Source organism: Meles meles, chromosome 4, assembly GCF_922984935.1.
Source record: "Meles meles chromosome 4, mMelMel3.1 paternal haplotype, whole genome shotgun sequence".
Lineage (NCBI taxonomy): Eukaryota > Metazoa > Chordata > Mammalia > Carnivora > Mustelidae > Meles > Meles meles.
In genome coordinates, this window is record NC_060069.1 from 163351495 (window position 1) to 163627914 (window position 276420).

At 60.7% G+C, this 276420-nt stretch overlaps 3 protein-coding genes across 9 annotated transcripts; 2 read left to right on the forward strand and 1 right to left on the reverse strand.

The window, feature by feature from the left end:
• Positions 1 to 2533: 2533 nt before the first annotated feature.
• On the forward strand, positions 2534 to 32564 carry SLX9 (SLX9 ribosome biogenesis factor). Of its 2 annotated transcripts, none has more exons than XM_046001754.1 (6): positions 2534 to 2717; positions 4197 to 4305; positions 20957 to 21025; positions 25921 to 26071; positions 30274 to 30339; positions 31222 to 32564. In XM_046001754.1, exons 1-6 carry the CDS (start codon positions 2580 to 2582, stop codon positions 31343 to 31345), a joined length of 657 nt encoding a protein of 218 aa, XP_045857710.1. In that variant the 5' UTR covers positions 2534 to 2579; the 3' UTR covers positions 31346 to 32564. The 2 variants fall into 2 exon arrangements, with proteins under 2 accessions (XP_045857710.1, XP_045857709.1); XM_046001753.1 differs by having other exon boundaries at positions 2538 to 2717; positions 30271 to 30339.
• Positions 32565 to 110542: 77978 nt separating this feature from the next.
• On the forward strand, positions 110543 to 240484 carry ADARB1 (adenosine deaminase RNA specific B1). Of its 5 annotated transcripts, XM_046002226.1 has the most exons (12): positions 110582 to 110705; positions 137635 to 137798; positions 161221 to 161350; positions 195734 to 195808; positions 198964 to 199898; positions 203435 to 203549; positions 205498 to 205666; positions 206478 to 206626; positions 207769 to 207937; positions 217241 to 217422; positions 236037 to 236171; positions 237036 to 240484. In XM_046002226.1, the coding sequence occupies exons 4-12, from the start codon at positions 195781 to 195783 to the stop codon at positions 237485 to 237487; spliced, it is 2334 nt and encodes a 777-aa protein (XP_045858182.1). In that variant the 5' UTR covers positions 110582 to 110705; positions 137635 to 137798; positions 161221 to 161350; positions 195734 to 195780; the 3' UTR covers positions 237488 to 240484. The 5 variants fall into 5 exon arrangements, with proteins under 5 accessions (XP_045858184.1, XP_045858186.1, XP_045858182.1 ...); XM_046002228.1 differs by lacking the exon at positions 137635 to 137798 and having other exon boundaries at positions 110543 to 110705; XM_046002230.1 differs by lacking the exon at positions 137635 to 137798 and having other exon boundaries at positions 110545 to 110705; positions 236037 to 236215; positions 237036 to 237322.
• A 20377-nt stretch (positions 240485 to 260861) lies between these two features.
• Positions 260862 to 270109, reverse strand: POFUT2 (protein O-fucosyltransferase 2). 2 transcript variants are annotated; one of them, XM_046003001.1, is made up of 9 exons: positions 269936 to 270109; positions 268743 to 268993; positions 266644 to 266788; positions 266014 to 266124; positions 264568 to 264634; positions 263717 to 263842; positions 262849 to 263029; positions 262568 to 262691; positions 261646 to 261933 (listed from the first exon to the last, which is right to left on the reverse strand). In XM_046003001.1, the coding sequence occupies exons 1-9, from the start codon at positions 270067 to 270069 to the stop codon at positions 261780 to 261782; spliced, it is 1293 nt and encodes a 430-aa protein (XP_045858957.1). In that variant the 5' UTR covers positions 270070 to 270109; the 3' UTR covers positions 261646 to 261779. The 2 variants fall into 2 exon arrangements, with proteins under 2 accessions (XP_045858959.1, XP_045858957.1); XM_046003003.1 differs by lacking the exon at positions 269936 to 270109 and having other exon boundaries at positions 260862 to 261933; positions 266014 to 266063; positions 268743 to 268906.
• Between the last annotated feature and the right edge of the window lie 6311 nt (positions 270110 to 276420).

Sequence of the window (276420 nt, forward strand, 5' to 3'; positions counted from 1 at the left end):
GAAATTCCTCCCTTGCCCAAGTCAACCCCAAGCCTGGACAGCTTCCCGGGGGGGGGGGGGCGCATGCAAGGACCTTCCTGCCCAGAGTGGGGCCTGGGGGCACCCTGAGACCGCGACTCAGGCCAGGAAGGGGTTGAAGGGAGCAGAGTGTGCGGGGAGAGGGGCAGAAACGGGCCGAGAAGACCCGTTCCCAGGGCTGAGTGAGGAGTGTTGGGGCGAATTTATCTGGAGCCAGGTTCGCCCCGGCTGGTGGCCACCCCCGCCCATGACACTGCGGGAAGGAAGTCCTGACCCTAGGCACTTGGCGAGGGCAGGGTTAGCGCAGCGGCCTAGGGCCAGGTAGGGCTGGGAGTCCAAACCCGGGGGGGTGTGACCGGGCGCGGGCGGCGTCAGAGCTGCGAGGGGCTGCCCGACCGGGAGCGGTCGCTGGCCGCCCTCAAGCGCAGCCTGGTGGGGTCCCCAGAAAGGGTTCTTCACTAGGAAGTCCCTCGCTGAGGGCCCGGGGGGACAGGGAAGGGCCGCGGGGGAGTCTGCGTCTCCTGGGGTCCATCCTTCCGCGGCTGCGTGGGACCCCAGGCTCGGCGCGCGGCGGTCTAGAGGCAGCCCGTGCGCAGTCCGAGGGCCGAGGCCGAAGGGGCTCCAGGCCCTGGGGAAGCGGATTCTCCAGCAGCCCCACGACCCCCCAGAAGCCCAGGGTGCGTGCAGAGCGGGCCGGGAGCGCCCTCAGGCGACAGAACAATGAGTCAGAAGAAAAGCCAAGAATCCCTGTCCCCGCGGAGCGCCTGTAAGGGCGGAGGGGACAGCACGGGGCCTCTCGGACAGAGAGCAGGGCGGGGCGGGGCGGGGTGGGGAGTGGAGGACAGGGAGGATTCTGTTGCAAGATTTTCTCTACATTTTCGGGTGGAGATGGGGAGGTGCGGCCGCAGACGGAAATGTGAGGACAGCAGGGTCGGCGTGGGAAGCGTGGACAGGAGGCGGTCAGCCAGGGGGACCATGGACAGATGGAGAGAGGAGGCCCCAGGACTTTCGAAAACTCCTAGCTGATCCATTTTGTCCGACACGACTTTCTCTGTGTGGAGAAAACTTGCACTGCACAGCAGAGGCAAAACGCAGGCCCTAAAACTGAAGGTGTCCCCGCCCGGGGCTGCCCGAGTGATGAGTGCCCACGGCGCGGCTCACGGCCTCGCAGGACGTCCTCTCCAGGGGAAGCCGGTCTCCTTTCCACCGACCCGGGCTGGCAGATGCTGAGCAGAGGCCCACGCTGGCAGCTGTCACGGCACGGGGATGTCAAGCCTGAGAGGGTCTTCTGGGGTTTCTTCCTGGGACATTTCTCTGTGGCTTCAGCCCAGGTCCATGCTGTGAAGTCACCCTGTATGATCAGGCCTGGTGTCCCCTTCTGCACCTGCGCACCGCCTGGTTCCCTGTTGGCCGTTCTGGAACCGGACCCGCGGGCTCCTGCACAGCCTGGCCGAAGACACCCTGAAGGGACCTGCTCTCCCCCCAAGCAGGACGTGCTCACTTGCCACAGTCCTGCCTTCTCCAGCACGTCGTATGCTCCGTAAAGTCTTGAGTATATAAACGGACACCAATTCCAGCCCCTTACGTGGCCTTGAGTCCGTCACAGACCCCAGCACCGTGGCCTGAATCAAGCCGCCGATGCGGTCCTCTGTCCAGTGTCCTGTTGGGGCACCTCCGTGTCCCTCCCAGCCGCGCCCCGGCCGGCCTGCAGCTGGCTCTCCCTTCCCAAACAGCCGTGTCCGTGGGCTTCCGGCCGGGCGGCGGCTGAGCCGTGGGTGCTGCTGCCACTGTGGGGACCCGGCGCGGCTGGTGGCCCGGTGAGTCTGGGTCCGTGTGGCCCCCAGCGCGGCCCTTTCTGTGCTGTGCTTTGTCCGGGACTCGTCAGCCTCGTGTCCCCAGCGGCACGACGGGGTCCCTGGGCATGGGAGTCACCCAGGCTGCAGCCGTCGGGGCCGCACGCCCGGGAGCCCCGAGCACGAGAGCAAACCGGGGCCGCCGCCTGCGACCTGCGGCGCGGGGCGGGGGCTCGGGGCGGGGTGGGGGGAGGGGCGGGCGGCGCCGGTCTCCAGGACCCGCTCGGAGGACCGAGTGGGACGCCGAGACCGTCCGGTCGGGCCGGACGGAAGCAGACGCGCCGGTGGACCACGGCTCGTTGGGGCGCCCCGTGGTGTGCGGGGCCGCAGGCCGGACTCCGCTTGTCAGCGCACACAGGCCCGCACGGCCCCGTCCTCGGATTCCTGCTCTCGCCGGGGCGTTTCTGGAAGGCACGAGGCCGTGGGGCGGACACACCGGTGCCCTTCCGGCAGGCTCGGTCCGCGGCGCAGCTCTTCCATCGCGGCCGCAGAGCGCAGGACCGCCGCGGCCGTGGGGCGGGGCCGGAGGCGGCGGGGCGGGGCCGCGCGCCCTAGCCCCGCCCCCGTCCGCGCGCCTGCGCGGGAGGAGCGCGGATCCCAGCCGCCCGGCTCCTGTTTCCGGCCGGGCCGCCCGCGCGGAGGACCCGCTTCCGGCCGGCGGGCGGCGCGCGGCACCGGCTTCCGGCGGCCGGCGGGGTAGGCGGCAGCATGGGGAAGGTGCGGCGGCTGCGGGCCCGCGTGCACCAGGCGGCGGTGAGGCCCGCGGGGCAGGCTCCGTGCGGCCCCGCGCCCTCCGCCCCGGAGGCGGCCCCTGCGCAGGCGGCGGCCGGCGGGGTCGGCGCGAAGGTGAGTGGCGGCGCGGTGGGCGCCCGGGGCGTGGGGCCGCGCGGGGTCGGGGTCGGGGCCGGCGTCCGGCCAGCGCGGTCCTGCCCACGGCCCGGCCCTCGGGGCGCTCGCGGGACCGGCCGGAGGTCGCGCGCCGGGGCGTCGGGGTCAGCGCGCGGGTCCCCGCGGCCGGCAGGGCGGTCGGGCACCGCGACAGCAGCCCGCGGGGCGCAGCGGCGATGACCGGGAGGGGGCGGCTCTCGGCCTCCGCGGCGGCAGCTGGGGGCGCGCGGGGCGTCGGCAGACGGTTGGGGGGCGGTGGTCGCGCGCTCTGCCCCTCTGTCCTGCCCACCTGCCCGCCGGAGACACAGCGAGGGGACGAACCCAGGCCGGCGGAGCCCCGCGGTCCCGCACGGCAGCCAGGCGGGAGGGAAGCAGCCCCGCGTCCGCCGCCGCCCGCAGGGAGCCCGACGCCGCGAGCCCGAAGGCTGAGTCGTCGCCCGGAGGCTGGGGACGGAGGTCTGGAATGTGGAAGAGGAGGCCGGAGAAGCCCTGGGGAGCCTCGCAGCCGCGGGAGAGGACAGCGGCCCGGGGCCTGCGGTGTGCTCCGCGGGGACACGCGGCTTCCCGTCCCTCGGCAGACCCGAAGCGCACCGGGCCGAGCAGCGCCCGTGCCTGCCACGGATGTCCGGGAAGTCTGAAGCCGTGAGCGGACAGTGTCCCAACGGCCACGCGGGGAAAAGGGAGTCTCGGCTGTGCGCAGGGCCCGGGCCACCCGGGTCAGCAGGCCGGCCCTCCCCTGCGGTGGGGGCGCAGCTCCGCGCCTTCCTGCTCCGTCCCGCCCGCTGCCTCCCAGGCCCCGCTCGGCCCCTGTGAGTTTTCTGACGTCTCCTGTGGACTGAGCTCCTGCCCCTTGGCACGCGGCCTGTCTTGGTCTGTGACTTCCCTGGGGGTCGACGCCGCCCCCCGGCTCCCGGCCCTGGGAGGTGGGCTCTGGCTCAGCACAGTGCGTGGGAGGGACTGGGAGGGTTTTGGAGTCTCCCTGTGGGCGGAACGTGGCTGGGCAGCAGGCCTGGGGACAGACGGCCGGGCAGGACGTGGTCACGAAACGGGAGAGTGCGCTGGGAAGAAGGTGGTGCAGGCCCGGGGGAAGGCTGGTCCTGTCACGTGCTGCTCAGCGTCGACCTTTCCGTTCACAGTCAGTACCCACCAGGGTGCGGGCTGGGATGGACCCACAGCAGGAGCAAAGCCCATCAGAGGCTGGTGGGAGGGAGTGCGGCCTTAGGGGCCCAGGGAGCCTGCTGTCACCCCCTCCCGCTGTGTCTCCGTCAAGCTGAGCTCAGCTCTGGGGGCGAGGGCTCCCTCCCCCAGGCTCTCCATGGAGGAGCTGGCCTGGCCTGGCCCATTGGGAGACCCCACTGGGGGCTCTCCCTGCTGCGTGACCAGCCTTGCGTGTACCCTGGAGCCATGGAGAAATCCTAGGGTCTCTTTCCCTCTTAGGAATGGGCTTTCGTGGGCACCGATATTTTCGCCGGGACGAAGATAGACCCCAGTGCCTTGGTGCAGAAGCTGGACCCGGACGCGAGGAGTGTTGCTTCCATCAGGAGAGGTGAGAGTGCGGGGCTGAGGCCTGGGTGTTCAGAGCTCTGGTCCCAGGCCACATCTGAGACGCTCACGTCTGGGCCAGGGCAAGATCAGCTAACCTGGGCGTGTTTTCAGAATGGAGGCATTTTAAGGTGAACCAAAGTAGAAAGAACAGTGTGAAGATACCCGGTGAACGCATCACTGTCTTCCGACACACGCTGGATTATTTGGAAGCAAACTGTTTTACTCGTAAATTCTTTTAACCTACGTTTGCAGGGCTGTTAAAGTACAAGCGTTTAACACGTAAATCAACGAGTAGTTGTTCTTTACCATCAGATAAGCACACGGAGCTCACGTCATCGGGATCTCCTGAAAATGTCTCTGTAGACATCGGTGCGCTCGAGGACACCCGTCCTGTCCCAGCTCCTGCCCGACATTTTCATTCCTTGTTTTCCGATGCGGGGCAGGTCATTCTCCCCGGCGTGCTTCCCCCTTGTGGGACTTTGCTGGATGGTTTTCCGACGGGCTGCTGCTGGTCACAGCCCTTGGGCGCGGTGGGCTCTGGCCTGGGCAGGGCACGCTGCCGCGGCTGCCACCTGGAGGAGGGAGCTGCACAGGCACAGTGGGGCGGTGGGGCGCTGGCGGCGTGTGAGCCCATGTAGGGCAGGGCTGTCTGCGCGACCCGGGATCCTGCTCCGCTGGGATCGGCCCATCTTTTTACCTTGCTGGGGCCCTGCTCTGCCTTCGGTCTTGAGAGCTGCAAGTCTTTGTGTCGTGCCGCGGTCAGCGCTGGTCTCCGTGGCCCCACGGTACTCCGTCCATTTGACGTGCGCGTTTCGGAACTCTTCTCTTGTTGGGTAATCGCGTGGCTTCCAGGGTTCCATCTGCTGCTTGTACGCCTTTCTCAGGGCTTGTGAGCTGCAGTTTCGCCGCTGTGGCTTGTGTCAAGCCCTTAGCCTGGGTTACGCACACCGTGCCATGTGGTTTTTACCGTTTCACGGGGAGATGGGCCATCCCGATCTCCTGGCGCCTCTCAGTACATTGAAGCCTGTAGGGGAACCGCCCTGGGTTCTCGGCCAGGGGCTTGCTGAGTAAACCAACAGAAGACAGACGAGAGGAAGACAGGGTATCGTCTTGGGGGAGCCTCGGCGAAAGGTGACTCCATGGGGCCCTCGGAACTGCAGCTTCTCTGGCATCGTAGCGTGGAGGCTGATCCTGTAGGCTTCAGGGCACAGACGAGAGGGTAAATCCAGGAGGACTTAGCGGAGGAAGGGTCGTTGGTACAGGTGCAGCCAGAAGACATCCCGGGACAGGGACCCCTGGCCGTCATTTTCAGGATTTTCTGCTTTCAGTCAGGAAGGGGAGCTCTGGGAGGGCTGCCTTCCCCGTCTGCCTGCAGCTGCGGGACTCCTTGTGGCGGCCCACGTGGCGGGTTCGTCCCTCACAGGACCCCAGCTGTCTTGGAGGACGCCCGACGCACAGCGAGTTGTAGCTCGGGATGCGTCCTGTCCCGGTGTGAGCCCCCGTGCTTCCGCAGGGACCCGGGGGCCACGGGCACTCAGGCCTCTTCGTCAACCAGTGCGCTCGCCGTCCTCTTCTTGTCTGTCCGCGTGGACGGCTTCTCCCCTTTCGCTCGGTCTCGGGTGAGAGCTCTGCATTCAGGGTCGCTCTTCCGGGTTTCTAAGTCACCGCATAGACTGCGCCTTCAGAGAGCAGACGGACGCGGTTTTCCCACGTCCCCCCACCGCACCCTGTGCCACCGTGTGCCCTCTCCCCTGCTCTGCCTGCCTCCGTGGTGGCTGTGTGGCTGTTTGCCTCCCGCCCGTGGGGCGGGCTTGGTTGTACTGGTCCGGCCCCGGTCCGGTCTGCGCAGGCTGGGCCCTCCACGGAGTGGGCGGGCAGCGGGCGGGAGATGGGCACCACTGGGCGCAGGCTGGCACCTCCTGTGTGCCCTTCACCGTCCCGTCTGTGGCTGACAGCTGGAGCCGAGCGGCCCGAGGTGGCAAGGGGCACTCAGCCCGGAGCGGAGCGGCTGAGTCCAGCCAGACCTGTTGCCGCGGCGATGCGCCCTGGGCACCTGTCCGCTCCGCCCCGGGGTGCGGTGCAGGCAGCTCGTGTGTGGCTCTTTCTCCCGTGGCCGCTGACGATCCACGGTCAGCAGCAGCCGTGTCCGCGGGCGCGCATCTGGGCTCCCCCTGACCTGAGACGGTGGGGTCGGCGGGGCGCTCCGGGGCCCCCAGTCCTGCGCCCGCCTCCGGCCTGCCTGTAGTGGGGTCTCTGCGAGGGGCTCGCTTCAGGCGAGGACCCGGGGCACAGGGCAGGAGAAGCCGTCCGTACTGTGGAGTCCCCGAGCAGCAGCGGGAGCTATGGGACAGAGACTGGGCCTACCTCGGCCGCTGCCGGTCCACGATGGCAACTGCTGGCATTCGGGGCACCCGTTGAACTTAGGGGTCATCTGAGTGTGGCATCTGCCGGGCAAGCATGCCACGAGACCTGCCTGGGAGGGTCTGGGGCGCCACTCGCCGTGCTGGCCAGGCAGCGCTGCTGTGCCTGCGAGGGACTGGCATACTGTGTCCCCCTCATGGATGATACGGGGGAGGTGAAGTGCTGGTCTGGGCGCTGGACCCTCCCTTTGCGGAGCTCGGAGGGATGAGCCCCACCCGGGAGTGAGAGTGACCGCAGCACCTCTCTCTGGGGTCCCCGCAGGGCACGGCCGCCTCTCTCTCCATGTCTCTCCTCCCCTGAGCAGCGAGAGCCGCCGAGGCTGCGTGCCCACCAGCATCACGGGGACCCCATCCGGACCTGCCAGACCTTGCTGCCGCCGCCCTCCAGTGGTCTCCAGTCAGGGAACTGGCCAGGAGCCTGCGGGTCCTGTTTGGCAGCTGTAGGGACACAGGAGCCTCTCCCGTCTTCTCCTGGATCCTCTCGAAGACCGTAGACCCCAGCCCAGTCCTCTCGGTTCTCCGCTCTGCATGAGCATGTCCTTCCTGACCTGACGGGGTCTTAGCAGCCGCTGGGGTCCTGCGGGAGCCCTCGGAGCCGCGGCCCCTTAGCACGTCAGCGGGTCCGCCCGCAGGGCTGGGGCCTTGCGCACGTGTCTGTGCTCCTGGAGAAGAACTCAGTTACTTCTTGCCTTGAGTCTGAGGGCTCGGTAGAAAATGCCAGACCACGCGGAAAGCATGGACACCCAGAAGGGCGCCACGTTACTTCCCAGGGAAGAGAACAGTGCCCGTCCGGGTGGAGTGAGCCTGAACACCGCAGGGAAGGCGCTTGGGTGTCTTTATGGGGAGGGCAGGCAGATGGGGTCCCAGGAAGAGGCAGGAGGAGCTCGGGAGAAACGTGTGCTCCGCTTTCGGGTCTTCGAGCCGGGGGCACAGCACAGAGGACGTCGTGGGCGGAAGTGCCCGTGAGGGGGGAGGTTAGGAGACGGAAGACTGGGCATTGGCTAGTCTGGAGTGGGGGTGGCCTCTCCCCAGCCAGGAGGGTGTAACTTTAGGATGTCACAAGTCGTCATCCACAGAAACTAAGCAGCAAAAGCAGAGGGAGAGGGCCTGGGCTCTGGGGTTGGAGCTCAGCGCTTGGGCTGTGTTGGGAGCTCTGCGGTCTTTGCAGTCGGCAGAGCCGAGAGGGCCTCAGGTAGAGCCCGGGTCCTGGGGACCCTGTAGTGGGCAGGTCGCCTGGGGCCGAGCTGCTGCTGGTCAGGGGCGTGTGCTCAGGAGCCTCACGCGCCGGTGGCCTCCAGCAGGGTGCTGGGTCTGTGCGTCTGTAGGACGGAGGCGGCCGTGGTGTCTGCCTTCCACGTCCTGCCTGGTTCGGTGCAGGTAGGCTGGACAGGGCGCTTGATTCTTGTCGCGCCTGGCTGGGGCTGCCGTCACCGCGGCCCCTTCCCTGCCGGCCTGTCGCGTCCAGATGGCTCAGGTGGCGGCTTTCGGCCTTCCCCGACGCCGTGCTGCCCTCCCTGCCTCCCCCCGACGCCGTGCTGCCCTCCCTGCCGGCGGCTCTTTGTCTTGGCCTGTCTCCCGACTGACCGGCGCCCTGCGTCCCCCAGGAGACGACGCGCTTTGTGGATCCCCAGGCTTGCGCCGGGGCTGGTGGCCTGAGGCAGGCGCGGGTCCTGTGGAAGGGGGCATCTGAGCACTCGGCGGCAGCTCAGTCACGTGCTGGACCGTGAGGGCCTGGGTGCCCGCCGGCCTGGGTCAGCGCAGACACGGTCCTTCCGGAGTCCTTGCCCTGGGCTGAGTCACCAGCAGAAGTGCTGCCTGCCTGGCCGCTGCGGGAGCCATGCGGTGGCCGTGGTCCCTGTGCGGCGGGTGGGGGGAGGGGGAGGCTGGCCCACCGTGTGTCCCCGCGTTCGTCCCCGCCGCGTGCACGCGTGCAGCTCCCTGCCCCGGTGTGGACTTGTGCTCACACCCAGGTGGCCTCCGACCGTGTGGGCGCTTTGCTGCTGGCATCTCCCCTGAGTCTGGACGTAGCGTCTTCGCGAGCCCTGCCGGCCTGCGAGCCGGGTCCTGCCTCCGTGGGCCGCCTTGTGATTGCCGGCAGGGATGCTGAGCTCCCCCCGGAGGGCCCCCTGGACTCTGTGCCGTGGGCTCTGGGGCTCCTGTGCTGCTGTGGCTTCATCTCCCATCCCCAGGGGCGGGAGGCTGTGGTGCAGAGCCAGAGGTCACCCCGGTTCCTGCTGCGGATGGCACCCCATCCCCCCAGTAGCAGAACCCGGCGTTGCCCGGGGGTCCAGCTCTGTGGGCTCCTGGACCTGTGTGTGACATGGCTTCGAAGCTCCTCCATGTCGGTCTGTGAGGGCCCGCGGCTGGTCCGGGGGACGGGGCGTCTGGCTCCTGCGTCCCTCCCCGCACGGGACACCGCTCTGCCGGTTCTCTGTCCTGTGTAGTCTGTGCTGGAAGGTTGCAGATTACAGGCCCCGGCTGCTTCATGTAAGCACGCAGAGTGTTGGGTCAGGACTCAGGCGTGTGGCCTGGGGTGGGCAGTGCTGGCCCCCAGACCCAAGCCCAAGGGAGCAGGCGCGCGAGGGCAGGCCGGGTTGGGGATGGGAGTGGAGGGCGGGGGGAGTGTCCCCGTCCCCGAAGAGCACAAGAGCACATGGTCAGCCCACTTGAAGGCCAGGACGCTGGGCGGTGTGGGGGCTGCCGGGACGTGCTCTGGGGCCCTCTGGGCTGTGGCGGAGAGGGTCGGGCGGTGGCAGTGGTGAGCGGACCAGGCCAGCCTCCGGGCGGGTGGGACTGAGGCCTGTGACTTGGCTTCAGGCTGGAGCAGGTGCAGGGGCGCGGTCTGTTCAGCAGAGGGCGGCAGAGCCCATGTGCCGCGAGGCCAGCCTGGATCTGGGGAGGCCGGGGCTGCCTTAGGGACACGGGGCTCCTGTGCACGGACTCCCAGGGCTTCCTGGCGGTCGTCTTCCGGGATTCTGTAACGCGCTCCCCCTTCAGAGACTTGCACAGCTTTCTGTCCAGCTGTGAGGTAGGGGCGAGACGACCCACCGGGAAGGTTTTCATTCCTCACCTCAGGCCGCCCGCCGTGTGGAATGAGCAGGGAGCGGGGATGGCTCTGGGCCAGGCTGGGGCCTTGCTGGTGGCCGCGCAGGGACTACTTTGGCCGAGGGGGTGTCTGACTCCCCCGTGGCCTTGTGGCCCTCCTGAAGACCGTTGCGGGGGGGTTCCCGGTGTTTGCTGGGTCCGTGAGCCAGAGGGCCGTCCTGTTTCCTTGCTGTGTGTGGCGCCCGCCTGTGGGCGGTGGCCACGTCTCCCGTGACCTGTGGGGCGGGAGCGCCTCTGCCCAGCCCCAGGGAGGGGCACCCACTGCCTCCAGAGGCACCGTGACTCGAGGGGCCCAAAGGTCCGTGTGCCTGTCCACGCAGAGGACGAAGAGGCAGGCTCTCCTGCCCTGGGCCTGCGGGCCGCCACGGGGCCGCGGAGCTGGAATGCTGACGGCACCCGGCCTGCGGTCACACACTGCTGGCTCAGGAAGGGGCCCGCCATCGGGCTGCCCGAGACTTGGTCTGCCTCCAGCCCGTTCTTTGCAACAACAGGAAGCCCGGAAGGGCAGGGTCAAGGAGGCAGCCTGGAAGGGCCTTGCTCGGATGGCTTGGAGACGCTGTGGGGCCTGGGGCCTGCGTCCCGCTCCCTGTCACCAGTGCTTGGGAGGAGGAACGTGGGAGGCCTTGGGCCTGTGCTTGAATTCCTCTTCCTCCCACTTTGGGATGAACCAAGGCCGCTTCACTTCCAGGACCTTCTTCCAGCCTGTAGACGGGCTCCTTGTGGGATGTGAAGCGTCGGGGGACCTGGCTGATGCCCGCGGGCGCTGTGGCCCGGCCGTATGAGGCCGTGCATGCGCCGTCTGTGCCGAGAGGGTTGAGGCGTGGGGCTGGGGGCACGGCGGTGTCCCGGCACCCTGGAGTGGCCGCAGCTGGCCTCCACCCGTGGAGTTCCCGTGCTTTGATGCGGGGGCGGGGCTGTGCCTGCGTTAGGCTGAGCGGCCGGAGCCTCTGTGCCCATCCCGGCAGCCCTGAGCGTGGGGTGGGGGCTGAGATCCACGCTGGAGGAGGCCTGGTGGCCTCAGGAGGTGTCTTTCCTGGGCCAAAGCAGGGTAGATGTGGGGTGCTGAGTGTCTGCAGGACACCCACGCCTGTAGGCCTGCAGGGCGTGCAGCGGGCAGGGCCCGGCCAGCTCCTCTGTGTACCCTGCAGGTGGCTGGGGCGGCCCTCCAGCCGGCACCTCCCTGCCCGGTTCCAGGCCATCTCACGGGTGCCCCTCTCAGAGAGCCCCAGCCCAAGCCCTGTCCCCACACTGTTGCCCAGCTCTCATGACCCAAATGCCAGCGGCGCTACACAGCGCACATAGCGGGTGGGGGAGAGATGGGACGTGCTTGGCACACCCGGGCTCCCAGAGTCAGTGAGCCGCAGCAGGGTGTAGGCCCCACACATGACCGCGCTCACCAGGTCCAGGGCCTCATTGATGGTCACAGCGTCTTTGAGCAAGGGGCCCCCCTTCCTCCCATCAGGGGTCCCTGGCTTGGCTCAGTGTAGCCTCTGGAGTCAGTGTCTATCTGTGTCTACCTTCAGGGAAGCAAAGGGGACCATCGGGGTGAGCCTGGTAGTCAAGGTCCCGCCCGGCAGTGGGAAAGAGGACCAGGATTGGGACTGGGAGGACCGTACCCCACTCTACAGTCAGGCCATGGGGGTGCCACCCTGCGGGGCCTTGGTGTGCCTGTTGGCTGAGGTCCCAGTCTGGATCAGGCTCCAGCCCTGGCGGTGCTCGTGTTTGTCTGTGCTCCTCGGAGGCTCTGGGCGTCCGTCCCACCCCGACGTGCGCCCGAGCCGCCTCCTGTGGCAGTGGGCAGTGGCTGGTATGAGGACACGCGCGGTATCGGCTGTTCTGGTCGTGTCTTTGCGGACCCTGGAGGCCGAGCTCTCCTCAGGCAGCGGTGAGAGGCCTTCCCTAGGGTGGAGACGCTGGGGTGGGGCGCGCGTGGGGCGGCTTCCCGGCGGCCTGTGCCGGGTCTTGGTGCTCTCGGCAGCCACGTGCAGGGCCGCCGCCTCGGCGGGCAGTCGGGGGAGCCAGCCTGCTCGGGCACGTCCTGCCCACCGTTTTCTACCTGTGATTGGCTCCCTCACTGGCAAGAGGGCTGCTGGGGGGCCCGTGAGGTCATCCTCGCAGAGCTCGGCTTGCAGGGCGTGGCCCACGCAGTGACAGGGAGGCTCATGAGGACCCTGCTCCGTCCTGGAGCGCGTCATGGCGGCCCCCTCCCCGGCAGCATGGCGGGCGGAGCGTTCGTGGGACTGGAGGAGGCTGTTGGATTTGACCGTCGTAGGAGTGGCTGACGCGTGTTGGGGGGGGGGGGAGAACATGCGGCCCTTTGGGGGCCGGTGTCTCGCTGCCGGGACTTTCCATGCCCAGGAGGTGCGGAGAGTGGAGGGTTGGGCGGGAAGGCAGATCGGGGCTCGCTCTGGCATGGGGGGGTGGGAGGGGCCAGGCTGTGGAGGAAGCCCCTTCGCCCTGTGCCCCTTGAGTCCCCGGTCCGCGAAGCTGAGCTGCCGCGTGAGCAGATGCCCTGATCCCCAGCCAGGAGCCGCCAGGGGAGCCGCCAGGGAAGCGGAAGTCAGGGCCTGGCCTCCTTCTGAAACCGCTTTTGTGAAAGGTGACGCTTCCTAATGGGAGAAGCTCATGTGCGTTCTGGAAAAGACAGTCTCCTCCACCCAGAGAGCGCGCTCCCTGTGTCCCTGTGTCCCTGTGTCCCTGTGTGGGGTTTTGTGTGTGCGACCCCCCTGTGCCCACACACTGACCGGTCAGAGCAGGTGCCGCTTGCCCCGTTTCCGGATGCGGCCAGCAGCTGCTTGGCCGAGCCGGTCTCCCGCTCTCCGAGCAGACGGGCCCCTCCGCCTGTGGCCGGCTGGGGCAGCCGCCGGCCCCGTCTGCGGCGCATCCCTCGGAGTCGCCCTGCTCGCCCCCTGCCCGGTTTGCGCACCGCCTCCGCCGGCTCCTCCACACGCGGCACGGGAGGCCGGCCTGGCCATGCGGAGAGGGGGCGGCCCAGTGTCGGGACGGTGCCCTGCCTCGGCTCCTGGAGCTCCTCCGTCGGCAGAGTCGGCTGTGGTCACCGGCGGGTCCTCGGGGCTCCTCTGTCACGGGATACTGCCTGAGAGCCTCGTCCCCGCTCCCGCCACTCCTGAACCGAGGGGCTGTCCAGCGGCCGCGGTCTTTGGACCCGTTGGGGCATGTGGGGCTGTCTGGCCGTTGGGGGGGCGTCACTCGGTCGTGATTGGTGTCGCGTGCTGGTGAAGACGGGCTGGGGAGCTGCCATTGAGCACGTGGCTCTTTCTCATCCGGCGCTCTGCGCTTGGCGGCGAGAGGCCGCGTCCGCTGTTCGTGGGGCCTGGCAGAAGCACCCCTCCGGGCCGTCTGCTGTCTCTCAAGTGTCCGTGGCTGAGCGGGGACTGCCCGGCCCCCTCGGTGCTTGGGGCCCGTGGGTCTGGCGGCCGTCCCCTGTGAGCACCTGCGCGCTGTGGGTTTTCCAAAGCCCACCTCAAGATGCTGAGCTGGGATGCATGAGGTTGGGCCTCCTGGTCTCCTGGGCACGAAGGGTCCTCACGTCCCTACCGCTCAGAGAGGTACTGTCCGGCGAACGTGCTGTGACCGCTGAGCCTGAGTGTCCTGCGTTCACCAGCGTGTCTATGCTTTCCCCGTCCGCTCTGCAGGCTTGGGTGCTCGCCACGTTCGGGGAGGGGCTGTGGGGAGCCTCTGGCAGGGAGCCTGCAGCCGGGCCTGGCCTGACCCCGCTGTGGGATCGTCGTAGATTGGGGAGAGGAGGCGAGGAGGGGACGCCCCAGAGCATGGTGAGCGCGGGTGCTGCTTGGGGTGTCCTTGGGGCACCTCTCCCACTGTCCCCTTTCTCCCTGGCAGATGTTGAGGCCCCCTGCCCCTGCCAGAGGGAGGCCGAGCTGGGCTTCAACATCTCAGGTGGCAGCTCCCCTGCAGGCATCCTTCCCCGAGAGGAAGGAGCCCGTGGGGATGGGCCGTCTGCCTCCGTCCTAGGAGCCCAGCTGTGCTGCTCGCTGGCCCTCTGGTGCCTGGTCGTGCGGAGGGTCCCCCACCTGGTCTCCCCTGACAGTGGTCCGCAGAAGGCGATGGCGATATGGGCCAGGTTGGCAGAGGTGGGACAAGGGTTCGTGGGAGGAGCAGACGGGTTACTCGTGTTGTGCTGGGGTTGGGGGCCCAGGCGCTGGCAGGACAGTCTGCCCTGAGGGGACACCGCAGGTTGGCCCGCGCCCCCCAGGAGCCCCTGCCCTCTGCCCATGGGTGCTGCCCTCGTTCCCTCCCGTCAGAACTTTGGCCGGCAGGGCCATCTCTGAAGGAGGACAGCTCTGCGACTGCAGAAACGAAACCACCGACGGCCACGTCACCATGTGTCTTTATGGTAGAAGTTGGTCCTAAGGGTTTTGAGTCTCTCTTTTTTGACGTACGCAACAGTTGGGGGCATCTGGGAGTTCGTCGTGGGAGAGGTCTTTCACCAACAAGAAGGGTGTTTCAACAGTGAAACTTGGTGGGTGTGTTTTTGAGAATACGTTGGTGTGGCCTGTTTGGCGAATAATCTTGTCACTCTCCTTCCCGGACATTGTCTCTGATTAGGGAAATTTGTCCCCAGTTTTTATATCTTTGCTTTTTAGAAAGAATTCTACAAGGCCACCTGCTTGCACAGTGCAGCCTGGGTAATTAAACGGAAAATGAAGAAAACAGAATCTAGCTGCACCGTCGCTGGTAGGTGGCGTCCCGTCTCCGACCGCGGTGGGGAGCGCGGGCCTCCACGGATTTGGCTGCACCTCCCGCCGCCGGCCGTCCTCTCCCTCCTGCAGAGCCCCCGGTGCTCACCCGCCCGTGCCCTTCCTCACGCTGGTGTCCCGCCACGGCCCTCCGGTTAGCGTGACACGCACAAGCGCAGACACTGTGCGGGGACTCTGGCGTGGCTGTCCCCGCTGCAGGCCTCTCTGTTTCTGCCGTCTGCACGTGTGGCTGGCCCCAGCCCCCCGCGTCCTCCAGCGTGGGCATGGGGCCCAGCAGCACGTGGCGTGCCCGCTTCTCTGCTCGGCTGTCGGGGTTTGTCGTCTGATGGGACCTGGGCTGCGGGGCGTGTCGGGTCTGCCGGCCACTGTGCGTGCTGGTTAACCCCTCTGCAGACGGAAGTGGAGCCGGGCAGCTGCTGAGACCACGTGCAGACATTTAGAAAACCCGCGGGTGATTTTGGGAGCTGGACGGCCCCTTCGGCCCCGGGTTTGCATCCCAAGTCCCCACCTGTGGCCCGGGGTATTAGTGCGTGCCTCTGACTGGGGCCTGAAAGCAAGAAGCCCGTAGAGCAACGGAGGTCAGTAGGCGCTGCCTAGTCCCCTTCTGAAGGCGCTGCCCGTGGGAGCCCCTGCCCTGCGTGTGGGAGTCTGCCTCTGGTCTGAGCTGGCGGACGCACGCTTAGGTTCCTGCTAATGTCCAAGGCGAACAGCGGGGCCAGTCTGTAAAATGAGCATCCTTTGAAGTTCCGTGAGCTGTGGTTTTCTGCAAGCAGCCCGCTTCTGCACCTTTCCTCTTCCTTTATTCGTCTCTCCTGTTTTTCAGAAGAGCTTTTTACATAGGAAGGATGCAGCCTGTCCTGTTGTCGGCAGGTGGCCCCGTTGGGTCAGAGCTTTTTCACCACAGGCCTCGTGTGTCGTCAGATGGACCTTTTCTTTGTGCTTTGTGACTCTTTGTGCTCTTTATGGCTCCTTCGTGGTGCTGTGGTTTCTGTATTTCATGCACTCGGACCTTCTTTTGATGCACAGAGGGACAGGAGGGAGTCGCGCTCCCTCCCCATCAGTCTTCGGCAGCCTGCACCGAGGTGGGGAGGTGTGCGCGAGGCCTCGGTCATGCCCGCTCCTGCAGCTGCTCCGGACCCCGTGCCGGATCTGTGTTGATGGGAAGGAGAACGGGTTCTTGTGTCGTTTACCTATTGATTCGGCTTCCGGTTTCATTAGGACGTCCATCCTGGGATGATGCGCTACCATGTCACGTCCCCGCAGCTGACCGCCGGTGGGGCGGGCCACGGGGCGCCGCGCAGTGCTGGGCCGGCCGACGTGGGCTCCCCGCCGGGCGGTACTGCCTCTGCACCGGGGCCTCGCCAGCATGTGGTGCCGGAGTGGCGCGCCGCTCACACGGACCAGCAGACCGTCGCGTCTACGCCGCCAAAGACCCAGGGCTCCAGCCGCATCTTACTGTCGGCTTTTCTCTTCCGAGCAGCCTCTGCCCGAGTTTGTGCCCGCCCTTTGTCCCTGGGATGCCCAGAGCCCTTTTGGTCTGTAGCCGAGGCCACGGCCCTGGGGCTGCGGGGCCTGGAGGGCGGCTCGGGGCACAGCGAGGGCGGCTCGGGGCACAGCGAGGGCGGGAGGCCGTCCTTCCGCTCGGCACGGTCAGCGGGTTGATTGTTTCGAGTGTTGACTTTAGGTCCGGAGAGTGGTTCTGGCCCTGGCGGTGAGGGCACGCTGCTCGCTGGGTCCCATGGATGCCCGGGCTGGCATTCCTGGCCCCGGCCCTGAGGTCGGGTGGTCGCTCATGGGGGGGTGACCGGCCCCGAGAACGCAGCTTGTCACTTGTCAAGAAGGCTGCTGGACACCTCTTGTTCCTCTTCCCCCGAGTGGCGAGGCTGTAGTGTTGACCCTGGGGGTTCTGGAGGAGAGACTGGGACCCACGTTTGCGTGCGGAACTTCAGGCCTCCAGCCTGGGACCGCAGAGGCCGGCGTCATCTCGCCCAACCCCGTTTCTCTGGGGCTGGGGTTTCTGCTCTCGTGGGTCACGCACAGCTTGCTGCGCTGAGGCGGCGGCTGGAGATGTGGTGCACGTCCTCTGTCATAAGTGTGAGACCTGGGACCGCCCACACTGACGGCACACGCGCCTCTGTGGGCCCCGGGGCGGGAGGTGCCCGTTGCGCTCCCTTTGCCGGGTTCTGGGCAGTTCCTGGACCTCCATGTCTCCCTTTGTGACGTGGCCCAGCAGCCTGCTGGGCGTCAGGAGGGACAGGGCTTGTGGGACCGGCAGCCTCTAACCCCTGTGACCACAGGAGGGCAGCCTGCAGGGCGGGGCGGGAGTCACTGAGCCGGAGCAGAACGGGGGCGGGGGGGGGGGGGGTGACCTAGGTAGGATGTGAGCTTGTGTCCCCGGGAGCCGGCCCCTGTGACACGGCCCCGCTGCTGTGCAGAAGCCACAGTCAGGCAGCTCTGGGGGGATTCCCATCCGCCAGGGACAGGTGTCCTCGCTTGGAGTCATGAGGGTGGCTTGTCTGGGGCTGAGCCCAGGGGGACCCGATGTGGGGCTCTGCGGGGGTTTGGTGCTAGGCCTACAGAGACGTCCGCCGTGTCCCCCTGAGCGTCTCCTGATCATCTCAGCCGGTTCCCCTGGTGCCGGTGCCGAGGGCGGGTCCCCTTTCATAGCTGTTGGCTCCGGCGCCTAGGGGCACTCTGGTGAGCAGGCACCGGCGGGGCCTCGGGCGGAGGGCACGAGGGAGGCGGAGGTGTGCTGTAAGCCACCGGGTCGGAGTGGACGCAGCTGGAGGCGCTCGGGGGCTCTTCGTGGTCTCCCTCTCTTGCATGTGTGTGACTGCCTCCCGGAAGAAGGCTGCCATGGGGGCCTCTCCCCGCCGGGATCTGTGTTTCTCTTTCTTCCGGGGCTGCCTCCGCTCCGGCTCTGACACCGGTCAGGGACAGTGAGGCGCACCCGGGCAGCCGTCTGACCCCGCTCAGCCTCGGGCTCTGGCCGCCCAGACCATCCGAACGCCCCCCAGATGCCCCATCTCTGAAGCCTGTGCTGCCGTGGCTTGTCTGTAGGGTCTGTCCACCCGGCCCACCGGCCACCACTCCCCTCCTGCCCTCTGGTCTGTGTTATTCCAGGGCTGTACCTTCCGTGCAGAGCTAGGGCGTTGCCTAGTCCTTGGGGGCTTGGGCTTTTGGAACCCTCTAGATGCCCTGGGGGGCCTAGGGGCCTCCCTCTGCAGGTGCTCGGCCGTCTTAGAGTGAGGGCATGTTTGGTTCCTATTTCCCTGGTGCCGTGGGGACAGGCTGCTGCGCTGAGGCCCCTGGGGTGTGTTCGAGGCACAGGCGCCCCGGACCGTGCGTGTGGCCTGTGCGTCAGCCAGAGGCCGTGCAGCTGGGGGTCTCGGTCTTCTGTGGTCGTGTGAGAGTGAGCCGTTTACACGTCCCGCGGACAGAGGCTTCCGTGGGAGCCCCCCCCCCCCACCCGCGTTCGCCCACTGGATGTGTGCGTCAGCTCTGTTCCCAACACTGGCCTCCAGTGCCCAGGATTGCACCCAGTCAGGTGCCCTCTGACCCCATGGCGGGCACCGTCATCACCCGTCTGTGGCTTGACAGGGCACTAGGACATGTGGACGTTCCCCCCCACCCCCAGCGGCCTCTGACGCCTGCACGGGGCTGCTGAGATGCCCTCCGTGGCCCGCAGCAGGCCCGCACGTGGGGCTGGACAGCACAGCGGGGTCGGGGCATCTTGGGAGCAGCGGTGCCTGGGGCCTGCGCCTTGTAGCCCCTTCCGTCCACCCTGTCGCACCCGCCCTGTTCTGAGCCGCTGAGGGTGACTGGAAAGTCACACAGTGCCTCCGCTCTCGGCAGGGGTCTGGGGGTGTCAGGGCTGCGAGGAGGAAAGTAGGTCAGCTCCCGCGAGTCTGGAAATTCCAGCGCAAGGCCACAGCGTGCAGGGTCGTACTCTTGGAGAAGGGGGTAAATCCTCCAGGGGGCCCCGGGTTCTGAGCTGGAGAGTCTAGTTCAGCAGACGTACCCCCTTTCTTTGACGGCCCTGTCCGCTCTCTTGTCACAGATATGCCGTGAGCCAGAAGAGCGGCCGAAGTATGAGCTACAGCAGAGACGCGCGTGACTCGTAGCCTGTGCCCTGGGTGGCACGTGCCCTGCGCTCAGGCCCCGTTAAGGCCAAGGAAGTGGAGCCGGCCTGGGACCGCACTGTGTTGAGAGCGCACGGGAGGCAGACACGCTCTGCAGCGTCCAGTGGCTCCTGGCCCCGCGCCCTCCCAGCCTGTGTTCCCACGTGCCGCGGCCCCGGTGTGGGGCACACGGCAGCCAGACCACTCCGTCTCTGCGCTCCCGGAGCCCGGCAGCCGCGCTTTGCTCCCTGCCCCACCCAGGTCGGGCCTGGCTCTGGTGCACAGAGCCCCGGCACGCCTGTGTGTCTCGCCCGTGGCCGCTCTGGCGATGTGAGCAGCCTCTCTTCCCGCGGCTGGAAGGATCCCAGAGGCTCAGCGCTGGGCTCTCGGGGTCGTGTCATGACGGTATGGATCAGGCCCGAAGCGGCCCTGCTCTCTGTGCCACCAGCTCACCCTCGAGTGCACAGGCTCAGTACCTCGTGAGAGGTCCCTCCATTTGTGGGGGTCCCACTGCCCGGTGTGTAGTTCCAGGCTCATCCTGACGTCCTGCCCTTGGAGAGGGAGGGGCCTGGAGAAGGGGAGGCCCAGTGCGGTCTGAGGCCCCCGCAGGCCCTGCCCGAGCGTCCTCGGGGCTCTAGATGGCTTCTGCTGACGCAGACCGGCTTCGTCCAGCTGGGAGTCCGCTTCGGGTCAGGGACGTCAGGTGCTGCCCCCTCCATGTGCCTGCTGGGGGCAGGGGCTCCCCCGTCTCACCCCCGTCCTGGCCGGCTGCTGAGGGGAGAGCCCCGTGTCCTGCAGCAGGGCCCAGGGGGCTTCTGAGAGGCTCTCTGCACCTCTCACCTGTGCCCGCGCGGCTCAGGCTTTGCTCTGCATCCTGTGTCCGTTTCCCTCCAGCAGTGTGGTCCCAGGGCAGCTGCTGCAGTTTCCGAGGGCCCGGCCGGGGCCACTGTGCCGCGGAGGCCTGCTAGGCTCACTCGCACGCTCCTTTCCTGCGCCGGTCCCTAGCCATTCCCGGGACCCCAGGGTTTTGGCCCCCTCTGACACAGGGCTGATTCGTAGGGTCGCTGACAGGTGCCCAGTGCTCCTAAAGGTCAGCAGGTTTCTTCAGGTAGTTCGTGAACGAGCGTTACGGGCGCCCCTTTCCTTGGGGGCGATGGGTGACTCCGTGCCAGCGCCCAGTAACTCCTCAGTCCGCGTGGGGACTGGGCGGGCAGGGCCACGCAGGTCGGCTTTCTGGCTGATATGGTGGAAGCACAGGGCTTTGCCTTATTCCTGAGCAGGTGGATGTGGGGGTCCATCCGGGTGGCCGGAACAGACTCCACACAGTAGCCCTCCCGGTCTGGGGACTGGGCATCTGAGATCAGCATGTGGGCTGGCTTGGGTCCTCCCGAGGCCTCTCTTGTGGGCACACACATGGCCGTTGTCCCCACGTGCTCGTGTCGTCGTCCCTGTGCACGTCTGTGATCTCTTTTCCTATGAGGAGCCCACTCACCTCGGATCGGCCACCCTGGTGCCCTCAGTAAAGACTGTCTTGACACCGTTGCATTCCGAGGGCCTGGAGGTCAGGACATGAGCGTGTGCATTAGGGGGACACAGCTTAGTCCCTGAAATGGGGGTGCCAGGCATACATGGGGTGGAGGGTGGGCCGATGGGGGTGGGGAGGCCGCCGCCCACTGAGCTGGGGGGGCAGGGAGGTGGTGGGAGTGTCCGCCCGTGGCCTGTGTTCTGGTGACAGAGGTGTGCTGGGGCAGAGCAGAGGGCGTGTGGCGCACTCTTCACCCTGTGACCCTGGACTGGCGAGGCCAGGGACACGCTGGGGACATGTTCCCGTGCTGGCAGGCAAGGGTGGACAGCCGGCCCCCTGCAGAAGGCACCGTGTGAGGAGAAGTGGGTTTTTCTTACTGTCTTGGTGGAATCAGTGACAAGATCTGGGACCGTCTCTTGCTTCGACCGGACTCAACCGAGACCCTTGGCTTTGGGCAGCGCCTGTGCAAACGGGGCGGAATTACGCGGGGGGGGGGGGGGCACTGTGAGCCTCCGCTGCAGGGTGCAAGGCTCAGGGGCTTGGGCTTCTCCTCGGTGCCCCCAGGCTTCTCCCAAGCGGAGAGTGCATGCTTCTCCTGAGTTGTGTGGGGTCTCTGGGCTGCCTGCCCGGGGTCCTCCCGGGGTCAGGGACCCTGCCTGACCCTGGGCCGCCGTGCACAGCGCCGGCTCCCCGCTGTGGGCACGGAGCGCCCCGCTCACCCCCGTGTGTTCTCTGTCCTCAGGTGCGGAGGCCAGGGCGGTTTTACCCAAGAAGGAGAAGCTGAAGCTGCGGCGTGAGAGGTGGCTGCAGAGTAAGTGCGGGTCCCGCCCCCGTCCCCGTCCCCGTCCCCACGGCCCCCGTCCCCACGGCCCCGTCCCTGTGCAGGTGGCTTATGGCCTGGAGCAATGCCCTGAGCCCTCCTCCCCAAGCACCGTGGCTCTGGGCTCTGCGTGTGCGGGGCTGGCTCGTCATCGCGAGGGTCTCCCGGCGGAACCGTGGTGCGGCCCTGCTCCTCTCTTCCCCGGCCCATCTACAGGAGCTTGGTCCCGGCCTCCGGCAGACGCGCGCCACGCCAGGTGTCCCTCCAGAGCGAGTTTCATGCTGCTGAGTGCGCTCTGATGGTTTGCTGAGGATTTTCCTACGAGGCCTGCTTTGCAGTTTTTTTCTTATTCCCATTTTAGTGTGATTCTGCTCACTTTTATTTTCATTTGTTTATGTTATTTCTCAGTTCTCTTCACTTTTTAAATTGTTACATCCAGTTTGTTTTCTCGTGGTTAAAATTAATTTTTTCCCTGAAGGTTTTTCTTATAAAAAGATTTTATTTCTTTATTTGACAGAGATCACACGTAGGCAGAGAGGCAGGCAGAGAGAGAGGAGGAAGCAGGCTCCCTGCTGAGCAGAGAGCCCGATGCGGGGCCCAGGACCCTGAGATCATGACCTGAGCCCAAGGCAGAGGCTCAACCCACTGAGCCACCCAGGGGCCCCTCCTTGAAGGTTTTAAGAAAACGTATTTTTTTTTTTTTTTAAGATTTTATTTATTTGTCTGACAGAGAGATCACAAGTAGGCAGAGAGGCAGGCAGAGAGAGAGAGGAGGAAACAGGTTGCTTGCGGAGCAAGAGCCTGATGTGGGGCTCGATCCCAGGACCCTGGGACCATGACCCGAGCCGAAGGCAGAGGCTTTAACCCACTGAGCCCCCCAGGCGCCCCGCAAACGTGTGTTTTTAATGTTACGGAGAAATTTGTCAACTTCTTCCACAGTTAGTTTCTGTTTTGTCCATTTCTGGGTATTTCTCACAGGAGTAACTCACTCGTGCTTTTTCTTCCCCACAGTCCCTGTGTGGGGTTGTGCGGAACGTACCGTGTCAGCTGGACTCGGGGGGCAGACGGACTGGCTGCCGGGCCTGTGCGTGTCTGCGCTCCCGTGTGCCGTGACACTTAAAACTCTCTCCGTGCTGCTGGGTCTTTCGTTGGCTCTCCTTGAGCCAGACGTGGCCGCTCGGAGTTCCCAGGAAGGCATCTGCTCCGATCGGATGTCCACCCCGCTGGCAGAGGGCTCCCGGCCGGTCGTCGTCGGTCCCCCGCCTGTCCCCTCACTTGCAAGCCTCCCTGAGCTGCTCTGTCTCCCGTTCTGGGGCTTCGGCATCGTGTGTGCGCGTCGGTTCTGCTTTCTGGCCCTAAATCATTAGTTTCTGGGTCTTTCTTAATACCCTGTTCTTGTTTTCTTCAGGTCTGAGTTACTTGGCTCATTGTTTTTACAGTTTTGTCTAGGAGCGGAGGGCTGCGTGAGCCGCCCGGCTGGGGCGTACCTGATTTCCGATCATGCGACATTTCACGCAGAAAAGCAGGGAGAACCTGACAGCGAACATACTGATTCCCACGACCTGCATGGACGTGGACACTGTTCTTTTTCTTTCTTTCTTCTTTTTTTTTAAGATTTATTTATTTGGCAGACAGATCACAAGTAGGCAGAGAGGCAGGTAGAGAGAGGTGGGGAGAAGCAGGCTCCCCGCCGAACAGAGAGCCCGATGCGGGGCTCAATCGCAGGACCCTGAGATCATGACCTGAGCCGAAGGCAGCGGCTTTAACCCACTGAGTCACCCAGGCGCCCCGGACACTGTTCTTTACTGCATCTGTTCTCTGTCCATTCCTGCCTGCCTGTCCACCACCCGGGTCCCCTCCACACGTTGCTGCGTGAGTGGCAGACGTCAGGACACTTTGTCCCGAGCGACTCTGCTGCAGTTCAGCGTCTGCTGGTGGTTCTCTTCACTCTGGGGAAAGGCCGGCCTCCGAGGGCTGCCGCACATGCAGGTGCCAGCAGTCCCCGAGAGAGGCAGAGCACCAGCCCCCAGAAGCCCCCTGCGCCCCCCACTAGTCCCCGCTGGTCCTGGCCCGGGCCGTGACCACCACCGCCTCTCTGAGTCCGTGGTTGGGATGTGACTGCGGCAGACGGCCTGCAGGTGGGCCTCGTGGAGTGTGCTTGGTGTGCGCGCCCGTTTCTTGGCTCCACGGGACAGTTGGAGGTTCCGCGCCGCCACGTAGGGCTGTGGCCGGGGCCCCTGTCTCGCCGAGAGGGTTTACCTGGGCGCACCGTGTGCGGCCGCTTTCCTGTTGCCAGACGCCTGCTCTTCGCTCCTCCTCGCTGCTGGGAGGACGGCGGCCGCGAGCGTCTGTTCCAGTCTCCTGTGGAACGTGTTGCCGTTTCTCCGCGAGGACTAGTTGGGCACGGGACGCCAGGCCACAGGCAGGTGTGTTCGGTTTTACAAGCCGCGGCTGGACGTCTGGTAGGGTCAGATGTTCCTGCTGTCCCAGCCACAGCGCCCCAGCGTGCCGGCTGCCTGCAGAGTGGGGACGGCGGCTCCTCAGGGCAGCGGCTTGGCCAGCACCGGGCGCGGCGTGGGCGTCCTGGCCGGGTGTGGGTCCGTGGGGCCCCTTGCCTCCGTTGCCGCGTCCAGCAATGCTGGCGGCCCCGCGTCCAGCGCTCTTGCCGACGTTCTCCCGCACCGTGACGGGCGCTCGCTCGCTGGCGGTGTGTGCAGGACGGACAGAAGCTTAAGTCTGTGGCGTCGGGTTTATCTTTATTTAACGCGGTCGTTTCGTGTGTGTGTCTCGTGTGGGAAAACTTCGCCTGATCTCGAGTCCTCAAGATGCCGTCCTGCGTCTCTGACCCCCCCGTCGCTCGGTTGGCTGGGCTTCTGGGCTGTCTCGGGGAGCGTGTGTGGGACTGGCTGTGGCTCGCTGTCCCTGGGGGCGTGCCCGTTCCCGTGCGCGGTTTGTCGAGAAGCCTCTGCTTCCCTCCTTTGCTCGTTTCCGCGTCCTCGCGCACGTCGCTCGGCCTCCTGAGCCTAGTTCGGCTTGGGGGCGCCTCTGTTGGCTGATGCTGCTGTCGGGGGCCGTGGGGTCACGTGGCCACGCCCTCCTTCCCAGTTCTTCGGTGCGGGGCTCCGTGTGCAGTTTACCGTGGGCGCCCCGGCTGCGTGAATCCCGCCCCACCGACACCCCGGCTGCGGTGCCTTGAGTGCGGGTCAGTTCGGGGAGAGCTGCCCTGTTAACAGTGTCCCATCTTCGCGTTCACGAATACCGTCTGTTTCTCCACGTAATGTGGGTCTTTAATTTCCGTTGTCGGCGGCCTGCAGTCTTCCCAGTGCCGGTCTCACGTGCGTTTTTGTCCGTTTCATTAAGCTTATTACTGATAGCTTTATAGTTATAGTTATGGGATTCTTGAAAGATTCATTTTCTAGTTTTCTACTAGTAAATGAGATGGGTTTTTTGTTATTGTTTCTATTAACATATGATGTATCATTTGCCCCAGGGCTGCAGGGCTGCGAATCGGCAGGCTTACCCGCTTCACAGCACTCACCAGAGCACATGCCCTCCCGTGTCCATCCCCCACCGCCCTCTCCACACCCCCTCCCCCGGCAACCCTCATAGTGAATAAGACGCTTTTTAAGAATGTTGTATCCTTTAGCAGCGCTGAAGTCATGTGTCCTGATAGTTACCCTGTAGCTTCCTTAGAACTTCCCACCTAAAACCACGCCACCTAAAATGGAGAGGACGTCTCATCTTCCGCACCTCACGTTTTCGTGTCTTCTCGTCGTCAGGCAGGGGCTCGGGCCTCTGGGGGCAGTGATGGGAGGGGTGCGAGCAGTTCCCAGGCCGGGGTCGGGGCTGGGACCCAGCTGCGCTGTGCATGATGCAAGGTGCCGTCTGTCACGTGCCGTCTGCCGCGTGCCGTCTGCCGCATGCCTGGTTTCTGGGGACCTTCTCTTGTTTCTCGTCGGCCGGCAGGCGTGGACAGGGGAGTCGGGAGAGTGACTGGGGCGCGGCCTTGCTGCCGCCTCCCGAATTCTGAGAGTTGCCTGCCAGCCACACTGGTTGGAACACGTATTTCATTAGCATTCGTAAAATAAAAATATTTCTAAGTGAAAATCAAGTCCCCAGGCAGCCCCGTGCCCGAGGGTGCGCTCCGTCGGTTAAGTGTCCACCTTTGGATTTCGGCTCACGTCCTGTCTCAGGATCCCAGGATGCAGCCCAGTGTCGGTCCACGCTCAGCAGGGAGTCTGAACCTTTCTCTCCCTCTGCCCTGCCCCCACTTGTGCCCACGTGCTCTCAAATGAATAAATCTTAAAAAAAAAAAAAAAAAATTCCCAAGGCTGTGTCCCTACGCAGGCCCTGCCCTCGTCCCTCCTCCAGCGCGGAGGCCCTGCCGGCCGGTGCGGGTTCCTCCTCCCTGTTCTCCGCTCAGCCATGCCAGCCCCCAGCCTACCCCAGAGCCCCCTTCCCAGGGGCTGCGCTGCCCCCTCGGGGTTCCAGACCACTGTGCAGTACCTTCTGGGAGCCCCGTGATGCCTGCTCCCGTCTGTAGGGACCTGCTTGCTCCCTGCCGGTGCGTCCCCGGAGGAGTGTGGGGAGGAGGCATGCATGACCCTCCGCGACTCACTGTTCCTGTTGTCCTCCCCTTGCCCCCTCTTGACGGCGCGGCCCCCACGCCCGCCGCGCACAGGCCGCCGAGCCAGCGTCCCTTTTCAGAAAGAGCCCGGCACGTGCGGCTTGGTGTTGGCCTTCGCCGTTAGGCTGCCGGCCTGCCTCCGGCCTCCCCAGCCGAGTGGAGGTGCCGCCTGCCGGCCCGCACAGACAGAAAGCCGGTCGCTTGCGTGCTCGTCCCTTGCTCTCTGCTCCTCTCGCTAACCACCATCCTCCTCCCCCAGAAATCGAAGCCATAAAGCTGGCGGAGCAGCAGCGCAAGGCCGAGCGGAGACGGAAGGCCACGGCGGTGGTGGGGGACCTGCAGCCCCTGAGAGACGCCCTCCCCGAGCTGCTGGAGCTGGAGGCGGGTGCGCGGCAGCCCCGTGCCCGAGGGTGAGTGTCCGTCTGTGGCCTGGGGATTGCGGCACCAGGATGGGGCTGGCCCTTCCAGGGCGGCAGCCACTGACCTGTGTCCAGAGCTCCGAGAAGAACCGGCAGGGAGCCGGGGGGAGGCAGAGGCCGCCGAGGTGCCTGACCTCCTTGTTGGTGCAGAAGCCCTCGCTCCCGTGGCCTGAGCCTCTGGGCAGGCAGGTGGTGTGGTGACTCCCTCGTGTGGGGCTGGGAGCCCTGGGGCCTCTGGCGGCGAGGGGCCTGACCGGCGTGTGGATGAGGGGCGCCGTCGGCCTTCTCCACTGCGGGCCTCGGAGCGGCTTAGCCGGGAGGGCCGCGGAGGGTGGGTCCTTCCAGCTGCTGGGCTCGCCCCGCAGGGACACTGCCTGCCACCACACCCCCTGTCTTCAGCTGCCCCTCTCGGAAGCACACAGGCCTCCTCACGACTCGCGTGCTCTATGGAAGCCAGTCCCTTTGTGGTCCCTCCCTGGGCCCCACTGCATTGGCCTGGCAGGGCGGCATCCGACGACAAGCTTAGGGCCACTAGGCCGCAGGGTCGGAAGATCCCAGGCCGGCCCCCGGGATGGAAGCACCCAGAACCTTTGGTCCGGACAGGGAGTGGCCTTCACGGTTGAGACTGGAGATGGAGCCAGAGCCTGAGAGGCAAATCCCCCCGGTTCTCGACAAAAAATGTGACCCCGGTCAAGTGTCCTTTCCCTGCTTTCAGTTTTCTCATCTGAAAACTGTGCTTGGGGCTCCCGGGGGGATGAAGAGCCACGTAAGCACCCGGCCGGCTGCCGAGGGGAGGGTGCGTGGCCTTGCGCCCCCTGGGTGCCGAACTGGGCCGGAGCCGAGGTGGCTTCCTGCGCTCTGGGTGCGGGAAGGTCCCCAGTTTGTCTCCCCGCTGAGCCTCCTACTGGACAGGGTCACTGTCCCTCCTCAAGTGTGTCTTGGCTTGGGGGGGCTGTTTGTTTGAATAATGTTATTTTAGAAGAGTTTCAGATTACGGAAAAATGATGAGATGACTGAGAGTTCCCACGTCCCTGACACCCAGCCCCTCGTCAGCGGCAGCTTCCAGGGTGCGTCGGGCGCCGTTAAGGAGCCAGCGTTATACGTGAATAACAGCGATAAATAAGAGCGATGGGATTAAGCTCACAGTTTATTCAGATTTCCTCAGACTCCCCTAACATCTGCCCAGGAGCCCGTCCAGGACACCACGTGACATCAGTCACATCCCTTTCCATCTCCTCTTGGCTGTGACCGTCCCTCCGAGGACCCCGACCGTTGGGTGGAGGCCCAGTCAGGCATTTGGGCAGACGCCCCTCGCTGGGATTCCCATGGTGGTTCTTCATGGGTGGACCGGGGTCAGGGGCTGTTAGGGGGAAGACTGCAGAGGGGAAGTGTCCATCTCCTCCCATCCGGCCCACGTGCCTGCAGTCAGCACGACCTGTCACTGCTCATGTGGGCCATGGTCACCTGGCGGAGGAGGGTCTGCCGGGTGTCCCCACCCCATGTGGGTCCTTCCCTTCCCTGCATAGTCCCCTGCGGCACAGCCACACCTAAGAAGGGGAAGCCGCTCCCCGAGGACAGAGCGGCTGTGCAGACACGGGGGTTCTTCGGAGGAGAGAAATAGGTTTCGGACCAGCGCACGTGAGCCGCAGACCATGTCCGTGCGCTGTGGGTAGTTCCGTACAGAGCGGGCTGTGATCCAGCACGACTTCACTCTGTGGCTGGCGCCGGTCCGGCTCTGGCCACCGGGAGCCCCTTCAGGTGGCTCCTCTGTCCCTCTGACACGCCCGTCAGGGTGGGGGCTCCTTCCTTTCTGGCTCTGCCTGGTGCTCCAGCCCCACCCCACCCCTCCCAGGGGCAGGTCCTGCCTGATCTGGAATCAGCGTTTCTGTGGGCTCCCGGGTCTGCCTTGCTGTGGGAGTGAGGCGCTGTGTGTGCGCCCCCAGTGCGTTCCTGCAAAGGTACCATGACAGTATACAAGACCATCCTTTTTGTTTGTTTGTTTTTCTGAGATTTTATTTTTAAGCAATGTCCACACCCCCGTGGGGCTCAAGCCCACGGTCCTGACACCAGGTCACACGTTCCACTGACGGAGCCGGCGGCCGCCGCAGCACCACCTTCCCTTGTAACACTGGCCTGGAGTCTGAGGGTCCCCAAGATCACTCTTAGTTTCACTTGTTCCCTAGGACTCAGAACTCAGCAGGCTGAAGGGAACGGGCCAGAGGTAGCCACGGGAGAGGCCCTTGGGCGGGGACCAGGAGGGTCCAAATGCAGAGCTTCCCGCCACCCTGTCCCCACGGGGTGGGGTGAGGGTACAGCCCGTGTCTGCGTCTACAGTACACAGGGACTGTGGCAACCAGCCGTGCTCCCCGAGCTCGGGGTCCCCCTTCCCCAGGCGGCTGGTGAGCTTTGCCTTCGTTTCCTTTTTCTCCATCGTGCTTCCGAGCCGGCTGAGGCCCAGCTGGGAGCTCCCAACCCCATCTTCCAGGGTAGAGTCCCCGGGCACTCACCCCTCAGCCTTGCAGCCCTGAGCACAGGCCAAGCCCTCAGTGTGGTCACAGGAGGCGTTTGGTCCCCTTCCTGTCTCACGGGACAGGGTCCTGGAGGCAGGGGGAGCTTCCGCGCTGGACGGGCCCCACCAGCGGCTGAGTCTAGGAAGCAGGCAGATGGCACAGGGACTGCTGATTAGTGTGTGTTGTCCCCCTCCTCTGGGTGTGTCCTGGCGTCGGATGGGATAGGCGGGGGCTGGCCTTGTGGCCCTGGACCCCCAGGCCCGAGCGTGAGGGTCACCAGTCACCTACTGGGCCGCCCTGACCAAGGCCCTGGGCCACTCCAAGCTCGTCCCACACCTGTGATGTGGCCTCGCGGGGCGGGGACCACAGGGAGCCTGGGGTCCGAGAGGTCTGAGCGCGGCTTCCCAGACGGTGTCCCCTGCCATCTGGGGGCACCACACAGCACAGGTTGCACCAACGCAGTGACACTGTTCTTCGGTGGAAGGTTGGTTCTCTAGGAGACCGTTCTCTGGGAAAAGAGCGAGAGGCCAGGGTCACCTTGTCTCTTCTGGAAGCGGAGTGGGAGCCGCCAGGCCAGCCACCTGTTGGACCCCACATGGGCCTGGTGGCCTTGACCACGTCTTGAGGCTGCTGCCACGGATTCTCAGAGCGCCCCTGGGCAGCAACCAGGGTCGGGGGTGCTTCCTGCCGGCTCAGCCCCCCGGATCTTACAGACCAGCAGCCGCGACGGAGAGCGGGCCGGGAACAGTGCCGCGGGACCCGCTGGGCCGCCCCCGGCTGGACTTCACGGCCTCCCCTGGAGCTGGGGATCTGGATGAACCTGCATCGTTTGGGGTTTCTACCTGCTTGGTTTCCTGGCCCCGGGGGTGGGACGTGCCATGTGGGCTCCGGCGCATCGGCAGGCGAGTGCTGGGGCTGGGCTCTGCTGCCTGCAGGAGAGCCGCAAAGCTGGGAGTTTCCTGGGTGCTCCCGCAGGAAAGCATTTGCCGGTGTGACAGGGAAGCTGAGGTTTCAGGGATACAAAGCGTGTCCCAAGGGTCACCCCTGGTCAGCTGCTGTCCGGAGCCGCTGCCCCCAGTGCTGGTGGGGCAGACTCCTTGCCAAGTGCGGAGCCCGACGCAGGGCTCAGTCGCGTGACCCTGAGATCATGACCTGAGCCAGAATCCAGAGTCAGATGCTTCACTGACTGAGCCACCCAGACAGTCCGATTATACCTTGTTGTGGATGGGATACGGGGTGTTGGGGTGGGGGCTCGGATCCAGGGCCTGGAGATGCTGGCCACTGCGAGAGGGGCCTGCTTGGGGTGAGCACGGGGAGGGACGCCGGCGAGAGGAGCAGAGCCGTGGTGGCTTGGGGAGCGGGTGACGCGTGAAAGGCTGGCCGCAGGCAGGGCGTCGGCGACGGGCCAGGGGTATGTGTGTCTCTGAGCCGCCATCTCCGCAGCAGGCCTGCGCAGCTCACGGACACAGGAGACAAATCTCCCATTCATATTTCAACGGAAACCATGAATAAAGGACGAGGTCTCCCGGGCTGGAGGCTAAATTTAGGTGTTGGCCCGGGGCTCTGGTGTTCTCGCCCTTCTTGGTGACAGCTGCGCAGGGCGCAGACTGTGCTGGTGACTGGCGTCACACCGGAGAAGGTCGGGGGAGCCTGTGCTGACTTGCTTCTCTGTGTCCCCAGCAGGGTGAGCCGCAGGCCCCGGCCCGCGGAACTGAGCCGCATGAGCGCCGCGGAGAGGCTCCACCTGCTGTGAGTCTGGCCGCCGCCACGGTGGGCCTGCAGGGTGCCCGCTCCCGTCCTCCCCCGCCCCAGGGCTGTCCGGCCTCTGGCCAGTGGCTCCTCTCATTGGCACGGAGCAGCCTGTTTGGAGCTGGGCCGGGGAGCCCGATGCGGGGCTGGATCCTGGGACTCCGGGATCCTGACCTGAGCCGATGGCCGTGGCTTCACTGACTGAGCCACCCGGGCGCCCCGCCCCTGTGCTTCTGAGAGGCGGTGTGACCACAGGCTCCACGTGGGGGCTGGCTGGGCGTAGAGACCCACATGGCGAGAGTGGCGGCCACCACTGTGGACCGCTGGGGCTCAGACCTCCGCCGGAGGAAGGCCTCCAGCTCCCGCCAGGCGCCCGTTTGTAGGCACGGCCCGTCTCCGGCCCAGGGCAGCAGCACGGGAAGGCGGCCACCTCCCCTCCGCCTCTTCCTGCCTCAAATAGCAGCTCCGCATGGGAGTTGGGGGTGGGGGGCCAGGAGCCCACGTCCTGGGGGGTGGGCAGGTGCCAGTCCCTCAGCTGCGGCTGTGTACGGTGATCCCAGAGCCTGTGCCATCCTGAGGGGCCCCAGGGCAGCCGCTCCCGCCCCCCGCCCGGGCCAGGCCGCTCCTGGGCCCCCTCCCTGCCCTGCTGCCTTCCCCACCAACCCCCATTGCGTCACTGCCCCCACCCACCGCCCCATGGCCACCCTCGGGCTCCACGGACTCTGCCCTCTGGCGCCTGGCCTACCCACCCCAGTGTCTAGCTCGCCTCAAGGTGCCCAGAGACGGCGTGGCCGGGCTGGGGGGCTGCCGACACTCCCTCTGCCCCCTCCCCACGCGGAAGGCTCAGGGTTTGCTGACCTGCTCCGATCTCGCTTCTTTCAGGGAGGAAGAAAGCGCTCGCTTTCGGGAGCTGCTGGCCAGTCCAGCCTACAGGGCCAGCCCCCTCCTGGCCATTGGGCAACAGCTGGCCCGGCAGGTGCAACTGGACAGCAGCATCCGGCTCTGACGCAGCCTGCAGGCGTCCCAGGAGCGCCAGGGATCCGCCCCCTGCCGTCCTTGCCCCGAGCCTGGCTGGAGAGCCCACCGCGAGAGTGACGAGGGCACGGTCTCAGGTGTTGGGGTGAGGGCAGCTCCTCTGTGCTCCCCACAGTCCCTGGGCTTCCTTCCAGACTGCTCTCGGGCTGCCCGGGGTCCCTCGGCACGACCCTCACCCGGCTGGCTGTGTGCCTCCCCAGCTTCTCTGCGGCCCGAAGTGCTGTCCAGGCGGGTTCTGTGGGCGCCTGCTGCCCTCCTGGTTCCCAGGGGTTCCTGTCTGCTCCTCTCGGGTCATGGCCCCCGTGCCCCTCCCCCAGCCCTTTCCCCCCGTGTCTCCCTTGGGCTCCGAGCCCGTGTCGTTCCCGACCTGCGCCTGGCATTGAGGCGAGCAGGGCCACTGTCATCCAGCGGTCCCGAGACAGGCCTGGTCCCACCCGGAAGCAGGATGGGCGTTTCCTCTCTGAAGCCGGGGTTTGGAGGCCAGGCTGCAGGAATAGACTTCATCCCTAAGGGCCTGGGCTTGTCCGGGGGGTGTGTGCGGTGTGGGGGCACCCTGTCCACATCCCATGGGGTCAGTGGTGCTGGTTGTGTGGCCCGGTGGCCTGGGCACCCAGGGCGGCAGCTCCAGACCCAGGGAAGCCACATCACCCTCGGGGCCGGGGCCGGGATACCCAGTACCCCATGCCTGGCGGTGGTGTGCGGGTGGGGTGTCCAGGAGCCAGGCACTCTGGGCTTTGTGGCCGAACCGGCGTGAGCTCTGGAAACGTCGTCGACCTCTGGTGCCACGGCTGGTGTGCCCGCAGCTCCCGGACACCGAGCAGCATCTCCCAAGGCTCTGTGGGCATGGGTGGCTGAAGGGAGTCCGAGCCTGTGCCCCGCATCCTGGACCCCTTCTCGCCAGCAGAGCACACAGCGTCGTGCCTCCCAGGAACAGGACACAGAAAGGGACAGGTGTGGCCTCTGAGGCTGCGGGTGGGAGCCTGAGTTCCCTCAGCCGGAGGTCAGCACGGCCGTCTGGACGGGCCCGCCATGCTCTCTTGTCTTAGCGCGGACGCCGGTTCCCTGTGAGTGAGATGAGCCATTCACAACGTGGTGCTTGTGATCAACTTGCGTTTGTAATAAACACGTGCGGGAGAGCCCGAGTGGCGCCCGGCCGCCGTCTTGGCGTTTCTCCATCACGCTTTTCCGAGCGTCTGAGTTTGGTGGCAGTGACTGCGAGCGTGTTACGTGTTGTCTGAAGGGAACTACTCCCCGGCCTCCCGCAGCTCCAGAGCGGGCAGGGGAGGGGTGCGTGGAGGGTAGGCTGCCCTGACCACTGACCTCTGAAGGACCCCCCCGGGAGGCCTCGAATGTGTGGGACCTCAGCCCCAGAGCACAGTGCTGGACGCCAGGGACAGCCGTGGCGGAAGAGGCCGTCCCTGGGTGTCGCCTGGACGTGGCCGGACTCCTGCCTGCACGTGCGTGGTTTCTGGTGTGCACAGCGTGGGCGTGACCACATGGCAGGTTAAGTGGTGAGAGGAACAGTTGTGTGCGTGCAGGGCTGCGTGGGTCTCTCTCTGGCACAGACGGTGCCCGCAGGCTCACCTCTGCAGGTCCCCCGGCCCCAGCCTGACGTCGTCAGGACCCTCTTCTGAAGGACTCCAGCGACCCACCGGGATCCTCCCTCTCCAGGACCCTCTCCTCTTCCTCTGGGGTCCCAGTTGCCACGTCCGCTGTCCCATTCTTCTGGTGTGCATGCGTGTGCATGTGCGTGCGTGCGTGTGCGTTACCGGCGCCATGGGACCCGTGTAACAGACGTGCCCCCGGGCGTGGAGCCGCCTGTTCTCCCCACAAGTGTGGGCCGAGCCGGACGCTTGCCTGCGGCACCCACTGAAGTTGTGTCTTGGGCAACACGTCTGCAGATGGGGTGACGTCAGACACCGGGAATGCGTTCTCCCGTGGAGTCTGGTCCCTGCCGGCAAGCCCACGCCGCCTCCGGAGGCCTCCAGACGGGGCGGTCCCGTCTGCCAGCAGCTCTGGCGTCCCCGGCTGGTGGCTGCATCACTCCCATCGCTCCTCTCCCTCCCGGGAGTCACTGGTCAGGCCGCTGCCCTGTAGGACGACCTCCCCTCAGGTAATTCCACCGTGGGCTCCATTTCCAAAAACAGTCGTGCTCTGAGGTTCCAGGTAGACGGGAATCATTGGAGACACTTTGGGTCTGGGGAGGGTCAGGGCAGTGGGATTCTCAGAAGCTCCCGGGTGAACCGAGGGTCCACATCCAGAGTCGACGGCCACTTGCCAAGTGGGGCAGGGAGGAGGCGACCTTGCCTATGGGCAAAGTGCTGGGCGACGGAGGCTTCGTGGTGTGGGACAGCCATGTGGGGGAAGGACGGGGAGGCGTGGGGCAGCCGTGGACAGCACTACGCTGGGGCCTTGGGCGGTGGGCTGGGCGTCCCTTCATGGTGATGAGGGCCTCCTGGTGCCCCCGGACCTCAGCACCCAGCCCTTGTCCTGCCTGGTGTTAACCTTACGTTCTCAGAGCTGCCTGGCTTTCCCGAGGACAGAAACGCTTGAGGGCGGGGGTGGTTTGCCCTGTTGGGTACGGCAGTGAGTCAGTGAATGAACCAGAGACAGCAAACGGTGGCCTGCGTTGGCCAAGGTGACCAAGCCCGGGGTCTGGGTGGGGCGGTCTCGTGTCTGCACAGGGTGTCCCCCAGGGAGAGGGTTCCTGGGGCCCTGACTCTGAAGTGCCTGGAGGGGAGGAAGGAGCTGGTGTGAACGTACGGCCTTCAGGGGTCCCTCTGTTCCAGGCAGGCCAGCAGGACTGGCTCACATTGGCTTACTGTCTCTGCTGTCTGGGTTGCGGGGCTGCACCAGGAGGGGCCTGGGTCTGGCGCCGGGCGGATGGTGACGTGTGGCCCCAAGGCAGCCCCGCGGCCTCCGTGTGCTGGCTTTCCCGTGGGCTCAGCCTCCCACGGCTCTGCTTCAGAGCCTTTTTCTCGGGCACAGACAAGTGTCAGTGCGGGGCCGTCTCCGCTGGATGGTGAGTCAGGCGCGGGCAGCGCTGCCTGTGAAGGCCCCGTGTCGCATGGAAGTCAGGTGTCGTGCAGACTGCCTCTGGAATACCCTTCAGGCAGCGCTAACGCCCGAGACGGCTGCTTAGGCTAGTCACGTTGTGCTGAGATGTTGGGGCCTGGCCCTGGCAGGTTCTTGGCCGCCACCCCATGACCCGGGTTCCAGGGTGCCGCTCTCGGTGCACGTTTCCAGGACACCGGGAGAGCCAGTCGGCTCCTGGAGATAGCAAGACGCCAGCCTTCCGGTCTCTGATGTCGCGTTCCCGGGCCAGCTAGCCCCTGCTTCTGGACCTGAGACCCTTGGCTTGCGTGGACAGCTTCCTTATTTAGAAGTCAGACTCAATACGCTGCATTTTCTTCTAAAGGTATAAAAATAACACGGTCACAGTGATAATTACAGACGTGCTCGTGATGTTGGCTTGTGTTGAGGCTTTGTTAAGATTGGGAAATGTGACTTTTCAGATTCTGGGGAGAAAATAGTGCTTGCTTGTATCTGAATTCAGATGCCTTCTGGTGCCACAGAGGCTGCTGGGCCCGGAGTCTGCGGGGCCTCCTGCCAGGCTGAAGCCTTTTCCGGTCCTGTTCTCCTGGTCTCTGCTGGCGGAAGAGGGGGCCCTGAGGCCTGGGACTTTCTCTGCAGAGGAGGGAGCCCAAGAGCCCAGAGAGGGGAGTGCCCCTGGGCTGGGGCTGGAGCTGGGGTAGCAGGTGCTTCCCCTGCAGAGGTTGAGGTCCTCAGGAATGCAGAGCTTCCAGCCTCCCCCCCCCCAGCCCCCGGACCCCCACTGAGGCCATTGACCTTCACTCTGGGTTCTGGTCAGTGGCCGACAAGGACAGCACAGGGTTCGGGCGCCTGTCTCCCTGCTCGGGTGCCCAGGGCTTGTGCACAGCAGTAATTATTCCCGCCTCCGGGCTCCTAAGTTGGGAACAGATTCTAATTACATCACAATGTGTAATTAGAGAATCTGTCCTGGTCAGCCCCCCGGGCTCTGGGCGCCTGTGTGAGCGGCCCTCCCCCTGCCTCCTGTAGATGCATGCCCCTGGGTCTGACGGACCTGGCCATCACGCCCCCGCCCAGCAGGCAAAGGTGCCCCGTCCTCTGGCCTACCACCTGGCAGGGTGGCTGCCCCCCACCCCGCTCATTCCCAGCCAGCCTTTCTGTCCCAGTCTGTGGCGGGTCCTTGGGCCATACCCAGCACACGCCAAGGAAGTGCAGGCTGGTGGGGGCAGGCACAGCTGTCCGCCGTAGCTCAGTGGGGGGCCCTGGGCCGCACTAGGAGGTCTCTAGGGGAGGGAACAGTGGCAAGTGTGAGTGAGGAAGATGTCTGCTCCCGCCGGCTGAGCTCGTCCCAAACACAGACCGGTGGTGGACGTCCCGGGCCGGTGGGTGAGGAGCACACGGAGGCTGGCTTGGGGCCAACCCGGCATTACTGCGGAACAGGCTGGGGATGCCATCTAGTGGGGGGCCGGAGAGGAGGGGGTGCGTTGGTCGTCCGCTAGTTCCTGCCGCACACGCAGCATCTCATCATGGGGAAGAGGGTGGGTTGTCCCTCCCAGAAGGAAGCTGGGTGCAAGGTGCTGGGTCAGCAGCCCGGTCTCTTACTCCTCCTGGGGCTAAGGCAGCTGCTAGCACCCCAGCCATCACGTCCACATTCCAGGCAGGAAAAGGGGGGAGGCCGAGGGCAGACGATGGTTTCCTTTGCAGAGGGCAGGGCAAGGCCTGGGCTTCCTGCGCAGAGCCGTCCACAGCGCCGTCCACCACGTCCCCCAGTGAGCTCACATGTGCAGCACGTCCCCTTGCCAGGTCCTCGTGTTGCCGGTCCTGCCGCCAGGGTCTGAGCTGCCCCTGACCTGGGGCCACGGTGAGCACTTTCGTTGCTAACTGGCCGCGCAGCAGTGCAAGGGAGGGGTCGGTGGTGGTGTTGGCAGCTGGGTGGTCAGGACGGCTCCCCTGCAGGTCTGACTCAGGCCCTGGGCCAGGCCAGACATCCAAGGGCAGGACGAACAGGTGCCTCTAAGAAGGCGGCTAGTGGTCCTGCTGTGGCTCAGCCCTGCCCACAGTGCTCCGGCCCTTCGGGTGGGGGTGGGGCGGGGTGGAGGGAGGGGCCCCGAGAGCCGGCAGGAGGGCAGAGGCCCTGCAGGAAGGGAGGGGCCGGAGTTGCAGCCAAGTAAATTGAGGGGCCCCTGCACTGGGTTTGGGGGCAGCCGGCAGCTGGGCGGTTGACCTTGTCTTGTCTGAGAAGCCCTGTCCTGGCAGCGGTGTGGCCTCCCCGCGCGTGCAGGCGCCCGGCCGCCCTGGTCCCGGGCTTCAGCTGGAGCTTCCCCGGGAGTAGGGGAGGGTCCGGGCGTGGCGTGGCTCAGCCATGGAGGCGGCCTTGGCGGACTGCGCCTGGGTTCGGGCAGGGGTGGTCCTGATGGGTGCAGGGTCCGGGCCCCTCGTCTTTTAACCCTCGTGTGTACGGTGCACGTCTGCACGGAGTAGCCCAGAGCCCCGCGTGTGTGTGGGTAAGTGCACACACGGTGCCCGCAGGCGGGTACATGCTTCTGGACAACGCGGGTTTATGCGTGCGGATAAGCGCGCATTCTGGGGACGGCCTCCTGCAGCCCCTGGTGAGCTGCCTGCTGGCTGGCTTGGCGTGCTCAGAGGGCTTACGAGGAAGTCCGCCTCCTGTGTGAAGGGCTTGGGGAGGGCGGGAGGGAGGTGCGGGAGGGGAGGAGAGGGATGTGTTTGGGAGGGTTTGAGTGTCTGGAGGTTCCTCTAGAATTTGCCGCCATCTGCCCTTTGTCCTCCCAGTGCCCCTAGAGCCGTGAGGCCACCGCAGGGCAGCCCCAGCTGGAGGACCTGGGCTGGGCACCGCGCCTGGCTCCTGCCCAGCTGGGCCCCCCTGGCTGCTGTGGTGGGACAGGTGTGGGACCACACAGGAGGACTTGTAGTGAAGGGGGGGCGGAGGGCCGGAGCAGTCGGGCAGTCGGCCGCAGCCCCACATCGCTGTCAGGGCTGCAGGCAGTTGCCGGGCCGCGGTCCCCCTCTCTCAACGCCCCCGTCTCTTCTCTCAGAGCTGCCTGGACCCTGGAGAGGGCTGCCCTTCCTGATAGCACAGGCCTGGGGTGGGGACCTTCTCTGGGGACCGGAGGCTGGGCTCGGGCCCCACGTTGTGGACAGGCCCAACCCTGGGAGCAGATGAGGGTCCCCCTCTTCCAGAAGAGTGCAGGGCTGGCTGCTCTGGGGACAGCTGAGCCGCACGGCCCCTGGTTTTACAGGTCAGGCACTGCTCACTTCCCCGGGCTTGGCCAGGAGCCCTCAAGGACCCTGTGACGCTGGTCCCGCTTGATTGAGAGTGCTGACGAGTCCTTGACATTGGCTGAGGGTGAGGGGCAGTCACAGCCCTGACCCTCAGCCTTCCCTGCTCTAGGGCCAAGTGCTCTAACTCCTCGGTCAGTTTTGCCCGGGAGAGGGGCGCTGGCGAGTCCGGATTCGGACGGGGGCAGCATGGGGACCCAGGTTTTGACCCAGAGGATGCTGCCGCTGCTGGCTGGCGTCACATCCTGGGGGGGTGGGGGATAGGGCCGGCCTCTGGAACCCCGGTCCCTCTTTTAAGGACACAGCTGCTGTGGGGCACACGTGTGGACTGTGAGCGTGCGTGCGCACGGGCGTACACGCGTAGACGTTAGTGCGTTCGTGCGGGCAGGCGTGGTCACGCGCAGCGTGTCGTGTGCAGGTGCACGGGTCATACCGCACGTGCGCGTGTAAGGCGTGTGCACAGGTGACGTGCGTGTGGGGGCGTGTGCGTGCGTGTGTGCAACACAGGCTTCCGTGTGCAGGCTCAAACGTCCCTGTGGGCGTGTGCTTTCCGGCGCAGAACTTCTGTCGTTCCTGCTTCGGGAGCCCCTGTAGCAAGAAGGGATGAACGTTCCTGAATTCCTTCTTGGCTCCTGTTGCGAAAGTCATGTGTTTTGTTATTTTGTAATTATTTTTCCTGCTGGGGGGCGAACGGTGTGATTACTTTTCCCCAGGCTGCTCGGCTTTGCATTCCTGGGGTCACGTGCTTGGCTCGGGTCACGTTTTGGTTGCTGGGGTCCCCGAGCAAGAGGTGCAGCACCGGCTTCTGGAGAACCTGTGGGTCTCCGGGCAGCGTTCCGCTCGGTGTCTCTGAGCTCCCGCCCTCCGGAGGGGGGAGGGTGGCGGGGAGGAGGCGCATGTTCCCTGCCATGGGTCCCCGAGGCTGGGGCCCACCCCACAGGCCTGGTGCTGCAGCCCCGGTTGTGTGTGGGGGGGGGTGGCTCAGCGCAGCCTCCAGCCCCAATCTCCTCCTGGGGAGGGAGCCCTAAGGTTCTGCAGAGGCCACCGTGGGCCCCGCGGGACCCCCGCCTGGGCCGCCCCGCAGATGTCCTGCCCCCCACACTCCAGAAGGAGCAGGTCTGTGGCCACCACCCCTCCCTGGGGTCCTGCCATGGGCCTTCTGCTCAGCCCCTCACCGGGCAGGGCCTACCCTCCTCGCTGGCCCTGAAGCCTGCTGGTGCCTCCTTGTCATCTGTGACAAATCCTGCTGCCTAAGGAACATGTCCTGAGTCACACTGTCCTTCCCAGCAAGCTCTGTGGGGCCTCGGAGCCTGTCTGAGCAGGACAACCGAAGACAAGGCCAGAACGGTGGTGGGCGCGGCCTGCCCCCAGGCCGCCCGCGACCCTCCCCTTGGGCTTGACTCCAACTGTGCTTGGACGGTGTCCACGCAGGGGCCTGATCTCGGGGGATGTGGAAGGGGAGAGTCGTGGGGGATGGGCAGCCCCAGGAGGGAAGCCTTGAGGGACCCACAGAGGACCGTGTGCCCACAGCCACCTCCAGGGCAGGCCCAGGAGCCTGCCGACTGATTCTCAGAAGCCTGGGGCACTGGGGGCACGTTGGCTGTGTTGGCTCCGCCGGGTTGCTTGGGGCCGAGTGGCCTCAGGGGTCCCCGGTGTCAAGGCCGCCGTGGCGGGGACACGCTGCCCTAACCCTCCCCCACCATCCCCAGCTTGTGGTAGGCCTGCACCCCTGCCCCTGGATTTGGGCACGGCCGTGCACCCAGTCTGGCCTCAGGCGTGAGGGACCCGTGCCACTTTTGGGGATGCTTCCGGAGTCCATGCGCGGTGCACCGTGCTGGTGTGGTGACCGACGGGGCTGCAGATGGTGGCCTGTCGGCAGCCCGGGCGCCCACTGTGCACACCACAGGGACCAGAGCCCAGGCCACCCGCAGCGGTGGTGGAAGCCACTGGCTCTTCGTGGATGTTCCTTCCTGTGCCGGCCGCACCAGTGAGAAGACCGGGGAACAGACAGCGGTACTTCGGCCGCCGAGGTCGGGAGCTGCAGCCATCCCCGGGCCAGGCCAGAAACACCCGGAGCCGGAGACGACAGGTGTCCGCCGCAGCGAGCCGCACACCGTCCCGCGCGTGCAGGGTGCTCTCTGGCGTGGTGGGGCCGGCGGGACAGCGGGAAATGACTCCGATGCTCTGCGTCCGGCTCGAGTCAGAGTCGGCAACAGCGCGTGACTGCTGAGTGCAGAAGGCACGGCCCGCGGAAGCTTCTAGTAGGCAGCCAGAAATGCACTCGGAGGAAAGCTGGTCATCTTAAAGGGCCTCGAAATAATCCAGAGAGAATCAAAATCAGGGCGCTGGGGCAGCTCGGTCGGTTGAGTGCCCGACTGCTGATCTCGGCTCAGGTCTCCGTCTCGGGCCCTGAGTTGGGCTCCATGCTGGGCGTGAGTCACTTAAAAATAAGGGAGATGGGGTGCCTGGGTGGCAAAGCCGCTGCCTTCTGCTCAGGTCATGATCTCAGGATCCTGGGATCGAGCCCCGCATCGGACTCTGCTCAGCAGAGAGCCTGCTTCCTTCTCTCTCTCTGCCTGCCTCTCTGCCTACTTGTGATCTCTGTCTGTCAATCAATAAAATCTTTTTTAAAAAAAAGAGAACAAAAATAATAGTTGAATCCCAGCCCTGCCTGGAGTGTCCCGAGCCCCTGCAGGCTGTGCACTCCCCTGCCGCCCTCCCATCCCCCACACCCGTCCCATCCCCCGCACTTCTCATCTTGGGCACTGTTGCACCCCCCAAACCTAGTCCCACACACCTGAACTAGCCCCGGTGAACATGTCGTGTCTACCCTCGGGAGCTACCATGCAGGCGACACAACCCTAATTGTTCGTGTCCCTGAGCCAGGCGGCAGGCAGCGGGGCAGCAGGTGCGGTGGGAGTGAAAGTGCAGCCCCCAGAGCCACCAAGGAACGAGCTGGCCCTGTCCTGAGAAGGGCCCGGGGTCCTGAGCCGGCAAGGAGGTTGTGCCCTGGACACCCCCTCCGCCCGCACAGTGCTTCGGAGGAGGACCCTGGGGCTGGGACGAGGACCTCATGTGATGACGTGAGTTTGGGGGACGCCCAGGCCCTGTACGCGGGAGCCTTGGCCAGCCGGACGGCGCTGGCCCCGGGGAGCCCCACACGGTGGTCCGTCCTCCACCTTGGGCTGTGTCCCCAAAACTGGGCTGCGAGGTGGAAGGGCTCCGGGCGTCTGGCGGGCAAGAAGGGTTGGTGACGGGTCTGTCACGGCGGCTGCGCTCCTGCGTGCCGGGAGCGCAGTTCACGGACTTCTGTTACAGGACGTTGCTAACGATTTCCGTTCTTGTTCAGGTCCTTGTTTCCTGCGTGTTCAGCCGGTGTTTCTGAACTGCACCACGTGCTGCGACGAGGGCCTGTGTGCAGGCGGCCCATCGTGCGTGCACACGTGTCCGTGTCTGCGCCGTGTGTGCGTGCGCGTCTCCCAGTGTCGCGTCTTACTGTGCTGGGGCGCGTGCACGCGCGTGTGTGGAAGGGGGCTCCCTGGGTCCTGGACTCCCGCGTCCAAGGTGTCCGTTGGCAGCGGGCGGAGCGCAGCCGAGTGGCTGGTTGGTGCGGGGAGGCCGCCCACTCCCGGAGAGGCCCCCAGGTTCTCTCATCGCCCCGTTTAGAGCCGGTCTTAGCCTGGGGCAGAGCTGAGTGGCCTCCCTCTCCTGCCTGGGTGCCTGCAGCCTCCGACCGGCAGCCCGGGGCCGAGTCGCCTTGATCAGATGGTGTTTCCAGGAGCCGAACAACAGATAACACTTTCCGGAAGCAGCGGCCAGTCTCCCGGGGGGAAGGAAAACAAGCGGCGGCTGGTGGCCACACCCGGACAGCTGGAGGCCACCGGGTGCGGGCGGGGCTGGGGGTCCTGAGCTTGGCAGCTGCCGCGTGGGAGAGCGGCCTGCACACCGAGGGCTGCTGTCTGGGCACCAAGGGCCTCCCTGTGGCAGCGCCTGGGAGCGGGTGGGGCGGGGGCCTGGCTGGGCTCTGGGCTCTCCCAGTTTGTCCCCTGAGGCCAGAGGAAGGAAGGGCGGGGACATGAAATGACCCCTGGAAACAGGCGTCCAGCTCTGCTTCTGGGGCCTGGAGCCCAGCCTCGGGGGTGCCCAGGGGCCTGCAGGCAGGCGCTGGTGGGGTGGCGTGCACGCAGGACAGGGGAGGGCGGTCTGTGCCCATCGGCCCCGGGAGCCTTCTTAGAATCTGCCGCGGGTCCACGGAGGCCGCCGTGGTGGGCAGGGTCGAGCAGGCTGCGGAAACTGAGGCCCCGCCTCCACCCCTGCTGTCCCAGCTCCTCCTGGACCCTCAGGCCCCTTGCCGGTCCCGCCTGGTCTCTGGTGCCAGCTCTGCTCCTCCTGCCGCAGAGATGGGAAGGATGGGCCCCCCTCCCAGGTAGGCTCTGCAAACAGTGAGGTGCTCCGCACGCACAGTTTCCAGGGCGGGCATTACTGAGGGGACCTCCTGGCGGGGCAGGGAGGGAAGGGGGAGGGGTTGCCCCGCCTGGGGCAGGGGCGCTGGGCAGCAGCCTGTCCCCTCCCTGCGCCCGGCCTCTGGCTGCGTCCCACACTCGGGGGAGGAGGAGAGGGTCAAGGTCCCGGCTCCCAGCGGCACAGGCTGCCCAGCCCAGAGGTCCCAATCCGCTGGGGCGTGAGCAAGGGTGGAAATCTGGATCTCGCAGGTGATTCTCCGGGGCAGCGGGTTCCAGGCCCTCCGGCCCAGGTGCAAAGGAACGGCCGCTGGGCGGTGGGTCCATGGCCAGTCGTCCCAGCCCCCGGCGTCAGATCGGACATTCCTTGCCCCCTGTCACAGGCTTCCCCGGAGCCCCTCAGCCTGGCGCCCTCTGTGACCCGGGTCGGGACTAGCCTGTCGCCTGCAGGAGAAACCTCTCTTCTCTTCATGTTCAACTTCGCTGGCGAGTCCCCCCAGGCACTGCTGCGGGCGGAGCCGTCTGCTCCCCAAGGGACAAGGGGGCCGGGGTGGGCTGTGCGCACGGCTCTCGCATACTGGATGACGGGCAGTCACCAGACAAAACCCCACCCAGGACTGACCCCCGCCCCTGGGACTGTGCTGCCTGTCCCCGCAGGCCCCCCACACCCCAGCTCAGCGGTTGTCTGTGCGAAGCCCTCACAGGACCCCCAGCAGCCCTCATTCCCTGCCTGGGGCTGGGGACATCAGGAGTTGGGCACCTCCTGCTTGCCACCCTTGGTCCCCATGCCCCTCGACACAGGGTGTCCCCTGAGGTCTGCGGGGGTGCAGGGGAGCAGAGGCCGGCCGGGCCCCGGGACCTGGTGGGGAGGATGCTGCCGAGGGAGCAGAAGGCCCGGCTCTGGCGGGCAGCAGGGGCCTGGCCTCTTGGCGGGCACCCCCGACCCTGGCAAACTGGAAGGGTCCTGACCTGCAGAGACGTGGGCACGGGGTGCTGGCGCGGGCCCTGCTCCTCCACAGCCCCCAGACATGGGCCCCGTGACCCAGGGCAGGGCCTGACCTCGTCCTACTCTCAGGCTCCCAGACGGCCTGCTTGTGCTCTCAGGACGTGGGGCTCCAGCCGCTCCTGCCCCCACCCCCCGCACCGTTCCCGTCGGCCATTGCTCAGCCTCTCTGGGGGTGGGAGTTGCGGGGGGGACGGGGGGGTCAGGAGGGTGGGGCTCACTCTGAAAGGAGTGTTGGGGGATGTCCCTCCCCCTCTGACCTCTGACCTCAGCTTCCCTAATCCCTCGGGCTGCAGCCCTGGTCCCCAATGCTTCTCTGGAGCCTACAGTCGCCATCTACGTCTCTAGGGCCGGACTGTGTCCTCCTGCCTGGGCTGGGGCTCGGGGTCGGGTCCTTCAGCGACTGTGCTCTCGGGGACAGTGTGGGTTTCCTGCCCACCTGATGTCTCTCCTGAGCTACCGAATGTGGTGTGAGAGGCCGAGCCCGCACCCCGCCTCTCCCTGCAGAAGCCCAAGCAGCCGGGGTGGGGGGCTGCTCTCTTTGTCACCATGAGAATCGGCCCCCGTGGCTGTTTCTGCTCTGCTGGGGCTGGACATCCTTGGTCCAGGGCTGGGGGACAGACGGCCACGGTCCAGGCATGGACAGGGCTGGCTTCTCCCCAGGTCTGTCTGTCTCAGTTGCGTGGACGCCATCCTCCCCCCCGTGTCCTCGTGGCGGCCTCTGGGCTGTGTCCTGATCTCATCGGGACGTGGGTCAGATTGCATCAAGGTCACCCTAGTGACCTCGTTCTACCTCAGTCCCCTCTGTGTAGACCCCGTCTCTACGGTCACATTCTGGGTGCTGGGGTTCAGGACTTCAGTCCATGACAGGGCGTTGGCATCCTTGGGTCTGTGCGCCCTGGCTGCTCCCCCAGCTGGCTGTTGGCATCTCTGGGCTCCGGGCTTTTCAGGGGGGTCACACCCGTGTGGAGGCTGAACCTCTGATCTGGAGATGGCCAGGCTGTGGGGAGAGCCTCGGCTATGGGCCAGACCCACATGGACCCTGCAGGCCCTCCCTGGGTCCCTGTGCCCTCCTGTCTGCCAGGACAGTTCCGGTTCTCCTGTGATGTTTGCAAAGCCCGCGGCAGCGGGCTGGTCTTCCCTGGGACGTTTTCCTGGTGATTCCGTCCCCCCAGCAGCCCTGGCTGCTTCCTCGCGGTGGCACGGAGGAAACAGGAGCTGTGTGCGCCCTGCTCGCCCACACGGGGCCTGCAGCCGTGGCGGGTCGGGGGAAGCGGCCCTCGTGTGCGGCTCGAGGCCACGGCAGCACGGCCACGGCGGCGCCAGCGGCCCGGATCCTGGGAACGCGTGCCCACGGTTCTCCCGATCTTCGTGGGAAGGACGGTCGCATAAGCTCCTGCTCCGTCCCGGCATCCCCACGGGGCCTGCAGCCAGCTGGTCAGCGCAGGCCACCTGTCCCCCCGGCCGATGCCCGGGCCCCGTGACCTGGTCACTCAGCCCTGCGGATGCGCCCCTCAAGCCAGACGTAGGGCAGCCCTTGGGGTGCAGGGGCTTGGGGCGTCTGTGGGCGGGCTCCTGGGGACCTCACAGCTGTCTTCAGAGGACCCGGGGATGTCAGTTTCAGGGTTGTGCAAGGAGAGCGTTCATCCCCGGGACTGTCCCCAGGAAAGAGACTTCCTGCCCTGGCTACTTCGCTCTGCCTAAAAAACGCAGCAGAACAAAACAAAATTACCTTAGGAAAGTGGACACCGAGGGACGCCCGTCACGAGCCGTGAAAGCCCACCCGGATTCTTCGCCTCCATCGTGTCCAGCGGCAGCGCAGCCCCGCGTCCTGGCTGGCTGGGGTCCGGAGGTGCCGCGTACGCGCCCGGGGCGGGGGAGGCCCCGCAGAAGACAAGACACGGGGAAGGTGTCTTACCCCAGAAGTTTCCTCTGGAGCCACGTCATCCATGTAGAAAATACAGAAATCTGGGTATTAGTCTGAAAGATGTCCCCCCCGAGGTGTGTTCACGTCCTCGTTTCTGGGATCCGTGAATATCCCCGTGTGTGGCTAAGTTTGTGACGGGATCAAGGGCTTCGGGGTCAGGAGGTGGGCCTGCGTGTCCGGCTGGGCCCCAAGGCGGCCACAGGTGTCCTTGTGAGAGAGGCATACGGAGGGGATGCACAAGGGACACCCCTTGGCCTGTGCCCCTGCCTTGCCTCATGCTGGGGGCAGGGGCACCCCGTCGGGAGCGCAGGAGGGCCTTCCCGGCTCGCCCGCTGGCTGGCGGGAGACCCCCCTGCCCGTGTCTCCTGGAAGCTCTCTGCTCGGGCGATCCCAGGTGGAAGGGGGCGTGAGGCTGGGAACAGGGAACCAGGAGACCTTTGGGGGGGGGGGGCTCAGCACCTCGCCTCCCGCCTGCGCCTGATGTCCTGGAACGGAGAAGAGCCACGGGTGAGCACTGTGGCCGGAGGGACCTGGGCTGCTGGCGGCTGTGGCCCCGACTCCCGTTTCCTTCCGAGGCGCTGGAGGCCTCTGTTCCCGGGTGGCTGCCGTGAGGGTTGAAGGTGAACATCATGTCCTTGTCCAGGTGTGTTCAGGAGCCCCTGGGGCGGCCGGCCTCCTGCTTGTCCCCCGTACAGCTCCCAGCCGGGGGGCCCTGGGCTCAGCAACGCGTCGGCTCCTCCTGGGTATTTTTCCCCGGGAACTGGAAGCTCACGTTCACGGCCACTTTCCGTGGTTGCCCAAACCCGGGAAGAACTTTTCAAGGTGATTCTTGCCAAGGCGAGCGGCGGCAGACGTGTGCAGCCACAGCACCCGTCCGACGGGGCAGACAAGAGCCAGCTGTGACTCCGGCGGCGCTGCTGGGTCTCCAGGGCAGTGTCCAGCCTGACCCAACGGGCTGGATACCGTGCGATCCTGGTTACGGGGCATTCCGGAAAATTCAGAGCTCCCGGTGGTGGCGAGTAGATGCGAATCGCTTCTGTTGGTCGGCGCTCGGGCTCCGCCTGGACGCTCCTGGGAGCCGAAACCCAGAGCCGCCAAGTTCTCTGGACCCGGGGACGTCTGTGACTGCAGCCGGGCCCTGGGATCTCCTGTTGTCCTGGTGCTCCTGCAGAAGTGGCCCTGACGTCACGGTCACGCCCCGTGGTGCTCACGGAGAACGCCATCGTCCTGAGCCTCCCGAGGACTGGGAGGCCCAGAGGGAGTCCTGAGAGGGAGTCGCGGGGCTGTCCATTATCCCACAGAACCCAAGTCCTCGTGGGTCCCTGTGGTCACGCGCGTGCTGGGGTCGGTCCCGTGCTCCGAGAGCCACATGGCCCTGCTGTTCAACAGCCAGCAGGGGGAGGTGTGACAAGGTAGGGGTCTGCGGCGTCCTGCGTCCCACTTTCCGGGAGCGGGAGCCCAGGCTTGGATCCCAGGCTGTCTCTGGCCACTAGCAAGGGCCTGGCCCAGCTCCCCCCGCCCACCTCTGCTTCCTCCCAGCAAGATGAGTTGGGGTCCGCGTGCCCGGATCCGGTCCCCGGAGCCTCCGCTGGCCCTGACGTGGGCCCCGGGCCTGGTCGCCAAGGGCCAGGCGAGAGCAGGCACACAGCTTTCTGCCCCCCCAGCGCTGGCGTCACCCACCCCACGCGCCACAAACCACATTCTTAACGTCCCGGCAGGCGTGAGAGGACGAGGCCTCGCAGGGAGAGGGCTGCCAGCCGGCCCAGGTTGCCAACTGCTGCGGCCAGAGCCCAGGGCGCCCCGGCCCAGGGTGTTGGGTACGGACGGGGCTGGGCTGCTCCGGGAGACCCGCGGCGGGGAGTGGTGCGGCGGGGTCGCCCGTATCCTGAGCGGCCCCGCTGGGCTGCGACTCCGCTGGGTGTGCACGTGCTGGGTCCCCGAGGGCGGGCAGGCGCCTTCCCCTGGGGCCGCGGGCGCAGTCGCATGGACGGGCCTGGTGCGCTCTCTGCCGTCTAGTCCCGCCTCTCACAGAAGACTTTCCTTACACAACTTCTGAACATCGAGATTTAATTCGTGTTTCTTGAAATCTGATGCTTAAAGTGAAGGTCAGCCCCACTGAGTCCACGGGCGCAGTTCCGCACCGTCCGTCTCCTGCTCCTCTGTCCGGTCCAGAAGGTTCTAGTCACGTCACCAGAAGCCCCGCCCCCTCCCGCGCTGGCCCGTCCCCTCTCCTCACAGCTCCTGCCCGTCTGTGCGTCTCCCTGTCCTGTGCATTTCCTTCCAGTGGACCCTGGACAGTGACCTTTAGTGGCCGGCCAGCTCCGCGCCTGGTGTCGTAGACCGTCCGTCCCCGCTCACCGGGGGCGACATTCCACTCCTCGGCTGACCGCTCCTCGGGCCACGGACGCTGGGTGTGCGCTCACCTGTGGGCTGTGGGCACGGCTGTGTCCTCACGATCCCGGCACGCGGTGGCTCCGAGCCCACCCGGCGGAGATCCCGGCGGAAGCGCCCCCCGCCCCCCCCCCCCCCCGCTGCCCTGCACGCTGGGTTAGGGGACGCGCCGGGCTCTTCCCACTTGGCCTGAGGCCGCACAGGGCTGCTCCTGAGGGATGCCCTAGGTCTGGCTTATCTTTCTAATACGTTTATGTACACGTGATTGTCCTGTTATGGATTTTGTTCGTGTGTCTTAATTTCACCTTCGTTTTTTTTTTAACTTTTTAAAAAAAGATTTTATTTATTTATTTGACAGAGGAGAGAGATCACAAGCAGGCAGAGAGAGAGGGAGCAGCAGGCTCCCCGCCGAGGAGGGAGCCTGACGCAGGGCTCGATCCCAGGACCCTGAGACCATGACCTGAGCAAAGGCAGAGGCTCAACCCATGGAGCCCCCTAGACGCCCCAATTTCACCTTCATTTCTGAGGGACAGTCTCCGTGTGCAGAGTCCTTGCCTGGTGGTCTTTGCAGCTGTCCTCCAGGGTCCTGGGGAGCCCGGCCCTCTCTCCCGGTGTTCTGCCTTCAGGCTTCGACCCCGGTGTGTCCAGGCGCAGCGGCGTCCCGGGTTTTCCTCCGGGGGCTCTGGTGAGCTGCTACGCCGTGCAGACGAGTGGTTCTCACCCCATCTGGTCCGTTTGGGGCCTTGTGTCTCCAAATACCCTCTGTGCTTCCCTGTTGCCGGGGTCCAGGTGTCCGCGCACCTCACTGCTCTGGGCTCTGCAGATGCCCTTCCCTGACCTTCCCCGACCTTTCTGCCCGTGGCCGCTGCCCACGGTTACTGGGCTTCCAGAATCTCCTCTGCCTTCTGTGTCTTTGCTCCCTGTTTGCCCACACGCGGATCCCAGGCTGCTTCTTAGTTCTTGGGACGTGGTCTCCGAGAAGGCTGGTGCGGGTCGGGGACCGGTGTCCGTGCGTCGCATCCGCCCTGTGTGCGTGGGGGAGAGTGTCCCTCGCTTCTCTGCATGTCTCCATCATTTTAAAACTGGACACTTGACAGAAGGTAATGTGGAAGTCAGAGTCTCCCCCCGTCTCTGTGGTTTTGCTGCTGTTTGTACAGTGACTTCATGAACGAGTTCCGGGAAGCTTGTGTGTCTGCAGCTCGCCCCGTGGTCAGCCACGGATCGGAAGGGGAGCTCCCCAAATTCTGGGAGCCCGTGCGCGCCCCAGGCTTTGTTGCGGGGGCCCCTCGTGTGCCTGTGACCCCTGGCCGGGTGGCCCATGTGCAGAGTCTCCCCCGGCCCGTAGGGAGCCCGGGCACAGCTCCGGCGTGTGCACGGCCTCCCAGATCCCTAGGAATGTGTAGGAGCCTCCCCAGTCTCCCCTGGCCCGTCTCACTCCCGGCGCTCGCTGTCAAGCTTGTTGCTGGTCTATTTTTGCCACAACCGCTGTCCACTGCCTCAGGCGGCCGCCGGGTTACACAGCCGCCTCTGATCCTTTCTTCCAGCAAATTCCTGTGGAGAAACGGCGCTTCCTTCCTGGGGTGAGCTCCGGGTCGGGTCGCGTGAAGCCGCTCAGCGGGCAGGTCTGCCGGGGACCTCCGGCCACGGGTCCGGGGGTGGGCTTCGGGGGTGGGGGGGACCCGGCTCCGTCAGCCCCTCCTGCGGCTGCCAGGGTTGCCGTGGAGACGGGGTGGGCAGATGGCTTTGGGGCAGGTGAGGGTGCCCCGAGCTCACGGTTCCCACCCAGACCCACGCGCTTTCCCCCGAACGCCCGGTGCCCACGGCAAGTCTGCGCTCCCTTCCCCGAGGCCTGAGGGCGTCGTCGGAGCGTTCTGGCCGCCGCGGTCATTGCTTTTCGGAGAAGAGGCTTTCAGATGTCCTTCCTCTGCCGTTTGTCAGTGTCATCATTCACAGTTTTAGAAACAGCCCCATAATGTTGACACGTCTGAAGCCCACGGCTTGACACGGTCTGACGTGTGCGTGGCCCCAGCAAACACACCCAGCGCCCGCCAGGCTCCGCATGCCCACCCGCGAGCCCTCCCTCCTGCCCTCTGCTCGGACCACCATCTCCAGGCAACCGCTGACCTGCTTTCTGTCGCTGCAGATTCGCTGCCCTTGTCTCCCGTCTTACGTAAGTGGGATCATCCTGTCACGCGGCATCATTATTCTGAGATGGAGCTTCGTTGCCGTGTGCACCTGCCAAACACAGTTCCCTTGTAAGGACGCGCCGCGGCTGGCGTAGCCAGGCCTGCCGACGGACACGTGGGTTGCTTCTTGTTTCTGGCTGTTAGAAAAAATAAAACTGCTGTAGACATTTCCTGCACGAGCCTTGTGTGGACGTGTGCTTTCCTCTCTCCAGGAGGCCACGTGGCGGACCACGTGGAGGGACGCGTGTGATTTTGTAAGAAACTGTCCAGCTGTTCTGGAGATGCTCGCACCCCTTTCCATTCCCACCGGCAGTGTAGGAACTGCTCCGCAGCCTCTCCAATTCTTGATGTTGTCGGGCCTTTTGTTTCGGGCCCGTTGGTGGATCGCGGTGTCTCTTGTGGTTTTAAGTCCCCTGATAGCGAACGGTGGTGAACCTCGTCCTGTGTTCGCATTCATCACTGTAAACTGCCTTTGGCGCATTGTCTGTTCAAGTCCATGACCCATTTTCAAAAGGGTTCATTTCTTATTATTGAGTTTCGAGAGCTCTTTATATATTGTGGCTACGACGTTTACCGTGCGTGCAGTTTGCAGATGCTCCCTCCCAGTCTGCGGCTTCTTTCAGTTCTCCTCACAGCGTCTTTTAAGAAGCAGCTCTTCTACATTTTGATGAAATCCGGTTTACTGATTTGTCCTTTTGTGGACCATTCTTTGGTTTTGAGTCTAAGAAATCCTTGCCTAACCCACAGCCGCAAAGGTTTTCTTCTGTGTTTTTGTGTGGGAGTTTTACGTCTAGGCTTTCTGTGTGGATGTGCAATGGGCACCTCTCGTGCCCGGTGTCCGTGCGAGCTCGTGAGTCCGTGCCGCGGCGTGCGCGTCCGTGCTCCCCGTGCGCCAGCCACCTGCCGACACCTCTGTTAAAAGAACTCCCTTCTCCCCTGAGCTGACTGCATTTGGTCAAAACCCGGTTGTCCACGTGAGCCCGGGTCTCTCCTGACCTTACATCACTCCCGACCCGGCTCCTGATTGAGGGGAGGGCGTTTCTTCTCGCCATTACCCACCGAGTCAGCTGTGGGTTCTCGCAGCCGCCCTGGGTCCGCGGAGGAAGTCCCCTTCTGTTCGGTTTGCCCCGTTCTCGTCAGGACGGACGCCGGACGGTGTCAGGTGTCTGGTGTGTGTGGCGGGAACCCTGTCCTCCGTCTGCTCTGTTTGTCTGGTGAATGACATCAACTGGATTTTGAATGTAACCAGCCTCGGATTCTTGGGCCAAACCCCACTTGGTTACGCTGTAGCACTTTTTAAAATTTATCATTGGATTCAATTTAACAAACGTTTATAGAGGGGCGCCTGGGTGGCTCCGCGGGTTAAGTGTCTGCATTGGGCTCAGGTCATGATCTCAGGGTCCTGGGATCGAGCCCCGCATCGGGCTCCCTGCTCGGTGGGGAGCCTGCTCCACCCCTGCCCCCCACTGCCTGTCTCTGCCTACTTGTGATCTCTCTCTCTGTCTAATAAATAAATAAAATCTTTTAAAAAACACACATGTTTATAGAACTTCTCACCTATGAAAGATGTTGTATTCTTTTTCCTGTGTATCTTGGCCGATTCTGCGTCCGGAGACCCCCGGCCTCACGGAATGACTTCCTTCCTTCTCGGTCTTATGGCAGAGCCCGCGTGGAACCGGTGTCCGCTCTTACCTGGGAGGCCGAGCTCCTGCTCTGAGGCCGCCCGCAGAGTTTCTTCACGGGAAGGTTCTTACCTACAGACTCTGTTTGCTCATCGGTCCTGTGCCGTGCACTGGGGACCACCGTGGGTCTCCCTGCGGCTTCTCCCCGCGGGTGCTCGCCCGGCAAACTGCGGCTGCCTCGGGCTCTGGGGACGCTCACACCCTCTGCTCAGGATGTCCCCGGGGTCCCTGTGCAGATGCACAGCCTGGAAGCCCCTCCCGGCTGCCAGCCTGGCACTCGGCCGGCCCGCCTGCCCTGTGTCCCCTTCCGTGGCCATCCGTGCCCTCGCGCCAGCACCTCGAAGCCCAGCTTCACGTGTCTCGTCTGCGCTCCGTGGCTTCTGGCGGGAAAAGCAAACCCAGGCCCTGTAGTCCGTTGGCTGGACGTGGAAATCTGCGTTTGGGTTTTTACGTGTTTCCTGGAACAAATCTAGACGACGCAGACGTAGAGGAAGAACAAAGTGAGAATCGCAGCCCAGCTTCTTGGGGCTAACGTGTGGGCGCCTTGATGCAGCCTATTTTCTTGTCCTGCCGAGCTCCGCCCGGCCGAGGGCCGCCCCCCACCCCCGACGCCAGGGTCCCCGCAGTTTGGGACAAGCCACCAGCAGGGTTCCACCCGCCGGATCCACAGAATCCCGGGGGGGCAGGCTTTCCCGAGCGGATCTTGGGTCAGCAGCGGTCCGTGTCTTCCATTCTGCCTCAGAGAGTCTCTGGCGTGGCCTTTCCTCGAAGCGGCTCCCCAGGTGGAGTTTCGGGTCAGAGTGCGCGGGCACCGCTCAGACGCTCAGGCAGGTCTCCGTCGGGGGAGGTGGCCGCGTTGACCACGTGACAGACGACGCAGCAGCGGTCAGAGGCCGGAGGGCGTGTGGGGTTTCGTCAGGCCCCACAGACCGCACTCCCAGGCCTTGTCCGGCTCCGCCTGCCGGCTCCCTGCGGCCTGTGGGCACCCCGCTGGTGCGTCACCCCCTCCGAGTCCAGGCCGCCGCCGGAAACCACGCCTCCTCCCCCGGATGCAGGTCCCCCGGGCCGGCCCATCCTGGGTCCACAGCCGTGCGGCAGGACCTCGGTGGTGGCGACTGGGGTGTTGAGAGCTGGTCTGAGCCTGATCTGTCCCCGTCTCCCCCAGAGGGGACGCTGGGTGCACAGCCCCATCCCCGACCCTGGGTGCCGACGGAGCACCTCCACGGGCCGTGGCCTCCGTGTGTGGACAGCAAGGATGGGGGGGCCGGGAACCCCAGACCCAAGGGGACCGGTGTCCATACAGCTGTGCAAGCTGGGCCCGCAGCCTCTGATCTGATTTCCGTGCCCACGGCTCCTGTGACCACTGGCTGGCGGGAGATGGTGTGCGGGCCTGGGTGGGTGGTGGGGGGCCCGGGGACGGGTTCGATCCAGGGGGGAGGTCTCAGCAGCACGGCCCCAGCAGACGGCCTCGGTGTTGTGGGTCTGCGCCAGGCCTCACGTGTCGGGCCCACGGGACATGGCGCCCCGCCAGCTCTGTGCCACGTGTGGCCCCCTGTACGGACGGCTTCTTTTCAGAGCTGTGCCCGTGGGAGCAGGAGGCGACGGGGCTCTGGCGGCCGGGAGGAGGCTGGCTCCATCTGAGGCCCCGTGTCGTCCGGCGGGGACAGGCTCCCCTGCTTGGCCGGGATCTGGGAGGGCGGGGCACACCCCAGAGCCAGGCCCCCAGAGCCCGAGGCCCCTTGGCCGTCCCCTGCCCCCTCCCGGTGGGGCCTCCAGGCGCAGAGCCACCTGGCTGTGGGAAGCTCGGGTCCAGGCCGGGGAGCCCTCCCTGCACGCTGCGGCGGGACCCAAGGCCGCCCTGCGGGGCACAGCGCGTCCTTGTGCTTCGGCCGTGCCAACCGGCCACAGCGCGGCCAGCCTGAGCGAGCGTCGTGCTCCCGAAACGCAGGATGCCGGCCTCAGGCCAGAGAACTCGCGCCTGGGGACGCGGGGGACGTGGAGCCCCGGGTGGCCCCTCCGGAGACCGGGCTGCGCGCACCTGGTCCTCACAACCTCGGGCCATCCCCACTCGCCGCCAGCTCTGCGCGGCTGGGTCCTGTGCTCCTGCCGGCCTCCGGTGGGAGCCGATGCGAGGGAGCCCTGTTCTGGGGGGAGCCTGGGTGTGGACAGGGGAGCCAGCCAAGGCACAGGGACCTGCGGGGGTGACGGGGACAGGAGCAGGGCTGCCGGGAGCTGAGAGCAGAGCCCTGGCTGGCGGGGGAGCCTCTCAGGGGTCTGGGAGGAGCGGGGGTGCGGGTGGGGGGGTAGGGGGGGTGTTGGGGGGAGTTGTGGGTGTGGCTGAGCAGGCACTGAGGGCCTGAGGAGGAGGGGAGAGGGCCACGTGGGGTCCCTGGTCCACGCTGGAGGTTTGGGCTGGCCTCTGTGAGCCACAAAAGCCCCTGGAAAGTTCTAGAAGGGGGAATAGGTCTGACCTTGCGTAATAGTATGTATTCGTCAGCGACTCATATTTCCAGTGCAGGGAAAGGGAGGGAGAGGCCGGAGAGCCCTGCAGCTCACGCTCGGTCCCACAGTCCCTCGGTCGGGTCTGGAAGACCCCCAGGTCTGCTCCTTTCAGCCTTTCGTGATTTTTCCAGACTTCTTGCAGAAGTGGCCGAAGACCACCAGCGCGGAGCCTCCCCTGATGTTACGATTGGGCTCCAGTCAGCACAAGCCCCTGTAGCCAGGGAACCCCTGTGGGCAGCAGAGGGGGGGCTGCCCCCTGCACCCCCTGACCTTTCCGGTTCTGACCAGTCTGACTGGGGTGGGGGTGCTTGGCCGGGGGGGTCTTCTGTTCTCTTCCTGGAGGGAAAGACACGGGCAGAGAGGGGAGGCGATCGCTGTCCTATGTGTGGGGTCACAGCCCAGCCTGCCCTTCCCCAGTAACCTCTGACCTCGATTCGCAGACCTCGGGGGTGGTTTCCGAGTGGGTCTCCCGTGGACGCAGCCGGGGACCCTGGGGCGGGAGCGCACGCGTGTGACCACCTCTGTGTGGGTCTGAACGTGTGACCCCCTCTGCGGGGCTCTGAGGGGTGAGGCCCAGTGGTGACAGAGGCCGGAATCGAGGTCCTGGGTGGGGCGGGGGCGGCTGACCGCGCTCTGTCTGGATCTCAGTGCTGGTTAAACATTCTGGTCCTTTTGTGGACGCTCCCCGGGAGTCCACTGGGGTTCCCGAGGCCGGACCCGATCGGAGCCCTTGCAAGGGGGCCTCCGACGCCGGGGCCAAGCCGCCCTCCTCCCTGCCGTTTGCGGGCAGGCTGCGCGGACGCAGCAAAGTCCCAATGCGAGGGGGCGGCGAGGCTGGCATCTGGGGATCCCCTGCAGACGCGGCGGCCGTCCCCACGAGCCCACGGGCGGAGAAGCTCCCAGACTGTGCAGGGGGCAGACGGGGACGCGGACGGCCCGGCTCACAGGTTCCTGTGGACGGCACGTGTGTTCAGACAAATTAAGTATTTCTATCCATTTGCTTAATGGATGTTTGATCAGAGGAATTCAAGCCTTAACTGTAAGCAGTGGGTCTGCTTTCAAGTGAATTATTCATCGGGAAATGGGCAAAACATCCCAAGAGATCAGTACTTGGCTTCCGAGCTCTTGTTTTTCTAAAAGGATCAGTAAATGCTGGCAGGCGAGAGCAGCAGGGGGTCACAGGGGAGCTCCTGGAGAGCGGAGCCGCAGCCGCAGCCAGCCAGGTCGTGGGGTGACTGCCCCTTGAACTGGGGGGCCCTGGTTGGAGGCACTCTGTGTCCTTGGGCACGTTTCAGGGGATCTGTCACTGTCCTTGGGCACTGACCAGGGGATCGGTCACTGTCGGGGCCGCGGGTAGCCGGCTGTGCTGATGCATCTGGGCAGCCGATAGGTAGGGGGGGAGTAAGGAGAGCCCCTACCCCAGGTTCAGGTGGGACGGACGGCCTGGCCGGTGACTCAGGGAGGCCAGGAGCGGGCCCGGATGTGAGGGCCTGGGCTCACCGCCGATGGAGTTGGGGACTCGTGAGCACTGGGCCAGCGGGAGCTCCGGGAGTTGAGCACTCAGGGGCGAGCCCCCAGGCCTGCAGCCCACATACCGTGGGCTCAGCAGGGGTCACCCCGTTCCCACTGCCCCGTTGGAGCTGCGGAACCCCCCGGAGTATGTTATTAATAGCACAGCGGCCCTGCGCTGCGGAGTTCACGCGCGTTTCTTTTAGACGCTTGAGAAAGCGCAGATCGGGGAGAGGAAGACGGGGAGACTCCCTGGTGTTCTGATAAGGCGGCGCTGGTGTTTGCTTTACCGCATGGCATCTCAGATATGTGTGGACCGCGCTCTCCTGTCGCTCTGCTCTTTTCCCAGTCTGCGATGTGAGCCTCCACGCGTTTCTCCCAGGGTCACCAGTTTAACTGGACGCTCCGTGCTCCTTGGGCTCCGATGCCTTCTGGGCCACTCGGTCACTGTTCCATCGTCCCCTGTAGGACACAGTAACGGACACCTGTGGTAGTCTCGTGCTTTCATCTGCCCACCGTCTGACGGCGCTCCCCGGCCTGCAGGGGCCTGACCCGCTCCTGGCTCTGGCTTGGTCGCCGGGAGCCAGGTGTCCTCCCGCCGATGGACTGGGTCAGGGGTGGTTCTGTGGCCCGAGCCGAGCATCGGAACCATCCCAGAGAAAGGGGCGTCCTTCTCCGTTCTTGGGGCTCGACAGCCATGGGTCCCCTCCGGATACCGCATAAAGGAACCGAGCATGGGTTTGAGAGGGACAGTAGCCTGGGGACTGGCCTGGACGCCTGGCTTCGCGGGGCCCACGGCAGTGTCCCGCTCCATGTGTGGCGCTCGTGTGCTTGTCTGATGCAGTGGGAGACACGGCCCGTGCGACCGGGAGCGGAGATGGCGGTGGGAGGGAGCTGCTGCCCGGAATGGCGCCGGGGTCGGTGCGGGCAGCGGGACGACATGCACGGCCAGCCCCAGCCGCGGCGGCGTCCTGGCCACCTCCCAGAGCCTTCCAGCTGCCTGGGCCCCTGCTCAGCGCCTGTGGGGGCTGTGCGCGGAGAGGCTCGTCCCCAGACGCAGGCCGGGGGGCAAAGTCCAAGCCCAGAGAGAGAGTGGGTAGAGGTGCCCGCTCCCTAGTCCCCCCGGCAGGCGCGGGCGCTTCTCCGCACGGGGCAGGGGTGAAGGGCAGCAGCGCCGTGTGCTTCGGGAGCCTCCCACGGTGCCCTGATGGGGCTGAGCGGGCGAGCCGGGCTGGCGGCATCCGGGCCTAGAGGACAGGGGCTCAGGGCCCAGGCCCCAGGGCCTCTGACCCTGCGGCAGCGGGAGACCAGGGCCAGCAGGGACCATGCTGGCTGGTTTTCAGAAGATAAAATGTAAGGAAAGGAAAAGCCAGGGAAGACCCACCCCCGGGGTCTGTCCTGCGCTGGCTACTCGGGCTGGCCCGTCCGCAGTCCCTGCCCCCCGATGATCGCCAGGCAACAGAGACTGCGGGAGCGCCAGGAGCTGGAGGCCCGGTCCTCCCCGGAGGCTGGTCTGGACGGGGGAGGCTGGGCACCCCACCCCGTGTCTCTGCACCGTCCCGCGTGGGCACAGCGGTGCCAAAGTCCGCGGCCGGCCTGGGAAGGCAGAGCGGGTTCTTATCTGCTTCCTCAGGCCTGCGCGCCTGGCTGGCTGGAAATGCGGGGCCCCGCCTGCCACCCACGGTTCCCAGACATGCTCAGGGCCCCTGAGCTCCTGGCATCCGGCGTCCTGGCTGGGAAGAGGCCCGTCGCCGGCTCCCACGCACCCGGCTCGCTGCTGCCGGGGCTCAGGCGGTGCCGTCGGTCACCACTCTGTTTTCGTGGACAGCACACCCTGGGGGCTGTTCCCACACCGCCCCCGGGGCTGGCCAGGTCACTGCACATCCCTCTGTCCACCCCCTGCCTCCCTCTGCCACATGAGGATGCCACAACTGTTCTGGGACCGGCCGGGAAACGCAGGAGAACCGACATGTAGATGTGCATAGGTCCGCGGGGATCGGGCTGTGGCATCTTGGGGACCGCCGCGGGGGGCTCCCTCACGTGCCCCTGGTACTGTGTCGGGACTGTGTCGGCCGGGGGACCTGGCAGAGGGCCCAGCGTGGTGGGCTGGGGAGGGGCATGAACAGGGCCCAGAGGCCACACCTCTCCCTGTGGGGTCTGCTCACCGCGGGATCACGGGGAGGCTTGTTGACGACGCAGGGGAGTCTTCGTGGCAGGCCCCTGGCGGCTTCTCCAGCATAACTCTCAGGTCTCTAGGGCACAGGCCAGTTCTGCTGTGGTGGCCCCAGTGCCACATCGCTCACCAGCTCTGGGCGATGCCTGCACAGCTGCCCGGAGGCCTCACCCCCAGCCAGAGGGGACGGAGATGGGGCAGGCCCTGAGCGCACCGGAGACTTGGCTTTAGCCAGACGGCGCAGCTCGGCCAGGACTGGTGGGCAGGCTCAGGGCCCCGAGGACGCCACGAGCCCCCACACCTGAGGCCAACAGGTCGCTCTGGGCCTCTCCCTGATCTTGGGGCGCTGCCGGTGGCTGGCAGTCGCTGGGCCTCGGAAACCACCTGACAGATGCACAGGTCACGGGCTCCACCTCCGAAAACGAATCTGCAGCTCTCCCCATGGCCACCTCCCCATCCGAACCTGGACACCACGGCCAGAGCTGCCCCTGTCCCGGCCCCCCAGGACCGGCCGCCCCTCTGCTCTCCCCCTGCTCCGGCCACACGCCTGCCGGCCACGTACCTACAGCACCGTACCCCTTGGTCATCCTCGGGGCTGGCCCATCCCCCTTCCACCATCTGCTCCAGTGTGCTCTTGTGGGGGCTGTTCCCATCCCCCCCCCCCCCCAGAGCACGACCCTGCCTGCCCGTCACTCTCAGCCTTCACCCCGCTCGGGCTTTCCGCCAGGGACCCGTCTGCTCCGTGGTCGCCGGTGTCTGGACACGGTCATCTGACGTGGGCCGGAGCTGGGCCGAGCCGGTCGCATGGCCACACCTGGGCTGGTGCCTGCGATCACCCTGATGGACGTGGGAGCCACGGACCACATGCACAGCCACGCCGTGGAACCAGGTCCTGGAGCCCCCAGGAAGAGAGGCCATGGCGTCCGCCTGCCCGCCGGGGGAGTAGCGGGGAGGACACGACGGTGCGAGAGACGAGGCAGGCAGCAGGTCACCGTGAGAGGCCGCCCCGGCCGGACCGCGAGGGACAAGGGGACACAGGCACCCTGTGCCCCGACAGAGCCGCGCACGTGCCGGGGCCCACACAGGCGCTGGGAGGACCCGGGCGACCCAGTCGACCGCTCTTCACCGCGGGGAGGGACTCCTCTCTGCTCCCGTGGCCGTCCTGTCCTCCGGGTGAGGAGCTCGGGAGACCCGGGCCGGGGCTGGTGAGGCCCCACGTGTCCTCCCGCAGCGCAGTGGCTTTCCTGGGGCACATGGAGGAACAGGCTCAGGAGGCCTCCCCCGGGCTCGTTTCAGAACTTACTACAAAGCCGCAGGGCTCAGAACCGTGCAGAGCTGACGCACGGACAGACGTGCGGACCAACGGACGGAAGCAGCCCCGATATAAACCCTCAAACATACGGTCAGTGACCCTCTGCCGGGGTCCCTCGCTGGGGGAGGACGGCCCCTTCAGCAGGTGGCAGGAGACAGACGCCGGACCCTCGCCCAGCACCACGTACAGAAGGTAGCTCAGACCCCAAACGAACAAGTCCTAGACGGTGCCGGGCAGAGCTTCCTGACCCTGGATGTGGCCCAGATGTCGTGGCTGTGGCCCCCGAGGCAGGGCCCAGTGGGAAAGTCCGCCGTCCGTGTCTGCAGGGCCTCCTGGAGGCAGACGCTCCCAGCTGGCTGCGGGGTCTGCGCCCACCTGTGTGCAGTGGGGATGGGCCCGGGTCGTCCCCCCACCACCTGCCGATGCTCCACAACCAGCCGGGGCCCGGGGGAAGCACCATGTGGCTGAGCCCACGTCATCGACATGAGGACTCGGGGCAGAAGTGCCCCTGACACGTGCAGCCCCGAGAGGCGGACTGTTTCTCGGACACGTGTGGGAGTCATGGAGTGGGGCTGGCCTGTGGTCTGAGCTCTGCGTGGTCCATGAGCAGCCCGCGGGGACAGGCCCTGCGGGGCACCCCCTCACCCTCCAAGGCCAGCCCTATGGACACCACAGACCCCCCAACCGTGGTACGTCCAGCTGGGTTGAGGAGGGGGACAGGAGGGCTGACCCCCTAGAGGACTTGTCCCTGCATCCTGGAGCCTGTTCTGTGTTTGGAGAGGACCCGGGGGGGGGGCCCACTCGCAGGGCCCGTGACTCCGCAGGTCTGTCCCTGGAGAAGGAGCTTCCGGCACCAGAGGCCACGCAGGTGCCCGCTGGGGACGATCACGTGTGCACCACGTGCAGCCGCCTTCATATGGCAGACGTGTGAGGAGAAGCTTCGAGAGGCCTCGTGGCCGACCCAGCCCCACGTCCTGACCTTCTGTCCTGAAGGAAAACTCTGGGTCGAGGCAGCGTTTGCCACGAGAGGGCGATTCCCACGGTGTGGGAGCCCACGCGTGCGCGGGCAGCTCTGTGCCGGGCACCTCCTGGCTTCACCCCTGCCGAGCCCCTCACCCCGCACGGGCCGATGGCAGTGCTGGGCCTCTGTCCCCCCGAGCCGGGGCCACCTGCTCCCAGGGCCCTGGGACGGGTGGGAGTTTGGCTCAGGAAGACGTCGGGGACCGGGCAGGCGAGTGTCCAGCTCCCGTTGCTGGGAACGGCAGTGGTTTATGTGATTTTGTCTGCCTGCCTGCGACTTCTCACTTTCCCGTCATGAGTTTGCATAAGTTATGTGGTTTGAGAAAAGCTGGTGCTTGTTTCTGCCAGAGGAGATCTCCTCGCGGCCGCTGAGCGCCGGGCAGTGCCAGGCCCGCTGACTGCTGAGCCACGAGCCCCTGCCCGGTGGACACGCGCCCCAGACACCCCACTCCCGCTGGCCCACGGGCTGCTCTTGCCGGGGTCACCATGCCCTTGGGCGAGGGTCATCTCTCCGCTTGCCGTGGAGGGCCCTGATGGGCCAGGCTGGGACCCTTGGAGCGGAGAGGCGGGTCTGCCCAGGGGAACCGCAGAGAGTGGGGAGGTCCCGCGAGAATTGGGGTTTGGGACCTACAGGAGGGGCCTGGGTGCCCCACCCCAGGGGAAGGGCCTGCTCCAGGGCTTTGAGCAGGTACAGCCCTTCGCCCTTGCACAGCCTGGTCCTGCTTGTCCCTGGAGGACAGGCCACTGCCCAGAGGTGCGGCACTGAGCCCGGATGTCTGCCTGCCTCCCCCAGCCCGGGAGCCCCAGGACGGGGAAGCTCCAGACAGCAGGGTCAGGACCCCTCGGCCAGGGTCAGGCTCCGGTAGAGGGGCTCAGGGAAGAGGGGAAGACACTGGGGACATGGCCTGGACAGACGGGCGGCCAGCTGGACCGGCGGGCAGTCTGCGCCCAGGACAGCCCCAGCACACAGCCGGGGAGCGTCCTCCCCGGGGCTTCAGCGGAGTCGAGAGGACAGAACTCGCGCCCCCGGGATTGCTCACCCAAAGGCTCGGCCCTGGGACGAGGCCAGCACAAACCTGGGGCCCCGGGGAGTCTGCAAGGTGGACGGTAAACCGAGAGCCCTGGGAGGGCCCCACTGAACAGGTCACCTGTGGCAGCCTTGCCTGTGACAGCGCTGTCCAGATCTCTGGGGGGGGGGGGGCTCCGTGCAGCTCTGGACCGCAGAGTAGCGGGGAGACTGCTGGAGGCCAGAGCCCCCTCGGCTCACCCGCTTGCGTCTCAGCAGTCGGCCCCTCCCCCACTGCCCGACCGTGGGGCCTTCGGTCTCCTTGTCTTGGCTGACGGCACGAGGTCATTCATGACTCACTGGGCCATCTCGGGAACAGAATGGCCGAGGGGAGCACCTGTCCCTGCCAAGTGGGACTAAGGGCCAGGCCACCCAGACTCTGTGAGGTGGGGAAGCGACAAGAACACCCCCTTGAGCAGACAGAAGGGGACACTTTCCAGAGCAAAGCTGGCTTTCCCGGCACACACCACGGGACACGCCTTTCCTGTTCTCACACAGCAGAAGCCAAGAGCACTGCTCCAGGAGCGCCGTGGACCCCCCAGTCTTGCCCTGGGCACGCAGGGGTCATCTGCAGGCAGCCGGAGGCGTCCCCTGCCTTCCCTCCCCCCACCCCGGGGAGGACTTCTATTTCTGGCCGACAGAGACTTGGTTCCCTGCCCATCCCTCCCTCTGGAAGCAGAGGTGCTGAATAAAACATGAGCCGTGTTTCCTCAGACACTGGAGCGTGCAGGTGAGGAATGAGCCCCGCGAGCCGGGTCCTAGGGTGTGGGCGGGAACCGGGCCCGAACCGGAGCCCGGCCTGGAGGCCCACGTGGAGGAGGAGGACACAGCCCTGGGCTGACTAGAGGAGCAGCGCGGCGGGAGATCCGGCCCACACTGGACCCCTAATCTCCATATAAGGACAGGCCACCACAGCGCCCCGACCCTGCCACACAGGGCGCTGCCGGTCTCTAATGCCGGCCCTCCCTGGAGATCTGTGGCTCCAGCTGACCTGCCTGACCCTCACCCCACAGTCACACTCCCTGAGGGACCCAAAGCCCAGAGTTTTGACTGGAGTGCTTTCAGGCGGGCAGTGACTGTGGGAAAAACCCAAGTTCAGCCTGACCTCAAGGGGCTCCCACAGACGCACAGTCCAAGACCCGTGAAATCATGGCAAGTAATCACACGCTGAAAAGGCCACAAGGCACCACGTGTGAGCCAGAGAAACCACGGGCAGCAGAGCGTGGCTCACAGATACTGCCGTGGTGGGATTTTCAGGGCAGAATATCTTTTAATTAAATAAGTAAAAAGGGGCTTGACTAAGGAGCTTGTGACTGTGAAAACCTGGTCAAGCCACACTGAAAACAACCAGATAGAATTTCTAAAAGCAAAATACACACATGGAGCTGAAAACCCACGGATTAGAAAATAAAGAGTGTTAGAATACAGTCACGGCTGGATCGACTCCGCGACAGACGCAGTTAGAAAGAGAGCCAGAGAAGTGGAAGGTGGTCGGCAGGAATTCTCTCTGATCGGCAGAAACTAAAGCATGGAACACGGGAAGGGCGCACGATAACACAGGGCCACACAGAGCGGGAAGCCCTGCTAGGACCCCGGCATGTCGGCCAGGCGAGTTACCAACCCAGGATCCGGTCATGAGGGGACGTTGGCAGGGACAGAGCACACCCTCTGTTCAGAGACAGCGAGAAGGGGGCGGACAGAAAATGGGAATGGAGACAAATGTCAAGCACAAAACAAACACGCGTGGGGATCAATGACTTGGGGGTGACTGGCCAGATGGACAAACCTCTGTTGTCCGCCTGGGAAGCAGAATGGGGCGTCATGAACAACTTTATGCCTGAAAACGTGGGTGAAGTGCATGCAATTCTAGAAAAATAAGACTTAACAAAAGTAGGTCAAGAAGAAATAAATAACTTGAATAATCCAATAAACAAATTAGATTGCATCAGCAGATAAAAACCTTTCAAAGGCTTTTACCAGCATTTAAGAAAGAATTAAGAAACAGTGATTGCAGAGTATATAAAAAGATTTTTTTTTAAGATTTTATTTATTTATTTGACAGATCACAAGTAGGCAGAGAGACAGGCAGAGAGGGAGAGAGGGAGAGAGGAGGAAGCAGACTCCCCGCCGAGCAGAGAGCCCGATGCGGGACTCGATCCCAGGACCCTGAGACCATGACCCGAGCCGAAGGCAGAGGCCCCAAACCACTGAGCCACTAAGAAGTCTGTGTCATGTACCCAAGCTTCTATACACCGAAGTGTATGGGACACACGTGTCGGTCAGTTTCAGGCGTGCGCGGTGACCCGGTGAGTCCATGTCGCCCAGCTCCTAGCCTGTCTTCGTGGTGAACTCTTGCACGCATTCCCTTTAAGACGAGTGTTGGGGGAGATGCCCGCTCTCCCCATCCTAGACCATGTCATACCTGTTCAGGAAAGGTCACAGGAAAGACTGGAAAAGAAATGAACAGTGGCTCCAACACAGAGAATTTTCATTTTCTTACCTAAATGTAGGCATCCCAGGGCTGGGACTGAGACCCCACGACCCCCCTTAGCCTGCTGCAGAAGCCATCCTCTGGACTTGGTTGCTAACTCAGTGCCTAAGAGGGCTGCCTGAGCGCCAGCCCCTGTATCTGCATTCCAGCCATCCTGAGAAAGGTACGTGTCTGCTCTCTAGACGTTACTTGAGAGGCACCCAACTATTTCTGCTTCGTTTCTCTGGCCAGAGTATGTGGTCAGACCTTGACTCCGTATGGCCATGAGGCTAGAACAGGTGGAGAGTGGGCCCAGGGCCTCGGCCTGAGGGACGAGCCCGAGCCGGGGGCACCCGGTGGCCCAGGCTGAGACTAGAGGCTGTCCCCTGCAGCAGGAGCCACCCCCCACCGCCCACAGCCTGCCCAGGCTCCAGCCCCCTGGGAAGCGGGAGAGGAAGGCAGGGCAGCCGTCACCCACTCGGAGCGGGTGCAGGACCCTGGCCGGGATGCGGGATGCTGTGTGACCTTGCTCATCCCAGGGTCACCTGCAGAGAAGGCTGTTGGCGCAGCTGTTTGCCGCCGGGATCCGTGTATTGGCAGGAGGGCGTTTAGCAATTTTGCAGAGCACGGTTGTGTTTTGTCATAATTTCAGCAAGTGTATTTTTAGCTCGAGGACTCAGGAGCAAGCTGACGGTGCGTCCTCCGAAGCCGAGAGGTGCCGTCAGGGCCCAGGCGCCGGCCACAGCCCCCACACTGTCCAGACAGCATCCTGCAGGGAGCCTGAGCCCCGAGGTCTCAGGGGTCACTCACATGCGCTCAGGAGTGTTGGAACCGTGTCATGCTGGGACCAAGCCCTGTGCAGGGCATCAGCAGAGAGGAGCGGAGATGCCATGGGCTGGTGGGGAGGGGGAACTCGGGGTCCGGGGGACACAGTTGAGCAGGGAGGGCTGGGCAGCAAGCAGGTCATCAGGCCATCTTCCGGGAGGAGGGCTTGTTGCTGGGAGGGGCAGGACAGCGCGAGTTCATCCTGCCGAACTCTTGCCTGGGGGCTCGGAGGTGGCAGTAGGAGGGGCAGGTGGGGGAGCAGGGGAAGGGCCGGGAGCTGCTCTGGGCTCAGTCACGGCTCCACAGGATGCTCGGTCCCCAGCTGCAGCAGGAAGGACCCAGACTAGCAGACCCCACTGAGATCTCCAAGAAGGGAGGAGCCGGAAGCTGGGGCCAGCATGACCCACAGGCAGGGTGCGGGGCAGGGGGGCTCTCAGCAGGACCACAAGCACGGGCCGGAGTGTCTTCTGTGGGGGTGGGCGTCGCGGGGGCTGAGGGCCGCGAACATCCAGCCCAGGGAGCCCGTGCTGGGGATGGCCGGTGAAGACCACGGGCCCACTGGCACTCTCCAGCCAGGGCTGTCCCCACCCGGGGCTGCTGAGAGGGGACAGGGCACCACCAGCCTGAGAAGGAAGCAGGGTCGGACCAAAGGCTCAAGCCCAGAGTGTTACGACAAGACCCGCTGCGCGGCCGGTCAGTCACGTGGCTTGCACACGAGTGTGACAGGCGGGAGGGCAGAACGCACCCACCCATGCAGGACACATCCTCTGCCCCAGCCCCCTGTGGCCCCGCCCTCAGCCCTCCGGGGGACCCCTTCCTTGCACTTGTGGGTGGACGAGACCAGCGCCCCCAGGGGGGCCGCCTGCAAAGGGGGTGGGGCCCGGCTGCGGCCTCTGTTGATGCCGCCCTCCGTTAATCAACACCGGTGTCTCCCTGGGGAAGGTCCTCCGGCCAGCCGTTCGGGGTGGGTGGGGCCCTGACCCCGCTGCCCTGTGTCCCCGCTGCCTCCTTCCCACAGGCTGTGCGCTCCGCAGCCCGCCAGGTGCATTCGTGGCCCTGAACCCCTGAGCGGGGGTGCGCACGCTCAGAGTCTGGGCCGGGGAGCGGAGCTCCAGGGGGCTGGGGGCTTCAGCCCCTCGAACCCAGGACTCGCCCTCCCCAAGCAGGAGGTCCCGGGCCGGCGCCGTAGGCTGTCTTCTCCGAGCCCGGCGTGGGGTGGGGGGGGTGGGTGCCAGGGACCCTGCCGCTGGCCTCACCATGGGCCTGCGGTCTTCACCGCCCTCCCCACGGGCCCCCTCACATCGCCGTTCCTACTGGGACGCCGCTCAGTGGTCTCAGGGCCCCCCAGTGGGATCCAAGACCATCTTGGGACCCCACCTCAACCCCAGCTGCCAAGATCCTGTTTCCGCACGCTCGGGCTCCTGGCATCAGGCCGCTGCCGTGTCTTTTGGGGGCCACCGTTCGGCCCGCCGTGGGGGTGTGGTGGGGCTACTGCGTCCGTAGGGGGGAAGCAGTGGGGTTTCCTCCGGTGGCTGCGGCTGGCCGCTCTTGCCCCCCTCAACAAGCCTGGAGCCCGGGGGACGCGGCCTGTGTTCCCGGAGCCCCTGTGCCCTCCCCGGCCCTCTCCCCCACCTTCCATCAGAACCCACTGCTGCTGGGGACCTCGTCGCTGACCCTTGACCTCAGAGAGCTCCGTCCCCCTGGCCAGGTCGCGGTGGACAGAAGAGGCCTTTCCCCTCACCGAGGGCAGCGCGGGGCCTCTGACCCCCAAGTAGGCTGTGGGTCGGCAGCCGCGGCCACGTGAAAGGGTCGAGGACAGAGCAGACTCGGAGGGAAAAGTTCCGTGCAGGATAAAACACACTTTCCGGCTCAGCACACAACTCGTGGTCTCTGTGCGTTGCCGGAAGGGGTGGGGGTGCCCCCCCGGATGCTGGCCGAGCGGCTTTGGCCTTACACCCGGTGTTCCCCGAAAGTGCTGCGTGTTTATCCCCCAATGTTCATTTCCTGCTTCCCAGAACGGCACCAACGTCTAGGGTTTTGGTATTTGAATCGCCAGAACTTCTCCCGCACCAGGGAGCACCTGCGTCCCTGGGACCCTGAGGAGTGTGGTTCTGAGGGTCCTCCCGGGGGTGCTGCTGTGACCCCCGTGGCCCCGCCGAGCAGCGGGTCTGCGTCCCGGGACCCGGGGACACGTGCGCCGTCCTGTCCAGCAGCCGTGGAGCTGCCGTGCGGGCAGTAGAGGGACAGAGGGGAGGGGAGGGGAGGCGGGGAGGATCCCGCAGGCCCCCCGTGCTGCTTCTGGGGTTGTAAGGAAAGGCGCTCCCTGTAGAAAGTGTGGGCGATCTGCGGAGATGGGTAAAGAAGACACACACTCTCACCAGACTTTATTTTCCTCCTGGGACCAAGCCTTCCGGGGACTAAGCCTGCAACGTGCACACCGTCAGGCCAACGCAGTCCCAGCACACGGACGCTTCTGTCTCGGAGTCGGTCCCACCCAGCGGGAGTCCCTGCGCAGCTCGGACTGGAGCCAGCAGCCCTGGGGTCAGAGGCTCAGGGATAGGAGGGGACAGGAAAGAGCTGTTTCTGCGGATCCGCAGGATGCGGGACACTTAACAGGTGGGAGTCCTCGAGCGTCCTCCAGACTCCGCAAAAGGCTCGTCAGAGGACCAGGACAGCAGCCCCCGACCCTGGACCTCATCTCGTGTTTATGGACCCCCTTGGGGCTCAGGGGTGAGGGGCTGGAGTCAGGGTTGCTGGACACCAGGGGCTCCATTGCGCTGCTGGAGTTGGTGGAGGGGACGGGAAGTGAAGGCCTCAGTGGGACAGGTCACCATCTGGGGTCTTGGCCCCTGTCACCCTTGGCCACTAGCCACCCTTCCCCGCAGGACAGGCTCCTGGTGGGAGGACCGAGACGCGTCTGAACTCATTTGTTGGATGAACTTGGAGTCTGCAGGAGGGAGGAGCGGGAGGCAGGAGGCAGACACCTGGGCCCTCCTAGGGGTCCCCTCTGCGAGACAGCCCGGCTGGCCTGTCCCCGTCCTCAGTGCCTGCTGGTGGGGGTTCCTCGGGCCCTCCCGGGGGCCCCCACCCCCGGTTCGCAGGGCACTCGGTCACCCCAGCCCCCAGCCTGGCTGGAGTGGAGACGAGAAGCAGAAATCCTTCCTTTGTTAATCATTTTCCATTGAAACCTCGCTTTGGCCTGGCAAGTAGGCTGAGGCCTGGCAAGGAGGGGGGTGCCTGGACCCTCACTCTGCCCACGCGGGGCCATGGCTGGGAGAGGCCGGCGGGCTGGCAGCTTCTCCTCTCTGACTCACACGAGTATTTATAGCGGAAGAGCCGAGGCCAAGGCCCAGCTCTCGCTGGGGAGTCGGGGGCGCACGGATCCCGGGCCTCGCCGCCGCGGCCCTTCTGTCCCCTTGGCTGGTCAGGGTCTCGGCGACCGGCGGACGAGGACGAGCGTGCAGCTTCCATCGCGCGTCCCAGACTCCGCGCTCTTGCCCATGGCCGTCCAAGGAGGCAGACTGGCCTCAGTCACGTGCGCGGCGAGGACGCGGGGTGCCCCGTGTTTGCACCCATGGCGCCATCGCAGTGTCCACGCCTCCTGTCTCCAGGCACCTGGGGCAGGAGCTGAGGCCCCCCAAATCCGGGTCACCCTGTGCCTTCCCACCGCCACCCCACCTCCCTGGCCCCGACGGACCGGCCCAACCCCAGGCCGCTCTGTCTGCGGGACAGCGGGTCTCAGCACCCCTGCAAGGGGCCCTGATGCAGTGGGGACGAAAGGAAGCTGCCTGGCCCCCTGCTGGGACTGTGACCCCTCGTGAGGCCGCCCGCACCTGCCCCGCCCCCCCCACCTTGTGCTCTTGTCCTTCCTGTTCCAAACAGGGTGGCCTGTCTCTGATGCCCGAGACCTCCCATGAAATGCCCCTCATGTGTCCAGGAGCCCTGCCCCCACCCAGAAGTCCCAAGGGGAGATTCAATAGCAGAAACCGAAGCACAAAGAAAGGGCTTCGGTGCCCGGTTCTTGGGGGATCCACGAGCGGGCGCGGCCGGAAGGACGGCAGGGGCTGCCCTGTGGGCTCTTGCGACCTGCAGAGTGAGGGCAGGAGACTTCCGCAAACGTGGGGAGAGGTCCCGGGCCTGTTCGTGACCCCCCACGTGCCTGTCACCGGCTCTGTCCCCAGCTCCGCCCCTGGCCCCGCCCCCGGCCCCGCCCCTCCGTCCACATGCGTCCCTTACATCTGTCAGTCCTGGGGGTTCCTGAACTCGCCAAATTCCTGGTTTGTTTTTGGGGTTCCCGAGCCGCGGGTTGCTGCTTTCACGGTGTCTGAGGCCGAGAAGCCCGTCTTTTCTCCCCAGAACGCAGCTCAGCCCGGGCAGCTCGGGCCCCTGCCGCCGGCCCTCCCTCTGCAGACACCATGGCCCTTTGCAGCCCAGCCCCTGGGGCCTGGAGGGGCCAGGGCAGAGGACGGGGTCCCGTGTGCCCAGACGGGCCGCTCCTTCCTCTGAGGACGGGGCGGCTTTCCCAGGGCCCTGGTGCGGGAGCGCGGATGGCGGACCATCAGGCCCTGCCGCTGGCTGGTCTGGCCGCGGGGGCCCTGAGCCCCCTCGGCAGAGGGCAGGAGGGCAGCGGCTGCCCAGACCACCGTCTGTGTCTGCAGGTGGTGGTCGAGGCCAGCCCTGTCCCTCTGCGGGGTGACCGTCCTGCCGCACCTCCTGGGCCAGGGAAGGGGCCGTGGGTGGGACCCATGTGGGACCCGCCCCCGCCCCACCTCCTCCCTCCTCGCCCCTGCTCGGGCCTCCACCAACCGCCTCTGCATCCCCGTGTGGGGGGAGTCATGGGGGGGTCAAGCTCCCTCCGGGCTGTGCGTGTCTTCTAGAAACTCTAATTTCTCCCGCGGGACAGCACCCCGGCTCCCACGTGACTCTGTGATGGCAGCAGCCGGAGAGCCAGGGAAGGGCACGGCGGAGGCAGTGTCTACAAGCCCGCGGCGGCCCCTGGCCCTGCTTTCCACACTCCTGCCCCGAGGCTTGCGGGCACCATGGCTCTGGGCAGGACCGCCGAGTGTGAGGCGCAGGGCGGCCGCCCGGCCCCGGAGCTGGGAGTGGGGTCAAGCCCAGGCCTGCCCGACGCCCGAGGCTAGAGGCCCCCCCTGGCCGATGCTGAGGCCTGTGTCCGAGGACCGCCTCGGTGCGGACGCGCGTGTGGAGGGGAGAGGCAGAGTTTACCAGAGGTCGCGGCCGCGCTGGCTGGTCCCCGCACGTCTGCCCGGGAGCACGGTGATTTATTTTCCTGTCTGAACCGTGCTTTGCAGTGGGATTTGCAGCCACGAAAGTTCTTGGCCAGGACATTTGTGTCTTAGGAAATGTTGGGTTGCACTTTTATTTTTAGCGTCAGGAATGTGATGCTTGATATTATTTGGGTTTTTTAAGATGGGCCAACTTTAAGATGAGAACTATGTCCCTTAACCCTGTGCCAATCCCGGAACACTCCTAAGTCTAAGAGACGGCCAGGGCTCCACACGGAAAACACAAGCCATCTTGTGCTCTGTCCCTGCAGGGAAATTCTCGCCAAGGGTCCCTGGTGTGCCGGACCCCTGTGTCACTGTCCCAGGCTCCCAGGGTCAGGAAAACAAGCAAGTCTCCAGGCTGGAGCACAGGGGCCTCTCCTGGAGTGGTGACCCCCTCCCCCGCAGGGCGATGGGCTGCAGACCTAGGAAGCCGGCCCGCCGGGTTGGATGGCTGAGCCCACAGCACGCAGGCTCCTTCCGGCCCTCGAGTTTTCCGGGGGTGCACGGCCTGCTTCTCAGGGGCACCTCCCTCTCATGGCTCCTCCTCAAGGCCCAGGAGAAGGCTGGTTTTGACAGCCTGAGCGGGAGCCTTCAGACCCCCGTGGCAGGGATCCCTGTTGTGATGTGGCTGAGCCCTTGGGTCACGTCCAGACCCCACGTCCAGCGCCTTTCCCGTCCTCCCTCGGAGGCCCGGCCCAGCCCACCTCCGAGCATGCCGGCTTCATGGCCCCTGTGTCCGTGATGGTCACTTCTGAGCACAGCACGTGGGGGAGACATGGCCCCCGACGTGGAGACCTTGGTCTACATCCTGGTTCTGCACCAGCGACTGTCCAGGCAAGTCACACAGTCACCCTCGTCTCAACTCCTGCCGAGAAGGGAACAGGATCCCCGGGACGAGCTCAGGAACTGCAGCGGCCCCCAGCCTGGGGCCTCCCTCCCGCCCCTCGCTCCTGCCCCGACAGGCGCTGCTAAGTCTGCACACAAACGCTCTGGTCTGCTGGAGCCGAGGTGCTTGGCACGAGAAGGCGCCTTCCTTGACTCAGCCTGCGTCGGGGCCCAGGGGCCTGGGAGCCTCACCCCGTCAGGCCTGTGCTGTCCCCTCAGGCCACAGCCTGGGCATGGCTCCCGGCCCAACCCCTGCTGCCTCCCCTCCTGCTGGTTCCTCGGGGCTGCAAGGCTCAGAAGTGCTCCCGGGAAAACCCGTTCGCGGCAGGGAGGGCGTCTGGGGTCTCCCTGCCATTCCACATCCTAGGGTCCCAAGGTTTAGGACCGGAGGGACAGCCGGCTCTGGGAGACGAGCCCGCAGGTGGGGCAGGGGTCCTGCGGCCGGACCCAGGCCAGTCCTGGCAGAGTCAGGTGTGGCCGTTGGCCCCTGGTCCCAGGCAGGTGGCTCGGCCTTTCTCCCCAGTTGGGGGGGGGGGCGGTGCACCGCATCTGGGCTACGTATCTCTGCGGGCTTGGGGCCAGCGCATGTCTTTCACGTTCAAAATCCAGTCGCAGTGTCTCTGGGCATTTGCTCCTACAACAGCTTTGCTTCTTCCCCATTTCTCAGGGTTTTGGGGACGTTTAAAGGCTTCTCCAAGATTAGGTGGCGTGTGCTGGGCCCATCTGGCTCACGGGGGCCAGCCGAGCCTTGGTGAAGCCCCGGGGGAGCATCATGGCCCTGGCTGCCTGTCCCTGGGGGCAGGGGGACCCAGTGCTGGCCGGGGGGGGGAGCTTCCCAGGCCCCAGCCCTGCGGAAACCAAGGCCACTCCGTGACCTGGTGTCCCTGTCCACCACCAGGACCATTGTCCCTGCCCGTCCACCACTGTCCTCTCTGAGTCCCCAGACCCTGAGCACACAGGAGGGGCTCGGAAATGTTGATGAGCAGGTGAGCAGGTGAACCCTTGCAGCTTCCATGTGGCCCGTGGGCACCGGCACCACCAGGCAGAATCCCATCCCATGGAGGGCGGTCCCCAGGCTGCCGCGTGGACGGGCAGGAGCCGTGGGGGCTCATGTGCCCCGGGCCTGGGATGGTTTTAAAGGTGCTGGACGGGGGCGCCTGGGTGGCTCAGTGGGTTAAAGCCTCTGCCTTCGGCTCAGGTCATGATCCCAGGGTCCTGGGATCGAGCCCCACATGGGGATCTCTGCTCCGCAGGGAGCCTGCTTCCTCCTCTCTCTCTCTGCCTGCCTCTCCGCCTACTTGTAATTTCTGTCTTTCAAATAAATAAATAAAATCTAAAAAAAAAAAAAAAAAAGATAAACCTATAAAGGTGCTGGACGTGCTTGTCTCTGTTTGCAACAAGCCGTCGAACGGTGCACGTCGGGGGAGCCCGCCGGACCTTCCCGTTTCGTGTGAGCCTTGATTGTTTTGTTGCCTGAAGATTTTGTTTATTTGACAGAAAGAGCGAGAGCACAAGCAGGGGGAGCGGCAGGCAGAGGGAGAGGGAGAAGTAGGCTCCCCGCTGAGCAGGGAGCCCGATGCGGGGCTCGGTCCCAGGACCCTGAGATCATGACCTGATGCTGAACCGACCGAGCCCCGGGGCGCCTCCATTCATTGTTCGCAGGACACTGTTTAACCAGCTGGTGCATCTGGGGGTGCGACTGGGCGTTGGGGGTCCCTCTCTTCTTTCTGGTTCTCTGGGGTTCACATTTCCTGCAACATTTCCATAATTTAGAAAACGAATTTTTTAAATGTCTGGAGTAATTCTGGAAACTAAGCCTCTGTGCTGCCCGCCTTGTTCCGGAAGGGTCTCTGGCCTGGGTCGCCCTGCAGCCGGTCCCACCCGCTGTGGGTCCAAAGTCACACCAGGCCCCGCCTGTCGCCCCGCCCCCTGCTCCAGCCGGGCCCACCCTGGGCGCTTCCCGTCCTGCCCTGGCGCTGTGGCTGCTCCCACGAGCCCGGGTGTCTTGGGCCCTTAGAGGGCGTTGGAGACGACCGGGCGGCGGGTGGTCCACGTTCCGGAGCCGCGTCGGGGGCCGCTGCGGGAAGCTCACAGTTGTGCGGAGAAGAGTGGTCGGTCCGTGCTTCCCCGTGTGCGGAGCCTCCCCTGGTGGCTGTGGGCGCTGTCCGGGCTCCCGGGAGAGAGGCCGGGGCGGGAGAGAAGCCGTCTGCGGGAAAGAGGCAGAGTGACCAGGGACAGGCTCAGTTCCCAACACAGCCCCCGAAACAGTCCCACAGACCCTCAGGCGGCGCAGTTCGAAATAGGGCCGGGGTTCTCACGGACACGGCAGGTGTGAGGGCTGGAAGAGGTCAGGAAGCCATAGTTCCTGGGAGAGACCCTGGACCCCCAAGAAAGTTTCCTGGGGTTGAACACAGACGGCAAAGCCCAAGTGCCCTGTGTGGCGTGAAGGACAGGACATCCATCCCGTATACCGACTCTCGTCCTGGACGCATAGAGAAGATTCTGGAAGGTTGGCAAGAGAAAGAAGAAGCTATCTACGAAGGAACAGAATGATGCTGCTGCCATTAGGATTCTGCGGAAGGGCCTTGGGGCTTCTCAGAGATCTTGACGGGCGCCCAGTGTTTTATACCCAGCCTGGCCGTCCCGCGTGACCGGCGGCGAAGGAGAGCCGCGTTAGGGCCCGCGAGAGCTCAGGACACAGGCTTCCCTTCTGACCGGAAGGATCTGGCAGGCAAGAGGAAGGCGTGGGGTCTGGGGAAAGCGGCTGCACCCCGAGAGCACAGAGAGCGGGGTGGACGGACGTGGCGCGGCTCTGCCTGGCGACCTCCCAGGCGGCACCGGGGACCCGACAGGCTCGTCTCCAGCACAGGTGACATCCTTTCCATGACAGAGTAATTACGAAGCAGGACGGACCGGGGCGAAGGCGCATATTTCTGTCATGGGGAGAAAAGAAATGTGGTTAGGATCTCCAACAAAAACACAGCTTGTCCCAGTGAGTCGGCGTCCAAGGAGGAAGCCAGCGGGACGGGACAAGCGTCGGAGCCGCTGAGGAAGTGAGAGAAGAAGGGACCCACGTGCTCTCGGAGCCTGGAGCCCGGCGCAGCCTGGGTCGTGGGGGATAGCGTGCGCCCCAGGGCTCTGCCGTGCGGGTGACCGGCCAGGCCCTCTCTGTGCCAGCTGGAGCCGGGGCGCCAGGAGGGCCGGCCTCACCCTCTGAAGGCCGACGGGCTTCTGCCAGACTCTGGTCTCTTCGTCACTGGCTTGTAAATCGTCCTCTGTGCTCGCCGGGGAAGCCAGAGGCCGAGTGACGCTGTTGGCCCAGGGAGCAAACAGAGAGGCGGTCGGGCTAGGGAGAGCCGGCCCCAGCCGGAATGTCAACCACGGTGGCCCGCGCTCTGCTTGCCTCCTGCCACCACTGGCTGGGGCAGGGGTCCTCCTCCCGCAGAGTCCCCCCGCGTCTGTGTGTCCGTCCTGGGTCTCCCTCCAGGCTCTGATCCCCCCACGTGCTGTAAAGGCACCGATGGGGCGGGTGAGGGACAGGGGCTGCCTTCCGTCTGGGCCGGACTCGCGTCTGGACCCGCGCCCTGACAGCTCTGGCCGCAGACACAAAGCAGAGGTCTCCACTCCTCGCCATAAAAGGGAGCGTAAGTCCTGGAAACGTGCGAATGTCACCGAGACGGAGAGATGCGGCGGCCCTCGGAGAGCCGGGCTGGAAGGGCAAATGTCCCGAGCTTGGAACTAGAGCCCTAGCGCCCCAGAACCCTCCAGAGGCAACGAGGAGGGGAAACCAGTGTGCACGAGGCCTCTCCCCGAAGCTGGGAAGTGGCTGTGGTTGGGAGCCGGGCTGGGGCCCAGGAGGCAGGACAGGCCGAGCTGCAGAAGGTGGCAAGAGGGTCTCGGGGGCTCCGGAGGGCGGGTGCGGGGACGGGGTGGCCTGGCTGAGGTGAGCCACTGCAGGACGTGGTCTCCCCGAGGCTATCGGGAGACGCGAACACATGCACCAGGGTTGTGCCTCACACCGTTCCGTGCGGTCGACTCCAATGGCTTTAAAAATCAGAGATGTCTTTAAAACGTGGAAACTGGAAAGGCTTTTAAACTGTACCACAAAACCCAGTGTCCAGGGGCCCCTGACACTTCTGGCTTCATAAATACGGAGTCGTTTCTGCCCAACAGGGCCCGCGTGACGAGGGTAAAGGGTGACGCGGGCCGGGAAGCCGTGGACAGGGGCCCGAATCCTCTGGAAGACGGAGGGCCTAGAAATCCGGGAGCAGAAGACTCGCCCAGAGATCAGGAGAAAAGAAACAGCAGGACTCCACACGTGCTCTGCACACTTACGCGCGGACACGCCCCCCACGCGCACACACGCGCACACAGTAGCACACACCTGTTCTGAAACGCCAGACGAGAGCCTGCAAGGGACGTGCACGCCAGCCCTGCCTGACACCCTTCTTCCTTTTTTTTTTCTCTCCATCCCAGGACCCTGCGATCATGACCTGAGCCAAAGGCAGACGCTTCACCGACTCAGCCACCCAGGAGCCCCTGCCTGACGCCCTTTGGCGGCTCGGGGACCCCAGGTGTCCGCTCGCAGAAGCTTCTCCTGTACGTCTGCCAGCCCGTGCGTGCGAGGCCTCTGCCCGTCAGACCTGAGGCCGAGACCAGCTGCCGCCCGGCGGGGGTGGCTCAGCCAGGCCTGGTGCCCCGGGCTGGCCGTGCTGTGGGTCCCCCAAGGATGGAGCCGGGGAGGCTGTGCTGAGCAGTGAGGGCTCCAGGACAGACAGAGTGAGGGCGGGACCACAGCCAGGAGGAGGCCTGAGACACCCACATGTGATGCCCCCAATTAGGCCACATGGCGTCCCGCTGCGGGGACACCAGCAGGAGGTGCGGGCCGGCTGCGGGCGGGAGGACCGGCCTCTGCTCCTGGACCGCCAGCCCTGCCCCGGGGTCATCTGCTCTCCCGGGCGTCCTCATCTTCTGAGAAACCCGCGTGCGTGGCCTCATGCTGTGTGGTCACCACCAGAGGCAGGAAGGCCCACGTCCCCCCTGCAGAGTGGAACGGGGTGCTCCTGGGGGGCGATGTTCCTGGGGGACACTCTCAGGGGGGTTATGTTCCTGGGGGAGTCGCTGCTGGGGGGGGATAATGTCCCTGGGGGGGTGTTGTTCCCAGGGAAGATGTCCCTGGGGGGTTACTCTGGAGGGAGGATGTTCCTGGGGGCGATGCTTCTGGAAGGATACTGGGAAGGAGTGTTCCTAGGGGTGGGGCTCCTGGAGGGGTCAGGCGTACTCTCGGGGACGTCCTCCATGCAATCCCCCAGGTCAGAGGACGCACTGACCACCGTCTGGACTCCAGAGGGGACAAGCGGTGCCGGGGACCCTTCAGACTGGCCAGGGCCGCTCCCTCCACCGGGCATGTGTGACCGGGGTAAGATTTTATTTGGGAAAAAAAAAAAGAGTTTCTGCCACGAAATGTACAAAGGGTAAAAAGCTGCCGTGTGCGGGGCGCCCAGCTGTCTCGTGAGCTCCGCGGACCGTCACTGCCTCGTCCCTGGGGGGGGGCCGTCGCTGCCTCGTCCCTCGGGGGGGGGGCCGTCGCTGCCTCGTCCCTCGGGGGGGGGGCCGTCGCTGCCTCGTCCCTCGGGGGGGGCCGTCGCTGCATCGTCCCTCGGGGGGGGCCGTCGCTGCCTCGTCCCTCGGGGGGGGCCGTCGCTGCCTCGTCCCTCGGGGGGGGCCGTCGCTGCATCGTCCCTCGGGGGGGGGGCCGTCGCTGCCTCGTCCCTCGGGGGGGGCCGTCGCTGCCTCGTCCCTCGGGGGGGGTCGTCGCTGCCTCGTCCCTCGGGGGGGGCCGTCGCTGCATCGTCCCCGTCCATCAGGGCAGGCCGCCGAGAAGGGGCGCTCCGGGCTGTGCGCTCTGCCCCGCCCAGCCGTGTCTATTTCGGGAGGTGACCGCGGCAATTGAGGGAGAAAACTGCCCGTAACTGCGCCGCGGGTGTTTTAAGGACCCACAGATGTTTACTTTCGTCCTGGAGTTCTGTGTCTAAATTCACACTTTACAGTTTAACCGGGTTACTCTCATTCATGTTTAAATTCCCGTGAGGCGAAGCCCTCCCCGCCGGCGCTTTCAAGCACCCCCACGGATGTCGTTATTTTGCCCACAGATAAATCGAAAATGGCCAAGACCTACAAGTTGGCGTGTTTCACTTGTCTGGTCTTGTCTGGGTGTCCCCCGGGTGATTCTGGGAAGAAAAAGAGAAAATAGCCAAACATCTAAGTAACTGGAAAATCACTTGGCCACGGTGGGGCGGGGATCTCACCAGCAGTTTCGAGCGCTCTGAGTCGGCTGCGTGGTCTCCTGGCGGGTGGCACGACCGCCCGGGGCGCCTCGGGGGTGCGGAGGCGGGACATGACAGGCCCCCTGACCCCCGGCTCTTCCCGTCTCCTGAAAGTCCGCTTTAGGACAGAGACGCGAGGAGAAACACGCCGGGCCCGGGGCCCCGCCAAGACGCTGGGCTGGCCGGGATTGTGACTGGCCCCTGTCCCGGGGCCCGAGGGACGGCTGCGGGAACATCGTGTCACCTAGAGATGGACGGCAGAGGCCCGGGAAGCTGGGTGGGCAGCGGCCGGATGCCGAGGGGGCCTGAGGCCAGGGGGTCCGTAGCCCGACTCCCGCCTGCTGATACGCGGCCCGTCCCGCAGTCTTCACATCCAGTTTCTTCTTGTCAAATATTGCATTAAAGCAATACGCATCCGCGTTCGCACATGGCCGGGCGTCCTCTAACACTGGGGCTTTGTTTCAAAAAACAAAAAATCTGTGTGCGCGCGTGTGGAGGGAGAGAGAGAAAATGCACAAAAAGGTCTAAAATGGGTGCACGTAGGTGCAGAGTTTACAGTTTCTTGTACGATTATTTCAATTTTTCTGTGAGTGTGACATTTTCCAAGATGAAAGAATTTAGTTAAAAAAATATATCCAAGAAAATGAAACCGCATTTTAACTTCCGTGACGGTAGCATTCTCTGATTAAAGAGAAAGAACACGTTGTGTTCCCGACTCAGGAAGACCCGTGACCCACGAACGTCTTCGCCCACAGCTCGGGTAAGGGCGTCCGCGGGAAGTCCTTTCTCCCTGCGGTGGGGCCGGAGCCTCCGGGGCGCCGGGACCTGGACCCGACCACCGTGTTTTCTGCTCAGGACCTTGGAGCGCCTCTGGGTCTTCCAACGGGCAAGATGCTGCCTCTGGGGCCTGGAACAGGTCTTTCTCAACTTCTGGAACATTCAGTTTCTCATCTGGTTCCGGAAAATGGGAACGCTGTTACTGGCTCTGCCTGTATCACAGGTGTTTTGTAAAACCACCCAGATTATGCAATACACGCAATGTTTTTACAGACTCTGCTAAGCAAATGGACAGTCGGATTTTATTGTCATTATTTCCCCATAGCCGCCCACATACTTATCATTCCACGGGGTGAGTCATTAAAAAAAACGAGTTGTTTTTGAAAGGAGAGGTTGAGGGGCCCGTGGCGGGCTCAGTGGGTGGAGAGTGCGGCTCCTGATCTCAGGGTCCTGGATTCGAGCCCCACACTGGGGCAGAGAGAACTTAAAGGCAGGATCATTTTTTTTTTAAATTTTTTAAAAAGATTTTTATTATTATTATTTATTTATTTGACAGAGATCACAAGCAGGCAGAGAGGCAGGCAGAGAGAGAGGGGGAAGCAGGCTCCCCGCGGAGCAGAGAGCCCAATGCGGGGCTCGATCCCAGGACCCTGAGATCATGACCTGAGCCGAAGGCAGAGGCTTTAACCCACTGAGCCACCAGGCGCCCCTAAAGGCAGGATCTTTAAAAAAATAAAAAATAAAGCCAAAGAAGAGATAGAGCCAGTACTGAGTGATAATATAAAGAGGGGTCCTGGCACGTAAGAAACTAAGAGAAAATTAGGAAAATCTGAGAAATGCCTAAACTTACGTGAGTAATAATGAAGCCCACATGAATAATAATGAAGCTTATACGAACAATAATAATAAAACGCAGTAATACGGGCTTGTTGTGCTCAAGACGCCGCAGCGATGCCTGAGCAGGGGGACCCGGGCGAAGGGCGCACGGACTCTCTCTGTCGTCTCGGCAACCTCTTCAGGAATCCGAACGTTCTCTAACATTGAATTTTTTTTTTTTTAAGATGACTCGGGAGCCCATTTGAAGGGATTCTGATAGGGACAGTCCAAGCTTCAGTAATGGCCGTGGCCGGTCTTAAGCCTAGCAAATGTGTGTCCTTCATCACGACGTTGAAGCAAGGGTTCAGTCATCTTCGGAGGGGCAGGGAGCCGACTCGTGACCTTGGAAACTGGAACGGAAGGGACGGGTGAGCTCCTCTCCTGCCTTCCTACGAACTGTCCCCCGGGTAGCCGGGTAATAAAGAGAGGACGGTCTCTGTCCGACGTCCTGCACCCAGCGCACGGGTGACAGAGAATAAAGTGGAGCAGCGTCACTCTGCGACCCCGTGAATTCGGAGACGCCTGTGTTAAGGGTCAGAAGCTGCAGACATCCTGAAGACGGACAACGCGCCGTGTCTCCTGGGGTCCTGGCGAAGGGGTAGAATCTGTCCATCCTGGTCCCCGATCCACCCCCCACCCCTCAGGAGACAGGGGACAGAGGAACACGCTGGACCGCACCGTGAGGGAGCACGCGGCCTCCCAGGAGCCTGTGCAGGGCCGCTGGCCCAGGAAGGACAAGACAGGGCTGGATTGAGACCCCGCAGATTCAGGGACCTGAGTGGCCCACCGGCTTTACAGAAGTTGGCCAAGGCCCATCCACCGGGTGATAGAACTAAGCGGAGTGCACGCGAGTGATTCCCGTGAAAGCCACGGTCACGGGAACTGGGGCGAGGGCGGGCGGGGAGCCTGTGCGGCGCGGGGCGGGCCTGCCGGGGTTGGCCGCTTGCCACTTCTGCTTCTTCATGGGGGGCCCTTTACGACCCCTTCAGCTGTGCGTGTTTTGAGTGAGCTTGATTTATGATACGCGTTACAATAAAAAGATTAAAAAGTGAGAAAACTAAAAAACAACGGTGTGGCAAATAACTTCTCAGATTAATCTTTTACGGCAGAATGTTTCATTCGTGTAACCAAGAGCCCCACGCGAGCAATGTACTAGGTGACCGCCGGGGAGGTAAGGGAGGGCCCAGGTTGTGGCAGCTCGCACAAGGCCTCATTACCATCCCGACGTGTTTACGCGTTCAGAGGGTCCGTTCTGGCCTTAAAAGGAAAGCCCTCGCTGGCTCGTGGCCTCTTGCATTTCATCACTTTATAAGTATCTGGGAGGCGTTTTGCTGGTGTGACTGCATCGCTGTGTGGTGTGTGAAGCTGGCTTAGCCGTTCGTGTGAAATTACCTGTCAGACGCTTCTCTCAGCCTGGTCGAGATCCAGGGACGTGACAGGCTGGCCTCCAGCAGGCTCTCCCCGCCCCGGGGCTCCCCGTCACCCCGAAGCCAGCTCCAGAGCCCTTCCTCACACCCTGAGCACAATGGCAACGCTGTGCTTCTCTCCAGCTGAGGTCATCGCTTTGGCTCAGAGAGTGGCTGCGGCCGGGGCCGAGCCAGCGAGAGGAGACGCAGGCTCCGCTGGCCGCGGCAGGTCCGCCGATGGTGCGGCTGCTGAAGCAGGAAGGGCCCTGGGCTGAGCACGGCGCCGCTGAAGGCAAAGATGTTCAGCTTTCGGTTTTGTTACTGTGTTTGTTTTTTATTCTCAAGTTTTCTTAAGTGAATTTTACGCCCAGCCAAAGGAACGTGGAAAAGAACACGACGGATTCTGTCTGTCCCAGCGGGCACAGGAGCCACAAGGTCAGCTGACTACCAAACGCCCGTTCCGTTCCCAGCTGTGGCCTCCCTGGGGACGCGAGCCCTGAGCAGATGTGACAGAGCCCGAGGGAACCTACCCACGCCCGACGCTGGGGCTTCGAAGGGCTCTGCTGTTCTTTGCACAAGGATGACTTAGTTGTCACTCTAATTATAAACCCGTAAACTATTTTCAAATTAAAAATAAAATGTGTGGTGCTTATTTGCATCTGAAGAAATTTTAATGTGAAGTTACAACGATCTGGTCAAGGCATATACTTCTTCTCTGAGAGCTTTCAGACTACTACTGATTTTCAGACCACGGCGGATTTTTCCTCTGCTGCTTTTGCCTTAGTATTTTCAGTATTTCAGTATCGTTGTTGCGATCTTCTGGTGAACCAAAGAGTCAAATGCAAGAGTTTCTGCTTCCATTCATGGCCAGGTAGCTCCTAATTGGACCATTCCTTTCACAGATGATGACTATAAACTCAGAACGATAGTTGAAAGCACCACCAGAAATGTGCTGGGTAGTAACCCAAAGCAGGAGCATTTGGAGAGGATGAGGGGACACTGGGAAGAAGGAATGACCCCGGGTGACTTTTCGGTATTTTACAACCCTCAGTCTCAGAGCAGACTCCAGTTCACATTTAAATAGACAGATAACGTTATCAACCACTTTTTTATGTGCTCATGGGGTCAGAAGAACAGAGAGGAAAAAAAAAGATTCAGAAAATGAAATGACTCTGAGGAGCCCATAGTAATATTAAAACGTTGAGTGTACATTTAATCATGGTCTAAGGAAGAGAAGAGAGAAATAACAGCTGAAAAGCTTCCAGTTTTGGTGGAAAAGCTAGACTGATAGATTTAAGAAGCACAGCAAACCCCAAGTAGAACGCCTACCCAAATACATCACGGTCGAAGCGCGGAAAACCAAAGATCAATGGAAAATGTCATGACGGCAGTCCCAGGAGTACAGCTCGCTGGTGAGGCTGATCCAAAGAACTGAGTAGAATATGGAGTCTCTGCTAGGCAGACAATCAGTAATGACACAGTTCAACTCAACATCACCATCAACCAACAGGGTACGTTCGACATCTACAGACCACTTCCTCCAAAGGCAGCGGGATATGCATTCATGGAACACTGGAATCATCATTAGGACAGACTGTGTTCTGGGCCATAAACACACCTTGACACATTTAAAAGATTAGAAATCATGCAGTGTATGCTCTCAGACCACAGTGGAATTAAACCAGAAGTCATGATAGAAAGACGGCTGAAAAATCCCTGAATACATTAAAATTAAAAAACACACTTCTAAAAACAAACAAACAAACAAAAAGAAACCACACTTCTAAATAACATATGGGTCAAAGAAGAAATCACAAAAGAAGTTTAAAAATATTTCCAAATAAATGAAAATGAAAACACAGTTTATCAGACTTTGTGTAATGCAATGAAAGCAGGGCTTGGGGGAATTTATAACATTAAATGTATGTATCAGGAAAGAAGAAAGATCTGAAATCAGTCATCTAAGCCTCTATCTTGGGAAGCTAGAAAAAGAAAAGCAAATTAAATCTAAAGCAAGCAAATGAAAAGAAATAATAAAAATTAGAACAGAAATCAATGAAAATAAAAATGGAAAATTAATAGAGTAAGTCAACAAAACCAAAAGCTGATTCTTTGAAAAGATCAATGAAATCAGTAAGCCTCTAAGAAAAAGGAGCACTCAAATTACTAGCATCAGAAACAAGAGAGAGGACAACAGCATGGGTCCCCTAGACATCAAAATGACAAAGGAGTACTGGGGACAATTCCATGCTCACAAATGTGATAACCTAGGTGGGAAAGATCAATTCCTTGAAAGACACAATCTGCCAAAACACAAGAAGAAATTGACAATCTGCAGAGGTCTATGTCTACAAAGGTATTGAACTAAGACTTAATAACCTCCCGGGGCACCTGGGTGGCTCAGTGGGTTAAAGCCTCTGCCTTCGTCTCAGGTCATGGTCTCAGGGTCCTGGGATGAGTCCCGCATTGGGCTCTCTGCTCAGCAGGAGCCTTCTTCCCCACCCCCCTCTGTCTCCGCCTGCCTCTCTGACTTCTTGTGATCTCTGTCTGTCAAATAAATAAATAAAATCTTAAAAAAAAAAAAAAGACTTAATAACCTTCCAAAACAGAAAGCACCTGGCCCAGATGGGTTTAGGGGTGAATTCTTCCAAACATTTAAGGAAGAAATTATACCAATTCTTTACAATCTCTTTCAGAAGACAGAAGCATTTGATGAGACCAGCGTTACCCTAATGCCCAAACCAGACAAAGACATTACAAAACAAGAAAACTGATGACCAGTATCTCTCAGGAACACAGATGCAAAAATCCTCAACAAAATATCAGCAAATTGAATCCAACAATGTATGAAAAGAATTATCCATCACAATCAAGTGAGATTTCTCTTAGGGAAGCAAGGCTAACCCAACATCCAGAAATCAATTAATCCATTAAATCAACATGCTGAAGAAGAAAAATAGCCTATCATCTCAATAGATTCAATAAAGGCATTTGACAAAATGTAGTGCCTATTTATGGTAAGCTCTCTTGGGAAACAGAAACAGAGGGGAACGTCCTCAACTCAGGGGAGGATATCTACAGAAGACCTACAGCTAGCATCATACTCAATGGTGAGAAGCATGGGGCTTTCTCACTGAAATCAGGTTCAAGACAAGGATGTCCCCTCTCACTTCCTTTTAACATCACACCGGAAGTCTGACCTAATGCAGTAAGATAAGAAAGGGGGCGAAGGGCATAGATATTGAGAGAGAAGAAATAAAGCTTTGTTGCAGATGACATGAGTGTCTCTGTAGAAAATCCAAAAGAATTGGTGAAAAAAACCTCAACTCCTGGAACAAACAGGTGATGATAGGAAGGTTACAGGATCCAAGAATAATATCCGAATGTCAATTATCTTCCTACATTCTATACAACAAAGAAGCAGAATTTGAAATTAAGAACACAATACCATTTTATTAACACCCCCTAAATGAAATATTTAGGCATAAATCTAACAAAATATGTACAAGATCTGTATGAGGGAAACTACGAAGCTCTGATGAAAGAAATCAAAGAATTAAACAAATACGGAGATAGTCCATGTTCATGGATGAGAAGACTCTGTTGTCCCGACGAAGTCCATTCTCCCCAGCTCGATCTGTAGACTCAGGGCTGTCCCAATCAAAATCCCAAGAAGTCACTGTGTGGGTATCCATAAAGTGATTCTACAGTTTACGTGGAGAGCCAAAGACCAGGCATAGTCAATCCGGTGTTGAAGGGGGCAACGTTGAACTCACACCACCTGACTTCAAGACCTTCTGAGGCTCCAAGAGTCAAGACGGTGTGGTGTTCGTGGAGGGACAGAGAACTAGGTCAATGGCATAGAACGGGCAGCCGGAGACAGACCCACGTGCACACAGTCAGCTCACCTGCGGTACAGGAGCAAATGCAACGCGTGGAACAAAGGCTGTTTCTGTAACAAACAGTGACGGAGAAACTGGACCGCCAAAATACAAAAATTAAAAATTAACCGAGACACAGACCTTACACCCTTCACGAGAATTAATTCACAAAAGATCATAGATCTACACATAAAATGCAAAACGAGGAAACCCTTAGGAGAGAGTATGGAAGAAACTCTAGATAACCATGGATTTGGCAATAACTTTCTATTTTATTTTATTTATTTTTATTTTTTATTTTTAAAAAAAATTTATTTATTTATTTGACAGACAGAGATCACAAGTAGGCAGAGAGGCAGGCAGAGAGGGAGGGAAGCAGGCTCCCCGCTGAGCAGAGAGCCCAAGGCGGGGCTCGATCCCAGGACCCTGAGATCATGACCTGAGCCGAAGGCAGAGGCTTCACCCACTGGGCCACCCAGGCTCCTGGCAGTAACTTTTTAGATTCAATAACAGAGGCACGACACATGAATGATAGAGTGGATAGGTGGATTTCATCAAAATTAAGAACTTTCCTCTGTGAAAGACTGTCAAGGCAACAAAAAACAAACCACAGATTATCAGAAAAGATTTGCAAAACAGTATCAGATAAAGAACTGTTATCCACAATATACAAAGAGCTCTTAAAATTCAACAATAAGAAAATAAACAACCCGATTAAAAGCTGGGCGGAAGATCTCAACAGACACCTCACCAAAGACAATACACAGAGGGCAACCGAGCATATGAGAAGATGCTCTCGTCATAGGTTATCAGGGAAATGCAAATGAAGACGACGAGATGCCACAGCACATTCGCTAGCGCGGCCGCGATCCAGAGCACGGACAGCACCAAGTCCCAGGGAGGACGTGGAGCTCCCGGAGCGATGGTTCTTTGCTGGTGGGAACACAAAACGGTGTTTCTTTTTAGTTAACGTGTAATGTGTTATTTGCCCCAGGGGTCAAAATGGTATTTTTGTAGACACCGTTGAAGACACTTTGGCAGTTTCCACAATGTGATGCTTTCTTTTAAAAAGCAACTGAAGGTAAAATGGGAAACAGTCAAAGAGAGTCAACATGGGCACCACGGCAGCCCCGAGGAAGAAAGTCACACTAATGGAACAAACATTTAAGTGTATCGCCCAAGAGTACCCAAGGCCTTGGGCTCCGTCCCCGCTGCAGCTGGGATCAGCCCCGCATCGGGCTCTCTGCTCAGCGGGGAGCCTGCTTCCTCCTCTCTCTGTCTGCTTCTCTGCCTACTTGTGATCTCTGTCTGTCAAATAAATAAATAAAATCTTCAAAAAAAATAAATAAACTTGATAAAGCGGGGTTAGAGGTCACGTGTGGCTAACCATGAGAAGTTAGCACCAGAAGGTAGTGGGGGACGGCGGGGGGCGAGGCACCCAGAACCCCGGCTTGCGGGGGCGCCACGGCGTACGGCTTCGGGAGAGGGGAACTGGCTCTACAGAATGCAAAAACTAGTTGCTTAAATTTTACAAATAAAATAAACAGGCCCAAATTTCGTCTTAAAATGCTAGGCACCTATCGGACACAAAACGTGGTGTGTAAGAAGCCCAGACCACGCGCATCGCCCCTTCCATGCCGCTCTTCTAACTTTTGCCTCCAGGAGCTATGGTGGCCGAGACCCGGGAGCCAGAAGCTGTCGCCAAAACAGCTACGTCGGCCCTGTGACCGTGTAATGACACCCAGGGGAGCTCAGGGGAGGGACTTAGGAGCTGCTTCTCTGTCTTCGCTAACAATTGAGTTTCGTGGCCAGCCGGAGGTTGGATGGGGCCGAGGAAGATTTCCCGCGGGATATGTTCGATCCTGTAAAATCCTGGGACCCGGCTGAGGGCTACACGGACACCACGCCGCGGCCCTTGCGCCCCGGTGGGGGCTCTGGGCGTCCCGCTGTGGGCAGGAAGCCGGCTGGAAACTAGACTCCCGTAGCTGGACGGCTTCGTCCTTTGGGGAGAAATGATCCGCAAGGAACTTTCCAGATTCCGTGGCTGCAGGTTTAAGTTTCACTTTGGGTTCTTGTTAAAAATACGTGGAGTGGAAATTGTCATTAGTTAATAAGGCAGTTGCTTTGCTTACAACCGAATTGATGTCCTCCAGTCAGGACGTCCGGTCCGAGGTCCCCGCACCCGCATGCCATCGAGGCGGGAGGGCTGGTCTCTCTTGTGCTCTGCAGCCGTCTTCGTGCTGGCTGTTGGCCGTCCACCTGCCTGCCTCCGCCCAGCCCGGCTCCAGGAAGCGCCGGCCATCCGGGCCGGACTCCGACACTGTCCGCGCAGAATGCCAGGAGCGGTCCATCTGGTGCCCATTAGTCTGGGGACTTTTCGGTCGAGGTAACTTTCACATAGTTTTGGTACAAACTGAAAATACAGTATTCGATTACAGAAGAATTTAGAAAAATAAGTGTGGTCAGAGCAAAGTTGTACGGAGATCAAAAGGAAAAAAAAAACAGCAAAAAAACCCCAAAACAAAAAACAAACCCCAAACCCCAGAAAAAATACACTGGGAGAAAACCAGGAAGATTCATTTAAAAAAAATGGAAAGCCATTCAAAGATACGCAGCGTTTGCCACAAACGTTCTTTTAGAAACAAAATCTTCAGTGGACATTTTTGTGGTGTCGGCATTAATTTCGCGTGCAAGAACCACACAGATAAGTGCTTGGGAACCGTCGTTTCTCTGTGCTCTCCTGCGTCCCTGCGCCTCCCGTATCTGCGGGTCCAGGAGGTCCAGGAGGTCCCTGGTTTCTTGCACTCAGCGACAGGGTTAGAGTCTGGGGAGGGGGGACCCCGGCCGGATTCAGGCTTTTCTTCCTCATGTTTATTCTAGAAAGTGCTCTGGGTGAGTGCAGGCTGCCCGCGCCTTCACAGACCCCGTTCTCCGCTCCTGGTCCCACAGGCTGCCTTCATCTCCGCCTGCCTGTGGCCGGTGGGCTCCGGCCAGGGTCCAGCCCCTGGGGTGCGGGCTGGGAGGGCGGAAGAGCCGCACCCCTTCCAGAAGCCCCCGCCTCCCGCCCTCCCCCGCGCTGGCTGGCAGGAGACAGTGGCTGCGCGGAGGGGGGACCTCCCCGCCCACACCCCGACACCCCCCTGCGTGCCCCATCGACCAGCGCCTCTCTCTGCCCTTCGCTCGTCCTGGGCTGGAGCCCATCTCGCACGTGTGTGTGTTCGCTGCGACCGTTGCTCACCCAACACCCCGCAGGTCGGAGATCTTCCACTCCCTTCCCCTAAAATATCGCCAAGCGCCTCTGTTTTCCATTCGCCTCGTGACACCAGCTTCTGTTCGGGACTCAAGTGCCTCGGCGACGTTACTCCCAGACGGAGTTTGTGTTCCGAGCGCTGTTTTCCCAGCAGCCGTGGCTTTCTGCTGCCTCGCTGGGGCTTGGCTCCCCTCTTGGCGTGTTCTGTACCGTCCGGGCTTCGGAGGGAACCGTGGGCGTCTGTGCCAGGGCTCCTGTGCTAACCTGCCGCTGCACCTCCAGAACATTCCGTCCCCAGGGGCTGTGCACGCAGCGGGCGCTCCGTGCCGCTGAGGAGCCGGCTCGGGCGCTGGTCCGATGAGCTCCGAGGAGAGCCTTGAACTGCCTGCAGGCAGTTTGCGAAGCTCCTTCCGGAAGGCTCTGCTCTTGAGCAGGGGCTGGGCAGGTGTGGGGCAGGGGCTGGGCAGGGGCTGGGCAGGGGCTGGGCGGGGCCTGGGCAGGGGCCGCAGAAGCTTGGCTGCTCCAGACCAAGTTTTGCAGAGACTGAGACCTAAGAAACGGAATGTAGGTTCTGCTCCTACCTCGGGGAAACATTTTTATCCCTTTTTGCCACATGAGGAAGAGGTGTTCTTGCAGAAAAACATTCGTAACCAAGAAGTCGCCCCTCGGCCCGTCATGCAGAAGGATGGCTCGTGTCTGCGTCTCCGTGAACGCACAAAACAGGCACGTGGTTCTACACAACGGGTATGTAACGCGTCTCCTGCTGCACACAATTTTCCGTGCGGTAATCACGTCCCCAGCAGGCTTCGGTGAATGCAGGCTGACCGGATGGTCTCCGTGATCAAAATCCCGCAGAAACGGGGACGGAAGGTCCAGGGTCCCCCCGGCTCCCTCCCACGCGGGACCGACGTTGCTTCAGTATTTGCGCATCGGGTAACCGAAACGTGGGTACCGCGTAGGGTCCGTCCACGTGTGGCTGTCGGCCGTGCTCAGTGGCCGTCGGGTCCGTCCACGTGTGGCTGTCGGCCGTGCTCAGTGGCCGTCGGGTCCGTCCACGTGTGGCTGTCGGCCGTGCTCAGTGGCCGTCGGGTCCGTCCACGTGTGGCTGTCGGCCGTGCTCAGTGGCCGTCGGGTCCGTCCACGTGTGGCTGTCGGCCGTGCTCAGTGGCCGTCCGCCGTCCCCCTGCTACTTGCCTGCAGACTCCTCACTTCTTTCTGGAAGCTTGTCTTTTCCTCGTCGATACAGAAACGTCCCTTCAGGGCCAGGACTCTGACCCTCTGCTCGCCGCCGAGGTTGTAAGTGTTTCCCCCGGGTCGTCGTGACTTTGTGGTCATTTTGTGTCCTCCACCGGAGTTTCCGCCCGCCATGGTGGACGCCTCCCTGCTAGCCGCCAGCGTGGAAAGGGCAGGCTCCCAGGGCGCGGCGTCGGCGCTCGCTTTCACCTCAGCGCTCTAAATCCTCGGCCCCTGTTCTGGGGCCAGAGCTAGGTGAATTCCCCGTCACGGGCATGACGGAGGGGTCCTCAGCGTCGTGGGGACACGGCTGCCCGCCCAGCAGCTCCCACTTGTGCCCACAGGAGAGCGCAGGGGGCCTGGCTCACACCTGGCTCTGCGACCCCGGGAAGGGCCTACCTCCGGGTCCACGAATCCACTCACCACGAGGGGCAGATACACGTCAGGTACTTACGTTGGCCTCTGCCGTGTCATGAGTGCCAGAGAAATGTTCCCGTCGCAAGTCTGGTCTTCTCTTTGTGAAGAGACGCGGTGGCTTCGTCCCTCCCAGTCACAGATCGATGCTCATAGGCTCCTTCAGATTTCCCCAAGTCATCAGATGCGGACGGGCTTGCACAGACCCAGCGGGAACCCAAGGGGACACTTGGAGGGGACATCTGTCCGCAGGTCCTTGCAGGGCAGGCCCCTGGCCAGGAGGACGCGACGTTCTGAGCTGCCGGTGAGCGGGGCCCAGGGGGCAGCTGCCTCTTGGTGGGAAACGATTAGAAGAGACGGTGTTGGAGGGAGGAGAAACCTAGAAGGAATGCCGGAGCCCTGCAGAGACTATCCATGAAGCAGAGAAATGTCCTCCCAAGGCCGGGGTCTCTGCAGGCCGGATGGTGGCAGACGAAAGCCTTAAGCAGCTCCTGGGAACCGAACCGGCCGGTGTCCGGGAATCTTGCTGCGGCCGCAGCTCATGGACCGAGGCTCTGCGGTCTCTGGGCAGAGGATGTGCTCGACCCGTCGTCCTGAAAGAATGAGCTCATCTCGTCTCCCCTGTGGAGCTGGTGAGGCCAGTCCCCGCACCGTTCGGTTTCCGAACAGACGTGCCCTCCCGCCCGGCACGCCGGCTCCCGGCAGAGGCAGACCGATGGGCGTCAGGTGCCAGGTGATGCTGCTGTCCGGCTCGCAGAGGAAGCAACGGTCCCCAGGCCCGGGGCAGGTTCCGCTGTGGGCCATGCGGCTCCCAGCCCAGCATGTCCCCGACTGGCCACCCTTGCCGTCATGCGGTCTGTCCCCGACGCGTCTGGGTGCACCTTCTCTGCTCTCGCGGCCTCTCCTCATCTGCGGCGACAAGCCACCTCCCAGGCTGTCGTCTACACACCCGTCTCTGCCAGAGCCCCCAGGCGAGGGCACCCAGCAGATGCGTACATAGGGAGAGAGGTCATGGTGGGGGATGGCTCATGGGACGGGGTCAGCTGACCCACTCGGGGTGAGCGGGAGTTGGCAGGCTGCGGGGCCAGGAGAGCGGACGGGCCAGTTCCAGGCAAGAGAGGGAGAGGCTGAAAGCCCAGTTCAAAGGCCATCGGCCCGGAGAATCCTTCCTCACTCGGGCTGGGTCAGTCTTCTTGCTCGTCCGGCCCTTCAGCTGATTGGGGGAGGCCCACCGCACTGGGTGGACACCTGCTTCCTCAGGTGATTGCTTTCAGCATTAACCTCACCTGGAAACAGCCTCCCAGAAATGCCCGGAGTAATGTCAAGAGTAAGTCAGCGCCCCGTGGCTTGGCCAAGTTGACGCGTAAGATTAACCGTCACGGTCCCCAGCTGCCCGAGAGACGTCCGTGCAGAAGACTCACAGGCACCAGGAGCCAGACGAGTCCAGAACCAAGTTCTGCCTTTCCTCCCCAAGCCACCCACCGCAGCGATCCCACGGCCCCTCCCGCGGGCGGAGGCCGAGACCAGATCCCCGCGCTTCTCTCCTACATGCCCGATGTCCAGTCCATCAGCACATCTTGCTGGTTTACTTGGAAACACACCCCGAATCTGGCCTCTTCTTGCCGTCTCCCCTGTCCCTGCCTCCTGCCTCACCTAGCGTGGCGGCCACCATCGGCCATCAGCCACCATCGGCCGCCATCAGCCACCATCGGCCTGTGGCCCGGGTCGTGAACTGGGCTCTGACGGCCACAGTCCCTGCCTCGGCCCCGGGCACGACCACAGCCGTTTTGGCGAGAAGGCGTGAGCCGGGGTCCCCGTGGGGTGTGGGTGCCCCAGGGAGGCCTGCCCCGGGCCTAGCCGAGGAGCTTCCCCCCACCCTCCGCAGGTGGAGGCCACCGTCCAGCAGCCCGGGACCCCGAGTGGTGTGGACGCCCCACCCGCTGCCCGAGTGTGCCGGCGACACCAGGCAGGGCTGCACGAACTGTCCGCGGACGTCAGATCAAGGCGTCGTCCCTCCAGCCCTCCGGCGGTTCCCACCTCGGCTCCGACGGGGAGCCCGACTGACGCCACCACCACCTCGGACGGGGCCCTGTCGTCCCCCCTTCTCTCCACTGGCCCCTGCCCTGCCCCGGCCCCCCGCGCCCCTCCCCTGCCCAGGATGGCGCACCCCCGGGCGCTTGCCGGCGTTCGGCCACCTCCCCCCACCTTTGCTCAAATGCAATCTCCTCCCTGAAGCCTCGCGGCGGCCCTCCCACAGCTCCCGCAGGCTCCCGGGTCACTGCTCAGTGTTTCCCGCTGGCAGGGACCCGGGCACCGCGGGGGCTGCAGAAGGAGGAGCAGAATCACCCTCGGGGGGCCCGGGGGCGGTGGGGCGGGAGCGGAAGGGCTCGCGTCGCCTCAGCCTCACGCTCTGACGAGTGACCCAATGGTGACCTTTTCGGAAAACTAAGTGAGTATCGTGGACGAAAACGCGAGAGGAGCCCACAGTACAGATGTTCGGAGCAGCCGTCCCCGAGGAAATGCGCCCACACCCCGGGGCCCCCGGGGGCTTCAGTGAGCAGCCCCGAGGCTGAAGGGAGGACGAGCCGGTGGGGCTCAGGGGGCTGTGACCCGCCCGCGCAGCGCCTGGCCCCAAGGAAACGCAGCCCCTCCTGCCCTGTAGGAGCACAGAAGGGAGGGACCCCCAGCCTGGACGGGAGCTCTTAGGGAGAAGCGATCTGAACCACAGATTCAGGTGCCCCTAAGAATAAATTTTTTAAAATACCCTATTTAGGGCACTTGAGTGGTTCAGCTGGTTAAGCTCCTGCCTTTGGCTCAGGTCATGATCCCAGGGTCCTAGGATCAAGCTCCACATCGGGCTCTCTGCTCAGTGGGGACCATGCTTCCCCCTCTCTCCTTGCTGCTCCCCTGTTTGTGTGCACTCGCGCTCTCTCTCTCTCTCTGTGTCAAATAAATAAATAAAATCTTTTTAAAAAATACCCTATTTAAAAGGAGGAGGGGAAGAAGAGGAAGAAGAAGGAGAAGGAGAAGGAGGGGAGGAAGCAGCCAGCTAAATCAGAAAAATCCAGCTTCTGAGTCTTCTGGGCACTGAGCTCCCGCTCAGAGGCAGAAAGGTGGGGAGCGGGCCCAGGGCTGTGCCAGGGCACAGCTGCGTCCTGGAGATGATGGGCTCGGTGACAAGCTCGCCAGCCCCTGCCCTGCCCTGCGTCAGAGAAAGACAGTCCGCCAGGATCCACCGGGACACAGCCCACAGACCTGGCTCTGGAAAACTTCTGGGTCAGAGGGGGCAGCGCCACAGTCAAGAATGAGGAGGACAAAGGACAATTCGGACGAGAATTCACTTGCCGCGGAGATGGGTTTAACCCTCCTGCTTGGAGCCACCAACAAGACCAAGAGATTAGAAACACCAAAACAGTGGTTCTCAAGACATGGCCCCGGACACGGAGGGACAGCTCTCCGGGGAGGCGGGGCGGGGGCAGATGAGGCGGTCCCGAGAGCCCCTGCTGACCGCCCGGAGGCCCGCCAGCTGAGGGGTGCGGGGACCTGAGGGCCTCCCAGGGCAGGCTGACCCGAGCCGTCTCTGCAGACGCCTGGGATGAAAGAACGGGACGTTGTCAGACACGGAGCCCTTCGGAGCTGTGTCACCCGCGTCTGCCGCCCAGACTCACCCACCCACGCAGACCCGGCAGGGCCGAAGGTGGTTCTCGGTGGGGTGGGGGTGGGGGTCCCCGCCCAAGGGCCGTGTCTGGAACCAGCCTTCCTGATTCCTGACGCGCTGCCCGTCTTCTCCCCCGGGTCCTCTGCTCCCAGGAGCAGAGCCTGCTGCTTGCAGATGAGGCTCCAGGACTTGGGGCGAGCAGAGCCTCACATCAGGCCCGATGGCCTCATGTCCCAGGACAGGAGTGGGTGGACGGGAGGACGAGGAGGGTCCGCTCCGAGGGGGCCGATGGAATCAGCCGTACAGGAGCGAAGCCGCGTTTCTCCCGTCTGCAGCCACACCGTGTCGGCCAGGGCGACTCTCAGGGTGGGCAGGAAAGCGCCCCTGTCAGGACTGTCCCAGAACATCCTTCTAAACACCGCGGGTGTGCTGAGCCCCTGGGAGGTGGGGGAAGGCACAGCGTGGAGACTGGCCTGCAGGGCAGCACACGCAGCTCTGGGAAGGGGCTGCCACAGAGCTGAGCGGCCACCGGGGAGTCTGGAGTGGAGGGCAGTGCCAGGCGGCCCAGCCTTCCCGGGACAAGCTGCGAGGGCAGGTGCAGTCACTGCCACCCTGCAGGGCCGTGTCCGGCGTCTCGCGCTCCCTGGCCCGTGGCCCACACAGCGCAGCGGGCTGGGAGTGGCCCTTTCTTAGCCCGAAGCCGGCAACCTACGGGCTCTGTCGGCTTTACGAACAGCGGCTGTGGTGGGAGAGTATTTTTAGGCTCTCGAGTGGCTTCAGCGAGATCAGCATAACCAGGCACGAAAGCCCACGCGGCACACGGCAGCGCGGGCGTTGCGCTCCCACATGCCTCACGGCCTGGGAAGGAAAGCCCTCTCCAGCCCAGACTTGAGTCATCCGCTTCTATCTCGGAGCTCCCGAGACAGCCAGGATCTCGAATTAGCCACAAGAGAAACACAACAAAAAACCATTTCTTTATGATGAGGAGGAAGACGAGCCCCTGGTGCGGACAGGCAGGGCAGGGCCCACTCTGTTTGCCCACGTTTATCTCTCTTCCTGCACCTTCCGTCCCTTCTGCTCACGGCAAGCCGGAGCTGCCTGCGGCGGAATGGGAGGAAACGCAGGACAAATGGGCTCTTGGCAGAGCGGGCTATCAGCTGCTCCAGAAAATCCCGAAATAAAAATGGTTTTCCCGTAAAACATTTTCTTATTGGAGATGCAAATTAGAGATATTTTTAGGAAATATTAATGCACCAAGCACTAATTTGCTGACAGCGACTTACTCCTTCCCCTCCCCCACCCAAAGCCACTGGAGAGGCTCCTTCGTTCTAAAATTCCTTTTGAGAATCCTGACGTGGTCTGTTCCTTCACAGGAGGGATGCACGCACGTTGTAAAGAGTCAGACAATTCCAAAAGTTGCAAAAGAGAAAGCAACAACACACCGAGAAACTCACTGCCAATTCCTGGGCCAGAAATAGCCCTCATTCAGGTTGCGTGGGGCGGGCCGCGTGCAGGCCACCAAAAGACTGACCCCTCGGTTCAGTGGGAGAACGGGCAGGGGCAAGGGGAGGAAGGACTTTCCCCGAGTTTAGCAGAAGAGGCTGAGTGACGCTGGGGACTGCCAGACATCACAGAACCTGATCTTCGCTGCAGAAATTAATTCCTGGGCGATCCCTGAAAGACAGCCAGCACACGCTTGAAAAAAAAAACAAGACTCTGGGTGGGGACCAGCCCTCCTTACTGCGCGGCATCAGGCAGACAGCGGACCTGGGACAGAAGAGGACCCGGAAGCTGGATGGAGTTGGGACGTGGGTGATGACAAAAATCCCTGGGGAGAAACTGGACCTTCGAGTCGAGTCCGAGTCGAGTGACACGGTCCCACCCCCCAGCACACTCAGGGATGGATGTCCAGGGGAGGTGGGCCTGCTGGGGCACAGGAAGCCATGCACGTTCTGGGACACGATGGGGGGAGGTCATCTCTCACCCGGTTGGGGGAAGCCTCCTATGATGCTATCAGGAAAAGACCAGCACATAGAGTACGAAAAAGTAGCAAAAAACCACCACAAATAACGCCAAAGACAACGGAGGGAGGAAGCCTTGCACCGCACGGCACGGGCGAGGGACCAAAACCGCGGACACATGGAGAACTCTTAGAAATAAACAAAGGGCCCAAAACCAGGTAGAACATGGGCAGAGCACATAAAGAGACAATTCACCAAAAAAGATGTTAAAGTGAGCCTTAAACATCCAAGAACCGTTCACTCACTCGTGACTGGGGGATGCAAATGTACACCGTTCGAAGATGCTATTTCCCTTCTGTGAGATCGGGAAACTCACAGGTGTGACAAGTAGCGTGCGTTCCATGGGTGTGGTCCCGCCAGCCTCCGTCCTCTGCTGGTGGGAGTGCGACCCGGGGCACCTTCCAGAGGAGGTTGGCAACACCTAGAAACACCTAGAAACTACGTGCACACTTGGGTGCGCACCCAGAGCCCCACCTCCAGGACTCTACCCCGAAGATGCCTCCAACAAAACGAAAATACCAGTGCACGGGGTCATTGCACTGCCACCCTGTGCGTCACTGCCAAAGGCCGGAGAAAACCTGAATGTCACAAGCAGGAGAGGATTCAGTGAACTGTAGGATAGCCACGGATCTGGTGTGATTCCGGGACACAGTGATATGTGAACAGAGTCAAGTGCAAAAGACTATCTACAGGACAGCGTCTCCCCGTGAGAAGACAGAAGGCGGTGCAGAGGGGCAGTATGGGTATTGAGGGCAGGCAGGGGGGCCCTGGGAGGGCAGTGCCAGATAGGCGAGGCAGGGGGCAGGCTTTCAGGCAAGGCAAAGAAGAGCACGTGGGATTCTGTAGTCTGGAGGATGGGAGGGAGGTAAGATTAGAAGCAACCTCCGGGACCCAGCAAGCTAGCCTAGCCACAGCTGCCTTCCTCTGCTCCCCTCCTCAGCCCTCTTCTGCCCTTGGCAGGCCCTAGCACACCTGTGCCTCTTCCAGGAAGCTCTTGATCACCCCGGAGCAGAGGGCACTCCCTGGGCTCTCTCTGGGCAACCCTATCCCTGCTGGCCTAGCTTTGGCGTACCATACATTTCCCTCCCACCTTTGCTTCCAAGTTCCCCAAAGAGAATTGTGCTCTGGCCACAGTGCCTTTGCACGTGCTATTCCCCAGGCCTCCCAGGGTCCTGGGGATTGACTTCAGTTCAAGACTCAGCTCAAGTGTTACCTCATTCACGAAGTCATCTCTGACCCAATCAAACACAAGTACCAGTGTGGTCACCTACATGCCCATGGCACAGGTTTGCCACCCTGGGCTGGTCAGTTAGGAGGGGGAGACAGGGCCGGATCAGACTGCCGTGTTCCAACCATGGCACCATCTCCTCCCAGGTACGGGACCCAGCATGAGTTATGTAGGCTCTCGGGGCTTCAGTTTATCCGCAGCTTCTCTGTCATGAGAGAGGCTGGTCCTGGACAGTCAGAGGCTCCAGATCCTTGAGCACAATGCCAGCCTGTGGTGGCCCGTGTCTGCTGTGTGGGACGTCGGTGGATGGTTTCATTCATCTGTGTCCCCAGTGAAGCAGGTTTCATGCTGTTCCTCAGGTGGTGCTCTCAGTAAATCTTCACCAAGATGACCTTGATTGCTTTATGCTTTATCAGAAAGGATAAGAGGTGTAAAAATAAGAAAAAGGGCCCTTTACCTGATGCACAGAGCCCACCATCAGGTGGGATAATGAATCTCAATTACCAACACTCAAGCACAGCTTTGTGGGCGTGCGAGCCCCGCAGTCACGCGGCGCCTGCTTGGGGGGGTCCGTGCTCAGCGGGCTCTCCTGGGAGGACGCGGCGGCAGCGGTAGTGCCCTGTGGTTGCTGTTTTGAAATGTCAGTACTTCATTGCTCCATCAACAGTAAGGGAAGGGGTGGGTGTGGGTACCGAGGGGGGCCCCTGGTGCCTAGGTGGGCGGCTCTATATTCTCCCTTGGCTTCAATGCCTCAGGAGCAGGACCCTAAATAGCAAATCAAAACAGCAGGATCGAGGAGAGACAGAAATACAGAGAGGAGACAGGGAGGGGGGGAGGGGAGCGAGCAAAGCACAGACAGACGCAGACTTCAAGGGAAAGGAAAGAACTTCGTCGGACAAGGTGACCCACGTTTTCATTTTTCTTGGGGCCCTGCACATCCCACAGCTGGCCGGCTCTCGAGTATTATACAAATACGAGCTGTCCTGCCGGCGTGTGCCGTTTACCGAACACAGAGAAGGCAGCAGAACCCCCAAAGGAAATCACGATTACACTTTCTCTTGTGACTCCTGGGGACCTCTGAACCGTCTTGTGTCCGCACCCCGTGAGCTCCGTGTGGGCACGTTGAGTGCCGTCTGCAGCCTCACAGGTCCCGGCCAGCGCCCTTAGGCAAGAAAAGGAAACAGGAGCCCCGCAGATGGGAGAGGGGGAAGGGAATCGGTGTCTATTCAGACACAACATGACTGGAGATGTAGGTATAGGAAATCCTAAAGAACCTGTGAGAAGTCCTGCAGTCTGCAAGGCTAAAGGATACAGAGTCATTATAGAAAGTCATTTTGTCTATCGATGCTAGTAAGAAACCACAGGAAATTAAATTTAAAAGTATGATTTACAGTCGTAGCAAAACCCAGGAAACTGCTGGGAATGAATTTAACAAAAAGATAGGCAGGAGTTCCGCACGGAAACACACAGAATGCGCCTGAGCAGAAAGAAAGCAACTGGCTGAGACAGAGACGCATCCCATGCTCATGGACGGGCGTCGCGGCGTCGCTCAGCCGTCCGCTCGCCTCAGGTCAATGCTGCCCTCCTGGGAACCCCAGCAGGCTGGGCGTCGACGTGAAGGACTTTCCTCTAAAAGTGTCGTAGAGACATAAAGGACCCTGAGTAGCCCCCAGTTCTGACAGAGAACCTGGGTGTGGATAGCAGCCCCGTCTGCTAGGAAGCTGCGGGAGTCGAGGCCGTGTGGCGGCAGCAGGGACCTCAAGCAGACTGATGAGCACAATGGAACCGGCCCACCGCAGGCGCAAGACTGGCTTCCTCTTGGACCGACCCCACGGGACTCTCGGGGCGGTAGATGCTGGAGTGAGACTGGGGCGTTGGTCCCAGGGCATGTTGGCCTGTGCCCGGTCCTCCGGCCGTGCAGGACGCACGTGGTCTGTCCTTGCAGGGCGGCTAGTTCACATGTGAGGGTCTGATGGGGCGGGACAGGATGCCCCAGTCCCCCCGCAGCACGGACCGGAGATGGCAAACCTGCAGTGCGTTCCTGGGGGCCGTGGAGTGATTGCTGCCTTAACAAACGGGTTAACGAGCTTCTGTTACTTTCTAGAAACATTTTTAATCCTTAAGCTCCACTCCTCCTGCCGATCAGCTGATCGCGAGGGAAGCCGGGGAACTGGAGTGGGTGCGCCAAGCTGGTCCACACCCGCCGGCAGGACGCCGGCCGGGGGCTTCCCGAAATAGCCAGAGTGCACGGCACCCACACGCATCCTGAGGGCGGTGTGGTGACAGAGGGCAGGGGCCCTGCTGCTCCCCTGTCCCCCAGGGGCAGGCCTGACCCCATTACAGAACAGTGGATGCGTCTGACATCCTCGCCCAAACCCGCCTACTGGCGTATATATTAAATCCCGGCGTTAAAAACCAAAGCAAGACAAGCAAGACGAAAGTAGAGCTGGGGAAAGCCGTCCACGGCGCACACGGCCAGCTCCTGCTGGGAGACCCCGACGAGGGCTCCCGGAGCTCCTCTGCAGACTAAAGGCACTCACTGAGTGGGCAACCAAGACATCGTAAGACAGGGGAAAAAATGTGCTTTTCCATTTTGGGAAATAGTTAAAGCTTTTCTATTCTGCCAAAAATAGAAGTGGAATTCTAGAAAGCAAAAATAGGTGGGCTTCTACATGCGTGCGAGTCGCAGGAATCCGCAAAGTCTCCATCTCTCTCATCTCTCTGGAATGTGTGCCTGAGCTGCCACGAGGCCAGGGACCCGCCAGGACAGCAGCGCTGCGGGACCGGTTCCGGCCCCTCTCCAGACCCGTCCTTCCCCTGCTGGACCCGCTCCACGCAGGGCTGCGGGAGTCCTGCCCCCCTCACAGGGGTGTACCCCTCACCTCTGCCCCCAGCGGTGACAATGCGAACAGGAAGTCCTGTCCCATGATGCTTCTCCCTGCAAAGAGAGCCGTGACTGCCTGGCTGGTGACTGGGTCACAAGTCCCCTTTGGTGGGGGCACCAGACAGATAGAGACTTGCCCTTCAGGACCCTAGGTTGTGCTAGAACACTGAGGACCGTGTCCCACAATGGGGGAAGGGCCTCCGCGGTTCCAGGCCGGGACGCTCATCTGGGTGGACGCTCTGTATGGCACCTGCAGGATTTATTCTGCTTTTACATACTTTGCTCTAACATGCTTTAGTCTGTATAGTTGGGTGATCCGTGACTTAGCGACAGTTGTTTTGAGGAGGACATCAAGACCCGCAGAGACCAGCAGCTTTCCCAGGGAGCGGCCTCTGTGGTCTGGACAGGAGGCGAGGCCCAAGCCTGTCTTCCTGCAGCCGTGGTCCGGGTTGCGAGAAGAAGCGGCAGACAGGCAGGCCCAGGAGCCGGCTGGAGGTCGGGGGGGTAGGTGTGTGAACATATTCTCCTGTTCCTTCCAGGCTTGTCCTCAAATCAAAGACTGTGCATGAGGCGGAACAGAGAGGGCTCCCGAGAGGGTGCTGGGGAGGACAGGAACCCCAGGAAGCAACAAGCACACACACCACAGAGGGGGGAGCTGGGTTTTGCTGGGCTGCAGGGTCATGGTTCGGGCACTGTCTCTCCAGAAAGTTCTGCCGTGAAAATGAGCGACACCTCAGCACTCCTTATCCGGTCGCGGGGTCTTGCCAAGTGTCTCTGGGTCCCCCATGAAGAGAAGGTGAAGTATGGGGCTTTGGCAACTGCTCAAGACTGCGAACAACACTCTGCGCAGTGATGCCCGGCCCCTCTCACTGCCTGCTGCAAACGGGCTCCGGGGGCCTCCTGATGCCGTCGCCTGGGGGTCCAGGGTGCGCGTCTGTGGGGAAGAGCCTGGTGGATCACCCGATCCACGCCTTTGTTGCAGACACGAGGAGCAGTCAGGAGGAAACACGCAGAGCTTCTCCTTCTCCTGTCCGCCAGCCGAACTCCACTGAGTGATGAGTGCGAGCGGGGAAATGAGGAGATTGAGCCTGGCTCAGTTAAATCGCGGGCGAAGTCAAGCCGATCCTCCAGGAAGAGAGCACAATAGATGTAGAAGGCGGCTGGGCAGGAGGGAGCTTCTGGAACTTAGGAGAGAGCGAGGGGCAGCCGCTGGGCCGTGATGAGGGTTCCCGGGGGAGACAGAGCAGAGGGAGACCTGCAGGAAGTTGCGCCGTGTGTAGGAATAGAAACGTCCTCTCTGCTAAAGATTTAAATCGTTTCCCAGTCCTTTTCGTGTGTCGGACTGGTGTTTCTTCTGAAGGCAATGCCATGCCAAGGCAGGCCGCTGGCCCAGGTGGCCCTCCCCGCCCCCCAGACAGCCTTCTCTGGCCCAGTGCAGGTTGGCTTTAGCAAGACCAGGGTGTGACTCTTGCCCAAATAAGAAGAAATAGAAAATCTCCATAGTCCTATGTCCGGTAACAAGAAGAAAAAAAGAATCTATAATTAAAAACTGTCTTACAAAGCAAGCTCCAGACTTAGAAGGCTTCTGAATTCCACAAAATGTAAGGAAGACTTAACACCGGTCTCATATTACCCTCTTCCGGAGGCGAGCAAGGAAGGGGAACACCTCCCCACTCGTACGAAGGTCAACGTAACCCTGACCCTAAAGCCGGGAAAGGGCAAGGAAGGTTGTAGGCCACCTTCCTCATCAGCACAGAGAGCGAGGCCCCTGACAATGTCTTGGTGAACCAAAGCTGGTTCTACACAAAAAGGATATGGGGACCTAGTTAGGCTTATTTGGGAAATGCAAGTCGGTTTAACACTTGGGTTTCAACCAACTTGCTGGTGTAGGCAGGTAGGCAGGCGCTAACAGGAAACCTGGAGGCCAGCCACGAGGAGTCATGGCCAGCTGTGGGGAAGGTCAGGTGAGATGCCCGTAGGGGCAACCCTCCTCAAGAACCTGGATCAAACCAGGGAGGCCCACGATGGCGGATGCCATGACAGGAGACCCCTGACCAAATAAGGAAGAAAGGGCCCAAGCAGTCGCCACCCTAAGTAATGAATATTCCTCCCCCTAGTTAACAACCGTCCCTACAGGACAGAAACCCAACCCCAGGGCAGGCAGTTCTCTCTCTCTCTGGAGCTCACCCACTCTCACATCTCAAGAAATAAACATTTCCATTTGTGTCGCTTGTCTGCTCTGCTGTGTGTCTGTCCTTGAGTTCTTTCTCCTCATGAGACCAAGAACGTTTGGTGACATCCTTCGGATGGGCGGGCTTGAGGCCTCAGGGCCTGGGGTGTCCCCAGTTCACCAGGCAACAAACTCAATTCATTATATTAATAGAACAAAACAGAAAAATCATGCCATCACCTCATCAGGCACAAAAGGAAACATTTGATAAAACTCAACACACATCCATGAAAAGAAACTCTTAGCAAAACAGAGATAGAAGGGAACGTTCTTCATCTGATAGATGCGTCTATATAAAAAATGTCCCACGGGACGCCCGGCGGGCTCAGGCGGCTGAGCGTCTGCCTTTGGCTCAGATCGTGATCTCGGAGTCCTGGGATCGAGCCTCGCGTTGGGCTCTCTGCTCAGCGCTGGCTGCTCTTCCCTCTGGCCCTGCCCCTCCCACCCACTTGTGCTCTCTTTCTCTCAAATAAATAAAATAAAATCTTTTAATAAATGTCCCCACAACAAATATCACATGGAATGTGGAATTCTTTCCTTCTGAGGTCAGGAGTGAGATAAGAATGACCACAGCCGACACTTCCAGTCAGCACCAGCCAGCGAAGCAAGCCAGGGAAGAGCCATAAAGGATAAAACGGTTGAAAGGAACAAATAAAAAGTGGATATTCAAAGACAAATGACCGTGTGTATGGAAAATCCAATAGGACCTATGAAAAGTATTAGAGTTATTAGGTATATCTAGAAAGATTCCCGGATAAAAGGTCAATATACAAAACCCAGAAACCAGTGATAATAAAATAAAAGTAGAGAACATTTTATTTTAGTGTTTAAAAAATTTAGTTTATTTATTTGGAGGGGTGGGGAGGGAGAAGGGTAGAAGGAGAGGGAGAAGCAGACTCCACACTGAGCAGGGAGCCCGATGTGGGGCTCAATCCCAGGACCCTGAGACCATGACCTGAGCTGAAGGCAGACACTTACCCGACTGAGCCCCCAGGTGCCCCCCACCAATAGAGAACATTTAAAAATATCATTGGAAGCATCAAGTCCTTAGGAACAAACCTAATGAAATGTGTACGGACTCTCTACAGAAAACACTCTTAAGTGATTGAGAGCGGAAGGACACTTAACTAAACACGGGGAGTGTGAAGGGGAACCCCCAATGCTGTAAGAATGCTCATTCTTACTAAACTGATCTGCAGCCTCAGTGCAATTCTGGTCAATATTCCGGAGGAGGCTGGGGGAAACGGATAGGCCAATTCGAAAAGTTGTACGGGATCGTAAAATACCACACACAGCCCGCAGGTTCTGAAGAGGACAAAACTGGAAAGGGGCTGTACCGGTAACAAGGAAAGGCACAGCACTCAACACAATAGCCAGTCCGGTGTGAACGCAAAAGTAGCTCCTGCAAACCACAGGGAAAAGGGCTGCGTCTCTTCAATAAACAGCCCTGGGCCAAGCGATGATGACAGCAAGTGGATCTGGATCCCTACCTCACGCCACACAGACACAGCAGTTCCAGACGGACTGTTGCTCTAAATCTGAAAATCGGGTGATGGGAGTGTGTCCTCACGACGACGGGCTGGTCCAGGTTTTCCAACAGGCCCCAGAAAGCACTAAGCATTGGGAAACGTCACTACGTCGGATCACAGGGACAGAGAACCGTTCATGAAAGACACCGTGGGGACTGTGGAAGGCCAGCAGCGGAGCAGGAGATACCCGCACACAACCCGCTGGACAGTCTGTGTTCACAACACACAAAGAACTTCTACAGACAGATAAAAACCTGAGACGCCCCTTCATGGGGAAGGACAAACGTGGGCAACAATGCGGATACACCAGTCATTGGTGAAAACTGCGGCAGCTGCCGTCCTACCAGAACGGCCCCAGTGAAGAAGACGTCAGCACCCAGTGACCGTAAGCACGAGGAGCCACTGGAATGCTCCCAGACCGCTGGGGGACACAACGCAGGTCCAAATTTGGAAAACTGGCTCCCGTGGGACATACGTGTGCCCTTGACCTGGTTTACACCGACGTGTGTACCCTGAAAGAAGGGCTGGACAGCAGTCACTAGAGCGCTGATCACTCAGCAAAAAATAGGGAACGACCGAGTCCTTGTCACGCTGAACGAGTCGGTATATGTGGAACGTTAATGCTCTGGACACACTCTAGTGCAGCAGAAACACATTATAATTGGTGCAGCTTGGACAGAGCACGGTGGGCCTCACTGTGCAAACGCAGCCAGACCAAGAGTGTCGCACTGCAGGGTTCCATGCCCGCGGAGTAAACTCTCGCATGGCTAGTCCACGGTGCGGGGGTCAGGGCAGAGGTCTCCCCCTGGAGCCTGGGAGGTGGCAGAGGTTGGGAAGGGGGCTCTGGGTGGTGGGCACGTTCTACTCTTTGCCCCAGGTGGACGGTGTCTCGGTGTCCACTGTGGGTTCGTGCATCGAGCTGCACTCTGCCGGTGGGGGTTCTTCTCTGCGTGCATTACGCCTCGACAGAGATGTTTAGCAACATGCGTCCGAGGGCCCTCCTCAGAGCGGCTGCATCCTTGAGGGACTTGGGACAGCCGGCCAGAGCCCTGAGAATTGGAGCTGAAAACTCCAGCTGGACCACATGGAGGCCGAAGCCCTCCCCTCCCTACCGGAAGGCTGTGAAGAACCACACGGGCATCTCCTGTGTCACTAACCAGACTGATTAGGTGCGTGTCCAGCCTCCAGCCCTCTCCGGAAGGTTGCCTGGGCGCTGGGAGGAGGGACCCAGGGACCCCCACGCTCCACTCCCTCCTCACTCCCCCGCCCAGCTCCGGCTCCTAACTGCCTTTCAGTGTCGCCAGAAAGACTGCTAACATCGTGATTAAGAGGTAACTCAGCAAAAACGGAAACAGGAAAGAAAGCTCCTTGTGCTGGTTCTACTTCATCATTTAGCGGTGCAAACCCAGCTGCCGTACTGGTTTTGAGTCTGATTTATAAAAGAAATCTACCACCGCTCGAAAGCAGTTGGTGAAGCTAATTTTGTTCGGTTTTACATTTTTTAATATTCAACTTATCCCACAAAGAATTCGAGGTGTTTGGCGGCATGAAATCCTAATAGCGACGGTCCTTTACTGTTGACAAAGTAGTCAACCTCGTGTAAACCTCGGAGTCGTGTGTGGAGTTTCACCCCCGGCTTACCGCCGAGAACCGCTCACCTCCCTTGCTAGCGGTTCTGCACACACTGTCCCACGGGACACTCACAGAGTCCTCCCCGCTGTGGGGAACGGGCAGCATTTGCCACGATCCCGATATTAAAAGCACCGCGGGGCCAGGTCTCCCGGGAAACCTGTACGAGCCTCTTTAGGGTGTACGCTCAGGAGAGCGACTGCGGATGTGTAGGGGATGTACATCTCTTTGCGTGAAAATTCCAAGCTGCTTTCCCAAGTGCTTTGTCTTTCTGGCCCCCCCATGCTCGCTGCTCAGTGGTTCTTGTGCCCAGACTATCACTTGATCGATCTTGCTGCCTGGTGAGGGGCTTCTCCCGCTGACTCTCCTGTCTCAACCATCCTTCTGTCTGCGTTGAAGGGGCGCTGGGCGGCTCCGTTGGTTCAGCCTCTGACTCCTGATTTCAGCTCGGGTCATGGTCTCGGGGTCTCGAGATTGAACCCTGCCTAGGATTCTCTCTCTCCCTCTCCCATACCCCGCCCCCTCTCAAAAAAATGTCATTAAATTTTACATTGAAAATATACCTGATATAGGGGCGCCTGGGTGGCTCCGTGGGTTAAACCTCTGCCTTCGACTCAGGTCATGATCTTGGGGTCCTGGGATCAAGTCCCGCATAGGGCTCCCTGCTCAGTGGGCAGCCTGCTTCCTCCTCTCTCTCTGCCTGCCTCTCTGCCTGCTTGTGATCTCTGTCTGTCCAATAAATAAATAAAATCTTAAAAAAAATAAGAAAATATACCTGATATGCAAAAAAATACAGTAAAATAGACTTACTATGTACCTTGATTTAGCAAAGGCCTATGTGTAAAGTGCATGTAAGTTATAAAGCATCGTGCACGCCCCCCTCCCCTGTACCTCACCAGCATCCCAGACTGAGACCACTTCCAGGAACGCTCATCTACATGCTCTTCCCAGAAGCTGTTCCCGGTGGCCTTCCTTCTGGAGGCGGTTGGCTCCTGAAACTTTGCGTTCATCGCTCTCTTCCTGGTAAATATGTCATGTGTACATACGTGTGTATGTGTGTGCGTGCATGCACACACAATAACGTACATGTACACACAGTGCGATAGGTACACACATGAGCGCTGTGTGTGTGCCTGCCAGCCCCTCTCGGGCTCGGCTCTCCTCGTCTTCAGGCTCTCTTTCCAGCAAGCAGCTTGCCGGTAGGATTCACCAGAGCTGGGTGTTGCTGGAGTTGACTCGTCCACAAGCTGTCGCCATGCCATCCCGGGCCGTGTGCACACTGGGTGGGCTCAGCCTGATGGATTTCATGGACAGTGGGCTATTGTGGGTGTGGCCATAACGAACCTCCAGTGGCCCGTGTCTAAGCAGGCGGAGGGATTTTTCCTGGGTGCCTATTCAGGGATTCAATCGCTGGCTCCCGGGGGACACAAGCATTCACTCTGACGAGAAAGGTGTGTTCCACAGTGGTTGTGAATTACATTTAGGAACGCCGGTGACCCGCGGCCTCTCTGGCACGTGCTGTCATCAGTCTTTCAGACTTGCAGGTGAGGGGAGGAACCGAGCATTACTGCAAGCAGGAGCCCCGTTTCCCTGCTTGGACGAAGCCGGGCATCGCACCAGGTGCTTACTGCCCATACAGCCTTCCTCTCCTGTTCATGCCTTTTGCCCATTTTTATTAAGTCGTTCGCGTTCTTCTATTGGGTCAGCAGTCCTTCAGGCATCCTGGAGGCAGATCCTCTCTGGGGGCAGGTGTCCTTCCCGTACAGGGATGGTCTCACCTCACCCTTTTACTGAGCATTCTTATCGTCAACAGAGTCAGATTTACCCATCTTACGGTTTACGACCTGCAGCTTCCGTACCTTAAGACGTTCTTCCTTCCCCATGGTCATAAGGACATTTGCCTCTGTTTGAAAAGTTTAGAAGTCTTCTTTTTTTTTTTTCCTCCTTAATTCCTCTGGAGCTGAGCTTCGGGCAGGGTGCGGGCATGTGGCCAGCTGTAGTTTTCCCGACGCGCACAGACAGATGATCCGGCATCATGTAGTGAAGCCCTCTCTCCCCCCACTGACCTGCGGCACCTGCTGTCTCACAGGTGGAAGTGGGGTGGGCCTGCTCCGACTCTGTTCTCCTTCATGCCTCACTCTGTCCCTCCTTGGGCCCGTCACGAACCACGTGATGGACAGTAACTTGTCAGGTCTCTGCAGTTGCTGGAGCAAATCGCCGACCTTCTTCTTCCTTCTGGCGATTCTAGCTCCTGTCTGCCTGGGATCTCGGTTAGAATCAGTCAGGTTGTGTACACATCCCTGTTGGAATATTTATAGAATCCCATCGACGCTGCAGGTAATCGGTGGGAGAGGGGACATGTTTCCGACCCTGGGGTCCTCTTATCTATTACAATAGTGCGCCTCTACGTTCGCTCACTCTTTCAATAAATTTGTAGAGACATTTTTTCTCCTTAAGGATCACACACTTTTCCGATAGGTCTGTTTTTAACTCACACTTTCATATGCGATTGTAAATGGGATCGTTTCCCTAATTGTAATGGGATCGTTCATGTGCTGTTTGCTGCTCACGCACAGAAACGGCTACGTGTGCGTGTGCGTTGGCTTTGTACTCAGGAATCTTGCTGGATTTTATTAAATCAGATACTTTAGCTGCGGATGATGCTGTTTTCCCATGTGTCATCAGGTCACCTGTGACTACCGGGACCCCCACCCCACTGCTGCGTGGTGCTCTGTCCTTGGGGCCGTCACCATGAACAGCACTGCAGGGGCCAGTGTCCCTGGCTTGTTTCTGATTTTAGCAGCCGCGCCTCACATTTCCTGTGTGTTTCATGCTCGTTTCAGGAGCTCATGCGCACAGTTATCAGGTAGAGAAATGCCCGGCTATTCCCAATTTCTGAGAGTTTGTGTTTCTAAACATGGGGGGTGCTGGGTGTTATTAAAAGCCTCCCCTGTGTCCGATGAGCCGTACAGGTGTTCACCTTTGACCTCCCGATGGGTGATTTGCAGAATAGATTTTAAGTGTTAAGCCAGCATCGTCGTGTTCCTGGGTAAGACCGGCTGTCATAATGGGTCGTAATGTCCTCGTTCCCATCTTACCTGTTCCTGAACTTGGGCTTTGTGGGCCACATGCATCTCTGTCCCATGTTCTTCCGTTCCCCCAATCTGCTATAAAGGTGCCATTCAAGCTGAGCAGGTGGCCTGTGCCGAAACAGACCGCGGGCGTTGATGGGGCCCCCCGGTCTTCCTGCCCAGGGCTCACCCCACAGGCACCTTCCATCTTGACGGTGGTTGAGGGAGGAGATGGAGAGGCCCAGCACTTGGGATGCTGCCCGTGATGGCCCCCTGATCGATGTGCTGAGAAGTCCTGCCTTCGTTGAACTCCAGCCAGATGGAAATGCTCTCCCCCGACCTCACGGCACCCTCACCACCTGTCACCACCCACTCACTCATCCGTGAGGCTCCGCTCAAAGCTTCCTGAAGCCTGGGCTTCGTCTTGGGAGCCAGGCGGGCTGCAGCTCCCACATTGGGAGGGTCTTCACCGCGTGGCCCGCGTGGTGGGGGCGACGTCCTCCTTCGGTGGGTGAAGAACAGGCTCAGAGAGGCCGGGCGCCCGGCTCGCGTGTGGGGGAGCGAGTCTGGACCCTGTTCTGAACCCTGTTCCCCTGGCCCGTCTCCCCTCTGTGCTGCCCGCCGCCCTTGCCGTGTCTCACCACCCCGCTCCCGGCTCTGAGGTCTGCCGGCTGCGTGACTCGCACCGCTCCCCTGGGCACGGCGAGGGCTGAAGGCCATCCCAGCCGCTGGGGGCTTCCACACGGCAGGCGCAGGCAGACGCGGGGTCGTCTCCCTGCCAGCACCCACCTCCAGGTGAAGTCACAGAGTCAGACCTCCACCTCTGGGCCTGGCGCTGGGGCGTGGGAGCCGCACTCCCACCGCTGCGCAAACAGGTCCTCTCTGGGTTGGGCCTGCGGCGAAGGAGGTGGTCGAGAGCTGGGCAGACTCTACGCACGGTGCCCACTCCCACGAGGAGCTGCTCGAAGGCTTCGCCGTCTGGTTTTTGTCATTCCAGTGTGGGCTTTTTATAAATGTGGGACACACACATATTTCATCTCAAATAAACGTACCGCAGCATTCTGGTCATCTCTCATTAGCAGCTTTGTCTTCCTGACTTTTTTAGAAACCAAGAAATCAATAGCCTACTTTTAGACGACAATCTAAAAGTCCCCGGGGGTGTCCTCTCCCAAGCACACTGGGCAGAATTAAATAAAAAAGGAAACACATCTTTTCTCAGACACAGTTTTGGTCAGACACGGGGACCACCATGGAAGAGACTTAAAAAGAACACGAGGAAGGTTGTTCCGGAATGATCGAGACCCACGCTCCAGGCTCCTGGGTCCTGAGGTCATGAGCCTGCGTCCGCGGTGACCATGACCAGAGCGTAGTCTCCACAGGACACATCGGGAATGGGATCACCGCGGGGAGGCAGTGCTGGGACCACATGGTCATGGTGTGTGAGCAGAAGGTGTGGTGGGCCCAAGGCCTAGAAATGAGGGGCAGAAAGCCAGGCCAGCCCAGCGGGGCCGCCCAGAGCCACCAGCTCCCCACCGCGCACAGGTCATGTGCTTTTGCCCTCTGGCTGCCACTCTCCTGGGGACCTGGGCACAGGAGTCGTTTCTCTGCTGCTGGCCGGGAACGCTTCCTTCTGCTGAAAGTCTTTCCTGACGCCAGGATCGTGAATGGAGGCAAGCAGCCCCGTGTGGTGGGGCTGGGCACCTCCTTGCCCCTCCGAGCGTCCTCCAGGTCCCACGCCGTCTCCGGAGTCTGCGGGAGGCCAGTGTCTCAGGGTCACAAATCCTGTAGCTCGCCTGGAGGCCCTGGCCAGAGTGATTTCTAGTTCTGCTCCTGGGATCCAGCTAGGAGGCCATGTCAGCGAGAGGGCAAACGCGGCCAAGGTGGTCTTTCGGTTTGTACAGACCGTGCGCCCCGCCACTGACTGGTCCGTGCACTCCCGTAAAACCCTCTACCTGGGCTCCCTGGGCGGGCATCTGAGCACCGGGTTTTTTCCCAGGACACCAAAGTGATATTTTATTTTCACAGTTTGCATGAGTAAAGAACAGACCGAGTGCCTGGGGGGCAGGGCAGGCCGCGTGGGATTGCTGCCAGGTTGTAGCCCCCACACAGCTCAGCTGCCAGAACTTCTGGGGAGACCCAGGGGTTGTCCCCAGCGCCCCGGTGTCTGATGGGGACGGTAAGCAAGGGACCGGAGGGCTTTCCTCTGCAGCCTGCAGGACCCTCATCGTGGCCCTGGACCTCACAGGTGCTGCGTGGGTGTGGCAACGTCCCACGTCTTGGCCCTGGTGGCTGGAAACTGCTCTCCCCACATCAGCCTAAAGAGGCGTGTTCTGCGTGCTGTCGTCCCAAGTCAGGGCAGAACGCCCCAACCCGGCTTCGCCCGCGATCCCTGGCTCCTTGCTCGGTCTGTGTCCAAGCAGTGTGAGCGGCAAGGTCCCGGTCCGGCCGCACCAACCGAAGGCTCGCTTGTGAAGACAGATGCAGAGACGTGCCCTCCAGTGAGTCACACGTCCCTTCACGTGCCCTGCACAGCCCCCCTGACACCCACCCAGCGTTTGGCCCTGTGACTTTGGCCAATGGGACTTTAGGCTGGAAATGCCCCATGCACTGAGCTCTGCCTTTCGTCCCGCTGCGGATGGAAGTCACACGCCATGGGAAGCAGCCTTGGCCAGCCTGCTGAGCGCAGGAGACATGCAGCCTGGTTCCCGCCCCCCATCCCTGCCGGTGGCCCATGCGCGTGGGTCCGCCCATGTCCCATGAAGCGGACTTGAGCTATGTGAGCTGGTGGCCACAGGATCGCGGGCACTTAAGCCGCCTGGTTTGGGGGTCTCTTTCACAGAAACAGGTCTCAAGTCCTCATGCATGTATTTGTGTATTACGGTGGGGTCCCTAGAGGGCCTTCTGGGCGGCCCGACTGTTCCTGGGTTGTCCACAAGTGCTCCTCGGGCACTGTGCCTGGCCCTTAGCCCTCAGGCGGGGGCACGGGCTGGCGGGCTGGCCCCAGACCGCGGCGTCTCCTGCAGGAGAGCGGTCGGTGCAGGCTGCTGTGGGGGTCCTGCCGGCCCCGCTCCGGCCTGGGCTCCTCCCCCGCCCTAGGCCCACTTTGCAGGGCAGGAGGCCGCGGACGCCCCGGCGGAGGTCCCCAGCTAAGGCGGCCCCGAGCGCGGCTCGGCGGCTCGGGGTCCCGCCCGGGGGCGGCCTGCTTTGCGGGGTCGGGAGCCCCGGGACCCCGCCGCCCGCGCCGCCCGCTCCGCTCTCAGCACCTGCTCCAGGCCCGCGGGCCTTTCCCGACGAGGCTTCGGCTTGCGTCCCGCTCGGAACCGAACCCGCAGCCCGGGGCTCTTCCGCGCGTGTCCCCGCGGGGGGCGCCGCGCAGGGCGGAGGGCGGAAGCGGGCGGGTCTCCGCGCCCTCCGAGCCCGCCCCGCAGGCCCCGCAGGCCCGCCCGGCTGCCGACCTCCGCGGAGCGCTCGGGGACGCGCGGGACCCCACCTGCTCTGAGCACGCGCACCGCGCCGCCGGGCCCCGCTGGGGTGCGCGCTCCCGCAGCCCCGGACCGCGGGGGGAATCGCCGGCGTACGGGCGCGCGCACGTCCTGCGTCGCGGCGCCCCCTCCCCCCGGCGTGCGCGCGGCCGGCGGCGGGGGCGGCGGGGAGGCGGAGCCGGCGCGGAGGGCGGAGGGCGGAGGGCGGCGGCGGCGGCGGCGGCGGCGGAGGCGGCGGGGTCGGGCCGCGCTCGGGGCCGCGCTCGGGGCCGCGCCAGGCCACGGCCAGCGCTCCGCAGCCCCGGCGGCCGAGGGGAGCCCCGGCGGCCTCGCGGTCCGAGCCCGGGCGCGCCGTGCGGAGCGGAGCGGAGCGGCCCGCGGCTGAGGTGAGGCGAGGCGAGGGGCAGCGAGGGCGGGGGCTCGGACCCCGGGGTCCCGGCACCGCCGCGGGGCCGCGTTTATGTAAGCGCCGCGGGGCAGGTGGGGAGGCCCGGCGGGCGTGCGCCGCGGGCGGGACCCCCGCGCTGCTCGGCCCCGGGGCGGGGGTCGGGAGGGGCTGCGCCGCGGAGCTGTCCCGGGGGCTGCCCGGCCGCGTGCGGGCCGCCCGGGGAGGGGAGGCTGCGCCCGGGACGGCCCCGCGTCTCCTGCCCGGGGCGCCGCGTCTGCGCGGGATGCTCTGCGCCGCGGGTGAGGGAGGCTGCGCCCTGGGATGGAGCTGCGCCGGGGGGGGGGGTTCACTGCGCCCCGGGATGGAGCTGCGCCGCGGGTGAGGGAGGCTGCGCCCCGGGATGGAGCTGCGCCGGGGGGGGGGGGTTCACTGCGCCCCGGGATGGAGCTGCGCCGGGGGGGGTTCACTGCGCCCCGGGATGGAGCTGCGCCGGGGGGGGGGGCGGACTGCGCCCCGGGATGGAGCTGTGCCGGGGGGGGGGGGCGGACTGCGCCCCGGGATGGAGCTGCGCCGGGGGGGGGCACTGCGCCCCGGGATGGAGCTGCGCCGGGGGGGGGGGGGTTCACTGCGCCCCGGGATGGAGCTGCGCCGGGGGGGGGGGCACTGCGCCCCGGGATGAAGATGTGCGGGTTGTGGAGGGTGCGGCGCCTGGCTGGAAGCTGCACTGGTGTGTGTCTTGCGGGGAGGTGGACTGCGCTGGGAGCGACGGGGAGACTGCACTTCTGGGAGGACAGGCTGCGCTGCGGAGAGTAGGCTGCGTCCCGGGACGAAAGGGAGACTGCGCCTCTGGGACGGGAAGCTGCGCCCCGGGATGAGGCTGCGCTCCAGGGGAGGGGACACTATGCCCGAGATGAGGCTGAGCCCCGGGATAAAGGGGACGCTGCACCCCGGAATGGAGATGAGCCCTAGGGAATGGGAGACTGCGCCAGGACAGAGACCCTTCTCCTCCCGAGGAGGGCCACGTCTGCTCCGCTGCTCTCCGCCCCAGGGAGGGATGGCGGCGTCCCCTTCTGGAGGGCACCGTGTCCGCGCGGGAGGCGCTGCGCTGCCGCTGCCGGGAGGGGAGAGTGCGCCCTTGGGATGAGGCCGCGCCCCGAGAAGGGGAGGCTGCGCCCCCCAGGATTAGGCTGCACCCCGGTCGCCCCGCGTCCCCTCCCGGGGGCGCAGTGTCCGTGTGGGATGCTCTTCCCTCGCGCGGCCTGGGGCGGGGATGTTCCCGCAGCGGGTGGCGGGCGACTGGAGCCATCCCCAACAATCCGGGGCGATTGGGGGCCCGAGGTGAATTCTGACGCGTTCACATCTGCAGTAGGAAAATTACCGGCTGTGGATGGGCCGGAGGGAAGGTGTCACATTGAGCTGTGGACGCTCCAAGTGTTGGAGTCTGGATTTACAGACCCGAGAAACGTGCTCCGGCCCCGGGATTTGTCAGAGTCCAGGACCCTGGCGTGTGTTTCGCAGTTAATATTTTTAGGCACCAGGTTTCGCTAGTTACTTCTGATAAGGACATTTTGTTTCCTTACTAAGGAGCGGTAATGGTTAGCATTCCACTCTGCAGGTAGGAGGAAAAGCAGCCTGATAACCAAACTTGCTTCCTTACTCCTAGTGCCCTAATTAAGATGATGGATCGATCCGTGAGCTTTGGGAATAGGAATATCGATTTAATCCTTTGTTTCCTCTTAAATTGACCTATTTTTATCCCTTCGAAAGGTGCCGCCACAGCTGCATTTTCTAAAACAGTGGGTTGTCTTAAGAGCAGTTCCTGGGAAATGTCTTTTAATGACCATCCTTTCTTTGGGGCAGAGACTACCCTCTGCCTGCTCAGGGTTTCCTAGAGGAGAAAGGGAGAAGGCAGGCTGGTACCGCTTCGACAGGAGAGGAGAATTAGCTGTCCTTGCCCTCATGGCCCTTCCAGTGGGCAGGTCCGCTCCCAAGCTCCCAAAGCACAGCCTCCACTCGGGCTGACGGGACCTGCTGAGCTGGGTGTGGAGACCCTGCGAGAGGGGGAGGCAGGGGACCCGCGCGGGCTTTGAGAGGAGTGCCTCTGTGTGTGAGTCATGCCCTGTTCCATGGCCAAGGCTTCCTGAGACCGAACGGACTCAGCTCCATCTTCAGCAAAATCGGAAGCTCGAGCTGGAAGGGAAAAAAGGAGGCCTTTCTGCAGGGGGCAGTGGTGAAAAGAACACTGGTCTAGCTCGGAAACTGATGACACATGGGTGGCGAGGTGCGGTGTGCTCATAAAGCCAGTGCGGAGAGGTGGGGTGGGGAGGCTTAGCGGATACCGTCATCGTCCGCACACAACTGCTCGGCTCCTCGGCAAATGCTCCCCTTTGTGAACTGACAACGTTGTGAAAGCCTTTCAGCTGCTTCCGATTGTTGGAATGCGAAAATTCTTTAAACTTGCCTTTCTCTGGTGAATGAATAAAGCAGACTGAATTCGGTGGTCAGATACTTCCACGGCGTGCTGTGTGCTGGGCCCTCCCTGGTCCAGGGCTGGGGGTTAGTGCTGAGCAAGAGAGAGTTCAAGAAAGTTCAGACGCCGGCAGTTCCAGTAATCGCGTCGTAGCATTTCATTAGAAGAAGTAAGACGCGTGACTTTAGTTATAAGACTTGAAGATGTACAGCGTTAAAGTTCTTCTGTGTAGACGTAGACCTGTGACAGCGCATTCAGAACGTACAAAGAGTTAAGGCTCGTTCCGCTCAGTTCTCTCTACCCTGACCTTGATTGTGTATCTCCAAGCCGTGGTCAAAGAACAGGCAGGTTGTGCTGTGTTTTAATGGGGTTTTTAATATTTGCTGCAGCCTGCGAATAGTTTTTTTTTTTTTTTAAGATTTTATTTATTTATTTGACACAGAGAGATCACAAGTAGGCAGAGAGGCAGGCAGAGAGAGAAGAGGAAGCAGGTTCCCTGACAAGCAGAGAGCCCAATGCGGGGCTCGATCCCAGGACCCTGAGATCGTGACCTGAGCTGAAGGCAGAGGCTTTAACCCACTGAGCCACCCAGGTGCCCTGCGAATAGTTTCTATACATGGGTGCAAGCGAGACCGACCGGGTTTTACTAGTCCCCACAGTCCCTTCGTCCTAAAGTTTCGCTCAGAATGGAGTTTCATTCCCTGGAGCGCGTGATGCGCTGCGTGAAGACTTAGGAACGAGGACTGCTGCTTAAATAGGAGGTGGTTGGAAAGTGTACTTTGGAGAGTCATAGGTGAATTATATACTTACCAGCCTTTAAAAAGTTTAAGAAAAATTGTCAATCTTAGTGTGAAACTGAAAAGCTTAGAGAGTTCCAGTTGTATTTAAGAACTTGATGGTTTTTGTGTTAATTTTCTCAAATGTGAATTTCCAAATTTGTAAATCGCTGTGATGGAAATGGTGGTGTTAAAAAACAACCCAGTAAAAATACAGTCATAATGTGTGGTAGAAAAGGTAAACAGTGAGAATTTCATTTAAAGATGGAACATTAGGGGTGCCTGGCCGGCTCGGTCAGCGCAGCTGTGACTCTTGATTTCGGGGTCATGAGTTTGAGCTCACGTCGGGTGTAGAGCTTCCTTAAAAATACACAAACCTGTATTCCTGAAACAAACAATACGTTATATGTTAACCAAAAAATTAATTAAAAAAATAAAAATAAACTAAAAATTGTACGTTGAAGCAATTAAAATGTCTTTATTGCTTGAGTGACTTCCCGTGTTTCACTTGGGGTGCGGCCAGGGAAGATGCAGAGGCCGCAAGAGGTCTTCGCACGGCCTTCCTGCGGAGCTCGCGGGCCGTGGGGCCCAGACCGCGTCGTGCAGCTGTACCCATCCCTGCTGCCTGCTGCTGTCCCACGCATGGTGCGAGGGGCCCTGGGACTGCGGACTTTGGTTTTCCTTCCGGCATCTTTGTGATGGATTGTAACTGCGGTGTAAGCTGCGGTGGGGAGGCTGCGGTGGCCCGGAGGGACCTGGAATGTTCACGGGAAGTGTGGGCGGCTTGTTTGTCCCGCCAGGTCGCCAGCACCCGTTCCTGTCCCAGGAGCTGAGACAGGGTTGTGAGCCAGTAAGGGTAGTTCCTGCCCTCACGGGATTCGCGTTATAGGGGAGGAGAGGCCGGTAAGCGCGGCTGAAGTCTCACTGCGCCAGGAAGCGCAAGTACAATAACTTCGGGGTGGGGGGAGGTGGCCCTGAGGACGAGGGAGCTGGGGGACGCCAGGCAGGCAGGGTGGACTCTGCAGGCGCTCCCCTGTCCAGCGTTGATCGGGGAGGCCAGCAAGAAGGAGGGAGGCCGAGGGCTGCGGCTGCTGTGAGGAATTTGGGTTGGAACTGCCTCGTGGTGGGAAGCCCTCCGAGGGCAGCCCTCCCTCCCTCCCTAGGTGCCCTGGGGAGTCTTGGATGCGGGACGGTCATGATGTAGCCTTCAGAGATTCGCCGGCTGTTTCGCAGCTCATGTGTGTCAGGGACTCGGGACTAGCCAGGCTTCTGGATCCCCTTCCAGCTACGGACTTAAATCTCAGGAGAGTCCAAAAGGTGGGCCGGGTCCTGTGTCTTCCCATCCAGCGAGGGCACACGTAAGGGGCGGAGCCAGGACCACCCAGAGCCCCGGGAACACAGGGCCTCTTCCCGCCACCGCGGCTGCAGGCAGGGGGGCTCCAAAGGGGCACGTGCCAAGATCCCCGTGGGCCAGAGGGTGACATGAGACACGGCCCGCCGCCCGTGGCTCTGTACTGTTGGCAGGGGACATGTTGCCGGTCACACGGGTGTGTGGTGCCTTCAGACCACTTCTGCCTCACTTCCACTCTCTTGGTGCTCCTGGACTTGAAGCGTAGACTTTGAAAATCACACCCTGTGCCTTCAGAAAAGAAAGAAAAAGAAAAAAGAAAACACAAATGGAATGAAATACAGTAATTACAAAATTTCTTTCTGTTAAAAATCTGATTCTTCCCAGGCAGCCTTTGAGCATCGAAGTGCTCCGAGCTGCCCCTTCGCTGTTCCCTGTGCCCGCTGTCCTTACGACCTCACCCCTGCCGTCGGGGGTCTTCCAAGGCCCTGATGCCCGCTCGGACCGTTTGGGTGCTCTCTCTTGGACTTCCTGGCAGCTGTTAGGGACAGGTTTCCAGTGTTTGTTGACCGGCCTGTTGATGGGCCATGTCGTCCCGTCTCCTGTCACTGTGAGACACCACGCGTGCCAGGCACATCCGATTTCAGCGTGTTCCTGTGTGGGGGGATGCGCGTCTGAGAGCTGGCGAGCTGGCGCGTGTGGTGGGCAGGCCCGTCAGGATCGCAGCATCGCAGACCGGTCCCTGGGTTGCCGGCCCCTGCGGTTGGCCGGCGCTGCTGAGGAGCTGGCGTCTGGGGGAGAGTGAGCGTGTGCGGGCGGGCTGCGGGGACGCAGAGCCTGGGCAAGGCCCTTCCTCAGCGCACGCCCACGGGCTGGGCCTCGAGCTCGCTGCCGTGGGGATCTCTGCGTCGCCGCGTCTCAGATGTGTGATCTCGAGCCAGCTGTCGGGTCTTTCTCTGCTCGGGTTTTCTGACCCACACGTTAGGCAGAGCGGTGGCAACCTTCATCCTCCGGGCGCTGGGTCAGTACACTGCGCCAGCGTGGTGCCTAAAACTGCCTCCGACGGTGCTGACGAGGTTTGCTTTTCTTGTTACTTCTGTGATTCGTCATCCGCGTGGAGATGTTTGGACACAAGTGGAAATTCAAGGCTGGGCTCAAGACACGGTTGGGGCCAAGTATGTAAATTTGGGAGCCGTTTTGCCGTTGCGGGTATAGACAGGGCGGATCCTGGGGGCTTCTGGGCCGGGGTCCTCGGGAGGAGGAGGGTCTGGCCACACCTGCTGTAAAGGGTCTGTTGAAGGCGGAAGCCGGCAGGGCCTGGGGGCCTGGGAGCCAGGGCTGAGGCAGTGGGCCTTGCAGTGGTCAAGGGCACCGTGCGGGGTTCTTGGGGCGAGTCTGGTTCAAAGCAGGCAGAGTGTGGGTCCGTAGCTGGAGGGGTCCTGGGCTCCAGGGAGTCCCGTGATTTTGTTCTTCAGGTGGAGATGATGATGGTGTGTTTATGGGTTCACCGGAGTGACCCAGTGGGGGGGCAGCTTTGTATGACGTCGGGAAGACGGTGGCTGCAGGAGCCGCGTCCTTGAGAAGGCGGGCGGGAGGCTGGAGCAGCAGGTCCTCTGCGTACGGGGACTTGGACCCGCTTCGTGACACTTCTGGGAGACGTGCTGCCCTTCCGGAAGGAGGCGTAAAACTCAACAGACTCTTGTCTCGGTCTCAGGAACTTGGGGCTCGGGCTCTCGAACTTAGGCTCCAGTTTCTTCTTAGCTCCTGGCGTCAAGCATGCCGTAGGGCATCCTTATGGAAAGACACACGTGGGAACGGCATTTTACTTTATCAGAATCATTCCCTGCCTTGGCTCGGAAAGTGTCACGAGCTTCACGAGACGCCGCGCCTTTCCTCACCGGCTCGGGTCCTATGTTTGAGGACGAGCGCGCGTGCCTCCTGCTGCCTTGCGCTGCGGTTGTCTCTAGCCGTCTAGAAGGGTGGGAGCTTTGCCTCGGGACGGCTCCCCCCTCCCGGGGGAGGACGGGGTGGCTTGGGCCCAGTGAAGCTGGTTGTCCCCGGGGCAGCAGCCCTCTGCCGGCTCGGGCGAAGGGCTTCTTCCGTGCGTGCGGGTCTGTGCCGTCCGCCGTGGGCTGGCGCGTTCGCAGGAGTTCCCGCCGTGGGCTCGGGGGTGAGGAAGCCTTCCCCGGCTCCCGGCGTGTGCGGCGCTCTGTGCCATGGGAAGACGGTTCACGCCGCTCTGGGCACTTTCCCACAGTGACAGGTTCTGTGTGAGTCATCGTGGAAGGATGCACTCTCAAGGAGAAGGCCCCTGCCTCCTCGGCCGACATTCCGGCGGGGAGGCTAAGCCAGGCACTCGGGCAGACGCTCTGCGTGAAGCCACTTTGTCCTGGGCCGGGGGCTGGGGAGGGGCACTGAGGAGACAAGGCCGAGGGAGATGGCGTCAGAGGGCGGCTGCGGGGCCAGGCAGGCCTCTCTCCAGAGGGGCGCCTCGCTGACGCCCAGCGGAGCCAAGCTCTTCCTCCCCAGAGTGGGGACAAGGACATTCCCAGTGGGAGGGACAGCCTGCAGGAACCCTGCTTGTGGGAGCCGCTGGGGGGTGGGCCGCAGCCTTTGTCCAGTCGCTGATGGGGGTGCTTGCAGGTGAGCTGTGCATGCGGACTTTGAGGCTGGGGGCGCCGAGTGCCGGCCGTCGGGGGGTGAGGAGCGGGGGCGTTAGGAAGGGCTCTTGGCGCTCTCTGAGACCCGAGATGAAGGTCCTTCAGTGACGGGCATCACTTTACATCCGATTCTGTTTGCATCTGGGAGTCACTGACCTTTGGTGTGTCATGCGCGGAACGTGAACGTACGTGTGCGTGATGTGGGACACGTATGCCGCGTTGTATGTAAGACGCGGGGCAGCAGGGGCGCCCGGGTAGCTCAGTCGGCCGGGCGTCTGACTCGATTTCAGCTCGAGGCATGGCCCCAGGGTCGTCCCGGCCCCAGGGTCCTCATGGTGTCGTGGGATCCAGCCCCGCCCCGGGCTCTGTGCTCAGTGGGGGTCTGCTGGAGGGTGTCTCCCCCCCAAACCAGCTTCGTGTGGCAGAACCGAGAGTGCTGGTACTGGACTCAGTTACCCTCCGCGGGGGACCAGACGTAAGAGGTCGGGCAAGGTCGGGCAGAGCGGGGTGACCTTCGGCTCGCATTCAGGAAGCTGTGGGGGAGCCAGGGAAGCCCGCCACTGCCCACGCGGCTCGGAGGGGGTCTCCCTGATGTGGGGCCATCGTCCCCCTCAGACTGCTGCCTCCGTAGTCTCCTGCCCTGGGTCTCCTTCGGCCTGTTCCTGACCGGCCTCCTGATCAGAGCCTTAGTGGGGAGGATGGACCCATCACTCTCCTGCCCAGAGCCCTGCCACGTCCCCATCTCAGAGTCCTCCCCGGGGCCTGCTGTCTCCCTTTCCCCTGTCCCCCTCCAGCCCTGGGGCCTCGCCCCCAGCCACCTCCTGGGCTTTCCCCCAACCCCGCCCCCCCCACCTCAGCCAGCCACGGTGTGTCCTGCTGTCCCTTCGGTTTATCTTCCTCCCCGTACCCCCCTCCCTCCCATCGGGCTGCAAGCGTTAGTCTCGGGGAGTCAGGGTTCTTGCTCGTCTCTGCCCTTGGGGCTCAGAACAGCTCGGCAGAGACTGGGCACTTACCTGTGTCTGGAACGAAGGACTGGGGTTTGCTTACTCTGCAGGTAGTAAGTGGGCAGAGCGCATGGAGGCTCCGTGGTGTCCCTCCCCGCCGCACCCTCCCCTGCTCCTGCCGTAGGTGGTGAATCAGGCATCTGTTTCTGCCCCGTATGTCTGTTATCTCCAGATTCTTGTGCTTTTCTTTGTAGAGTGAAACATTTACAAAACATTCGAAGTTGTTCTGAAACCCTCAAGTACAGTATCCTCGTTGAGTCTGTTGAGCACAGGGAGTCCGTCAGCCTACGAGGGTGCTGTGTCCCGCCGCTGCCGCTTGAACCCCTTAGGGCGACGCACAGCTGGGATGCGTTCTCTTAAGTCGTAACAGCCGGAGAAGTGGGGGTCCCACTGCCCTGGGACACAAGTGAGAAAGCGAGTAGTTCTGGGAGGTTTGGGAAAACACACCAGTTCAACGGTGGGGGCTTCGGGGGTCGCAAACCTGGAGAGAAGGTGGCCGCCGGGTGCCCGGGGCAAGAGGGCGCGCTGGGACTTAGGAAGCTGCCTTGGAACTCGGGCTTCCCTTCAGCATCGTGCCACATGGTCCTCGGGTGTGGAACAGGGCCGGTCCGGGGGCGATTTCCAAGCTTTGTTTCGTTTCCAGAAGACGGCTGTGTGCAGAGTGAAATAATCAATTCTCAGGGTCTCCAGGGTCATTCAGTCAGCTGTCGTCCTGGCACCTGTGTGCGGTCCCCTGTTGGAAGCAGGCAGCGCCTTGTCCCCTCCGGGCGCTGAGACCCACCAGAGCCTTGCACGTGACACGGAGCGTCCTGCCGCCTCCCTCTGGGCTGGGCAGCCTGCCAAAGGAGGTGGGGCGCGGGGAGGGCGATGGGGTCCGCCATGGATCCCGGCTCCAGGGGACTCCAGAGGGCCCCTCTTGCTAACTCCTCAGTTTTGGGGGCCGAGTCGGTGTCGGTGGTCCGGAATCGGGCGCGGACTGTGTCTCCGATGGGAGAGCCTGCAGCTTGGCAGAGCCGGCCGCGGGTAGAGAGTGAGCCGGCTGCCTCCGGGAGCTTCGCAGAGTCCGGCTGTGGGGCGCTGAGCTCGGCGGGTGCGCTGGAGGCCGCGGCTCCGTGTGCGGGCAGCGCGCGTGGACCCCACTTCCCTTCTGCTTTTGGCCGTTGGCAGGACGCCCCGGTTCTCTGCCTCTTCCAGCGCTAAGCACGTGGCGTGAGTTGGTTTTCTCGAGAAGAGGAACTCGCTGGAGGACGTAAGGTGGCTTCCCGCCATCTGATGAGGCTGAGTCGGTCAGGGCACCGGGTTCCCCGCTGCCCACCCGCCGTCCGAACCCCACGCGGGAGCTCCTCCGTCTCCTTGTCTTCCCTTTGGGGGTTCTGCTGGGCACCTCCTTTCACGGGTTCCTGTCTGTGGAGGCAGGGCTCTGTGCCTGTCCCTCAGCTTGGCCGCGTGAGGTAGAAGGGGGTGTCCCCACGTAGAGAAGGGGCGTGTGGGTGCGGACATTGGCACGGCGCTGCCTGGGCTTTCGGCCGGGGGTCTGTCCCCGCAGCTGCGGGTGTCGGGGTTCTGTGCTCGGGCCGCAGCCGGCAGAGTGGTGGTGAGAGGGGCCGTGTCCCCAAGCCGGCGACGAGGGAGATCAGTCTGGAGCGTCTTCCCTGCAGGGATCTGCCCAAGCGACAGAGGGATGGCTCCGGAGCCAGTCCGTGCGCCGGCTCCGACCATGCGTGACATCGTCCCCACCGTGTTCTCGCTGGGCGGCTTCCCAGACTGCGTTGTTGTTGTTGTTAATATGGTAGAACTTTACTCTCATTCGGAAGTTACCGAAACGTTTCAAGGCCCTTCTGTCACGGAGTTCTGGGGGGAGGCTCGGCCTGCGGGGCAAGCTGGTTTGAGTTGAGCCCCGAGTCTGAACCCAGGGCAGCCTTCCCAGGACGGAGTCACCGGACCCAAGAGCCGCAATCATGTGGGTCCCAGAGTTCAGCCTAGACTGGACCATCCCCGAGCCCCGTGGAAGATCAGTCGTATCGGGTTCCGGCAGCTGTCAGACGTGCTGAGACGGGGAGCTCGGTCGCAGCACTGTGGGCTGTGGGTCGGGCCACGGGTGCGGTGCCCATCACGGGGGGCGTCAGGGTTACAGTGACCTCTCCTCACTCCTGCTCTCGGGTTTTCTGTGTCACGGAGCAGAGGGCTTCCCCACCAGCACGTGAACGAGTGACGTAGTTGGTCATTTTACTCTGAAGCTTTCTCTCCTTGAGTTTTCTTCCTCCGACGAAACTGCCAGGGGATTGGTGTTTCCATGGAAACAGCAGGTACGGACCAAACCAGCGGGATGCGAGCAGGGATGGGGGGGCGGAGAGTCGACAGCCCGTGTGCAGTGCCCCTTGTCCCGCCCAGCCCCCCTAAAGCTCCCCACGCGGATCAGCCCTCCGTTTGCAGGGCAGGGTAGGAGGGGGTGCTCGATGGACTCAGGGTTCTCTCCGGAAGGCCTTGCTGCAGGAGAGGGAGGTGTCTTCCGTTAGGGAACCCAGACTCTGAGGAGGGACGTCCCCCGTGGATGGAGCCCCGGCATGGGTGCAGGAGGCGGGAGAGGCCAGGGCTGTGCGCGACAGGTGAGCTCCCACCGGAGTCTCCCCATGGCTGTGGGCGGGCGTGCCGCCGAGGGCTCCCGTGATCCGACTGCGGGCCGGCTCAGAGCGGGCAGAGCTGCGGCGAGGACGGTGGGGTTGTGTTCGGCGGCTGCCGTGAGATGTGCGCTCCGCTAGAGGACAGTTGGGTGGTTTTCGCAGAGGCCTGAGCCGTTACCACGCCTGCATCACCCCCAGAATGTTCCGCTGCTCGTGGTAACCACCTGCAGGCCCGGGCAGCCACTGACCTTCCTGCGTCCACAAACTTCCGTGGAATCAGGCCGTGTGGACTCTCCTGTGTCCACTTCCGTCATGCCACAGGGTTTTGGGGTTTGCCCATGTTGGAGAACGGAACCAGTTAGTTCCATTAGTTGCCGATGAGTACCCCCCCACCAGGGTGCGGCAGGCCTGTTCACCCGTCACCAGTGGTGGGCAGTAGGCGCGCCGTTCCGAACACCGGCCGACCGGCTCTGCGTGCCTGGGCTCGTGCAGCCCTGGCCTCGCGGCGGGGCGTAGGGTGAAAGCGTTTCGTTGTTACGGATCACGCTGCTAAAACCACTGCTCAGACTTGAGGCGGCTCTTTGGGTCACTGGGAAGTGCATCGAGCTTCTTGAATAGCGTGAACCTTTTACTTCCGGGACAGATGTCACGGTGGCGACGGCGAGCATCGGCTGCTAGGGTTTCTTACGGTGGCCGCCCGGTGTGCGGCGTGCTGGTAGGGCCCCGCTGGTGAGCTCTTTCCCAGCGTTTGATCCCCTCTCTCCGTCGTCGGGGAGGAGGTCAGTGACGCCCAGCTGTGCGTGCCAAAGCCACCGTCCGGCCTACAGAGGTGCCGCTCCTAGGAGTGTAGCCCGAGTACCCCCGGCTGCAGGGAGGGTCCAGTGTGCGGACCGCCCAGAGGCTGTGTGGAGGACAGTCTGCAAGCTGACTCGGGCGATTTCCAGAACACACAGAAGGCGAGTGGGGCCCAGGGCCAGTGTCTAGCACGCTGCCCTCCGCTAAGAAGACGGCCGCGTGGCCACACGTCCCTGCCAGAGGGACGTGGGCAGGATAAGGCCGAGCTGAAGGTGGTGCCGTTGTGGGGGGTGGGGAGGGGGCGTGGCCTCAGCTGCACGTGTGTGGCCGCAGGACACATCAGGGCAGCCTGACGGAACCGCAGGCCCGGGAGCCAAGTAAGGAAACCCGCCAGGATGTGGGGGGCCGAACGCGGACTGCACACGCAGGCACGCCTTACTGTAGGACGAATGATGGTGCGGCCACGGAAGACGTGCGGGGAGGACGCGGGTTAGCCTGGTCCCGGAAGGCCACATTCCGGCTCGATTCTGTGGGGCTGGAGTCTAGCGGTGCCTTGTTTCTCGCGAGGGTCAGGTCGGCCGTGTGAGTGCACGGGATGGAGCGATAGCAAGTGTGCCGGAGCCCGGAGGGAGGCTGAAGGGCCCGGTGCGTCTGGGCTGGGATCGGGTCACTGTGTAAACCCATGGGGTCTAACACGTTTACACAGGGGTAGGCGGGTGCGGAGACGCAGAGATACGCGTGAGTGCACGTGTCCTCGCTCTGTGCCCGGCAAGGCCAGCACGCGAACGCATCCAAGCACCCTTCGCCTTCCCCTGTCTGGAGAGCCACGGGGTTCCCTGCGGGGGGTGCGGCTGGTGTGCAGAGGAAGGACGCGCTCAGAAGGGGTGGGACTTGTGGGGGGTGCAGGGGCCCCACTGAGTCCAGCCGAGCGAGGAAATGCGCGGTGACAGCATCAGCTGGTAGCCCCCGGCTGGGATGGCGGCCGCCGCTCCATGCCGCACTGAGCCGTGGTGGCCTAGAGAAGGAGGCACCCGGGGCGGAGGACCGCTGTCCCCGGCGGAAGAGCCCGAGCGGTGCAGCGTCTGGCGAGGCAGGTGGCGCAGCAGCAGCTCGGCGCGGGGGCTCAGCCTCGCGGGCCGGTTTGAGGAGAAACAGGATCTTGGCCTACACTTGAAGTATCTCTTCCCCGAGTTACTTATTCATTTAAAAGGGAAAAACGGTAACTCTAGAGCGGAGAAAGGCAGCAGACACCACCTTCCCCGGGCGTCGCAAGTAACGGCGCCCGGTGAGCACACCCAGGGCCTCCACCGACCCAGATCGCCCGCCGGCACGTCCCGTCTCTGGTATTCCTGCCCCAGACGCACAGTCACGATCACAGTCACGGTGCTGTCGCCAGGAGGCAGCAGGCAGGCCTGGCTCGACACCTGACCTGTGCTCCTTGAGCGCCCAGGGCCCAAGGACAAGCTTCTGGAGGGGACGTGAGGGCAGAATGTGGCGTGGCTTCTGGATGGGGTCCTGGTGCCGAGAGGGGTCTCGGGAGGGAAACTGGGGGCTGTGCATACAGCTTGTGCGCGAGTCGATTTCCTAATTCTGTGATTTATCCGCGATGCTGTAGGATGCAGACGGAGGATACGGGGGAGCTCTCGACCGTGACTTTCCTCTGAGTCTGTCCTTCCGAAGTAGGAAGCCGAAGGAGAAAGCCCGTGATGGAGTGGGACGGGGCACCGCGGAGCTCAGGGTGGGGACGGGGTCCTCCCATCCAACCCCGCTGCCGTCCCCGATTCAGAGTCGGGTTGGCTGAGAAATCCCCTCCTGCCTCTTTCCTGGGAGTTCTGGGTCCTCGCTCCCTGCTGGAGCGTTCTGGAGCTGCGGGGTGGGGGCCTTGGGATCGCGGGGGGAGGCAGCTGCTGCCCTGGCTGATGGGGAGGCCCGAGGCCCCTTCCGGGGACCTCTCACATGGCTATGGGTGTTCTCCTAGGTTGTCCCTGGTCTTTGGTTGTATTACTTTTATTTCCCAAAGAGAGATTTTAAATGCTGACGTACTAAACTCTACTGGACTTTTCCTTCAGGACTTGGGTGTTCAGTCCTGTCTGAGACCATTCTCCCACCTCAGGAGTCTTTCTTCCTTCATTTTTCCTGGCAGGTTTATAGTCTGCTCTCCACACTTAGCTTATTATCTGTGTGAAATTTGCTCCTGTGCAGTTTGAAATGAGAGCCGGTACTTCTCCAGTCGGGTGGCCGGTGGCCCGTCCATCGCCCAGCGGTCCGCTGGTGCAGGGAACGAGAACCGCCGCTGTTGCCGTACAGAGCAGTTTCCAACCACTGGTTCCTGCCGCTCAGAAAGGCGCTCGGGCTCGCACCCTTGTCCTTGCGTCTCGTGTCTTCTGGGTAGAGGGTCAAATCGTGCAGATAATGCTGTTCCCTGCTCGTCTTCGTCCTTGCCCTCGTTGGCTGGCTGGCGTCTGGTCCCAGCCCGCACGCTCTGCGCACACGGTGGCCCTGGTCGGAGGCCCCCCTCTTGCTCTGACTCTGCGCCCGGGCCTCGGGCTTCACCGCAGAAATGCATTCGCCCATTTTAGTAAGAGAAAATAGTTCTGTCTTACTTATTCAGACAATTTAAAAGCCCGTAGAGATCCACTTCCCTCATTCCTTGGTTGGGGGTGTTGAGAAGCAGTGTGAAAAGCGCAGTCTGGGCGGGTCTTGGCTCCTGGTGGTCCCCCCCCACCCCCCGTGGAGAAGAACCTTAGACCTGCTGGGCCCGTTGGTGCAGAAGGTGTTGCCTGGCCCAGCTGAGACCCAGAGCCAAGACCGCACTCCCTTTCCTTGCCCTGGTCTTGCACGACACCCTCCTGGCCAGTCGGGGTGTCCGTCGAGGATGGGGAGCCTCCGAAGCCCGTCCTTCGCTTATCGGCTGACGTGGGCCTCTTGGCAGTGGCCGGGTCAGCTGCCCACTGGCCCCCGCAGTCTTCTGCTGTGTTGTAACCGGCTGCCAAGAGGCATTGGGAAGATGGACGGCGAAGAAAAGCATTTTCGTGGCAGTAAACATCACCTCCTTTTCCAGTACACTTGCACCTTGGGATCTAATCTTTGTCAATGATAACTGTGGGGACTGAGCCTTAGTCCCATGTTGAACCCTTGTAGGTGCATCAGAGCTCAGGAGTCCGCATCAAAAGTGATGTTCCCCTTGTCGTATACATGTTGAATTCTAAAAATGGGTACGTCTCACTCATCTGTGCATGTACAGGCCAGAATGACACGCCGATAATCGTGTTACATATCTTCCCGTAGGAGTTACCGTCATCGTCGAATTAGGAATCGTACAAAAACATAGCCGGTGAGGGGCAGGAGATCAGCGAAGCTTCAGGTAGCTTAAATCTAACTTTACCTGAATAATGACTTTAAAAATTGTTTGAATAGAGCCTCTCACAAGCCTATACAATGTGAGTCATAATACATCATCGTACATTTTTATATGTTTTACTTCTCTTTCTTGAAAGCAGATCTTGAGTCCTGGAAGGGTCAGAACTTCATAAAGATCTTATTTATTTATTTGGGAGAGTGAGAGAGAGCACAAGCAGGGGGAGGAGGAGGCAGAGGGAGAAGCAGACTCCCCGTGAGCAGGGAGCCTGTCGTGGGACTCGATTCCGGGACCCCGAGACCATGACCTGAGCCGCCCAGGTGCCCCTTCATGTTTAGTTTTCTAGAGCCAAGGAAATCTTTATCTTGTTTTCTGAGCCAACAGAGTAATCTGTTACTAGGCTCATATCATCCTTGCGCCCCCCCCCCCCCCCATATTTACACAGGAAACAGTGAAGACCAGGTATCTCTTCTCTGAGATAAGCAGGGGCTCCGGAGGAAGGAAGCGGCTCGGCTCCCGCCCGGCGGTGGGGGCCACACAGCCACCTTCACACGGCTCAGGCCGCAGAGGAGCCTGGGGTGACCGGGGCTGGGGCGCCGGGTCTGCTGTAGCCCCAGGAATCTCCGGCAGCGTCACGAGGTCCTGGAGATGGACACTGCCAGTCAAGTCCTTCTGGGATTTTATGTTCTTATGTAATTTATTTCTTTAAGTAGGCTACATGGCCGGCGTGGAGCCCAATGCGGGGCTCAAACTCCCGGCCTTGAGATCGAGACCTGAGCTGAGATCCCGTCAGAACCTCAGCTGAGGGAGCGGCCCAGGCCCCGGCCCCCACCTTCTGGATTGTTGATCGACAGGCCAGAACTCACTTACTCCCGTCCTCCAGGCTGTAACTCGGGCCGCTTATCTCTCATCTGCCCGGAGGAGCACCTTGGGTTTCGGCTTCCCATCCCTGCGCAGCCGTCACACGCCGGGTGCGGGAGGATATTCGATAAAATTGTGCTCAACAATGGGCTTAATTTCTGGCGCTTCATTTCTGCTGGTGACGGGTTCGTCCTCGCCGCTCCTGGCTCATCTCGTTAGCGTGCGGCGGGGTGTGATCGCGGCCCGCTGGAGTCACAGACCGTGAGCGGCGGTTTCTTGGTGTTAACGTCCAGCGTGTTTGTCCGTAAGATGGGTTTCTGGTGACGCTGTGTTTGCAGATGGAGGCTCTTTGGAGAAACAGAATGTATCAAATTATTCAGACGCTTCTCTTATGGCTCCCCGAGGAGGCGGATTCGGAGCGCCGTGCTTAGCGCGTGCTCCGAGCCTCGTGGGGGACCCCGAGAAGAGCTTCCTTCAGGCCTCGGTCCTAACCTCCCTTCCCGGCAGAGCTTCTCGAAATGAGCCCGTTTCGCATCCAGTGCTAGTTTGTTGTCTGAAGTTTCCTTTACACGGGAAATCCCGAAGTAAAATTTTGGAAAGTTTTTGTGAATTCCGCAGGATGTTTTCGAGCTGTGGGTTTGGTGAAAGTGTGTTTCTCATGTTTTGCTGCTGGTGCGGCTTCAGGCGGGACACGTTCTCCGTGCGCAGACAGGCAGCACCGAGGCCGTGTGTCCGGCTGGGTCTCGGCTCCACACCCACGGGCTCTCTGCATCCCTGTGTCCATGTGAACCCCGGGGGCCCTCAGGACCTCGTCCCGGTGGCCTCTCCGTTCACATGGCTCTTCTCGCCTCCTCCCAGCCAGTGTTTTCTGGGTGCCCCTCGCGCGGGGGGCTCTGGGACAGGCCCGAGCAAACCAGGCCGGCAGATGTCTGCTCGTGCGGACCTGTATGTCTCAAGCTGTCCGTGCACAGAGGTCATCCGAGAACAGACTGAGGGGGCCTCGGTGTGGGGGAACGGCAGGCCCTTGGTGTTCATGCTGGGGCCTCCCGGCTTGATGCCTGTCCCCACTCTCGTGACCTTCCTGACTGTCCTGCTTGGCTTTTGGCCTCTCTGTCTCTCTGAAATGGCTCTTCTGAGTCACTGGTGACCTGTCTTTGTCAAGGTCAGCAGCCACCGTCCTGTCTCGTTAGGCCCTCAGTGTCTGATGGAGCTGCCTGGCTCCCCAGCACCTGCCTGCCCTTGGCCCAAGGGCCCCGCTCCCCGCCTGCCCTGGGTGCCGCTGCCTCCCTAGGCTGCTTGCCGTGCCCTCCACTCCAGACGTGGCACAGTGCACATCCCCCGCTGTCCCTGTCCCTCCCACGGGGGCCTGTGCTCATTCTCGTTCCTTTCTCCCCGCCTTGCTCACTGTCCGGCTCCTCCTGGTCTGTGTCTCCCCTCGCTGGCTCTCCTGGGCCCGGACTCGCTCCCGTGCAGTCCACCGTCATGGGGTCACTGTGCCCGTCCTTCCAAGAGCGCGTTCCAGCAGCTGACCCCTGCTGGACCCCTTCCAGGGACTTCCCCTCACCACGGGGAAAGGAAGTTCCCTCAGGAAAAGGTCGACAGGCCTTGCGTCTTGCTGGTTTCCCTCCATTTTCCCTGTTTGTGGATCCGCACCAGTGGGCCCCCACCCCGGGTCCGAAGTGTCTGTTGTGGCTCCTGTGGGGCGTGTGGACTAGACTGCCGCCGGCCTGCCGTCCAGCCTTCGCCTCCCGGGGTGTGTCCTTGGCGGGGCTCTTCCCTCTGCCCTCGCCCGTGTTGTTCTTGTCCACATCAGGCTGCTTGATGCGCGCTTGGCGTGGGCCTGCTTGCTGGTTGGCGTGCGTGTGTCTCTCCCGTGCCCTGCGCCGGGAGCTGCTGGTCACTGCTGTAGATCCAGGTCTCTAGCGGGCCTGGTCGTAGTCCCCGTGCCCAGGCAGTGTCCTTGGCCTGCGTTTGGGTTGGGTTGACTTGGCAGCGGGGAGCAGAACCTGGCTGGTCTGGCTTTCAGCTCCCGGGCCCCTCGTGCCAAGGAGTACACAGTCTGGGGCCGGGATGGTGCTTTCTGGGCCCTTGCGTCTCTCCTGTCTGCTGTTTCGTCCTCGTGCTTGTGGGTGACTTCTGACGGCAGCCTGATGTTCCAGCAGGAAGGAGGGAAGCAGGAAGGGGCGGTGTCTGTCTCAGGAAGGCATTTCCGGAAGCCCCCAGTCTCCATCTCATAGTCTGGGAGAGTGCTTCGTGCCCCCTCTGGTCACTAGGGTCTGGGGCAGCGTCTGTGCATACTAAGACCAGGCTCCGTGAGGAAGGGGTAAGAGCGACAGTGGACAGTGTCCCCACAGCCCTGTCCGCGGGGGTCCAAGGACCAGTCAGAGGCTTCGGCGCTGTGGGGTTCTGTACTTTGCGCCGTTCGCAGCGTCTCGAGCTCTGGACCGGTTGGGACAGTCCCCACCCGCAGACAGGTGAGTGGGGAGTCGATGCAGGCTCTGATGTCCCAGAACTACCTGGAGAATGGGGCTGTCTGTGGCCAAGTGGGCTTGTTAGTCTTTTACTGTAAACTGCACGAACTGACCTACCTGGTGACGAGAATGGCTGGGGACAGGTGCGGGGTGCCCTGGGCTGCGACAGGCTCCTTCTGGGCAGTGACCTGAGTACATGGTGGCTGTGGGTGGGCCCGGCCCTGGTCCCGTAGAGGAGAGAGGAGCCCTCGCCCAGCTCTGCGGGTCCTGCCCTGGTAGCCACGCCTCCCTCCGCGGGGAGGGGCCAGCTGGGTTCTCCCCAAGCACCCAAATGTGGGCCCCCGTGGCCCCCAACATGGCTTTTGCTGTGTCGGTGGAAGAAGTCTGGGGGAAGTGCCGCCTGGGGCTGGGCTCCCGCCTGGCCGTGTGCCCCAGGGACGGCTGCCACAGCCCCGGCCTCGCGCAGCCTCCCAGGAGGCAGGGAAGGGGCAGGCCCTGCTCCGGAAGAGCTGCTTCTTTGCAGGCTCCTGGGACGGTGTCTGAGGTCCACCCGAGCGAGGCAACCCCAGCCAAGGGCATATCCAGAACAGCTCCTGAGAGCGGAGGGGAGCCTGGGGGAGCCAGTCTGGGGTTCGGGAGGGACCTTCCCCACAGCTGCAGCGTCCCCTCCAGCTTCCTCTCCAAGTTCAGCTGCTCCCGGTGGTTCCTGCAGGGATTAGACGAGGGCATGGATTGGCCCTTGAGGCAGTGCCTGCAGGTCAGGGAGGATGGGGGCTGGGCCCCTTCGGGTCCTCACAGGGTCTTCCCCGCTGTGAGCCGGTCACGACGGTGCCTCTTTGTTGATTGCCAGCAGAAGAGGTACGGTGAGCTCGCGAGCTTTGCTGGAGGTCCGGCAGGCAGATGTGGCCGGAGAGGGGCGTGGGGGCCAGCTGTAGGACAGCGAGTCTGACCTGAGCCAGCGGCGGCCCTGGGTGGGGTGCGGGGCTCCGAGGGTGAGGTTGGAGCTGTGGTCTGGAAGCTTCTCTGCCCTGGCAGGAGAGCGGGTGGGGGGGTGGGGAGGCGACCGTCCAGGCGGAGGTGAAGGATTAGGGCAGGCAGAGACTTGAGGCGCTCTGCCTGGGTGTTGGCATGTTGGCGAATGCACTTGCGTGGAAGGCGGGGCGTTTTGGGACAGAGCTCGTGGGGAGTGAGATTGGCGGGAGGGTCCTGGGGCTCTGATGTGGACGTGCATGGAAGGCGGGGTGTTTTGGGACAGAGCTTGTGGGGAGTGAGATTGGCGGGAGGGTCCCAGGGCTCTGATGTGGATGTGCAGGCCTGGGGCTCCTTGCTTCTGCTTTTCCATCTGCCGCGCCCTGTGGGCTCCGGGCCCCAGGCCTGCCAGGCCGTGCCTCGCAGCTCCCTCCCCGGCTGCGGGTCACAGGTCCTCCTGAGCATCTGGAACCCACCCCCTTACCTGCCTTCATTTCCTTCCTTTCTCCTCATAGCCAGCGTCGCCGACTGCCCCCAGCTGTGGGAACCTGTCAGCTTTTCCTCGCCGTCCCCTCCAGTGGCCGGCACATCTGCGTTGCTGTCCCGTTGGTCCTCCACCCGGGATGCCCGCTTCTCCACGTCCCCCTTGGCCCAGTAGCCCACAGGCCACCACCCGCTCTCCTTTGCCCCCAGTAGAAGCTTCCTGACCGGGCCCTGAACCTTCCCTCCTGCTCTCCGCGCCCTCGGTGCAGCTGCCGGAGCTCCCTGTCTTCTCTGCGCCTGCATTCCCCGCGGGACTGGGCCTCAGGGCTTCGGTGAAAACCGTTACCCACTCCACCAGCGGCTGGCTTGACCCAGCTCCCGTCTGCCCCCAGCCGCCCCCGACGGCTGTCCTCCGGGTGCTCGGGCCCCCGGCCCCCTCCCCGACGCTCTGTCTGCCTGGGTCCAGCTCCTTGCTTCTTTGGCTTCTCGCAGGGCTTGCTTGTCCCCCCTCGTGTCTTTCCCCGTGTTGCTCTTCCTCATCGGATGGCGGCGGCCGCCTCGGCGACGGTCCTGACCCAGCTGTGGAGCTGTCCTCTCTTCAGCTGGGAGGCAGCCGAGAAAAGTCCTTATTTGCCTGGTCTCTGGAACCAGCCTGTTAGTGTTCAGCCATCCCAATGCTACCTTTCGCTGTGTGACCTTGACATGTTATTTGACCTTGGGGGCCTTGGGGTCTCCCAGTCTGCAGACTGGAGATACTGATCTCCCCTCATGACTGTGAGGATGGGACGCTTGTGCGAACCACTGGTGACCGCGTCTGTGGATCATGGGGGCTGGGTGTGCCCTGGACCGGGCACCTGGCCGAGCTCCCCAAGGACGGCAGGTGTGCGGGAAGTCAGGAGCTGGGCCCCTGATCCTTGAGTCCTGCTGCCTCTGCCCTGGAACCAGAGACACGCCAGGTGATTCTTGGTGTTTCAGGCCAGACTGGGCACCTTCCCTGTGGAGCACAAACGCTTGATTCCCAATCTGGGGACAAAATTTCCCCAAGAAAACACCTGAGTTGTTTTATCAGCAGGCAGGTAGCGCCGGGAGGGGAGGTAAAATCTCATGGACACCTGGGCTCAGACTGAACCGTCGGATCACCTGATAGGGATCTCCACGTCTTCCATCCGGGTGGTTGATTCAGCGCTGCTGCGAGAGAGAAGGGGTCGGACTGGTGACCAAGGAAGTGCTTTCCTGTGGGAGAGCAGCCTTTCCATTATTATGTCAAAGCTGTAATTGGCCATCCCGTAATGCACAGAGTAAAACCTGCTAAATTAGGATTTTTCTTTATATTGCTCCTTCAGCCATTAAGAAAATGATTTGCATTTGTGTTCGGTGCAAGTCCTGGATCCGGTCATGGACATCGGAGCCGAACCACTAGCAGAGCGCGCTCCAGGACGCGGACTGCGTGTCATACGTGCTCTTGCCCTGCGGGCTGCTGAGCCTGCTGTTTCTGGAGGCCGGCGCGTCTTTGGTTCTGAAGGCCCCCGTGTCTGCTTTACTGAGGGACTTGGGGAGGGCGTGTGTGTGTGTCGGTGGTTGGATTAGACTAACCTCCAGAAAGCGCTGCAGGCTTTGCCGGAGGTACGGTCTAAACGTGTTGAGAGACAAGTGTGCCTACAACTCAGGTGAATGCGGTGTCACGCCAGACCTCGTGCTCGAGAAGTCACCTTTAAACGGCAGGACGCACTCAGCACACACAGAAGTAAAGCAGCGCGTGTCCTGCTCTTAGGAATTAGGGTAGCAGTGGTCCGGTGTGGGCTCTGAAGGGCACAGAGTGCACCTGCCGGCGTGGGGTGGCCTGCTCTCGTCACGCTGCCCCCGTCACCGTCCCCAAGTCAGATGCAACCGCGGCTCCCCAGACAGCTGCCAGCTTCACCGGAGGCCCGGGCCTGAGCACTCCCCATCGCCCACATCCCACAGGAACACCTGCCACACCACCCATTTTGTGACTTTATAAATTTAGTGAAGCAAAGTAAAGGTAAACTCTCTTTTAATTCTCACAGCAGAGCTGCAGGTGCCCCAAGGTCCCAAGCCCCGTCTTGAACCCAGCAGGATGTCACCAGCGCCTCCCAGTCTGTTCCTGCAGTCACCGGAGGTGTGACCTTTGTATCCACGTGCTGCAAACCAGTCATGGTGGGATGCTCTGTTTTCGGGATCCATTTCTATAGCGAAGTCCAGGAGTGGAGGCCGGTGAGCCCTGGAGCTCTGTGTCCGCCCTGGGCAGTGCTGGCCGCGCTGGACCGGTGCCCTACCCGAGCACCAGCCACAGGGCGAGCGCGATGAGCGGGGCCCGCGGGGCGAGCGGGCCTGGCACGGGGCGCGGGGCGCGGGCTGCGGCCTTGAACTCAAAGCCCCGCAGGGAATGGCCTGCTGACGAGTTGCCCTCCGGGGTCCAGGGCCGGGTCGGGGCTGGGGCCGGGGCCTGGGCCAGGGCCAGGGTGGGTGCGGTTTCAGTGGGTTCCATGCGGCTGTGCGGGGACAGGAGCAGGACCACCAGCAGCAGCAGCAGCAGCGCGGGCACGGGCTGGATCGCCATGCCGGAGCGCTCAGGGCGAGTCCCCTTGTCAGTGCTGGCGGGAGTGGCTGCCGCTCGGCAAGTCTCCTCGGCGCAGTCCTCTCAGGGTCCCGTCCCGTGAGGTCTGGTCCGCTGGCGGTTAACGGTCAGCTCCCGGGATCCCGCCTCGAGCGCCCGCACTCCCGCGCGCTCTGAGCCTGATGAGTGCGCGCCGCTGCGTGGTGCCCCCAGCACCCGGGCCCCCTCCGCGCGGTGCCCCCAGCGCCCCGGCCCCCTCCGCGCGGTGCCCCCAGCGCCCCGGCCCCCTCCGCGCGGTGCCCCCAGCGCCCGGGCCCCCTCCGCGCGGTGCCCCCAGCGCCCCGGCCCCCTCCGCGCGGTGCCCCCAGCGCCCCGGCCCCCTCCGCGCGGTGCCCCCAGCGCCCGGGCCCCCTCCGCGCGGTGCCCCCAGCGCCCCGGCCCCCTCCGCGCGGTGCCCCCAGCGCCCCGGCCCCCTCCGCGCGGTGCCCCCCAGCGCCCGGGCCCCCTCCGCGCGGTGCCCCCAGCGCCCGGGCCCCCCTCCGCGCGGTGCCCCCAGCGCCCCGGCCCCCTCCGCGCGGTGCCCCCAGCGCCCCGGCCCCCTCCGCGCGGTGCCCCCAGCGCCCGGGCCCCCTCCGCGCGGTGCCCCCAGCGCCCGGGCCCCCTCCGCGCGGTGCCCCCAGCGCCCCGGCCCCCTCCGCGCGGTGCCCCCAGCGCCCGGGGCCTGACTACAGAGGTGCTGAGCAGGGGCTCGCGGCAGCCTGGTGGCACGGAACCACCCCTCTGCCAATCCGTGGGCTCAGCATTTTCAGGGAACTTTGGGAAGCTTTCCTCCTGCAGTGTGCACACACAGCTTTTGTGTTAAAAACCTCAAGAGTATGGGATCCTTTTCTTAAATGTACCTGTGACATGGAGAGAACATTGTTTTGTTAGCGCCTCTCCAGAGTTTCCCTCCTGTCCGCCCGCTTCCCGGACTGCGCTTGAAAGGCTTCACTTAATTCTCTGTAAACCGGGACGCTCTGGCTTTTGGAAATGATGCCGAGCGTGGCCGTCTACGGAGCTGCATCATTTTGTCCCCAGGCAGAGCTCTTGTGAAAATTTCCAAGTACTGTACACTTAATATACAGACGTTTGAATTTTTAAATTTTCCTTATTTATTTATTTTATCTTTTTTAGTAACTCTCCACCCAGTGTGGGGCTCAAACTCATGACCCCAGGGTCAAGAATCACTTGCTGTACCTGCTGAGCCAGCCAGGTGCGCCCGGACATCCCAACGTTTTGAATGCCCGTAGGAACCTGTCTGTGCTGTTGGGTGGGAGAGAGCCGCTGGCCACACCCCCGGACAGACTCAAAGGCTCGCGGCTGCTCTGTGCCTTGCAGACCGAGTTTATCGACTTCTGAGCGGAGGGAACGTGCTTTGTGCTTATTCCTCTTCTGCAGAATTGTTGGCGCGTCTTCCGTACTGGGACTGGCTGTCTGCATGCAGTCCACACGAGGTGTGCGGTAATTGTGCGTGTTTTTGAGTCATGAAAGTATGCATGTCTTTGGAAATAAGTGTGCAAGGACTTCAAAATGGAAGGGTTCGCCCCCCACCCCCTCACCGCAGGTAGCCCCTTCCGTAGGACCACCCGGTCGGTAGCCCCGGGAAGTCTGTTTCCTGAGAACAGATGTGCTGCTGGATCGAGGTGGGAAGATGGGTTTGGGGTCAGGTCAGCTGGCTTCTTCCGTAGGTGTGTTTTTCAGGCGGGTAACTGCGTCGTGAAAGAGCGCATAAGAAGTAAAGAGCAGGGGCGCCTGGGGGGCTCAGTGGGTTAAGCCTCTGCCTTCGGCTCAGGTCATGATCTTAGGGTCCTGGGATCAAGCCCCGCATCGGACTCTCTGCTCAGCAGGGAGCCTGCTTCCTCCCTGTCTCTCTGCCTGCCTCTCTACCTGCTTGTGATCTCTGTCAAATAAATAAAATATTAAAAAAAAAAAAAAGAAGTAAAGAGCAAGGGCTCCTCCCCAGGGCCCCGCAGGACCTGCCCTGGGGACCCTAGAGCAGAGCCCCCACCCTAACGGGCGTGTCAGAGGGACAGAGGAGCCACCTGAAGGGGCTCCCGGTGGCCAGAGCCGGACCGGCGCCAGCCAGAGTGAAGTCGTGCTGGATCACAGCCCGCTCTGTACGGAACTACCCACAGCGCACGGACATGGTCTGCGGCTCACGTGCACTGGTCCCGAAACGTATTTCTCTCCTCCGAAGGAGAACCCCCGTGTCTGCACAGCCGCTCTGCCCTCGGGGAGCGGAGTGTGCCTCCCCCTCCTTAGGTGTGCCTGTGCCGCAGGGGACAGTGCAGGGAAGGGAAGGACCCATGTGGGGTGGGGACACCCGGCAGACCCTCCTCCGCCAGGTGACCATGGCCCACGTGAGCAGTGACAGGTCGTGCTGACTGTAGGCACGTGGGCCGGATGGGAGGAGACGGACACTTCCCCTCTGCGGTCTTCCCCCCAACAGCCCCTGACCCCGGTCCACCCATGAAGAACCACCATGGGAATCCCAGCGAGGGGCGTCTGCCCAAATGCCTGACTGGGCCTCTCTGCCTAACACTAAGGGTCCTCAGAGGGACGGTCACAGCCAAGAGGAGATGGAAAGGGACGTGATCGATGTCACGTGGTGTCCTGGATGGGATCCTCGGACAGAGCGGGACATTGGGGGACTGAGGAAATCTGACCGCTTAGTTCACAATACCGCGTTAATATTGGTTTGTTGATTGTAACAAATGGAGCACAACGACGTGAGAAGTTTGTAAGGGGAAACCGGGTGTGAGTATGTGGGAAACCTCTTTACCATCATCTCACTTGTTCTTTAAATCTAAAATGGTTTTAAAAAATAAAGCCTATTTTTAAAAAATAATGTTTTTTAAAAATCGAATAATTTCTCAGACGCTCCTTTTGTGTTCTCATCCTCTGCCCTAAATCCCGTTGACTTTTGAGTTAATTGCTCCCCAGTTTCCTTTGTGGATTTATCGCTTTGGTTATTCTGAGCAGCGTATCCGTTGGTTTTGCCGGTCCAGACTCCCCTAAACAGGAAATGGTTCTATGGCCAGGGGAACCCAGGGTGTGGCCGGGCTTCGCTGGCGGAGGTCCCTCCTGGCCGGTGTCCGCACACACTTTCCAACTCTCAAGAGTGCGATGTTTTAGCTGGAGTCATGGGGCCTGCTGCCTCCTTGTCCCCCGGCTTCTCTCTTGCTATCCCCTGTCCCGGGAGGCCATGGACCGCCTTGGGCTTCTTCCTGAGCGGGCTGAGAGGAAGTCACGTTGGGCTGCATTTAGCTTGGGTCTGACGGGATACATGCACGTGGGTGTGGTCGCTTCTGGGAAGACTCGGGCGCTGCCTGGTGTTGTAACCTTGGATCCTGTAGTCATCCCGTGCTGGGTGGGGGGGAGGCATAAAGGAGTAGGGCCAGATGGGAGGATGGGAGGGGCCATTGCCCACTGCACCCATTTACCTTGTGACCCCTGGGGGACAGTTAGACTGCAGAAAGAAGACGGAAGATCCGGGCAGGGGACGGCCGTGGCTGCTGTTGGGACTCGGACGGGGTTGAGGCTGGGGGATGGACCGGGGGGGGAGGTGTTCTCAAGGAGCTTCGAGATGAAGTTCCCGTCCAGCTGGCTGGTGGTCAGCTCCAGCAGAGTTCAGATGGTCTGCTTGGCCCAGCGGACAGACACCGCGTTGCAGGGGACTCCACGAGGGGCTTGAGGCAGAGGAAGTGTCCAGAGTGGTGGGAGGGGATTTTGAGAGCGGGGCCCCTGCCCTGCCGCGGCGGGCAGCCCACCTCCTGGCCTGGCGAGTGCCTGGCAGCCGGTCTGGGGGTCCTGGCGGAGCACCCTGCAAGTCTCCTTGGGGGGCAGCTGGCTGCAGGGGTCGTGGTATTTATGACGTTAATGCAAAGCATCTTTCTTGAGGGGAAATAGTCCCGGGGGAAGCCCAGGCTCTCTGGGTGTTGAGCTGGATCCAGGGGAGCGTGGGGACAAAGCAAGCCGACATGGGCGCTGCGTTCACTTCTGAGGTGACTTTGTTGTGTTTTCGGGGCATCTTTGATCCCTTGCTTTTCTGTTGTTTGACTTTGTCTCTTGTGATTTTTTAGAGCTCTGGTTTCATTTTGGCCTTTTAAGTGTGGTAAAGGAGAGAGATGGCTGGTTTCTCCGCTTTCTTCCCATGCCCCCTTGCAGCCTTGCTGGTTCTCAGGTCACAATGAACTGAAAGTTGGTTTTTTTCTTTTTTTAAGATTTTATTTGTTTATTCGACAGAAAGAGACACAGTGAGAGGGAACACAGGGAGGGGGAGGGGGAGAGGGAGCCCGATGTGGGACTCGATCACAGGACCCTGGGATCATGACCTGAGCCGAAGGCAGACACTTAACGACGGAGCCCTCCAGGCGCCCCGACGGGAAGCGTCTGGCATGAGACCGCCCGTAGGAGTTAGGCGTAAGGAGCCCCGGAGTGGGCTGAGCCGCGCGGATGAAGGTTTGCTAACGGTGTTGCTGCTGTGCTGGTTTACAGACTTAACCCGGCGTGAGCGCGCCCACGTGCGGCGTAGGCGTGTTTCCGGATCTGGGCTCTTCGAGCAAGCGAGTGGTGCCCTGGGAAGGTGCGAGACCTGGAGTCCTGGCTCGCCCGTCCGCCGAGTGCCAAGAAACCCACAGCGTCCAGGCTTTTGAACTTGGGTGAGTTTTCTCTCTACAGCGCGCCCGTGTCTCGGCGCTCCGGCCGAGATCAGCCACTCCGGTGTTTCGCTGGTTCCCTCGTGGCCCTGGGTCTTTGTTCTGTGAAACAACTGCCGAGGAAGATAACAGTCGAGCCCGGAGGTTCTTTTGTGAGAAAAAAGCTGCCTTGATGTCATTGCATGATTTAGGATTCTTTGCTTCTTGAGTTGTTGACGAAGTTGTCCTGTGACCAGTAGGGTCCGCAGCTCTCCATGGTGCTTGCTCCTCTCTCTCTCTCTCCCGCGGTGGCATCGCCTCGTGCTTACTGGACTTGTGTTAGACAGTGGCCTCACCGGTTCCTTGTTTGTTGGTTGGTTTTTTAACAGTTCCCTTTCTTCATTCGGCTGTGATGCCTGCTGACTTTAAAGCCCTTTCATGACGTTGAACCAAGCTCCTGCGTGCATTGTGGCTTGTGGCCACGTTCACTGTTGCAGCCTAGACGTGTACAGTGGCTACAAATCGAGTCTGCCAGGAGCTCAGCGTTCTGAGTGTGTCCGTGATCGTTTCTCCGAAACCATCCTCACCGTGCGGGCCAGAGACAAGTGTGCGTAGACGTCCGTACCTTGATACCTGGGTGGAGTTTCCCAGATGTGAGTTTCCGTGGCAAAGAACCAGGGAAGCCGCCGGCCTCCGGTGTGTTTGCTGCCGCGCTTCTCTCTTATTGTCCTAAAAATGAGTTAGGAATTAGTCAAAATGACAAGTTAATAAAAAATGAATTTTCCCTGCAATGTGAGAAAAGTTTAGCACGTTTTTCTTATACAAAGCCTGTTTGGTGCTGTCTGAAGGCACTCCCAGCCAGGGGTGAGTTGGGGAGGGACTCCAACGCAGGGTGAGCAGGGGGAAGGCGTCCCTGAGAGTGAGCGGTGGTGGCGGAGACGCAGCAGGTGCGCTGTGGGATTGCTGGAATCCTGAACTAATGAAGTAGGAGTCGGATGTGAGTTTCCTGTTTATTTCAAGTTCTAATCAAAATGTAACATTTAGAAATCTAAAACTCTGTTTTTTAGGACCCACGAATGTCAGTCATTCAGTTTGTTTTAGATGGAAGTTCTCTTCTCTAAGAAAAAGTCTTATCCAAGTTTACACATGAGCCAGGAGGCTGAGGAAGATGTTGTTGAAGATGACGGAGTCAACGTTGGTGCTAATCTGTTGTCCTCGCAGCAGAGGAGGGCTGGGCGCCAGGGTCCCCGGGACAGCAGAAGCAGAAGTTGCACAAAGCACGGATGTTTCATTAACGATTGTAAGGAGGATCCAAGTGTTGTTACAGCCAGCGTGAGGACAGGACGAGGGAAAGCACAGGCATGGAGTTTGGAGTAGAATAGGTAGAACGCGGGGCTCGGGGGGCGCTCAGTGGGTTAAGCCTCTGCCTTCGGCTCAGGTCATGATCTCAGGGTCTCAGGGTCCTGCGATCGAGCCCCACGTCGGGCTCCCTGCTCAGCGGGGTGTCTGCTTCCCGCCCCCCCGTCTGCCTCTCTGCCTGCTGGTGATCTCTCTCTCAAATAAATAAATAAAATCTTTAAAAAGAAAGAATAGGTAAAATGATGTGTTTGCAGGATGCTCAGGAAACCCCTCTGTAGTGGGTGCCGTCTCCTAAAAAACCGAAGTCCTAAAAATTCTCCAACAGACACATAACATGCGACCATCCGTAGTCGCGGAGTCTTCACAGCGGATACCCTAGAGGAGGCCGCGCATTCGCAGCAGCTGCAAGACGGTCCGGTCCTCAGGCACGAGTGTGGTAGGAAGGCTCAGAACCTGAGTGAAGACCGCTGGAAAACTCTTGAGATGGATGGAAGTAGCCTGCAGCCGCGGGAGGGGCTCCCTGTTCGGGGGTAGGGGTCGCAGCCGTGGTGATGCCCGTTCTCCCCCCGGGCTAATGGGCGAAGTTCGTGGGACTCCAGTAAAGGTATGAATGCAGCCGAAGTGATTAGCGCCCTCGGGCCGGACACGTGGCATCTAAAACGGGCGCTGGAAAACAGGCATTCGTGGAGACCTGGAGACACAGAAGAGAAGGGGTGAGGAAAGGCGCAGCCCCCCAGACACTGAAGCGCCCAGAGAGCCCGTCCGGGTAAAGTCTGCGTGGGAAGTGACGGTGCGGACGGCTCAGGAGGAAGCCCAAATCCGGATGGGCGTGTCGTCTGTGGCGAGGGTGGCATCTCAGACTGCGGGTCGTGAGGGACACCTGAAGAAGTGATCTGGGGACAGTCGAGCACCGTCGTGTGAAAGACAGCGTTGGCCGTCTGCCTTGCGCCGCGTGCAGAGCGAGCCCCGGGAGCCGGAGGGAGCTCTGCGCGGAAGGCGGAACAGTGCAAGTGTGGACAGAAACGCAGCCGAATGCAACCCAAGTGTGAGGCCAGGCTCGTCAGAGCAGAACCTGAGTTTTGAGTTCTGCAGCCCATCCTCGGCAGTGAGGCGAGCTCTGTGCACGCGGCGCGGAGAATGTTGGTGTCACGAGGCTGGAGTCTTTCTTGGGGATTCGAGCTGAAGAAGTCAGATGGAGAAGAGGAGGGACATGGAGAGGAGGACTTGGAGACCCGCAGAGCTTCCCGAAGGGCAGAACGTCTGCTCTGGGGTGTGCCGGAACCTTCCGTTCCTGAACCACAGGCCTGGCCCTCCCACTGCCACCTTAAAACAAACACCCTCTGTTGACAGGAGACCGTGTTCTCTGCCCCTGGGTTTTTGTTAAAGGCTGAATTGTTGTTTTGATTGAAGACCTAATTGTGTAGCTCCCAGTGTGGACCTAAGACCACACGGTCTTTCCTCTGCTTGGTGCCTTCTGCACGGAGAACACGGCCTGGCAGGGGGATGACGCACACCGAGTACCAGTTCTGCTTCTGGTCCTCTTGTGCCCAGTGGGGCAGGAACGGGGTCCCAGGCCAAGGCCCCCCAGGCAGTGCTCACTCACTCCGTGCTGGGAGGACAGGAGGGCCCGTGTCCATCCTGCTAGCGGCTGGGGGCTCGCGAGGCGCTGGTTCTCACGTGGTGTGGGGAGCAGCTTTGCCTCAGGCAGGTGTCACCCTGCGTAAGGGGACCACGCCAGGTGCAGAAGTGGTCAGGGAGAGGGTGACGGTGCCGCCACGTGGTGTGATGTTTCCCTGGCCCCTCCACACCTCTGGCTTTGGGTTTGTGCACTCTGCCTCCCGCGATCCCCTGCGGTCCCGGCCCGTTTTGGAGGAGGTGTGTGTGGACGGGAGAAAGGCATTTGCTTCCTGTGTCACATCCGAACGAATTTAGGTGCGCTGGGGAGAGCGCGCCTCCCCCTCCTCCGCCGCGGCTCTCGGGGACAACAGAGCGTTTCCGACGAGAGTGCACACCTGAGCTCCGCCTGTCGCCACGGCTGCCCCCGTGATGGCTGTGGTGTCCCGAGCCGTGCCCTGGCGACACGGCCTTGGTCTGGTCCTCGAGGCCGCGGGGCCGGGCGGCCCGGCAGCAGCAACAGCCCCATCCCTTCGAGGCTGCGTGCCACCAGACCACTTGGACACCCTCCGTCAAGGCGGCTCGGCCGTGTCGCGTCCCCCCCGGCCGCCGTCTTCCTGCTCGTTGTGTGTGGGCTGCAGGGACCCGCTGCAGACGGGTGCTGGGAGACCCTCGCCTGCGGCTTGGAGACCCCACGCGCCTCCTCGAGCTGCTTGAAGAGAAATTCTCATTTAAATGTTGTCTGGAGAACAGCCTCAAGGCTCCTCGAGAAGTCGAAACTGGCTGCCCCACGACCCAGCAGTCGCACTCCTGGGTATTTACCGCAGAGATGCAGATGGAGGGACCCGAGGGGCACGTGCCCCCCAGTGTTCACAGCAGCGACGCCACGACAGCCAGATGGCGTGTGTGTACACGCGCGCACACACACACACACACACACTGGAATATTACTCAGCCCCCCAAAAGAAAAAGAAATCTTGCCATTTGCAACGACGCAGATGGAACTGGGGGTATTGTGCTGAGGGAAATAAGTCAGAGAGAGACAGTTACCAGGTTTTCTCCCGCGTGGGATTAAACAAAACAGGAGCATAGAGGAAGGGAGGGAAACATGAAAGAACATGAAATCCGAGAGGGAGACAAACCATGAAAGTCTTAACCATCGGAGACAAACAGGGTTACGGAGGGAAGGTTCGGGGGGGAAGGGGCGACGGGGGGACGGGCATTCAGGAGGGCACGGGATGGGGTGAGCCCTGGGTGCTGCATGCCGCTGGGGCTCCCTGACCTCCACCCCTGCAACTAATGAGGTTCTGTCTGTTGGTTGGTCAGAGCAGGGACAGCTCGGGGGCAGGGAGTGAGTGAGCACAGGTCCCAGGGGTGGTGTGTGCCGGCCGCCTGCTGTCCCCCTCGCGCCTCTCCCGGGCGCGTTCTTCTCTTCACAAACCGTAGGCTTTGTACAGAACGTGCAGACGGTGGAGACAAGGGAAGGCGTCGAGAGCCGTGGTCTCCTCACGGGATACGCTCCGTCCCCAGGCTGGGAGGTGACTTCGCGCGTACACACGGGCATGCGGGTGTCACCAGGCATGGGGGTCGCTCTGTTCAGTGGTTGGCCTCCCGCAGCCGCAGGGAGCGAGCTCTGCTGACCTACTCGTGAACAGCCGAGGAACCGCGGCCACAGACGCCGCTGCTGCCCAGGACGCACGGCTGTCGTGGTGGCGCTGGCGGCCGGGCGGTCCCCGGGTCGGAGCCGCTAATCTGCCCCGCTGCCCCCCGAGAGCACGGGCGGGCCCACTGCAGCGCCCCACATGGGAGCGCCTTCCCGCTCTGGGAGCTGTTTCGGGGGCTGTGCGGTGTCCCCCTGCCATCCCCCCCGGATGCTGAGTTCTCGCGGCGACTGTCCTCCCCTCCATGCCGTGGGTGTCCTGCTGGCATGGCCCTGGCCATCTGGCGGAGGGTGAGCGGGTGACCACAGTGTTTCCAGCCTCGTCGTGTGCCTTCTGGTGTCGGGGTTTGCTCACGCTTTTGCCGCACGCGATGGAGACGCCAACATGAACAGTTTGAAGTAAAAACAGTGTTTTTACCCTGAAACTCCTTAGATTTCCCCGGTCATTGCGGGAATGAGCTCGTCAGTATCGGGTTTTCGGCGCTCCCGTGAGAAGTTGGTCTGTTTCCTTCTGGCTTCAGTGGGGTGTCCGGGGAGAGTGGGGCGGAGCTGGGCGCCGTCACCCGTCCTGTCCCGGCTGGAAGCCGGGTGTGAGCACACACCTTACCCCCCAGCCCCGCTCCAGAAAGCTCACACTTCCTGTATTTTTAACGCAAGCTGAAGAGGTGCTCAAATTAGTTTGTATTTATTTTTATTTGACCTTTTCACTTCTAAATTTTGAGAAGAAAATGTGAGATTCTCTTCCCCGCACAATTTTCTTCTGAAGGTGGTGAAGTTGGCCCCAGGGTGGCGTGTCTCGCATTTTCCATTCACGAAACGAACTTTCAGATGCTCGTCAGTTTAGTCTATGAACTAATTCAAAATTCCAGCTCATTTGGAAACGGTACGCGCATATCCCAAGGAACGCCTGTGCTCCCGGCCCGGCTGGCAGGCTTTCGAGACCCAGCGGCGTGGGGCGGGCTGCGAGCGGGCGTCGTTTTGTCGGAGAACCAGGTAAGGCGACACGGCGGAGAATCTGTTCACGCTTTGGTTTTTATTCATTTTTCCTTTAGGAATTGAACGGAAGGCGTGTCACTGGCGGGAGCCTATTGGAATTCTAGGAGATCAACCCCCCCCCCCACTCCTGGTGTACTTCAGCACGGGCGACGCCTCCGGGAGTTCTCGTGGGGCGGGAGTGGCTGGGGTCTGTGCCCTCAGTACTGCTAGCTTCGGCCCTCCCGCCGTTCGGAGCAAGGAAAGCGTGCGACGTGGTGACAGGACGCACCAGGAAAGGCACGGGGGAGAGAAGGCGGGCGGGCGGCACACGCCAGGCCCCGGGACACGTGCTTGTTTATTGTTAATATTTTAATTACTTTGGAGGGCAATAAGTAAACATTAAATCAAGCCGCACGTACCGTGTTTCAAAACACTCTTCTCGTGGTGCATGGACGCGGGCTTGCGGCCACCTTCGTTCTCCTGGCGGGTGCTTGTGCGGCTGAGACCGCTGTTCCCACATCCGGCGCCTGGACGCCCTCTGCTTCCCATGTGTGTCCCCGGGCCACAGCCCAGAGGGGACGCTCGGGAGTCCCGCGTGTCCCGGCCACCGCCCGTGCTCCCTGCCCTTCCTGCCCCGCCGCAGCAGCTGTGATGGCTCTTGGCAGTGTGACCGCGCGAGGAGCAGCGCACGGAGCACGGGTGTCCTCCGCGAGCTGTCCCAGGGCACGCTCCCCTGGAGCTTCTGCGAAGGAGCAGCCATGGGGCGCGGCCGGCCCCCAGATCTGGGTGACAGGTGTGTCACCGGAGCTCCTGGCCTGCAGCTCTGGGCCGTAGGTCTGCCTGCCTGCCTGCTTGTTGGTTTTTATTTTCTGTATAAATACAGAATGCATCTTTGTGTCTGTTTCGCTGGTTCAGGGCTGTGTGTGAGACGCTGGGCTGCTGCTGTCCGAGCTAGTCCCCTGCGCACTGCGGCGCCCGTCCCCTCACCTTCCGGTGGCGGCTCTTCATCCGTTGCGAGCACCGCCGCCGGACCATTCCCACGCGCTGTTTGATACAGGAGGGCCGTCTTCCTGGGCCTGGGCCCTCGGCGGGCGTGCTTGGACGTCGGCGGCCGTTCTGTTTTCTCCACACTCCCCCGGGGCATCGGCTGCCCTCGCAGTCCTGACTGCTCCCAACGCTGCTGCGAGGGTCTCCCTGCCCCTGTAGGTTTCAGTCCCGGACGCCGATGAGACCAAGTACTTCTGTCCTGTGTTTAGTGATCGTGGGGGCTTCCCTCCCTCCCTCCCTTCTTCTTTTCTTAAAGATTTTATTTATTTGAGAGAAAGAGAGAAAGAGAGTGAGCAGGAGGGGGCAGAGGGAGAGGGAGTCTTAAGTGGACTTCCCGCTGAGCGCTGAGCCGGACACGGGGCTGGACCCATGACCCTGAGATTGTGAGCTGAGCTGGAATCCAGAGTCAGACCCGGTCCAGGTGCCCCTGGGCTCTCTGTTGGCTGCCGGTGAGAGGGCACAGCTCACGCCTTTGCCCCAGGGAGGAGAGTGGGGGTGGGGTCGGGGTCTCTGCTGCAGCCGGGGTCTCTGTCCCGCCTACGTCTCTTCTTAGAAACAAGCAAACCCAGGGCACCTGGGTGGCTCAGTGGGTTAAAGCCTCTGCCTTCGGCTCAGGTCATGATCCCAGGGTCGTGGGATCGAGCCCCACATCGGGTTCTCTGCTCAGTGGGGAGCCTGCTTCTTCCTCTTTCTCTGCCTGCCTCTCTGCCTAGTTGTGATCTCTGTCAAATGAATAAAATATTAAAAAAAAAAAATTTAAGAAACAAGCAAACCCTGTTTCCCTCATCAGTTAAAGAAATTGGCTCGTCCTTCCTGAGTTCTGTCTCTGCTGTCTTTCCTGGAGGTGCCCGTTGTATTGAGTTTTAAGAAAGACATGAATACTTGATAGCCTTGCTATACGTGTGGCCAGTTCCCTGGAGACACACGGAAGCTTCTGTCAGGGCCTCGCCTGCTCTGAGCTTCTGGGACTCCGTCTAGGGCCTCCTCCCACTCCCTGGGCTGCCTGGGCACGGGCCAGGCCCAGCGCGCAGGCCCTGATCTCAAGCTTATCTCCACGCACAGCTGTTCGGTGAGATGCTCCTTCTGTTGTCAGCGCTGCGGGCTGGAAGCAAGAGGTGAGGGGACCCGGCTCCCCAAATATCTCTTGCTAGGTCCGCCTGGTGTGAGGGGGAAGTTGGGGAGCCAGCGGTCCTCTGCAGACCCTCACTGTCCCCTCTGGTTTGGGGAACAGGCTTGTGTCAAAGTAGGTGGGCAGGCAGTTTACTGCTGGGATGGTGCCAACTTTTGAGAGCCAAGGGCCTGCGGTTAGGAACCACCACAGAGGGCGCGGTGACCTGGATGTCCTGGGCCCATGGGGTCGTGACCCTGGAATTGCCATCCAGAGGTCCACAGGGTCACCAGGAGGCGGAAAGGGGTCCACTGGGCATTCTAAGGGGTCCTGTGTGTCCTGGGGCCACGCCCAGAGGGGATGCTCGGGGGTCCTGTGTATTTTCTGAACCACAGCCAGATGGAGCCTGTCGGGGCCGTGGGAAGATCTGGTGTTGGAGGCAGAATTTCTAAGTGTTTCTAAGTATTTCTCACGTCATCTTTTAATGTTTAGTTTTATTCGTTCATGGAAAAGGGAATCTGTTCATCTTGCTTGAATCCCTTTCCTTAGGGCTAGTTGGGGAAATAAAATGTGATACTAAAACTTAAAAATATGGGGCGCCTGAGTGCCTCAGTGGGCTGTGTCTGCCTTCAGCTCAGGTCACGATCCTGGGGTCCTGGGGTCGAGCCCCGCATCGGGCTCTCCGCTCAGGGGGGAGCCTGCTTCTCCCTCTCCCTCTGCCTGCTGCTCCCCTTGCTCGTGCTCCCTCTCTCAGTCAAATGGGTAAAATCTATAACAAAAACAAAAAACTTAAAAATATTTAATAAAATGTGATTACTGATTTTGTTTTCAATTCTTTTTTTTAAAGGGTCTTGGAAGGGCCTCTAGAACTTGGTCTCCTCCGGCTGGTGTCCTTGATTCTGCCAAGAAAGGTGTGGGGACGGTGGCGCTGGGGCGGCGGGCGGCCTGCAGGTCTTGGCTCCGCGGCTCCTGCCCGCCTGGCACCCTGACTCCCCGAGAGGCCGTCCCCATTCGTCACCGTGTGAACGAGCTCTTTGCGCCCGACGAGGTTGCGGCCCCGTCAGGCCTTCGTAGCCAAGGGCAAAGGGCAGTTTAGCTTAGCCCCTTTATAAATCTGTCACAGACTTCCAGTTGGCAGTCCCCGTTGGCTGTTCCTTCTGGAAGCGGCCCACTGTTATGATTAGTCACGTACACACACCACAGAGGAGAAGGGGACTGTTTAGTTAGCTACAAGTACTTCTAAACAGCTGCCTACGGGCTGGAGTCCGTCCATAAATCGAGGAGCACCGCCTGATCCCACACGGGTGTGGCGTCTCGTTTCTGTCCAGCGAGCATCTGTAGCAGACGCAGCCCGTGCACCGGTCAGGTCCCCACCTGTGGCACGAGCGCTCGCTCGTGCAGGGCTCAGGCCTGAGGGTGCGGCCAGGCGGTGCTGGCTCCCCCGTACGTGGTCAGCCCTTCTGCAGGGGCACGCGGGCCCGCACGGGTCACAGCAGAAGGAAGCTGAGCTGATCAGTGACGTCAGGAGGACGCGGGGGCCCCGCCCTGCCGGTGACAGGCATGGGAGAGCTGCCCTGCCGGCCTTTTCCATGGGGCCGTGGCAGCCCTGGGACACGTGTCAGGGCGGCGCTGGGTTCAGTCCCCGAGGCGTGTGGCCGCCCGCGGGCAGGGGGCTCCTCCCTCTGGGAGAGCTGCGTTGGCAGGTCTTCACATTGGACGTGGGGCTGCAGCGGAACATCGTTTTAAAGCTTCGATGGCCCTGAAACAATGGGGAAACTGCTCGTCGTCACTGAATTTCTGGGGGTTGGGTGAGTGTGTGGGCAGCTCAGCCCGATCGTTTCAGTCGTTGGCCGTGCCGCGCCGTGGCGCCCGGGGCTGGGGAACTGGGTTCTCCCTCCGGGCTCGTGAGGCCCACTCTTGTGTGCGGAGGCCGGGGCTCGCTGGGGAGCGGGGCCTGGAGCTCGCTCGGGCCGGTGGCTCGTGGACACGCTCGCTGAGGGCAGGGGGTAGCCCAAGCGCCATTCACCTGGTGACAGACGGTATTGTGGACTTAGTTGTGTTCCCTCTTCCCAGAAGTGCGAAGATACGTGGTTTTGCATGGTTGGTCACACCTGTTCACACGTGGCCAGGAGGCGGTGACCCACTTCAGCCCTGCTCTCTGGCTGTGGGCCACAGACCGAGTGGTGCTCGGGGCCCTGAGGTCACGTAGGAAGCTCTGGGGCACGCTGCGTCCTCGTTGGGCACTCAGGTGCCAGGGTCGTGGACAGCTCCCGTGATGGCTCTGGGTGCTCCCCTCTGGCAGAGCGAGCCCCGGGCCCATGCAGAGTTCACAGGGTTGGACGCTGCCACGTGACTGTGACTTCTAGGGGCACCCGTCTTGACTTCAGCGCGAGTCTGCCCTGTTTCTGCATCCTCGGGCTTTGAACTTGACGCATTCACCGTGTGAGTGTGAGAGTGAGATTCGGTTTACCGTCTCCGTTCTTGAAGCCGCAGGCCCTTTCTGCTCGCGTCTCTAACGTGTGCGCGGTGGGGCTTTGCCCTCACACCCCGCTGTGCACTGCTGTGCGTCACGTGGCCCACCGCGCCAAGTCCAAGGGCCCTGGCCTTGCTCAGAGGGTCCAGCGTCTTGCCCGAGATCTGGGGCAAGGACGACCACCACGTGAAACGGTGGGGACAAGGACTGTGCTTTAGGGGCCTTATTTTATTTTCTGCAGAACCAAAAGCTAAAGAGCCACGTGTTGGCTCATCAGTGACTGCCCAGATGGCGTCTCTGCGTCGGGCACCGTGTGCCGCGTTTTTACCCTGGAGGCAGAGCCCTTTGCCTGAGGGTGGGCCCCGCGGGAAAGACAAGTGCTTCCCCGGACGTGGGGTCAGATGGCGGCGGCTGGCTGCGTGGCCCCGCGTCCCCGCATCCCGGGGCGAGTTCCATCTAATGACAGGACCAGACTGGGAAGCCGCCTTGGCCGACCGGAGGGTTCGCGGCGGACCCGAGCCTGCGCCCCCTGGCGGCGTCTTGGAAGAACACTTCCTGCGTTTGTGAGTGTCTTTTAGGGCAGTTTGTATGGTATTTGAAAACAAACTGCTCCCGTGAGCTGCGTGTCCTGCAGAGGTGCAGACAGGACGAAGGGCTCTGTGAGCCCCAATGCCCCACCGCAGGCGTTGGTGCCGTTGCGCAGGTGAGTCTGTTTGCGTCTGTTTTCCTGGGCAAATACCTCCTTTATCCCCAAAGCTCAGCCGAGGGATGGCCGTCACCGGAACGGGGCGTGGCCCGGGTGGATGCAGACGACCAGCTGGCGGGTGGACAGACGGTTTCTGTTTCCCTTTCGCTGTGTGAATAGAGATTGTCCAGCACGTGTTGTGTGCGTGCGGCGAGGACGCCGTGTGTGGTCGCCACACTGCTGGGTTTCTTGGCTTTTCTTCCTCTGGGGACGGAGGGAGGGGATGCGGCCCGCTGGAGCGCCGTTCGTCCCATACTCGTCTCCGAGCTCCGTGCTAGGCCCGACGACGGTGCTCCGCGTGGGGAGCGTGCCTGCCCCGTGGTGCCTGTGAACACCGGCTTCTGCCACGCGTGTGGGATTCCTGCTGCGTGCATTATGGAATCTCTCTACTGTGTACGAGGACTTCGGTCATGTATATAGGACTTCTGTTGTGTGTGGGATTTCTGTTCTAGGTGGGCTAACCTCACGCTTACTGCCCGTCTTCCTCGCACCCGGACATGCTAGGACAATGAATGGTCTCTCCCCCTTCACAGGACTGATGCGCTTTATCTATTTTCTTCCAGAGTAAAAAACCGTTTTTAAAAAAATTCTGACTTTAGGGGCACCAGGGCGGCTTCGTCGGTTGAATGTCTGACTCCTGATTCCGGCCCAGGTTGTGACCTGAGGGTTGTGGGCTCGAGACCTGTGTTGCGCTCCGTGCTGTGTGTGGAGTCTGCTTGAGGTTCCTTCTCTCCTTCTCCCCTGCCTTCTCTCTCAAAAACATCCCGATTTCACGTAACTGATTCAGTGCCCATAACTGCCTCTCACGACACGAGGGCGTGTTGTTGGTCCTGTAGATGCCCGACTGACGCGCTGCCCTTTCACCCAACTGTTGTTTTCAGAACATCTTGAGATGATACCAGCTTGTGGCGAGAGAACATATTCCCACCCGCCACTGCGAGTCCGTTCAGTTAAAGGTCGCTTCTTTCCGTCCCCTCTTCCCAGGGGTGACCAGTCTCCGGTGTGTGTCCGTCCGCCCTCCCACTTGTGTTTGTTAGCTCACGCGGGCCGCGCACCGGGTCTCACGGGTCTTGGTGTTCGTGAGTCACAGCTTTGGATTTGTTGTCTTTCTCGTCTCCGTGTCTTTCTGCGTCTCTCCTGCAGCGTCAGTCTACGCGGGGTTGCAGGAGGGAGACGACATCGTAGGGTTGCGACCGTGTGACCTTCACCGCGGAGCTGAGCCCTCTGACGGGAGAAGCAGAAAGTGTGGTCTCTGCCCCAGGACTCTTGCCCAGGGAAAGAGCGTGTTTGACCGGAACCCCTGGTTCTTCTCACATTTCTGAGCGGCGTCAGGTGCCGTGATCTCTCGTGTACGTCCCGTTTGCTTCTGGATTCAGTTTTGGTTTTGCTGGAGCGCGTCCGCAATCCGTTTCTTCACGGAGTGCCTGGCTGAGAGACGTGTTGGTTCTGGGGGCAGATATTGTGTCCCCACGCTTGACGGATCCTTTGGCGAGGTCCAGAATTCCAGGTTCTGAACATCCTCCCTTCAGACTCGGAGAACGTTTCCTGTTCTTCCCCACGGTCTGGTGTTGCCGAGGAGAGTCAGCCGTCAGCTTGATTCTCGTTCTTCCCAGGTCCGTGTCCTCCGCTCTCCCCTGCGCCTCCGCTGATGCTTTGATGGGGGATCGCCCTGTGCTCTGATCTGCTTCTCTTCCGAGACCGACCGGCCACGTTTGATCCCCGCTCTGGACGGCCCCAGACCGTCTTTGGAGGGGAATCCTCCGGCTCAGCCTGGACGTGAGAGGACTGCCCAAGGCTCTTTATCTTCGGAGCCTCGTGTGCAGCCCCTTGCGCTGTGGTTCCCGCGGCTCCTTCAGGTCGACCCGATTCCGTCTTCATGCCTTGACCACGGACTGGAGTCCTCGTCTGCGGCTGGGCCTGCTTCACCACGTGTCATTCCTCTTACAGTTCATTGCCAAGAAGTACCTTTTTTGCCATTTTGGTGGGGTTTGGGGAAGAGAAGAAAGATATGTACTTTCTCACCATTTTCAATAAAAACCCTTTTACTCTTTTTTTTTTTTTTTTTTTTTTTTTAAGAGAGCGAGTGGGGAGACTCCACGCTCAGTACGGAGCCCAACCTGGGGCTCCGTCTCACAACCCCAGACCGCGACCTGAGCTGGAGTCCGGTCGGATGCTCAACTCACTGGGTCACGCAGGCGCCCCCAAACCTTTCCAGATCGCGCTTACTGGCAAGATTCCACACCTTGAATATCTGCAGCAGTGGTGGTCTTCTCGCGAGTGGGAACATTGCTCAGTGTTTTCAAAGAATTGGTTAGAGATTACGTGAGGCAGCTCCAGGACATCTGTCAGCAGCGCGTGTGAGTTCTTTGTGAGCTACGTTGTGCTTTCCACCCGTCATTTTACGGCATGTAAGGGCCGTCTGCCACTTCACAGCGGGGTGACCGTCCCACTTACCTTGTAGCGTGCGGCAAGTCAGAGTTCGCACTCTGAGACCGGAGGTTGCCAGTGAATGGGGTGTCACTGCCTTATCGAAACCGGGGGGTTCTATACGTCTGTTTTGAAACAAGCTTGGAGATGATTCATGACACCGAGAAGTTTAGTTATTAAAAAAACATGCTTAAAGACCGGATGAAATTTTCATCTCTGTGGACACAAATAACCCATATTAAACCAAACTGAAACGGTAAAGCAAAATTTACATTGTAGTGATAGAAGCGGGAATGGTCGTCGTTGAAGCCCGTGGTCACTGAGGGCGGTGAGGGATGGTGACTGCCGTCTGGACTGCGGGCGTGTGGCCCTCTGCCGCTGTGCGTGGGAGCCGCATGGCTCGGAACTGAGCTGCAGCCCTGTAAGCTCTGGTGGCGCTTCTGGTTTAGGTCACAATTTCCACCGTTAGTGCCCCAGCACCTCCCTCTGTAGGTTCCCGCTGACGAGCCACCGCTGTGTGGAAAGAAGAAGGGCCGCGAAGTGTTGCTGGTTCGGTGCCACAGAGAGGACTGGGTTTCGGTCCGTTCAGGGTCCTCGGGGAGGGCGACTTCCTCAGCCAGAGGTCCTTCTGAGCGCCCGATTAAAGCTGTGGACGTTGTCATTAGAAAGATGCACGTGGGCTCAGAAACACACTGTTTAGTACACAATTTTGCCTTTTTCACGGGCGTGAAGCCTTGAGGGATGCCTGCCCCAGACCCGTGTGTGAAGCGGCTGTTTCTCTGCCCGGGGCCGCCACCAGGCTGTGGCCCGTGCACGGGGAACTAGCAAAGGCCGTGCAGGCTGGGGTGCACCCCCCCCGCCACCGAGCCCTCTGTCTCGGCTCGTGGTACCTTGAGGGGGACACGTGTGAATCTTCGAGGACGCGCCCCGCCCCCCGAGCCGTTCCCAGCTCTGCTGCCCTCGCTGCTCCCGAGGGAAGGAGCGCGTGTCTGTGTGTATTTCATGATTGCCAGAAAAGGTGTTTTCATTTTATCAGCTTCTTTTTTCCTCTGTTTTCAGTTTTTTCACAGTTGAATCATATTGTTTGAGAAAAATGTCAGGTTCGTTGTACTAAGGGAAATTTAGGCAAATACCAGTTTGGATTATTAAAGACTCTAAATTAAAGCTCTTAAAAAGAAAAAGTAAAAGCCTTTTACTTAAATTTCAGGAGGTTAACAGGTTAACACAAAAGCAGTCCTGATAACATGTCGCGCCCCGCAGGCCACTCGCTTCTACCTCATCCATTCTCGTCCCTTATTTGCTCTCGACGATCGCTTGCCTTCTGACTCGTATCCGGTAGCGATTCTCCAGGCCGGGGTCAGCTGGTGGCCGACATCCGGCTGTGGTTTGCCGGGGACGCACTTCACGTGTCTTGTCGCGAGCGCATGTTGGGTGGGTCTGTAGCTCCTGGCTCGGCCGTTCTCTCCGTCCAGCCCAGAGCTGCCCCTCCCCGGCTGTCTGGGGCACAGCCCTGCCTGCCACCCCTGACGCTGCTGGGCTGCGCGTTGCCTGGTTTCCTGTACGTGGGGTTGGCTGGGCGTCTCGGCTCTGCCCCGCTGGCTGTCCTCCTCTGTGCAGGCTGCAGTCTGGTCACTCCGCAGCTTTCTGTCCCGGCTCGCTCACCTTCTCACGTCAGATAGGATGTTAAAACCCACCATCGAGCCTTTAATTTTAGTGATTTTAGTCTTTAATGTTTCTTGTTGATAGGAAGGTTATTCTCTCCTGAGTCTGACTGGTTGCTCTTTGTTTTCCTGTTTCCCGTCTGTTTTTGTGTTTGGAGAGAGAGCGCACGCGGGAGTCGGAGTGGGAGGGGCCGGGAGAGAGGGACAGAGAACCTCAGGCTCCCCGCTGAGCGCGGAGCCCGGTGACACGGGGCTCGATCCCTGACCCTGAGGTCACGACCTGCGCGGAAATCGGGAGTCAGATGCCGAACCGACGGAGCCCCCCGGGCGCCTGCCCCCGTTCTCTGGCCGTGACTTAACCGGTGGTCGCCCGCGTGCTGTGCTTGGCAGCTCGGGCGCATCCGCAGGTCCGTGTCTTTTGTCTCTCGTGATGCTGTTCGTCCTTCGGCCTTGCTTCCTTGTGGGGTTATCGTGTTTCCTCTCAGCTGCTCGTTTTCCTTGGACACAAGTCGTATGAATTCTTCGAGGCCTCAGATGGTGGCGCATTTTTCCAGAGACGAAGTTCCTCTGCGTCTGCCGCGTGTCTGGGTACCACTAGTTCAGGGAAAGCTTTTCCTCGGGTCCCTTTGGATACGTCTTGGGGCATCTGGGTGGTGTGATTTGGGGCGTGGGAGATTGGCTTAGGACACACCTTACCAGGGACCTTCTGTTCCTTGCTTCGTTCACCACAGAGAGGAGGAGTCGGCGTCCCCTGGTTGAAAACTTACATTTAGTATTTTATAAGAGGGTAAGATCTATTTGAGAGATTTCTGTAAAATATTGAAAGGTGGTTTTTAGACAATTCATCTCCTTGCAGTGGATAATATTACACTAAATTTTAGTGTTTGATAAATAACCTGAATCCTCTTAAAATTATAATGTCACTTAAATACAGACGTCCTGTTTGTTTGGCTTTGAGTTAGGAACTTGTGAAGCTGTCCGTTTGACGCGAGTGTGGTGAGAGCCGTTGGGAACGTTGCAGGTTATGGACGCTGCGGGTGCACGATGACCGAGGAGGCCCGTGGCCACAGGTCCCTCAGGAAGCTTAGGGTTTGCGGACTGTTCTAGACCTCGAAGTCTGTTGGGGGTCTTGGAGCCGCCCACCCGCCCGGGGCTGCGGTGCCCCCGTGCTCGGCCGGACAGGTCTGCGCCCCCGTCACAGAAGGGCTCTCAGAGTCATCTCTCCGTCCACTCTCTTCTTCTTACTTGGCTTTGCCTGTCTGTGGAGAGGTTGCCGCCTGTCTTGCTTTGTTCTTGGCGTAATCCGGCCCGAGTTTCTTACGGGAGAAGGTGGTCGGCCAGCGTCTTGTGTCCCCTGTGTGTGCGTGTGCTCTGCAGACACGGGGGTGGGCCTCGGGCCCGTGGCTCTCATGCTCCACGGGGCTCGGGCCTGAAGTGCTTTTCTGTGGGTCGTGTTTGTTTGCTAGCAGTGATTGGGCAAAATCGGCCCTCACTTTTACGAAAAATCACTCCCTAAAACAACGGGGAAAGTCATAATAAAAGCTATGTGGTGATCATCTCTGTTAGTGGAGGGGATTTCTGGCACGACCCTATTAATCGTGGGAGACCAAGGCCTCAGTCCCGCCCGTAAGAGGTGTTGACTCCTAATAATACACTGTATGTAACTAAGTAGAATTAAAAAAAAAAAAAAAGAGGTGTGACTCCTGGGAGGCAGCCCTCTGCTTCCGCTGCCCGAGTACACAGGCCGGTCTGCCGCGGGTGGCGTGGACCAGGCCAGGAGGTCCCCGTGTGCCCCCCGGCAGCACAGCCCCCTCTCCTGGCCTGTCGGCCTTTCTGGGTTGTTTTGACGTATGTGGCCAAAGGGTGGACAGTTGTCCTGAAGGGAGCAGGTGCCGAGGGCAGGGAGGGCTCAGAGCCCCTCTCACATCCCTCTTACTGTCCTTCCCCGCCTGACATGCCGGTGGCTGAGGCCGTTCCCCCCCGTGCCGTGGCCGCAGACGCAGACGCTGGTCTTCCGGATGGAATGATGCGGGTGCTGCCCGCTACACCCAGGGTCACTCGCCTGCTTGACCTCAGCGCTCCCTCCCTCCTTCGTCTGTCCCTCTGTCTGTCTCTACCCGCGTGTGCCTTGTGTCCGCGGAGAGCAGAGCCCGTGCCTAGTGCGGGGAGCACGGGTCCCTGTGGGAGCGAGGACACAGCAGAGTGCGGCTGGGGGGACTCCCCGGCCTGTGTGATGAGTGTTTTCACGTTCGCAGCAAGCTGTAACGTCCCATAAAGCATGAGATTATTCAGAGTTTAAAAAAATCATGTTTTCCCTCAGGTCACACAAATACTTTCAGTCATGTTTACGAATGCATTTCAGAAAATAAGATGAGGGGTTTTAAAATATAAAGCAAAGTAGTCTTTTTTAAAGCCAGCTTTTTGGAGGTGTAACTGACAGGCCAGAATGGCACATGTTGTAACTTGTGCAGATTGGGAAGTTTTGAGACGCCGGTGAGGTGGTTGGCACAGGGAAGGTGGGGAACGTGCCCGTCGCCCTTGAAGGTCCCCTGCCCCCATCCTCTCCCCACCCCCGGCCACCACCCCTCTCCTTGCTGTCACGATAGATCCCTTCGCGTTTTGCAGCGTTTCATGCAGGTCGGGTCAGACAGTGGGTACTTCTGTCTGGCTTGGTTCACTCCCCATTACTGCTTCGAGACGACCTGTGCCGTATGTCGGGTTCATTCTAAAGCAGCCCTGTAACGAGGCGAACTACATTCTTACTTGCTGAGAAACGGAATATGCTGAATTCAGTAAGCAGAAGGGATGACGAAGTCCATCTTGGTGGTTCTGTTAAGACCGGAACGCCGGGGAAGCGGAGGGAAGAGCACAGGGGCTTCGTGGTCTACGTGGTGGTCGCGGCCCCCAGACGGAGCGGATCCCATGCTCCGCACCGGGGAGAGCGCGTGTCCTCCGCCTGAGCTGGGCCCCGCTCGGGAGCCCGAAGAGGTGGTGGTTCTCCAGGGTCACAGAACAGAATGTGCTCTGCAAACCACTTCCTAAGTGCAATTCAAATAATACAAAAAATCTAGATTAAACCAGGATCCGGACTAGAGCACTATTCCCTCTTGCATTGCTCCTCCCTCCTAGAAGCACCAAGGAAAAGGGGGCCTGCGCCCTCTTCCCGGCCTCTTGATTAACGCGGGGTTCCTGCCGGTGCGCCCGCGGCCCGCGCTGCCCAGTGGGTTTGGTCTCCTGTGGCGGTGCTCTTGCCTGGTCAGTGCTCACCGATTCCTTACCACGTACAGACCTTACCTCTGCCCGTGGTCCCTAACGCAGAGCGCACTCGTTCCTTCGGGAATGTCAGGCAGCCGGGGCTGGCTGGGCACCGATGACCATAGTTCACGTACTTTGAAGGTTTTTATCGTTGAAGACAACTGAAAAATGCTTCTCTTCCGAAGTTTCCTCTTTTTCGATTTTCTCATGTTGGTTATTGGAAATTCCATCACCCCTTTGACAGCATCAGGATCCTTGGAGCCGCCCACTGGGGGCGCTCGCCCCGCCGCCGTCCCTGTCCCTGGCTGTCCCGCCAGCCTCCAGCCGTGGTCCCGGAGCCAGGGGAGCCGTCCTTCTGAAGACAGGCAGATCGCTTTCTTACCAAAGTGCGTGTGCAGTACCTCTGCCGAGGGGCCGCCCCCGTCCTCCCCAGAACATCTTGACAGGCCCTCAGTGCTCGTCTCAGCTGAGGGGCCGTGTCCTTCTGGAGCCTCTGGGCTCACGACTCAGGCCCCACCCTGGCCCCGCTCTCTGTCCCCACCGGCTTCTGGTCCTTCTCTTGGGTACCGGTTCCTAGGACTGACAAAGCACTTACAATGGAAAGTGAGGAAGACGCCTTCTGTCTCTTAGCGTCTTCCGTTGGCTGCTAATTTCCTTCACTTGTCTCGAGCACATCAGGCCTTTCTGGCTTGAAATAATTGTCTCTAGACACGAGAGACCGAGTAGCCGCCGAACATCTCTGTTTAGCTGTGTGGTCGAGTTACATGTCTATGAGGTGGACAATGAGAGTCCTTACCTTTTGGCAGAGGACAGCCCTAACTTCCGTGGTCTAATTGAATTATGGTGGTAAATTTCACTTTAAGGGAAGCGCCGTGGTTTTACTTAGTGCAGTCACCACCGGCATAGCAGGTCCGTCCAGGGCTGGGCGTTCGTGTCTTTGAGCGGGACTCGTCCTGTCCTGCTGTCGGTGCTGGGCTGGGAGGCCCCGTGTGAGCCCTGTGTCGTGGGCAGCGCTGTGGCCCCGGGTCTCCTCGTGGTGGCCGGGAGTTGGGCACGCAGCCGGCGTGAGACCCCTGCAGCTCGGCCCTGCTTTCAGGGAGCCGAGGAGCGGGCACTAGGAGAAGGCTCCAGAAAGGCGGTGGTGTGGGCTGAGCTGGGCTCGAGCGTGGCAGGAGCTCGAGGCCCCAGAGCGGCCAGTGGTGGTCCCACACCACCTCCATGCCCTGTCCAGGTCCTCAGGCCACCCCAGAGCCCACTGTTTCTTGGGGTGACCCCGAGCAGATCGAGGTTTTGGTAACTCAGTCCTTGCCTGGAGGGCATGTCTCCCTGTGCTTCCCCCTCCTGGGCTTCTCCCTTGAGACCCCTCCCTGCCTCACCAGCTTCCCCCCAGCCTGGTGGCGGTTGGCAGCCCCGGTGCCTAGCGCCTACCTTCCCTGCTGCTGGCAGGTGGATGCTGGCGATGTCGGTCGGTCACTTGCTGCACGGCAGTAACGGCAAGGCCACCGCTTGTTCCGTTGTGGTGGACCGTCCTCGGTAAGAACGGTGGTCACCGTTGGCCATTTCTGGGTCCCGTTGCCCGGGGGGTTCCCAGGCCATGTTTGTTGTGAGTTCTGTCGTTCCTGCGGAAGACTGCGTGTATGAAGGATGATTTTCCTTACGTGTTCCTGTCCCCGGCACCCAGGAGCGGGGACATAGCCGACACTGTAGTCCGAGCCTCCCTCGTGCTGCTCGACCATGGCCTCCCTGTTGCCTGCTCTCCAGCAGGCATGGCCCTGCTCCCCCGTCTGGCCACAGGGGCGCGTGTCCCTACGCAGTCAGCCTTGGAGTCACCTGCCCGTGCCGTCCTGGGTGCCCTCCACGCCACTCTCGGTCTTTGGTGGGGCAGGTTACCTTCGTCGATTTTCGTACACGGACTGGATTCCACACTGCCAGAGGGCATCCATCTGGGTCATGTGCCAGCCTTTCAGGAGATTGTTGGACTGAGTCTGCGGGTCTTTTCTTCAGGATTTTTACGCTTCATTCATGGGCCAGTTGGCTGATACTCTAGGCACGAGTTTTGTTTCCTGATTCTTGTTCTTCGTAGTTGAGTCAGATTTTCTATTTCTTCCTCAGTCAGTTTTGATAAATTGTATTTTTCTTAGAACTTGCTTGTTATACCTAAGTTTACAAAATTTTTGAAATAAAGTTCCTAATACCCTCTTATTTTCAATGTGAGAATTTGGCATGATAATTCTGTCCTAGTGTCTCTTGTTGCCTGACATACCCCCTGCCCCCAAATAAAGCACAGCTCCGCGGCTGGAACAACCACCATTTGGTTTTGGTGGTGACGTTGTGGGGCAGGGATGGGGCAGGGGGTAGCAGGGACGGTTCATCTGTGCTCCGTGGGCCTGGGACCTCCGCGGGGGCCCTTCGGGTGACCGCAAGTGGCCGTGTGTCTGAGTCGTCAGTCCCAGCGGTCAGCATGTTGTCCATCTTGTCCGAGGAGGTTCCTGAGTGACTTGGCGGGCACCTGCCTGGGGCTGACGCGGGCTCATCGCTCGGTGTCCATGCACCGCTGGGTGGGCTCAGCCGCAGAACCGACTTCCTGCACGGAGAGTCCTCGGAGCCTGCAGCCCCAGAAGGCACGGGCCCAGCACGCGGCGACCCTTCCGCGTCCACCCGACCCACTGTGGTGGGCCCAGAGCCTGCTGAGCCTCTCAGAGACACCTCGAAAGGACCACTTTGCTCCGCGGCGGGGTGTCCCGTAAAGGTGGACACCCGGCTCTCCACTACTCTGTTTCCAGGGCCTCTTCTCTCTTCTCTGCGTGTTGGGATTAGCCTGGCCAGCGTCTATCCGTGTGTGGCTGCTAGTCTGTGTGATTAATGCAGGTTTAATTTCTTCCTTTTCCCCCCTCCCATTTTCTTTGGGCTTATTTTGCACTTATTTTGTTCTTCTGGGCTTATTTTTGTTCTCAGGTGGGGACTCACGATTCCCCCCTTTTCTACAAGTGTGAGCGTTGGGCTACGCATTTCCCTCTGGCGTGCTGCCTTGTCTGCGCGCCACACGTTTCCATATGGAATCCTTTTGTTTTTAAGTTTAAATATTTTCTGGTTTCTGCTGTGACGATTCCGACTGTGGACGCCTTAAAAGAACACTGCGGAACTCACAAACGCACGGAGGCCTCTCCAGTTATCTTCGCACGGGACGCTGTGCGTGGCGCGGTGGGGGGCCGTGAGCTGACCCCCCGCCCGTGGGGCCCCACTGTTCGCGAGGCGCGTCCCGGCGCGTCCGTTCGGGACACAGCCCCCGTGTGCCTGCTCTGCAGTGTGTTCCTGGCGCTGCCCCCTGCTCTCTGTCAGCGGCCGTCCTCTGCGGCCCCCATGACCATAGCCTTCTCCGTCTTTGCCTGCCTTCTGTCACGCTCCTGCTGTGACTGTCACTGTCCCTGGGCCCAGCCCTTCATGTCTGTAACTCCATTTAGTCCTCGCCGTGCCCTGTGTGGCACCATCCTCCACGTGACCGCCAGGACCTGGAGGCCGCCCCACTCCCGCAGCTGCGGAGCCCGGCGACATCCCAAGGCCGCCCTCTTGCCGAACCCACAGCTCTACAGTCCCCACGCTGTGTGGCACCTGCCACCGCCCCATTCCTGTTCGTCCTGCTGAGACTGCCGCTGGCAGAAGCCATCCCCACGTGAGTCCGGCTCCCCCGGGGCAGCCGTGCTGGGCTGTCCTGGGCCTGGTCCCTCCGGTCGACATCAGGGCTCCAACTTCTGCCCTCACTCTGGGCCAGTGGGTCACAGCGTGGGCACTAGAACCGGCTTCTGTGAGTCGTGGTCGTGTTCTTCCTGCCGGTTCCCTTCTCTGTGCCGTCGGTGGACTTGGTTGGTGCGGTGACGTCTGAATTCTTTCACGGCTGTCCTTCCTTGGACGGTGGAGGCTCCGGGTCCTGCTCTTTGTTCCTTGTTGCGGGGGCTCCCTGTGTGTCCTGCACACCCTCCAGCCAGATTACTGAGCACATGGGGTGGCGTGGAGGACGGGGCGGGGGCACGACCTCAGCCGGGTGTGCAGACAGGACCAGCGGGGCGCTAACGACTCAGCGACCGTGTGCGCAGACTCTGTGCTCGGCCCCGAAGCCTCTGTGCTGGGTGGGACGAGCCCAGGCTGAGAGGCCCTTGTCGTCAGTCACGGTTAGCCCGGGCGACAGCAGCACGGGACATGGGGACCGTGTCTTCGACCTGTCCTCGCAGACCTGCTGACATGTTACGATGAACTGAGTCACAGCTGAGACATGTGCGGCTTAGAGACTGGTCACTTCTGACCCTGGAGGCCCCGCAGCCGGGGCACGTGGCCCCAGGAGGTTCGTGGTGACTGGACTAAATCTGCAGTTAGGGGCCCTCCGCGTTCAGAGATGCCCCTGTCTACACTGGCTGCCAGTCTCCTGGGCGCCCGCTCAGGGACTTACTCACTCTTCCCGGTGGATGCCCGCTAGCAGCCTGCGCCGGGGAAGCCCCACTCTGGACTTTCCCCTCATGTGGATACCGGGTTGTTTGTCTAAAAGAAAATGTTGACATCGCGTGTTTCGGCTTTGTCAGTATATAAGCTTGTTGAAATGCTCCCTTTAATGAGCTGCGAGTTGAAAACACATCTGTGCCGAGAGGAAGTGGCGATGTTTCACTCCCTCGGCCTGCAGACGCACGCGTGGCCTGTGTCTTCCAAGCCCGGGTGGGAAGGGCAGGGGAGGCCTGCGCCCGTGCGTTTCTGATGTCTGTCTGTACGCATGGGTGGGCGCGTGCCCCGTGTGTGCATGTGACCTTTTATCTTCCCGAAGATGACAGGTGCACGGGGCGTTTCCCCGGAGGCCTCCCTCCGCCGCTTGTGGGCTGGCGCGCTTGCATTCAAACTCGGGAGGCCAGACCGGCCGTCCGGGTGTGTGCACCGCCTCTCGTGAGCGTCAGGTGCCTCTCGCGAGCGAAGGGCGGTGGTGAGGCTCACGATTGTGCACCTGCTTTAGGAACGCACAGAGTTCACTAAAAATGACTCCAGCTTCTATTTCGAGAGAGGACTTTTAATTAACAGTGTTTATTATTAGATTTCTCATCTGAAGTGTTGAGCAGGCGAGTGACTGGATCTTTGTCTTGCACAGACTCAAGTGTCTCCAGCCGGGCATGGCGAGATCCGGGAGCGACTGAAGGAGACGGGTCCCTCGGCCCTGCCTGCACGCGGGCAGCTGTGCCCCGGGTCCGAGCAGACACAGACGCGACACAAATCTGAAGGTAAGGTACAGAGTTGCAAAATCCTGCTGAATCTGATGGACTAAAGAATACCTTTCGCTTGACGTGAACTGATGAATTAAGGCTGTTTGCCTTTTCAGGTGTTTTCTTAGTAACTTCCAGCCCAGATTGCTTGGTACTGGGAATTCTCTCGTCATCCCCTGGGGTCCAGACCCCTTGCGTCCCCGCTGGGCCCCGGGGTCGGTGCGCTGCTGCCCCCCAGTGGCCGTGTGGCCAAGAGCGGCTCCCGCATCCCGGCCTCCTGCCCCACACCAAGTACACTTGCTGAAAGCTTTTTTACCGTATGTTAGTTCCTTCGAGGTGATTAAAGGAAAATTTATTTAATACTGAATTGTTTGGTGACTATTATGTGATTCAGCATCCGCTTTTGAGAGAAATTGAGACAAATTTAAAGTCCCGATGAAGTTAATCCTAAGATGAATTTGCGGCTGTGGAGTGACTAATTTGAGGACGTTGGGTTTTCACCATCCAAGAAGACTTGTCGTGGGGAAGCAGCACGAGGAAGTCGTCGGCGAGGGCCGCTGGACCCCCGTGCTGGCTCCCCCGTTCTGCAGAGGCCGCAGGAGTGGGCGCTGAGCTCGCGGTGGGCAGGGGGTGCCCGCCGCCTCGGGGGGTGCCGGTGCGCCACATCTTCTGTCGTTTCCGAGTGTGGACGTGTCGGGAGCGTGAGGCGACGAGCTCCCAGGGAGACCTGGAAGGGAAGGTTTGCCTCTAACCGCGGGCCCCACCCCCGGCCCTTCCCGCCCAAGAGCCCTGAGAGCGCGGAAGGGGTGAAGTTCTGGTTATTTCCTTCTGCCTTCAGCCCCAGCTCCTCTGTTAGCCGGATTAGTGGCATGAAATCAGCGTCCCTGTAACTAGAGGGTGTGGACGGGTGGTGAGTGGCGCAGAGCGGCCGAGTCTGCGGGAAACACTGTCCATCCGTGCCGCTGGGGGCCGTGCAGTCGGCGACAACCTGCATGTCGCGCTGAGGCAGCGAGCGCCGCGGTCTCTGTGTCCTGTGTGCCGAGCGGCAAGTATTTCTGTCCCATGAAGCGTGCACTGGGGAAGTGAATTATTCGTGATCCTCCGTAGAAATAAATTGTCCTTAAAGGCCTACGAGCAGTAACGAGGCCTGGAGGAGGGCTGCGGAGTGAGGGGCCGAGCAGCGACCAGCACAGCGATGCGGAGAGCCCCCTCCTTCCACAGCGCTCCCTCCGTGGCTGTTCCAGCTGCAGAGTAGAAACGTTGTATTTCTCCCATAACGTGAAAGCTAATTTTGGCAACACATAGTCTGCTGTATGATACCTTTCCTTTTCCAGGGTGGTTTGGGAAGAAATGTAAGCACGAAAGCTTCTGGCGGCCCGAGCCCTTGCCTGGGTGTGCCGCTCCCCGACAGCGCACTAGGCCTTGCAGCTTCCCCAGAACCCCGGGGGGCCCGGCGGCCCCGCAGCGCTTGGCCTCACTTAGTTCCACGTGTGCTCACTGCTTTTGCCTTCCCCGGAGAGATGGAGTTGTTTCTTGTGTCTTTTTTTAAAAATTTTAAAAGATTTTATTTATTTATTTGGCAGAGAGAGTGCGCACAAGCCGGTAGGGTGGGGGGTGCAGAGGGAGAGGAAGAAGCGGCTTCCCGCCGAGTGGGGAGCCCGACCACGACGACGCGGGGCTCGATCCCAGGACCCCGGGATCATGACCTGAGCTGCAGGCAGACGCCTCACCGACGGAGCCCTCCAGGCGCCATTTCTTGTGTCTTACACGTGAGTGCCTGCCATGGTTGGGGCAGTTGGGGTTGCGCCTGAGGACCCCTGCAGCGTTTCCCTGGGAGAGACATGGCCCATGCCATGTAGGACAAGACACATTACGGACACACGATACACGCCCCTTGAGTCATCCAGTGTGCGGCACCCGGTACTCAAGCGCGATCCCTGGCGGGGGACACCGAGGCGTGCCCTGTGGTGCCGGCGCCCGCGACTGGTGGCTCACCTCCGGCTACGCCTGCAGCCCGGGCAGTTCCGAAGGACGCTGGCCCACTCTTCCCTGTCCCCACGTGGCAGTTCTGCGTTTGCACGGTCAGGTGTGCGTTGAAGACCAGAGAAACGCCTTGTGCTTCCGTGTAAGACCCAGTGGGGGTCTGGGCTGGGGGCTGCGGCTGCCTTCCCCACCGCGTTAGTCCTTCCGTGCAGGAGGCTTCTCTGTTTCTGGGACTGCCCTGCGTGTCCCGTGGCGCCCTCGCCCGCAGAGCACCGGAAACACCCAGCACGGTGGTGAGCGCCCGGCAGGAAGGGTGTTCCCTGGGAGCCTTGGGCCCACAGAATCAGCGGCAGTACCGGGTGGTGTCCTGGACGGCTGTCCCACGGGGCCATCCCACAGGGCCTCCTGCGCTGTGTCTCCAGCTCACGGCGGAGGCGGCAGTGGGCTCCCGGGGAGCAAGTGACGTGCGTGTCCACGTGACAGTAATCCAGGTGGCCTGTCCCACCAACGCTGCAGTGGCCCCAAGCTTTGGATCTTTATGGATCGTGGCAACAGCTCAGTCCTTTTTCCTTTAAAATGGTCTTGCGGCTGCAGGAACTGTTGGGAACAGATGACGCCTCCGTTTAGAAGTGTTCCTGAACGTTCCCCGACAGAGTCTGGCTGCTAATGAGCCGTGATTCTCTTGTTTTTCTGGCATCGGTCACTGTCCCCAAGAAGGTGTCTCTGTGGTTCCAGCCTGGCTTACGGGCCTTCGCCGGACAAGGGGTGTTGGTGTCTCTGCCCCGCAGTGAGCTCAGACCCAGGGCAGCAGCTGCAGTGGGAGACGCACCCTGCCTGGAGCTCCGGCCTGGGGGATGCTCTTCCAGCCGCGCCGCTGGCGCTTGTGGGCTGTTGTGCTGTGGAACTGCGCAAGAGGAGTGGAGCCAGAGTGGTCGCGGCCCCTTGGGGTTAAGCTCCGCACCACCAGTCCAGCCCAGCTGGGATGGCCAGTGCTGGGGGCCATGGCCTGCCCTGGGCGTGGGACGAGAGGCAGAGCTGCTTCCCGGGGCACGATGGCCCCGCAGACGGAGCCGAGCTTCCCACGTCCGGGAAGGCCATGGGGAACCCGCGCCCCGGGGCAGGCGCTTGCGGCGCAGCCGCAGTCTCGGGAGAGGCGTGGCGCTTTTGGGGCGGTTGCCTGCCCCCCTCGGGCGCGTGAAGCCAGTCGGACAGCGATTCGGCTGGCGAGAGGTGCAGTCAGACGCGCGGGCTGTGGGGCTCCCGGGCCCCGAGAAGATGGAGCTTGGACGAGAGCTCACCCCCCATTGTGCGCCCTTGTCTGTGTAGACACGAGATCCCGGGCACGCTGCCGGGGGTCCCGCCTCGCGGCCCCGCAGGACTGCACCGCGGCCTCGCGGTCTCAGCCTCCGCGCAGAGGTGTGGCCCCCGTGCGTCCCTTGAGGCGTCCGCGGTCGAGGCGTCTGGGGACGGGCGTTCTGTTGCCGCGTCACGAGTGACCAGGACCTCGCAATCACCGTTTGCGGGACACAGGTCAGTGGGGTCCCGCGCAGGGTCTCCCCCGCCACTGCGTCCTCCGACGTCTGCGGCATCTTCTCGAGCTCGCGGGCCGCGGGCGGATCCCTCGGTGCTTGGAGCCGGCCCAGGCCGAGGGACCCCCGCTGTGCCCCGCCCCCCCCACCTGCTCCTTGTCCAGGCGGCGGGGCTGCCTCCTCTGGCCGCAGGCACTGCCTTCTCCGGCCTTCGGGGCCGCCCCCCCCAGGCAGCTGAAGGGGATCGTGATTTTGTCTCCAAAACCCCTTCCCCTTTGCTTTATATCGCAGTGTCGCCCTCACCCGGAGCCCCGTCCCTGTCAAGGGGCGGGGATTGTCCAGGGTGTGAAGGGCAGGAAGGGGGGACAGGGTGGGACGCGGGTCACACACACAGTGTGGAGAGAAGTCACCCGAGGGGGACGCGTACCTGGCGGAGTCGCCCCTGACGGGACGGATCCCGGACACCTGACGGGGCGGGAGCCTGACGGGTGGCGCAGTGGGCCGAGCCCGGCTGTTCCAGGGTCCGCACGCGCAGCTGCGGGCGGGTCAGAGAGGCGGGGCCGCGCGGCCGAGTCTGGCGCGGGACATCGCGGGGCTCCACTCCCGGGTCTCCACGAAGGCGCCGTGCGGCGGCCGATGGGCTCGTAAGTCGCGCTCGTTCCCGGGGCGGGCAGGGCCTGCGGGAGTCGGAGCCCCGCGGCGGCTCGGGGAGGTGCGGAGCCCGCAGCGTCTGTCCGCACCGGCCGGCTGGGCCTGCGCAGGGGGCGGTCCCGCGGCGCTGGGGGCGACCAAGCGCGCGGGCAGGGGCGGGACGCGCCAGCGACCGTGGGTGGACACGAGCCGGGGCCGCTGCTCGGGCCGCGGGGCTTCCTCGGCCGCGCTCCACGTCGCCGGCGCCCGTGCGCCCCAGGACGACCGCAGCGGGATGCGGCCGGAGCGCTGGGGCCTGGGCCGGCGGGAAGCCGAGCGCCGTGGCGGGGGCGGTGGAGGGGCGCGGCGCGGGGGGCAGGGTCTGGGGCGGCCGACGGGAGCCGCTGCGGGCGGAGCGCGGAGGGAGCGGAGCGCGGAGGGAGCGGAGCGCGGGCGCCGAGGCTGCGGCGCGGTGCGGAGGCCGCGGCCGCCCCCACTTCCCGCCCTGTCCCCGCGGAGCACCGGCCGCTGAGCTCGGGGCGGGCAGCGCGGCTCACTGCGGGCAGCGCTCCAGGGCCTCGCAGGCCGCGCATCCCCGGCCGCTGCCGTCGCCTCTTCCGCAGCGGCCGCGGGAGCGGAGGCGCCTCTTCGCCGGCGGCCGTGCGGAGCTCGCGGGGACCGGCCACGGCTGAGGGACACCGGCCCGTGTGACAGCTGCGCGTTGCTCGTGGTGCGGCCGCGCTGGGCCGGTGGAGCCAGGTCGCCCGCAGGCTGGGGGCGCGGGGAGGCAGAGCTGCGGCCGGTGCGGGGCGGTTCGCGGGCCGGGACGTGTGCGGGGGGCTGCGGGCCTTGGTCTTTGGCATCTGACACGGGCGCGGGCTGGACGGCCCGGGGCACCGACGCCTGGTGGGAGCGGGTGGCGCTGGGCAGGGACGCCGGAGGGAGGCTGGCGGCCTCTCGAGGTTCGTGTCTGAGAGCAGAGCCGGCCGCTTCCCCGCAGAGCCCTGGGCAGCCGCACGCCCCGGGGAGGCGGCTGCCCACTTGCGCTGCGGGAGCAACTGGGTGGGGTGGGGCAGGGAGTCGTGGTTTGGGATCGTTTTCCCTCCGGAAAATGGAAAACTCGGTTCAAACAGTTATCAAGTGTGAGAAATTCCTAAAAAGGGGTGGTGTTCCCAATTTTTCTGTGCTGTGGACTTCAGTTTCCTGACGGACAGACAAATACACGACTAACGCAAAAGCGGGATGCGAACACGTGGAGTTCACTCCCGCGCTACAGGGCACTGTCAGCCGGACACCCCTGGACCCTGCAGCGGCACAGAGCTGGGGGCGGTTTTCTTCTCGCTGCGGGGGTCCGGCCCCGGCTGCTGGGGGCTCGCGTCCAGGCACTCACGGTGGTGGAGAACGTGGAAGCTCGGCGGTCGCGCACTCATGGGCGCGGGAAGGCCCGCTGCCCCCTGTGCTTTCCCGCTGCTTTCTGCGGAGGCTCTTCCCAGGGCGGTGCTGGCAGGGACACCGGCGCCCTGTGGGCCGCGTCACTCTGAGCGGAGGGAAGGCGAGTGGATGGGCTCTGGGCCCCTTGCCAGACCCGCGCCCACGTGCAGCTTCCAGCAGGTGCCGGGCGCCTCCACTGCAGCTCCGCGGAGAAAGCCAGTGCCGCGGGCCTCCCTCCCGGTGCTGGAATCTGGGGGCCAGAGCATGGGAAGACGGAGGGTGGCTTCCCTTCTGGGCGTCTGGAGGAGGGGGCAGGGGTCCCGTGCTCACTGCAGAGCTGCTTTGGAGGCCCGAGAGGGGGGCTGGGACCTAGCGGGGCGGTGGCATCTGCCGCTGCCGTGACAAAGTGGGGGCCAGAGGGAGGTGGCTTGTCCAGGCAGCGGAGCTTCCTGGGGTGCGGCGGAACCCACTGGAACGGTACAGAGCTGTTTTCTGTGGGACGGGGAGCACCGGGCAGGCATGTTGTTGAGCAGGGGCTGGCGGGGGACTCCAGCCACTGGTGGGTCTGTGACTCTGGGAGGGGGCGTGCTGGGGGAGTAGAGCGGAGGGAGAGGGTAGGAGTGTGGAAGGGCAGGGCAGGGCCTGCGGGGATGCCTGTCCCGCAGGGCGGATGCCAGATTTGTATTATATCAGTTTTTATCCAAGGGATGCCTTCATAGGCAGGTCACCTAATTCAGGCTTTTTTTTTTTTTTTTTTTTTTCAATATTTTATTTATTTGACAGAGAGAAATCACAACTAGGCAGAGAGGCAGGCAGAGAGAGAGGAGGAAGCAGGCTCCCTGCGGAGCAGAGAGCCTGATGTGGGGCTCGATCCCAGGACCCTGGGATCATGACCCGAGCCGAAGGCAGAGGCTTTAACCCACTGAGCCACCCAGGTGCCCCCCTAATTCAGGCTTTTGATGAAAATCGGTCATCCATAGCCTCCACTTTCCTTTGATGTTTTTAAAAAGTTGTAGATATTTATACCTCGGGGTTGGTCAGTGTTAGGACCTGCTGCCCGTGACAGAGTCACAGTGCAAGGGGCCCCCCAGGAGAGAGGGCTGCCCCGCACAGCAGCGGTGCTCGGGCACACGGGCTGGAATGAGGTCCGAGCTGTCCAGGCCCGACTCTGCTCTGTGTGTGGCCTGGCACGCGTGAGCTCCCCTGCTGCTCCCCGACTGCGACAAAGCATGCGTGGATGCCGTCTCGAGGAGGTTCCCAGAAGCCTCCATGTGACACTTCTGTGCTCATCCCAGCAGACACGACTTCAGTCCCATGACCACGACCAGTCACAGGGGGGCTGGGAGCGTCGTTCTCGGTGACGCGCCACGTGGGTGCGGTCTCAGAGGAAGGAGGGAGTGGATGTTGGGATGAAGATGGCGGTCCCTGCCGTACTTTGTTTCTAAATAATAACTTGGCTGGTTTGTGATTTACATATTTTAGACGTTATCTGTTGACGTTCAGTTCACATACCAGCAGCTTGAGCTCACGTCACACTTTCTTTGCCCTTCTTTGTTGTGTTATTTGGGAATGCTTCTGGCTGAAAGTCCCAGAAAGCATGACCTACGCTGTCTTACAGAATGGGGATTTATTCATTTACTTCACAGAAGAGTGCAAAGGCAGGTTTTTGCTAGAGTGGGTTGATGCAGCCGTGTCAGAGGTCTGGATCTGTGTGTCAGTGGTTCTCCTCACCCTTCTCTCATGGTGCACTATGGCTGCTGAAGCTCCAGCCATCACATTTGTAGTCAACGCAGCAGTAACTGGGAATGGTCAGGCAGCATGGCCCATGCCTGTCCTTTTCATCTGGGCATTCCAGAAACCTCCATCATACTTTCATTTATAGCTCATTGTCTAGCACTGTGTCCTGTGGCCAGCTGTTGTCCCAAGGGACCCTGAAAACATGAGTGTCTGACTCTTGCAGCGCCCCTGGTGAAGGCAGGGAGCACGAGGCGGGCAGCCCGGACTGGCAGCCATGACTGCTTGTCCAAGGAAGTGGTTCTTAACCCTGGAGCTCAGGCTGCCTCCAAGCGGCCCGCTGCGTCACCGGCCCTGCTCGTCACCTCCTTCTCACTCTGCTGCTCGGCAGGTCTGGGTCCCTCCCTCTTTCCTTCTTTTACATAATCAAAGCAGAAAACTTTATTTTCTGTTCTGTCACCGTGCGTCAGTCCATTTCCAGCTGGTAAGTGGTGTTTCTATTACTACGGGGAGTAAATGTTCGTTAGAGTCAAGTAAAACGTGTGTGCTCGTACTCCGTTCTCCGTCATCGCCGTGCCCTCGCTGCCATGCGCACCCAGGAAAACGTTAAAGTGACCCCTCTTTTAGCTTGCTCTGCTCATGGTGGAATGCCGTGCCCCACTTGAACGCACCTTGTAATTGGGTTGATTGTGCCTTTCCGGTGCATGTTTCCTTTTCCTGAAGCGCACGTCGCTGCGGCCGGTGGAACAGAGCGGGGAGGAGCGTGGCCCTCCCGGTGGCAGCCCTGCGTCCCCAGGCCCCCTGCTCGGCCTCCTGGTCTGTGCACTGGAGGTGGGGGGGGGTGGCGGGGGTGCCGCGGGCACTCGGGGGCTGGTCTGGGCGTGGCTGCCCGTGGAGCTCGTGTCATTTCCTCGCCGGGTGAGGAGCCGCACGCTCCCATTACTCTCCGCCTTGTCCGGCTCGTTCTGTTTGCTGGAATACATTCCTTCCTTCTGTGTGTTTCTGTCTTATCTCCAACTGAGGCGGGATTTCTGTGTTCTTAAGCTGCACTAACTTCGGTATGATTTACATATGATAAAAATCACGTTTTAAGCGCGCAGTTTGCTGTGTTCTGACAAATGTGTGTGGTTAGCACAGCCCCCGCTGCGGCCAAGACATGGACCCGCCCCCCGGGGGTCTTGATTGTTCATGGGGAGGCCTGGTCTGAGTGGACATCCCCGGCCGCAGAGCAGGCTTCTGTGACCCCCGAGTCGCCGGCCCCGCCAGCGGACGACTCACCACTAGGCGGTGCCGTGGGACTGCGCAGGGGAGAAAAAGCTCCCATCTCAGGTTTTCCAGGCATTTCCTCTGTGAACCCCGATGCCGGGCTCCTTCCGAAAAGATTCTGCTTGATGGCTTTATTAGGACCGTTTTAAAGAACCCAGGAGGTCGGGGTATGGAGCGTTTGTAACTGATTTGGTTCAGTGAGTGGTAGGATTTGGAAGTTAGATTTTATCAGTTAATAAATTTAACAATCATTAACTGAGTCTGTGGAGGGCCTGGAAGACGCGATTTCTTACATCCATCCCAGTGTTTGGAAAATCAGTACTTTGTACAGTTTACGTGTAACATGATGTGATTCTACTGTTTTAGGATAGGCAAGATAAAATGCAAGAAAGCCTATACCACCAAGCTCTGAATGTGTGGCGGTAAAACCCAGCACAGTCTGTTTTGAAGGTCTGATGGCTTCGTCCAGCGACCCCTGAAGGAGCCCCGGGAGCCAGGGAGCCGCACAGACGAGAGACCGGTCGTCTGGGCAGGAGGGAGTGGGACGAGGACGCCATCCCAGGGGAGCACGGGCTGGTTGGGCCAGGCCACGCTCCTTCAGGGGACCGCGGGGCCTACGGGACAGATGCCCCCGCTCATGCCCGCCCGGTGACTCCTGACGGACGCTGGGCTCCCCCTTCTGGGCGAGGCCGTAGATGTGATTAGGCGACGTCTCAGTTTGGTGACCTGGGGCTCAGGCTAAGCGTGTCCATTTTGGGGCCGGTTGTCTTGTTTTTACTCGTGCTGACAGGTTGCCGGTTTTAGTAAGATAAGAACGGTTTGTGGACGTGTGTGTCCGACGTGCACTGCAGAGTCATGTCAGTATCTGAGTCTTAAACTCTCCCTTCTGTGAACCTGGTCTTGCACCTACTCGACTTTTACTGGCTGAGGGTCAGCCCCATTCCCTCTCTGCCGTCCTGTCCTTCTGCACTGCTCGTTCTTCTCTGGTGGGGGCTGGATCCTGGGGCGGGGGGGCTGGCCAGGCAACTGCTAACATCTGGGATGTCATCCAGGGCAGAAAAGTCCTGGCTCAGATTCTAGACGGAGGGGAGGTCCAGTGCATAGAGTTGCCTCTGGGCAGAGGGTCGGGGGAGACTGCTGCAGACCCCCTCAGTGTTGGTCCAGGGTGCACCCCACTCTGCAGGCTCGGGATGATGGGCCCGCTTCCTGCCCGCCACGGACCTCGAGGTGGCGGTGGGTCCTCAAGGGCCGTGAGCACCTGTGTCTGTACAGACAGGACATGAGGCCCGGGGGCCGCCTGCCCCAGGACCTTGGACTTGGTAGTGGACCTGCTGATGACACGTGTCCGGGTCTCGTAAGACCCCACCCCACCTGTTCTGTTTGAGCAGCGTCTCAAAACTCAACTTAGGGGTCACACTGCCCTTTTCCTAGAACGTGGATGTCCCCCTCACTGTCCTCTGGCCTGACTTTAGCTCCTCAGTAATTAGATTCTCTTGGTCTAGACCCCCTTAGAATTCTTTATTCATGGATTTCAGGGATGTTGCTGAGAAAAACGTGAGTTTTCTTTGCTTTTGATCACCTTTTCCACACACGGGGGCGTCTTCCAGCGGCCGATTCGGATTTTATTTCTACGACGTCGTCTTCCATCCTAACGAGTGTTTTCCTGGTTTGCGTGTTCTGGTCTGCGGGCCCACAGGTTCTGTGGCTTTGGCTCTGCGCTCCGTGGGTCCCGGCCATCATGTCTCTGCCCCCCTTGTTACGCTTTTCCTCTCCGTTCACTCTCGTTTGAGTTGCCAGTCAGACCAAACGCTTTGTCCCTCTCGTACGTTTCTTGTCCGTGCTGAGATTTGTGCTGCTTCCTTCCTCCACATGTGTCCGCATTAGAAACAGCCCGACGCCGTCCGCAAGGACACGAGGTTGGCCCGTGGTTTTCTACCCCAGATTGAGTAAAGTCGCTTTGTCTTCTTTGAAGGACCAACCAGTTCTCCTTTATATTTCAAGAGGTTTGTGTTTTATTTTGTTTTTTCATGCTCAGGAATAGTTCGGTAATAATAAGCGGTATTTTTAAAGGCAGCTTCAAAAACTCGTCTTTAAAGAAATACCTGTTTGAACCATGGCTACCCATTGCACACGCCAGTTTAGTTTCAAATTTATGTTTACACTTGATCATAGTATTTCTTTCTGAGTTCTCTTCGGTGTGTAGCACGGGTTCAGAGCTCTCCCCGGCAGCCCTGGGCCTCCCGGACGGGAGTTCCCTTTCCTCAGCATCCGTCCACGGGCCACCTGGCCCACCCACGGGCCACCACCTGTGGCTGCTTCCTTAGCTCTAGGTTGCTTTAGGCTTCGGGAGCTAATTTTAGGGCCTTTTCCACCTGCCAAATCCAACATCTGCTGTACTTATTTGAGAAATGTATGTTCTGATTTTAATTTAAAATTCCTTGATAGAGTTACTGTAAAAGAAAATGGAAAAGGCTTAATTGAATTTACGATCTTAATTGAGCAGAGGCATTCTGCGAGCAGACGTAAACTATACTTCGCTCCATCTGTTTGAACCCATTTTCATGTAGGAAATAGAGATGTGTTAATTTAAAGAAATACGCGTGTGTTATTTTGGCTGAAAGTCGTGAGGAACCGTAGCACACCGCAGAATGCAGCAGTCCTGTTTTTGCTTTAACTGGGCAGCTCTGGAGTGAGGAGCTCGGGCCCCGGGTTCCAGGCGTCCTGGATCTGAACCGTGTACTGCTGCTTACACGGTGTGTGTGACCTTGGGTGAGCTGCTCTGCCCTTGGCCGAAGGGCTCCTTTTCATAAAGCAGCAGCGCTAATGGAACGAGAGCGGCCAGAGCCCAGCTGGGCACCGTGTCCTGCACTGGTTCTCTTGACCCCCGGCGAGCCTGGGGCGGGTGCCATCCCTGCCTTCTCTGTTGTACGGAGGGATCGGAGGAACCAGGAGGGTGAGAACTTGCCCAAGGTTCCCTGGCTAGCGGGGGGCTGGGTGGGCCTTGGACCAGACAGACTTGCTTTGGGCTTTGTGCTGGTTACTGCTGGGCTGTCGTCATGCTCACACTGTACAGCTGTATGGACCGTGCACTGCACAGCTCCCTTCAAAGATTGAGTGACATCCTTGATGGCTGTAAAACAGATGGTGGCCGTTTCTAGGCTGCCCCTGTGCAGGCAGTTCAGAGCTGGCGTGCGGGAGGTGTCAGTGAGCTCACCCGTGTGTGGTGTCTGGGAGGGGAGAGCTCCTGGTAAACTCGCCCTCCACACTGTGCCTTAGTGGCTGCTCCCCTGCAAGCCTCCGCCTGTCCTTCCCGTCCCGTCGCTGCCAGCAATCCTGGCGTCTCCGGGGCTCCGTCCGTGCTCGTGACCTGGCGTGTCAGCCACACGCACTTCTGTCCGCCTCGGGCCCTGGGAACGCCCACCGTCCCTTCCTGGGCATCCGCACTGTCTCTGACTCCAGGCAGCAAACCGCACCCCAGTTCTTCACCCCACCCGAAGTCTGCCCAGCTCTCCAGACTCCCGGGCCACAAGCCCTGGCCATCCTGTGTCTTCTGTTCCCTTCTAGGCCACCTGTCTGCTGTCCCTTAGCATGTGTCCGGGTTGGTTATTTCTTGCCTCTTCCATCGCGGGCCCTGAGCCATTGGGTGTGTCTGTACTGGTCTCCTGACTGGACCCCTGCGTTAGCCCTCGGCCCGCATCTCTTCTTCACCAGTGGCCGGAGGCTAGGACCAGGCTAAAGCTCCTGGACAGAGGGACTACCAGGTCCCTCGCTGGCCCAGAGTCCCCGGAGCTGGCCTTTGGACCTCCTGGTTTCCACCTCCGCCAGCCTGGCCTGGCTGTTCCTGGGCTGTTCCTGGGCTGTGCCCGCTGCTGTCACAGGGCCTTTGCCTGTGTTCCTCGACGCGGCCTTCCAGGTGCCTCCTCCCGGTTCCTGGGGCCGTCACGTGTGTGCTTCACTGCCGTCGTCCTCAAGACCAGGAGAGACCGCTGCCCTCCCGCGCCAGTCACCTTCCGGGGTGACACCTACCCCCTCTGACCTACGAGGCCAGGTGATGGCTTGTGGGGCCCCTTGTCGCCCGTCTCTCTTCCCTCCGCGAGCAGAAGCCGCTTTGGCTCCCTGGCGTGTCGCCGGCACCTGTGCAGGCCGGGCCCTCCCTCAGCGGTGCTCACTGTCAGTTGGAGGAACGGACCTTTGCTGTTTTCGTGCTAACAGATCGTTCCGAGGCACTTTAAGACTAAGTAGTGCTACAGTTTCCCGTGTGTTGATTCTACAGGATAGTTTATCTACAGATAAATCTGCAGGTATCAGGTATCTACAGATAATTGATATCTACAGGATCATAATAACAGGCTCATTTCACAGACTTTAGAGTTCCAAGAGAATCAACTCCTTTTTTCCTTATAAGAGAAAAAGAGTTGTTAAGAGTTTTTTTTTTTTTTTTTTCATAAATTAATGTTCTAGGAACATTAAATTTCGGAGTCTTCACTCCGAGGACGTGGATAAAAATAAGATTAACGAGGCGCCAGGAACGTCAGCTGCTCCGTGCTGCGGGGCTATTTATGACGGCCTCCTAGAAGTCAGCTCTGGTAGCTCGCGAAGACGCGGCCGCTGCCGTCCGAAGTGGGTGTGCTTTGTGGAGCACGAGGGATAGCACAGGGGACGTGGGGAGCTGGAGAGGAGGAGGGCCGGGGGAAGTCGGCGGGGAGACGAGCCGTGAGACTGTGGACTCTGAGGAACAATCTGAGGGTTTTGGAGGGGAGGGGCTGGGGCTTGGGTGAGCCTGGCGGTGGGTACCAAGGAGGGCACGGATCGCGTGGACCACTGGCTGTGCTGCGTACACAGTGTTGGAACACACAGAAATTAAATTTCATTTAAAAGAAAGAGGGGGACGTCCTTTTACAGTTGGAGAACAGATCTTCGAAGTATCTCTTGGAATTATGAACCGTCGGTCCAGTCACTGCAGAGACCGTATCTGGGGCCCGAATCACTGCCGTTCTGCCGTGAACGTCTTCATTCTCATGAACGCAGGATTCTGTATTTGTGCTTTTCGTAAGTGATCCTAAAGGTAGGCAGAACCGGGAAGAAGGAAGAAACAACTGAGACGCGCAGAGCTGGGCCCTGACGTCGACTCCGGGAGTGTCCCGGCGGGGCTCGTTCTCCGGCGGCGGCGCAGGCCCCGCGAGGCTGGGGCACCGTGCGCCTGGTCACGCTCGCGGATTCTCGGCCTCTCTGACTTCCAGGAAAGCAGAAGACACAGCACTTGTCGCGGCAGGAAGCTCTGCTGTGCGCTGGGCTGTGTCCTGTGAGGAGGGAACCGTGATGAGTGTGTGGGGCGGGGGAGACCGTGGGCGACTGCCGTCTCCTCGAGTGCGTCGTGAGCGCGCAGCGGGTACGGGAGAAGGCCGCGCAGGGCGGTGGTCAGGGGCCGGCTGGCCTTTCGTTTTAGAGCCTGTGTGTGCCCTTTAGTTAGAAGGAAATGAAGCTGACTTGGCATTGTCCAGCCATGCCGGTCTCGAGAACGGTACTGCTGTCCCGCTTGTGCCCACGGGAGGGGGTTCATGACATCGTGGGGAGGGAGGCCATCGGAAGATTTTACTGCTCACGTGTTCCTGCAGGAGGGGCCGCGCCACGCAGGGCCACGTGGGGAGCATTGGTCTTGGTCTGGAGGCAGAAAGGAGCGGGGGGAAGGCCTAGGTAGGCCAGAGCCTTCTTGGGTTTTCCACAGGAAGGGCAGGGCAGGGCACGGAGATGGCTTACGACCGGCAGTTTGAAGAACTGTGGCAGGGTCTGGGCTCTGCGTGGTCTGGTTGCCTGGTTCCTGGCCCTGGAATGATTTAGGGCGAGGGCAACCCTGGCTTGATGTGACAGTTACAAGAGGAAGTGAGGGGTCGTGTGCATAGGAAGGATGCAGTCCTGGGGGTGGGGGGGTGGTCTCTCCCTGGGTCTGGAAGTCTCCCATATGCTAGAGCAACAAGAGACAGAAAATATAGGTGATGCGACTTTCCCGGTGACGAATGTGTGCCGACAAGTCAAGTACAGCCTCTAACACAGCAGGTAGAACCGCAGCCCCCACTGACATCACGGCACGCCTGACCCAGGACACCAGGACACACAGACGTCCAGACATCCAGATGGTACCAGCAGAGGGTCTCCCGGCAAACCCACCGCTGTGTCTTCCATCGCGTCAACTCTCATTTCCAAATTCATTTTTTTAAAATATTTTATTTATTTGACAGAGATCACAAGTAGGCAGAGAGGCAGGCAGAGAGAGAGGAGAAAGCAGGCTCCCTGCTAAGCAGGGAACCCCATGAGGAGCTCGATCGCGGGACCCTGGGATCATGACCCGAGCCAAAGGCAGAGGCTTTAACCCACTGAGCCACCCAGGCACCCCTGCAAATTGATTTTTAATGATGGCATATCTCCTGGGCGTGTTTCCACTTGCTATAGGGCCTAGTGCGTCTAGAAGCTGCGCACGGGCTAGGGTTTTGGCGGTTGTGCCATTGGGCCTGTACGCGCTGCTGGCCCCGCACGCGCTGGGGGCATTCGGGTCAGGGCAGCCGGCCTCTCACGTCCCGGCTCTATGGTTTTAGATCGCCCTGATTTGTGCTCTGGGAACTTTAGATCTGGGCGTGTTTGCAAGCTTTCACTTTGCAAGTTTTTCTTCTTGTGAATATACTTGTTATAAGTTGTGGTGTGTCACGATGTGAAACATTTTTGTCTCCTTTAGGTCAGGGTTATGATGGAGATGGAGAAATTAAAATTTTCTCCTTTCCAGGGCGCAGAGAGGAAGCCTGTGCCGGTTTGTTCTGGCCCTGAGGTGGCCTCACTAGGGCTGTGCCTGTGCCTGGGCAGGGCCCCACCCCCCCCCCACCCCCCCCCCCCGCCGAGCTCAGCTTTGGGAGGGGGGTGCGGCTGGGACCAGATCCCAGTGAAAACCCTGATGCAGAAAGAGAAAACATTAAAAATGGGAGTGTCTCTGACAGCTGGGGACACACTCCTTGTTTTTACCTGACTTCTTTGAGCGTTGTTTCCCCAGATGGTCTCGTCCTAAGGGGTCTATTGTCCAGACAGCTCCTTACCACTCACCCTTTATAAAAACAGTTTGATTTGACCTGGACTCTCCAGGACTCTGAGAGTGCTGAGCTCTTTCTCGTGGGTCAGAGGGCTCCAAAAGTTCCGCTCTGCTCTCCAATCTTGCTTCCCTGCTTCAGCTCCGGTCAGGAGACCCCTGGGGCCGGCCCATAGCGGTGTAGACCTGCCTGCGCCGGTATGCTCTGGCTCGTCCTCGGCGTCTCCAGCCCAGTCACTCACGGCGCCTGACCATTTTCAGCGTTAGGCACCTAACTTGTTTCCATGCATGGCAAGGGAATAATTAACAAAGAAACTCATGGAAAAAATACTCAAACAGATTTTAAATACAGTAAGTAATTTCATATTTTAAAATAGGTCCAAAGAAACTTTCTTATTTCTTATTTAAAATAATTGAAGAATGTTTATGTTTTCCTTTTCGTGTTTTGTTTTCCTTTCCTTTTCGTGGTTTCATCCGTCGTTTCTTGGTTCTCAGTGCCCTGGGTTGCTTTAGGGTTCCTCCGTCGGGGATAGTCCACATCCGAACTCAGCAGAGCCCCGAGCCCCCGAGTCCCGGGTGGCAGGCCGGCCGGCCGGGTGCACAGTGCTGGCGGGGGCTTCCTCCAAGGCAACCTGTCACAGGAAGCAGTGAAGCCTGCGGTGTCCGGCTGGAGAGAGAGAGGGAGGCTGTTGGATCGTGTTTTACCACAACAAGCTGTCGTGGGTATTTTGGGCCAGGCCTTTGCGGGCATGAGAAATGCAGAGCCGCAGGAGAGGGGACATCCCGGCCTGGCGGGCACCGGGCCCCGGCACTCCTGCCCGTGCACTGGGCCCGCACACCCGTCACGGGAGCCGTCTGGGCGTGGACACAGTCGGTGCCCAGACCTGACGTCCCGGGGCTCCACGCATGGACACAGACAGTGCCCAGACCCGACGTCCCGGGGCCCCACACGTGTTCCCCTCGCCGGATTGCGGGCTGGCCTTTCCTCGTCCTGCCCCAGCGTCCTTCCCGCGGCTCCTCTCTGTCCCGGACCTTCCCCTGCTCCCTGAGTGCTCCTGGCCTGGGGGCCGGCCCAGCACCATGCAGCGTCTCCGTGCCCCTCCCCCCAAACCCAGCTCCCACGCGGAGAGTCCCCTGCTTTGCTGAAGAATCTGTGCCTTGTGTGGGGGAAGCCTTTGCCAGAAGCTTCTCTCCTGGTCCCATCCCAAGGCCATGACCACCTCCATGAGTGACAGAAACATACGGCCACCAGGTCTGAAACACTCACTGTCTGGTCTTTAGCCAAAGGATTCAAAATGCAATACATAATCAAGTTTAAAATATATGAAATTTGAATATATTTCTGTCAAAAATGCAAATTTTGCTAAACAATAAACTAAAACATTGTAATTTTTTCATGTTTTCAGAAAATGTCTTTTCACAATGGTCTATGAAAAGTAAGTTACATAATCTAAGTTACAGTCAATATCAAATTTTTAAGACCAAAGTATTTAAAGAAAGCCGGAATTTTAATTTAGTACTCTGAAAATTTAGTTAGATCCTATGAATAATTTTATGAAGAATGAAACTCGTGGTGATTCTGGTCGCCAGCGTAGCTCGCCAATCACCCCGAGCCGTCTGGGCTTCAGCGCACCGTGGGGAGAGGGACTGCTTCGTGGGCGAGAGCGTTCCTGTCTCGGGAGCACGCCCTGTGCGCTTTGGCTGGGACCTGCGCGAGCGTGTGCGCCTTTGGAGGGACGCGTAGGCAGACGGGTGCTGGGGGGCTTGGCTCCGCAAGAGAGAGGACCTGGGTGACTTCATTGTCTTTCCTCTCACCCAGTGCTCTCCCACAGACGTCCTCCCCCGGTCCTGGCTCCTCCCGGGACAGCCCCTGATCGGCTGGCTTTCAGATGCCGTTGTCTTTCGTTGCAAGGACATAGAGCCGTAACCTGGGATAGTGTCCCCCTGGGGCCTGATCTGTGTCGGACAGGAGGAGGTTGGGGCTGTGGGTTGTGCTGTGTCAGCCCTAAATGCTGGGTCCCAGACGCAGTCCCCTGGGCGCGGGGGACACCGTGAAGGCTCAGTGTCTGCCCGCCCGGTGTGCTGAGCCTGCAGCAGGGGACAAGCTGTTCCCCAGCAGAGGAGACAGCAGCATGTGGGCCGTCTGGTGGGCGCAGCAGGGAGGAGGGGTGGCCCCTGACCCGGGGCTCCTCTGGGCACCCACACTCTTCACGGACACTTCGTGGGTCCCTGCGGCGGCTGGCCACGGAGCCTCTGCGCTGGGCGCTGTGGTAGCCCCGGGCTTTCCGCAGCCGTGTTTTGTACACTGTGCCCTTCCCTGGTGGCTTCCCTCATTGCCGTGCGAGCTCTGTCTGTTTTCAAGGTGACAGACGCCTTTCTAAGGCGAGACTTGGTGTGTTTCTGTGGGGATTCCTGTTCCCCTGGAAGGAGTCCCGGCACGTCTTCCACTCCTTCCCGTGCTGCTGTGTCCGGGAGTGCGCGGAAGGGTTAACTGTCACACGTCACTGCTGGGTGGTGTGCTCCGAAGGCATTGTGGTGTCCGCGAAGCCCTAATTCTGCAGTTTGAGCAATGAGCCTGGGACGGAGGAGGGGCTGCTTCCCCGAGCCGGTGGGGGGCCGGCTGCGGGTGCTGCCGCTTGGCGGGCCCGGTGGCCGGGGGCAGGGACAAGGCTGGGGCCGGCCCGGGCTGGCTTCGCTCATCTGTATGGCCTCGCTCATTGCCGGGACTTGGACCACGGGGACCTTCTTCAGCATCGCGGGGCGTCGCTGTAAACGGAGGCGCAAGAAGCGCTCTGAGAGGAAAGGTAACTCGTTTCGCTTTTATTCTAGCATGGGAAGTGCAGGACCTCGCGCGCGATACGGAGACGCTTTCTGGGGCGGGCGGCTTCACAGGGAGCTCGTCTCCTTGGTGGCAGCGGCGTCCCAGCAGCCCTTCTGAAGTGCCTCTGCTCTCTGTGCTGGCTTTATAGAACTGGGGGCTCGTTTAAATGCGGAGGTTTTCAAAGACCAGAGAGAAGTCATCTTAGCTCCAGTGTGTGGGGTATATTTTAAGGAAGATGTTTACGAAGCCTTAGACGTCTGTCGCTTTGGGCACTAAAGATCTTTCCTCCTGAGACAGATGCCTGGTGACGCCTTCTCCTTTTGCTGCCATTCTTCATTCATAACTTTTCTAACCTTAAAACGACCCTCCGAGCTGTGGAAATAAGCTGTAGCAGCCGTTGTTGAATTGCTTTCGACAACACGGACAACAATTTCCTTGCATTCGACGCCGGGTAGTTTTAGCCTCCAGTTCAACTTCATGTTTTAAGACATTGAAAATCTGCGTATCTGTCTTGACTCCGGGCGTAAACGTTGTCCGCGGCTGTACAAGTCACACCGCAGTGGCGGGGGGCGCGTCGTGGCGAGGAAGGGTGTTGAGAGGTGCCGTCCTCGTGTGCTCCGAGTTACCTGACACAGTGTGTCTTCGGGGTAAGGAGGCTTATGGGGCGCCTGCTGTCCAGGGAGCCTCTCTCTCTGGCCCTCTCCTTCCTGCCACCCACGCGTAGGGCCAGGACCCAGCTGTCACTGCCCCAGCACCCTGGGACTGTTCTGTGGCCAGAGACCGTCGGCCTTCAGGGAAGGAGGTGAGCCAGTTTTCAGTGGGGCGTCCCCGAGAAGAGGAGAAGAGACCGACTTTGGAGCAGCGATCTGAGATGACAGCATCCTGCTGAGTCTACGAAGATGCGTCCCGCGGAGCTCTGTGTCTGGGCGCAGCGAGGGCATTGCGATCTGCTGACTTCAGGGGTGCTGTACCTCCGCGTGCATCGGGACACACGGCACCATCCATGGGGGACCCGCGTCTTCAGTGCGGCTCACACAGACCCTTGCCTCAGGCTGCGGTGTTGCTCTTTGTTCCCAAGTTAAGCATCAGAAGCCGGATGTCCTTAACACGAGCCATGGGGAAGGAGGACAAAGGCAAAAGCAGAAACTGCAAGAAATTTTGATCAAATGCCCTAAATTTAGGCTGGCCACCGTTTTTTCCACGGCCCTCCAGCACTAAACATTTAGTTTGGGGAAAATATTGAAAACTACAGGAGTAATTGTTGTGGGGGAACTTGCTGTAATTCACATGTTTGTTAAAATGTTTCCTTCATGCATTCTGGAACCACCTTCTTCAGTAGGAAAGTCACCCCCACATAGGCTGCGCCTTCAGGCCGGCGTCCCGGGAGACCGCGCGCGCCGCATGGTTATGGCACGGTAGAGCACCGCGGCCGCTGGGTCGAGTGAGCTGTGTTCGCCGGGCGCTTCCGTGGGCGTGAGTTCCCTGTGGCGGCAGCCCTTCTGATAAAATGATCTAAGATCATTTCTGATCTTAGAAATGATCAGTCTCGGCGTCTGGGCAACTGTCAGGCGAGTGTTGGACTCTGGGCTTCAGCTCAGGTCATGATCTCCGGGACCTGAGATCGAGCCGCGTGTCGGGCTCCGTGCCTGGTGGAAGTCCGAGTCCGCTGGAGAGTCTCCCTCTGCCTCTGCCTCGGCCCTTTCTCCTGCTCCCACGTGCTCGCTCGCTCTCATTCTCTCAAGATAAATGAGAAAATCTTGAAAAAATAAAAATAAAAATCAGTCTTTTTAAGCTTGGCCTTTCCATTTTTACCAGATGAACCAAGTTTTCCAAGACGTACAGCATCGTCTCTTAGTATTACGTAATTTTAAGGTGTTCCAAATCATGTGTGTTAAATTTTTCCTAAGACTGGTATCAGGTGAGCTTTTTCAATCTGTTTTTTTAGAGAGGCAGGAGGAGGGGCAGGGGCAGAGGAAAACTCTCAAGCAGGCTCCAGGCCCAGCTTTTTCAAATGGAATTATTTTTTGAGAACAACAGCAGCGGGTTACTTGTTGGCTTCAGGAATGCTAAGATTTCCGGGATTTTTCGTGGCTTCTCAATGACCCGCGTAGGTACGACCTCCTCTAGGGCAAGGCATTGGCTGTTGACCGTGTCAGGCTCAGACGGGTTCGGTGAGTCGCCAGAAAGTTACGGCTGGAAGGGAACCGTGTGCAGCTTAAGTGCTGACCAGGCCCCCCGTAAGCAGATGCTGCTGGGACAGGCAGGCCCTGCACACCACCCTCCCTGGGCCCTGGCCAGCCCCGGTGACGGTGTCGGCTGCCTTCTTTCCAGGGCTGGCCCAGCTGCTGAGTAACGACGTGTTGGGGCAGGCGGGTCGAGGGAACACCCAGAGCCCCTTGCCCCCCATCACTGTGTGAATGAGCTCTGTGTTCCGGATCAAAGGCTTTCTCGGGGAGCATTTTGTCTCAAGTGCGAGAACACCCTCCCTGGGCGCCGGCACTCTGCACGCCGCCTGACGACCCCGTCACACGGGCAGCAGCTCTGCTCCACGCCGGTCTGAGGCTGGGCTCTCCCGCATCCCCGGGGCGGAAGAGGAAGCAGGGTGTGGGCACCTTGTGTGGACGCGGAGACCAGACCCGTAGAGCTGTGCTTCCTGAGCGCTGCTGGAGAACAGGGCACGGGAGCCTCCCTGCCCTCTGTCCTTCACAGAGCGGGAGATGCAGCCGGCTGTGGGCTGATGCAGGCAGGACCTGGGAGAGCGTGCCGGGCTTCTTCCCTCGTGGCAGCCCTGGCTTCACCTTGCCGAAAACGTGCCTCTTCGTAAGGTGCGAAGCACTTGACAGCTTGAGACACAGGGTGGGATGGCATTTGTTCATCCATCTGTCCGTCCACCCATCCGTCCACCCATCTCCGTACCATCTACCCATCCACCCATTCCCCATTCATCTACCCTCCGTCAGCCATCCGTCTGCCCGTCTGGTGGTCCGCATACCCATCTACCAGTCTACTCATATACTCATCCGTTCGTCCGTCTATCCGTCTACCATCCGTCCATCTGTCCATCTACCATCCGTCCGTCTGTCTGCTTACTCACCCATTATCCACCCATCCTCCCATCTGTTCAGTCGTCCACCCGTCCATCCGTCCATTGACCCATCTACTTATCCCTCTACCCATTCATCATTTAACCACCCACCCGTCCGTCCGTCCACCGATCTGCCGGTTCATCCATCCGTCTTCCCATCTGTTCGTTTATCCATCCATACATCACCGACCCATCCATTGTCTGCCCATTCTTTCATCCATCCGCCCTCCGTCATTCGTCTGTCTCCTCACCCATCCATACCCCCGTCTGTCCGTCCATCATCCATCTTCCCACGTCAGCTGTCCATTCATCCACCTGTTCATCCATGCATCTCCTTATTCATCCCTCATCTCTCCGTGCATCTATCCATCTGTCCATCCAACCTTCCTTCTCTCTCCATACCCCCCCACCCACCCGTCTGTCCGTCCGTCCATCCATCCGTCCATCCATCCGGCGGGTGCCCATTAGAGCCTTCTGTGTGCCGGCCCTGGGGATTCGGGTGTGCACAGGGCAGCTGTGGGCGCTAGGAGGGCGGGAGGACAGCCCAGCGTTAAGGCCTGGGATCGGCTCTGGAATGGGCCGTGGTGGACGACAAGCATGGGTTTGTGATGCGTGGCTGCTCTGCTGTGTATCAGGAGGAAGGGACGGACCTTCCAGTCTCCGGCCAGAGTGGACGTCCCCGTGTCGGCCAGGAGAAGGACACGTGGCAGGACCGTGGCTGAGCTCCGCCCCCCACCAGTGAGCAGCAGTGACGGATCGAAGGTCCAGGTTTCCTTGAACCTGTTGTGCCAGACGTCTGGTGTATCTCATGGCATTCACGCTGAGGGGCTTCCCAGCGCGAGAGGGCCCCCCAGCGCGAGAGGGCCCCCCCAGCGCGAGAGGGCCCCCCTCGCTTGAAGGGGCTGCTTCGGCTAGCAGAGACGTTCAGAGACACAGCCGCGCTAGGCTGGCGGTGGACATTGTAAAGCACAACCCGGGGTAAGGTACGTTGTCGACATACTGCGGGAAGGGGGTCGGCTCTCGACAGTGCTCCTTCCCCCGTCGTTGTTACTGTCCATGCTGACGTACAGTCCGCCTTCTTGTCTGCTTTTCCTGTGATTCCGGAAAACAAAGTGCGTTTTTCAAATGACCGGGGTTTTAGTTAGGCTGTGGTAAACAGAGCAGACAGACTGGACCGCAAAGGCAGTGTTACTGTGTGTCCCTTGCGAAGGCGAAGAACGGTTGTAAAAACAGTGCTTTCTGAAGGTTCCTCTTCCCCTCTTGGTTCTGAGCCGGTGACGTTACTCTGTGGTTCTGGAATCTGGCTTCAGCAAGGGGTGTGCCCTCCCGGGCGTTGCTGTCACGGGGTGGAGGAGCAGGAGAGGCAGCCAAGGGCGAGGGAGGGCACGGAGGTCTGTGTGCGTGAGCGTGCACACACACACACGTGCGGGTGAGGGGTGTGGCTGGAGGGCCCTGACCGTGTGATGGGCCAGCCCAGTGCTCAGACACAGCTGGCCCTGGCGGGCACTCAAGGACTCAGGCCTCTTCCTTCTTTGACAGAAGGTTCTGGAGTCACCCTGGGGGGTCACCACCACCCCGGTCCTGCAGAGAAAGATGGGCAAGAATTCGGGGAAGCACACGGGAGGCCACGTGGCCAGGCCTGGAAGCATGGCCACGGCATGGAGAGGGCAGCGGCTGCCCAGGGCGACACAGCCGTGTCTTCGGCCTGCCTGGGGCGGGGAGCCTGGGACCACTGCTGGGGAAGTCTTGCCCGGCCGGGCTTGTGCCCTCTGCCCCAGCGTGTTCTGAGGGGGTCATCCTCCCCCAGCCGCCGGCTCCGTCCTGGGGTTCTCGCTTGTCCTCTAGGGCCCCACCTGACGTGGGCGAGGGCAGTGTGAGAGCCGGTGACCATCTGAACGGTTTGCTGGGGGCCTTACGAACCACGAAATCTAATCTTGGGCAAACTCGTTTCTGTGTATTTGCTACGAGTGGAATAGGCGCGTTGAGAATCGTTTGTGTAACGGAGATAATTGAATGGAGTAAGTGCCTCAGATGTACGGCGCTGTCCAGGGTTTAGAATCCTTTGGTCCCTGTACTGGTGACATCATTTTACGGAGGCTTCCGGTGAGCTGGGCGGCCTGCCCAAGGTCGCTGAGCAGGCCTCCCCCGCTGTGCCCCCCCCCCCGTGGTAGCCAGAGTGGTCGCTCCTTCCCCGGCGGTCCCACAGCCCGTCGGCTTGTCCTCCCCCGAGCAGGTCCTGTTCTGCCTGTAGTTCGGCTCTGCACCATCCCTCCGAGCTCTGACATGGTGCTGAAGTCCACAGGGCGTCCGCTCTCTGCCGAACGCCCGCGGGAAGGGCATCTGTCTGTCCGCGGCGGCAGCGGGTGGGGCTGCGGAGGCGGAGCCCTCTGGCTTTGGATGGGGCCTGCCGCCTCCTCGCCCACTTTCAGAGTCTGTGGAGCCAGGCGTGTGCACGCGTGCGTGCGTGTATGTGTGTGGATGTGCGCACACGCGTGTGTGTAGAAGGTCGGCCTAGAATAAAAATTCTGCTTTTCTCATTACAGAAGCAACGTTTATGATAGGAATTAGGAAGTACAGACGCAAAATGAACTTTATAAAAAAGCAAAGGCAGTGATTCTTGTAACTAAATCTTTGACTGTGAGGATAAGTCTCGGGAGTTTCCTCCAGTTAGAACTGGGCTCAGAGTGCGAAGGTTCGTGGTGGTTGAGCCTTTGTGTTGCGTCGCTATGGTGGGAGCCCAGCGTCGCCGACGGTGCCTTGGGCCCCCGCAGCAGCCCCTGGGGGAGTTGGCCCCCTCGCAAACCCCCTCCCAACTCCAGTGCTCAAAGCATTTCTTAGGGCCCCCGGCTCGCTCCCACCCAGTCCCTGCTGAATCCTGGGAGGGTTCTGTTCTCTGGACGCCAGCATGGAGCAGGCCGGTGCCTCTGCAGCAGCACTGCTTTCCGGCCACTGTACGGGGACCGCTTGCCTGTGGCTCAGCCAGCCTCTGCCTTTCGTGCTCCCTGACGGGTTGGCAGCGGGCGTCTTCCTGTGCTCACGACGAACGAGGCAGAATTGGAAAGCTTATGAGAGCCCGTCCGTCTACGTTTGTCCTTTTGTAAGTTCTGTTCCTCACGAGGCCCTATAGCTCAGGGGTTAGAGCACTGGTCTTGTAAGTTCTGTTCCTGTTCGCGTTCCTTTTCTTGAATTAGGTGTTCGTCCTCGTGTTACTGACTGTAGCAGGCTGCTGAGGGACGGCCCGGGGAGACGCGCATCTTACTTTCAGGTAGGCTGGCACAGGGAGGTCACTGAGGCCTCAGGTTATCTCATCGAGAAGGTGCTGCCTTCTGGCCCGGGGGCTCCGAGTGCCTGGCTGTGCAGGGAGACGCACGGCCATGTGTCCAGGGGACTCGGCAAGAGCGGATGGAGAGTCAGCTTTTCCTGGAGGCGCCAGCCGCCACACCCACTGCCTGCAGGCCGAGGGGCCGGAGCTGGGGAACACCGGGGCTCGGCTGTTGGAGCCCCAGAGCAAGTTGCCTCGGTGTTCTGTGTTTGCGGGCACCACAGTGTACCCACTCGCTTCCTCCGACGTGGTGGTGGCCCCGGGCCGTGTGGGCTTGCTGACCGTGGCCGCGGTGGACCGTCGCAGCTGCTCTGCTCTGTGTGGCTTCCCCAGCGCTCAGCCGAGGGAACTGGTTACCGGGAAGGGGGAGAGTCCGGAGTTCACGTGTCTAGAACCCCAGTTGGCTATAAATCTTTCTGGATGGGACTTGAACTAATGTTAGGGGCTTTCATCATACGTAAGATCGGGTTTTGTTGGCCGCCGGTGGCTTCGTTGGGGCTGGCGTCCACCTGGCTCTGGTCTCACCCCTCCGGCCTTGCAGTCACCGAGGTGTCAGACGCGGAGTTCAGGGCTTGCTCCGGGAAGGACAAGTTGAGACGTGACTTTGAAAATACATTTCTTGGTTCCCCGGAGATGACCAGTAATCGAGGTTTCTCCCGTCTGCCATGGGACTTGTAGCACCAACAGAATCATCCCCTGCATTTGTCTGCTGTTGTCGCGGTACCGGGTGTTTCAGTGACTGTCTGTCTCCCGTGGTGTGGGTCGCCAGCAGCAGCCTCGGGCGCCGGCATGGGGACGGGCAGGAGGGTGAGGGCTGGGCCGTGCCGCCGCGTCCGGATGCCGCCAGCGGCGCTGACGGGGCTCGCCGCACGCAGGCCACGGGCTGTGCGTGTCACAGCAGACCCTTGCCTGAGGCCGCAGGGCTGGAACTTGAAGCAGGCACAGGGGACCGGTCACCCCAGCGAGTGGCGCCCTGCAGGCCACGAGCAAGTGGGTTCTGGGGAGCGTGGCCTCCCGCAAGGCGTGGACAGCCCATCTAAGAGCAAAGTCGTGGCTGCCGGGAAGACATGTCTTCCTCGTGAACTGTCCTCTCCCATCCACGGTGACCAAGCTACAGCTGCTCCGCTTACAGCTGCTTCGGGTTTAAGGACTCGAGGGGTAAGGGAGTGTGTTTCAGCTTAGACGCGTTTCGCAGACAGCCGCTCAGAGAGCCACGGGCAGCCGTCGAGATGTGGTCAGGGAGCTGGGGCACTGCAGGGGGGACGCCCGTCCTCCGCAGCGAGCAGCGCTTGGCTGAGTGCCGCCCGACGGAGGCTCGCAAGCAGGGACCGTCGGCTCTGAGGCCTGGTGGGAGGGAGGGTGGTCTGGCCAGAGAGGAGCTCCTAGGGGGAGGTGCGGCCTCGTCGGCGGTTGGACAGTCAGAGCCCTGGCCGGGGCTTCCGAGGCCCGTGGCACCCCTAGCTCCAGCTGTCACGAGCCCAGGAGCGTGCCACCACGGAGGGGAGGTCGTCTGGGAGGGGACGTCAATGTGCAGGGGGCACTCTCTTGGCCATGTCAGGAAAGCCCGGGATAGTGAGTACTTAGTGGCGAGTGGAAGCCAGTAAGCAGAATCGTGTTGGAAACTGGGGACTTTGATCTTGGCCATGGCTCTGTGCACACTTCCTGTCTGCCTTGTGTCCGCGGGCTTGTGGCTGGCCTGGTTTCTGCTCAGGGCACCCGGCGGGGGGAGCTCCTCGGGCCGTCGTCCCCCGAGGCCACCACGCTGAGTCGGGCCTGGCTCAGCGGCTCGGGCTCTGTGTGCTCTAATGAGGTCTGGATTGTTAACAGTCGCTCCTCTGTCTTGACACAACTTGACATCTAGTTGGCACATTTCAGTAAAAATTATAAATTGGGAAAAATGGATAAAATCCTGCGTCTTTCCTTCCGGCACAGATCACCCCATGCCCTCATTAGAGCAGCGGCTCTGGAGGGCTGGAGGCTGGATGAGTCAGCACACTGTGCTCCCGTCCTGTGGTCGGGTTGGGGGTCCTGGGTGTGTGGTTCCCGGAGCACGGTACGGCTTATTTTGGGAAAAAGAGCTGTGGCAGCAGGTAGACTCTGGGACGGGGGCAGGAGCTGGAGGCAGGGACGCCTACCCTGCTGTGAGCTCGTGCAGGCTGTCTGAGCGGAGGCAAGGCCTGTCTAGCACAGACCAGGGCTTCGGAGTCGGAGCTGGAAGATCTCGGGCTCGCCTGTTGGGCCTGTCCCTGCAGGCATGGCAGGTGCTGGGCATCCAGAGGCAAGGAGGTCCGGAGGCCCGGTGGGGTCGTGGGGGGAGACTGGTGATCAGCAGGGGGACAGGCTGCACGTCACAAGCCTCAGTGAGTGGAGGAAGGAGGAGGGGGACGCCCTGGGTAGGACAGTGGCAGAACCTCTCCCAGGAGGGGCAGCGGCGGGGTTGGGGCGTGGGGGGAGGAGCCCGGCAGGCCCGGTGAGCCAAGAGCACAGGGCCCCATGCGGAAGAGCAGTTGGGAGAGTGCTGAGGAAGGCCCTGGGTCGGGCATAGTGACGCCGGGCCAGGGAGGTCCCCTGTGTGGGGCAGGTGGCCTCCCGGCTCCTGGGGGCTGTGGGTGTGGTTCTAAGGGCCATGCTTGTGCGTGGGAGGACTTCCTGGTCACCTGGAGAAGAGGCCGGCTCCCGTGTGGGGGCGTGGCCGCGTCATAGGCAGGTCACCCGGGGGCCTGGCCCCAGATGCCTGCTGAGCATGGCCGCACAGAGGCGGGGGCCGGAGGGTTGGAGCTCCTGCTGTGTGCGTCCAGGAGCTGGTGGAGCAAGCGAGGGCACAGACTCGCCCACACTTGCACTGATGGGGTCACTGCCAGACCTGCAGCCCATCCGAAGACGCCAGAGGCCCCGGCCAGGTGGCCTGTGAGCCAGGTCTCCTGCACCCCGCCCCGCCCCTCCCCAGCGCTGTCCCTGCAAACTCTGCGTCCACGTGCCCTTGCGCTCAGCCTACAGCTCCTTCGTGAGTGGGATCCAGACCCACAGCTCAGCACTGCGCCAGCTCCCTGCATTTGTCTGACGGCAAAGGATGAATTGTCTGTAGTGTTTGCTCCTGCTGGTTTGTCCGGCAGCTGTTGGCGCCGTGTACACGCACAGCGAGCCCGTAACTCCACGTGTGTGCCTGCTGCCAGTGGTCCTCCCAGCACGGTCCTCCTCTGTCATCTGTGAAGACACGGATGGCCTCGCGCCTTGGACAGTGTGTGTGTGGCTGTGTTTCTGGGCCCTCTGTACTGTCCCATTGCTCTCGTCGTCTGTTCCTTCTCCAGGGATATTATTTTGTACATATAATGGTGAAAGCAAAATATAAATCGTGAGGTTATTCTCTAAAGGTGCTGGATTAAGTTGTTGAATTTCAGATTATTTTCTTTCAAATGATATTATTTTCTTTCAAATAATATAAGAATTATATATTTTAGTTACTTTTGTTAAATAGCCTAATCATCATTTGGCATTTTTGCTATGGCTAAAAAATTAATCTAGACTTTAGCAAGTTGCTTGATTTGTAGTAAAGTCTCAACACAAATAATCTCCATCTTAATACTTCTGTGTTTAAAAATTTGCTGTGTGTGGCTGTTAAAGATAAAACCCGTAACAGCTGCAAATAATATGTAAAACTTTTCTTACAGCCATTCTGTTTTGAGAATATAATGGATAAAATCTAGTAATAATTGCTAGTAATCTTAACCAAGTTTACTGCTTATCTGAAACTTTTTTTTAAAGATTTTTTAAAAATTTATTTGACAGACAGAGATCACAAGTAGGCAGAGAGGCAGGCAGAGAGGGGGTGGGGAAGCAGGCTCTCCGCAGAGTAGAGAGCCTGATGTGGGACTGGATGCCAGGACCCTGGGATTCTGGCTTGAACCGAAGGCAGAGGCTTAACCCACTGAGCCACCCAGGCACCCCTTAAACACTTTTTAATCTATACGTTTTTCATGAATTCCTAATGATAGGATTTTCAGCAGCACAATAGAAAATATGCAAGTTCTGACACATTTTCAATACAAGTCAGTCATTTCAAAATGAAATTTTATATTTCATTCCAGAATACCTTTTTTCTCTAAGGGAGGGGGAGGGCGTGAAAGGGTAGGAGCGGACACGTCACCGTCTGGCGAGGAAAGGGTGCTGCCGCAGTTACGCTGTCTCAAGACATAAGCACCTACAAGGGTGTGGATCATAGCACCGTCCACTTAGGAACGAGCACGTTGCTGGTTGACTTGTGTTATTTGAAGTCAGTTGTTGTGTGCGGTCACCCAGCGTCCAGTCCGGTGTGTTAGGAAGTGCCCGTCCCTGCCGCGGGCCACCACCGTGGCCACACTGCGGACTCCTGAGTGTGCTCACTGCCACTCCAGCTTCACAGCCGTCACCCTGGCGGTCAGTCTGAACCGCACGCGTAGTTCTGGGCGCTGGCGTTCCACTGTGTCCAGTCCGGGAGGGCCAGCCCGACCTCGTCGCTGCACGACTGTTCACACTGTTCCTTTTTCCCCGTAAACTCTGGATCCGGCTCGCCTCGTGCTGCCAAACGAAGGAAGGCTGCAGTTGTACCTGGCGCCCACTTAGACTTACATCCGGCCTTCCGATGCCGACTTGAAGGTCTTTTCACACGCCCCCCAGTTTAGCGTACTTCCTGTTGCACTAGGGAACTTATCTGAATGTTGCTGCCAAAGGAAGCTATCCTTTAATTGGCCGTTTCTGGAATTTTGTTCGATATGTGGGTTTTTTATGGGGTTTTAATTCTTACTTGTTTATCGTTCAGGCCATAAGAAGTGCTTTTGCGAGTGAAAGAAAAACAGTTCTGTGAAATGCCCTGCAGTGCTTGCATTTATGATTTTGGTTTGTTTTATAACCTTCGGTACCGGAGTTGGCCTCTGTAGGCGCCGGAAACATTGGCTTCTGCGCCACAGGAGATTTCTGGCGTCTGTTCTTAATATGCATGGACCCACTCGCCACTGTGCATCGCCTGATTCTTTTCTACTGTGAGACATTTTCTGTGTCCCTTTTTAGAATTTCAGTATGTGGGAGCAGGTAAACGAGGTGAGCTCCCCGTCAGGTGAACTCCACGAGGGCCATGCCTGTCCGGTGGCGCAGACTCACCGTCATCACTGCACGTGCGGTCTTCCTTGTGCCGGGCCTGCAGGGAAGCGGCGCTCTCCGCCGACCAGTGGTTGGTTAATGGTCGCGTGTGCCCGTGTCCACTTCTAGTTTACCTCCTCATTCTGGGACCGGGACAGTTCCCAGGCAGCTGTTAGAAGTAACACGAGAGCCCTGCTTGCTCTACACAGAGCCCTGTTACGACAAGGATGTTGACCTCCATACAGCCAAGATCCAGAACATTCTAGCGCCACAGGGGTCCCTCCTGCTGCCCTTTTATAGCCACAGCCACCTCCTCCCCAGCGCTGGTGGCCCCGACCTGTTCTCCATCTGCAGTTTTCTCATTTCCGCAGTGGTGCGCGTCGTGGGCTGCACAAGGTCCATACAGCGGACCACGAGATCGGGCTTTTCCACTCATTCTCGTTCTCTGGGAATCTACCAGGTTGTTGTGTGTCTCAACAGTCTGTTCCTTTTTATGGCCACACGGTGTTCCGTGGTGTGGAGGGACCGTATTGTAGTTCATCGTCCAGCTGTCGAGGGGCACCTGGGCTTTCCCAGTTTGGGGTTATTGTGAGTCAGGTGGCTATGAGCGCTATATATGTACATATATAAAAATTTCTCAAGTCCTCTCTACCCCCAACGTGGGGCTGGAACTCACAACCCTGAGATCACGCTCCACCGAACCCAGCAGGCGTCCCCGTGTACCCATTTTTTATGTGATCATGTCTCCATTTCTCTAAATGAATGCGCACATTTCGTTTTTAAGACACCGCGAGACTGTTCTCCGGGGTGCCTGCACCTGCTAGGTTCCCGCCAGCCGAGTGTGGTCCGCGTCCCCGCATCCTCGCCCGCGTGCGGGGTGGCCGCGGTTTTCCCTCGTCGCCGCTCTCAGGGGTGTGTGCTGGTGCCGCCTGTGGCCCGAGGCGCGTCTCCCTGAGGGGTGGTGGCGTCCGGCACCGTCTCACCCGCTCGTTTGCCGTCTGCGCACCCTCGTTGCTGATGTCGCTCTTCATGTCTTCTGCGCAGTTTCTAACTGGCTTGTTTTGTCTGGCGTTGAGAATTCTCACATATGCTGTCGGCTGGCTGTGTGGCTTCCAAAGATTCTCTCCGTGTCTGTAGCTTGTCTTTTCAGCTTTTCGGTAGGGTCTTAAGCAGAAGTGTTCCATTTCGATGAGGTCCACTTTATCAGTCTTTCCTGTCATAGATCACGCTTACGATCTGCAAAAGAGTTTGCAAAGCCTTTGCTTAGACCTAGATCCGGAGGGTTTGCTCCTGTGAATTTCCGAAGGGTGTTACGGTTTGTGGTTTACAATGAAGCCCCTGGCCCGTTGCAGGCGGACTGCCGTGTGGGGAGCGGTCGCACCGCTCCGGCATACTTTGCTGACAGGCTGTCTGTCCTTTCCGCGCTGACCTGCCTGGGTGTGCTGGTGAGAGCTTCTCCGTAGGTCCTTCCTTCCGCACACTGTGACCTGCTTGTCTGCCCCGCGCCAACTCCACACCGTCCCGGTGACTCAAGCTCTCTAGTAAGTACGTTATGACGGCTGCTTGGAAGTTTCCTCCAGTGAGTCTAACATCCCTGGACAGCATCTCCTGGTTGTACATTTTCATTCAGTTTGGGATCTTCGTGGCTGCCAGTATGAGGAATGATTTGTACTGAAACCCGAACACACTATGTTACAGGACCTGAATCTTACCTGAACCTTGTGCGCTAGCCGACTGTCCCTCACGCCGTTCTCGCTCTGGCAGGGGTCCAGGGTCCCACCGGGCCGCTGCCGACAGCTTGCAAGTTTGCTCCTCTTCCGGGGTCTCCTGACGGCCCCAGTGGGGATGAGATGGGCACCTCGGCCCCTCACGACAGGCTCCCCGAGTGTTCCCCCTGACTCTGCACCATGGCCGGGACGGTGGCATCTGGCTGGAGTGGGGTCTTTCCACTTCGCCCGTTCCCGTGTAGCCGGCAGCTCCCTGTCTTGGACGTTTGGCCGAAAGAACAGTTCTCGTTTTGTTTGTTTGTCCGTGCCCATTCCCAGTGTCGTTCCCGGGCTTCGTCGGCGCCCAGGCTGGGACAGGGATGCAAGAGCGAGGCAGGGCCCTCCCTGCCGTGCTCTCCTTGGTCCCTGGCTAGTCTGCCTTCCTCCCTCCACCCTTCCGAGCCCTTCTGATGTTTGCTGTATCTGTAATAGTTTGGGTTCCTCTGAAGTGCTTTGTGATGGTCGGTCTCGCACCAGCTCTGTGCTTTCCTCTCTGCCCCCGCGTCCCGTCTTCAGGGCGCGCCCCAGCTGGCCTGACCTCCAAGCTCCAGTCGGCACCCGTGCACCCGTCGTCCCGCCGAGGGACTCCCCAGAGCACCTGTGTCTCGCTGAGGGCGTGCGGGACTTCCTGTGTCTTCCCTCCCACTTTGGAACTCAAGGGAGTTACTTTGTTATTGAAACTTGCCATAATGGGAATATTAAACACATGCAAATACAGAAGCGCGTAAGAACACCCACGTGCCTTCAGCCCCGTCCCCCCACACAGCGCCTGCGTTGCTCTGTGCCGTGTTAGTTTATACGAACAAACCTCAGATGTCCTCATTTCATCTTTAAATACTGAAGTATATGTCACTAAAATTTAAATACTATTTCCACACCGAGAACGACTAATAACAATATAATCAGCTATTCAAATAATGTATTTTTTAAAGTATTCACTTATTTATTAGAGAGAAAGAACGGGCTGGAGCGTGGTGGGGAGGGGCAAAAGGAGGAAGAGAGAATCTGCAGCAGACTCCCCGCTGAGCACGGAGCCTGACGCGGGACTCGACCTCACGACCCTAAACTCACAACGTGCCGAAACCAAGAGTCAGATGCTTGACTGACTGCGCCACCCAGGTGTCTCAGTGGCAGAATCCGTCTGATTTATTTAGGTTTTGTGCTATCCACACTGTGATTTGCAAGTAGTACATTTTCAGAAACTATATCTTGAAGTAATTAACTAATATAAAATAAAAATGCTTAAAAAATAAAATAAAATAATATAAAATAAAAATGCCTTTAAAACTATGTGGCAGACTTTCTTACAGGATTTTTTTTTTAAAACAAGATTTTATTTATTTGAGAGGAGGGAGGGTCAGAGGGAGAAGCAGACTCCCGCCGAGCAGGGAGCCCGATGTGGGACTTGATCCTGGTACCCCAGGATCGTGACCTGAGCTGAAGGCAGGCGCTTAACAAACTAAGCCACCCAGGTGCCCCAAGGATTGTTTAAAATTCTAGAATTCTTTAAAAAAAAAAAGATATATTTATGTATTTGAGAGAGAGAACAGGGGCAGGGCAGGGATGGGGGGATGAATCCCAAGCAGATCCCCCACTGAGCATGGGGCCCGACATGGGGCTGGATCTCACGACCTTGAGATCACAACTTGAGCTGAAACCGGGAGCCAGATGCTTAACCACCTGAGCCCCTCAGGGGCCCCTTGAATGAAGGATTCTAAATAGAAACTTATTTAACGTTTAGCCACAAATTTGACGCGTACACATTGAGATTCAACATCGTTAACAAATGATTGTCGTGAAGACTACATGCATTTTAGATAGACGAGAGATTTATAACATATGCACGATTGGGCGCATTTTAGTCACCATTTTCCTAAAGGAACGGAATTGCCTCTCAGTGACTTACGAGATAAATTTTGCTTGTATACAAAGCAAATGTAGCTCTAACACGTGCAATGCTCTCCTCCTGGCTCGCAGTGTGATGGGTCCTTTGTTACAGATGATGCCTTAGCACAGCGTCTGGGAAGAGGAGACTGTTACATTGTTAAGAGTTAGATCCTTGGAGTCATTGTTCTTGGAGGACTTCCTGTGGTCTCCCCGCCCACAGGATGAGAAGTTATGGGTTGCTCAGGGGTTAGATCCTGTTGGAATAGGCCTGTGCTCTTCAGCCGCATCCCCCCGAGACCCCCCTGGGGTGAAGAAGAGCCGCCCAGTGCAGCCCCAGGAGCTCCTGCTTGCGACTGTAGTTTATGCCCAGGGCCAGAGTCCCGCAAGCAGCGAGCAAATGGCGGGGGGACAGGCGTGTACCTGGCACGGCTTTGTTCGTGCTGTGGGAGAGCTCCCTCCGACACATCCTTGTCCTCGCTGTCCTCCGGGACCCAGCCCCTGCTGCAGGACCGCCCTCCTCGGAGTGGCCCTGGAGTCGTGCGGTGGCCCCTTCCTGCCAGCACCTCCTGACGGCACAGCCCTGGGCGGCGGTCATTCTGTGTCCTTGACCATGCAGATGTCCCATCCGGGCAGCAGACCCAACCATCCTTGTTCGTTACTTTCTTCTTTGGCTCGTAGTAACGTCGTACTTGTTCCCACGGAGCAGGCTGACCCCATCTGCTCACGTGGCGGGCGCACTGAACATTATTCCCTTGCTGTCTTTCAGACAGAAACCATCTCCGCCAGTCAAGAAGCCCTCAGAAGCCCCTTGCCATGGACACAGAAGATGAAGAGAACACGAGTAAGACCCAGCCTCTCATGTGGCACCAAGTAGCTCGCTCTCCGTTCAAACCCTAGTGTTCTTGTCAGTCTTTCTAACGGGACTAACTTGGGAAAAGTGATTCTTTCCTGCAGCCTTTCCTACACCATCGACGCTGGCCTGTTGGGAGTCTCTGATGAATTCTCTACAGTAGGTGTTGGTACCTGGTGTGGGCATTTCCCTACGGCCGTGTGTGGGACCGTCTGTCACTCTGGGCCGCCGTGTGTGTCCCTGTCGGCAAATACAGGCCTCCAGATGCGCTGGCCACGGAGCTGCCCGGCTTCATCAGACGTCACAGCCTGGTCTCCCACAGGTGGCCGGATTTTCATCTGTTCCAGTCCAAAATACCCTTTGAGATTAATGTAAATACTTGCTCATCTAGGATGACACTACCCAGATTTTCCCCTGTAAATACGATGGATTCTCCTCGTGCTTGGAGGGAAGGGGCTCTCATGAGGCTGCTGATCTCGGTTCCAGACTTCCACGAGCCTTTGGGCGCTGTGGACCAGAGCTCACTGTTGGGCCTGTTCCGTGTCCCACACTGTCCTCTCTGGGGTGCAGGCTGGCGAGCTCAGGGGCGCACAGCCTCCCTCCCGCAGCGGCGTCCTCTGTGAGAAGTTCCCTGAACACCTGTGCTCCGTTTTATCTTCAGTCCCAGAGAGCCTTGCATTTGAGTGAGGGTTGAAGGCTCCCGCAGCGGTGGGAGCTTTTAGTGGGGAAATTTCAGCAAAGCACATTCTGCGATACATGTACACAATATTTTTTTCTGATATACGTACGTGGGCACATTCTCACTTGTCTGTGTTTGGTGGTTCCCAGAGAAGACCGTGCAGGTGGAAATGATGAGTGACCTTTTACTGGGAGTGGTTACCCGTGACTAGAGCGGAGTCCAGTCCATCTCCCTGTGACTTCACCCAAAACTGGCCCGCCGAGGCCCTACCCTTGGGCCTGCCGCCCCACCGGCTGCTCCATGGGCTCTGCGGTGGGGAATGTGCCACGGGCCGGGCCTTTGTTGCACGAGCCGCGCGGGAAGTGCTCCCTTTGGTGGTCGGGGGCGTGAGAAAGTGGGAGCAGTTGCTTTTCAGCAGTTGCTTTTCTGCCTCTCCTGCTTCCTACAGGCTGCTGTCCCCAGCAGAGCCTCCTTGGGAGGTCAGTTCCGCTCGCCGTGGCCACTGTTGCCCGTGCGCTCCCCCACATGGGGACATGTGAGCACCTGTCCCCCAGGCCTCCTTTCTCGGGCCCGTGGACTGTCAGCCACAGCGGCAGCCGTGGGTTTGGGTGGAAACAGCCCCGTGGTAACTCGCCAAGCTTAAGGGGTTTTCTGAGTGGTTGTGCCGGCGGCACGGAGGCGGGTTCCCGAGCAGGAGGTTCCCGAGCAGTCCTAGGTCTTCTGTTGTTTCAGAGGCAGCTGAAGAGCTTACCACGGTGTGTTCACGTCTGAGAAATAAAGCGGCAGCTACATGTGTACGAGCTGGGACTCTGGGGACCTCCTCCTCTCCCTCTAATGTTGTTTTCCTTTACGTAGTGGCACTTCCGGTCCGACAGACGCGGGGCCGCGTCTGAGCGCCCGAAGCAGATCACAGCCGGCATCTGTGTGATCTGTGTCCCAGGACACGCCTCCTCCTGACAGTCTCAAGTTTGTGTGTCGCCCCAGAACTGGTGGTTTTCATGCGTGCACGGCCGGCCTCGGTGTCGCGGCCGTGTGTGATTGCGTGCCCGCGTGCCCGCGCGGCGGCCGACCCTCGTGCTGGGAGCTTCTCTGCACCAGCCCAGCTGTGCGCGGTCGGGTGGCGCGTGTCTCTCTTGCTCACTCGTGGATCTAAATTTTCTACATTTTGTCTCACTCTGCCCTTTTTAACCTTTGTTTCCTTTGAGCACCGAAAGGAGTAACCTATCGAGCTTTTGCTGGAGGATGTTATAAATGAAAATTTAGTGTCCGGTCCGTCAGCTTTGTTAACTGGGTGAAGTGGTGTGTGTGTTGGGAGCCCTGGGGAGTACTTGCCGTTGTCAGAGAGCCGTCTCCGCTGCCCTCCTCTCGACTCAGCTCTTTCCAAGGCATTAGTCTTTGCATCTCAGCTCTGGAAGCTCAAGAACTTGGACTTTGGGGATTGGTGGCCAGCAGCTCAGACTGTCTGTCCCGTTTAGCCTCCCGGCAGGCAGCCTATGAACATGAATCTGGAAAATATGGGATTTTTCTCTGGGTTTTTTTTTTTTTTTTGAAGTCCTGTTAAACTTACAGAGAAGAGCGAATACTTTCCTATTCCCCTTTTTGAAATTAAAATTATATTTATTTTGCCATGAACTTTAAGAGTTTTAAAATCATCCTTATTAATTGTAAACAGAAACTACCTTTAAAAGGTAGAATAACCAAATTATTCTGTAAATCCATCAAATACTTGTTAAAAAAAGAAAAGACAAAATCACTGGCTTTACTTAGAATGTTAGGAAGTTGAAGGCTGTTTGCAGCTTCAGCCTTACGTCCTTTTTTACGTACTTTTTCCCTGTCGTGGAATGTAGTAAGGGTTCACAGGGGAACAGTCCCCACGCAGCGTGGAAAGAGTGGGAGTGCGTACGGGAAGTGCAGCCGCCCCCGCAGGGACCCCCACCAGCCAGAGCGCTTCCCAGGACTCACGAGGCGTCCCCTGAGACCGATTCAGGACTAAATCAAGGCATATGAATATTCAGAGCCTAAACGCTAATGTGCTCGGAATGCCTGCTTGGAGTCCTGTCCCCTCTCATGGGAAGCGCTGCTGTCCAGAGCCCGAGAGCCCGAGAGCAGGGACATCGCGGAGGAGGGGGTGTGTGTGCGTGGACGGGAGGTTTCAGGACTCAGTTGCCATCCCGCAGTTTGATAAGCTTGAACAGCGCGTCTCTAGACGCCTCAGAATATTCTCGTAGGAGAAAGTTGTTTCGCAGATTCCCCTTTTAATGCAGAACAGCTGGTGGTTCTGACTAGCGGTGGTGGCGGGGCGGTGGTCCGGGGTGACACGGGCTGTGTCCGCACGCCCCGCGGGGAACGGAGGGATAAGCACACATCACTTACCCAGTTACAAAGAGAGACGAAGGAATCTATAAATTTTGCATTTACAAGATCCTACAACGAAGGCGTTGTAAGTTACTCTTTCTGGGCACCGCAGGTTCGAGCAGCACAGATGTTAAGGAAAGCTGCGGTCTGGACAGCGTGCCCCCCAAGGACGGCAGCGCGCCCGGGCCCGGCGAGGGCGCCCCGCTCTCCAACGGGGGCAGCGGTGGCACCAGCCGGAAGCGGCCCCTGGAGGAGGGCAGCAACGGCCACGCCAAGTTCCGCCTGAAGAAGAGGAGGCGGCCGCCGGGGCCCGCGCTGCCGAAAAACGCCCTGATGCAGCTGAACGAGATCAAGCCCGGCCTGCAGTACGCGCTGCTCTCGCAGACGGGCCCCGTGCACGCGCCCTTGTTCGTCATGTCCGTGGAAGTGAACGGGCAGGTGTTCGAGGGCTCCGGCCCCACCAAGAAGAAGGCCAAGCTGCACGCTGCCGAGAAGGCCCTGCGGTCTTTCGTGCAGTTCCCCAACGCCTCCGAGGCGCACCTGGCCATGGGGAGGACCCTGTCCGCCAACACGGACTTCACGTCCGACCAGGCCGACTTCCCCGACACGCTCTTCAACGGCTTCGAGACCCCTGACCGGTCGGAGGTGCCCTTCTACCTGGGCTCCAATGGGGACGACTCCTTCAGCTCCAGCGGGGACCTAAGCTTGGCGGCGTCCCCCGCGCCCGCGAGCCTCGCGCAGGCCCCCCTGCCCGGCCCCCTACCGTTCCCGCCGCCGAGCGGCAAGAACCCCGTGATGATCCTGAACGAGCTGCGGCCTGGGCTGAAGTACGACTTCCTGTCGGAGAGCGGGGAGAGCCATGCCAAGAGCTTCGTCATGTCCGTGGTGGTGGACGGCCAGTTCTTCGAGGGCTCGGGCAGGAACAAGAAGCTCGCCAAGGCCCGGGCCGCGCAGTCCGCCCTGGCGACCATTTTTAACTTGCACTTGGATCAAACGCCGTCTCGCCAGCCCATCCCCAGCGAGGGCCTACAGTTGCACTTGCCGCAGGTGAGGAAACGTGCCGCCGCCGGAAACGGTGGCCGTGTCTTGACAGTGCTTTCAGACAGGGCTCCTTCTCCTGGTCCCTGTTGATGTCCCATCGGACCGTCACTGGTAAGTCTGGCTCTGGGCATCCTGCCTGTCCGGGCGGCTGGTGCTGGGCGGCCTCCCCAGGGCTGTGACGTGCAGCCACATCCCCCGGAGCAGCGCTGTCAGCGGCCTCCAGGCCGAGCCCTGCCCCGCGCCCCATGGCAGCCCGTGGCTCCTTTCCCCCATAGGCCTCCCCTGCGGGGACCCACGTCCCGTAGCAGCCTGTGACAGGAGCAGCTCAGCGGTTTCCCGAGAAGTCTGCCCGGGGAATCCCGAGCACAGAAGAGAGGCCGGCTGGCCAGCAGCTGAAACCCTAGCATGGGTCAGAGTGGGTGTCTCCCAGCTCCAGCAGGGCTGACGGCTGAGGGGCCAGCCGGGCCGAGGGTGTCCCACGATAGGCGTGAGCCTCTTGGAGGGGCGAGGGATGGAAGGGGACCCTCCAGTGGCCCTCACGGTGCCTGGGAATCCGTACCTGGAATGTCCTAGGTGCGGTCCATGTGGGCCTCCCTGCTGCTTGGCCGGAGGTAGGCGTCCACTCTCGTTCGGACTTGGATGCCCCCCCGTAAGACCAGGATGAAGACAGGATTTCAGGTGGGCTCGTGGCTTGCACACAAAAGGGGAAGCACGAAGGGGGGATAGCAGGCAGCTGGCATCTCTAGACCCGAGAACCCTTTCTGTGTCGCTTCTCTTCTTGGAAATCCAGTTTTCTGGCTAAGGGTAAAAATTTTTCTTTTAGAGAGAAAATCGATGACCCTTCTCTGTTCCTTTTTGTTGAAATAGTACCGATGTCGAAGATAAATCGTGTACTGGTTTGATGAGAGAGTGAAGGGACTCAGATCGGTAGATGGACCGCTTGTATTTCTCATAGAAGAATCGGAAGGTCGCAGCTTCTCTGGTGCCCTTGAACACAATAAGAGTAACTTCTCCATGCCGTTGCCTGAGGTGCCCAGTACTGCTGGGGTTTAGAAGGAGAAACTTGATTTTGCCTAAAGCTGAGCCAAATACAGCATCACGTAAAAAGTAGCGTGTTCAGAGTGTTCTGCGGGCAGTTAATGAACCTGGCAGCCCGTCCCGCATTAACGTGTTACGACCGTCTGTCAGAGGGACGTCGGTCCACTACATCCCACACGCCGGTGGCACCAGTTCCCTGGAGATCCCGTTTTCAGGTCTGCTGTTTGCTGCGCGTTTTCCAGCTTGAGCTCTCGACGCTGTCTGCTGCCTGACTTCCCTTAACGTCAGCAGAGTCGCGTGTGAGACGACTGGAACCTGTCGAACGCTGGGAATCCCTGGTGCCTGGGTTTTGCAGGGTAGAGGGGTCCCAGCGTGGCGGGGAGGCAGAGGGGGTCCTAGCCTGGGCCTGGACTTCTGCGGGAGCAGAGACCAGAGCTCCGCTGGGGGCCGCGTGGGGCCTCACCAGGAGGGGCATCTGGGAATCCCACCTAAGGGAGGGGGGAGGCAGGCAGGGGTCATGTCAGCCCTGCCCCCAACTGCTTGCCTGGGTTCTGCGGGCGCCCAGTGCTCGTTTCTGAACCTCTGTGGCCGCGGAGCCGTCTGTCCCCATGTCTGCTCACTGTGCCCCCCACCGTGGTATCTCTGGAGCCCCCACGGGAGCTCAGGAGGTGGCCACACTTTCCTTGGAGGCCCTGGGGCGGCCCCCGCAGAATCAGCCCCCGCAGCTTGATTTCTGGGCTCCACTGTCTTCACTGGAAGTCTCCAGGCCCGCCTTCTGGAGCGCGGCGCATCCACCTGCCTGGAGTGGCCCTTGAGTCCCTGGTCGTGGGACTTGTTGCCTTCTTCGTGCCCACAGTGGCATTCCAGGGTTGAAACCCAGACGTCATGGGCCATGGAGGCGTGCAGAGCCCTTGGCCTCTAGTGGGTTCCGTGAGCGGCAGAAGCAGGGCGTCAGCCCCAGCCCAGCTGTGAGCCGGGGCCTCTCAGCACCGGGGGCTGTTGCAGGGACGCGTGGGGCCGGGGGGCGCGGGCGTGACTCTCCCGGTTACGTCGCCCCCAGCACGTACGGAGACTCGCTTTCTTACCTGCAGTCTCCGAGGGGCTGGAGGGACAGTGCCGGCGCTGACAGGACGTGTCCGCACAAGGGCCGGACCTCCTCTGAGTGTCTCTGAGGAGTGTCTCTGCGGTTTGGAGGTCGGCCGGACCTTCCACCAAACGGAAGCTTTTCTTTGCTCTGGCTTATTCGTAGCCTCTCAAGACTTCTTCTCTTACGCAAATTGGAACGCGCAGTCCTTCACCTTTGATCCCCTCCCACCGCGTCGTCTGCCCCCACGCGTGTGGCACTGAGGCCTCTGCCCGGGGTGCGGGGGGGCTTGCTGCCCCCCGTTTTCTGTCCATGCTCCCCGCCCCCGCCTTGAGCGCAGTCTTCTGGGGGCTCTTTGGTACTTACTGGGGCAACGGCAGGAGGAAGAAATCCTGGTGACTTTTGTTTTTTTTTTTTTTTTTTTTTTTTTTTTCAGAGTAAGTCATCATTTAGGAGGATGGACGTTTCCATCCGTTTGGGGAGTGTTTTATTACAGCCAAGCTGGGGACACTAGACGTAGCTGTTTGACACCCACGATAAGTGTGAGATTGGGAGGACACACGCCCACACGCACGTCCCGTCAGGCTTCATTTCCCAGCAACACTTGTACGCAAGATACATTGTAAACTGTGAGGATAAGACCACGGCCGTGTTTACTCCTGGGAAGCGCTGCCTCCGGGGCAGGCCGACTGGTCTGGCGGTGGACCAGCCACCCGTCACCCCATCCCCAGGGAGCGTGGCCTCAGTGCTGTCCGCAGGGGACTGGGTCTGTGGCGGGGCCTCGCGGGCTCTCGTCGGCGCTGCTCCCGGGCCATACGTCAGGTGCCCCGGGGGGAGGCTGGGCGCAGCCGTGTGCCTCTTCTCCTGGGCGTTCATCACGCGCCCCTTCTCTTGCCCTGATGTTGTGGGTCACACTTTGGGGAGTGTTCCCCGGCCCGGCCAGCCCCCGAGTGGACGGCCACCCCTCCTGCACTCAGGAAAAGGAGCACTTTCACTTCCTCCAAAGGCCCTGTCACTCCAGGGAGTGTGGCCTTGGAGGCTGGGAGAGCTCGGCGCAGAGCCGTGGAGGGGAGTGAGGCGGTGGCCTGGGGCGGCCACTCTGGCTGGGGCCTGTCTCAGCTTCCTCATCCGGGGGGAGGACCAGAGGGATGGCACGGGGTCTGGACTGTCCCTGTCCGTGAGACTCTTGAAGATTTCCACCCAGAGCCTCCAGTGCTCCTGGGGCCTCTGTTTCCAGGAGTGTTTTGGAGGGAGAGAAAAGCACGCACGCACACACACAGACACGTGCCTGTTCGCCAGATTGCCCGTGTGGTTTTCCAGAAGAGAAGCCGTCTGTAAGGCCACTCCGAAGGGACAGCCTTATCGGTGTGCACGGGGCAGGGGCCAGTCTGCACCCCTGACTCCCTGCTGTGGTCCTCAGGTGTTAGCCGACGCCGTGGCCCGCCTGGTGCTGGATAAGTTCGGCGACCTGACAGACAACTTCTCCTCTCCTCACGCTCGCAGGAAAGTTCTAGCCGGCGTCGTCATGACAACAGGTAAAACGGTGGGCTGTGCTCCCCTTGCCTTGCTTCCCGGCGAGCAGAGAGAGGACGTGCTCTCGGGCTGCGCCGACGTCTCTGTGCCACTAATGGGCTGTTTTCCTAGTTCCTCAGAATCCCTGCCACCTGCAGACGCGGGAGCCGCACTTTCAAAACTTTCCCCTACGTGTTCCTAACCTGCGTCTTCTTATTTGGAGAAGGCCTGCTGTGTTAGCGTCTGATTCCATAATCCCAGGCGAGCGGTTTCGATCGACTCTGGAAAAGTCCAGCAAAATGGCATCTCCCCCTTCCCGCTTCATTCTGCCAACCAGGAGTGACCCTGATAGCTAGTTTCGGTGGGGACAGGCAGCTCTAGCGAGAACAGGAAGTACACAGGTAAAAAGCACACTTCGGGACGGCAGGAGGAGCCCCGTTGAACTTACCCAGACGTTCCCACCAGCGCAGGGCACCCCTGAGTCCTTTCCTGCACCCCAGGGGTGAGGACGCTGAGCCCTGTCTGCCCGGGGACTGCTCCCAGGGACGGGAGACCACAGTGGTGGCCCCCGCGGGGATCTCTGCTCCTGTGGGGCCCTCTGCCCTGGGGCATCCGCTCAGCCCCCCGCTGGCTGGCTGAGCCTGGAGGGCCGTGTGCAAAAAGCCCCCAGGGCCAGAGAGTGAGCAAGCCAGCAAGCTGGGAACGCTTTGTCTGTGTACACCTGCTGGTCAGGGAGAAAACCCCTGTCCTCCGCGTGGGCGAACGCACCGTCCTTTTTTCCAAGGTAGCTCTCTCTCCCTTCGCGGGCCGGACGTGAGTCTGTGGTCCCAGTGTTGGCCAGTCCCTGATGGCCGAGGGCCCCTGAGTGCTGTTTTAATGACAGCTTTTCCTGCACGACGTCTTCACTTTGGTGCAGCCGAGGGGGTGTCTGCGGTCGGAGCACGTGCTCTGGACGCTCCCTGGGGTTTCCGTGTAACGCTGCGGTTCGACGCCCGAGCTCTCCGCCCCTCCCTGCACTGCTGTCTGTCGCGTGACGAAAGCCGGATGCTTCGGCTCCTGGGACGCCGTCTTCACTGGGCGAGGCTCTGTGCCCCGGCCGGCGGCAGGAGTGAGCGGCTGCTGGGTCCTCCCGGGCAGCTCTTCTCGCCGGCCCGGAGGGGGCGGACTGGCTCCCGGGCCGGGGTGCCCTCGTGTGCGTCTCCCCGGGGAGCTCTCACTCAGGGCCACCGTGTTCCCTGCAGGTAGTGCCACGCAGCCCGCGGCCTGTGGCCTGGCGTCGGATGGCGGGTTCAGGCTGGGCTCCTGCTGGTTGAGCGACTTCGGGCAGGCCGTTTGGCCCTGCGGGTCCTTATCTGCTCAACGGAGACGGGCCGCGTGCCCCTGAGGGCGCGTGTGGGCATGAGGCCGAGACTCTGCCCTGCAGCCGGCGCTGCACCTGCTGCTCGGGGCGTGCCGTGCGCGTCACGGGCGGTGAGGGAGGTTACCGCGGGGCCGTGTCCATGTCTTCCCTGTGTCTGAAGCGCATGGTCTGTCAGCAGACGTCCCATCAGTGGCCGCGCTCCCAGGGCCATTCCCGACACCCCGCGGGCCATGTCCTCTCTTTCCCTCTTGTCCCTCTGGCGGCCGCATGCCCTTCCCCATCGCTTCACAACGCTTTGGTGGACCAGTTAGTCGGCGCGTACCTGGGGCTGCCTCCCGGGAGCCAGCGGGGACCGTTCAGGAGAAGACCAGGCTGCCCCGGAGGAAACCCCTTCCTTGGGGTTAGAGCCTGTAGACTAACGGGCGAGGGAGGTTTGCGTCCAGAAGCGTCGCGCTTCCTGGGGGCGGGGGGCGTGGGGCTGTTTCCAGAGCCTGAGTTTGCGCAGGTACCCGTGGGGGACAGGGGCCTCTCCCCTGGGAGCGCAGGCGGCGGGAGCGTGCAGAGCCGGGAGGGGGCGAGGCACGAGGCGTCCTCTCCTGCTCATTCTCCAGGCACAGAAGTGAAAGACGCCAAGGTGATCAGTGTCTCCACGGGGACGAAGTGCATCAACGGCGAGTACATGAGCGACCGCGGCCTCGCGCTGAACGACTGCCACGCGGAGATCATCGCACGGCGGGCCCTGCTCCGGTTCCTGTACACGCAGCTCGAGCTCTACGTGAGGTGAGTTCCGGGAGCGCGAGACGAGAGGAAACAGTTTCGTTTTTTTTTTTAAGATTTTATTTATTTATTTGACAGAGAGAGATCACCAGTAGGCAGAGAGGCAGGCAAGAGAGAGGAGGAAGCAGGCTCCCTGCTGAGCAGAGAGCCCGATGTGGGGCTCGATCCCAGGACCCTGAGATCATGACCTGAGCCGAAGGCAGAGGCTTTAACCCACTGAGCCTCCCAGGTGCCCCGAGGAAGCAGTTTTTAAAAACCACACCCCCCATCAGAGTGTATCGCAAAACCTTCATCGTTTCTATAATCTCTGAAAAATTCTTAAAATAGTGACTTTATTGGCAAGGATGAAGTTGGGTCCTGTGATGCTCTGGCTTCCGAGTCCAGGGGGCGAACACATACGTGTGCACACGTGTGCTCGTGGCTCCTGCGGCCGTCGGTCTGAGGTCTGTGCGCGGGGCGGCGAGCTTCTGGGCGCTGCGGGAGCCTGAGCGGAGCCGAGCCGCCTGGCACCCAGGGCCCTTTGTTTTAGTCCCGTCTGAGCTGCTTTTCTTTACGAGCCGTTCCTTACCTACCGTCTGTCTGTGTCGAAGTTCTGAATGGGAAGACGGGACGCTCATGCCGTTCCGACGGCGTCTTTATTGGGCGGACTCGGTCACTAGCTGTGCTGTTCTCAGCGACACGGAGATGTCCCAGTTCGAGCGCACCCGTACCCTGTTGAAAGCAGTGGCTGCTGACAGGCGTCGTAAGTTACGACAGACAGAAATTCGGCTGTATACGGCTTTAAAGTTCATTGTTGCAACTCTTTTCCTTCTAGTAACAGAGACGATCAAAAGCGATCCATCTTCCAGAAGTCAGAGCGCGGGGGGCTGAAGCTGAGGGACAGCGTGCAGTTCCACCTGTACATCAGCACGGCGCCCTGCGGCGACGCCAGGATCTTCTCGCCGCACGAGCCCATCCTGGAAGGTACGGGGCGCGGCTGGCCGCGTCTCTGGGAGGCTCGGGTATGGGGTCACAGCAGAGCTTTGAAAGTGGCTTCTGGCTTCGACCGTGCATCTGATGGGAATACATACAAACACGAGGGTTTTTTTGTTGGTTTTTTTTTAAGGATTTTTTTAAAAGATTTTTATTTATTTATCTGACAGACAGAGATCACAAGCAGGCAGAGAGGCAGACAGAGAGAGAGGAGGAAGCAGGCTCCCTGCTGAGCAGAGAGTCTGATGTGGGACTCGATCCCAGGACCCTGAGTTCATGACCTGAGCCCAAGGCAGAGGCTTAACCCACTGAGCCCCCCAGGCGCCCCGAGGTTTTTCTTTTCAATGAATAATTGGACGAGGAAACCCGAGTAGGGCCCTAAGTGCACTACCGGGTTAGAGCGAGGCTGCTGAGTCAGACTCGTATTTAAATTTGAGCGTCCGTTCTCCGCCTCCGGGCTTCGCAGGAGCTGCGGTCTGGTGCGCGCGTACCTGCGGGCTGTGGCAGGCACGTCAGAAGCAGGCACACACGAGCGACAAGGGGGCCCTGGTGCGTGGCCGCGCCAGGTCCGTGCTTCTGTTGTGGAGCAACTTGTGTCCTCGTTCGTCTCTTCTCCTAAGCGGAAGCAGGTCCAGTTCAGCCTCTGAGGTCGTCATTCTCGGTTACAAAGGAAGCACGGGAAACTGCTGCATGTTCCCCAGTGTAAGGGAACATTTTGGTCGCCGCGTTCACGTAACCCAGAGACACCACGTTAGGTGGTTGTGCGTGCCCGCCTCCTCTCGTCGGTTTCAGCATCTCGGGATTTGTTTTTGAAGGTTAAAGACGCAGGGAGGAGACGTAACGCCCAAATACCCATCATCTGAGTTAGCACACGTTCGCCTTTTGTCCTCTCTGCTCCAGCTCCTCTTTAATGAGAGGAGTCATTTTGGTTCAAATGGAAGCCCTTTCTCCCTAACCCCTGGAGAGACCAGTGCCCCGAATTCGGTCTATAGTGCCCTGTCCTGCCCGGTTCTCTCCGCCGTGTTGCTCGCCCATGTCGGAGAGACAGAAGCTGTGCACAGGGCTGCGAGCTGACGTCAGCCGTCCCGGGGGCTGCTGCCCGCGAGGACTCTCACCCGGCCTCCCTCTCCTAGAACCAGCGGACAGACACCCAAACCGCAAGGCCAGAGGACAGCTGCGGACGAAGATAGAGTCTGGCGAAGGCACGATTCCCGTGCGCTCCAGCGCGAGCCTGCAGACGTGGGACGGGGTGCTGCAGGGCGAGAGACTGCTCACCATGTCCTGCAGCGACAAGATGGCGCGGTAAGGCCCCGGCCGCAGGCTCCCGGCTCCGGCCGCTGCGCTCCCCGCAGGCCCGGGCCCCTCCCTGGCGGGGATCGAGCTGGGCCCCGCATGCCGGAGGCCCCGGGCCGCTCACGCTGCTTTGCGTCTGTGTTCACACGTGTGGGTTCTGCGGAGTCCAGGGGCTACAGACGGTGACTTTACAACCGTCTGCCACCGTCTGAAGGGACAGTGTCCTCATTCCTCCCAGGTGCCACCTAGGCGGTCCTGCTTGCGGCTGACCTGCCACTTCGGGTTCCTGGGAGTGCAGGTGTCCCTCGCATCCGGGTTGGGGGTGGGGGGCTCCGGGCGAGGCTGGGCTGCCGCAGACACACTGTTCGCCTTCGTGTGACAGATGTTTCTTCGGAAGCAGGCGTGTCCAGCCGGGTGATCCTTCCCTCAGATGTGGGCGTTAGTTCCAGTACTTAGTTTTTACTTTTTAACAAATATCTACTTGCAAGAAAAACGAAGTAACGTAGGTAGATGGCAGAGAGTTGACGGTGCAGAGCCCGTGAGGCTAAGATCTCGTCCGTCTTCACATCCCCACTGTGCCACCCGCCGCGAGCGTGTCCTCGTCTGCCCTTCCAGAGCGGTCAGCCCCACATGCGTGTGCACACAGCGCCCCTCTCAGTGGTCTGTGAGCCTTTCGGGCTCGTTTTCCTCAGTGGACCTTGTCAGGGAACCTCAAGGACATGGAACCTGATTCCGCACACGTGGCCGCTGCCCCCCACAAGCGCAGGTGCCCACTGTGCCCACCGTGACGCCTTTGCTTATCACGTGCCCTCTGTGTCCGCCCTCCGTTCACTTTCACGTCCACGCGCGTGTGTGTGTGCGCAGCCTTGAAAAACACGTGTCATTCTGGGGTATTTATGCATATGTTGTCATTCTTAGAGATGGAATTGGGTGTTTTTTTTTTTGAAGATTTTATTTATTTATTTGACAGAGGGATCACGAGTAGGCAGAGAGGCAGGCAGAGAGAGGGGGGGGGAAGCAGGCTCCCCGCTGAGCAGAGAGCCCGATGGAGGGCTCGATCCCAGGACCCTGAGACCATGACCTGAGCCCAAGGCAGAGGCTTAACCCATGGAGCCACCCAGGCGCCCCCGGAATTGGGTTTTAAATGCTGTTCTGCATCTCACAGTCTCACTGAAGCCAGGGTTCGGGGACTGTCCCCAAAGCCGTAGTAAGTAGTGGGCTGATTACGTCTCAGCTCTGCAAAGACCTGTCGTCATCACGGACCGTGCCCTGTCCGTTCCCTCACCGACCAGACCTGGGTCTGCCCTGACTCTCCTCTACGGTTCAGCCTTGCATTTCCGTGAGCGTAGCTCATTCTAGACCTTCGCCATCCAGGATCTCTGCTGTACTCGTGGGGAACTTCGCAGACGACAGCAGACGCACCCCAGAGCACTCACACGGTTCACACCTCCACCATCCATGAGCGACGCCAGTCTCCTCCTCATCCGAAAACTGGTGTCTGCTGGGCACGTGGGGCGACAGCTTTCTCATTAGACTTGCCTGGTGATACCCTCTGCCCATTTGTCTTTGGGATCTTGTGCTTTTTCCCTCTTGGTCTGCAGACGTTCCTTGTGTGGTTTGTACTGCAGCCCTTGACGGTTTCAGAAGTTCCGTGTCGGGGCACGTGGGGGGCTCAGTTGGTTAAGCGACTGTCTTCGGCTCAGGTCAGATCCCAGAGTCCCGGGATCGAGTCCTACATCCGGCTCCCAGCTCCATGGAGAGTCTGCTCCTCCCTCTGACCTCTCCCCTCTCATGCTCTCTCTCTGTGTCTCTCTAAAATGGATAAATAAAATCTTTGGGAAAGAAAAAAAAGTTCTGTGTCTTCTTCAGTCCAAACCCACATCTTGTCTTGGTCCGTGCGGTGCTCCTACTGAATGGAAACGCTCCCTGTTGTTACCACCCGATGCATTAATGTCTCACCCTGTGATCTGCACTTCCAGGATCTTATTTAAGAAAGTCCTTCTCAAATTAAGGACATAAAAATGTTCTCCCATACCTTCTTCTGAGATTTTTGTCATTTTACTTTCAAATTCAGGCCCATAACATGTTTGTATTGTAAGTAACAATTTCGCTTTGTTATTAATAGCAAATCTGTTTCCCAGATACTATTTATTAAATGATTGGCCTCGTTTTCCTCGTTGACCTGTGAAGGCGTTTCTCTTACGTACGGAGCCCGCTGACAGAGATGGGTCTGTTCCCGGCCTCGAGTCACTGTTAGCTCATCGTCAGTGATTGCACAGGTCCCACGGTGTTTACCCTGCTGACGTTTCGGTGTGTCTGGAGGCGGGGCTGGATGGTGCTGTCGTTTTTTCCAGCTTTTTTGCACCTCTGTCCTCCCGAGAGAGTTTGAGAGTCTGCCCCAATGTCGCCAGATCCTGCTTAGGTCCTGCGTGGAATTCCGGGTGGAAATGGAAAGAATTAACATAAAGTTAAATCGATCCATCCAGGAATATTGGCTCCTTAAGACGTTAAACGTTTAATTACCGTGCGACCCCGCGATTCCCTTTCTGGGTATTTGCCCCGAAGAACTGAGAGCCGGGTCTCCCAGAGATCCTTGCTCACTCACGCTCACCCACACTCACTCACGCTCGCGTTAGCTCACAAGAGCTGCAAACACGGTGAGCTCTCTGTTAAGACATTTTTAATAGGGTAGTTTGTTTTCTTTTGGGGGTTTTAGGAGTTTTTTCCGTATATTTTAAATAACAGTCCTTTATCAGACGTGTCTTTTGCAGAATTTTTGGTGGTCCGTCTTCTCATTCTGTGGATACTGTGTTTAACTAAAGTCTTGAATTTTAAGGCAGTCCGGCCTGTCGGTGTTTCTTTCATGGGTTGTGCCTTTCTGGTGCTTCGAAAAGTCATCACCAGACCTAGGGTCGTCCAGATTGTCTCCTGAGCTCTTTTCTAGGAGTTTTCCAGTTTCACATTCTACGTTTAGGTCTGTGACCGGCTGTGAGTGAAGCGGGAGGGGCGTTAGGTCTGTGTGGGGACCGTGTTTGCGCGTGGCTGCTCGGTTGTTCGGCCACACTTGCTGAAGACGCTCTGGTTGCCTCCTCATGTTGCCTCCGTGTCTTCATCAAGGATCGCTAACTGCATCTCTGCGGGTCTGTCTTTGGGCTCCGTTCTGTGGCCGGGATTCGTTTGTCTGCTGTCTGCCGTACTACACTGTCGTACCGCCTGGCTTTTGAATTGAGCTCCGTTGTGTGGGGGAGGGGTCGGTCCCTCATGTCTAACAAAGAATCCTCGGCACCCGCTGGGTGTCCTGCGACTCGCCTGTGCTTCTGACCAGCCAGCTGTAAGTGGGAGGTCTCAAGCCCTCCTCCTTGGGTCCAATTAATTTGCTAGAGCAGCTTGCAGATCTCACAGAAACGTTTTCCTCATTAATCACCAGCTTATTAGAAAAGGATGAACTCAGAACAGCCAGATGAAGAGATGTAGAGGGTGCGGCACCGGGAGGGGGTCTCACAAGGCCTCAGGAAGGAGCTTACGAGCCCTCTCCAGGGGCTTTGCTCTCCTCACCTCCCCGTGTCCACCAGCCCGGAAGCTTTAAGCTCTCTCCTTTGGGGTTTTTGTGGAAGCTTCGTTACACAGGCACAATTCATTAAATCATTGGCCATTGGTGATTTAAAAAAATTTTTTTAATTTCTTAAATAATCTTTATATCCAACGTTGGATTCAAACTCATGACCCCAAGATCAAGAGGCACATGCTCTACCAGCTGAACCAGCCAGGCGCCCCAAATCATTGGCCATTGGTGATTACCTCAGTCTCTAGCCCCGTCTGCTCCTTGGAGATCAGGGGATGGGACTAGAGGTTCCACCCTCGTCCTCAAGTGCTTTCTAAAACTTACCTCATTCACCTAGCAAAAGACACCTCCAAGTGCTCTCCTCACTCGGGAAATCCCACGGGCTTTCGGAGCCAGGAGCCGGGAAGCAGGAATGGAGACCAAGTATGCGTCAGGCCAGATACAGTTCTTAGGAACCACAGCATCACCATTGCTGTAGCTTTATAGTTGGTCGTGAAGCCGCAGTCTTGGGCTCAGCATTGTTCTCCTCCTGCGCCGTCCATTTTGGTTTTTCTGGGTCTTTTGCCTTCACTTGAACTTCAGAATCCGTTTGTCAGTACCTGCAAAATCCTTTGACGGAGACTCATTGAATCTGTGTGAAGTTGGGAGGAGCCGACCCCTGACTGTGCTGGGCATACCTATCCATGAACATGGGACACCTCTCCCACTTCCTCCTCTGATTCTTTTATCAGTTTGGTAGTTTTCCTCATATAGATCTTGTATGCGTTTTGTTAGATTTATGCCTAAGTATTTGTTGATGTCAGTAATATAAATGGGTTTATGTGTTATAATTTCAAATTCCACTTGTTCCATGTTAGTCGCACTGACCTTTGACCAAGGTGCAATGTTAATTCAGTGCGGAAAAAAGTCTTTTTATTTAACAAGTGGTGCTGGGAAAATTGGACATCCGTATGTAAAAACAAACAAATGAACTTCATATTCTGCACCATATACAAAAGTTAACTCCCGACGGACCACAGACTGAGATGTGTAGAAGTTGTAGAAGAAAGCAAGGGGCATGCATTGTGGTAGGCGCCTTCTTACATAAAATACCAAAAGCACTCAACTTCATCAGATTAAAATTATTTCTCTTCTATATTTTTAATTTTTTTAGAAAGATTTTATTTATTTGACAGAGAGAGAAGGACAGCAAGAGAGGGAACACAAGCAAGGGGAGTGGGAGAGGGAGAAGCAGGCTTCCCGCCGAGCAGGGAGCCTGACACGGGGCTCTATCCCAGGAACTGGGATCACGACCTGAGCCGAAGGCAGACCCTTAAACGACTGCACCACCCAGGTGCCCCAGACTCTTTTAAACACACCATTGAAAGAATGAGAAATAAAGTCACTGACTGAGAGGAAATATTCACAAATCAGGTATCTGATAAAGGCCCTGTTTGCGTTATTAAAATTTAGACCCTCAAAACTCAACATGGGAGAAAAGCAATTTTTAAATGGGCAAAATATTTGAATGGACACTTCGTCAAAGAAGATGTCAAGGGGACCATCAGCCCCATCCTCACCGGGAACGCCTGCGAGACACAAAACACACCCACCAGAACTCTGAGTGGATGTGGTGTGGACAGCGATGCCGGGGACCCATGCCCTTAGCCACTGAGGGCGGGCATACGGACGGCACAACCACTCGTGCAGAGTTCAGTGGTGTCTTAAAAGTTAGAGATGTCCTAGCGCACGTCCAGAGTCACACATGCGCGTGCCTAGCGGCTGTCCTTGTAGTCAGAAGTGCGAACAACCCGGACGGCCGTCCCTAGGGAGGTAGATGAACGCGTGCGGGTGTGTCCGTGCCACGGGCTACTCCTTGGGGAAAATAAGAGTGAACAGTGATGCCCCGTGCGCCGCAGCTAATGCTCAGAACGATGATGCAAAGTGAGAGAAGCCAGACAGGAGTGCGTTCTGGGTGGTTCCATTTAAGACCTCGTAGAGAGTGCACACCAACCCCCCACAACAGAAAGCAGGCCGGGGTCACCCAGGGAGGGGCCGGAGGTGGGAGGGGCAGCAGAGCAGGCATAGGACAAGGTCTGAGAGGGCTCTGGGGGTGATGGTCTCAAGAACACACACACAGATCACCTCTTGGGACATCTGGGTGGCTCAGGCTTGGTTAAGGGTCTGACTCTTGACCTCAGCTCAGGTCTCAGTCTCAGGGTCGTGAGTTTGAGCCCCGCGCTGGGCTTGGAGCCTGCTTCAAAACAAGCAAGCACACACCTCTTACCCCGAGGGTGCCTTACCGTGCGCGGTATGTACGTCAGCCGCAGCTCCGTGACTCCCAGAAGGAACCACGGTGGAAATTAGAAAATGATCGTAAGCAGATCACAGAAAGCCCCACAGCTGCTAAGTTACAAAGAGAACGAATCCCAATACATCGAAAGAGGGAAACAGTAAAGAAATGATTTTGGAGGGCGCCTGGGTGGCTCAGTGGGTTAAAGCCTCTGCCTTCGGCTCAGGTCCTGATCCCAGGGTCCTGGGATCGAGCCCCACATCGGGCCCTCTGCTCAGCAGGGAGCCTGCTTCCCTTCCTCTCTCTGCCTGCCTGTAATCTCTGTCAAATAAATAAATAAAATCTTTAAGAAAAAAAAGAAAGAAAGAAAGAAATGATTTTGGAAGACAACAGAGAAAAAGTCCTTGGTCACTGGTGCCTGACGGGAGCTCCAGCCCTCTGCCCTCCTCAGGAGTGGGGGTGGGGTGCGGGGGTGGGGCCGGTGGCCCAGCCCTCCAGTCCCCTGGACCAGCCCCCACCCTCTCGGGGTCACCTCAGCAGCATAGACTCCGGTAGGCTTGAAGGGAGCAGCATGGGCCAGCTAGAAGGTCATTCAGAAATGCTGCGGCGGCCAGGATGTTACCAGCTGACTGTGGTCCTGTCCCTGCCCCGAGGGAGTGAGAACGTCCCGGGTGGCCCCTCTGGAAGGTGAGGCTGCCCATGTCCCTTACAGAGGGCCACCACCCCATGCCACAGACGTCCCTGTTGGACGGGACAGAAGAGCACAGGAGTGGGGCAGTGGGCAGGCTGGACGTGGGGAGGCAGGAGCAGCCCTGCAGCTGGGGGTCACCAGGTCCGTCTGTCTGTCTGGTGGGGGCCAGGGGAGATGCACAGCGAGTCCTGTCCAGAAGGAGCGGGGGCTCGGTTCCCGTGACCACAGCCTCTGTGCCCTCAGCTGCATGGAGGGAAGGGGGAGGAAGCAGGGACCTCCTCGCTGAGGCGGGTGCCCTCCACCCTGCTGGGTGGGCAGACTCACAGGCAGCCCAGGGTGGGGAGCAGGGCAGTAGGGCAGGGAGAGGGGACCCAGGGCAGCGGAGCTCTGAGCCCTGGCCTCGGAGAAGTCACGTGCGGCGGGGACGGGGTGGGGAGAGAGAGGCCATTTTACCGGGACACCTGCGGGCCCTTCTAGTATTGGCCAGCTCTCTGCTGCGGACCCTAGCGCCCTCGGGGGCGTTGAGCCGGCCCCAAGGCGTAGAGGGGTGGGCACACCTGGCCCGCGTCTTCGCAGAGGTTTGCTTGGCCACATTGGGAGCCCAGCTGCCTCCGCCCTCCCCGCCCTCCCCATGCTCTGGGAGGCGCGTTGGCAGAGCCCGTCTGCAGAGGTGCTGGCGTCTCACGCGTCCCCTCCACGGAGCCGTAGTGGCTGCAGCCTGTGTTCAGAATTACAAACGTGGGGTTCTGCAGGATCACGCCTCGGGGTTTGCCCTGGGAAGCTGAATTCCCCCATAGAGGCTTGGATTTACATAAGAAGGGGTGCCCTGTGGGTTTTGTTAGCATTTTTCTTGGAAGATGGGAAAATCTGTGTTTGAACTTCCTTTCCAGGGGGCGGGAGGACTGTGAGGGACTGGGGACACATCCCTTCAGCGGGTTTTGTTAGGGACGTGAGTGAATCTGGCGCCCGGCGGTCTCCCAGGCCGGTGCGTCCCTCCTGGAGCTGGCGTGCTGGAAGTAGGAATGGAGACAGATACTGAGGACTAGAGCGGGGCGGGGGGGACGTCCGCACCTGTGGTGGGTGGGAGCCCCCCTCCGCGGAGAGGGACTTCCTGCAGAGACCGAGAGGTGTGGGCGCTGTGGCCCCGAGGCTGCTGGGGAGGGCTCCAGGCCGGAGGGCCTGGGAGGAGTGGCCAGAAGCCCCCTCACCCCTGCTGGCCCACGCCTGGGAGGGGAATGCAGGGGAGGGGCACCCAGGCCAGATGGGGCGGAGGGGCCTTTGAAATGATGGTGATTTCTAGGGCGAAGAGGGGCGTGTTGGAGGGTTTGTGCACAGGAGTGGCCTGGCCTGACCTGTGTTCACAGGGTCCCACAGCGGCTCTCCTGGTACGGGCCACCGAGGGTGGGAGCCGTGGTCTCTGTGGGAGACAGCGGCAAAGCAGGTGGGGACCTATGACTTGAGATCTGTGGTCCAGCAGGGGCCACGGCAAGACGGCGCCTCCTGGGTTCTTTCTGACAGGGTCCCCAGCTCTGCCAGCCGCCCACCCGTGCCGCTGCAGCTGTGGCCCCCATGCGGAGCTGGAGCTGGGTGGGTCAGGCATGTGGGCAGAGGGCCCTGCGCCACCACCGGTTGCCAGCGTTGACCCACTGGGCACTGCCCTTTGCCCCTTTCCACAAGGGCCAAGGGGGCCACTGGACTTGGGCCGAAGTACGAGCACGGTGCGGCCACGGTGGTCTCGCGGTGAGGGCAGCGCAGGGAGCGGAGAGGGGCTCGGCACCCCAGCCCCACCCTCACGGCCTGCCCAGACCCTCAGCCCCCGAACCTGAGCCCATGGGCCTCCCTTCCTGTCCCTGCTCAGTTCTGACTCGTGCTGCCACCAAGACGGCCCCCAGCAGCCTCCCCCCGTGGCTCCTGCCTCCCAGAGCGATGTGGAGGGGAGTCATCTCCAGAAATCCTCCCGTGAAATCACATGGCGCTACTGCCTTGCCCAGAGTCCTTCCTGGCTCCCTGCGGCTCTCGGGCTGCTCACGTTGGCCTGGTCTTCCGCCCGCTGCCACTGTGGCCCCCTCTGGGGTCTGACTGGTCCCCTCCCTCCACCTCGGAGGTCCTTCCTGGGCCTGAGCGTCAGGGTTGCCCTTGGGAGCCCTCCCTGGGGTCGGCACCCCCGCGTCCTATTCCTGGTCTTTCCCTCCAATCGGTCTCACCTCCGTTTGTGTTCTTGACCGTGTGTCCGCCTGTTCCTGTTTGCCCTCGGTCCAGACAGCCCCCCACCCCAGGAACACGGGCTTCTCGCTGTTTGTGGGACTCAGGAAGGAGGAGGGGCCTGCTGGTGAGCCGGCCGGTGCGCGGGAGCAGAAGGCCTGGGTTGCCGGCGACGGGAATGGCGCCATGACTCGTGACCCAGGGTGGCGGGGAGCTCGGCCTAGCCTCCCCCTACATGCCAGACCTTGTCACCAGGGAGCAGGAAGCAGCCTGTTTGAGGTTTTCAAGATCTCCTTTGCCATTGCTTTTATTGGAAGAAAGAAAAACTTTCTTTCTCCCAAGAAATGGGGCTCGTGGACCCGTTCCCAGCACTGAGCCTCGGGAATGCGTCCGGGAGGTAGAGTGGCCAGAGGCCGTCGCACAGCCTTGACGAAGCGCTGAGCAGGGTTCGCTCTGTCACTCTGGGTGCTGCCTCTTCCAGTCGTGTGGTCTGCGCGCCGGGAAGGACGTCTGTGCGCAGGCGCAGGGCCGTGGCGTCCCCCGGCACGGAGCCCCTCCACTCACAGTGTGCCCCTCTGCCCGCAGGTGGAACGTGGTGGGCGTGCAGGGGTCCCTGCTCAGCATCTTCGTGGAGCCCATCTACTTCTCGAGTATCATCCTGGGCAGCCTCTACCACGGTGACCACCTCTCCAGGGCCATGTACCAGCGGCTCGGCGGCATAGAGGACCTGCCCCCGCTCTACGTGCTCAACAAGCCCCTGCTCAGCGGCAAGTGTCTGCGCCGCGCGGCTGCGTCGGTGTCCCGTGTCCGTGACCGGGCCGCGTCGGGCACTCACGTTCCGTGTTCCCATGACTGTGACCGTGACTAGGCCGCATGGCTGTGTTGGTGTCCTGTGACCGTGACTGGGCTGCTTCGGGCTCTTACACTCCTTGTTCCCATGACTGTGACTGGGCCGCGTCGGGCACTCACGCTCCGTGTTCCCGTGACCGTGACCATGACTGGGCCGCGCAGCTGTGTCTCTGTCCCATGACCAGGCCGCGTCGGGCTCTCAGGCTCTGTGTTCCCATGACCCGGCCAGGCCGCGTCGGGGTCTCGCCTGTGAAAACGCCGTAGGGAAGCTCTTGTCTGTCAGAGCAGAGAGTGGAAGCCTGTGTCTCAGGGCCTCTGTGCCACTGAAGTGGGTCCTCGTTCCTCTCTTTATTGACCGAAAGCCTTGCCTCTGTAGATAAATTACAGCCCGGACTTGGCACCCACCATCTTTCTTTGCCTTGTACGTATTCACGTCCCGTGTCAGAGCGAGAGACTCAGGGATGCCGAGCTGCCTCCTGCAGAGGGAGGCTGGGGATGGAGTCTGCGCCCCCGGGACGGCTAAGCGGTGCGGCGGTGGCCGGTCCTGAGCACCCGCGGCCGCTGACTTGTTTGCTGTGTTCCCTTAGCAGCTCAGTGGTGGCCGGTGAGGGGAGTAGAGCTCTCGCGTACGAGGGTCCTGACTTCTCCGTTCAGCCTCTGTAAGGGACACAATCGAGGTATTTTTATCCTTTTGAAAATATCATTTTACTCACTCTTTTAAAGCTCAGAACTAAAACCGTAACCCCAGACTAACACGTGTGTTTTCTGGCGTCGTGTGCATGCTCCTGGTTTGTGGTGCTGGCTACGAGCCCGCCCGCGGCTGGAGGAGGGCAGCACGGTGTTTGAGTTGAAGGCACGTCCGTTAGAGCACATCAGTTATGCAAAATGGAGAAAACCAGTGGTTGTTTCCGATCACATCTTATGGCTTCCTGACTTCAACCTTTATCTTTTACGAAAAAGTGCTGAGTCTGCTAAAACTTGATGGTGAGGGCCCCCGGGTGTCCGCATGCATGGAACCTGCCCTGGGAGAGAGGGGACTCGCGTCAGTATCCTGTCGTGTGTTAGGACGCGCATTTCCCATGACGCAGAGCATCGCTTTCCCCGCATGGCCTCCGCGGTCTGTTCCATTTCAGCGGCTCCCCAGCTGCGACGCCGGGCACAGGACAGGTGCTCGGGCGTGGCTTGACCGGCGCCGTGTTGGCCAGGACCGCCCAGGGTCCTGTTGCCGAGGGGATGTTCTAAGACCGTGGAAGGAAGCTCATTTGTGACAGTCAGGAGTGATCTTATCACAGCGTGTGTGGGGGGTGTGCACGTACCTGTGAAAAGATGGTGAAACGGCGTCTGCGAGATGGAGACCGTGCGGTCGTCCTGTGTGTCTCGTCACAGAGACCGAGTCCGTCACAAAGTAACAGTCCGCTCTTTGCTCTCTCCCGGCATCGCTTCCGCTCCCGACGGTTTGGTGGACGGTGCCCGTGGGTGCCGAGGGCCTCCCGAGGGGCCGGGGTGGCCGGCTGCTGCTCCTCCTCGGCGGCTTGGACAGCCCGGGTTCCTGGTCTTGCCCGTGACGGGGCGGGGCCGGGCCGGTGCCCGCACGACCCGTCTGTGAAATCCGGGGGCGGCACCGGGGTTCGGGAGGCACAGCGTTTCTCAGACGCTGGGCCGCTGGGCAGCGTCACTCTGCCGGCAAAGTCCGTCTCAGAATGCAGACTCCTTGCGGCAGTTCACTTGGGCGAGGCTGTATTCGGGGGCTGTGCTGCTGCTTTACCGCGAGGAGGGCTCAGGTCCGTGCGGCAGGCCGCTCTGGAGACGGTGTCAGTGCCTGGCGTCCTCGCGTGGCCGGCAGGGGCAGCACGCTGTGGGGCACCAGCACCGCGGGAGGGGGCGCAGCCGCCGCTCCGTGGGCCCACGGCGCGCCCCGCAGTCTGGGCTGACGACGTGGCAGGTGTGGTCACGGACAGAAGGACTCGAGCACGGGGAGTCTAGAGCAGAGACTGTTGACGTCATCCGTTTGGGAGGTCACGCACTGTGAGGTGGGCCCAGCCCACGGCCCAGCCCTGCAGACTTGCTTGCGAGGGAAGCCTTGTGTCGGACAAGGGAGCTGGACCGTGGAACAGCCGGGAGGCTGGAGTTGTTGCCCTCGGGCCCCGTGCGTAGGGCTGTGCGTGCATTTGTTAAAGTTCCTGGGTGTTTGTCCTGCCCCCTCGCCTCCCGTTGTCTCACAGAGGGTGCCTGGGTTCCGGGAGAAGGACGGCGCGGCAGCACCGAGGTCCACGGCATCCCGGGGAGGAACGGGGAGCCGTCAGCACCGCACAGGGAAAGGCTTGTTCAGCAGAGACCAGAGCAGACCCAGGCGGACTTCAGCGGAAGGTGTTGCTCTGGCCTGGCTTCCTTGGTGCCACCAAGGACAGATGAATCATTTTCCTTTCAGCACAGAAAGTAGATTTTTACAAGAAGAAAGCACTTCTCGGTGGCGAGCTGTGTCCGTGGGGCCACGGGCACGCGCACGCCGCCCTCCCCTGACGTTTCGGACACGCAAGCCTCTTGAGCTCTTGGATCTTCTTTCCAGATCCGTTTCCAGTCCGGTCCCTGCAGAACACTTCTGGCTTCCGGCTCACATCTGTCTGCCCCCGAGTCTGAGTGTCTGTGCTGGCCCGGGCTGCTGTCCAGGTGCACACAGAGACCTCGGGAGGAAAGGCCCGCGGTCTGAACCTTCCCGGGGCCCTGGGGTCATGGCGGGCTGCGCTGTCAGCGTGGACACAGGGCGTGACCATCGGGGCAACGCCGGGAGCCAGTAGGTTCTTGGGAATCCAGTCCGTGGGGGCCTCTGGGACGTGCGGCAGAAAGGAAGCAGGGGCGCTGCTGGCCTGCTGGGCGGGACACGCGCACCTTCTTCCGCCAGTGGAAAGCCACGTACCATCGCCGTGGTCGGAGGAGCCCATGTCTGCCTCTCGCCCGGAGCCCAGGAGAGGCCTGTGTGAGGGGCAGAGGGTGAGAAGCGTGTTTTCCAGGCAGAAACAGGCGCAAGGGGCTGGAACAGCCTCGGCCAGAGTTTCCGGACGGGAGCTCAGCCCCTGGTAGCAGCAAGTGCTCGCGTTGGATGACCCCAGTGCCTGCAGGGGACACGGTGACGGCAGCTTCTGGTGGGAGGCCACCGAGATGACCTGCGAGTGTCTTCTAAACTCTTAAGTCCCATGGACGTGGTCTGCATGTTGTTTTTCAGAAATTCTCTCCGTTGGGGTCTTTAGTGGTAAAGTATTTACTTACTCAGTTGACGTCGTTGGAGATTTTTCGAGATAATTTGTAATACTCGATGGAGGCTGCTTTCAAACCAGGTCCTGGGGCGCCTACGCCTGCCTCCCATCTTCCCTCGGGATGGAGCGAGCTGCCGCCCCGCGCCGCCCCGCCCTGCACAGACACACGACGCACAGCCGCGCTGCTGCCTCCTTCCTCCCGCATCCAAAGTCAGAGCCCCTTCTGTCACTCCCATGGCCTCTGGCCGGTGGAAACTTTAGAACGCAATGCACCCAGCCCCGTACTGCCTCAGGAACGCAGAGTCCGGTGAGCATCCTGCCTGTGCCCCGGGTCTGTGGGACGGGCGCTCCCCCAGCCCAGGCCGCCAGCGTCATGCTCATCTCTCTGGACTAGAGCGCCCGGGCTCTTCCCCGAGGTCAGTGCCGTAAAACCCCAAGGCCCGGTTCCAAGAAGAAGTGTTGTTTGGCCAGAGAGGTGCTGGTGTGAAGGGACATGGCCAGGGTTAGTGGCCACCCAGGAAGACGAGGCGGTGCCCAGGCCAGGAAGAGCCCGAGCCTCACTGCCCCGCGGGCCTCATTCACTTCCCTGTCAGCTCAGGAGTCATCTTCCTTAACAAAACTCAGAGTGACCGTCCCGCCGGTGCGCTGCTGCCAGCGGAAACGTCTGCAGACTCAGGCCCAGGCTCGGGGGCCTCGCTGCGGGAGGCCACACGCTCGGTGTCTGCACAGACGCCTTCGCAGGTCGTGGGCTGTTTGCAGAGCAGAGGCCCCCTCCACCGAGATCGTAAACTCTGCATTTTTCTGGTCAGCCAGAAGTGGCGCAGTTTCTGTAACGGGAACCCCTCGTGGCCCTAAGTGTCTGTCACCAGCCATTCTATACAGACGCGACCTTTGAGGACCCTGATGGGGTGTGTGTCAGGAACCGTAGAAACAGTGTGCGGAGGGGACCGCAGCCGCACCGGCGCCCTCCAGAGCTCTCAGGTGCTCATGGTCATCGGGCCAGCTCCCCGTCTGTAGTTTTGCTCTGAAAGTCCGGATTCAGCACACCTAATTCACAGCGGCGGGGGATAGGGGCGCCCATTACCAGCCGAGCCGCACCTGCTTTTATTGGTTTCTGCACCACGGCCCATGATTGACTCATTACCCTAGTTCTCGCTCCGTGGCCCCAGAAAGACAAGCTCCTCATTCGTGTCTGTCCCCACAGTGGTGTTGGCCCTGGGGACTCATAGACATACATACACTCTTGTGACCATTTGAGAGCTTTCTGCCCCAGAAAAAGCATATGGTTTGCATTGAACCTTCAGGCTAGCTATTTCTTTTTGCCTTATTTTTTCCATTCTTGCTAAAGATGGCACTTTATTTAGCTGAAAATATAAAAACGATCTGTACTTTAGAGTGTTATTTTTCTCAGTTAACTCTAATTTTAATATGTGAAATGTTGTAATTCTAAGGTTTAAGTATCACTAAAAATAATCCTTTACTTTGATCTTATTGTAAGCAAGTAATGGAATTCTAACAAAAGGTCATATGAGCATTATCCGTTTATTCATGAAAGACTCAATTCCATTATGGTAGAGAGTCCCCACAGTTGTTCCTAAACGTCCCCACCTCCACTCAGGACCCCCAGGAAATCCTCCCTGATTCTGTCTACTTGAAAGGCCATGCCCTTGAATGAGCCCAGTGAGTGGCCTGAAGGAACCTGCATGCCAGGCAGGTGCCGGAGAGAGGACAGGTGTGCTAGTAACCCTGTCAAAGACCCAGGGACCCTGGCAGAACTCCAGACCACAAGGTATGGGTTCCTGATAACAGAGAATCAGTAAAATGAGAAAAAGGTGGTATTGGGACTACGTTTAACTCCTAAGGGTGCCTTGATGTCCCGTGGTCTTGTGACATCTATGGAGAGGCCAACTGTTTCCTCTGAGGGAGTCTCACCCATGGTGGGGCTACTCCGTAAGTGGTTAGAGTCCCTAACCGTCCCCGCAGCCAAGCAGTGACTGGGCTGGACCTCTGGAGTCTGGGTCTAGAAGGCGACGTGGGTCCTGGCTGGGCCTGGCTCTCCCTCTAGTCACATACGCAGGCAGGAAACAGGTGGAAGAAGCCACGCCAGCTACCCGAAGTCATCAACCAAGATTTTTGTTCACAAACACGAATGAATCACCGTTATCATGTGAGGAAACGAAACAGCACCAACGTGAATGTTCTGTATGAGAAAATGGAACAACTGAGAGAAAACAGTCCTAACTCAGGGAATAGAAGAGAATATAAATCACAAACCTCGTGAGTAGACATCAAGGACTTTGTGAGTGTGGAAAGCGAGTATCAGCCTGAAGGTCGAGAAGGCATTCAACAAATACACCGATGAAGTGTGTCACGGGCAGTGTTCTGTGTTGGATGAGCAGCGAGCAGAACAAAACTCTCCCCCCAGACTGCAATTCTGGTGAGCAGAGAGGAAGTACGTCCAGTGTATCTCTGGAAACTCGGAGCCGAAAAGTATTCAACGTAAAGAGTCAGGAGAGGTGGAGAGCTAATCCAGCGTCCCTCTGGTGGCATGTCAGAATGAGCAGAGGCGGAGGTGACAGGAGAAAATGTGGGGTACTGAGGAAAAGCATGCGTACTGCATTGAAAGAGTGCACTGGGTGGTGAGCAGAATTAATTTTTAAAAATCCATTCCTAGCACATCCGCATGAATTTCAGACCAGTGGAGGTGTAAAGAGAAGGTGCTGGAAGCTTCCAAATTAACCAGAGTTAGTGTCGGATTTATGTGACACTTGCCGGGACACTGGGAGCCAGAGCTGAAGAGAAAACGGTTTTTGTAGAATTTATTTAACCAAATGTTAAGCATTAGGGCAAAGTGATAATTTTCAGGTGTTCAGGGGCCCAGAGGGTTTCTTTCCAATATATATATTTTTTGAGGAAAAAAAAGTAAAGATACTCTATGAAAATGAAAAAGGCATCTAAGAAAGAGAGAGACGTGAAATCCAAGAAAGAATACTTTGTAAATCTAAGAATACAGTGAATCGGTAAGTTGTCAGCAAGACTAAAGTGTAACAGTTCCATGTTGGAATGGAGAATCGTATCAGAGAACTCTAAAAAGAATGTTTTTTCCGAAAAAAGTGAATGCATTTTAACAAGTAGCCTAAGAAACTATCGTAACTATCGTAAATGGTCTTTGCAATAATGTGAAAGTAGATGTTTCTCAGTGAACAGTTAAAAAAACAAAAGGAAACGGAAACCCCAGGAAACACAAAGAGCTGTTCAGGAAAGGAAGGGTCAGCTGCTGTACTGTGGTGGCTCATATCACGTGTCAAGTTGAGTTGCCGCAGGCACCCAGATTAGACATTGTTTTCCTCCGGAGGGTGTTTGCAGAGTGAAATTAGCCTCTCCCCACCGTGGGTGGACATCTTGTAGCCTCCCCAGGAACAAAGCATGCACAGCACAAAGTACCACAAGGGTGGAGGAGCGAGGAATTTACTTCTTTTCCCGCCTCACTGAGGGAGCCAGGGTGCGGCCTTCTCCTGCCGTTGGACTAGGATTTACCCCGTCGGCCCTGGTCGTCAGGCCTTTGGGCTCAGGCTGAGCACTACTGCCAGGTTTTAACCCCTGGGATGGCTTTGAGGACTTGGTGTGAGATGGGACAGTGTCCACTTCAAGTGGATGCTTGACATGGTCTCCTTGAAGTAGTTTGGACTATAACAGGATGAACGCTGTCTTCTAGTCTGTCCCACTACTCAGCTCTGCTGGGCCTCACACAGTCACGGTCACAGGTAATTAAATCCAGACTCGTTAACTGTACAGGTGACCGTCTCTTACTGCAGACCTCAAAGCTCAAAGTCAGCTGTAGGAAGTTGATATTAAAACCAAAAGTCCTCAGCCCCCTGGAGGTTAGACTCTCGTCAGTAATTCTTCAATCAGAGAAGAACCCAGTCCTTAAACTGGATTCCTAGAATACACATATCAAAAATGATGAGACAGAGCCACAGTTTCACTCGGCAGAATCGTGCACGGCCCCGAATGAATGAATGAAAAACAATGAGCTAAGCATTTGGCCCAGAGCTGAGAAGGAAAACTACAGCAGAGCTAAGTTAAGACGCTGACTGCAGGAAGAGGAAGAGAATCAAACCGGCAGAAAGCAAAGGGGAGGGACGGAACAAGGAATGAGATTATAGGCCATCGATAAAAGTAAAATGTGTTGATTTGAAAGAACATGAGAGAGATCTACCACCATCAGATGAAAGTCATAATGTCAAGGGCATTGAGGGAAATTGGAAGGGGAGGTGAACCATGAGAGACTGTGGACTCTGAAAAACAACCTGAGGGTCTTGAAGGGGCGGGGGGTGGGAGGTTGGGGGAGCCAGGTGGTGGGTAATAGGGAGGGCACGTATTGCATGGAGCACTGGGTGTGATGCAAAAACAATGAATACTGTTACGCTGAGAAGAAATTTTAAAAAAAAGTCATAATGTCAGACAAAACAAAAGTAATGGTAGGATTTGCTGTACCTACAGATACGGAGGTGGGCAGGCGAATTTTAAAATAATTCTTTATTCAGCTCTAATACTGATAAATTTGGAAATCTCAACAGCAACAGCAAAGGGACAAGTGAGTTGTGAATTGCCAAAATTTACACCAACAGAAACGCAAAATTCTGGTAAAGGAAATTTCCAGCAAAGACTTCAAAAATATTATCAACACATTACCTTCCAATAAGTTCAGAGTTTAATCAGTTTTAATCAGAAAACGTATCATTCCACCTCTGTATAAACTTTCCAGGTCATAGGAAAAAACAGTTGACCTAATTCCAAAACCGGACAGAGAGGCACGAATAAAATCACAGACAGCATCACCTATGACTAAAGATGCAAAACTCCTGAATGAAATACTCGAAGTCAAGTTTAGCGACAGACCAGAAATCGAAGTGTAGCTTAATCTTACAGCTGTCAGTGCTGCTCGTCTGTGAGCAGATGACGAGAGGATCAGGGACCGGTGCGTTACAGAAGTGAGCCGCGGGGCGTGCGTGCACGTGTCCTCTCCAGCGCGAGGATGCGCGTTCCGAAGGGTAGGGATTAAAGTGGCGATTCTCACCTGGGAAGGAAGATTTCTTGGCGGGGAGGGGATGTAAGAACCTTTGTAGAGTCTTCAGGAGTTTCTGGCGGCCAGGGCCACCCCCTGCCACACACAGACCTGCCCAGTCAGGGTCTCAGAGGTGGGACGCACGTGTGCTCACGCGTTAAAGCTTCTTGGATAGGAAGCTTCTGTCGGCTTAAGAGCCGATTGTTACGGCGGCGACTGTGGGTCGTAGGTTTAATCTTTCAGGTTTGTGTAAATTTTTGAAATTTCCCGCAATGAGCAAGTATTACTTTTTAATGAGAACAATTTTTTTCTTTTTAAATTACCTTGCAGTGTTCTTTCAAAGCTTCATTGAGGTATAATGGGCATAAACTGTGTATTTAGAAGATACAGTTTGGTAAGTGTTGAACTCTGTTTGCCTGCAGCCTCCCCGCAGGGAGGGTAACAAGCCCACCCACCACCCTCCCGGTTGCCCTTCCTCCATCCCATCCCCAGGCAACAATTGATCGGCACTCTGCCAATAGAGATTGGTTTGCATTTTCTAGGATTTTACAAATCGTGAGATGCGTACTTTTTTGTCGGGCGTCTTTCATTCAGAATGACTGTTCTCAGATTCATCCGTGTTTGTGGAGTTGATCAGCAGGTCGTTACTTTTCATGGCTAAGTCATGATGGGTTGTGCGGACAAACCACAGCTTGTGCGTCCATCCGACCGTTGATGACATTTGGGGTGTGTCCAGGTTGTGCGGACAAACCACAGCTGTGCGTCCGTCTGACCGTTGATGACATTTGGGGTGTGTCCAGGTTGTGCGGACAAACCACAGCTGTGCATCCGTCTGACCGTTGATGACATTTGGGGTGTGTCCAGGTTGTGCGGACAAACCACAGCTGTGCGTCCGTCCGACCGTTGATGACATTTGGGGTGTGTCCAGGTTGTGCGGACAAACCACAGCTGTGCGTCCGTCCGACCGTTGATGACATTTGGGGTGTGTCCAGGTTGTGCGGACAAACCACAGCTGTGCGTCCGTCCGACCGTTGATGACATTTGGGGTGTGTCCAGTCTTTTGCTGCTACAAAGGAAGCGCCTAGAACGTTTGCGTACATGCCGTTGCACGGACATGCCTTTCCGCTCCTCTTCGGTGGATACCAAGCAGTGTAAAGGGTAGGTCTGAAGACAGGTGCAGGTCGTGTTTCTCGGAACACTGTCACACCTTTCCAGAGGGGTTGTGCCCCGTCACACGGCCACCGGGGGTGTGTGAACCTCCGTTTGTGCTCATTCTCGCCAGCGCCGAGTAAGGAGCCCCTCCAGGCTTTCTGACGGGTGGAGGGGGGTCTCCGTGGGCTTTTAATTTGCATTTCCCCAACAAGCAGGGAAGTCGAGCATCTCTTCGTGTGCTCTCTTGCTGTCCGCATGTTGTCTTCAGTGAACCGTTCAAAACTTTCGTCATTTCTTACTGAGTTGTTTAATCTCTTCCTAGTTTGAGAGTTACTTACGTGTTCTGGTTATAAGATCTTTATCAGATACATGATTTGAAAATGTTCTTCTTTCCATTCTCTTAGCTGTGGCTTTCAGAGCCCCAATAATTCTAGTTTTGGTAAAATCTGTTTATCAACTTTTCTTTGTGAAGTCATGTTTTTGATGTTCTGTCTAGGAACTGTTTACCTGAGTGTCACAGAGATTTTCTCCTCTGTCGCGTTCTTAGAAAATCTACAGCTCAGTGTTTAGACTTGGGCCTGCATCCCATCCTGAGCTCACGTGTTCGTTTGTTGAGCACATCCCCAGTCAGCCCAGCACCATCTGTGGAAAAGTTCATCCGTTCCCCACTGAATTCCTTTGCATCTTTATTAAAGATCAGTTTGCGTGCACACAGGTCTGTTTCTGGATACTAGTGTCTTCCACTGATCTTACTGTCTTTTATTGTTTTTTAATCAGAGAGAGAAAATGAGCACAAGTGGCTGGCAGAGGGAGAGGCAGGCTCCCCACTGAGTGAGGAGCCCGGTGTGGGCCTCAATTCCAGGACCTGAGGCTCATGACCTGAGCCGAAGGCAGCTGCTTAACGAGCTGAGCCACCCAGGCGCCCCCACTTTCTTTTTTAAAATTTTTAATTTAATTTAATTTAAATTCCGTTTTGTTAACGCACAGTGTATTATTAGTCTCGGGAGGAGGTCAGGGAGTCCCAGCTGCATGCAGCACCCGGTGCTCGTCCCACCACATGCCCTCCTGAATGCCCGTCCCCCCGTCACCCCATCCCCCACCCACCTCCAGCAACCCTGTTTGTCTCCTAGAGTTTAGCATCGCTTACGGTTTGTCTCCCTCCTGATTTTGTCTTGTTTTATTTCCCCCTCCCTTCCCCTATGCCTCTCTTTTGTGTTTCTTAAATCCCACATGCGAGTGAGATCACATAATTGTCTTTCTCTGGCTGACTTACTTCGCTCAGCACGATACCCCCAGTCCCATCCACGTGGATGCAAAGGGCAGGACATCTCCCTTTCTGACGGCCGAGTCACATTCCGTCGTGTGGACGAACCCGTATTCTCTGTCCGTTCATCTGCCGACGGACATCCAGGCTCTTCCCGCAGTCTGGCTGTCGTGGGCGTCGCTGCTGTGAACACTGGGGGGCAGAGGCCCCTTCGGCTCACATAGGTAGTGCAGTTGCTGGGTTGTAGGGTAGAGCAACCTCCAGACTGTTTGTCTGTCTTGATGCCAGTATCACACTGTCATGATTACTAGTCTTGTAAGTTTTGAAATCAGGTGGAATTAGATCTCCAGCTTTGTACTTCTTTCTCAAAGTGGTTTTGGCTACATAGGCCCTTTTTGCATTCCATAGCAATTTTAAAGACTATTTATTTGAGAGCATGAGTGAGGTGGGAAGCAGAGGGAGAGGGACAAGCGGACTTTGCTCGGCACTGAGCGTGCAGCCTGGCGTGGGGCCGACACGGGGCTCGATCTCGTGACCCTGAGACCATGACCTGAGCCGACATCAGATCTGGATGCTGAGTGACCGAGCCACCCAGGTGCCCCCATAGCAGTTTTATAACCAGTTTATCAGCTTCTACAGAAAACCCTGTTGGGATTTTGATTAAGTTTGCTTTGAACGTGCAGATCAGCTCAGGGAAAACGGACATCTTAAGGACTTTGAACCTTTCTGGGACGAGCACAGACGCCCTCCACTCCGTCAGCCGCTCATGTTCCTCAGCCGTGCTCTGCGCTTCTCAGTGCGCATCTGACACGTCTTTTGTCTTTTTGTTCATCTTTAAGTGTTTTGTACTTTTGACGCTGCTTTAAATGTTATCTTTCTGTTTCGGACTCCAGTTCATTTCTGATGTAGAGAGGTGTTAGTTTCAATAGCTGTTTTATGAATTTCATTGAATTTTCTTTGAGGGTGGTCGAGATCTGTATGTTTCAGTTCTGCCTTGTAGTCGAGATGCCCGTGAGTTCTTCCCTCCCCTGTGGCGCCCAGCCGGGCCTCCAGGGGAACGTGGAGCATGGCACTGAGCATACACTGCTTGTCTTGTGTGCAGTCACGGGGAGAGGGTCAGCCTTTCTCCGGTAAGCGTGGCCAGCAGTGGGGTTTCACAGACGCCTCTCTCTGCTTAAGGGGCCTTCGATTTCTAGTTTGCGAAGGGATCTTTCATCAGGAATGAATGTTGGATTTTGTCAGGCATTTTTTTCTACTCTCAATGGAGCTGATCATTTGGTTCTTTTTTAGTTTGTTAATGTTTCGTTCGGAGTATGGTGACATCAAGTTATTTAAATATTAAACCGACCTTGTGTTCCTGGGATAAACCTTGTGTGGTCATTATGTATTAATCTTTCGAAATCTGCTATAATTTTGCTTAGAATGTTTGTATCTCTGGCACAGTGGCCTGTAGTGAAGTTGGTCTGTAGTCGTGTTTGAGTATCTTTGTCAGGTTTTTCAGCATCGAGGTAACACTGGCCTCATAAAATGAGCAGAGAACCATTTCCTGCTCTTTAGTTTTCTGGAAGAACTGGTTTAGATTCAATACCAGTTTTTTCTTAAACATTGGTAGAACTCACCAGTGAAGCCATCTTGCCTGAGGTTTTCTCTGTGAGACAGTGTCTACCCATTCATGATCAGTAACAGGATAGATACAGGCTAATTGTGTGAATCTGCTTTTTTTCTTCAGTGAACTTTGGTAATCCGTGTCTCTCAGGAACACTTGTCTGTTGCTCCTAAGTTGTCAAATTTATTGGCTTGAAAGTGTTCATGACGTTCCTTCATTATTCCTGTAACATCTGAGCGTCTCCAGGGATGCCGTGCCTTTCGTTCCCGATTCCACTGCTCTGTGTCTTCTCTTTCCTCATCTGTCTACCTAGAGGTCTGTCAGTTTCATGGATTTTCCTCTAGAGAACCAGCTTTTGGTTTTATGGGTTTGGGAGTTTGTTTGTTTTTCAGTTTTCTGGCTTCTTTTAGAAAACAATTTCTGGGACACCTGGGTGGCTCATTTGGTTAAGCAACTGCCATACATTCAGGTCATGATCCTGGAGTCCCAGGATCAAGTCCCGCATCAGGCTCCCAGCTCCATGGGGAGTCGGCTTTTCCCTCTGACCTTCTCCCATCTCAAGCTCTCTCTCACTCTCTCTCTCTCAAATAAATAAACAAATAAATAAAAATCTTTTTAAGAAAAACAATTTCTGCTCTGATCTTTTTATTTTTGTCTGCTTACTTTGTTTCAGTTGCTCTTCTTTTTTTTAGTTTTTAAGGTACTAGCTGATGCCATTCATTGTTTTGAGACCTTTCTTTCTTTCACAACATTTCACAAATTTTGGCATGTCGTGTTATTACTTTAACTCCTTTCAAAACACTTTGTCCCGTGTGCTATGTAGAAGTCTGCTATTTAGTTTCAAAATATTAGGGGACTTTGCAGAGGTGATCCTGTTGTTCATTTCTAATTTAGTTTCATCTTCTAACTTGAGTCCTTTAAATTTATGTTTATTTTACAGACCAGGATGTGATGTTTGTTGGCGTTCCACGAAAACTTGAAAAGAGTGTATCCCTGCTACTTGTTGTGAAGAATGGCCTGTGAGTTGGTTGATTGTGTCGTGTGTGGCTTTTATGACTTTACTGGTCTTCTGCTTGGTCTGTCAGTTACTGAGAGAAGAAGATTGAAAATCTCTTGACTATAATAGTGCCTTTGTGTATTTCTCAAGGTTTTTATCAGTTTTTATTTCATGTATTTTGTAGTTCTGTAATTAGGATTGTGGGTTCCTTTTATTTTTTTTTTTTTTTTTTTTTTTTTTTTTAAAGATTTTTTATTTACTTATTTGACAGAGAGAGATCACAAGTAGGCAGAGAGGCAGGCAGAGAGAGAGGGAAGCAGGCTTGCTGCTGAGCAGAGAGCCCGATGCGGGACTAGATCCCAGGACCCTGAGATCATGACCTGAGCCGAAGGCAGCGGCTTTAACCACTGAGCCACCCAGGCGCCCCTGTGGGTTCCTTTTAAATAAATTGGCCTCCTTTGTCATTCTAAAATGATCTTTATCTCCGTTACTGTTCTTCACTCTGAAATCTCTTCTGTCTGGCATTAGTATATCCTCTCCTTTCTTTCAGTTAATACTAGCATAGTGTATCTTTTAACACCCTTTGATTTTTAAATTGTTTTACATTTTTTTATATTTAAATATATTTCTTGTAGTTGGCATGTTTGGACCTGCTTTTTCCATCTCCCCGACGGACAGTCTCTGCCTTTTCATTAGGGTGCTTAGGACATTTACATTTATTGTGATATTGATATGGTGAAGTTTAAATCTGGCATCTTGGCACTTATTTTTTATTTGTTCTATATTATCTTTGTCCCTCCCTTTCTCTTTATGTTAATTATGTCTTTTCATTCCATTTTAACTCCTTCTTGGCCTTTGGTTATACCTTTTTGTTTTGTTAATTTAGTGATTGCTTTAGGGCTTTACAGCATACATGCTTAACTTATCCCAGTCTGCCCTGAAGTGACACTATACCACTTATGTATAGTGTAAGAATCTTCCACTTCTCCTCTCCTGCTGTTTCTGATATTGTTGTACATTTATCATTTGCATATGGTAACAATCCCATACTATACTATTACTTCTGTTTCAACGATTAGCTTTCTTTATTTAAGTTTTTCATTTTAATTCCAGTATAGTTGATAGTGTTATGTTGACAACCAATTAGCTTTTAAAGAGATTTGCCACTTCTGGTGCTCTTCATTCCCCTAAGTAGATCCTCATTTCTCTCTGTTACCATGTCCTCCTGCCTGAAGGACTTCCTTGTACATTTTTGTGGTGTGAGTCTTCCGGTGATGAATTCTTTCAGCTTCAGTGTTTCTGGAAAAGCCTTTAGTTTGCATTCCTTTTTTAAAATATATATTTCTGGGCAAATATATTTTTGCTGAAATGGCAGTGTGTTCTTTTCTTCTCCTTTTAGCACTTTGAAGATGTTGCTCCCTGTCGTGCTGTGTGCACTACTTGCAGTAAGAAATCTGCCGTCTCATCCTTGTCCCTCCGTATGTGGTGCTTTTCCCCTGCCCGGGCTTGACATTTTCTCTTCATATCGGCGTGGAGCAGTTGGTCACAATGTGCTTGGTGTCGCCTTCTGCACATTTCTCATGCTTGGGCTTCATTGAGATTCTTAGATCTGTGCGTTTATTGACCTCGGAAAACTTGTCTAATTTTTTCTTCATGTTTTCTGTACCCCCTTCTGCCTCCCCTCCTTCAGGAACTGACTCACATGTGTGTCAGGCTGACAGACTTGTTGTCTAACAGCACACTGATTTGCTGGGTTTTCTTTTTCCCCCATCTCTTTCCTGTGCGTTTCACTTGGAATAGTTTCTGTTATTGTATCTTTAAGTTCACTCATCTTTTTTCTATTCTAGATCTTTCTGTGTGGTGGTTGATGACTTCAGGTGTGTACCTAAGCTCTTCATGTCTCTATGTGACCATCGGGCATGCTCTCTGACCCTTTCAGGCAGCTCTTGCCCAGTTTTGAGCAGTGTGTGCTCTTATCAGCCCTCGGCTGACGCTCCGGGGACCCTCCACCGACGCTCCGGGGACCCTCTGCAGCTCTCTGGCCTCTGCACCCTCCTGGCCACTGCCTGGCCACCTTAGTTTCCCAAGCTCCTGGTCCAGGGGGTCCGCAGGCTCTGTCTCGGCTCCATCTTTCCACACTGCTGCCCGGACACTGTCAGGACTGCAGCTGGAGCACTCGTGGGGTTCACCTCACAGGTCTCCTGTCTCTCAGAAACCACTGCCCTTCCTTGCTTAATGTCCAGGGTCTTGAAGGCTGGTGTCTGATGTATTTTGTCTGGTTTGCTATTGTTTTAGTAAGGAGGGTGAATCCAGCAGCTCTTACTCCGTCTCACCCAGAAATGAAAGTCTGAACCTATATTTAAATCACAGAATGCCCATTCTTAAACACCGGTCCTTTCTGGGTTCCCTTCCAAAACAGAGACGTTGGCAGTATAGCCCTGGTGGTGCGCCTGGCCATCCGAGCCAGCCGGTCGTCCAGGTCTGGTTTCAGTTGGAAGTTGGAATGACATCTCCAGGTCTTGGTCCACGTTTCCTGGACAGCAGAGACCGAGGGGAGAAATTAAATTGCTTTACTTGGGAAACGGGAGCTCCGAGCAGCAGGGTAGATGAAAGGGGAGGTCTGGCGGGAAAGGTGGCTTTGACGGCAGAAGCTGCCCGCATGGCTGCTCCTCTCCTGCGAGCCCTCCCTGGGGGCCTGCAGGCTGTGTGGCACAGCAGAACTGTGCTGTCCGCGGCCCGTCTGCCCTGGCTGGCCGGGAAGCTTGTGTATGGACACCCACAGCCCTGTGATGGAGGGCGTGTGACTGGGGTGTCAGGTTGAGCCCTGCCGCCATCCCGTCCCAGGAAGGTTGGCCGCACACATCGCATTTTCTGTCTCAGCAAGATCGGCATTTGTTTAAAGCCTTTAAAAAAACAGACTCTGGCCCTGTCTTCCTGATTCTTTTTGTGCTGGAAGAGAGCCATAGGCAGGCCATGTGTCTCACTGCCCATGGCCCACGGGCCGCGGTTCCCCTTAATCTGGTCGGCTCTGGCCTCTGGGGTGGATGGACTGTGGCTTCTCGTGGCCCTTCGCTTACCGACAGGACGGTCTTATCAAAATCTAACCAAAAGCTGTGAGTGATATCCCACCCAGATCCTTTAAAATTGTGCTTAATCTCAACAAATGGAAAAAGAAGCAGGTGCCGTAGGGACCAGGGGCCGCGTGAGCCGTGCGGGCCGTGGGACGGCACCAGCGCCCTGTGCGACCGCGTGCTTCACGAGAGCGTGAGCTCGTCACCACGCTGAAGTTCAGGGACTGCCCCAGCCAGTGGGGTTTCTTTCTAGGAAGGCAATTTTGTTGAATCGACTTGTAATTTCAGTTGATTTTCCTGTGTTTCGAGTGGCTTCTTGAACTGCGTGGTGAGTCGGCTGAGTGGTGGGCCGCGCGCCGCTCCCCAGCAGACACTGCCCCTCCGTTTCGCGGTTCCCTGTAGCGTTGCCCGGTGATCAGGCAGGAAGCGCTTCTAGCCAGCGTGACCTGGTTTGCCTGGTGTTTTCAACGCTTCGTGTGGCGGTGCGGGTACATACCCAGCCGTTGCACGCCTGTTGTGCATCCGTCAGACGCCTGGCCCGCGTCACCGACACGGGGTCAGGAATGCTCACACACACTCTTCAGAACAGCCAAGTACTAGAACAGCAGAGTGAGACAGCCTCCAGCGGCATGTCCCCCAGCGGGGCACCGGCTGCACAGGCAGGGCAGGCGGCGGCTCTGTCGCGGGGTGTGTGACTCACACACGTGACCTCGAGCAGAGGGTGTGGCGCACGGGAGTCCGTGTGTGGAAATGGCCCCACACAGGCAAGGCTCCCGGCGGGCAGCCCCGGCCGGCGCGCTGGGGTCGGTGCCATGACGACCCGCGCAGGGCAGGACCGGTCGTGAGGCAGGAGAGCTCCCAGGCAAGCGGGCCCTGGCTGGTGGCCGGCTGCTGGGACGCTGGTGACGGGTGTGCTCCCTTCGTGGACACTCCTGAGGCCGTGCCCCCGTGTCTGTGACACGTCAGTGAAGAGGCTTCTGGGAAGCAGAAGCGCTCACTGCCCGGATGTTGGCGTGAGAGCGTGACCAGCACAATCCTGACTTCTTCCTCAGAAGCAGGCGTCTTGCCGGGGCCAGCAGGTCACAAGACGGCCCCCGGGGTGTTGCACCGACTGCGGGAGGAGCTTCCCGGGGCGCCGACGGCTCGAGCTGGCACCGGCCGTGGCTGGCCTTGCGGGAGGAGCGGAGGAGCCTGTAGGAGAGGCCGGGGCTCCCGGCGGCCTGAGTGCAGCCACGGGAGAGCTCGGCCCCTGGCGTGGCAGCCGTCCCAGACACGGGTGACTTACAAGGAGGACTTTGCACCCTGCTCTGACACCGGTGGCTGCTTTGCCCGACGAACAGGGGCTTCTCCACGATGAAGCTGTCCTGCTGGCCCACCTGTGAGGTTGGCTTCCTGTCGGGGGGGGTGTCACGGTCGCGCAGAGCAGAAATGGAGCGAAGGCCCCGGCGTGGCGCCCCGCAGAGCTCGCCGGCGCCCCGGCTGTCAGGGAGCGGCAGGCGGCCCGTGCTGGGGCTGGGCTCCTCCGGGTCCCGGCACGCGGCCGGCTGCCGTCGGGGGTGCGTTCTGGAGACACGCCCTGCGTCGGGGTGGTCTGGGTCCCCACCCAGGTGTGGACGATCACACCCGTGGCACCGATGGTGGGGGTGAGCACTGTGCTCCCAGTCACCTGAGTGTCCTTTAAAGTCTCTCCGCCCCACCAAGTGAGGCTCCGTGCGCGAGGACGAGACCGTGTCCGTGTGGAAGAACGCATGTCCGCGCCGGTCGAGTCTGCCTCCGCGTGTCCCGGGTCCGGTGCGTGCAAGGGGGGTAGCCTGACCGCGCCCCGCCCCTGGCATGGGGGGCGCTCGGGGCGTGAGCGTGAGGGCCGCCCCCACCCGCACAACCTCGCGGGACCTGACTTACTCCCAGAGGGGCTCGCGCGCCCGCGCTTGGGGCCGTTGATCCCAAGGGCGCTCAGAGGTGGCTCTGGGTGTCTGCGGGCCCGGCCCACCTCCCGAGCACAGTCAGGGCCGCTCCTGGGCGGCAGCAGGTGGCACTGGGCAGGGGTGAGTGCACCTGGGCCGCTCACACCCCTCAGGCACGCGATGGGCTCCTCGTCCCTCACCCCTGTCTCTCCGCTCCAGGCATCAGCAACGCGGAAGCGCGGCAGCCGGGGAAGGCGCCCAACTTCAGCGTCAACTGGACGGTGGGCGACGCGGCCGTCGAGGTCATCAACGCCACGACAGGGAAGGACGAGCTGGGCCGTGCGTCCCGCCTGTGTAAGCACGCCTTGTACTGTCGCTGGATGCGTGTGCACGGCAAGGTACCGGCCCCTCCCCCCGCAGCGCCCCCCTGACGCCCCGCGCGGCCCACACAGCCACTCCCCAGCCTTCCGGGCCTCCTCCAGCCTGAGAGTGTGGCCCGGGTCTCCCCAGTGGGGCCTCCTCCGCAGCTCCTCCCGCCCCGCCCTGCATCCCCCAGGGAAGTCTCCGCCTGGCCCCACCCGGAGGAGGGAGAGCCAGGGCTCCTGCAGCCCTTAGAAGGCTCTGGGCCGGTTTCCTGCTGGAGGCGGAGTCCGTTTCCGGATAAATTCTCCTCCGGTGGACGGGCCTTTTCCTGGTTCCCCTTCGTCGGCGGGGCGGGTGTTTGTTACGAAGCAGGTGGTGCCCTCAGCGTGGCCATGTGGACAGAGGCCCCCGCGTTCGGGCCCTGGTCCTACCGGACGGGCGCCTGGGCTAGAGGGCTTGCACCGCATTTATTCTCACGATCCGCACCAACCCGAGTCAGGCAGCCGCGGGGGCAGTGCCTCCGAGTCCTCCCGCGTGACACAGTGGCCAGTCGGGTGCTGGGTGGTAAATGGCTGAGAACACCCACCTTGGAATGAGAATCAACTCCCTGTGGGTTCAGAAGCCTCTTTAGAGCCTGGGGTCCGGAAACGCCTGTTTGGCCTGGACCCTGTGTGGGGAGCGTTCACGGACCGCCCCGGGGCTCACGCTTCACCCCATGATGCAGGCACCTTCCGGCGGGTGACGTCCCCCCGGGAGCCTGCGAGGGACCGAACACCACATTTTGAATGTCTTACTGAGCTTTGGCTTCTGCTCCGGCCGCTTCCACACCTGCGCTTGTGTTTGAACTCTTCACAGGCTCCCTCCAGCCTGCTGCGCTCCAAGATCGCCAAGCCCAACATGTACCACGACTCCAAGCTGGTGGCCAAGGAGTACCAGGCCGCCAAGGCGTGTCTGTTCAAAGCCTTCATCAAGGCGGGGCTGGGCGCCTGGGTGGAGAAGCCCACCGAGCAGGACCAGTTCTCTCTCACGCCCTGACCGGCGGTGTGGGGCGGAGGCCACCCGCGCCCGGCGCCGTCTCTGGAGCCTCACGTCCGAACTGGGGGCAGGGGTGTGGGGACGCGGGGTGCTGGGTGTCCAGCGCCGTCTCTGGAGCCTCACGTCCGAACTGGGGGCAGGGGTGTGGGGACGCGGGTGCTGGGCAGGGAGGGTGTGGGGTCCAGCGTCTCCCTCTACGACATCGTTACCCCCGGAATGACCCAGTGACCGCTTTCCATCTCCGTTTACGTTTAGAAATTGAGTTCTACTGAGTAGGGCTTCCTTAAGTTTAGGAAAATAGAAATTACTATGTGTGAAGTTTTTGAATAAATAATTTATTCAGAGTTAGGAACGTGGTTTATAAAGTAATTATATCAGGTCACTCTCAGGCCACGTTATTTTAATTGCTGAAGAGCATTTATCTGTGGAGAAGGTGAGGAAGTAGAGATAGGAGGTGAAGCCTCGCAGCCGTGCCGCGGGCAGGTCCCCCCGATCCCTCGGCGGGTCCCCCTGGTGCAGGAGAAGACCCCGCAGGAGGGGCCCGGCCCTGCGCTTCCCCGAGTCCCCCATGCAGTGACGGCCCGCGCCTTGGGGGCGCAGCCCAGATCCCCGGAACCTTCAGTCCCCTAGAAGCTTCTGCGCTCCTCCTGGAATCACATCATGGAAAATGTGTGTTGGTTCACTTCTCAGTAACCCGAGATGAGATAGCGGCAATGATCCCGGCCATTCTCGAGAGGTTCTCAACAGTGTTTGTCTTTCAGGGACTAGGAGAAAGCCGTAGGGGCCAGTGCACAAAAGTCAGCCTAAAATCCCCCTCCCTATCTCCGAATCCCAAGGATATGGATGACTCTCCAGACAGCTTCACAGGAAGGAAATAGAATTAATTAAGTAGATAGACTCGTTCTTAGAAGATGCCACTAAGGCATATTTTTAAATTCTTCTTTCCAGCTTTATCAAAGACGTGTTTGAAAGTCAGTATTCAGGCTGGAAGCTGGTGAGGCAGTGTGCCGCGGGCATCGTCCCCACCAGGGTCCGGACGTTGACGGTCACGGCAGGGAAGGGGTGCTGCGGGTGGCCCCGGGCACTGCTGCACACCCCCCGGCCCCCCGGGTGGCCCCGGGCTGAGCCAGCAGACAGTCAGGAGTGCGGGCAAGGCACCGGGACCTGAGCTCAGAGATTTGCACCAGTTGCCTTGTTGCTTCCACTCAGGATCAGACAGGAGCCCCGGGGAGCGCCCTGCCCCTGCTGGATCGGGGCCGCTTTCACGGGAGTGGGCAGGCGCCGCTGTGGAGGCTGTAGGCAGAGCCGGGAGACCCCGCCTCACCTTGCCAGGCTGTGAAAACGCAGAACAGGAGCAGGGCGGCCACCGTCACCTCAGCCCGGACCCCACGTGCTCAGAGCAGGAGACTCGGACCAGAAGCGCTGTGCCTGCCCCTGTCGGGAGCCATCCCTGGGGGCGGGGGGTGGGGCTGGCGGGCCGCAGGGACCCAGGGATGTGGTCGGGCCCAGGGACCGCGCCTTCTCTCCGCTGTAGCAGGAAGGGTGTCTGTGGCTGTGGCCGCCCTCCCCAAGCAGGTGCTGCCGCACACGGAACATCCAAGAGCCCCTGCGTTTTTATTCTCTTGATAAACGGTATTTTTTCTAATGGGGATTGGGAGATGGACTTAGTTTTTAAAAAAAAATGTGGATTTTGATGAAAAGTTCAGTGGAAATATATTGCGTATACATACACACACTACCCAGTCCGTCTGACTGCCTCCCTCCCGCTAGCCGCTGAGGCGAGCGCGGCGTCCCCGCTCCGAGTGCGCGGCTGTCCTGTGTGCTGGTCCCGGCGGACCCCCCGTTGTGCGAGAGTCCAGGCCCCACAGGTGGGTCGGGAGGGAGGAAGGAGCCCCGTCCACCTGGGACCCCAGGCGCCCCCAGGTCGGACGGCGGGAGCAGAACAGAAGCAGAAACGTGAACTCCAGGTGCCGGGTCAGGACACTCAGCCCTTGCAAGGGTCCCTTCCGAGGCTCCGTGTGCACCACCCCGTCTCCCCAGGCGTCACATGGCGTACCGTGCCCGTAATCAGGATTCTAGAGACTTAGACAATTTGACAGAGCCAAGAACTTGGGTTTTTGAGAAGAATCTTCAGTTCTGAGGACATTTTGACCAAGGGGTTGGGAGGGTTCTCTTCTGTTTTGTTCGCTAAACCCATTAATTCCACGAAGACACCGGGCGCTGGCCACTGTCCTGCTAGAGGAAGGCCTGAGTCACCGCGGTGTCCCCGGCGGGGCTCTTGCGCCGCCCGGGGTCAGCCCAGGCCGGGCGTCCCCTCTTCGCAGGTCAGATGCCACAGGGCGCAATTCTGATTCTGAGAGCGTGATTGACTCATTTAATCAGGAGCAGTTACTTTCTTTTAAAATGTGCAAGCCAGCATCTCACCCGGCACTCGTTTCCCTGGGATGCGTTTTTATTCCCATGGTCTCCCTGCTGCCCAGACGACGGGACCCCACTTTCTTTGTAAAAACAGTGTTTCTCGTGCTTTATTTCTGAAACATTTTACACCAAAATACAGGGTCTACCCCAAGCGTAAATTCGTTCTAGCAAGAGAAGTAAAATCGGCTGGCTTTCCCATCCCTAAAATCTGCGAAGTTAGAGAGTCTCAAAAGATTCCTCGTTATCAACCCCCCACCTATGTAAGCGGGAAGGGCAGAGTATTTGTGACCATGCGCGTGTCCAGTGTTGTCTGTCCTTGTCCCCCGGCGTGTCCTGTGACCCCCCTCCAGCCACGCGGCCAGTCATGTCCTTGGGGCCGGCGAGGCCAGGGTCTGGCTCTCCAGCTGTCCTCTGGAGCCACTGTGTGCACTCGCTCACGGTGCAGGGACGAGCCCCCAGCCCCAAGGACATGTAGCTCGGCCCCGCTGTGGGCTGACGGGACCTCAGGAGCCGACGCCCGTCCTTCCGGACGCCACCACCAGCGTTCAAAGGCGGTCTGTGGATTGTGTGTTGAGCGAGCCTGGGAGCAGTTTGCTTCTCCAGGTACTGGGTGATGTGCTTTTATTTTGCTTTATTTCACAATTCGGACACTTTTCTATGAATGTAATTCCACCAAGAGCCCTGTCGCTAAGACCCAGGCCCCGGTGTCCTCTGTACGTTTACTGATGTATATACCACAGCGCGACCTGCATGAGCTCCCCTCGCACCGAGACCAGCCGGCACCCAGCATGAGACGCTGTCCTGTAGACAAAGGACTGGAGATGTTCTCAATAAAGACACAGTGTTCCACCGCTGCCGTGTGGCTGGCTCTTCTCTCCTTCCTAGTTCTCCCCTTGGCCCCTCGCAGTCCGTCCTGATGAGTGTGATTGGGAGGGGGGCGTAAGCACCGGCTGAGAGCCGCCCACCGGGCTTGTCCCCGTGCGCCGCACCAGTGCTCAGTACATTTACCCAACTCGGGACAGTTCCTCCGAGCCCCTGGGGCCCGCGGGTCCCCCGCCATCTTCCTGAGCACGCGTCGCGCCCGCTCCCCGGGGAAGTTGTGTAGAGGACCGTGAAACGGCGGCCCCCGGGCAAGATCCCGCGGGTAAGAAGGACGACGATGTAGTCCCCACTGACCTGCCGGGCTGTGTGAGGGCGGCATGAGCGGGAAGACGAAGAGTGTGGACGCCCGTGGGCCGCTGGGCGGGGGGACGGGGCTGCCGGTGCAGGGAGACGGCCAGCTGCTAAGTTTCGGGGCTGGGGGTGGCTTTACTATTCAGGGCTCACGCTTCTGCAGGATGTTCATAGTGAACCGGGTGAAACCGGCTGCAGAGACCAATTACCAGAGATTGGTAATTAACGAGTCGCAGGTAATTAACGAATGCTCCAAACCCACCATTTGCTCATCGCACTGTTTTACCACCGTTTGCATTTAGTGGTCAAGAAATGCGGACGCCTTCCGTACACGCGTACCTGGGACAGCCCCGTCCCCTGTGAATGATCGAGGACTCGGCGTGATTTTAATTCAATTTTACTTTTTGAAAGCTTACCCGTTTGTCTGATGTTCCTACAATTTAGTGAAAAATAACCAGGAAAATGTTTTTGAAAGTAAAAATCCCCACACAAAATGCACGGTTGACAAATAATTTGCTCTGTTTTGCATCAATTTGATTCTGTTATTTTCCCACAATAAAAGCAACATTAAATATGTGGGGCTCCTGGGGGCTCCATGGTTGAGTGTCTGACTCAGTTTCTGCTCAGGTCGTGAGCTCAGGGTCCTGGGATCGAGCTCAGCGGGGAGCCTGCCTGAGAGTCTGTCTCTCCCTCTGCCCCCCCAAACAAATCAATCTTTTAAAAAAATTAAATACAATGAAAATATGTAGCCTAAAAAGACACATTAAGCTTCTGAGAAAGGACGATCACAGCACGCCCCTACCTGCTCATGCTTGGGGTGGGGGGGGCTGTGCCTCAAGGCGCTCACCTGAGGGCGGTGAGGCTGGGGACCTGTCACCGTGTCCCCGCCCTCCCAGGTGCTGGCACCCAGAGGCCACGGCGCAGGCAGAGCTTCCCCGGGGGAAGGAGGCTGGAAGTGCCCACCCGCAGCCCGCACGGGAAGGGCAGGGGTGAGGGAAGGGGGTGGTCAGCCTGAGCCGGACGCTGGCTCCAGGTGGGACCTCACTGGAGGGAGGAGCAGTTATTTAATAAGCTTTAATATTAGTGACATAATTAAATGTTTAACTAATTAAAATGGAATTTTTAGCAGGAGCAGAGGCAACAAGCCCAGTGAGCTCACGGGTCGGAAACTGTGGCAGGAGGAGCGGGAATCCGGGAGCAGAACTCAGAGTCAGCCACACTTCGCGGCTCGCTGGGCCCACGTCCCCCCGCGGAGAGCCCATGCCCGCCCCTCCGCGCCCCCACATCGCAGCGCCCAAGCCCCTGTGGGCACCTGCAGGCACCACACGCCCCCCCATGACCTGCGGGGAGCGCAGGTCCCACAACAGCGGAGCAGCCGCGCACACCGGAGCCCTGAAGCCCTGCCCGTGGCCACCCTGTGTGGCCCTGCGCACTGAGGCTCAGAGGAGACCCCAGGCAGGCCGCTCCGTGGGGTGCGCAGGGCTGTTGCGGTTTGGCTTTCGGGCTGGGCTACGACCCTGGGCGCGCACACGCCGCGGGGTGGGGGCCGTGGGCACGTTCCCCGCAGCAGTCAGGGCCGTGCAAAGGCCCTGTGTCCTGTGGGGGACCCGTGCTTCCCCGCCTGCCTGATTCCACCCGCAGGGCCACAGCGTCCTGTGGGCTCCGGCGTGCCCCGAGTCTGGGCCCTCTTCCTGGGGTCCCCACCTCTTCTGTCCCTCAGCACCCCAGGGTCACACCGAGGTCCCGAACACGCTGTCGGAGCAGGCGGAAACCCCCCTCGGGGAGATGAGACGTTTGAAAAGCACGACCAGGAAAATCCAAAGGGTTGGTATTGGATTAGACTCGGTAAGGGTGCGTGCCGATGTTTCAGAGCAGACCCGGAGTTTAAGATGAACTTGGTAAGAGTTGTAAGAACGGACAAGAAAACAAGACTGAAGCCATGGGCACAGTCGACGAGCTGACGGACGGGTGAAGTTGGCTGGGACGAGACAAGGGACGACACAAGGACATCCCAAGACGTTTGGGGGCCGATGGCAACTGCTGATCCCCGGCCGAGCGGGTGACCCGGCCACACACCGACCTCCCCACGTAGGCGAGGGTCACAGCCGAGCTGCAGCAGGTGACCTGGCTGGGACTTCCTTCCTTTAAGAGTTTATTTATTTACTTGGCAGAGAGAGAGAGAGCGAGCGCACAAGCAGGGGGAGGGGCAGAGGGGGAGGCAGGTCACCGCTGAGCAGGGAGCCGGATGCGGGGCTCCACCTGAGGACCTCGGATCCTGACCTGCACCGGAGGCAGATGCGCAGCCGACTGAGCCAACCAGGCGCCCCTGAACAAAGACTTTTTACAAATTCCATTTTTATGGTATTCGAAGGGCTCGTGGATTTGTTTTCACATAAGCACAGGTAATGTACACAGAAAAAATAAAATGCCACCAAATGTAAATTCCCCAAGTTCAAAAAACATTAAGGGAACCATCAGGAAGGGTTTTTTGTTTTTTTAAGTCTTCTCTGCGTCCAACGTGGGGCTCGAACTCGTGACCCCGCACCAACAGAGCCGCCGGCGCCCGGGAAGTTTCCGGAATGGGGGCCACCGACAGCGTCTCCCGAAGCGCGGACTCACGCTCCACCGTCCCCAGAACCGACGCCCAGCTCCCCGCGTGCTCTCTTCCTAACACTTACGCTGCTTCATCCGTCCCCGGAACGCGGGGACAGCGGGCGGCCAGAGGCGGAGGGTTGCTCGCGGCCGTCCTGCCACTTGCCCAGGCCCCCCGCCCCGATGCAGAGCCTGGAAGAGCAGGAACCGGCACAGGGTCGCGGCCCCAGAGCCTTCCCACAAGGACCCGCACCGACGGCGGTTTCTGTGAGAGGCTCAGGCGAGACCCGGGGTCCCAGGACCCGCACAAGAGTGTCTGGGGGACAGTGGTCAGCGCGGGGTCCCGCGGCCGGCAGCTCGCCACGCGCCGGCGGCCAGACTAATTCGCTCGTAGCCGTGGGTGCGCGTCTCTCTCTCATCAAAGACGAAGGAAACGCAGATCCTGATGCGTGACGGAATCGACGAAGGAGGGACATTTTAGAAACAGTTTTTACATTTCGTTCTCGTTTCGTCTTTAGCTCCTGAGGTATTGCCCATTCAACAAACACACAGATTTTATCACCCGCTCGTCACTGGATAACCTGGGCACGTACCTGCGTGTTTAGTTAAATTTGTGAATTTCTTACACAGGGAAGCACGAGCACGTTCTCTTTCCGTGGCCCGTTGTAACGCGGGTTTGTGCCGGCGCTTACCGCCTCCAGGAACTTGCTTCATAGCGCGTCTTCCGCAGTTTCATTTCTCAGTGTTTTTCTTCGGAAAGTCCTGGGAAAGTATGTTAATTCCCTCATTGCAGTTGGAAAAGTGGGTCAGACCTTTCTGGACAGAAAATCAGTCTAATTAGGTTCGAGGGTTTGACAAGAAGAATGAGCTCACAGGCAGGACGTGGGCCGTGAATAGAACGGACTCAATCGGCAGCTGAGTTTGGGTGAAAATGCATTTAGGATAACAGAATGACTGAAGACTTTCATTTTAAAATGTCGAGTCGGCATAAAAGCAGTGAAATTAACACTTCAACGCCCGCAGCTCCCTTGGCATGTCTAGGAGGAGAGAAACTGGGTAGTACTCGTGACTCGTGACGGGGCCGCGGGCAAACGACAGTCCCCCCGAACGACAGAGCCTGCCATGCCCCAGAAGCAACAGTGACGGACAGCGACGGCTTTCACAGGCCGGGTGGTTCGCAGCCTTTGCTTTCCAAACACTGTAACAAAAGCCTCGTCGAATCCAGTTGATAATTACATAATTTCTGTGAACGTCTCTTCCAGACGACCTTCTGATTCCGGAAGGGGGAGGGATATTAAACGCGGGTCTTGGGTTCTGGCCGACACCTGCTGAGGGTCTCACTGTCTCTGGGGTGTTCGGGCAGTAGAGGCAGCGGGGGCGCCGAGGACCCAGGGAGCTGGTGACGGGGCGGGGCTGTAGGCTAGACCAGGGTTCAGGAGGTTCTGGATCAAGGTGCAGCAGGGACACAGGGTGCGGTGGGGCCCGCGAGTGCAGGGGTGCGTGAGCCGGGCTCATAGTGGGGCTGGAGCCAAGGTCGCTGGGTTGCAGGTGCCTCTGCATGAGGGAGGAGTGGTTTACTCTGACTCGTTAATTTTCACAATAGGCCAGAAACCACCTTTTGTAAAAATTCGCAATTGAAAGGTTAAGCTGTAGAGTAAAAGTATTTAAAAGGCTGTAGGTTTTCCCAGCCTGGGAGCCAACCCCAAGCCTCGGGGCTTCTCCACCAGCCCCTCCCAGCCCAGCCTTGCATGCTGGGCGCCCTCCACTCCCGCCTGTCCGCAGAGACGTGCTCAGCCCACCCCGCTGGGTCCCTGGGTCCCCGGGTCGGCTTCCGGCCCAGCCTGCTGCGCCCGGCCCTGGGTTCCCAGGCATGCGGGGCCCCTCCCTGGGCTGCCCCCAGGCAGGGGTTGGGGTTGGGGTCAGCAGGGTGTCCTGCTGTGTGTCCCGAGCCTCGTTCTGGAGAGAGAGCAGACCACGCATTTGGACAGAGCATGACGGAGGAGGCTGTTTTGGAGCCGGAGTGTTTCTAAGCCGAGTGAGAGGAGGGTGACCCTCCAGTGTTTGTCGTTCTCCCTTTGCCCAGAACTAATCCACTTCCGTGGCTGCCTGTGTCCCCTTGGGGGACAGGACCCGCTGCAGTCAAGGCTGACCTTCTGTGCCCGCAGAACCCAGAGCGTGTCACGAAGCTTCTCTGGCTGAAGCTCGTGCTTGGTCCTGAAAGGGGCAAAGCAGGGAGAGTCTCCGCCCTGGGGTCGGTCAGATCGCGCTGTTCTTAACTGTTCTCGGCAGAAACGCCAACCGCAGGCGGAATGTTGTCACCCGCAGAGAGCGGCAGCCCGGTCCCTTCTGTCAGCTGTGTGGGGTCCGCGAGTGGCTTCCCGTTGGTGGCCGGCCACGGGCTGCGGGAGTCGGGAGAGAGTGAGCGCCGGACGGCCCCCGTCTGTTCAAACAGGAGCTGTCACGTGGGCAAAGCCCGTTCCTGGTGACAGAGAGGTGGCCTGGCTCCTGGCAGTAGAAGGCACAAGGCTGCATTTCCAAAGTCACTGTTGTCACCGCTCGCGGCGCCGGCCCCCGTGCCCCTCCCACCGCAGAACCGAGGGGAAAGCAGGTGGGGTTCGCCGCAGACGCTGGGAGCTGGGCCGGCAGGCCGTGGTGTAAAGAACGGAGGAATTCATGCGAATCCAGATCGAAATTCTCTGGGCGACGTGGTCACACAGTGCACGAGTGGCCGGCGTGTCTGCAACCACCAGGGGCCACCCGTTCTCCCTGCCTCATCACTGTCTTTCCCAGCCCCCCTGGTGGTCCCGGGGACCTCCCCTGACTCCCTTGGGGCTAGCCTGTGCCTGGACAAGTGGGCTGGTGGGGGGACACCACCAGGACCCAGGGCTCTTGAGAGGCAATGAGCTTCAGGGACGGGGACAATGGGATGGGAAGGGAGGGATCCTGCACCAGGGGAAGCAGGTGGCGCTGGAGGGACCTGTCGGGGATCGGAGGCCTTGGGGGGAAACTCCGGACCCAGGATCCTGTCTGCCCCTCAGCCTGCCCTTGGGCAAAAAGGGGCAGTGGAGCAGCCGATACCTCCATCTGCCGGTGGCTGGAGGGAAGGGGCAGGATGTCAGCGTGCATGGGGAGGAGGGGACTGTGGAGCCGGGCCAGCAGGTGGGAGCACCGGGCCCCGGGCCCTCGGCTGGCGGCTCCCCTTCCTGGACAGGGGTGTGAGCTGGGGCAGGGGCGCCCCGGGGGGGAGGCCGAGGCGGGCGGAGTTCCTTGCAGCCCACACTGTTTTCAGAAACAGAGGATGCAGAATGACCCCTTCCAAGAGCCGGGACGGCCAGGAGCTCCTTGCAGGAGACCACGTGCAGGTTTCACCAGAAATAAGGCAGCACGTGGCTGAGACTGTGGTTTTGAAAAATGCAAGGACAGAAGAAGCAAAAAGTGCACAAATGCCTAAACCCATTTTCAGAAACAAAAAGCCTTGGAAATGTAGGCACGAAGATCTCCGGAGCTTCCAATGGTGCCGAGCAGGACAGCCGAGCCCAGGGACGTGGAAGGTGCGGGGCCGAGGCACAGCCGTGAGCCCAGAAGCCAGTGAGGCCAAAACCACTGCTGCTGACCCCGCCGCCGGCAGTCTGGGGCCCCGGATCCAGGCGCAGACGGTGGGGCTGCCACGCGCCCGTGTCTCCAGAAGCTCAGAGGGGGCCACATCAAGAGGGCATCTTAGTGACATTAAGGAGGTCCCAGAGCAGTCGAAGCAGACCCGTGACTTTCAGACACAGGCATCACGTGAGTAAAACCTCGACTGTGTCCCTTCCAGCAGCCGCGGACAGAGATGAGCTGCAGACCCGCGCTCCGAAGTCCTAGGTGCTGGGAGAGGCAGCGAGGGGATGGTTCTGCCCAGGGACCTAGGCGGCTACAGCAATGTCACTGTCCCCTTGCAACAAGAGCCAGCTCTCCCGGCTCCTCAGAATGCTGCAGCCACGGGCCAACTGGGAGCCTGGGGTCTGAAGAGACGGGTGCCTGCAGGGGACGGGCATCGGGCCCAGCCCGCACCGGGGGAGGAACTCCGACAGAGAAGCTGCGGAGAAACTGGAGAAGCTGTGAGGAGAAGCTGCGAGAGTGTGGTGCCGAGCTGGGGCCGGCCGGGAGGTCTTGCAGCTCCTGTGGGCTGTCCATCATGGACCTGTGTGGAGACGGTCCCGGGGCACCAGGGGACAGGCCCACGGCCCGGGGGGACACACGGCAAGGCTGCACCACACCCCCGCGCTCAGGTGCTGCTGAAACCACACACCTGGGGGAGGAGCTGAGCTTGTATTTAATTTATGTTTAAGGAGCCCCGTGCGAGTAAGGGCCACAATATTAGACAACGTGGCCAGAATACATCCATTGTTAACAGTATTTTTTTTTCATTGTTAACAGTATTTTTGGTAGTAAACTCTCACATTTCCTTTTTGTTTGAAAAAAATTAACCCTCATTATAGTATGGTTGTTTCTACAACTCTGGGTTGTTACTTTCTCATGGTACATTGAAGTCTACGTTATTATACTGTTTTCTGGCTGCCGTTGACACTGATGGGAAATAAAAAATCTGATTGTTGTTCCTTTGTAAATAATCTATGGTTTTGCCTGTTTTAAAATATCTTTTCTTTTTTCTCAGTTTCTGAAGTTTCCCTATTATGTCTTTAGATATAAATTTGTTTTAATTCGTTCTCCTTTGGATTTATTGAGCTTACTGAATCTTTTGGCTCTCTGTAAATGATCTGAAAACTCCTCAGCCATCACCTCTGAAATACTGCCTCTTCTTTGTTCCATCGTTTCCTTCAAAAACTCCGATTAGATGTGATCTCACTAGATCCACCGAACGCCTCTGCTCCACCTTCCGTAGTTTCCCACGTCTCTGCTCCTCTGGACTGATTCTGCTGTAACTCCGCTGGGTCTGTCTTCCAGTTCACCGTTCCCCTCTTCAGCTGCATCTAATCTGTTGCTCAGACATTGATTCGTATGGCGACTTGTTTCCTTCATTCTTACGACTTTTGATCACTAACTTCTTGTTTGATTTGCAAGTATATTTGGTTGTAATGCTTTGAGTTCTTGACTTAATTCTCCCCCCCAAAAGATTTGTGTTTGCTTCTGTCATCTGGGGGAATGCCCCAATGGGACAGTTTTTGCAAATAATCAGCTTGAAATTTGGAGCACGGAGTCTGCCTGAGTTCAGACCGCCCTCTGTGCTGAGGTCTGTCTGGAGTTCCTGAGCACTCAGGCGAGTCCCTTTCCTTCCTCTGTGTCAGGGCTGAGATGGGAACATTGGCGCGTTTGCGTGTTTCCGCATGCAGGTTTTTGTTCATCCCGTGAAGTCCTGGCTTCACGAAGGGTCCCTGTCCATGTGCCCTGCCTTGGGAGACCCTCTCACCTAGCCCTTGTGCTCATCAGCACTGCCCAGGTCTGCCAGACGCTGCGGAAACTCCAGATATGGAAGAGAGTTTGACCGGCTTGTCTCCTGGGGTTCCTGAGTTCCCTGTTTGGCATCTTGCAATTTCTTTGTTTTCAGGCCAGTTTTCTTTTAATTTGGCCCACTAATTGTTTTCCTCCTGCCTCGTGCCCACCATCTTTCTGGAAGACTCCCGGCCCGACCTCCAGAGCCCCAAGCACTGCAATAAGACCCCGCTAGCTGGCCACGAGCCTTGCCTCCGCTCACCCGGACCGTCCTTCCCATGCCTGGCTCATCCCGGTGGCCAAGCGTCACTTTTTCCACAAAGCTGCTGTCCCCGAGAACTTTAGTCCCCTGTCACCGTCGCTGCAGCCACCTGGAGTCTGGCTGCTCCTTCCATGCGCCCCCAGGAAGCTGAGGGCCTGGGAGGGTGAGGGACAGACCCTCATGGCCCAGCATGGCCCCAACAGGTTGGGGACTGTGGGGAGGGCCAGCTGGCTGGGGCAGGGTGGAAGCAGCCGTGGGGAGGGCCCCTGCCTGCAGCTGGTTTGTGCACAGGAGTGTTGGCGGGCAGGGGCCATGGGGGGCAGTGGGCCTGGTCCTGCCTGTTCCAGGACACGCACAGATGACATCATTACCCCCCACCCCCGCAGGCTCATCCATGGCACAGCGCAGGGGAGAGAGGCCCAGGGGACATGGAACCTCCCTAGTTTGTCCTGAAAAGACCTTTTAATAGAAACAGGACACTGAGTCTGTGACGGGCTGTTTCACGTGTCCAGGCCTCATCGGTTAACTCATGTGGCTCGAGGGCCCCGGGATGGCCAGCTGCGGGCGCAGATGGCTCCGGAGCCCAGAGAGGTGTGCGTCAGGCCCGACCCCCATGAGCACCTGCCTAGCGAGCCCCACAGCCCGGCTCCAGCCAGCCTCCCTCCCTGCGGCCTCGGCCTGGGATCCGGACACGGGCGCCTTCCCGGTCGGCGCTCCCCGCCCACCAGCGCTTCCTCCTGCGGGTTCTGCTCCGGTCGGCCGTCTGTTGGGCTCCAGGAGCCGGGCTCGGGCGCAGGACTGACAGGCAGGCCGGCCACGAGGACTGAAGGGTGCTTCTGGGGACTCGCGGCTGCCCATGCTGGGAGGGCTGCAGAGAACGTTCTAGGTCTCAGGGCAGAAGACACTGCTGTGCAAAACGGTCAGCCCCCGTCACCACAACCAGAGGGACGTTTATCTCCAATGAGCCTGAATCTCCACTTGCCTCGTATTTTCTGGGAGGTCAGGACATGGGCCCCAGGTCACAGTGATCGGCTCCAAAAAAGTAGAGCGAAAGCCACCAAAGCTGCAGGCCAGCACCAGATAAAAGCCCGGAAGCCAGCTGCCTGGGCCACGTGCCCAAGGGTCTGAGCCCTGGAGTGACTGGGTCGTCACCTTCAAATCTCGTCTGTGCTCTTGGCTCACTCTGTGAGCTCGTGAACACCTGTTGCACGGCAAGTCACCCCAAAACTCGGCGGCCATGCTAGCCTTTGTCCTCCAGAATCGGTGGGTTGGGACCTGAGTGTCTGCTGGGCCAGGGCCGTGTCACCTTGGTGTCCCCTTAGCTGGATCTGATTTTAGGCTCTCTCAGTGGGCGTCGGAGGAATTCCGGGCCTCGGCAGGCCGCTGCACCAGCAGTCCCACCGCGGGCACCTCTCAGGGATGGTCGGGGGCGGCTCCTGGGTGAGCAGGGGAGAAGCGAGGTGGGGGACAAGGAGAAACGGGGAGAGATGTGGGAGACACAGAGGGACACTGGTAGAGAGGCAGGGAGAGACGGGGAGAGATGGAGGAGAGACAGAAGGACATATAGAGAGATGGGGAGAGACAGGGAGAGATGAGGAGGGACAGAGGGACACGGGGAGAGACAGGGAGAGAGGGACGGAGGGCACGTGCATCATCAGACATAAGAAGGAAAGGAAACCCGCGTGCCCTGGGATCTCACTGTGCCCATAAATTGGGCGTCTCTTCCCATTATCCGCTCGCAGGCATGTGCCGTCCCTCTAGCAGCTCAGTCTCTGACGTCGGATCCACTCGACGCTCTGTACCACCCCCGCGCAGTGCCCTGTCCCCTGCTGAGCAGCCACGGCGGCCGCTGCACGGGCATCACGTGGAGACTGTGTGCGTGTGTCTGGAGCCCTGGAGACGCTCCGGGGTCAAACCCAGTGTGGCCGATCGTGCGGCCCCCAGGGTCCTTATGGGACCAGATCGCCGATCTCCTCAGATGGCCGCAAGCTCCAAGCATGAGGAAAGTCCGGGTGTTTCCTGCCTTCCTCCCAGGGGCTGGGGGGCAGCTGGCGAGTATGCGGGAAGGAGGGGGGCCACCACGGGGAGAGCTGGCTGGGTCTTCCGTCCAGGGAGCTGGGCCTCGGGAGCCGCGGGCGGTAGGACGGGTCAGTGGCCTCGCCCAGCTCTGCCGGGACCAAGGCCCGGGCCTGCGGCTCACCTCCCCCCCGCGGCGGGCCCTACCGGGCTTGCTGTCCTCCCTGAGGGCCAGTGAGTGCCACCATAATGCTTCGTGAGTGTCCCCGTCCCAATGGCCAGGCCAGGCGCTTCTTGGGGTCGCAGGTGAACAAGCCAGGCTCTGGTTATGTGGTCCGTAGCCCCCAGCCGTGGAGCCGGGTTTAAAGGCAGTGGGTGGGGCAGGGGGCAGCCCCCGCTGGGCTCCTAACAGGTCTGGTGGAGCTGGCCGTCCCCTCAGCAGGGCTGGAGCCGGCTGAGGGCAGGTGTGGGCAGGACAGCACCCCCGGGGCCGTGCACCTGAGCTGCTGGTGGGAGCACGGAGGCCCAACCCAAACCCAAGTCTGGCCCAGCCCTCGGGCAAGGGGGCTCCAGGTCTTCCCTCCCAAGCAGGGGCAGGCCTCCGAGGCTCTCCTTACCATGTCCCCGCCCTGCCGGGTCCTCCCCACCCCGGCAGGTCCCGGATCTGCCTCTGGAGTGTGCGGACCAGCAGGGATGTAAATCGCGCCCGCACACTCATGGCTGATGCCCTGCGGTGCCCAGAGCATCCCTGGCAGAGCCAGCGGGGTCCCAGTCCGGGGACGTCGGGCCGTCAGTCCGAGACCCGTGTGTGTCCTGAAGCCGCCGCAGCAGAGCCCACAGACGGAGGCCTGAAGCCCCAGCACGCGGCCGCCGGGGGACGGCCACGCTGGGCTCCTGGTGGCTGCGGCGGCGTCTCCGTGGTCCCTGCCCGGTTGTGGCATGGCCCTCTCCGTGGCTCCCGTCCTCTCCTCCGCGGGGGGCTCCTGGACTGGATGTCCCCCGGGACGACGATGCTCTCCTGAGACCATCACTGAGGCTCACCTGTGAGGACATTTCAGACATGGAGCGACATTCTGTGGTCCCGGGAGGAGGCTCCGCCTGCCGTAGCTGGTGGAAACACGCGGGGGACGCCCGTCCGCTTCTTTCTTGGGTGACTCCTGCAGCCACGGGTACGTGAGCGTGGATTTGAGTTGAATTCGGCGAAGGACACGAGGGGATTTTTCCCTCCACCCGCCGCTCCACTTCTCCGGAGGCCGTCCCGGAGGCCCTGGGGAGGCCGGGCAGGACCCCGGCCATCACCTGCCACCTGGCCGTCTCCCTCCTGGACCCAGGACGCCAGCCCTGGGAGGGTCCCCGGAGCCCATCTGTGGCCCGTGGCTTTGGGCGGAGCCCGCGTGCTCCTCGCCGCTGGTGACTCGTGCTGCCCGCGCCGGAGGACGGCTGCAGGTGCCGTCCAGCCCCTCGCGGACACCGTCTCTCTCCGTTAGTCTCCGCCGGGAGGGGAGCGCCCGGGTCGGGCCGCCGCGTCCCCAGCAGGATGTTGGTTAAATGCCCCCGGCTGCAGCCTGGTGACTCTCCAACCCCGTGGGACAGGCCACCCCCTGGGCTGCGGCGTCCCTCTGCCCCGGGCGGTCCGGCCCCCGCGTGCAGAGCGTATCATCTCTGGTCGACGGCTCAGGCGCCTTCCTGGGTGCTCTTCACCCCACGGAGTCTTGAACTGGAGGTCGCGGAGGTTAGGCCGGGCCCCAGACACCATGTCCCAACCCTGGAACCTGAGAAGGTGACCTTGTAAGGGAAAGGATCTTTGCAGCTGGAAGTTCGGGTGCAGAAGTGGCTTCTCCCGTGGCTTCTCCTGGGGGCCCTGACGCCTTCCGGGGGTCCTACAAGAGGGCGGCGATGGCGGGGGTGGGGTCAGGCGGCGGCAGGGGACAGGCCGTGTGGCCACCGAGATGGAGCCTGGGGTGAGGGCCGCAGCTCCCGCAGCCGGAGGAGGATCCTTCCCGGGACCCGAGGAGCCGCGTGGTCGGGAGCAGAGGGAGTGCTCGGGAGGCTGCAGAATGAGACCCTGGTCGGTGTTTCTGTGGCCTCTGGTGACTGTGGGCCCTGGGCTTGACCTCTCTCAGGGCCAGCTCGCCTGCCCTCCAAGCTGCGTCCTGTCACTTGGCTGCCTGTGGGTGGGGCGTCCTGCTCGGGCAGGCGGGGGGTCTCCCTGCCCCCTGGGTTCTGTCCTGCTCTGCTGCTCTCCCAGCCCTCCACGGGTGCGGCTCAGTGGGGGCGCCGATGTCACTCACCCTTGCGTCCCCAGAGCCGACAGCCGGGCCCCTTGCTAGAGCCTCTGCGGCTCCCCAGGGTCCCGGCGGGGCCCAGTGCGGGCTGCGGGTGAAGGGCCAGGTCCGGAGTGTCAACACCGGGAAGTGACCTCAGCCCAGGCCTGGGGGCGGGGCTTGGACTCCCTGGATTCCCTTCCCCTCTGCTGAGCTGAGTGTGTAGGCGGCCCGGTAGCCCCCCCGGGTCTGGGGAGCACCATGGCCCCATTTCCCACCTGAACGAGGCAACCTGCCCACCGGCATTTCTAATCTCTGAACGGAGGCCCTGAGCCAAGGCTGGGACCCCAGGTCCCCCGGGGCCGGAGCCAGACCCCCCCTCGGGGCCCCTCAGGGCGGCTTGGACGCCCCGGGGTGAGGTGTCTCTCGCCTCCTCCGCCCGTCCCAGGCCCTGCCGGGGAGACAGCCCAATCCCTTCACCCCTCGGATGCACGTCTGCGGCCTCCACGGCCCCCCGGCACCCACTCCGCGGCTTGGGCCTGCGCCTCACGCGGGGCCGGGGTCTGCAGGGCTAAACTGTGTCCCAAACGCGCAGCCGTCCCCGGGGCTTCCGGGCCTTTCCATGTGTGGCGCGGGGTCTTTGTAAGCGGTTGACCCAAACAGGACCGGCACGCGAACGTCACCGTGTCCCCAGAGCCAAGAGTGACGTTTTCACGTTCTCCTTCCCACGGGGCGGCGACGGGGCTGGCGGAGGAAGCGGGGTGAGGCCGGGCTGCCGAGGGTGGGGGGGAGCCTGGGGTCTCGGAGGGCGGCCGAGGGCAGAGGAGGGTCTGGAACACCTCCTCCTAGCATCCCCCCAACGGAAGGGGCCAAGGGCTCCGCACCCCCTGATGTCCACTGTGGAGGCTCTGAGCCCGTCCGGAGACCAGGAGGCCGGTCGGTTCTGGGAGGATCTGAAGCGTTTCAAGGGGAGGTTCAGGGGCTTGGGACCGGCCTGGGGTGCGGCGAGGGTTTTGGGGCCGCGGGGGCAGGTACCAGGACGGTTCCTTCTGCAGGCGGTGGGCGGGCTCCACAGGCAGAGCTGAATGATGAAGCCAGGCCCTGAGGTCCCGCTTCTGTTCCCCCAGCGGCAGGCGGCGGACGCCGGGGGCCCAGGTCAGAGCGGAGGCCGAGCCGGGGGGCCCCAAGGTGAGGACTATACGGAGCTAGGAGACGCCGGCTCTGGCCGTGGGGCAGGGGGCCCCCAGCACAAGGTGACTCGGAGTCCCGGGGTGAGAGAGAGCTCGGCCACTCGTCCCACAGGGTCCCCGTCCTGAGGTCCCCCAGACACCATGCCACCAGGGTGGACGGGGCTCGAACTCAGACTCAAGGCCTGGGATGGCTTTAGAGAGGGAGGAGCTGCCGGACAGAGGAGCCCGTGAGGGGGTGGTCAGCCCAAGGTTAGAGGTCAGGGTCCAGAGGTTGCCCAGTCTGAAGACGATGCCGGCAGAGACCTACCTGCTGCCTGGGGAGGACCGGGCCTCCACGCCGGCAGGCATGTGGCCCTCCCGCCTCCCACCCACTGCACTCCCTGAGGCCAGCACTCGCCCCAGAACACGGTGGGGAGACGGCCACTGGGCGCCAGTCCGCCAGGGGAAGGGGCACCACCGTCCCCAGGGGGCCCAGAAGATGCCAGGGGCGGGGCTTCCCTGCTTAGGGGATTGGGGTGGGGACAGGAGGGTTGGTGGCAGGGGCCGCGTGGGACCCCGGGCTTCGCTCGCAGCCGGAGCCATGCTCCCCGCACTGGAGTCTCCGATGTGAGGTGGGGAGCGGTTCAGGCCCATGGGCGAGGCCGGACACCCGGATGGGCGGACAGATGGATGGCCAGGCCTGCACCGGCCTGGCAAGGATGCGTCCAGGCAGGACAGTGGGACCCAGGCCCTACCCCGGCCCTCTTGGCTCCTCACCCTGCCGTCTTGGGGTCCCGGGACACCCGGGGTTGGGGCCTGCGTTTCCAAGGTCACGGTGCCGTCCGGCAGGAGCCCCGGGCAGGACGACAGGGCGGAAGACAGGCCCATCTCTGCAGTGCTGGGAGGAAGAAGGGGCCAGTGGCCGATTCCTGGGAGGCGTGGAAAGGAGGCCACTGACCCCCGCGCCGTGGTGGACTCAGAGCCCGGCCCCGGGAGATGAAGGAGGCTCTGCTGCAGGCCAGGCACCTGCCCGCGGGTGCCCGTCTGGGGGTGGGGGCAGGGCCGTGCCGCTCCTGATCCTTCCTGGCTCTCAGCGCCCTGCCGGGCGTCCATGGCCATCCGCCAGGGGGTCGCGGGCCGGGTTATAACCATGTACGGTGGGCCCTGGGGAAGCAGAGAGGTGGAGGTTCTGGATGGCCAACCCCCAGCAGGGCCCCTGGGCACGGCGGTCATCCGAGGATCCAGGGGCTCCTTCCTGTGCCCCACAGGCCTGGAGCCTCAGGCAAGAGCTTAGGTGTGTCCTCGGGGAGCGTCAGGTGTGCCTGGGGGAGGTCAGGTGTGTCCCTGGTGAGCTCCAGGTGCCCGGGGGAAGCACTCAGGTGTGTGGCTCCCTGTGTCTCTCTTGCTTCCTGGCGCTGGGCGGGTCAGGGAGGGACTGCCTGTGGCCCCAGCCGAGCCGCGGACGGTCCAGAAGCCATTGTCGCCAGCGCCGCTGCTGAGACGCGTGTACACCCTCCGTCTGGCCTCTGCGCTTCCCTCCCCGCGCCTGCAGGCAGACCCGCTCCTCAGCGGGCGGGGGTGTGAACTCCCGCGGCAAAACCCAGTGTGGGGCGGCTGGGGCACCTCACAGTCCAGCGCGAGACCCACTGCGCGGCGGGAGCACCCACGGCCTGGTCCCAGCTGGGTGGCGGGTCCCTAGAGTGGCAGCGAGGGGGGTTCGCTTGGGGCAGGAGGGACACAGCAGAAGGCGGCAGGGTGGGGGCCCTGGGAGAGGCCGGGGGGGGTGGCCTCCTGAGGGGTTTGGGCCGTGCTGTCTGCTGGGAGGATGGTGCCCCCCCCCCCCCGCCGCCGCAGACACCCAGCGCAGAGCCGCCGAGTCAGGTGGGGGAGGCTGGCCCCGCTCCCCGGCTCGGGGACTGAGACGCAGACGCAGACAGACACAGTGAGAGAGAGAATGATCTTAGGAGGAAGGAAACGAGACGTAAGGCACAACTCCTGTCCTGAAGTCTCCCCAGCCTGTTTAGCGCCCGAATGTGCGTTGGGAGTGCGGACAAGCGTTTCCCGGATTACCGTGTGGGACTGGGGGCCGAGTCCTGACGGGCAGAGCGGCTGTGCTCAGGTAGAGGGGGCTGGCGTCCCCTCCCACCACCACCTGGCCTGGGAGGGGCTGCACCCACACCTGGGGCATCTGGGCCCATGGGTGCCCAGGATCCAGCTGTGCCTGAAGGTGGCCGCTCCTGGCCTCTGAGTGGTGCAGTTGTACTTGTTGACTGTGGGGCAGCTTTGGCGGGTCTCTGCCGTCTTGATGGATACACGGCCCCCAGCAGGAGCCCCGCTGGAGAGAGCCAGGCAGACCTGTCCCACCTCCCCTGGGAGCTCCTCTGGGCCAGGACCCACCGGGCCCCTGGGGCCCAGCTCTCTCCTGTCAGGCGGACCTCCCGGTGCAGGTGCTCAGTCCCCCTGCGGGAGTCCTCACGGACCTTAGATCCGTGGCCTCCAAGCGCATTTTGGACGCAGCCCTACGGGTCGGGGTTGTCCTGCGCGCCCGAATGCTGGTCCCTGAGCCCCCGTCAAAGGACGGCTCTCACCGGCCCCATTTCCAGCACAGAGGACCCCGAGCTCTCGATTCTGTTGAAGGGCATTCTGGTGTGTCCACTCCGGAGAGCGCTGCTCCTGGCGGCTGTCCCAGTCCCTGCCCGGCGCCCGGGCTGCTCCAGCGTGCGGGGTCACGGCGGGGCTGGTGCGCCCAGAGGGCATCTCGGGCTGACCGCGGTGCACACTGTGCAAATGTGTGCCGGCTTTCCACAGCAGCTGCGAGTCGGCACACGCCACCCAGACGCAGGCCCCGCCCACAGGAGCTGCGAGGACTGGAATGCTCCGTCAGTGCGGCTCGTTAAATGACGCTAACGCCCCCAACACGAAGGGGTCAATGGCTGCTGGGGGAGCAAAGCCGACCGCCAAAGGCCACGGACGGCACGATTCACGTCCGCTGCCCCCGCGAGGTGACAGGCGGCAGCTGTGGGGCCTGGGGGGTGGCCACCGGGCATGCACGGGGGCAGCACAGGGGAACCAGGAGGGGCCCTCGAGAAGGGACTGTCAGACGGTGGAGACTCACACACACGTGCACACACGTGGACACGCACAGGCACGCACAGACACACACGTGTGCTCACACACACATTCCAGGGCAGGTGGCAGGCCTGGGACCCATCACCGTGGGCCGCCGAGCCGGGCAGGGCGTCCGCAGGGTGCACACGGGCTGGAGCTGTTACGGGGACCTCGTGGGCGTCTCCGGTGGTCTCGAAACCAGCGAGCTGAAGCCACATCTCGTGGCCGCGTCTGCTCGTGGTGGCCACGTCTGACCTGCCCTTGGACGTTCAAAGCTGCACGTGTGCCTGATGGTGTCTTCAAGGACACGCTCGGCTCCTCCCTGGGGCTCAGGCCTGGAACGGGGCCCACGGGATACGGTATCTGAGGGATCAGTGTCCCCGACGGGAGGGGCTGGACGGCGAGGTGGGGTCGGGGGCGCGGCCGCGGGCCCGTGACACTCTGCTCTGCTGAGGGTCCTCCTGAGCCCATGGCCGGGGCGGGGGCTCTGTCTGCACTTGGGTCGCCCGCCGCGGCCCCGGCCAGCGTCCCGCTCAGGCCATGCAGACCTGCTGGGCAGCGCGTGGCAGAAACCCTGTGACGGGAACCCTCCACGGCAGGGACAGGGACGTCGCAAGGCTCCCCCACGGGCTCTGACGGCGGCTCCTGCTTTGCCCACCAGGAGCTCCCGACGGTTTACTTTGTCGCGCACACTCAAGCCCTCAGCCGGCGGGGGCGACCCTGCTGCCGAGGTGAGCCGGGCTCCCCCGGGCCGAGCAGGGGGGAGAGGGCGAAGGCGCCCGGCGGCCGGATGAGGGGCACACAGACTGCGACTCCTGCCCACAGAGGCTGGCGGCCCCACGGCCCGGGTCTGAGGGAGGCCCGGTTCAGGGAGATGCCGTGTCCCCAGGGCCAAGCGCTCCCGTGGGTATAGGGTTTCCCCAGGTCGTGTGCCTGAGCCCCAGCCTGGGGGGCAGAGGGTGGGGGGTGAAGTCCCTCAGGAGAGTCAGCCGGGGGTACTCACGAGGTGCCCTGACCAGGCCCTCCGTCAGCGCCCCCGAGGCACGACCCGCACAGAGGAGGGTCGCAGAGGCCGGGCCTGGTTCAGGCTTCCGGTCCCACAGTGGCCTTGGCCATTTATTTTGCCCTGAGTGACCTCAGTTTCCCCATCTGTAAATGGGGGAGAAGGGGACAGCGAGCAGACATACTCCGTGGTCCACACTGTTCTGCCACTCTCCACGGACAGCCCGCCCTGCTGGGGCAGGGGACAAAGTGTGACAGGCTGGGGCAGGTCAGCCCCCGGCCCAGTCAGCGGCTGGGCACAGAGTCAGGCCTGAGGCCGTCAGGGTCTGTGGCCTCCAGAGTCTGTGGCCAGGGTGGGGGGCAGGCCTGGGTCGCGGGACCCGGCCCCTCTATGCTCGCTCAGAGCCCAGCCCACGTCAGAGTCGACCCCGCGTCCCCAGCCCTTCCGGCACGGCTGTCTGTGGCTCCGTGGTGCCTGGAAGCCTCCGGTTCTCCAGGCTGGGGTCGGAGGCAAGGTCAGCCAGAATCCCCGGGCCCAGCAGCAGCCTCTTCAAATGCCCTGCCCCCCTGCAGTGCCCAGCACCCCACCCGCGCAGGGAGGGTGGCAGCGGTCCCCCCCCATGGCCCCTTGGGCCCTCAGCGACGCCCCCTGCGCCCAGGGCCCCAGGGGGGAGTTGGATGTGCTGTGGGGAACTGCCGACCTGCTCAAAGGGACAGTCTTGTTGAAACCCACAAAGGAAGCTGGGAGGTGTGGGGACGGGGGCTGGCCGTATCCCCGGGTCTCCCTTGTTGGAGGAAAGGACCGGGACAGAGGCTCACCGAGAGGGCAGCGCCGTGGCCTTGCGAGCCAGCGGGGATCCGTCGGGCTGGGAGCAGAGCGGCTCTCTCAGGCCTGGGCCCCGTCCTGCCCAGTGAGCCACAAAGGGCACGTGGTAGCCGGTGTCCCGACCCTGAGGCACGTGGGCGAGACGGGTGTGGGACACGGGGGCGGTGCGGGGGCTGGCCAGGTGTCCGGTTCTGAGTCAGCAGGTGCTTTCCACGTGGGTAGTGCCAGCGGGTGCGGGGCCTCCAGCCTGGGGCAGGGCGTGCCCACGAGCCCTCCTGGTCCCTCTGCTCTAGGCCGGGCCGGTAAGCTCAGCCCCGCACATGGCCTCAGCTGACCTGCGTGCGGGGGACACGCCCTACAGCCCCACGGTCACGTCCCACCTGCAGCTCTCCGGAAGCAAACGGCACTCCAGTCATCACTGAACCGAAGGGTGGTTCTCGTTCACCTTCACGGCGAGGAAAGCTCATCTGCGAACACAGTCCTCGCCGCGCACCTGCCATCTGCCCCGTGGAGCACCGGCCCGGGTGCCCTGGCTGGGACGCCGAGCTGCCCCGTCGGGGGCACAGCCAGGCCCAGGGAGGCACCAGGTTTCCCCTAGGCTCCAGGCGTGTGCTCGGCTTCCATGCTCCCGCGTGCAGGGCTGACCTGGCCCGTCTCGGAGGTGGGTGCGCAGGTCGGGGGCAGGACGACAGCGGCTCCGCCAACGGGGGGCCTGCACCAGACCAGCCGCCCGGATGGTCCACCTGCCTGGCCGAGGCCACCAAGGTGGACGGCTCCCGTGCTTCCTCCTTGCGCCCGCGCTGCCCGCACCCCCCGCCACCGCCCCGTGTCCTCCCACTACCTGGTCTACCCCCCTAGCCCCGCCGGAGTCCTGCCCTCCCTGATGGCCCCGTCCCATCACCTGGCCTGCGGCTTATGGACTGCCCACGTCCTTCTCCGCTCAGTCCCTCCAGGGGGTCCCAAGAGACGCCTTCCACCCCTCCCCCAATGCTCCTCCTCCCGCGTGCTGGGCCGGGCCGTGGTCACAGCAGCTCTGGCCACACAGCGGCTCAGGGACGTGCTGTCCCACGGCCACCCACAGCTGAGCCGCCCGCTGGCACGGATGTGCTGTGGGGAACGGACCCGGCACGACCGGCCTTCCCGGTGCCTGACCTGCTGCTGTCCCCGTGCCCCACTCTCCCACAAGCCGGGCCGCAGCCGCCCAGCGGGCAACGGGAGAAGGCACGCTCCCCGTCCCTGCCCCCGCAGTCCCCGAGGGAGGCCACACACAAGGACAAAGCATTTATTCTCCTTCAAACACAAAGTGAGGATCACGGTCCGGACTGTTTGTGTCGTTTTCAGCCGGAAAACAATTCAAGGGCGTAAGAAAGACACTGTTTCTAGAAATTCAGTTTTCTAGAAAACGTATTTTATTAATAGTATTTGAAGGTACAAATAGGCAAAGAATAAATACTTCATCATCTCCCCACACACCACGGGGACACCACGGGAACCGAGCACGGGTTCGGGGCGGGTTTTCAAAGCTTGGGAAGAAAACAGAAGCCATGCCCGGCTCCGGGCCACAGTCTCAGCGGGTCAGCCGGGGGGTCTGTGCGAAGTTGGGGCTCCTGGTCAGAGGGGGTGGGTGGTGGCCACACCTGAGGCCCAGAGGGGTTTCCAGGCCGCAGCACGAGCCCACCGGGGGCCGGAGTGACCCTGCTCCTCGCCCCCTCGTCCCTCAGCCCACAGCACCCACCGCGAGGCAGGGCCCGGGGCGTCTGCCCCCCGATGCTGCCACACTCACCAGCGGCCTGCCCACAGCCCCTTAGCCAGCCACGGGGTTCCTGTGTGGACCCCACAGAGCCCCCAAAACCTGCTGAGGAACCTTCTGGCATCCGAGCTGGGGCGCACAGAGCCCCTCCCGGGCCAACACAGGCCTCGGGCGCAGTTCTGCAAGGTGGGGGTTCGCCTCCCGCGGGTCGAAGTGCAGGACGCGCGGGACCGGCAGGCTGCAACGCAGCAGGCTCGTGGGCATCCAGACGCCCTCCAGGAGACTGAGCCCCCGCACCTCCTCACGTCATAGCGTGACTGCTGCCTGGCCAGCAGCGGAGCCCCAGGCAGTCCACGGCGGGGGAAACACCGAGAACGGACATGCGCCGTGGCTCACGTGGCAGTGAGTGGTGACCGTGACCCTGAAGTGTAATGGGGGGGCAGCCTTGCCTGCCAGCCAGGGCCAACACGACCCAAGGCCGCACGGGCACCCGGAGGAAGACGAGGCCGTGTGTGCGGACGTCCTGGGCGCGGGGCGCGCGCGGGGCCGGCGGCTCAGTAGGCCACCCTCCAGTGCGTGGGCTGCTCGCACGCCTCCTCCCGGTCCCCGCAGAACCGGTTGTACGTCGTCCGTGGGTCGAGCCCGAGGATCTCTCTCTCCTCGTGGATCCGAAAAGAGAACGTAGAGACCGAGGTTCCGATGAAGAACCTGCCAAGGAAAGCGGGGGTCAGAGAGCCGCTCCAAAGGGCCCAGCACCCACCAGCCTGACCTCTCACCCCGCAGCCCCGCGGCCAGGCCACACACGCAGGGAACAGTGGCCGTGGGTCCTGCACGGGGAGGCTCGAGAACGCTGCCGGATTCTGGCCGTCTGGGGCTCGGGGGTGGGGTGCTGAGAGCCAGGCTGAGGTCTGGGGAGAGGACCCCGGCCCCACAGCCTGCACGCACGGGCTTGGGGGCTCTGGGGGACCCTACAGATGTGGAGAAACCAGTCCCACATCAAAGCATGCTGGCCTCCTCCTGGGCCTGGTCCCCTCACTCTCCTCTGGGGTGGCCCTGCCTCCCGCGACAATGACACACAGGGAGGGAGACCACGGCTGTGCTCCACAGGGACATGCGTGATGGGAGGCTGTGGCCGGGCCCAGGGGAGCAGGGTCCTGGGTGGGGTCCCTACGGGGGCGGCCGGGACCCAGTCCGATGGCGGTGCCGGGGAGGACGCTGTGGGTGGGAAGCCTGAGAAGACGCTGTGTCAGCCCAGCCAACGCGGGACCCACCGCCACGGAGGCGGACAGACCGCAGCGGGGCCCACCGCGGGCAGAGGCACCTGGCGTGCGGGCAGAGGCACCTGGCGTGTGCGCAGATCCACTGGTCGATGATGGCCACGCCACCGTCCCTGTACAGCTCCAGCTCCTCCCACGTGGGCTCGAACCACACCATCTCGGGCAGCAGCCGCCTCAGCTCCTCGTGCTCTGCGGAGTGACGGAGATGGTGACCGGGGGCTCCGGGGGCTCCTCGGCTCAGGTCCGAGGCATGGAACCCGGCACTACCTCCCGGCCACACTGCGGGCTCGCAGGTGCTGGGCCTGCCCGGGACGTGACGGGGGCCGGCAGAGCCGGAGCCGCGTACCCGTCCTGACGGCGTCCGTGGCCACGAACACCCTGTCCAGCTGGTGGGTCTTCATGAGGCTGCGGATCTTCTTCACGGCCCCGTCCAGGCTGGGCACATCCTCTCTGTGGCCCCAGATGAAATCTTTCCTCCTCAGGTGAACCGCAAGGTACGGGCCCCCCAGCGCGGAGCCCAGCGTGACCTGGCAGAGGAGGACCGGGAGCGCTGAGCGTCCAGGCCACTGCCGGCCCCCGGACACCGTGAGCTCCCTCATGGCGGCGCCCGCCCACGGCCCATCTCGGGGACTCGGGGCCACAAACGGGCTGATCACGCACACCCTTCACCTGGGTGCCATCAGGTAAACACAGCTCTGGAAAAAACGTGCAAATTAGATGACAAAAACCACCTATTCCTGCTTTTTCCCCAGAAATGTGATCCGAACGCCCCCGTCACTGCTGTGGGATCCCACCGCTGCGCTGGAAGGCGCCCGGGGGACTAGCGCCCGGAGGCTTGCCCAGACATCACCCACTTGGGACAGCAGCGAGTTACCAGCTGAGGTTATGTGCAGACCCGACCCCTCAGAAGGGACTTCTACGGACACAGACGACCCCGCGTCCGTCTGGCCAATCGTCGCCTTCCCTCGCTCTCTGCGGCTCCGGCACCACTGGACAGACGGCGCCGACGGGACACCCCGGGTCCACGGCCGCTTTCACTCCCGGAGCGGCGCCTCCAGCTCGCCGAGGGGAAATGGAGCCGAGCCGTCGCCCTGAGCTTGCGGGGGCACAAGGGGACCCTCCCGAGGGGCGTCTGCGGCTGCCCAGAGACCGGCTCGGCGACTGTGCGCCTGGGCGGGCGCGTGCGCGTCGTGAGCAGGGGTGGGAGGCACTACCTTCATCTTGGTCCAGTCCTCCTGGAAGGGGGTCCGGTCGGCCTCGTCCGTGGAGTTCAGGTACTTGCTCCGGAACTCGTCCCCCACGGCCCGCAGGTGCTTGGCAAACACCATGCTCCGCCGCGTCTGCGGGCGCAGAGAGCCGCGCGGCTGAGCACCCCCACCTGGGAGCCCCGCAGCCCCCGCCGACTGCGACAGGGATCCCGAGGAGGAGCTCGGACGCAGACGCGCTCCTGACAGTCTGCTGGCCACAGCTCAGTGACCAGAACGCAGCCACAACGATCCACCAGGACGGTCCCCACACGCAGGGACGGCCCCACTGAAGGGAGCCACTGTCCTCACCACTAGCTCAGGGCCACGGTGCCCGTGAGAGGCGCAGGTCCTGTGGGCGGTGATGACAAGGCCCCCCGTGCTTCGGGAATGACCCACTCGGGAGGCCCCCAGGTCACGTGTCCGGGGAGCAGGGGTCTCTCCCAGGTCCACCTGCCCAGCCGCCCATGGAAGCGCCACACCCCTCGGACAGGGCAGACCCCCCCACGCAGCAGAAGCCGGCGGCCGCAAGGAGGGAGCGTGAAGCCCGATTCCGTAGGCTCCTGCCTGACCCACAGCACCAGGCATGCGCCCCAGGACGCAGATGAGCCGGTCACCCACAGCAAGCAGCGCGTGGGGCCGGACTCACAGCAGACTGCGTTTCTTTCAGCGATCGGCTGCACAAACAACAGCCCCGCCGCGAGAGACGCCAACCAGCCGACCACGTGCCCCCCCCTCCGCCCACGCGGGTCAGCCAGCGCCCCCGTCTCAGACGTTCACAGACGCGCCGAGCCGTGCGGGGGGGACCCGCAGGTACTCACGTTCCAGTACTCCTTCCCCCCGTAGTGGTCGTGCAGGAGGTTCTCGGCTCTGTCCAGCATCACCGACCTGTTCTCAACGACACAGAACGTCTGATTCCCGGTGCGGCTGCTGTCGGCTGCCCCAGGCGTGCTGGGAACCGAGCTGAGCGCCTCAGGGGCGCACGTGAGCCAGCGCTGGGACCCCTCGGGGAGGAGGCTGAGCACACACTCCCCGGGGGGCTGCAAGTTCTCAGCATCGGGGACGGGGTCGTCCTCTCCTGACCCAGCCACTGAACTGGATCAGCAAGGCCCCGTGACGACCCACACACGACAAAAACCAGGTAAAACGAGGTGAACGAGTAAGACGGCCACGGCAGCGTACGGAGCGCGCCAGAGGGGGCCCCCAGCAGGAGCACAGCCGCGGATTTCTGGAAGGTCTGTTACTCTGTGGACTCAAGCCCAAGGGCAAAACCAGGAGGACACCTGCATCCCATCTGCACGCAACCACCCGAGTGACCTCAGCCTGTCTGTGCTGCTCAAGGCGCAGGCTCGCCCTCCTTCGAGAGCGCTCAACTGCTCCCCCGCAGAGTGAGGCCACGTCAGGCCCCGTCCAAGGCGAGCAAACGGCCCGAAGCATCAGACCGGGCAGAGGGGACACACCAGCAGGGCCCGTGTCCACTCAGACCTGGAGGATGCAGGGGCACGAGTCTGGGGGAGGCGTGTGGTCTCCTACTCTGCCCTCGTCCACGTGTCCCGAGGGACAGGGTGTCAGGGAAGGGACGGCGCGGGCAGGAGGCCGCGGCCACCCCTCTGACCACTTCGAAGTCCGGCTCTGAAGAGGCTGAGTGAGAGACCCACCTGCGGAGGTGAGCGCAGGTGGGACCGGGGTGATGCCCACGAGCCGTCCAGGACCGGCCGCCGCGGTGGGTCACCTCCTCACCCCGTGCCAGCCACCCACGCAACCACGGGGTCCGGTGAATGAGGAAGGTCAGATCGCTGCTCCCTTCCAGTCTGGCCTGAGCCCTCACTGCCCCCCCAGCCCCCAGGACCCCACACGTGCCCACCGCCCGCTCGGACAGGGCCGCGTGCTATCCTGGTGTGATCCAGACCCCCCCGCCCACAAGCAGCAGAAAGAGACCCCGGCCGGTAAGTTCCCGCCCAGCAGTGGCAGGACAGCCCCACGGGAAGCCTTCCTCACTGCACGGACCCAAGCGTGGGGCAGCCCCCAAAACCTGGGCTCTCCCCAGGGACACGTGTGGCCTCCTCCTCTCTCCCAGCACCGCTTCACTGTGGCCTGGGTATGCGGTGGGGACGAGGCTGACCTCTCCCCTGCCCGGCACACAGGCCACAGCCAGGAGGAATGCGGACGCCAGCAGGACGCGCGCACACATGCGCACACACACACGCGCACACACACACGCGCACGCCGCCTTGCCGGCTGGTCCGAGCAGAGCCGGCGGCGCTCACCTGGCCGACGTGTTCTTCAGGAGCACAGGCGCCATGATGGAAGCCGATCCCTGGACGGACAGACACGAGACGTTTAACGCTCTCGTTTCCTCATAGCCCCAAAACCATCCCCTGGAAAACAAGAGCCCCGCGCCTCCGTCAGCCTGTTCCCAGCCGCGCGACGCCTAAGCCCGGACGCGGACAGCTTTGCCCCAACGAGCCAGCCCCGCTCTCAGGGAAGAGCGACCGCTCGGGACTCCGGCCAGTGACATTCTCCTGAGATCCCGTGAAGAAACGACTCCCATCTGATTCCACGGGGCCCGGGGCCACTCGGGGAACTCCAGCCTGCAGGGCGCGCAGAGCCAGGCGGCGGGGCGGGAACGGGATGCAAATGGGCCTCTGCACCACAGCCCGGGCAGTGACCGGCCCGAAAACTGCTGCGCCCCATCAACAACCTCCCGGAGCACGGAGTTTTTACAACCCAGTCATTCTGATGCTTTGTCCACGGGTACTGCTGAGGGGACAGCCCTCCATGGGCAAGTCTCCTGATGGCAAATGGGTTCGGGCAACCTGACCGCCACGGCCACGTCCACGTCCACAAGCCTCGAACACACCGAGGCTGTTGCAGCGAGGCCCGCGCTCCCGCCGCACCTGTAGTACTCGTGTTTGTCTGGCGAGTATAGTAGCGGGTCGAGGCACGGCCGCTCGTCCACCTTCTCTTCCCAGGTCCCCTCTCTCCAGCCCTCCGCGTAGCTCTGCAGGACGTACACCTGGTCGATGAAGGGCCCGCCGGACTCTGGAAGAGGCCGAGGACGACCGCGCAATGAGAACCAGAAACGGACGCGGGCACGAGAACCATCGCGTCGTTTAATGCCACCCTCTGTCCTGCGGACCGCGGAGAGCTCACGGAGGCAGACGCAGGACGCTACAGCGCCATCAGGGCACGAGGTCCCAAAAGGCGGAGAGGCAGTGTCGGGGACGGCAGAGCTCGCGGGCCCTGCTGCTCCCAGGGGTCCTCACCTGCCCCCGCCACCCCGCACTCCCCAGTCCTCGCGACAGCCACGGGCCCCACACGCGCTGTCCCCCACGCTGCCCCTCCGGCGCATGCTCCCTCCCCGCAGGGACCAGCCTCGTGGGGGACTGCTCCCTTCAGGGCTGACCCTGACCCCTCAGGAGACCATTTAAATGGCACCTCCCAGAACACCTCCCCAGCCACAGCCTCCCGCCCCACAGCCCGCTGCCCGTCCCACTCGCGTTTTCTCCTCACCACTCCTCACCACTGGGTCCTCCCTCCGGGCACTTGGCTTCTGCCTCCCCACTCCCCACAGGAGCCCCAGGAGAGCAGGAGTCCGCATCCGTCCTGCCCACGGCACCCCTCCGCTCAGAACCCGCGGGGCACACGCACAGTGTTCAGGAAGATGGGTGAGCAGGGCCCGGCCACACGAGAGCCGCCCCGAGTGCAAGTCTCGTGTCTCTTCCACACTTCCCCTTGCTCGGGGGTTGCGCTGCGGGTGGGGCCTGGTCCTGGAGCTCCAGAGGCCCCTGTCGCAGGAAGGCCAAGAGGCCCAGTGCCCTGTCACACGTGTCCCAGCAGCCCGTCACAGGACAGGCTCCCTTCCCTCCCCCTCTGTACAGGGAGACAGCTGGGCAGGCGGAGGCCACGGGGGTCCGCCCGCCCATAGCCCGTCAGGACGGCCGTCTTCTCTGCCCCTGCTGCTCTGGCCACAGGCTTGAGGCTTCAGGAGCAGCAGGGAGGGGACTGGGCTCCCCACCCCGCACACCCCGTGTCCCCCGCTGAGCACCACCTCACGTGGCCGAGGCTCACACCTCTCCCCGTATCTGCCTGTCAAGAAACCCCCTGGCCACAACCCTGCATGGAGGTGAAGGGCTGTTTCCCCGGGAGGCTCCATGACCCGTGGCTCAGACAAGCCTGAGGCCGATGCCCAGACTCAGTCAGAATAGGTGCCCAGGGACGGCTCTTGTCGTGGGTCACAGAAGGATGCGCTCCCACGTGCTTCTTACAAATCTCAGTTTGCTTCTTCCCCAGGAACGGAGGTTTCAGGAGGTACCGTCCATGTCGTCCCATGCCTGCGGCCGTCATGGGACGGATCCCGCCACGGGAACAGCCCAAAGGGACGGGAACTCGGTGCCGTGAGAGCAGGACGTGGAAAACGCAGATGCGCAGCTGCGGCCTGAGCTCCGCATCGCGTCGGCGCCTGGGGCAGCAGAAGCATGTCGCGGCCTTTTAAGCGTGTGTCTTCCGAAAACCAGGACGCTGAACCCTGCGCACCCTCGCTCTAAGATCGTCAGCGTCTCTCTAAAAAGCTGAGGCTGCGCGGGACTGAGTGGAACGGGACACACTATGACGACAATCTTCGCCGCAGTGCAGGGAGGTGCCGGGAGGTCAGAAGACCCCGGGCTCGGACAACCGTCCCATGGGGACACAAGACCGTCTCCGCACGGGAGCACGTTCTGCTGGGAGCACGCCCGGCCCCCGCATGGCCAGGCCCCTGCACGGGCAGCCTCCCCACTGCCACTGTGAGCGCCCCGCGTGGGCTCACCCGCTGCCCCAGGCTTCAGAGGCAGGGGACACGCGCTGGCACACCTCAGATCTGCGTCCCTAGACCAGTGCTGGACGCAGCAGCATGGCCGGGAGCTGTGAGTGCGAGACAGCAGCGGGCCCCCACCCACACAAGGGTCAGCGCGCCGGGCCGCAGAGAGCCGGCGGACGGCCGCGACCACGGCCTCACCTGCGATGAACTGCTCATACTCGATGACCGGGACGTTTCTGTTGAGACTCGGAAGGTCGAAGAAGTCGGACCAGGGAATGCGCACCTGGTGGATGTCCGGGCTCTGCCAGTGGTAGAGGCGGCCCCACGGGGGCAGCACCAGCACCCACTCCTCCGTGGCCAGCAGCGTCTTCAGGAGGGAGGCCACGCGGACGTACACGTCCCTGCGGAGGTTGAAGCCCTCGGGCGGGTTGACGTCGTACAGGAGGTACCTGGGGGCAGTTCCCGGTGAGGCGGCGGCCGGGGCCAGCACGCGGCTGCACACCCCACCGCTCGGAGCCCGCGCGAGGCCAGCGACCCCCGCCCGCGCCCGCAGAGTCTGGGCGACAAGAGCCGGAGGATCCCGCGGAGCGCTCGGCCGGTCTCCCGCCGGGTCCACGCTCCCCCGCCACCGCAGACGCCCGAGCTGCCCGCGGGTCCGGAGGGAAACCAGAGGCTCCGCAGGCCGCGGTTCACTCCGGACACCCGCGAGAAGCCGCTGCGCGGACCGGGACGCGTCTCAGGGTCTAGCGAAGCCCGTGGCCGGCAGGTCCCGCTCTGCCCTCCGCCCCGCGCCCGCGCCCGCACGCCGGCCCTGACGCCCCGCGGCCACTGCACGACCGCGACCGAGGACGCCGTGACGCAACCCCCGCCCGGAGCCGCAGGACGCGCTGACCATGCCGGCCCGTCACGCGCGGCGCGGGCAGCTGGGGGCGGCCGGACCGCAGACACCCGTTCCCCGCCGCGCACGGTCCCGCGCGGACACGCACAGGAGCTACGGGCCAGGCCCCCGCCGGCCGCTCGACGCGGACCCACAGCCGGCCCTCCGGGGCCTCCGGGACGCCGCAGCTGCCCCGCCCAGCCCGGCTTGCGGCGCAGGCCCGAAGGCCGTCGGGGTGCGGTGCGGCGCGGGCGGGGCGCAGGGGCGCGGGTGCAGGGCTGCGGGGCGCGGGTGCGGGGTACGGGGGTGCAGGGCTGCGGGGCGCGGGTGCAGGGGTGCGGGGGTGCAGGGCTGCGGGGCGCGGGTGCAGGGGTGCGGGGGTGTAGGGCTGCGGGGCGCGGGTGCGGGGTGAGGGGTGCAGGGCTGCGGGGCGCGGGTGCAGGGGTGCGGGAGTGCGCGCCGTGGAGCCCGCCCCGCCCCCCGCGGCCCCGCCCCGGTGCGGACGCGCTTTTACCGTCTGCGGGACGCCGCCCCCGACAGGATGTCGGCCGCCGACTGGCCGGGCCAGAACTCCTCGCCCGACCCCGAGGCCGGCGGCCAGGACGCCGCTTCCAGCAGCACCAGGAAGACGACGCCGAGCGCCGCCATGGCCACGGGCGGCCACGCACTTCCGGCGGCCGCGCCCCGCCCCGGAAGCGCACTGCGCCGCGCGTCTCCTGAAGCCACGGCAACGCCACGCGTGCGTCTTGCGTCAGTCCGAGGCCGGCGTCTCCCGGAGCGGAAGTCTCTCGCGGGCGGTGCCGGGCCTGCGGGGGGGCCGGTCTAGGGGCGGGGCCCCGCGTCTGTGGGCGGAGCCAGAGGGGCGGGGCTGTGATGTGGGCGGAGCCAGGCCGGGGGGGCCGGCCGGGGCGGGGGCGGAGCCGACCTGGGGGCGGGGCCGCGCCGGGCGGAGCGCAGGCCCAGGTGGGCTCCCGCAGGTGTGCGCGCGGCGCGGGTCTCGGCCTCCGCGGGCGGCCGGCGGGGTTCGGGGCGGAGAAGCCGCAGGACTGACCCGCGGCCCGCACAGCCGGCCAGGGGCGGCCCCCGCGCCGCAGACCCGCCCGGCCCGGTGCCCCGCAGAGCCGCTTCCGGGGTGACGAGGTGTGCCCCGCCGGGAGAGGGTGGGGTCGCACTGTGGAAGACCACGGCGGCCCCCCGTGTCGATGGGCTCAGGACGCCGGAGCGGCTGGGGTGGAAGCTGCATCTGAGCGGCCGGATCTTGGGGTCAGCAGGCCCGCGGCTCCCGCGCCCTGTGCGGCCCGGTCTGCACCTGCGCCGGCTGCGGGGAAGGGAGCTCAGTGCGGTGCGGGGAGGACCGGCCCCCTCGCGGCCTCCCCTCTCTCTCCTCTCTCTCGGGGCACCGCCTCCCCCAGTAGCTCGCGGGGACACTGTCTCTCTTAGAGGCGCTCAACTCCTCGTGGCTCCTGCCCAAGGGGACCCTTTGGGTGACGGAGCCTTCCTAGTTCCTGGCATGAAGTGCATCCTGGGTCCCAGGCCGGGGGAGGGCGGCCTCAGCCTATGTCCAGAAGTGTAGGGACCCCGGGGACCTGGGCAGCAAGGGGGGACCGGGCGGTGGAGACGTCCACACCCCAGCTCCTGTCCTGTCCTGGAACCGCCGGGTCTCCAGACTTCTCCTCGCCGGCCGTGAGCGTCTTTACTGTTGAGGCCACGTGGAGTCGAGGGTGTAGACCAGGTGTTGCCGGCTGCCCTCACTGTGCAGAGCACACAAGGTCACCTCCCGTTTCTCTGCTCCAGGAGGGCCAGCAGCACGGACCCTCCGGCCCCCGGACCTGCCCTTCAGCCCTCGTCCCTGGGGCTGGATTCTTGTTCTTTTCTGTCTCAGTAAAGCCGGCCCCAGACTCTTCCCAGCAGTGTCTGTCCTGACCTTTCAGTCGCAGAACAGGAAGGACAAAAGTGGGGGCCTGTGTGCTGCCCCCCAACAACCCTGGCACCTCCCACCACGCCGGCTGCGCCCAGCCTATTCCGTGGTGTTGCCTCTACTATTTTAGAGTAAATGACTTTTTTGGCAATGACCTCAGCTTATTCCACTTGAAATATTTCTGTATGTATCTCCGAAAAGGAGGGCATTTGCTCACAGCCACGATATCATTAATTCACCAAAAAACGTGCTCCTTATGTCATAACAGCAAGTGCGCTGTCCCATGCGCGGGCCCCTCCTGGTCTCAGAATGCCCTTCCTCACGGCAGGTTTGCTCAGATCAGGACCCCCCTGGGTTCTCCAGAGGAACACCGGTGGATCTACATGAGGAGACAGGTCATGGGATGGGCTCAGTGGGCTGGCAGGCCTGAGGCCCAGGATCTCTGTCTGCAAGCGGGGACCCGGGGAGGCGGGTGCTGTCGGTCAGTCCAAGTCCAAAGGCCCGAGAACCGGGGGCTCCCTTGTCTGAGCGCAGGATGAGACGGATGTCCCAGCTCAAGAAGGGGGAGAGAATTCACCCTTTCTTCCTCCTTTTTGTTCTACCCAGGCCCTCAGAGGGTTGGGTGAAGTCCACCCATCTGGGGAAGGGGATCTTTGGTCTGTCCACCAGTTCAAATGCTCATGTCTTCTAGAAGCTTCCTCGGGGCACACCCACAGATGGATGTTTTCCCAGCGCTCTGGGGGGACTTAGCCCGGACAGGCGGACGCAGAAAGTTGATCACAGGCTCCTTGTCTGAACCCGCCACCTGGACACCTGGCGGATCCCTGCCTTCCCTCTCCCTCCTCTCCTCTGCTCCCCTCCCCTCCCCTCGACCCTCCCCTTCCCCTCCTCCCTGTTCTCCCCTCCTCCCTCCCCTTCCCTTTCCCTTCCGCCTCAGCTGATTAACCTCTGGATTACAGGAATGACCCGGGGAGACTTTCGGTAAAACAAAAAAGAGACTTTCTCAGAAAAAAGAAATCAGTAAGAAAAATAACCAAATTCCTTCTTCCCTTGCACAATGGGAGTCATACTTAAGGTTTCCTGCCTCAGTGTGAAGCCGGAACCACTCACACCGTCCCCTCCTCCCCCCACTGCAGCATCTGCCTGCAGGGACTTTGCCACAAGAGGGCAAGAGAGTCCCGTGACAGCAGGGATGGGGGCCGGGGAAGGGGCCGACGGCAGCACACAGGGCCCCGTTTCTTCCGGCACCTGCTCCCACCCAAGGTCCCCCCAAGGCTGAGCCGTAGAAGCCACCTGGAGGGGAGAAGGAGAGGGAAGCCCTTCGGCCTGGGGCCCAGCAGGTGTGCTGTGCGCGTCCCGGGGTCCCAGGAGATCCCGGCCCTGAGGTGGCCGGGATGTGGAGGGCGGCCGGCTCTGAAGAAGAACCTGGAGATTCTTCTGGAAGCTGGGCTTCCAGGAGGAGGTCCTGCCAGAGCCAGGGAAGGAGTGGGGGGAAGGGGCAGCTTTAGGGCCACCTGGCCCCACCTTGGGTCCGCAGAAGCAGCCCCGGAGGTGGGCAGGGAGGGGGTCGCCCCCCGGATCCTTCACCTGGAGAGATTGGCGGCAGATGCGGCGGGGCTGGGGAGACGGTTGGTGGAAGTGGGTGCGGGTGTGGACAGGGCCGAGAAGCACGCGGAGGCTGGGGGGCGCACACACCCCAGTTCGCACTGTTTTCACACCACGGACGCCCTGCTTTTCAGTGTTCAAAGTGAGTTACCAGGACCCGTGAGCAAGAAGTTTCTGGACGGTGCAGAGCTCCCTATGTCCTTGCTTGTCACAATGTCCTGCTGCAGAGTCCTGCCTCTGTCCCCAGAAGCGCACAGCAGAGCTGACTGCTGGTGAGTCACCGCTGGTGAGAAGCAAGGGACTTCCGGTTAGGCCAGGCCCCACGAGGGCTCTTTAACAGGAGCCTCTGGGGCCTGCCTGCTAGGACTGGTCTCGAAGGACAGCCCCAGTGCTCGGGGGACCCAGGCCACCAAGTGACCAAGACGTGAAGGCGTGCCAATTCCTGCGGTCAGCACGTGGGTCTGGCTTCCCTATGGGACCTGCCCACCGTGGACCCACCGTCATCTCGGGTGGTGGTGGACCAGGACCTGCAGAAGGGCCAGTCCGGGGAGTCCCAGGGCTCCGCGGTGAAAGTGCTGGTCAGTGCTCCGTCCCTGCCACCGTGCGGGCCACCTCCCCCTGAGGCAGAACCACAGCCTTTCCCTGGACTTGGACTCGTGTCCTGCTGCCTGGGAGCATCCCTGCGGCCTCACGTGGGGGAAGCCACCGATCTCAGAACTAGGTCATGGGGTTGGGGAAGGCCCGTGGTGGGGCCGCTCGCAGGGATGCTGGCTCGGGGGGGCGCGGGGGTGGGGGGGATGCCACCTGGCAGGTCCCCGGGGCTGGGTCCTGAGGCTGACCTGTGTGTGGGGTGCAGGGCCTCTCCCCTCTCCGGGCAACGAGGGGAAGCTAGACCCCAGTGAAAAGTCAGCCCCCACACGGCCCGTCCACAGTTCAGGAAAACAATTCGGCCTGCCCCAAGGCAGGTGACTCAGAACGTCCTTTACAAATGGCCTGGGTCCCTCGTTTGTGGCTCAGGATATTCCAGCTCCTTGCGTGTGCCTTCCGGGGTGGGCTTCCTGCTGGGGCTGAGCCTGGGAGCCGCTGGGGGTCCCCAGAGGCCGTGGGAAGATCCATGAGTGTGCGCGGGGGCGGGGCGGGGAGCAGGCCACGGGTGGGGGCCGGGACGGTGGGAATGGCCCACAGCCTTGCTGGAATCAAAACACTAGCAAATGTCAAAACGTGCGTAATTTGTTTTGCCGAAACAGGCTGCTTATTTGTGTTTGGAAGGCCTGTGTCAAGGACGCGTCTTGGCCCTTCTCAGACGGTCGCGTCAACGGAAACACACACAGATGGTGGGGCCTGGGGGCTCGGGATGAAGGCAGAGCAGGAATCCCTGTGGGCTGCAGGGAGCCCCCCCCCACGGAGCCCCGGGGGGCCGACTCCACGTGACCCCTGCTCTCTCGGTTTGGGGCTCGGGATCTGGCCACGGCTGAGAATTCTTCCAGACCTGCCGAGGGCGGACGCAGGGGCTGCGGTCAGATCCCGCCCGTGAGAACCTGGGAGAGGCTGGGGTGTCCTTTATCCCGTGCTCCGGCGGCCTGATGCCCTGTAGCTGGGGGGCCTGCCGTCCCAGCACCCAGGTGGCCACAGACTCAGGCTCGTCCCCACTGCTGTGCCCGTCGCTGCTGTCGCAGGCCTCCCTCCGCCCAGAGGCTGTGGCTGACGCTGCCCTCTGCCACTCCGGAACCACCCGGAACCTCTGGATCCTCCCCTCCTGTGGGCTTCCCTTCGCCGGGGGTGTCTCCGCTCCCCAGCCTCTTCTCTGCCCCTTTTGGAAGGTCCGGGCTCCTCTTGCTCAACGAGGGAGTGACAGACACACCACCGAGGCGGGGTGGGCCACGCGTCCCTGGGCTCAGTGGAAGGCAGAGCGGGCGCGGGCACAGAGGCCAGTGGGCCGTGAGGTCATCCTTACCAGAGGCACGGCCGAGGGACGCAGCATCTTTACTGGGCAAGGGATCCCGTCTTCGCTGGCACGGAACGTCGCCATCATCCCCTGTTGGACACTGTCTCCGCCTCTGGCCTTCGGGTCCTGACCCGCGGACCTACCGGTCAGTTTCGGCCCCGGACGCAGTTCACTCGTCGGGACGGGGCTGCAGCCAGGCCCTTCCGCGCGTCCTTTCAAACACGCCCGCCGGCCGGTCTTGCGCATTTTCTCTTCCCCGTGACGTCAGAGCAGTGGCCGGGGATCTTACTGGGACTGCGCCGAGAGCATGGGCACCGCCGGAACACGGCCACCGACGTGACACGGAGCCGCGCAGGAATGGGGCTCTCAACTTCTTTAGAACTTCGGGGGAAGTTTTCTAGTTTTCTTCTATGTCAGGTCTTCTCAGCCTTGGCTCATTCCTGGGCTCTATTGCCAGCGCAAATGGTGTGCTTTCCCCCATAAATGTCACGTATTGTTTTAATAAATTTTATTATTTTTCTAGACTGACCTTAAAATTGGTCACTTGTAATTCTTAGCGTTTGCCATGGGTTTGTCAGTTGGGGTTTCCCTGGTCCAGCCGTCCTAGGAGCGTGCGATCAATTGTAGCTTGTCTCCGCCTGGAGTGCTGGTGACCCTGCAGCTTTCCTGGTGTCACTACACTTGTTAGGAGTCAGGAAATCCGGCATCTTCCTTTCGTTTTCTTTCTTCAGGTTGCGTGTATGCGTTTAGCTCAGTGATGGGAAGCGAGAGCGTGCGCACGAGCGAGGGGAGGAGAGAGGGAGAAGCAGGCTCCCCGCCAGGAACGGAGCCGGACGCGGGGCTCGATCCCGTGCCCTGAGGTCCCGACCTGAGCCGAAATCCGCCGTCAGACGCTCCACCGACGCAGCCCCCCAGGCGCCCCAGCTCTTGTTTCCGACTATAACGTAAAGGGTTCTGATGCGGGATCTGCCAACTCTGGCCCGGGCATCAGATCCGGCCCACGTGGCCCCTTTTCCTAAATAAAGTTCTACGGGCGCGCGGCCGCTCCTGTCATGAAATACAGCGTAGTGGCCGCATTCACGCGGTGCGGCGGCCTTCTGGGCGGGAAGAGGCCAGCCGGCTTGAGAACCCTGAGAGCTTTGCTCTCTGACCTTTCACGCAAGTTTGCTGACCCCCACTCTGGCATTGGTTCACGCGCGGCAGGGCCGGGGACGTTCCGCACGCTTCTCTGCTCCCTAAGGGTCTCATGGCTGCGTGCGTCGAAATTCAGGATTGGATATCCAGTTTTCCCACGTTTGTTGGGGAACCGACTGTCTTTTGAGATGGCGAGAGCTTTGCCTCTTTAATCTCTGACTGTAACGCGTCGTGCGGACGGATTTTGTGATGTTGAGTCCTGTTACGTTCCCGGGGAGAAGTGCACTTGCTCCTGTGGGCTTCCGTGCTGTGTCGGTGCTCGTATGAGGGTTTGTGCCCCTACTGCAAGTCGTGCGTCCCTTATACAGATAACGTGTGTCTCAGCAGCGTGCGTGCG

Bases quoted from the DNA above. Each gene is read 5' to 3' on its own strand.
- ADARB1 (XM_046002228.1), top strand. From the start codon at position 195,781: ATGGACACAGAAGATGAAGAGAACACGA. The intron at 199,899-203,434 runs GTGAGGAAACGT...TGTGGTCCTCAG, and splicing joins TACAGTTGCACTTGCCGCAG to GTGTTAGCCGACGCCGTGGC. The intron at 206,627-207,768 runs GTACGGGGCGCG...TCCCTCTCCTAG, and splicing joins GCACGAGCCCATCCTGGAAG to AACCAGCGGACAGACACCCA.
- POFUT2 (XM_046003001.1), bottom strand. From the start codon at position 270,069: ATGGCGGCGCTCGGCGTCGTCTTCCTGGTGCTGCTGGAAGCGGCGTCC. The intron at 266,125-266,643 runs GTGCGGCGGGAG...CTTGTTTTCCAG, and splicing joins GACAAACACGAGTACTACAG to GGGATGGTTTTGGGGCTATG. The intron at 264,635-266,013 runs GTGAGCGCCGCC...CGTTGAGAACAG, and splicing joins CTGAAGAACACGTCGGCCAG to GTCGGTGATGCTGGACAGAG.
- SLX9 (XM_046001753.1), top strand. From the start codon at position 2,580: ATGGGGAAGGTGCGGCGGCTGCGGGCCCGCGTGCACCAGGCGGCGGTG. The intron at 2,718-4,196 runs GTGAGTGGCGGC...TTTCCCTCTTAG, and splicing joins CCGGCGGGGTCGGCGCGAAG to GAATGGGCTTTCGTGGGCAC. The intron at 21,026-25,920 runs GTAAGTGCGGGT...CTCCTCCCCCAG, and splicing joins GCGTGAGAGGTGGCTGCAGA to AAATCGAAGCCATAAAGCTG.